Source organism: Callorhinchus milii, unplaced genomic scaffold, assembly GCF_018977255.1.
Source record: "Callorhinchus milii isolate IMCB2004 unplaced genomic scaffold, IMCB_Cmil_1.0 Scaffold5, whole genome shotgun sequence".
NCBI lineage: Eukaryota > Metazoa > Chordata > Chondrichthyes > Chimaeriformes > Callorhinchidae > Callorhinchus > Callorhinchus milii.
The window spans coordinates 20,736,270-20,958,017 of NW_024704746.1; the positions used below are offsets into that span (position 1 = coordinate 20,736,270).

Sequence of the window (221,748 nt, forward strand, 5' to 3'; positions counted from 1 at the left end):
TCCCGACTCAATCTTCCTTACGTGCTCCCCAGCGTTGAGGGCGCTATATAAGTGCAAGTTATTGTTATTGTATAAACAATAACCAGAATCCTTTATCATTCCCTCCTCTTGTCATTATTCTTAGTAACAATAATATATGGATTTGCTTTTCTAACTTTGGCTTTGAGAGAATACGTTTACAACCTGATGTATCTGGTTGAAGTCTGCAAATGTAATTGCAAGGAAAGCTTGTCAAATCAAATGTAAATTTCAAAGCACCATCAATTAGATATTTATAATGGTTCCCTCACCCTGCTTGTTGCTAAAGTAGAAAGTTGGCTATTTTTCAAGTTTCCGTGCCACTGAAAATAATCTGTTACCCGAGACTTTGGCACAAAAAGCACGGTAATCAGAGAAAGTTTTCCTTTACAGAATTTACTGCAAAGACAGGTAATGTACCTTTCAAACTGCAATTTATCATTGATTAAAATAAATCTGGCAACAAATCGATTGTAAAGATGCAGTATAAATGGTATTTTGGATACATAAGCTCAAATCAATTTACATTTCAGGGATGATTTGCCCAACAACCTTGAGAAGGTGGTTTGGGAAAGAAATTGAATCCTATTAAGTACATTGGAAATGCATCCATTGCAACATTGATTTTCTGCCTCACTGACATCTAATTTTTTTTAAAACTAGAAGTAAGTCTAATGTTCAATAAACAACTCCAAAAATACAGTTGGGTGAAAAAGATGCTGTAGTTTTTAAATGTTCTACTTTATTTGATGTAATTTCAATTGTTCTTACTGCACCACACCACAGACCCAGAGTCTGTCTCTCGCAGGATAGTAATGAAGGTAGGTAAACTCTGACCTGTGTTATCATTTGTTGATGATCATTATCACATCATTAGTAATATGTAAGAAGGCTGTCCTTGAATCTGACATAATACTATATCCCCTACGCTCACACACACACACACACACACACACACCAAACTTTGTCATCATAATAATAACTATGCAAGGGCAAATGCGAGGGCATTTGATATAGCACCTTATCGCATTGTCGAGATGTCACCTCAGGCTCTGGCAACATCAACCTCCATGGTTGCACACTACAACTCACCAAGCCAGTAAGGAAACTAGGTGTCTTGTTCAATCCTCAAATGTCTTTTCTCCCCCACATACAAGCCATGACCCGCTCCACCTTCCCTCACCTCCGTAACATCGCCCGACTCCCCCACTACCTCACCCCTCAGGCGGCTGAAACTCTTGTTCGTGCCTTCATCACCTCCAGGCTCGACTATGCAAACTCCCTGCTTGTCGGCCTTCCCAACTCCTCCCTCCACAGCTGCAGATAATCCAGAACTCTGCCGCCCGTGTCCTCTCCCGCACCAAACTCCATGACCCCATCTCTCCCACTCTCGCCGGACTCCACTGGCTCCCTATCCTTCAGAGGATCCAGTTCAAGATCCTGGTCCTCACATACAAAGCCCTCCAAGGCCTCACCCCACCCTACTTCTGCGATCTCCTAACTCCCTACCAACCCGCCCGCTCCCTCTGCTCAGCCGGCTCCGGCCTGCACCACGTCCCCCGACCCACCCGCCCCACCATTGGCGGGAGAGCCTTCAGCCACTCTGCCCCCAACCTCTGGAATTCCATCCCCCAGTCACTCCGCCTCGCCCCCTCCTTTGCCTCTTTCAAGTCCCGACTCAAGACCATCCTCTTCAACCATGCCATCAGCCACCCCCCCCTCCCCTCCCTCCTCCTACTGACCCCAGCTCGGGTCTGAAATGCTATACTCTGTCCAGCGCCTTGGGACGTCCTCCTGACGTGAAAGGCACTATACAAATGTAATCTTGTTGTTGTCTCGAAACACTTCACAGGATATTACTGAAAAGTAGATTGATTGTTTATTTTTTGGGTGAAACGGTTGGACCCATGGTAGTTAGCGGACTTGTCGACCCATGTATCGAAACATTGGAGGTGGTTGACTCTTCCACGTTTACAGAAAGTGTTGTTGAAAAATATTTGCATTACTGTATTTGGAATTTAAATGTCCCGTTCTCCCCCTCCACACTCACACACACACACACACACACAGCCTCAGAAGTGTACTGTGATTTTATTCATGCCGGTTTTCTGCTGCTGTCGCATTGGAGAGTTGGGAAGTTTGCATTCTCTCTAATCCTCTCTGTGAAATGTATCACTCAAGCTCTGAAGATTTCAAGCAAGACAGTTTCCATAGCAATCCGCACTTTGTATTAACCTAATGCAGAATTTTCTCTCTGAATGAAAAGCTTAAAATGAATACACAAGCTGATTAGATGAGTTGTGTTTTCCTTGATTTTTGGGGAGGAAACCAATAAATAATTGTTTTTGGTAGCTTTAAATCCATGAATAGCTGAAAAACAGTCAGAAAATATGGCCAGTGCTGTCTTTGTTTGTTGCAAAGTGTACTTTTTTCAGTAAGTTTCTGCGAGGTAGCAGTGCGGCCATGGGTTTAACACACGACTCCCAAGGAGCGTCTTTATATGGCTTCCCATTTTAAGACGATAGCTTGAATGTAATACAAATACAACAAGCCAACACAGAAGAAAACGGAATTCAGGCTTAGTACCGGAAGGTGGAATTCTAGCAGAGCTGGAAAAAATGTTGAAGGGAACAGTTCAGATTTGGGGGTTACCTTTTCATGGGGCCATAAGCAGAATCTTTGAACTCTTGATGTTGCTACACATTTTTAGAGTGCACAATATTGCATTTTTCATGTTAAGTAAACGTGCTTAACACGTTAAATACATCAATTGTGGTTTCCTTGGGAATTGTTTTTTTTAATCATGATGACTGCATTGAATCAAGTGTAACACCCATTAGGTTAGTACACAGTTAAATGAGTTGGAATTGTTTTCAAGACAACGTAGTTTCTCCCGGTGTCCTGGTCAATAACAGCAAACAGCAAATTTTAATCGTTTAAACAGAAGAGCGTCATGATGGGAACAAAATCAAGATGTAAACACCCAACATTTATTTTGCAGCAACTCGCACGTCTCTTTCTTTGATTAGCATGTCCGATGGGTTATATAACTCTTCCTCTCTGATGAATAATTAACATTGTGGTCATACAACCGAGAAAAATGTTACATTCACAATCGATTTTGATCTTCGTTTACTTTTACATTTTTATTCTGCAGAATGCCTTTGGCACAGTCTGTATGAGCATGTCCCAGAGAGTGAAGAATGCACAAGTGAATGTTAAATCAGAGCCATCTAATTTCCTTTGACTAACCCCTAAATCTTTAATTTTTATATTTCATGTTCAGGATTATTTCTTAAAATGTCCGACATCTTCTAATGACTTGAAACTAATTCATAAAACTGATCATGTTCAGCAACAGAGCAATGTGGGGTGGGGAGAGGTTTTATGTTACTCGCTCCAATTACTCCACTGATATGTGGTCAAAAGATATGTGGATAAATAACTAAAAGCAGACACGTAGCACTGCAAACTGGTGTTGCTGTTTAACATTAATAATAAAGAGCCCCTTAATAACATTGAAAACAGCACAACTTTTAAAAGTCCTTGGACTCATTCCTGAAATTCTGATCGATTTGGACCACTTGCATTCTTACTGCAGCAATAAAAATCAATATCTTGCTGATTCTGCTTGGCGGGTGATCTTGGCAGCCAGGTTCCAGTAAGACTCTTTATGATCAATAATCTGAGCCTAATTTATCGTTTTTTATCCCCCCCAGTGATTTGAATATGATGAATATTGTGCCAAATTGCTGTAACTCCACATAAACTATGTATTGGAGGAACTGACTGTGCTTCAACAGGGATTTATGGCCAATATGCGGCTTCATAATTTGAGCATTGGTGACCATACAACTCGCAATTGCAACAGTTCATGAACACACTGTGCCTGCTTTCTATTGAAAAAGTGGAATTACTATAGTTTGTAAATTAAATTGCTGTGAATGGAGAGTGGATTAAGATACAATAATAATCCTTGCATTTGATGCAGATCAAGAGGATGTGTCAAAGCACTCAACAGGATTTACCGTAAAGTGTAGTGGCTGTATTTTGTGGATGAAAGATATATCTACTGTGCAATTAAAATGATAAAACCTCATGACTTCATTATTTAAGAACATAAAATTACTTGTGGTCAGAAAATGAACAATTACGCATAAATGTCTGGACTAAATGGAGAACTTTAGGTACAAATTAAAGTACAAATAATTTCTTCAGAGTTGACTTTGGCTTTCCTCCCATTCCAAGATGGAATAATAAGTTACGATAGGTTTCCAACCTGTTCACAGTTGTCTGCTTGAGGGCAAATAAACTAAAATGTCATTCACCATTAGGTTTCAGGTTTGCTCTGATACCCGTTAGACTTGAAGCACTTCAATAGAACTCCTTAATTTAAATTTGTTTCTCCCGTCAATCACATGTAAGATTCAGGGTGGGGGAGGTGTATTTCACTAATCTTGGCTCTGCAAGGAAAGGAAAAAAAAGTCCAAGAGTATATACTGTGTATGTTGACTCATAGCATTTACTGTGGAATGGCATTTACAATGCCGTTAATGATTTCTGCACTCAGGGGATTGCTGACCAATGGTGACTGTGTGAAATCAGAGTGAATTTTTTTTTGAGGGGAGGAGGGAGGATAAAGGCTTTCAATGTTCCTGAGACGTTACTTAGCATGTAGTCAGACTTAGTCAGGTTAATTAGTCAGTCTCCGCCACTGTCAAGCTCTCTGGGACGCTACCCTGTGTGATGGGCACTGTATAAATGCAAGTTGCTGTTGAACCATAAACAGGAGGGGTGGAGGGTAAGCATCAGCTCGGAAGGAGGGTTAACTGCTTTTAATGTGACAGATTTGTTTCTTTGCAACATGCCTCAACTACCTTTGGTAGTCCTCATTATCTTGAATCAATATATCATGAAGAAAATGTTTTTAGCATGGTTGCCAATATGTTTTAGTGTTAAAAGGGACTTTTGGGGGTCGGTGTCTCAGCCCATGAACTTGTAACACCATACATTCAGCATTCAGATCTGACCATTTTCTCTTATCTGTGCAGGTGAGTTCGATCCAACCATTGAGTTATGTTGACTGAAAACCACAGGTATCCTCATTCTTCGTGTCTGGTAAGCAAAGGCTTTGCGTTGATTATTTAATTTACCTGCCAACTTGCATTATCAAGAAAAATAATTCTTAGTGTCAGAACTGCAGTCAATTAGCATTAATCCATAAATAGTGTTAATGTCAACAATTTGTATTCTACTAATTTGATTCTTAAAATGTTTTTGCTTGAGCTGTGCCCACTAGTGACACTTTTGAGAAATTGACTGTGATGGTTTACTGACCAAATCTGAGTAGTACAGTAGCAGAAAATACAGTTGAAAAGGGAGCATTGCTAAAGCCCCTGATTTTAATGATTATTTTACAACAACAACTTGGATTTTTATAGCGCCCCCCCCCCCGCATGCCGGACGGCGTCTCAGAGCGCTTCACAGTAACTGATCCCGGGGCCAAGCCAGGGGGAGGGGGAGGAAGGTGACCGACAGGTTTACCTGCTAGTTTATCAGAAATAGATATTCTAATGCTCTCCCCCTCCAGATATAAGTTAATTTTAATTCTTCTCAAATGATTTTTAAACAAAACTTAACAAGACTTAACCGTTAAAGCTATTTTTGGAGCATTTGTAAAGCTTTCTGCTCAGAATTCTTGTATGTTTAAGGAAGTGGCCAAAAAAAACGTTATGTTATAATTGGCATATTTAGTAATATGAAAGTGATCGCTGGGGTTTGGACAAAGGCAACTTTGCACCAGTGGTAGGGCTGATGCTATTTACAATGCAGGTAAATTATTTGAAAATGCAGACATAACAGGAGCTAATCAAGTTTGCTGATACCAAATGTGGAACTTGAAAATGATAGAAATCAGTTTGACCAAATACAGAAGCTATGGAGGGATTCGAAAGAGACAATGAGGATCGTCGGTTTGATCCCGGGTGGGGTGGGGTGCGATATAAATGCAAGTTGTTGTCAGCAACTCCATGCGAGTGTTGGGCTTTGTGCAGCAGGTGGGCCTGAACACCGTAATGCAAATAAATGCAAATCAGCCAATTTTTCTGCAAGATTGAGAAAGGTAACCAAAAACATTCTTACTGGGCCATCAGTGGAGGCAGGCATTCCCAAAGGGAGAGAACCCACTCTGTTCTCAGCCAGAGAACCAAGGAGGCTCCTGCCCTGATGCCTTTGAATTTGCTTTGAAGACCCAGTTCAAGGCACATCCAGAAGCAATCGTTCTTGAATTAACACCTTGCTTTAAGACTTTACGGGCTGAATGACCACTTTCTGTGCTGCATGATTCTATGCTACTTATTATTAACAGCAATAATTCATAATAATCCTTGTATAATAATTCTTGCATTTGATATCACACCTTATCACGTCTTTGAGACGTCTCAAAGCACTTCACAGAATATTACTGTGAATTGACTGTATGTTGTGGGCGAAACACGGCAGCCAATTAGGCACATTGTGGTATCCCACAAACAGTTGTCGATTGTGTGACTAATTTTTTTAAAAAGGAAGTATATCCCCCGAAAAGCAGTCTGACAATCAACTAAGAACTGGGTTCCTACTTAGTGCTAGGTAAACAGAGGCGAATACAGTAAGGAAATTTGCCTCAGGTTTTGCCCTGCCCAGGAATCAGATTCTTCTCACTTGCGAGGTGAGTATTTCAACCACTACCCTTTGGGACTCCACGTACTACATTTGATATATAGTACCTTTCACATCAGGAGGATGCCTTGAAGCACATACATTTTGTCGGAACATTTTTATTGTAGTGCTGCTTGTACACACAACACGAACAGTGGCCAAGTGCATTTCGTACCAAGCCTTTGCTTGTTGAGGAAATCAAGTGATATCTTTTTATACTGCAATCACTTTTGTAAATATTTGCCAGCAATAATCACCACTATCAGTCTAAAAAAACATTGTAAATTTATTCCTGCCAACACCTCTCAGGAAGATATTATCATGTGGCAGCCAGGCAGAGTTTGAAGAACTTTCACTTCTGAGTCAGAAGGTTGTGAATTCATGGCTTATGGAGGGACTTTGAACTTACAGCAGGGACAGCACTACATTATTGGAAGGGACGTTATAATAATAATAATAATAATAATAATAATAATCCTTGCATTTGATATAGCGCTTTTCACATCAGGAGGACGTCCCAAAGCGCTTCACAGAACACACTGTAAAGTGAATTGACTGTATATTTGTGGGTGAACGCGGCAGCCAATTGCGCACAGCAATGTCCCACAAACAGTCGTAGATTGAAAATGACCAATTTATTATTGTTTTTGGTTTTGGAGGATTATTATTAGGCTCTGTGTGGAATAAGGAAACTTGCCCAAGGTTTCGCCCTCTGCCTGGAATTGAACTCAGGTCTCTCACTTGCAAAGCGAGTGCTCTAACCACTGAGCTACAGGACTCCACAATGAGAGCGAGTGGGTGAGAAAGAGAGGACGAGAGCGTGAGAGATGGTGTTCGTGTGTGTGTGTGTACGTGACAGGCTGCGTGTGAGAAATAGTGTGTGTGAGCGTGTGTGTGAGAGTAAACAAAGGTCCTATCTCACCTGTTCAGATGGACATTAAAGGTTCCATGGCACCCGTCAAAAAGAGACGTGAGTTTCTCCTGGTGTCCTGGCCAACAATCCCCCCCCCATGTAAAACTGATCATTCACTTTGCGGCTGTGCGTGAGAGATTACCTTGTGCAAAATTGGCTGCCGTGTTTGCCTACAAAATACAATTGCGACACTTTTACGGTGAATCCTTCGAAGCGCTTTCAGATGGCATATATTTGGTGAATAATCAGAAGGGCAGCACTGCTGCAAACAGCAGAACCCACCATACAACCTTGTCGAAGAGGCCTTGCTTACTTTTTGAAAGTCTCACCAACAGCAAAGCTCCTGTCGGTGGCTAAGTGAGCTAAGGTTCATCAAAAAAACCACACCTTCAATACCACTATAAACTGAAAACAGCAAGGAAAGCCTCGAGGCACAAACATTGTCCCACTCTATGTGTTACTCTAAGTTGACTGAAAACACGGTCTTAAACATACAGGTTAACGTTGTGAAGCTATTGTCCTTTCCCTGTTCCGTCCAACTGTTTGTGTCACAGCAGCACCATCTGATGGACATTCTATGAGGCTGCAATTGATGTGATGTGCTGCGGTGGCTGCTCCTTGTGACTGCATTGCTATCACCGAACGGATCGACTTCAAGATCCTCACACTCGTGTTCAAATCCCTTCGGTCTCTGGCACCTCCCTACCTCTCCGTCTTGCCCCCCACCTCTCTCTTTCTTCAAGTCCCGCCTGAAAACCTTCTTGTTTCAACCGTGCTTACGGCCACACAGCCCCAGGCTTGGAGTCAGGCTCCGCCACTGTTAAGCGCTCCTGAGACGCTACCCTGTGTGGAGGGTGTTTATTTTAGCGCAAGTTGTTGTTGTTTATTCATTGGTCCTCGTTACTCTATGGCTGAATTCTGGATTCTTCCACGGGGAGGATTCTGTTCAATTGCAAACTCCAGGGTCACGATATTGGCTTTGCTCCTTTTCACCTAAGGCCCCACCTCAAGACCTGAATCAGCATTGGACATTGTCTGCACCTTTCTTTTCTCTCTAACTTTACAATACTGCAAATAACAGCAACTCAACTTTAGGAGCACTGTAAAGCAAAATAGGCACTTCTGTTTCCTCCGCTCCAAATAAATTGCTCTCAACAAATCTGATAGACCAAGGAGATGAAAGCTATTACACTGTTGATTATCTTTGTATACATTTAAATTCAGTTACGTACAGTAAAACTCGCATAAGTCTTATCTTTATAAATCGTATGATAACCTAAGACATGCATGCACCTGTTCAGTTTCCCATCAAAACCACTTAATTTCTTTGCACTAGTCATATTAATCATTCTCTAATTCGTAGTGCTGCTGCCTTGCCCTCCATTACTCCACTTTACTTGCTGTATTGAATCGTGGGGAATGACGTCCTGACCTATCGATCAATGCGCAGAGAACTTCATTTCCCCCGATTCAATGCGATTCCAATGCTTGCCAGAAAGTGCACATGCGGCAATGGGTCAAGAAGCATTGGATCGCAGGAAACATAGTCTTGACCCATCACCGCATGCCCACTTACCAACTGCATTGACTTGTGCATACGCAGTGTAGATTAATTTGTAAAAAAAAATCTGTTTTAATCAATAGTTTGCTTGTAACTTGGACTTTGTATAAGTCATTAAATGTCATGGTCCCGACTGATACGATTTATGTGAGTTTTACTGTATATCTATTATATATTACAGCGGCTGAAGACTCTTTGTGCAAGATCGCTCTAATAAAGGAGCCCAGAGTAGTTGCAATGTAAATACAGTGGTATTCTGCAGGCAAACCTGGTCGGTGAAAGACACTGATCGTTCCGAATGATAATTCCCCTCCCCAACAGACTATATATTTCTGAAATAATATCTAAATTCAAAATGTTTAGCATGAATAAAATGCTGGTTTCAATTGTCATGTTAGATCATGCTTTTGTTTCGCTTTCATCTGAGGTTGAAAACAACTTTTGGCACGTTTTAAATAACGTGTTTTAAATAGTGGAAATATAAAGGGGGAAAACAAATTTTATTTGGATGTTTGCTAGTCTTGAGTGCAAGGAGATGAAGAAGCTTGAGAGCACAGATACAAAGCAAGTAGAGAGAAGCTCTCTCACCACCACACACAGAGTAGGTAGATAGATATGTAAAATAATCTGTCAGCAAATAATTAATGCTATATTGATTAAATTTGTTCTGGGAAAATATCTGGTTATGAAGATTGAAGGTTATAAGCATACCACATGTTAAGGGGAAAGTGGGCGGCATGGAAATATTGCCTATGGATTGATCAAGGTTGAAAGACTGATATTCCATTACCTTGAGTTTTTATTGATTTGAGTTTTCTTCCAAGTCCAGGAATGGGCAAAATCTATGGTTTGTGGTGTGAACAGACATTCTGGACTGAATAGCTTTATCTCATTCTGGACTATGTTATGATCTTTATTGCTTTCCTAGTTTTTTTTTCTGTAGCACCTGGAACTATTCCACTTGAAATTATTTCTCCATGAACTTCTAATATCACAATTGCTAGCCCTCCATTGTGAAGGAGTCAGAGATTGACACAGGGCACACTGGATATCTGATTGAAAGTTACTTTGTGTAATTGCATTGAGTTGGTTTATTCAGCAAGGTAAGGGTGATGTATAATTGAATAGAATTTGTTTGTTTAAGAGTCCATGTTGCTTTATTTATGTTTATTCAGCCTTGTGTGGGTTACACACTAACCAAATAATTCCAGTTTTCTCAGCTTGGTTGCTTACAATTCTTGTTTATTGGGGCACAGGTTAATAGCTTTATAATGATATTGAGTTCCTGCTCATTGAGTAGGATAAGAGTCGAATTTAACATCCCATTTAAACACATTTTATTTCAAGAGCACTCTGTGTGGTCTTGTTTTGGTTATTTTGGTTTGGAGCAAATGTTGAGCCATGTCCGATTTCCTGTGAATCCAGGAATTCCATGGTTTCACTGAATATGAAATGCCTCCTGAATTTGCCAATCAAAAACAGTCACAAGTTATGACAGGAATTACTGTAACACGCTTTGAAATGTTTTAAAAACTCAAGTTCTTCAAATGGTTGCTTGCTGCTTACAAGTTGGCTGTATTTTGGAGTATAATGACATACTAAAGAATCTAAGCTTTCTATTTGTCATAATTCTAGTATTCGTGATATTTATTTTTATTTATCCTTGATGGCACACATGAATTTAATCCTCAGTTTGTACAATAAAAAATATTACTGACTTTTCAAAAAGTCAGTTATTTAGAATACAAAATGTTAGAATTATCATGAGGCAGTATAAATGCATTTTTTCCCCCTGATTCAGCAACAACAAATGTTCTACCATTATTGTTCAGAATGAGAGTTAAGAAAAGTTACCAATTGTTAATGGAAAAAAATTTGATTCGTCTTTCAACTGCCAGAGTCAAAATTTTATAAATTTTATAAATCTTCCACATGAATATTTTAATGATAATTGAATCCAGAAGATAAAAGAGTATCACCTGTGAGAAACAGGAAGGGTGAAGAGGCACCAAGCTGCACACTTTAATCTGTGTATAAAAAAGTTTATAGGCATAAAGAAAGAAACACACTGACTCAGAAGCGACAAACATTTTATTCAAATATCCACAGAACATTTCACAGGTAATTTTTTTTCTATTTCAAAGCGTATCAAAATTTTGATTCATCACAAGACTTTTTAAAAATCAAAACAAATTTCAAATACTAGAAATAAATAATATGGATTTCTTCACAAAAGACCTGGATACTTTTCATACTATATAAATCTGTACAAAATAAATAAGGAATTTGTTTTAAAGAATTTTATAAACTTTTATCCTAAAACTCTGGAACTCCATACTTTGATTCCTCCATCTCACCCCCTCTTTATATCATTATATCCTACCTCAAAAAGCTACCCCTTTGACTGTCATCTTTCTCTTTCCTTTCCATTTGGTCGGCGTCCAATCATGTCTTTGCAACTTCCTGGAGACATTTTCCTATGGGGAGGACAATACAAATACAAGATATTGTATAATACTGTAATTCAGTTTGCACTAACCAATTATTACTTGTTAATTGTTGTTGACCGTGTTTCGATCTCCCTGCATCACCGCCCTCCACCCCGACCCCCAGCTCGGGTCCGTAACTCTATCTGTCCAGGGCCTTGGGATGTCCTCCTGATGTGAAAGGTGCTTTACAAATGTAATTTTGTTGTTGTTTGTGATTGTTCTTCTGTCATGTTTAGATTGTTTTGAAAACTAGAGTTTAAAGAAAATAAAGTAGTAAATTATTAGCCCCGGAAGAGTGAAAGGTACAGCTACTTGATCAATGGGAAGGAGCTAATGCTGCTGCCACATCAGATACACATTGCCAGGATGGTTACCAAACACAGTAAAATTTGTATAAGTTTTATCTTTAATAATCATGTGATTGCCTAGGCTGTACATGCACCCAAGTCCCATTTCATTTCCAACCAAAATCCAATAGATTTCTTTGCACAAGTCATACTTTATAAAGCTAACTAACTCAATGTTGCTACTGCACTTACCAGTTACATTGATGAACAATGCAGTGTAGAAAATTGGATTTTATACTATTTAAGGTTTGCCGAGAATTCATACTTTGCGTAAGATTAGTAAGTTGGTCACTCAGTCCACAACTGTTTGTGGGACACTGCTGTGCACAATTGGCTGCCGCATTTCACCCACGAAACGTAGTCAGTTCACTTTGCAGTGTATTCTGTGAAGTGCGTTGCGACTTCTCAAAGAAGTGATATGGTGCTGTAGCAAATGCAAGCATTATTATTATTAAGTCATGGATAAGGTCCCGACTGTTGCTAAGTGAGAGGACTTTAAGTGAATTGACCATATATTTTGTGGGGTGGTTGTTGTTGTTGAGACAACCTGTGCCCACCTGATTGCCAATCCTGAGATCAGCCCTAGGACATTAATTACTCTCTTCCTTTCGACAGTTTATACACACACACATACATACACACACACACATATATATACAACTTGGATTTATATAGCGCCCTCCACCCAGACGGCGTCTCAGAGCGCTTTACAGTTTCGGATCCAGGGACCGAGCCCAGGGGGAGGGGTGGGAAGGTGACCAAAGGCGCGGTCGAAAAGAAACGTCTTCAGCAGAGACCTGAAAATGGGAAGGGAGGGAGTGAGGAAGGCAGTTCCGGAGCCTCGGGGCATAGTGGCTGAAGGCACGGCCGCCGAGGGTGGAGCGAAGGACTCAGGGGACAAGGAGAAGGCCAGACCAGGTGGAACGAAGGCAACGGGTACTGTGCTGAGGAGAGAGGAGGCCAGAGAAGTAGGGGGGGTGCAAAGGAGTGCAGGGACTTGAGTATGAGGGTGAGGATCTTGAAATCGATCCTCTCAGGGAAAGGGAGCCAGTGCAGCCTGACAAGGACTGGGCTGATCTTGGAGTGGAGTTTCGTGCGGGTGAGCATGTAGGCGGCAGAGTTCTGAATGAGTTGGTTTTTGTGCATGATAGTGGATGGGAGACCGGCAAGGAGGGCAGAGTTTCAGCGGCTTTTGGGGTGAGGTATTGGCGGAGACGGGCGATTTGGAAGAAAGCAGTGCTGGTGAGGGACCGGATGTAGGGGAGGAAGGATAATTGGGAGTCGAACCTGACACTTAGGTTGCGTACGGGTTCGGAGAGTTTTAGGGGGAGGTCGGGTAGGTGGAGGTGAGAACCGTGAGCATTCAGATGTTGACGAGAGCCGAAGAGTATGGCTTCCGCCTTGTCAACGTTCAACTGAAGGAAGTTTGGCTCATCCAGCCCCTGAGATTTGACAGGCAGGCTGACAACATCAGAGGACTGGGGGTCGCAAAGAGAGGTGGAAAAGTAGAGTTGGGTGTCATCTGCATACATGTGGAAATGTACGCCATGTCTGCGGATGACATCCGCAAGAGGGAGCATGTAGATCAGAAAGAGGAGGGGGCCAAGGATGGATCCTTGGGGTACCCGCAGGTGATTGGGTAAGAGCGGGAGGAGAAGTCATTTATGCAGATGTACTGCTGGCGGTTTGTGAGGTAGGACGTGAACCAGGCGAGTGCGGTCCCAGTGAGGTGGTTGACGGAGGAAAGGCGGTGGAGGAGGATGGCGTGATCGACTGTCGAACGCGGCGGAGAGGTCCAGGGGGACAAGGAGGCAGAGGGAGCCCTGGTCACAGATAGAGAGGATGTGGTTTGTGACTTTCACAAGCGCAGTCTCTGTACTGTGGGCGGAAACCGGACTGGAGGGGTTCGAAGAGGGAGTGGGAGGAGAGGTGCGCGCGGAATTAATTTGCACCAACGCGTTCTAGAACTTTTGAGGGCAGGTTAGAAATAGCGCTTAATGACTGGGGTTTGAGGGACCTGGGGAGGGTTTTTTCAGGAGGGGGGTGATGACAGCAGGTTTGAGGGAGTCGAGGACTGATCCGGAGGAGAGGGACTGGTTGATGATGTCAGCCAGTAGTGGGCAGAGGAGGGGGAGCTGCGTGACCAGTAAGCTGGTGGGGAGGGGGTCGAGGCAGCAGGTGGGTGGGTTTCATGGAGGTGATGGCGGGTGCGAGGGAGGAGGGAGAGATGGGGAGGAAAGAGTGAAGAAAGGGGGTGGTGGTAGTCGGAGCAGATGAATGAGGAGGGCGAGGGGGGGGGACAGAGAGGGCGTGGTGGTGGGTGACAAGGGGCAGGTGGATGAGGCTGCCTGGCGGACGTTCAGTATTTTAGTTGGAAAGAAGTCCATGACCTCCTCGCGGAACTTGGCATTTGATACGAAACTTGAGGAGGCCTGAGGTGGGGGGGGACACGGAGGAGGACACGGAGGAGGTAGTGGGTGGTGGAAAAAAAGATTTTTATGGGCTAACAGAGAGTGGGGGGGGGGGGGAAGATGGAAGGAGAAAAATGGGGTAGAGGGCAGGAGAATGATGGGTTACAGAGGTGTTAATGATGGCGATTGCAACAAACCCAAGGTGGGGGGGGGGGGGGGGGGGAGAAATTGCAACAAAATAAGGCAGACCAGAGAAAACGTTATGGAGTTGTATATTGTGTGGGCTGGTGGTGGTTGTTGAGGCAAATCTTGTGATGCTCATCTGACTGCCAATCCCGAGATCAGCCCCTGGGACATGGAATTACCTTCTTCCTTTCGACGGTTTATCTCTCTCTCTCTATATATATATATATAGAGAGAGAGAGAGACACACACACATATATATATATATACATCTACAAATTCGTACACATTTTTGATGGACCGCAGAGCTCTCCCCCAAACGAGCGATGCCAACCGAGCAACACCGAGAACGGTCGCGCTGTGATTCCGGCGGCGGCAGCAGGTCGCGACCAACGCCCTCCCCCCCCCATATCATCCTCTCGCCCTCTCCCCACCTCATCCCTCTCACCCCCCCTCACCCTCTCACCCCCCCTCTCCCTCACCCTCTCCCTCCTTCGCCTTCGGGGCTGCTCTGCAATGCCAAAATGGCCGCCGACGCCCGGCTGCTCGCGCCCCTCGGATTGCCCTCAAAAGCCGCGACGCTCGAGCTCACCACCTCTCGCCCCGCCCACCGCGCGCGCGCGCTGTTGAGTGACGGCAACGGTTGGGTCCGGGGAGTGCGAGGGGGTCGGGGGGGAGAGAGATGGGGTGGTGGCCTCTGGGTCCATTCAAAGCTGTGAGGCGGCGGCGGCGGCGTGGGTCAGGGACACCTCCGACGAACGGCGAGTGGTTGCGGCCGGGCCGCTTGGGCGGGAACTACGACTCCCGGCGACCCCCCCCCCACCCCGTGCGGTGCCGCGCAGGCGCGGTCGGCGGCCAGCGGTGGGAGGGCCCGGGGTGGGCCCGCGCAGACTCAGGAGCCGCGCTCTGACCGGCGGCTGCATTGTTTTATTGAAACCTAACGGCTCTGAGACGGGCGACGCCGCACGAAACCTCTCCGCCGTCTTCTTCAGTCGTGACCCCACTCCTCGTCCTCCTCCCTTCACACTCACTCACTCACAGACACCGACTCCTCGCCACACCGCCGGGTCAGTCCAGTCAAGTCAGTCAGTCAGCAATGTCTACTCACAGGTAGGAGGAGAGCTTAACATTGATGTGGAAGCCACTGTCCCTCCTCTCCCCTCCTCCACCCCCCAACTCTCCCCTCCTCCTCCTCCCCCCTCCTCCTCTCCCCTCTCCCCCACCCACCCCCCCCCCCCCCCGGGCCCCTCACCCACCACCTTAAATAAATCTGTTTAAAAACAAAATACATTTAAGATTCAGGTGACCTGAAAGTGATGTGCATTAAAGCTTCTTGTACTGTGGGCGTCAGGACATGTTACTGGGATGGATGGCCACGAATGCACGATGGCTCAGGTTATCTGTCTGATATATATGTATATATATATATATATATAGTGTGTGTATGTATGTGTGTATATCATAAGGTTGTTTTTTAAGCATTAATTAAACTGACCGTGTTTGATTTTTTTTTGATGCTCTGATGAGGAAGGAGGAGGCGGATGGTGGGTGTGTTGGTGGTGGTGCGGTAGGGAATACAGAGCGAATAAACCAAAGCTTTACGAATACCCAGAAGAGTGGCATTACTGTGTGACCCCTAACCTGCGGATGGTCAACTTTCTGAGTTGTTTTCCATCGATCGGAAATTGGCCCGTTTGCAGATTCTTCTTTTTTTTTAAAAAAAAATATCGTGGTGCGTCGGTCGTAATTTTTGCAGTCCCCGGCAGCCAGGATGATAAATGTGGTCTTTATGAAAAGTTCGAAGTGCAAAATAATGTTATGAGGCTCAGCTTTTGAGTTTCCACAACAATCTTTAAAGTGCTCACCTGCCCGGACTAGTCTTAGACTTGCAGAGGAATTTGTTACCAGGTGAGTATTCAGCAGATGTTTGTCAGCTTTGATAAGCATCTGGGATATATATCATTGTGATTTGCTGTGTGACCTCCTTGGTTGGCATTCACTGACGATTGATTTTAATGCAGTACCTGGGAGTGGGCATCCAAACCAGGAAGAGATTACAGAGATTGTAGAAGGGAATGTTTACAGTGGAGGAGCGATTATTGAAGTGTATCTTATCTAGTATTTCAGATAGGAGAAGGAAGACACCAATACCTATTTCAACAAGGAGTCATGTTCTCAAATTCAAAAGGGGTGAGAGTGAAGCTTAGATTTATTTGTCATTGTCTTGGAAATCTCCAAAGCCTTTAATGGAGTTCTGTAGAGTATTGGTTGGAGCACTTGCCTTGCAAGCGAGCGGACCTGGGTTTTGATTCCCGGGCAGGGCGAAACATTAGGCAAGTTTCTTTAATCCACTTGTTTCTCTTCACTTAGCAGTAAGTAGGAACCCAGTTGTTCGGCGATTGGAAAATCACTTTCTGGGGATAATAATCCTTTTGGAAAAAAATTGGGGACACTCAATCTGCGATTGTTTGTGGGATACTGCTACGCGGAAATGGTTGCAACATTTTACCCCAAAAATAGTCATTTTACAGCACATCCTGTGAAGTGCTTTGAGACGTTTCAGTGACGTGAAATGGCGCTTTATCAAATGTGAGGATTATTCTTATAATAAGGGCTGGAATGAGCAGTACCAAATAACTTCAGGTGCAAACCCTTGACTATCCAGTGCATTGGGACATCCTCCTGATGTGAAAGGTGATATATAAGTACAATTTTTGCTGTTGGAGTGCCTTGGGACGTCCTCCCGACGTGAAAGGCGCTATACAAATATAATCTTGTTGTTTGTTTTTACTGCCTTATGATCTTCCACCAAAATTTGATCATGGTCATCTAGCTTGCTTTTAGATTATTGTGTCTGTGCTGTAATAAATGGTTCACTTCTGAGGCTCTTTTCAACTGAGGGGTCCCTATTGCTTTGTTCCATTTTACAATTGTTCCACTACTTTCTCCTCATATCAGTTATTCTATTGCACTTATTTTTAAAACCTTTTCATTCTTTTTCAAAATCCATTCCACTTTCATCACCTTCCTTCAGAATATTTTCCATCAGTGCACAAAACCTTCATTCCTCTTGTTGCTCAATGGCTGAATGATTAAATATTGATCTCCTTACATGCTTGGAAAGGGCAGTAAAATATTTTTTGACAATTTTTTCATTCGTCTTACAAAAATTAACCAACAGCTATTACTTTGTACCTTTTATGTTTCTTCTTTGAGATATTCTTCAATTGACATTTTCAGCCCTGTTTTCATCTCTGATTTCAATGAAATTTCTTATCTCTTTCACTGTTGTCAACCTGTCCGCTCCCACCGCTCAGCAAGCTCCGGCCTGCCTCAGGTCTCAAGCCCAACCCGCCCTTCCATCGGCGGCTGGGTTTTCAGCCTCTCTGTCCCCTACTCTTTGGAACTCCATCCCTCAATCACTTCACCTTGCTCCCTCTCTTGCCTCCTTCAAGGCATGACTCAAGGCCCTCCTTTTTGACCATGCCCTCCTACCACTCTGCCCTCCCTCATCTCAACCCTGCCCCCCCCATCCTTGGATCCTGATCCCTGACTGTTCAGCACTTTGGGATGTTCTCCCCATGTGAAAGGCGCTTCACAAATGTAATCTTGTTGTTGTTGTCAGGCTGACTCAGTCGGTAGCACTCTCATCTCTGGATCAGAAGTTGCGGGTTCAAACCTGAGTCATTGTCTGATTGACCAATATTATTGTACAATAACAACAAATTTATATAGAGCCAGAAGGGCACCCCAAGGCGATACAGTCGAGTGTTTATGCCCAATATGGGGGTTCGATTAAGAGGGTGGAGGCAGTGGGGGTGGGAAGATGACTGAAGGTGCGGTCAAAGAGGAAGGTCTTGAAATGGACCTGGAAGGAGGCAAGTGAAGGAGCTAGGTGAAGGAACTCTGGGATAGAGTTCCTGAAAGTGAGGGCAGGGAGTTTAATGGAGTTAATAATAATAATCCATGCATTTGATATCGCGCCTTATCACGTCTTCGAAACGTCTGAAAGCGCTTTACAGAATAGACTATAAAGTGAATTGACTATATATTTTGTGGGCGAAACACGGCAGCCAATTGCAAACAGCAGTGTCCCATGAACAGTCGTGGATTTAGTGACCAAATTATTGTTTCCGCTGTTTGTGGAAGGAAGAGTTGGGTAATCTGGTGAGGTGGGAGGCCCTAAGCATTCACAAGATACAGTGAAAAAGGTATTTCACATTTGTAGGTGTGATTTACATCGTAGGTTAAAGTAAGTGAAAATTTTAGTTAATTCATTGGTGTCGTAATAAAATACTATTCCTAAATATCTAATTAATTTCCGTAGTGGTAGCGTAGTTACTACGACAGTCCCAGCTGCCAAAGTTGTTAATCAATTTGTGGTAAACCAAATGCAAAGGTGATATATTTACTAGTACTGTGGTCTGAGAGCTAATGGTGCCAAAAATCAAGCCTTTCACTTTGCGAGGCTGTAACTATATCCCAGAGCAGCCTACCCTGGCAATGGAGAAGCTTCAATAATCTGCTCAGTGCTAAATATTTGTGATTATTTGATTAGATATGCAGATGTATTATACGTGTCAGCCCGGTTCAGATGGGTCAGAAGATTGCAAGTTTAAATCCCAATATCCGGACTTTGAACTCGCGGAATAGGCTGACGCTACAATGCATTGCTCGGGGTGCACCGCATTGTTACAGGTGCCGTTCCTTCAGCTGAGCCATTAAACCAAGGTCCCGTAAGCCAGTTCAGGTGGATGCTAAAGGTCCAATGGGGAACTGTTTGGAAAGAGAAGGGAGTTGTTCCCGGTATCCTGGCTGGCAACCCCCCCCCCCCCACTCCAGATAAAATTAGTAATCAATTTATAGTTGTTCGTGGGACATTACTGTGCGCACATTGGTTGCCAAGTTTACCTGCAAAGATACACATTCATTGCAGTGAATCCTGTGAAGTGTTTTGAGACATTTTCCAGACATGAAAGGTACAATCTTAAATGGAAGAATTAATTTTTATAGTCTCTCCTCCGATCACTTGGCAACATTTTGTTATCCACCTAATACATTGAAATCTAATGTAGTAGTATGGAATTCTTGCCACTGAATGATTTTTTCAAAAAGAAAATTATAGGAATATGAGTTCTCTATTTTGTGGCAGAAAGTTAGTACTGTGTTTCAATTTATTCCACAGGTCCTAATGAATTTGAATAGAGAATTTCAGCAGATCTTGGATCTCAGATGTGTAGAATTATCCATCTCTATGTCAAACCTCTAGCAATAAAAGATTTTAGGTAAGTGCAGGAACCTTGTGAAACAGAATCAAGAGCTGTGTTCTTTCCCCTTTACTAGAGCTTTAATATTTATTTTTTTTGCTAGGTGCTGTAGAAGTCTTAATAATGTGAAGATGAGTTTTCTCGGCACTGTGCACAATCTTTTTCTGGCTATATGTCTGATGTTGGTCCTCGGATTTCTTTATTATTCCGCTGGCAAGTTACACATGCATGGATGGGGACAGGAACCACGTAAGTTAAACTTTAATTTTCTAATCTGAGATGAAAGATACATCATGAATGCATCACATACAAAACACAACACAAAGCTATTGTGTGACCTGAAGTATTGGTCCCCAAAGCTTGGTGTGTTCCATACAGTTATTTGGCACAGAAACGGTGCCATTCAGCCCAACTCGTCCATTCTGGTGTTTATACTTGGCATGAACATCAACTTCTCCTAATATGCATCTACTTTAATTGATGCCATTTGCTTCGACCACAACATTCGTTCACAATACACACAATCACTGTAAATCCTGTGAAGCGCTATGAGGTGTCTTCCTGACATAAAAGATGCTTTACCAAATGGAAGGAATATTATTACTTCCAGCAGTGAATTCCACATTCTCATCACCCACTCTGCATGAAGAGGTTCCTCCTACCCTCCCTGTTAGATCTGCTACTGACCATTTTAAATTTAAGTTCTCCAGTTTTGGAGCCAATGCATGTGGGAAAACAAACAAGGTGAGGGAGGATTGTGATTTATAAGTGCATAGCATTCTGTGCTTTGTGTTTTAAATGGTGAATTATTTGCTGTGGAGTGGGTGTCACCTGCCCACTCCTGTTTGATAACCTTGTTGAATTCATTGTGCCTATGTATTTATTGTGGGGTGAATGCTGCATAATCCCAAATTCAACCAAAATAAATGAATTGGTTATAAATCTAACAGCAGTTTGTAACACATAGCTAGGTATTTTTGTCTACGTAACAGTGAATGCACGTCAAGGTGACTTGCTACAAAAGACGCTGTGAGATGTTTTAAGATGTGTTCAGGCACTATATCGAGCATGATTATTATTTTTACTAATGATCCCATTGTTACATGCAAATACAATTTAATTAATTTTAATAAATAGTGTTATAAGGAGAATATTCTGAAACTGAACATTGAGAGCCAATGAAGAGGGAGATGATAAATGACAAGTTTGACCTAACTGTTGATAAATTGGTGTGACCAACTGATCCGAACAGCTCATGTTCTGTAAGAAATTGAATTGTTTTGCGCAGATTCAATTACACTCTCAATACTTTTTCTATTTCCATAGACAAATGACCGAATGTTCAAATGGTTAATCATTAATCAAGACCATTATTCCTTCACATTCTGGAACGAACAATCTCAGCTCCCCATGCCTGAAGGTTTGGTTCTGGATCCCAGTCTGTGCTGATGGGGGTCAGAATGTCCTGCTAGATTTTTATCAGAATTTTGAAGTTGAAGAGTAGAAGGAAAATCTCATTCATAACCTTTAAATACTTTTGAGAGGAGAAACTTGTCAGAGTACGGGGTAATTTTAGATAGAGGAAATTTTGTTAAAAAGTGCTTTGGATGTAAACTTTGGAAAGTTTTTTTTTTCCCTTGCCACATAATTCCTTGTCATGATGTGGTGTAGGCGTATTGTTGAATCTGGCGAGTGTGGCTCTGAATCTGTGTTTTATATTTAGGATACTTGCTGTGGCAGTGATTACCAGTGGAGGGATTTATGGGTCTTAGCTGAAATGCTGACTATATCTGGACAGGAAATATTCCCTGATTTAAAATTATATTTAAATGTTGATGACCATCAGCAGTAGTATTTTGGGTTGTTTAGTTGGCTTCTGGGTCTCGCAAGTGCAAATCGTGTATGGATGGATTCAGGTAACTACAAAATAATAGATAGCCTTAGGTGGGCCAAGCTGTAGTGTTGTTCTTCAAACTCTTTCATTCCTTTCTTTGTATTGTGTTAGTCCTCTATGCTGAAGGCTGTAACCTTCATCATTGCTTTCGTATAGATTCAGAAAAGTTTATGAAACAAATTTGTTGCTGTTGTGATCCAAGTAACCCAAAATATTTAGTGTACTTCATAAGATAAGCCAGATGGACATGCTTTCAGCTTGATCGAGTGAGCTATTTATAAAGAGCACTGAATATTTTGAGTTCAGATACCAGAATGCTGATTTGCTTTATCTCAGAGAGTTTTTCCAAATATCTTTGAATCAGGAATGACGGGACCTTTTGAAGTAAATTTGTATTCAACGGATTGGTCTCATGACTGTTCCCTTTCACTGCTAAGGGACTTTGTTCAAGAAATGATCCAAATCTTCCCATCTCTAGCTAGAAGGATAGCAGTCTTTGTGCTTCTTTTTATTAGCTGACAGAGAGGAATAAATAATGTGAAATCTCTGGACGTTCCTTATGAAGTGATATTTGTTTTTGCAAAGATGTATTTTTGCAACCTCATATATAATTGACCTGGCATCAAAATTGTCCATTTTTAAAAGATGCAGATTTGGAACGACTTGAGAGAGCAATGTGCTTTATCAACAGCTGGCATCTCGCCTTCTTTTCAGGTTTCCGTTACGACATGATTCGTTTGTTCACCTTGCAATTTCTGACAGAACCTATGGACAGAGGCCAAGTTCTCAGGATCTGAGAAGTAAAGGTCAAAATCCCTTTTATTTGAATTTATAGTTTGCTTCTCAGTGAAGTTCTTATCAGTTTTTAATTAATTTTATTCACTAAAATGGAGGTAATAGTTCACCTACAAAATACATAATCACATTTTACAATAAATTCTGAAGCGCTTTGAGATGTCCTCCCAATGTGTGAGTTGCTGTATCAAATGCAAAGAGTATTAACAATAATAATCCTTGCATTTGATATAGTGCCTTATCACGTCTTTGAGGCGTCTCAAAGTACTTCACAAAGTAAACTGTAAAGTAGTGACTGTATATTTTGCAGGCGAAACGCAGCAGTCAGTTACCCAATAGCAGTCCACAAACTGTCGTGGATTGAGTGACCAGTTTATTTTTTTGTGAGAATTATTACCCCAGAAAAGCGATCCGCCAATCAAACTAACAATCTGGTTCCTACTTACTGCTAGGTAAACAGAACCGTTTATTATACCAAGTAATGAATGTCTTGGTTTACAATGTGATTTATTTTACATTTGTATTATGTCTTCTTGTACCCCTCTGCATATTAGCTAGGATGTTTACTTTACTAATACCAAATGAGGAGTGTGCCCACCAGCAGTGAAATATGAGACTCCTCCAGGACATGATTTGTATGTGGCTTTCAATTTTGATTAAAATTACAAGCTTTACAATCACCCCGTGCCAGCAATTCCTTTGATTTTTTTTGTGAAAACAAGTGGAGTATATAATCATAGAATCATAGAATGTTACGGCACAGAAGGAGGCCATTCGGCCCATCGAGTCTGTGCCGGCTCTTTGACAGCGCAACTGACTTTTATTAACTCCACTCACCAGCTTTCTCCCCATAGCCCTGCAAACCCGTCTTCCCCAGATACCTATCCAGTTCTCTCTTAAAAGCTGTTATCGAATCGGACTTCACTGCCCTTTCGGGCGGATCATTCCAAATTCTAACAACTCGCTGAGTGAAAACATTTCTTCCAACCTCTCCTCTGCTTCTTTTAGTAGATATCTTAAGACTGTGACCACGAGTCACAGACACACCTACCAATGGAAACAGCTTTTCCCTATCTCGCCTGTCGAAACCTTGTGCCACAAGTGAAAAGTTGGCAAATCAGTTTTCATATCTATAAATTTATCTTTAGGCAAAATGTTTGGAAACCTCAGGAGTAATGTTTGTGTATCTTACCTATGTTTAGTTGACACGGATACCAGAGCACACACGACACAAACAGTTGGCACAAAATAATTATAAATGTTTTTCTTAATTATTGTTTATCAGACATTTACACCAGGCTTGTTATGCTTGTGTCGTAAGTGCAAGGCTCGTGGTTGACAATGCTCTGGGTTGGGTGAGGAGGTAAAGTCTCCTTTGTAATGCTTTGTGTGCATTGATGGTGTGTTTACATACTGAAAGATATTTATTATGAAGATATTCTGTGCTTGGCAACAATATGTTGGAATTGAGTTAACTCTCCATGGCAGTCTTGTCAAGGGTCCTAGCTTGACAAGCATTGGGAAGCTTGCCCGACAGTGCTCCGAATGGCATACTGTGCGGGTTTAGCTGGTTAAACTCCAGCAGTAGCCTATCGCACTGTCAGGTGTCCCTAAGGCTTGGCTCTTGCCAACCTTCATCAAACATGCTCTGGAATTAGGGGTCCAGCGTGCATTCCTCTAGGGAAGGAGTGCACATTCTATACCAGACACAGGGAATTTCCATGGTGGCATACATATGTGAAACTCCCACATCCTCTTAATGATTGTTTCTGTATATGTCATGCGGAAAGATGACCAAAATAAAGACTTGTGCTAACTGCCCTGATAATGCAATGTATGGATTAATGGTGGATTCATTTACTAAGCAATATTTATTATGCGGCCATTTTATATATCTATTGCTCTGTCTCACTTAGTGCATGACAGACTTTGGACTTCTCCACATGTTAGAATTCGCTATTATGTTGAATTACAGCATGTTGTATCGATGAAGTCATGGAATAAAGCGCGTGTTCAAGAGAGTCACTTTCCAATAGATTTCATTCCTCATAACATTCAAGATTCAAAAATATAGTTAATATTTCTGCCCATGGATGTTTTCTTTGTAAATTACTTTATCAAACTCTATTTCCTCTTTTACCTTTGGGTGTTCCCACCTTCTACTCTTTCAGTTCCTTAATTTTTTACCCACTTCTATTAGATGCCTTACAAAAATCAAATGGCACAAAAAACAAATTTAACATCACATTATTAAAACCCAACTTTTTTTTTGCCTGAATAATGAGCACGACAACTGGTTTGAAGCATTTGCAGAGACTGACCACTTGATGGAGCTGAACTGCCTTACAAGATTCATCTGAAACGTTCCCAAAACAGCTCCAGTTCATGGATGGATCATTTTGATTCCACTAATTTCCATGATATATGTAATGGGCAGGATTATCAGAATTGAGTGAATTCTTTATCGTGGTCTCAGTGGTCCGGTCCCCGAGCCAGGCCTGTCTGCAGTACTCCATCACTGTTGATACCAAATCAGCCATTCTGGCTTGTTGGCAGGTAGAATTGGTTCTTCCCACTTGGCTTCTGTTAACCTTGCAAGCCAAAGCTGCAATGAATAGTGTTGTGTTATCATCTTGCCAGACAGTGTTTGCACAGGTAAGCTGTGCAGTTTTAGCTGGTTAAACCAGCATGCAATGCACTCTGGTCGCGAAGCCTTGACTTGCTAATCTGTGCATATTACTTTCCAGAATTAGGTAATTAGAGCATATGGGAAACCATAAGGGGAATTTTAACGTGTAGGTGGTATGCATATGCAGAATTCGGTCTGGTTTGATCGGTTTTGAGTTTACGGAAATGTTTTGAAATTCAAGGTATTTTTGTATTTTTAAAAAAAAGTCTCCAGAAGATGAGATTCAGAAAATAACCGCAAGAATTATCGATACTGGTTTGGGGTTTTAATGCGGAAGCTGTATGCCTATTGGATTGAGATTTCTTAAATTCTCTTTGTATCAGAATTATTCTGGATTCACACCCTAATCTAAGAGTTGAAACAATGTGCTCAAAAAACTGCTTTATGCCATCTTCTTCTCTGGCTTCTCATAGAGAGATAATTATTGGATGTTTAGAAACGCGTTTCTGTTCATTAAGTTGTTCATTCCCTATCATTAGAAAGAGGCAGTTGAAGAATGTTTTTTTTTTAGTGGCTGTTTTAGTTTTACTTTAATGCTTCTTTAAGTTAATCAGTCATGAAATCTCTGTGGGTGGGTGGCTAGTCCAGGAAATACATGAGACATAAGAAGTGGGTACGAGCGAAGGCGTTTCAGCCCCACTAGCTCTGGTTTCTATCATGATTTAGACTGCACGTGGACAGTTTTATCTCCCATCTGATTCTATACCAATCCTATATTTTTTTCCCTTCCTAAATTAGGAATCTCTCAATCAAGTCAACGTGAAGCACATTTTATTGACCTGACTGCCTGTTATGTAAGATAAAAGAGAAATCGAGGGAGCACTTTTTGTTCAAACAATAGGAAACAAAAAGTACAGGGAGATAAATCATCATAGTATCGTTCTTATTCTGTGGAATAACTGACATCCACTAGTACTGAACATTCTGGGGTCGAGTGGTGGAGGTCAGTCCCAATCTCTTAATTCAACTAAACTGAGTAATTTCCTATCATGGATATTGCTATTTTATGGCGATAATTTTTCTCTACTTTGAACAAAACTATTCCCTTTCAATGTCATTTTCCTTTTAACAACTTTGGAGTGTCGAAGAAAACTACTTGAATTACATTCAGCTTGCAGCTTTGACTTTTTCCTTTCACTTGTATTCGCACAGTTTCATTCAGCAGGAGCAGATTAGGGAGGCTTAAGGAGCCGGGAGTGCTTGAGGGAACGTAAGTACATTTTTCCCTCCTTCAAGGATACTCGCTTTTAAGTAGCCCTATTGAGCTGTGAGGTGAGGCAGGTTGCAAACCCCAGTATTGCTTTCATATCAAAGAGAGGCATTGAGGAGAAAACAGGACAACTTGTCCCCTAATTCTCTAAGATGAGATGCAATACATTTTGATTAAGTAGATTGTTCAATAAAGAACACAATTAGTCTCATCTCACATGTGCATGTCATCACGACGCATTGGATAGCCTCGTGGCTGCAGCTTGCAACCTCTAAAGTGAGCATTAATGAAAAGTGCTTTCAGGTGAACTGATGTGGTACCCTGAAACAGTGTTCAAATGTTAAGAGCTTTGCAGAGTTGTGTTGATGTAGTAATGCTGCAGTATTGGATTTCTACCATGGGAGGTCCTCAGCAAGCTGTCAAAAATAAGATTTAGTTTGGTGTTGCAGAAGTTAGCAATGGATATAATACTGTACCGGAATACCTATTGAGAATTGTACAATTTTGTCCACAACCTTTTTGTAAAAACCAAAGAACCATGAACCAGAAACCTTGTGTGGATCCAATTGAATATGGTATTTTCTCAATGAGATCATCCAGCGGTGTTATATGTGTCAAAGTGTACTGATCTTTGGTTACCTTGCTGGGTAAATATCGAATAGACCAGCGTATGTTCTGCTTTATACTCTTATGTATTTCTTTCAAGTTGTACATATATTTTTAAATCGTTGTTTCAAACATTTATTTGTACATAAGGTTTTCCTCGCCCAACTCCACTGGCTTCCCATCACACAGAGGATGCAGTTCAAGATCCTGGTCCTCACCTTCAAAGCCATCCACGGTCTTGCTCCCCCTTACCTCTCCGACCTTCTAACGCCCTACCTACAACAACAACTTGGATTTATATAGCGTCCTCCACGCTGGATGGCGTCTCAGAGCGCTTTACAATAACGGATCCCGGGGGAGGGGGGGGAAGGTGACCAAAGGCGCGGTCGAAAAGAAAGGTCTTCAGCGGAGACCTGAAAATGGAAAGGGAGGGAACGAGACGAAGGGAGTGAGTAAGGCAGTTCCAGAGCCTCGGGGCATAGTGGCTGAAGGCATTGCCTCCAAGGGTGGAGCGGAGGACTCGGGGGACGAGGAGGAGGCCAGACCCTGTACCACCCTGTTCGCTCCCTCCGTCCGCTCAGTGGGCTCCGGCCTGCTTCCCGTTCCCCCACCTTGCTCAGCCCATTATTGGCGGGCGGACCTTCCGCCACTCTGCCCCCACCCTCTGGAACTCCATCCCGCAGTCCTTCAATCTCGTCCCCTCCCTTCAAGGCCCTCCTCTTCGACCTTGCTTTCGATCTCCCTGATTTCCCCCCCCTGCCCTCCACCCTACCCACCCCGACCCCCAGCTCGGGTCTGTAACTCTGTTTGTCCAGCGCCTCGGGACGTCCTCCTGACGTGAAAGGCGCTTTACAAATATAATTTTATTGTTGTTGTAGCGTACACACTGGAGTGCCAATGTCACAATGTTTGGTAAAGTTGAGTATTCTTACCATAAGTCAGGTATATTTGTCAGTATTAAGTTGACATAATAGGTAATACTGAATTTACAACAGCAGCAACAACTTGCATTTACATAGCGCCCATCACGTCACATCTTAGCGTGCTTATTTACCCAACTGGATGCATTACACAGTGAGAGTTTTGGTATTTTAATCTTTGAATATTAAAGTGGTTTGCTGAGGGGCTTTAAACGGGATGTGCTCGGGTCCAAACCCCTGACCGTCCAGTGCCTTGGGACGTCCTCCCGATGTGAAAGGAGCTATACAAATTAAATTTTGTATTGTTTAGAACCAGGAGCTAAGACAGAAGAGATCTTAAATTCAGACCAATAAACTCACAAGTATGATCCTTGGTGTGTGCTGAGTCAGTGTTCTTTAACGCAAGTCTCTGTGTATCCCTGAGCAACATAAAAGAAGAGATTAACCAGGGCTTTGATTTCTCTTTGCTGCGTAACGAGTTCTGTTGGAAAGTGTAGACTTTAAATAAAAATAGTAAAGGGTTATGCTCAACTGTGATGTTCCTAACAATTGGAAAAACAGTTGTCCAGCATTCATTGTACAGATTTGAACATTGTGAATAGCATTTGTCATATTCATTCCGTCAAGGGTACAGATAGCTAATTTGAAGGCAAAATAGAAATGTAAACAATTGATGGGTTCAGGGCTGAAGAAATCATTGTTTGATATTTGGAACAAAAGTGATGTATAAAATTATCTTAAGTAATCTTTCTACCTAAGATATTGATAAGACTTCTTGTATATTTCCTGTCTGTCGGTTTATATTTCAAACCTCCCTGCTATTGTGAAAAAGTATAGGGCAGACATCAGTACGTGTTTCTTTGCACAGAGGTTAATCAACAGCTGGAAGAGGTCACCAACAAGAGAGGTTGAGGTCAAATTTTGGACATATATAATAAACAGCTTGATGCTGTAATCTGAAGATGGTAAGGTTAGTATTTTGGAAGAATGAGATCAAATGGGCCAAAGGTCCTCTTCATCCAAACATCTCTTTTGTGATATTGCACGTATTCTCCTGGTGTATGGATTTCACAGTATAATGTGTACCTTATCCTGTGTGGTGTGTGTATTCCTGCATGTGACTTGGAACCTTGTTTGAAGACATTTTTCTATCCCTCTTCTGAGACCTTTTTATGTGCCCTTTTAATCACTCGGTAGCAGTTTCTAAACATTTTTCTTCTGAATTGTGACATTTCTTTTTGTATTAAAAGAAATAGAGCAAAGTTGGAGGAAAATAATAACTTGCAATTGTATTGCGCCCTTTGTGCAGGATAGTGTCTAGAGACTAATTTTAAACAATTTCAAACAGTTATGTGCATTCCTATTGGCCACAAAGGTGGATTTTACTCCAAGCTGCAGCTGCTAGTTGTGAATACGACAGTTAATTGTGAGGATTGACTGTTGGTAATGACAATCAAATGCAGATGTGATGGTTGGCTGTTTATACCAAAGAGGAAGTCTAAGACCCATGTGTAGTACTTCCATGGAACATTTCTCCTCATTCCCAGCTTCACCCAGATGGACTTGCTTAAAAATGGAAGAAAATCTGTTGGGTTGTTCAATATTAACCAAGGTTTCTATGAATACCTGCAACTGAAAATCAAGCAAAACACACAAATCCCACGATGATTAATAAATTGATTTAAGAGATGGTTATCGACATTGGCTGCTTTTATGAGCTAACAATTTCTGAGTGTGCAATTTGTATAGACAGCAGTTCTGGAACAGAATGTCCATCATAAACTTCCTTGGCCATTTGGACGTGTTTTAATGACTTCAATATCCTAGCTATAATTAGGCCTGGTCGTTGTGCTTCCTTCAACTCGCTAGCTATAGTGGAAATACTGCTGGCAGATTCCAGCGGATGTTTCACTTTAGGAAGTCTTGGAATTAACCCTCTCTCTGCCTAGAACATGTTGAATCACTGAATTGATTACTGTTTGGGTAAGAATAGTCCCCTGACAGGTTTGACTGTATTAGTAATCATGATATTGTTATGTTAATACTTTTTCTTGGAAGTTACAAGGTTTCACTGGCTTACAGTGGAAGACATGACTCCTTTCCTCAGAACTCTGCCAGTCTGCTTCTTTGCCAGGAGGTATTCAAGAGTTGTTAGTCATCCAATATTCTGGACTTTATGGAATGAACGCCTGGCCTTACTTGATATCTCTATTTCATAGCATAACTGAGATGACAATCCCATGTTGTATTACTGTGTGGCATGTTGGAAATCCAGCACACGCGTGTAAGAGAGGTCCAAGATCATTTTATTATTTTACTTGACCTGCATGCATTGTCACTGCACAATGTATGTCACTGTTTTTCCTTCGGGGGTGGTGGGGGGGGAGGCGGGATATGTCCAAAGTTTCAGTGAAGACCATAGGATATTTAGTACTTCATATAAAACCATTCACGACTATATTTTGCAAAATATCTGAGATGTGAATACTTTATTGCTGAACCAGTATGGCTAGTTTTTCTTTTCCTTCTCAATTATATTACCTATTAAGATATTCATTAATTATAACTTTTTGGCAAATACAAATGATAATTTTTTTGTGTTCCAGCATATCTAATATTGTGATACGAGTGGTGATTCTTTAAGAAAGAAAAACTTCTTCAGGATAAAGTTCTACAATAATTTATCTTCAAGTAATAATCTGACAAACTCCTTTGACTGGGGGTGGAGGGTTTACTTCCAATTTTAATATGAGCTGACCTTGTGTCTTGGCAGCTGCTGATGCTCATTGAACACAATGAAAAATGATTGGAATTTGATGTGGTTTATATTTAGGATCAAACACTTACCACCATGTGGCAAGTTTAATTTTTGTAGCATACAATTATTTTTAACCTTTAGCCTGATGAAAATAAAGTTGAATACACGGTGGCTAATCACGTGTTGCAGGCAGAATTAAAGGAAAGGTCACTGAGAAGGTTTGTCATGTGTCGAGTGAGTATAAGCCTTACCAAGTAGAAGTGTTGCTTTCACTTAATTTGTTAATAAATGAGGCTATGAATGGTGATGTCTCTTATTCCTCCTCCACCACATTTCAATCTTAAGGGGAAATGGCAAATGCAGCAGTGATGTCAGGCATGTAAAAGCTGTAGCTGAAAGACAGGATATTATTAATCATTTCATTTGTACCATATTATGTAAGATTTTTTTTGAAAAAAGTCACAATCGCTTATAGAGCTGTACAGGGTGGAGGGAAACTGCCATCTCTGATATCTGTATATAATTAATTTAGTCCAAATACCGTTTTCCTAATAACCGACTTTGTAAGCTGTGCAGGACGACATTTCTTTGAAGATTTACAAACATTGTCATAGTTTAGTTTAAAGGGACAGGGTCCCATCTTATGGCCTGACTAGGCATGTCATTGAGGGCCAGACTATGAATAGAACCATCTCAGAGCACTTAAATATTTACTGGGATTTTTATTTAACAAAAAAATGTGTACTATCTTCTCACTGATGTGAAATTATCTTTAAGTGGCCATTCTTCATCTGCCAGCCCAGGCAGTGAACTATTTAACTGTGGAATACATCAAAGTAAGTCTGATCCTATCCTTGCCTGAAGCTCACATGCATGCACTTTCCAGCAGAGGTCACTGAATTTTGATCAGGAAATAGAATTGGTTAATTTTTTTAAAAAATCCCCCCAACGTTAAGCTCCTCTTTTCCCTTCCCCCCCCCCCCCCACCCCATGCAGGACTCTACCCCACGTGAAGGGCGCTATATCAATGCAAGCTGTTGCAAACTGAGGTCACTCCTGACGTCTACCTGTTCAGGTGGACTTTGACAATTCCATGGCACTATCTGAAAGAGAAGGGAATTACTCCTCGTGTCCTCGCCACCAATCCTCCAAATGAAATTGTAGAACATTGCTGTGCGCACACTGGTGCAGGGCTTTGGAGCAATCCTGAGCATAACTGTCGAACAGGGTACTTCTTGGGATGATCTGTCTCAACAACTTTTTAGAGTACTGTTCTAAACATCTACCAGATCTCGTATTTCTGAGCAAATTGCGATGGGTATTGTCCCAAATATTCTTCTTCCTTAATGTATGTCCAATATCTTCCTTTCTGTAGGTCCAGTAACAGTGAAACAAGTTCCTCTACCTGGGGAATCTGCATACATCTAAATAAACTGGGTCATTTCTGTGTATGCTAAATGTCAATTGGGACAGAATTTTTTGCATTTATTATTACATACTGTATTTTGTAACAATACATTATGCAATAAATATGTTCACACCTCTGTTTACCTAGCAGTAAGAAGGAACCCGGTTATTAATTGATTGGCTGAACGCTTTTCTGGGTAATTTTGAAAATGATTAAATTCAGTCTTAATTCGGAGTCCGTTTCCCACAGTTCCCACCTCTGTTTCGTTCGGGTTCTATCAAGTGTCGTATCTCTGCCGACTGATTGGACAATGATATACAGTGGGGTGTTGAGTGAGGAGTGTTGATGGGTGTCAGTGATCTGAATAACCACCTTCAAAGCGATTGGCAGGAGTACTACAAGAACTGCTTTGTATGTGAGTGGAGTGAGTAGATTGGATCCAGGTGGTGACAGCTTGCAGTGCAAACACACTTGTTGTAATAGAGTTACCCATCGCATGCTAACTTGCAAGAGTTGACATGCTGGAGGCTGCCCTTGTGTCTAAGCTTTTTATTTTGTACAGTGTGTGTGGTCCAAAGGCCGCTAGTTTCTACTTGGAACAGTTTTACGCTGTCAATGCAATATAATGAGAAATATAGCTACTAATATTGCTCTAAACACTACTGTTTTCCTCAGCTTTGTCCAACTGAATTTCAATGGCCATGCCAATCGGACTGTTTGCATATTAACATACTAATTTGTTGCAAATTGTATGGTTAAACAACTTCAGCATAGCAGGAGGGGAAAGATTGTTAAATGTATTTGTAGAATAATAGTTAGTCTGTAATATCCACTTATTTTCTAATTGCCTTTTGACATTACATGGCTTTATTTCTAACTATTGAACCATAACAATTTAGTTGGAAAACAGCTTTATGGATATTATGTATAATATGGAGTTTTTAACTTCAGAAAAAATATATATAGATGTTTCAAATTCAAGAATTACATATATATATAAATATATGCCACTGATGTGAACTACAATTATTCATTTTGTCAACTACTTTTAGGCATGGGAGAAGATATAGATTGATAGCTGATGACTGAGATTTAGTTGCCACCGATGAAGGTGCTACTTTGAGCAAGCCAGAACTACTCAATTGGGTTCCTGAAATACACTAATTTATCAGTAATCAAAATCCCTAAATTAAACTAATAGCTGATCCAAGCATGTTCAAGTGGACATTAAAATCCCATGGCGCTATTCAAAAAGAGAAAGAAGCGTTATCTGGTGTACCTGCCATATATCCCCTGGTTAAAAAGTCATTCATGTCATGTCTGGGTGCAAGTTGGCTATCGTGTTCACCTATAAAAAACACAATCACTGCACTTCACAGAAAGCTCTGACGCACTTTGAGATGTTTCAAATGCAAGAATTATTATTTAAAATGAGTATTCATTCCACTAGTAACAGGGTGAAAAGTTACCGTCAGATAGTGTTGTTTGAACAAACCTAATCAACATGTTCCTCATGAATCCGTGTTTACTGTAAGAACAGCAGCAAACTTCATAATCAAAACAGGTTGAGGATTAAGAGTCTGTTTAGCATAATACATACACTACAGCGAAGAAAACATTCTGTACAGTGGTGAATCTTGAATATCAAAACCAGCTAATGAAGTGGTTGTGTTAGTCATTATGCAGTATTTACAAAGCTCAGTGACTTTTGGTGACATTTGACGTGGTTTATTTTTCGCTTATGGTCCTGGTAACGAGCAGTTATAAAAGCAATCCTCTGCATCTTTGTTCTGAAATTATTTTAAAAGCTCATAGTAAATTAAGCATACTTCAGGGATCAATTAATTGATAAGGTATCCCTATACTACACAGTCAGGGATGTACAGAGCTTGTTCAGTGATTGATGCGGTCTTTCTGCATTTGTTTCAGAATATGACAGACTGGGATTTCTGCTCAAGTTGGAATCACGAATGTAAGTATTGATTTAGAATTTCCCTTTACTTCAATTTACATTACAATCTGAAGTAACCACCAGTGAGGAAGCTTAAAGTTCATACCGCAACCTGAGTTTTCTGTGGAACAGTCTCAGGTTACATATGTTTTGGGCAGGAACTACAAAATAATCATTGAATCACTGTTGTCAGGGAAATAACTAGACTCCAGAGGTTGGCACATGTGAAGTGAAGGTCTCATAGTTAGATGTGTGTAGTTGAACAATCAATCAAGAGCAAAAACATTAATTTGACCGTAAAACTGGAATTTAGATGTTTAAATTGTACCTGTGGTCAATACCCTATTGTGGTTTATTCAGACTCAGCTATTGAACAGCACTGTAACACACTTTTGGTTATCTGCTATAAAACTTCACAAGATCGGTTCAGATGAAGAAGGCTCTTTGGCCCATTTTATCTCACCCTTCCAGCAATCCGACCTTTCCAGCCCTACACCACAGCATCAAGCTATTTCTTAAATGATTCCAGTGTCCTGGCCTCAAGTACATTTTCTGATAACCCATTCCAGTTGTTAATTATTCTCTGAGTAAATAAATAATTCCAGGTATCTATCCTGAAACGGCTTTTTGATACCCCAGAATCTGGAGAATTAAATGAAAAAGCAAATGATTCCTAAACTCCAGGCAAACCAAGTATAACCCAGTTAAAATCCTGATTTTAAAAAAAAAGGTATTGTTCAGAGAAACAGTCATATATCAGCACATATTGATTTTGTTTTTGTTGTTCTTATTGTCCGTCTGTCCTTCTCTAGTCCGGTGGAGTTGAACTATAAATACGGAAATATCACAGAAGGTGGCTGCAGGAAAGGATACGCCTCTGCTCAGATGACCGCAATCTTCCCAAAGTAAGAACTAAATTTCACTTGAGTTATTTTCTGTTCTTTCCTTCCTCCGACCATACCCCTCATTTACAGAAGCTGATGCAGTGTAGTTACTATGGTATCGAGCCGATGATAGATGCCACCATTTTGTATTTGCAATTCATATTGTGTTTTTGTTTTATAGTTTTTTAATTCTAATTATTTTTAATTCGGTCCTCTTCTCAGCTGTTCCTGTGCATAAGGATTTTCAGTATCTGAGCCTCTTCTAGATGGGCAGAAAAAGATTTTGATTTTTTTGTGCCCATTTCTTAACCAACCCAGAATATGTGCAACATTGATAAACTTAATGTATTGCACATTGATTGAAAAAAGTGTGTCATATGCATGCAATGAATAGGATTGTATTTTGACCAGGAGACTGAATATTGTGGGAGTGTTCGTGGGTAGAATGCTGGGAGGGAGCACCAGAATAGTAGAATATACTGTATATTTGGAAGTCATATTTTGCTTTAAGCACTTCTATTTAAAAAGTAGAAATGTCTTGCTTTTCCCTATGTGCATTCAGATTTTACACGTTACTAGTTCTGTGCCTCCCCGCTTTATTCACACTCAGTAAAATGCCATAACACCTCAGATCTTTATTACCAGTAATGTCCTTTAACTCGCCCCGCTTCATGCTGAAATCGACTTAAAACATTTTCAAGTTTTACCAATTTTTGACTAAATAGCGATCATGTTCTGGTGGTTTTGTCCTTCAGTCAACTAGTGTCTACTCAATTTCTTGGTGGGTGTACATGGACTTAGACATAATTGCTTAAAGAATCAAAAGTTCTTTGAATTGGACATTCCTATGGTGAAGTAGTAAAAAGCTTGTATATTAGGTTACACAGTCTGTGAGATTGATTAGGGTCACATCAGAAACTTTAGGCCTTCACTAAAAAGACCTAATTAAAAATGTTATTAGAATCTCTGGCAATGGCCCTTTGCTTTATTCATTACCTTGAACAGATGGTGTTATCGAACAGGCTCCGGTGATTAGATCAGCACTTTAAGGAAACAAGGTTCTTGTCAAGACCCAGCTTTGTGTTTGGAGAGACAGCCTCTCTTTTGTTGGCTCGCATCAGCCGAATTAAAAAACATGCAGAATGTTTTCTTTTACATGTCACAGCTGTCGCATAAAATCCAAGATATAGTATAAAAAAAAGCCTGGCTGACATGGTATTTGTCTGCTTCACCTCTGTGAAATTGATGAGGATGAAGGTAATGGGAGAGGAGATTCATAAATGGAGCAGCACAGATGTGTTATATTTTTTAACATTTCCGCCATATGGTACACTATATTAAATACAAAGAAGCTCTGGGCCATGAGTGGTAGGATACAGGTTCTATCCTGTTATCTTGGGAGTTCTCCCTCTCAGCCGTAGGACGTGTGTGAGCCCATGTCCTGTGACAGAAGGCTCTGCCCCCCTTGTGATTGAAGTATCTACATACTGTTTGCCCTTTGCCATTGAAGGCTTTGTTCTACTCCGAATTATTTGTGCAGCAATACCTACTCCCCACTGTACTACTTACTGCTATTCGGTATCCTGCTGTACTGTGTAATAATTTGTGTACATTTCAGTTTTAGCGGTTGGTGAGAAAGTAATTACTTGTGTTTGTCATTGTAAAGCATTCCGACATTATCTTTGGTGAAAGACGCTAGCATTGGCGAAACATTGAGTTGACATTCCATTTATAAGATACAATATTTTGGTTAAATTGAAACTTTGTGATGTTTTATATAGTGTTCAAATATTCACTTTCAAGCGGTCTACTTCGCAACAAACCTACAGTGAGTTCCTTCCTAACTGTGGCATGGCGTGCCAATGGTCTTGTCTATCTCTGATATCCCATTGTTGCTTTCTCTGTTAAGAAGACTCTGGTCTTTGTTGGTTCTTGTAGCCCATTGATTGACCTGCATCATTGTCCAACTTGTCATCAACAAAGAGTAGATTATTTTTTTCTAGGATTAATCCTTTGTTTAAAAATGTAAATGTTTTTAGTTTCCGCTTAGGGGCATGTCCCCTCCTTGGTTAGATCCTACATCAGGACTCAAAGAGGACATTATATCCCTGAACGTTTTCTAACAAATCATTTTTTGCATCATCTGAGAAATATCATCTGTTGATTTGCGTGCAGTTACGGGAAATGCTGACTCTCAATTACTCTAACCATCATATTATTTATCATCTTGTAGTGTAACAAGGGGTATACTGGGCTGACATACTTTATAAATCATTTATATCAAAAACATTCCTTGTGGAAAAAGCTATGTGTGTTTCTGCTGCTATTTCAGTCACTTGTCCAGAGAGGGTTACTGAAAGCCTTTCCATTCTTGTCTTTAAGAGCCAAGTAAGAATTCCCTCAGCTCTGACAAAAGGGTCTTTGAGTGCAACACATCCACAACAAATCAGAGGTTGTGAATTTAAGACGTTTCTCTAGCAGAAAATTTCAACACAACGACAACTTGCGTTTATATAGTGCTTGAAACACCGGTAATTTGACTGGCATTTACATTGTCTGTAAAATGCATTTGTATGCATTTTGTTGCAGTGCAAATAAAATGAAATAGGGCCATTGGTGCATGACTATGGCAAAGAAAGAGTGAACTAATATGTTAAAATGCTTGTCATCAAATATTTAAACTGCCAATAAGCTGAATAACCTAAGTAAAAGTTATAAACTTTTTAAAATGCTACAGCAAATTTTTCTTAATGGATCTGGATGATCCAGAAGGCACACTGGAGTGGCTTCACAGTGGGGTTCCTACCAACATTCCTTTATTTTATTTGTTGTGGTGTAAAGATAAACCAAAGTAGGCAAACCGCATCCATTGTTTGTATTGCGTGCGGGTAAAACATGGTAGGTTATTAAAAGAAGAAAAATCACAATCTATATGTGGCAGGTTGCTTTGGATGCACATTTCAACCTGACATCCTGATGCAATTTGCATTTAATAGTTTTGTGGTACAGAAATGTGAAATATTCTCTAAACTTACAGAGCTAGAACTGGATATCTCAAGCTCCTGTTGTACAGCTCAAACTGGCATAAGGCCTGTGTTTTTGTTATATGAACAGTTGTTTGTGACAGAACACTTCTTTGTGGATTTAAGAGTGATTAGGTCAGGTGTAGGTGCATTTCAGGTCAATCATCATACATTCCTGGCAAGTAGACGAGTGGGTTGGATCAAGGTTTGAGATTTTGTTTGAACTAGGATTATGGAATAATTCTGCAAATTTTGTAATTCAGTACTTGTCGGATTAAAGATATTGTCACTACGATGCTGTTTGCCATGTGCTATTTTTGTTTGGCTTTGTTAACATTCAGGATAGCTATAGATTCTGTTTGCTGCAAAATGTCTTTTGAATGCCTTTTTTTTACAAGTTGTTAAACCATTGTTGGTTTTGAGATAAAACCAACTTTACACTTTGAATTCTTAGACATAAGAGAAATAATAATAATCCTTGCATTTGATATAGCGCCTTATCACATCTTTGAGATGTCTCAAAACGCTTACAGAATATAGTGTACAGTGAATTGACTGTATATTTTGTGGGAGAATTGTGTGGTGAATAACTGGATCCCCATTCCTAAAATCAAACTTAACATTTGCAGCAAATTACATTTATACAGTTCCTTTCACGCAGGTTGCATATTGGAGTAACAGTGTAGTAGTTTGACCCCAAACTGGGGAGAAAGACGAGGTCAAAGAAGAAGGCCTTTAGGTGCATTCTGAAGGTAGGCAAAGAGGTGGCAAGTTGGAGGGATGAAGGCAGGTTGTTGCAGAGGTTTGGGCGAGTGGTGAAAGCTTGGCCACCGATAGTGGAGAGGAAGGGTTGAATGATGCGCAGAAGGCCCGAGCAGTCTAAACAAAGGGAATGTGTAGAAGACTGGGATGTGAACAGGTTAGAGAGGTGCTCGGGCATGAAGTGATTGGTAAGTGAGTGTGAGGATCTCGAAATCGATCTATTCTGTAACAGGGAGCCGATGTGGCATGGATTCGGGTGATAGGGTGCAGCTGAGGGTACAGGCAGTGGAGATTTGAATCAGTTGGACTTTGAATGGTGGAACTGGGAAGACTGGCATTTCTTAGATTTAAACTTAACATTTGGCTCAAGGAGTACTTGTGGTCAGGATCACCGGTGATCATTTTAAAGCACAGTGTATCAGAATTGTTTGGAACGAAATAAGTATTGGGTATGGACTGCTTCAAATGTAACTGCCTGATCAGCATGAGCTTAAAAAAAAAACAAGTTTCATTGTACACACAGTTGTGATCCACACCAGTTTATGGAGACATTTAATCTGGCAAGGATTAATTTCCCTTTCATTATGTAAAGCGCTTGGCTGCTGTTAGCATGGCTGCTGCTTTGTTGACATGATCCTTCCTTGGTGCAGGATGGATGCATTACTGGATTTGCAATTGGATGTAGTTAAAATCAAAGCAGTAGTAACTCATTTGGTGAAATCTTTGTGATCAGTGTTGGTTAACGTTTTTATTAAATGAAGTATAGTGAGTATGAATGTTGCACAATAGAATTAGAGAGTTAAGTGATCCAGACCAGTGTTCTGTTTGCAACATTACTGCCATTAGAGATCAGTACATCGACTTTCAATAGTGTTTGCTTAATGGGAATAATCAGATAAAGAGAATGGGATACTTGCTATGAAGATGTTCCCATTAAGAGGTTTCAGCTGCTTTTCAGAATCCTGTATATGGAATGTTTTTGTTGCAGTTTTCTTTTTAGTGATTTAAATTATTTTTTTAATGTAGTTCCAACCCTGCCCTGTGGTACTGGACTTCAAAGTGTAATGTGCGACATTTGCGTGCCTGAATGTATTCAGATGGATGATTGGGGGTGGGAAAAAGGGACCTGCTTTAGTAAAATAGCCTTTAGGGTGTTTGGTTTTATTTGCACATGATGAAGGCATGGAGGTGATTCAAGGAGAAGGTCATAGCCCTAGCTCCAAAAGGCTTGTCTACATCAAAGAAACAAATTCTTTTAATATTTTTGTACTTTTTTTTAAAAAAGCTGGATTCAGTATCTCAAGGGACAGATAAGAGAAAAGGGGAGGTAAAGCAAGAGAGATACTTTGCCTACTACAAACACAGCTCAGTTACATGAAACTTGTGAATACACAGTATTGGGTTCTGTACAAGTCCAATGCACAAGGTTGATCTGCCTCCTTCGAGGCAAGCATTCAGTATTTTAAGCATCATTATACCTTCCACATACTTCTTTTTGTGGGGTTGATGCTGGTTGAAAAACCTTTGTCATATTTGAGAGGTTGAATGATATAATTTCAAAGTATAGTAATGAAGATTTTGTTTTTCTCCTGCGATTTAATGTACTTGTTCAATATTGCTTGAAATTCTGAAACATTACACTTGACTTATGACTTGGAAACTTAGGTTGCCGAGAACTGAACTGGGTGATGTCAATCTCCATTTTCAAGCACCTGCGCAATGCATTTCATATAGCTGCCAAAAAGATAATGTTCCTTCATGTTGTTGATCAAACTATATTTGTCTTACAGTAGTGCAGAATTCTTGAGTCTGTTTTCTTTCTATGGTGCACTGTCGACCGTGCGTGCCAGTTTGTCTGATTCCTGTTTTTGCTGTTAATGTACAATGCAGCTTTTAGCTCTGGGGATCTGTTGCTATGATGCTGACGATGATGAAAAGGAGTTTTGTATTTTTTAAGCTCTTTGAAGCCTTTAATAAAATATGTAAGCTGTCCATTTTGAATGTTGCATTTCACAGGTATCAAATATAATGGGGTGCCAGGTTGAAAGAGCCATCTGGTTAAGTCGTGTACAGTAACCCACAGATCTTGGGCAGACCTGCACGGTTAAACAAAACACAGTACACATGTGTTGCTTATTAATTCCCATGTTCCGGGTTATTGAGCAGTAACAGCAATTATTACTGTAGGGCTCAAATTTCATTTTTTTAAATTGGCGAAAAAATATGATTCATTTTCAGATTGTCAGTTGGCTACAGATATGGACCCACTGTGTATTGAATACTGTGCACAGTTTGTAGAGATCGGAACTGTTTTGCTTTCAATAACCTCTGTTGAATGATCTTCTCAGGACCAGCAAGGACTTCTATTATTTTATTTTAATTGAGTTAAGATGTTGAGTTTACCGATAGCACAGCCACAGAAAATTATTCATCCAGATTGCATAAGTACGTCTCCACTACAATACCTAACCTTGTCAAGTATAAAAATAACAAATTGTATTACTCTAATTAGCCTATTCATTCCGTGCTACTCCTGGCTAGCTATTTTGCTATCTTTCCATAGAATTTTAATCATATCCCCAGGGCTAAGATTATTATTAAACTAATTTTTGGCAGAATACTGTTTCTCTTGAAAAATGATTTTTATTCTTGTAGTAAAATTAAATTGGATTCTCAAGCTTGCCTGAACCCTTACCAATAATTGCACTTGCATTGCAGTTTCCCCTTCTGTAGGCAATATCACCTGCCCATCTCCACTTCATCATCTCTTCTCCATGGGTGATTCAGCACTTGGCCAGGGCTTCAGTTGCAACCTATGCTTTGTTCCTGTACCATCTTTCCCTCCTATTCTTCTCATTCACCCCTGCCCATCTACTGTGTTCATTGAATATTATTCAGGAGCAGATACCCTGGCTGGTTTTGCTTTTATCTTTGCCAAACCTAGAATACTATATCCGAGGCGAACTGTAGAGCTTTAATGCTGCCTTGACTAAGATCAAATACATCAATATTGGCTGGGATCAATCCTGGGAAGGGTTGTGATTCAGTTTCACTTTGGATGGTAGCTTCCGACTGAGCCATCTTTACTATCTGAGGCATTATAATCAATGAATTTTGTTTTAAATAGTGTTTATTTTTGTTCAAATTGGATGCCTGAATATTCCTTCACAAATTCCGACACAGCTCAGGGCAAGGTGGATCCTGTAAGGCAGATCTGAAACGTTTGTACTGCTATGGTACAAAGTTGATTGGACAACTGAATTATTGGTTCAGCATCAGTAGGGTTTGAATCTACAGAGGGAACTCTTATTGGCACTGTTGCTAATTCATTGTTAAATGCACTGCTTTGTCTGGGAATACAAAGTTTTTATGTTGCACACTAAATTATACAGATTGGAATACCACTGACAAAGATAAGACCTTCCATTACTTTAAAATAATACATTCTTGGTTGGGGATCAGGTGGAAGTTATTCTATTTTTAGAAAGTTCTTTAGCCTTGTTCAAATGGCTGAATGAGATGTGCATTTTTCCACAAAGTGAAAATCACTAATACAGCACAAATTTATTTATATATTATATATATATATATATAATAGCTTAACATCGATGTGACTATCCGTTCTGTAGAATTGTTTAAAGGAGGAAGGTTTATACATCTTTGTAGTGGAAATGGAACTTATTTGTGACCATGGTATTATAGCTGAGGGAGGTACAGCATTTAAATTACACAGTGCCACACAGAAAATTGATCAAAGTGGATCAGAATAAGAAATAAGCTGGATCACAGTATATCCTGTGAAGCATTTCGAGATGTCTCAATAACATGTTAAGGCATTATATCAAATGCAAGGATTATTATTATTATTATCACTTTAGCTATATACAAAAGTTGATGATACAAAACTGCAGGCGAGTTGCAAATAACAGACAACAGGCTGAACAAATAGGAAATGACCTGCATACATTAGGGAGTTAAACTGATGAGGACAAATGTCATTTAATGTGGACAAATGCAGAACGATTGAGATTGGGGAAAGAAACTAAACAGTAGTAATGTAAACTAAACTGTCAGACTGAAGGAAACGACACAGGAAAGGGATTTGACATTCGAGGAAACTAAATTGTTAAAATCTTTAATATGTAGCAGTAGTAATGCGAACGAACAAAATTTTGGAACATATACGTTAATGGGACAGAGCAGATAATGGAAAATCTTAATGAACTTATGCAGAGCATTGGTTCTATTCCAGCTGGAGTATTATGTACAATTCTAGTCGACATATTACAGATGACCATTGGAGGGTTCAGTGAAGAGTATTGTGCACTAAACTAATTGCTGAAATTAAACATCTGAGTTGTGGAGAGGCCACAGAAACTGGGAATTGCTTCCTTATTAAACAAGAGTTGAATGTACAGCATCTACAAGTCTTAAAATTATTAAGCTTCAGACTGACTGTGAATTGATTAAAAGTCTAGACCCTCTGAAACTAAATTCCAAATGAATCCAGATCTTATCTGTAGTTTGTGCTCTGTTTCCTGCTCTGCTCTCTGTTTGTGTCTCGACTATCTCCTGCATTAACAATGAAAATCTTAGAGCAGCTCCTGGGCAGGATTCCATTTGAAATAAACTTTCAAGCCTATATGGACTATCCTGTGTAAATCTCTTCCAGAAATAAATTCTGCCGTAGGATTTTTATGATTACCCTTCTCTGTGCTCATAAGATTTGCTGCAGCTCGATTATAGAAAAGACGTTCTGTATTTTTCAGAAATGTGGAGTGTGAAAGATATTATTAAGGATATTATTATGCTGTTAGCTAAGTGGCACTGGGCAATCACTGCTGATGTAGGTGTCTGTCATGTCCACTTTGCTAAAATGAATGGAATAGTCAAATGTGCCAATAGTTAGGCTTATTGAATGTTACCAAAAATGAACAATGATGTTCGAAAGACTGGAATGAAAAAAAATTCAGAGAGATGGTTAAATTAGTTTAGCCATTTCATTGGTGATTTAGAATACTGTAACTGTTTGGACAGCCTTTAATGATGCACACTTTTGATTGATGATAGGGGAAATAATTTGCTAAAATTAGGAATAACTCCTCACAACTTTAGGAGTCCTGTAGCTCAGTGGTTAGAGCATTCGCCTCACAAGCGAGAGACCTGGGTTCGATTCCTGGCAGGACGAAATGTTGGGCAAGTTTCCTTACTCCACATGCCTCTGTTTATCTAGCGGTAAATAGGAATCCAGTTGTTAGTCGATTGTCGGATTGCTTTTCCAGGGGTAATAATCTCTTCAAAAAATAATAATGACTGTTTGTGGGACACTGCTGTGCGCAATTAGCTGCCACGTTTCTCCCACAAAATATACAGTCAATTCACTTTACAGTATATTCTGTGAAGGGCTTTGAGACGTCTCGAAGACGTGATAAGACGATATATCAAATGCAAGGATTATTATTATTAGGACTTAGCAGGTAACCTTCCCCCTTGTGGCAAAAGTTGAATTTGCATTCACTGTTCATAAGATTGGTTTGGATGAAAAAAGCCCTTCGGCCCATCTGATATCATCCCTCCAGAATAGCTACACTACTGTCCTCCCATCACAGCAGCATGTTGCTTTTAAGTCAGTATGTGTCGCAGCCTCAACCACCCTTCCTAGCAACTTGTTCCAGTTGTTAATTAGAGTTGTAATAAACACAAGTAGTACACACACAAGGAGCATGCACCTGCATTGCTGTATTTGTTGCTTTGCACGATATCTAAGTGTCAAATTAATAAATAATCAGGCAAAAGAAGAGGAAATAATTTTAGTAATTTATTAGTGGATGAGGTATACAGTGCTGCTGTCCCATCTTGCCTTCATAGGTAACTATGCCATTTCTCTTCCCACCTATGAAAGCATACTTTCAAAGTCACTAACGTCATCGGCACACTGTGTGTTTTTCTTCCCCCTGACAAATTTTGTTCTCTACTGTAATCTTAGCATTCAAATATAGATCTGTTATTTAAGTCATAATACAGTGACATAAAGATTGTTTGGAGTTCTGGTAATGTGTATATATGTGTACACTCACACACATACACACACACAGTATCCCAGCTTTACGAGGGTTTAAAATCACAGTAGCCTTCTCTTCACAAGTGCTTTATCCAAAGTTGTAATTTGATATAGAGAGTTTCAATGACTTTGCATAATAATTAAAACAAGTCTGTATCTTTAAACAAAACCTCATTCATTCTGTAAGCAAATACTGTAGATATTCCTTTGTATTGGTGTTAGCCTGGGGAGGTGAACAACTAAGCACTGTTCTTGAAGAGAGCTTTCTTGGAGGATCTCATTTCATCTCACTTCAAGGAAGGTGGAGGGAACCAGAGAAGAGGTTGTTGCAGTATGCCAAAGACCGACCACTCTTTCACAAAAAAAATCCTTGCAGGCGTAAGTCACAGATACAGAGGGACAAGATCAATTAACCTCCCTTCCACTTCAATGAAAATCCCTCACTTTATTTACAGGAGAAAAAGTTGCACCTACAAAACATTATTTCTTAATTGTACTTTCCTTTTTTTGTGTGATCTCTCATCAAAGTGGTCTGGATTCTTTTTAGTCAGTAGATTTGGGGGCATGGCAGACTGCACATATCTCTATGATCATTGCTATTATTGCTGCAATCAGTTGACAGACTGTGATATTCAAGGCAGCCCGTGTAGTGTTATTTTTCTGTGTAATGTTTTTCTTCATCCAAATGGGGAACGAGAGGGGGAGATGTTCTGTTGTCACAGGGCCTCTATCTCGTATCCTGGTTGAGAACATGAACTCACCCTAATTGTGATGGACATATTTGAATAATAAGCACTAGGACTGGCAGAGAAAAGATGACTGTAATCCTAACTCCCATTTCTACTGACCAAAGGGGAAAGAGATCATGTTGTAGCAAAAGGTCAGAAGAGGAAAAAAAATATGGAAAGGGGAGAGAGGGCTCTTTTTCCCATGTAACTAAAGTGCAGTTTTTCATTGAAGTGGAAAGAATACAGGTTAATTGTGATGGGCATATTTGACTGATGGGCAGCCTTGTCAGTTGAAGTTTCAATGTACTGGTTGAGTAACCAGAGTTATAATCTGCTTTTGAGCTGCAGAGCTGTCTTGCTATTTTAATGTAATATCAATTTGCTTCATACAGGTGAGCTCTGCTCTAAAAGCTGCTTTTGTAATGTTTCTTTCACAGGGCTGTTTTACAAGTAGATTTTAGTTTGTTGATTGCAACCTTCAGTGAATTAAAATATCTGTTGTAGTTATAGACCTTATAAGAGTCCAGTTGGAATTCCTCAACTGTCCTGTTAACGAACCTCAGCCAGAAAAGCTGTTGAAATTGGATTCAGAAGCTCTGGCCTGGGAATGGAAAAATGTTCAGGTTGCTCTTGATTGCTGTTTATTGACCCTTTCTGGATATTTAGATGAGCATTGGAATGAGTTCCACACTTAGGTAGCTTGCTGAGACTCACTATCCAAGACTACTTTACAGTAAATTTAAATTCACTTTACAGCGTATTCTATGAAGCGCTTTGAGACATCTAGAAGATGTGAAAAGCGCTATATCAAATGCAAGGATTATTATTATTACTTGGCAAAACACTGGATGACATCTGGATGCTTGGAAATCGCATAAGTTACACTGAGACATAAAATGAGATTTTTAAATTAAAATGAGGTTAAGTGACTAGGAAGTGCAGTGGTAGGACATGGGCTTTCTTCTCATTCCTCCTAAGCTTCAGAGAAACACTATTATGCAGGAGTTTCTTCCTTCCTCACTGTGGCAACCCTGCTCTAACACAGTGTCTTGGGCCTGTAAAATTAGACATCACGTTATCACGGGTCTGTTTTTTTCACTTTCACATCATCAGGTTGCGCTCTTGTTGTTTCTGGCTTCTGGTGTATACTGGCTGGCTTTCTGCATGCCAGCTGTTCATCTGCGACAGCTCTTGCAAGTGATTTCTAGCACTAAAAGCACTCGCAAGAACAACTAGGATGACTAGCTGGCTTCCAGCATGTACGTGCAGGAAGCTGGCCAGTATGTGCTGGATACCTGCCTTATAAGCAAGCTCATATTATCATAATGATAATAATCCTTGCTTTTGATAATAGCACCTTATCACATCATTGAGACGTCTCAAAACGCTTCACAGAATATACTGTAAAGTGAATTGAAGTGAATATTCCAGTGCCTTATCACATGGCTGTTCTTTACTGCTGAATGTGATTTCAAATTACTTTCAACAACAACTAAATTACATTGAAGTCTCGACTTCAAGATCCTCACCCTCGTATTCAAGTCCCTGCACTCCTCTGTACCCCCACCTCTCTGACTTGTCTCCTCAAAACAGCACCCGTTGCCTTCGTTCCCCCGGTCTGGCCTCTTCCTTGTCCCCCGAGTCCTTCGCTCCACCCTCGTCAGCCGTGCCTTCAGCCACTATGCCCCGAGGCTCTGGAACTCCCTTCGTCTCACTCCCTCCCTTCCCATTTTCAGGTCTCTGCTGAAGACCTTTCTTTTCGACCGCGCCTTTGGTCACCTTCCCCCCCTCCCCCCTGGGCTCCATCCCGGGATCCGTTACTGTAAAGCACTCTGAGACACTGTCCGGCGTGGAGGGCCCTATATAAATCCAAGTTGTTGTTGTTGTACATCTGTATAGCGCCTTTCACATCGGGACAGAGTTATGGACCCCCCAAAAAAGAAAGGTTTCAGGAGTAAAAGTAAATGTTTCAGAGTAAATGTTACAGCCTTTTAACAATACTATACTGGCTTTTCCTATTTTTTAATTAAATTTCACAATCATTGTAAAAGGAATAAAATGTTGACATTGGATAAGATGTAATGTGTGTTTGAAAATATGAGAGGCTGAAAACCGAGAGTACTGGATTCCTCATTATACAATTGTAGCCATAAAGATTGCTATTTTAGCAAGCAGAGTACTATAACCCCAAAATATTGTATTACATTTCCTACAACAGTTCTTGGTAGGTCAGGAAAATTGAAACAAAACTTCTGAATTAGAATCCCACCACTATGTAACAGATGCTACGGTTATCATGGAGAATGTTATGACAGTATAGCGAGGCTCTGATGTAGGTCCTGGGAGTCCAAATGAAATGTTTCATCACAGAAATTCTAATCTGCCTCAATGCCGATCATCCTTTGGTACTTGTCTACGTTTGTGCCAGATTTATGACATGGCAAAAGAGATTGTAGGCTTTAGTTCCCACAGTAAATCAGGACTGCTGGCTTCAATCTGCAACATTTTTCTATTATCTTTCCTCTCTGGAAGTGTATGAATTTTTTCCACCAAGTGTAAAATTCCGGACATTCTACATTCAAGCCATCTTCTTTTCCTCATTTTCGTAGATGGCATTCTCACGAATACTCAAATTAATTCTGAATTCCATTTCAATTACGCACCTTGAAAGAAAGTTTTGTTCAACCTTTTTGGATGGAGTTGAAAAAAAGCCCCATTTTACATCCGTGTATCCTCTTTCTAAATAGGTTTGCATATTTTAAATAACATTAGTATTCCGGAAGAAATGAAGGGAAATATATACTGTACATAACTAACATAAGAATTGCTTGTGTTAACATATTAGAACTATCAATTCAAACTAACAGCGATTATGTAGAATGCCTATTTTGATTTGAAGCACGCAAAAATAGTAAAAAAAAGATCTTCCAGACTTGATCTCTGAGTCCATTCGGATGAAGGAAATACTGATGTATGAGCATAAAAAGTGAGTTGAGCACTATGTATTCAGACTATCTCTCCATAAGAGAGGAAGTGGATCAACAGGTACTGTATTACACCACCCCTTCTATCCCAAAACCAGTCCCACATTCATCAGTTTTGAGTTGGCTCATAGATTTGACAGGAGGTTCCTGTGTCTGTAATCCAGAAAATAAACCCACATCTGTAAGAACTTATTAGAACACAAACTAAACATATTATTTGCTCTGTGTGTGATTTTTGACATATTCAACCATGTTGACGGGAGTGGGGGGGGGGAAAGGTCAAGCTGATGGCATTTAATGGAAATGCATCACGATAAGATGAACGACAAAGGTTTAATCAATTGCAGCTCAATCTCATCTAAATTACAAAAATGTTTTTTCATGAATGTATATTCTACACCAATGTTACCAAGCGCTTTATTGACCTACGTCCTGTTTTTCTTGTTCAGTTTTATAAATCACATTTGGCTCACCAGTTTAAAACACTTTCACGGAAGACCTGGCACATGATTGAACCACAATAAATTATACATTAAAAAAAACTGATAGCGACACTGCTTCTGATGTGTGCACACAAACACTAAAGAATAGGTATTAGCATGGCAGACTGTAAAGGCTTCTCCAATGTCTGTCCCTAGGCAATGGAAAGAATGGCAGATGTGACCTGTGGTTGATTCAATATCAGAAAAATTACCAGTCTACTTTTTCACCTGCTTTAATCTCTGACTTTTGCTACTTTGTCGGACAGTGATGAGGAGTCAGCCTCTGAGCAGTGAAGTTGGCATGCAGACCCTGATTTATTGTGCGTTGACTGATTGGTAGGACATTTGAGGAACAAGCAGGTTTTCATCCAGATTGAAAATGCAGGTGCAAACTATCAAGTTAACAGTGTTTACAGCTTTAGCCCCAGTGGAAACTGGCTGGCAGGCAGGCAAATGGACAAATAAGATTGGTCTGGCAACGATGCTGTGGGAAAAGCAATAATCGGAGTTTCTGAGGCATGTAAGAATTGGATTTAAACAGGTCCTTATAGCTCATTTTATTATGGATTCACAAAAACAAAGAATTTTATTTTTCAGGCAAAAAAATAAGTGGTACAGTTTCAGTGGTTTATTGGGGCTGATGTTAAACTCTTAAATATGACTGTTTTGACTTTATTAAAATTAGAAATTGGGAAACATGAACTTGAAAGTAGGATGTAGGATCTAAGTGGTCTTGCATTGATTCTGCTGCTTTCCTTTTTGTCAGCCTGCTGTTGGCTGACGAATGCAAACCCATCACCGTGTTTTAGAGTATTTTGCTGCTTTGTAACCTGATTTTATTTTGATGAGACCCTTAAAGATGCACTTGAGAATTACTGCATAAAAAAGATTTAGTATCCTAGTTCAGAGCCAAGTTATTTAGACATAATAATTCACCTTTCTTCCATATCACAAATCCAAAAATTATATAAACTTTCCTCGGGGATTTTTCTAGAAAATCTTAAATGAAGAACTGAAGATTTATAACGTATGGAACACCAATGATGGTCAGTGATAAAGGTGGTTACTTTGGAGCTGTTTCACTGTACATAACAGCAGTTATAACAAAATGAAAGACTACTGATGACATCCTGAACAGCAACACCAAAGCATGCACATAATCTGTAAGAAAGAAGAAGTGTGTTTCATTATAATAGTACTCCAAAGGTGGCCAGCTGTAGCAAACTGGGAATTTTTGAAATGGAGAAAATTTTGAACCCATTTTTTGTAAGTTATGGCGAAAATTTTATGCCTGTACTTTGTAAACCACAAACAAAACCCTGAAACTAGTTTGAAGATTCTCTGTGGATTCCACATGCACCGGGCGAGCATAATGGTGTCAAGAGCACTTACAGTTGCAGAGTTGGCCGGAGTAATTGGTCTGAAATTGAAGCTTGTAACAGCAGTAACAGCACAGCAGTCAGATTTAACTGTTTCGTGCTTCAGAATTGTTTGATGATCATTAGAGTTAAATCAGTTAATTGGCAGAGTTGCTGTGAGGAGGAGGAATATTTGCAGTGATCGATTTTAGATTCTCACCAAATAATAATAATAATAATCCTTGCATTTGATATAGCGCTTTTCACGTCAGGAGGATGTCCCAAAGCGCTTCACAGAACACACTGTAAAGTGAATTGACTGTATATTTGTGGGCGAACGTGGCAGCCAATTGCGCACAGCAATGTCCCACAAACAGTCGTAGATTAAAAATGACCAATTTATTATTGTTTTGTTTTTTGAAGGGATTATTATTAGGCTCTGTGTGGAGTAAGGAAACTTGCCCAAGGTTTCGCCCTCTGCCTGGGATTGAACTCAGGTCTCTCACTTGCAAAGCGAGTGCTCTAACCACTGAGCTACAGGACTCCACAATTCGTTTTAATCAGTGTCCTGGAACTCCCCTGAAGTTGTGGCATTTTAATTTTTTTTTCAGGACATGCATTACCAACTGAGCATCCAGTTTCAGTGAGCGAGAATCAACTTACCTTTTGTTCCTACTCATTCCATAGCTGTCATTTGTTAAACGTTAAGCTTTGTAGAAAAAGCATCTGTCAATAGGTAATTTACCCATTTTATTCAACTGGAAAATTATATTTCTAACAGTGGGAAATATCTATTTGCTTGTTTAGATTACCATAACATTGTTGAGTGGAGTGCTTTACAGATGGATTGTAAATGTTTTGTCTTAAAATACTATCTAGTATTGTTTAGCAGATACTGTCTTAGCCTCGGTAAAGCTAAAGTGATTGTTTGAATACAGAGATTTTGTTTTGGACTATGACTTAATTTGAAGGCATCTTTTCATATTGTAACACATAAAAGATAGTGAATTTTGATTGATATTCTTAGTTACTTTGGAGCATGAGTTCATGGTGTTATGGTTTGAAGATGAAAGCATCGGTGATACCCTTTGTCCTAAGTCATGTCAATTTATGTCTGTCACCTAATCCGTGAGACAGGATTACAATTTTGAGTACATGGACACGTATTGGATATCATTTACAATATGTGCTGGACAGTGACTTTTTGTGCAATATATGTAGTTTTTATTGACAGTAGCTGATTTCTTTAATGTTGTTATTAGTTTTCTCTCCCTTTGTAGTGCAATCTAGTGTCCTCCGGGATGCCACCCTGCGTGAAAGGCGCTATATAAAGTTGTTGTAGTGCACTGTGGGACTTGAAAGCATAGTTATGTGCTGAATTGAAGTTTAAATTGAGTAGGGATTTACAAAAACATTTCCCATCAGCGTATATATTCTTGACTATTACAAAAAGGGGTGAGAGGATTATCAGTTGTTTATCACTGGGACAGACCATTGGTCAGTGTCGTGAGATTCTGTATCAAGGTGTTCATTTCTAACATGTACAATTTTTTTAAAAAAAACTTATGACGTCAAAGTATTGCATCACACAGGAACCAAAACACCTTTCTGTTCAGGACAGAATACCATCCAACTATATCCATCATGATTTCCTAACTAAGGAATACTCAATCTTGATTATTAACTTTAAAAGAATAATCATAGATTGGTACAAATTATCTTAATTCGGACTGCAATAGTTTTTCCTCAAGTGTTTGTTAATTTACATTTTTCTTTCATTTCATTAATATTTATGTATCCATAGGCAATTTAGTGTCCCCAGATGTGGGGAAAAAAACAGGGTAAATATCTTCTGGGAATAAATAGACAACTCTGGTGATGTCTTGCTGACCAAACTGATGTTGGTAAAGGCTTGTGATTCGGTCATTTACCCTTTGGCTTCTGGGGAATGCACCTGGAAGGCGATGAGGGGTGTGTGTGTGTGTGGGGTGGAATGAAAATTATAATGCTGTATATAAAGGCCATGTTTATAACAATTTCAGATGTCAATTTTCAAAGACAAAACACTGTTTACGTAACAAAATCTGTATTAAACACCTGGCCATTTAATTTGATATGCAAAAGAATGGTGAGATTGTTTTTTTTTTGAACCTGTCCCCTGATTTGATGGCCTGTTGGAAATGATTTGTACCCCTGCTATGACATTTCTTAGGGAGCTGGATCATAATGGAAAAACACAAGGATATAAAACACTGATAATGGAGCTTATCATTGTTTGTCTCATGACTATTGGTCCCAGGGGTACACTTAGTGGATCCCAGGTCAAGACAATTCTCAATCATATGTGAATGAAGTATTTTCTTATTTGACAAATGGTCTCAACCATTGTACTGAATATGTTTAGTTTTACTACTGATGATGGACTATCAGGATTTGGAATAGAAAGAGTTCCATTCACCGATGTTTGATGTAATTTGTCCAGTCATCCCTTTTATCCTATCCCACTTTATCCAAGATGTCGTTTTAAAATACTAAGCATCAAATTAATGTAGCTTTTTTGTGTCAGAGTGAAGGATCTTTTCACTGCCCAGTGGAGAAATAACAGTGAAATAGTAATAAATCATCACAAACACAGCCTGTGAGAATTAGTTTAAGGATTATTTATTCCTGTAGAATAAACTGTTTATACACTCTGTGATAGCATTTGTTAATTTCATGGGATCCATTTTTAAGCCTAATGGGTACAACTTTCTATCTCCTAAAATAGGTACAATAAATCAAAGATGAATGCTTTGAGATGCACTTCAGAACCACACAATTCCAACTCACAAAATGGAATTCAAAGTAGCAGTGAAAAACTGATATAAATAATTGATTGAACATGGGATGGTTACCTCGGCATATTAATTTCTGCTGGGAAAGAATAGCAAGTCAAGTGATGCTGCAAGACTGCTATCTATTTTTGTTCCTTGTCTAAGTCTAAAAGTGAAGATGGGATGTAACAAGATCAACAAATTACATTTATATGGTACCTTTCACAATAGAAGGATGTTCCAAGGTGCTGGACAGTTAAGGGTTTGCACCCGAGCTGTGGGTCGGAATCGGGTACTAACCACATCATAGTGAATTAAAAAAAAAAAATCAACAGGTACATTTTTTGTATGAGTGCTCAAAGATTTTGGCCTTATCATTGACTATTTCTTTAATCTTGTCTGCTGTGGGAAAGTTTGTCACTTTTTGCGATTTTTCATCATGACATTTTGGATAAATTCGGTGGATGTTTGTCTTTCTCAGGGCTTGTTATTTTATTTATTTTTTAAGATAGTGGGCCATTATTTTCCACGAGCTGGTATTTCTATTTAAACAGTGCCACTGAAAAGTTTGCAGCTTATAAAAGATTACTTTTTTAAAAAAAAAACACAAATGATGGATAGCTGGTGAGATTCGCAGATTACAAATAGGAGGAAAAAGACATCTGTGGGAAAAATGAAACCACTTGGAAGAAGAGCATAGGAATACAGGAAAATAATCTGCTGATATGCTCGTTTCCTAGAAGTTCCTTGACTCAGATGTGCAATGACAAGAATATGTTGTATTTGTAATAATAACTTTGGGATTGGATATATTGCGCAATCCCACATAAAATTGCTTTCTTGAGGTGAGGGTAGCCAACTGCTACACGAGATGGGGTTTCTGGGGAGAGATGATGACCCAAATCATGAAATCCTCTGTGACTCCTGTCAATGCCTGTACTGTGCTTTTGTTAATGTCCAAGACAGGCACTGCTATTTTTCTCTCCCACCGAAAATAGAATGATGGATTCATCTGTTTGAGCCTTAACCAAGCAGGGATAATGTTCATCATAGTAAAAAAACTGGCCGATTATTTTACATGCTCAGGATTAAGTAAACTTGTCACATAACTGAGACTGATAGATTAGGTAGATGTACAGCTCTGGGAATCAGTTTATAACTTCTGGAGTATAACGCAGATATTTCTTTCCCTACAACAAATTTTCTCCCCTGTCTTGAAGATGGTGGTTTATGTTGGAGGTTTGACTAGCTGGGGTGCCGGAGGAGCTGACGCAGGTGTTCCTCCCACCTGAGCCGTAATCCTCTACATTTTAACTTTTCTCATAATTTCTGGAAAAAGAAGCAATGTACAGAAGTTAAAGACTAGCTGGTTGTTTTCAATGTAGTTTAGTGTTACAGCAGGGAAACTAGTGATTTGGGTTTTAGCCACCACACCGAGGGGCATTTTATTAGCATCGTCTTTGTAGTGTCCTGTGTCAGTATGGCATTTATGCCAGTAGAGGCCCTCGCTAAACCATAGAAATAGGAGAGATCCCTCTTGTGACAGGAAATTTCAATTTATGGCACAAGCCTTGCAGATTGAATTATCATTATGCACAAAAAAAGTCAGCTTCAGGAGATGCGTAGTTCACTAATACTGCCCAGAGATTGTTAAATCTTGAATTAAACCATGCTGTAAATCCGGTATTTGTGCCTAAGGTTCGTGTGTATGGTGTGTATTTTTACAACATAAACCAAAACAAAATTATCAGGTCAGTTTTATTTACCAGAAGTAATGTGCTTGGTTGATGTTGTTAGAAATCTTTCATTGGTGAGATATCTACATTAAAAAGCACTTGCATTACTAAGTATTGGTCCTATATCAGTAACACATGGACCATAGGTTGCGTCTGCTGTGCTGAGACTGCAGACTTCTCTTCAAATCGCTAATCTTTGACAGTGTCTTTAGTTATCTTCCTACCCCCACCCACTTGGACCCACGCATCCCGAATCCAGCCTCCAGCTCGGGTGCAAACCTTTGGCTGTCAGCACTTTGGGATATCCTCCTGACGTGAAAGGCGCTATATAAATGCAATTTGTTGTTATTGTAATCCAACACTTTATTTTTGACAGTTCTTAAAATAAACTTATTATATGTAGCCGCAATGCACAAATCAGTAACAAATCATATATGTGCTAGTTTTCAATGGGACTGTTGAAAGGCCATCCTGATTGTTGTGGCTTTGAGGAGCTCATTGCTGCTTAAATGAATGCACACTATACCAACTTAATCCTGTATTATTGTAACTTTGATTGTAAGCTTGTTTGGGCTGTTACAAAAATGCCTATACTGTACTACTTGTTCAATTTCAGGGGGATACAACGAGTTTAACTAAATTTACACAAATCGAAATCATGCAGATAACAAGATTTTATAATCCGTTAAGGCTGTATTTAATACTCCAACCCCTGGACCAGTTGAGATCACAGGAAACACAGGTTTTGGTTCAATCTTAGAGTGGGCAATACATTTCCCGATTGAGATGTCTTTTGCTCTGGTAGGAAGACGATGTAGATGAACATCTCCATTGTGCCCAAAGAGTTCTGAGTGTTTGTTGTCTGGCAACAATTTAGTTAGCATCTTGCATCCTTTAGTTGTAATGCACACCAGTCTGGTGGTGATATTTTCTATTAAGAATGTCATCCACTTTTTAAAGCTCAATTAGGCAGAGTTTGTATTGTATCGTATGTCTGTAAAAAGCTCATTCATTTCATGTCATTAAACATTTCAACATCCACAAAATAGTCTAACTTGTTGTTAGTATTTGGTCAACCACATCCTAAAAGAAATATTTCATGGAAATCTCTGCTAACTGCATAATGAGAGCCGAGGTAAATAACTTGTGATTGTGGCTTTAACTGTGCTGAAGAGCTTTCCCCAGAATTAAAGCTCCTGTTTGATGAATGGATTTGCTTTATATTAACTCAAGTTCTTTGGAATATAACAGGACTGCAAAGTAACGCAATGATGGCATCCTACACTTGATAAAGTCGAGGAACTGATGAGGGCACTTATCTCATTGATTCATCTGACCAAAATCCAGATGGGTAATGGTAGCAATGGGAATGTGTACGATTTGGATAAAATAGTAATGTAGCCACGATATTACTAAATTACCAATCTCCTGAGTTTAAACTTTGAAATTCTTATATCATGCAAAAAGAAAGCAATTATATGCTAGCATTTCTATGACTTGGATTTTGCTGTTGCTGGAAGGTGTGACCTCTCTAATCAAGTAGATTAACTCGTGTATAAAATGGATTGCAGTTTCTCTACTCACATCCTCTCTTGCTCTCTCACCTTTGCTTGCTTGTTTTCTCTCTTTTCCTCGCTCGTATTTTCTATCTCTACCATTGTGTTGTTTTGAGTCTCCACAGTTTGTGTTCAGCAAGAAATTCATGTCCCTCTTTCTCCCTGTTTCATTGGCAATATTCTTTCACTTGTTTCTCTCTGATGCCCGTATCTACTTACATTGTTATATTATACTGTGCAGATTAGAAACCTACTGTAAATGTTTACTACCGTCCGGCGTAGAGTGCGCTATATAAATCCTTGTTGTTGTTGTTGTTATCGTGTTAAATTAGCTGTTTAATTGCCGGATACTACTAATCAAACATTAACCATTGACTAAAACCCGAAGAATATCTGAAGTTGACTGACTGTTTATTATTACAAAATATTAACTTAAATATCTTAAGTCATTGCAATTGAGACAATGCCTCAAGCATTATGACTTTTCAAAGAAAAGAAAGCTATTTTCACGGTATTTTCTTCCTTTTAAGGTACAGTTAAATATGTTCTAGAAATTATAACCATTCAACCAGATACAAATTCCTCTCGTATTTTCACATGCAAGAATATGAGAAGATTTGAGTACTATTACGTATAACTGTCTCAGAGATTGATCTCCAGCATTGTTTGACAGAAACTAAGGAGGGCGAAGCTCCTTTGGTTTGTAACACTTCACTCAATGTTGCCTGTAGGCCTAACACAGTTTGAATTGACTTCTGACACTCCATCAATGAGTTAATCTTTCAGTGTCAGATATGTTACATATTTTCAAAACACAGATCTGGGAAATAAGCATTTGGGATAATTCCTACAGAACTATAAGGATCTCAGCTAAGCGTACTGCTGTAAATGCTATTGAGTTTGTGCAGTTTTAAAGATCAAACGTTAGGCAGGTACAGAATTTAGCAATATTATGTAACAGAAACAAACCTGGGTAAATCCACCAAATAAAATTGGTCAGTTGACTCATGGCTGTTTGTGGGACTTTGCTGTGCACAATTGTGCTGCCACGTTTTCCTACAAATACACGGGTCACTCCTTTTCACAGTAATTCCTGAGACACCTTTCCTGTTTCATTTTTTTTAAAAGAATGGGGTAGAGGTAAGGAATTAGTTGAGCAATATATGAATAAGAAGATCACTTATATTAATTTTAAAAATTTGTGTACTGACATTTTCACTGTCCTACATTTCAGATTCTCAAAACCAGCACCAATGTTTCTGGATAACTCCTTCAAACGATGGGCAAAACTGAAAGATTTTGTTCCTCCATTTGGAATCAAAGGGCAAGGTATTGTAGCATCAATGGCTTGGACTCCTGACTTTAAAATTCTGTGTTATTAAAGGATGTAGGAACACTTGGGCAAATGAACAAAAATGTCTTTACCCTCCCTTCCCTCATCCACCTTTATAATAGAGTAACTAACCACCTAAATGTGTGTCAGCAGAATTAGGTGACTGATTTCTCATCTCTTCCTGCAAAGCAAACCATCACCACTTCTCTTTCTCTGCATCCTACCCAAACCTGGACTAGTGATTCCACTTAGATTTCGATTTGCTTTATTCATGTCACATTTCAGAGTCAGCAGGATTTGCCAAATTGCTGAATTCAGTTTTAACGTTAATTTTCTGTTGTTCTTAAAAGAACTTAAAAGTTCTCTTCGATCGTGCCTTTGGTCGCCCTCCAACCGCTCTGCCTTCCCTCATCTGTACACCACCCCTCCCTCATGCTCGGTCCCCAACACCTGACTGTTCAGCGCTTTGGGACGTCCTCCCAATGTGAAAGGCGCTCTATAAATGTAATTTTGTTGTTAAAGAGTATATTAAAGTTGACAAATTCTAGTAGATCTAGACCCAGGTAGAATTTTACAAGTTGCAGATATGCAACTGTTTGCTCCCTCGAAACGTGTCTTGTATAAAGAAACTGAACTGTTTCCAGAATGCATTTTTTCCTGCATGTATTATTAATTTACATAAAATGATGGAGCATGAGTGTCTCCATTTGCTTTATTCAAAGAATCATAGAATTGTACAGCACAAAAAGAGGCCATTCGGCCCATCGAGTCTGTGCCGGCTCTTTGAATAGAGCAATTAATGTTAATCCCACTCCCCAGCTCTTTCCCCATAACCCTGCAAACCCGTCCTCCTCAAATACCTGTCAACCGCGTTTTTAAAAGTAGTTATCGAATCGGCCTCGACCACCCTTTCAGGCAATGCGTTCCAGTTTCCAGTATTCTTGAAAAATACCTGCCTGATTGTTGATGAAGTAATTTTCTGCCTATAACTGGCAGTACATCTGAAAGATGTGCAGTTTGGTAAGATTGGTAAGATGTGAAGATGTGTTGATTCTTTACTGAGGGAGTTCCCAATTTATGTTGTCATGGTCGGAGTGTGTGATGTGGTGCACGTAGACATGGAAAAATAACTCCAAAACTATTGTATGACTTTAACTATGCATGTTAAACCTTGAAAACCATCAAATCACCCCAAAATGCAACTGTTAGATATCTGCCCTTGTTTAATAATAACATATTGTGTAAATATGACTCCGATGTTGCTTTGTAAGATGTTCAAATGAGAGTTCTTGCTTCATGACCAATGCGACTTTTAACATTACCGGATGGTTGATTTTGAATATAATTTGGTCCGAAATTGACAAGGTACAGTGCAAGGTCCTCTGTTGTGAAATTTTGAACTTTTCCTAACCTTTGCGTATGACAATTGCTTGTAATTGCTCTGTGACTTTATAAATCGACCTTTGGATTCCAGTGCCTTTTAAGCATTTTAAAATAGGTTGCTCTTGACAAAAGGCATCACCCTCATATAATTTGAGATTGCCAGCTCCTGAATGAATGTGAAACCTTTAGAAATGCATTTCCTTTTCATGATGATGACAGCGCTATTGCTACGTGATAAATTGCGCATGTTTTAATCAGTACAGGAGAAGTGGGAGCACCCACTTACATTATCGACAGGATCGTCCTCTATGCTAAATAATTCAGACAAAAGCAACAGCGAACTTCAGAACTGATAGTATATCAGTGCATTACAGCTGTCAGCGTTTGTGTAAGCTTTCTCTGTGTCTATAAATTGCTTTTCTAGTTAACCTATGATAACTGAGTATACATCTTCTTTGTAATGAATTCAACATTTTGCCGTGAGTTTATTTAAAGGGCTATGACATTGTGCATAGAATTCTTGCAAAAATAACTTGCAATCACACTGAGCCTTACGCTCCCTTCGCTCAGCAAATACTGTTCTGTTTCATGTTCCCACCCTAGCCACCCCACCGAGTGGATTTTCTGCCTTCGCTCTCTGGAACTCCACCCCAAAGTCCTTCCAACGCATTTCCACACTTTCAATTATCTTTTCCATGTTTTAAACCAATATTGACAAAGATTTTCACCTCATTTTCTGCAGAGATATTCTAGAAATGTGAAATAAATGTTGTTTCACCCACAAAAAAAAAAACAGTTCATTCATTTTACAGTATATATTTACAGTATATTTTATGAAGCGCTTTGAGACATCTCAAAGACATAAAGCGCTATATCAAATACAAAGATTATTATTGTCTTTATTTTCTTAGAATCTTTCATGAATATTTTTTGTAAGTGACCCAAAACGTTAGCATTGTTCTACATCCACAATTTAGTATCCATATGCAGGAGTTTGTAATAAAATACAGCATATCTGCCATGACTCCCCATATGATGAATTTCATAATTTACTCAAGGCAATTTACTTGGATCAATCATCACAATATTTAAAAGCACATTCTAAATCTTCCATCTTTCTTAGCATATGATGTGGAAGGAACTTAAATGGCAGAAATCAGATAAAGTAAATTGGGTAATTTAACTCATTACTTGATTCATTCAGCATGTTTAACAACAATTTGAATGACGTTCTGTACATTTAAATTGTTTCTGTCATCAGTAGAATATTTGATTACCATCAGTGAGTGCAGCATTGATTTGGACTCGTAGAATAATTTTCATGAAATAAAATGGACAATTTGAACTACAATTCCCATAATTCTGCACAGCTTCTTAAAGTTGACATTAATGAATAGTAAGAGTGGAGTAGCTGTTGGCAATATTTCAATTGATGGCTTTGTTTTTTTTAAACCTTCATGAAGATAAAATAGTTGAATCTGGAGGAGGTTTGTTGACAGAATCCAATAATGTATTGTTTCAGGGGTCAGCAAGAGTGTGGAATCCATAATGCATTTAAAGTAAGCATGTCTGAGGTACAGCTCTATCCTTACACCTTCTCATTATTCTAATCTTTCAACACTTAGTGTGTTGGATTTGAAATATTTTGTGCAAGTTGTCATTTATATGTGGGTCAATTTGTCAATGAGCAGGTAGAGTATTGAAATCCAATCTCCAATTAAGAAGTAGACTAAGCACATGGACAGGTTATTTAGATGTCATTACCAAGAGTTTTTGTCTGCCAGTTGCAGAATTGTCTCCCAGAACAGTGGACTGAGAAAGACTTGTAACACTCAGTAATTATATCCTTGAATTCTACATATTCGGACAGGACGAAATGTTAGGCGCGTCTCCTTACTACACACACACACACATCTCTGCTTAACTAGCAGTAAGTAGTAACCCAGTTGTTAGTAGAATGGCGGATCGCTTTTCTGGCGTAATAATCCCTTCAATAAACAAAAATATTTTGGTCACTCAATCCATGACTGTATGTGGGACACTGCTGTGTGCAATTGGCTGCTGCATTTTGTCCACAAAATACCCGGTCACTATACTTTGCAGTATATCCTGTGAAGCGCTTTGAGACATGTCGATGAAGTGATAAGGCGCTATATTAAATTCTATCAAATAATAATAGGATTATTTATTATTATTATCCTTGCAAAACCATAGATTCCACATCACATAACTTTGAAGCAGTTAGCTCAGCACATACACTGAGAAAGTATTGTTTCTTTTAAATTGAAATCCATATTGAAAAGACTGGGGACAACCAGACTAACTGGGATGAGTTAGCACCTTCAGGAAGTGAGTGGAGAAACGCTGAATTGGAGAGGATGGTTCTGGCTGAGGCAGGGAAATTGTGGAAAATGCCTAAACTTTCCATCTTTTGGCAAATTATCCAAAACGGGTGCATCAAGTAGCTGTATAGAAGCAGATCGGGTATTTAAAAAGGCCACTTTATGACCAGGAACCATGTACAAACTGTTTTGCAAGACTCGCTTTCCACCAAAATGTAGTACAGTAGATGTCATCCTGACTCAGTTGGAAACTCTCTCACCTCTGAGCAGAAGATATGGTTCAAGCTCCACATCAGAATTTTATAGGCTAGTCTGACACCCCAGTGCAATGTCAGGGAACTTGGACATTGTTAAAGATATTGATCTTTGAATGGAACATTAAACCAAGGTCCCGTTTACTTGTACAGACAGATGTTAAAGACTCTGTGGCACTATTTGAAAAGAGAAAGGAGTTTCTCACAGTGCCTAATCATCTCTCAGCTAAAAAGCCAATCATCTTGCATTCCATTCCAACAATCTATCCTTGGGATTTCCATGTGTAAGTGGGATGCATGGAAATCTCAGCTTGGTTTGGATACTCTTAAGCACGGTGAAGGGTTTCCGCACATGTCAGATACCCAGCTGACCAAAACAAAAGTCTTTATAGCTTCTGTTACAGCAGATACGTGGAAATCCTTGTCTGCAGAGAAGTGTAGATTGTGTTCACTAATGGGGATAATGAAGATATAATTGTTGGGTAAATACAGTGAAGAGAAATATTAGGCATATGAGAATCTAGTGATGGAGCCCCACTAACTTTGAAATGATTAATATTGATAATTAACCACTTATTGCTGCGATTTGGGAAGTTAATTCACTGAAGGATGCTCAGAAGTGTGGGTTGCCATATTCCAAGTCATAAGTTGAGTTATTTTGTGGTTGTATAGTAAGAGACTTTGCAGAATAAATCACTGCAAATAAACCTCAGCTTCACAAATTGTGGGCTTCATAAATCAATGTGCAGATGGCAATTAAGTTATTGAGAGTAAAATATAAAAAGAGCAATGAGAAATTATCGGAAAGAAGAAATCATATTGCAAGCAGCATTACATCCATTTAAGCTTTGTTTAAACATATTAATATTAGATTAAAGAGCAATCCAATTGGCCAAGAAGGTAGGCATAATCTATCAAATGCCCTTAGTCCAGAAACAACAGTTGGATGCTAATAGTAATGAATGATTCAGCATACTTTAGTTACGAGAACTTTGAGCTGATTAGTGCTCTTGGCACCAATCAGCAATAAATCCTGATTAGTGCTTGCGAGTCCAGCATTAATCAGTTCTGCACCCCATTCCAATATAAAAATTACCACACAATCGAATTGCAAGTTTTTTTTTGTTGCCTGTCCTTCCACCCCATTCTTTATCAAGCAGAATCCACATTTTGTTAGTAGCTCAAATTTTAATAAGTATTTTTGCTTAAAATGTATTATCTCCCCACCCTTAATTTCTGGGCACGCTTTAAAAGGTGATTTTTGTCTCCACAGATTTACCTTGAAGTGGTAAAGGTGAGGGAATGTCGATCGGAACAAAAATAGTGGATCTAACATTTAGGAGTGTTAGGCACCTAGCTCCTTGAGTGTAAAAACTGGATGTGGCATCTTTACCTTTGGCTTTTAGATCAGTTATGAAACCAGGTGTGATGTAAAAAGGACCAGTTATTAAAAAAAAAGGAGGTTAAAGCGCCCTTAAATAAACAGTAGATTTGTAAAGTTCAAGCATGGTTGAATGGGATCAGATTGCCTGTACAGTGAAAGCCAAGCGCAAAATGATTAAAGCTTGTTACGGCAATTGATTGATGTCTTAATTCCAGTGGAAATAGACAAGAACATTTGTCTGGATCTGAAACTAACAGCATGGTTTCTTTTCTTAGTTCTGTGTTTTTAAGCAAACAGTTGTTAAAGTTCACATTCAAACATTCCCTGTGCCTTCCGAGCTCCACCTTTGGCTCAACTCTGCTCTGATGCTGTTATGCCGCTCCTTTCAGAAATAGAAGCTGTCACTTTTGAAGCTGACAAAACAAAAAAAAAAGAAATTGAACAGACCTTCACATTGACAGAACTTCAACAGTTTATTTGCTTAAAAAAACAAAATAAAATTATTTTATTTTTTAAAGGAGATGTCCGAGGGAGTTCTTTCTGTTTGGAGTGCAACCTTATTCACTTGTGAGGAAGATTTTCCTTTATTTAAGGATAGATGTTGTCTAACATTAAGGTGAAAAACCTCAGTTGAGAGGGAAGGGCTGTAAGATTGTTTCCAGCCCTTCCCTAATGCTACTGTATACCAAACATTAAGAGATGCCTCTGGATTAAAATGATCTGAAAAATTCTCTCTTCCTGGGAAAAGCTCCACAATTCTATTTGACTTTTCTCCTCAGACCAGGGAATCAGAACTCACTTTATAGATAAATTAGAATCATGAATTTGCATCCTATAGAGACAATTCAACACACTTTTTAAAAAATGTTTTTGTTCTGACAGAAGTGTTCTTTGTAGCAACAGGTACTTTTTACTTTTAATAACAACAATGACAGTAACATTTTCTCTATATATTGACATCACTTTGAGTAGGTTTATTTCATAAAATTGGCAGCCGCGTTTCGCCCACAAAATATACAGCTTCTGTGAAGTGCTTTGAGACGTGTGGAAGATGTGTTAAAGCGCTATATCAGATGCAAGGATTCTTATTATTTAGAAATACAGGAGCGCTAGCTGCACAAGCTACACAAATATACCATTGGAGTATTTTGAATTCAGGCATTTCCTTTCAATTCCCTCAAATTTTAAACTCCCAAAGTCAGCTGGCTTCCCTGGAGACACAGATTAAGAGAGAGGACAGACATTTCTCTACTTGGAGAGGAAACAAGGTGAATAGTCAACCCATTAGCAGCTGTCTTATTGACTGCAAAATGTTGTGTGGGGTGAAGGGAAAAAATATAATTTGCAATTTGAGGGTCAAATAATTAAGATATCTTAATTTCTATTCAAAGAGTTTACGTCTGTGTTAAGGTCAGCTGCAATTTTCCAGTCAGCAGGGTAAGGTGTAAACAATGGAATCCACAAAGATCGTCACAATTTCGTCTCTCTGCCATGTAGTCAATCCGAGATGTAAATGAACTACTTTCTCACTGTTCTTCAGTCTGTAAGCCTCCTGCAAAAAATCTTGATAGGTAATTAAACTAGTCTATGCATATTAGCGACAATAATAAATTGTGCAGCTTTCATTCTGAGAGCTGGTAGAGAAAGTTGGCATGTATAATAATAATAGCCATTGCATTTGATATAGCGCTTTTCACATCTTCTAGACATCTCAAAGAGCCTCACAGAATAGACTGTAAAGTGAATTGACTGTATATTTGTGGGCAAAGCGCGACAGCCAATTGCACGCAGCAGTGTCCCACAAACAGTCGTGGATTGAAAATTACCAATTTATTATTGTTTTGTTTTGGAGGGATTATTATTAGACGTGTGGAGTAAGGAAACTTGCCCAATGTTTCTGCCTGGAATTGAACCCAGGTGTCTCGTTTGCAAGGCGAGTGCTCTAACCACTGAGCTACAGGACTCCACAAAGTTAGTCTCATATCATACTGTATGACAGTAAAATACTTCATAATTATGTTATGGTAAATGAATTCAGAAAAAGTTGTTCAATTATGTGGTGGAAACAATGTAAAATGTGATGACCAATAATATGTATTGAATACCATGCAGTAAGAATATGTAGAGGTCAAATTAAAGAAATTGACAGGTTTCCACGCTGAAATGATTTCATTATTTTCTTTACAGAAGTAGTTGTGCAGAAGATACTGGGAATAACAAAACACTACACTTTGACCGAGTCCATAGACAGGTAAGTGCATTACAGCTTACAAGGGCAAAGGAAGGAACTAATGTGAACTTAAGAAAATAGTTGTACTTTGGGAAAGGGGCAATTTTTAGAGTGCATTTTTGTGTAAGCATTATTGGTATTCAGCAGCCCAGTAACTCCAGTGATAAAGCCTCTAACTTAATGATCTATCCAGTTGATGATTCTTAACAATACATCGCAAGCAAATTGACATTTATCCAGTGCCTTTCACATCAGGAGGACATTCCAAAATGATTTACACCACTGCCTTAGTATCCGAGACGGGGTTGGGGAGGGATGATGGGAAAGATGACCGAAGGCAGACTCAGTTGTTTGTTTTGCAGGGTGGAAACTGAAGCTGAATTCTGCGTGTGGGGACTAGATTTTCTAACTTATTTGTAAATGATTATTTTGCAAAACATAACTAAGGCTGACCCAAGCAAGACAATGTAAGGAGAACGGATGCTTTTTTAGGATCTTGATTTAAATTTATTGTATTAATTTAATTTGATTTACACTTATTTATTGTATTTTATTAATTTGCTCAATCTCCTAGATCTGTTCTATGAGAATTGGTGTTAAGGAAGTAAATTAAAAAGTCTGTTTCAAAGATTAAAGCTGATTGAGATGAGTAATATCTCAATCAGCCAGACTCCTTCACCCATCTACTTAATTGTTCCAGATCTTTATAAATCTCTTTACTTTCCCATTATTCATCTGCACAAGCTTTTGTATCTTCAGCGTAAGTGTAATCCTATTGGAGTGAATGTGCATTTCAAATTCATTTATAAATCAGGTTGTGTTACAACAACATGCCTTATACAGAGTCGCCCTGTATTGTTAACAGCAGGAGACTTAGAACTGATCCCGATAGATTTCCAGTTGTCATTGCCCGTCAATCTCCTCCTCCCCAAACAGCGCTTTTATATTCATCCTCTATTTCCTATTTCGAAGGACAGTTTCTTAATCTAAACCACTAATTTACTAGATCTTTATCCTTTTTTAAAAGATTTACTGTATCATGCAGGTAAAGTTAAATAACACTCGTCCATTATCGATTACTTTAGTTGTTTCCTCAAATTCTACTAGATTCCCAAGGCATGTTCTATTGTTGTACTTCTGAATCCATATTGACTACGTTTTTAGCTTTAAGGAATTATTTACATCGGCAAGCATTTTCTCCACTAAGGATATTGAGGCTAACTTATCGATAATTTCCAGATTTTTTTCTCACTAATGCTTTGAATAACAGGCTATTTATTATCCTTCAGGTCTTGTGTACAGATCCATTGTTTATGGAGCTCCTAAAATATTAACCAGAGTCTCAACTATTTCCTCTCAAAATTTTAAGAGGATCCCAAGAGTGTGTTTTGCTTGACCCAGTTGCCTTGTCAACATTCAGTTCTTTGGGTTTTTCATAACTCTTTCTACCCCAATGTCTACTTGTGTTAAGGTTTGAGAAGGGGATATAAACTGATTGGAATGTGCCATATGTTTTAACTACTGAGGATGTTAGATGGTACATTAAGTGAAGAGAGTATAACTTGTACCTAATTTTAGGCTGGATATTAGCAGTTTCTTTGGGATTTTTTTTAAAAAAAGCAAAAGCTAGCTGCATCAGTTCAACCGTGTCCAACTGAAGGCGTCTATCTCAATCATGGCTTTCCTCCAATCACAAACCTTTTTAAGAAAGGCACTGTTTTAATGTATAATTCTGTAATATGGGCCAAGTAATTTTCTTTTAAACTGTGTGAGATAGCTCCAGGAAACGAGAGCAGCACCACAAAGAGTTAAATAATTCAGAGATTGTTACTGGGGTAACCATCCAAAACTCCAGGAACGAAATGTTGCCGACGATATCCAGTTTTACACGAACAATTACTGCTGGGAAGTGCAGTCCAAAAAGCTCCAATAAGAAACTAATATGATAAGGTTACCTCTGAGATACTGTAAAATTCTACCATTTTTAGTGAAAAATATTCTGTTCAACATAGGACTTTCAGTTCATGAAAATACCCTGAAAAATGATGGTGCAAAAATATTTGGATTTACATTTTTGTCTCCAAGGCTATTTTTGTTTGAACAAATCAGTGTGCAGGATTGAGATTGTTAAAGTATAAGGGGAGCAAATTTACTATTGTTTAGTTTAATTTGACATGTGAATCCGTTTGGAAGTATTTAAATTTTCTGGGCACCCTTGATAATTTATCTTCGAATATTGGGCTGAGAGAACAGTGGGAGTTGCATTGTAATTTGTTGCTCTCCTGTTCACAGAGCCTGAGCAGCTCACTATCAAAAGGCCCCTAGAATCCTACGACATAAAAAGTTTCATTTCTGTGGCAGTTTGAAACAAATATCTTCTTGTGCCAGTGGTTCATTCATGTTATTTCTTCAGCGTTTAAATGCCAGGAATCTCAGGGATATCTGTAGGTAATCTCTCCAATGACCAGCATTTCTGTGTATGATGTATATTATCAAGTACATCTTCGAAATTCATATACTGTTTAATAAATGATTCCCTTATGTCTGCAGAGTAGGGTTGTCACCCACATATCATTTTTGCAAAGAAATTGTGCAGAGTGTAAGATGAATTTGCAAAGCATGCTCTTGTGTCTGGTCAGATTCAGCTCGTTGATAATGTGATGGGGCTTGACAATTGTACATTGAATCAATCCCAGAGCCGGGATTCATTGTCATGGAGTGAATCAGTTATGCTACATGTCACTCCATAATTCAGAGCACCATTCCTCCTGTCCAACTCAAAGTTTTTGCCATCTTTCTTAAGTGACCTCTTCCCCCGTCTTGTTCAAAACTTATCTCTATATTCACTCTTCACCAAAAATCTATTGCCTTGAAGAACACCAACCAATATAATATTTATGTGGTGACCAGCAGTTAATGCTCCAAGTACTGTTTGTTCCATTTACTGCCATGTCTTTGTCAAAGGAAGCTGCTTCTTGGCTTCAGTTAACCTTTGTTTTTTTGGAATTAGCTTGTTTTTTTGCCCCATTTCCAGAATTTAACTTGTACAATTTGTGATATCTGCTTCATCACCTGAGTACTTTAGACATATCACCTGTTAATGTTTAATATGTACAATTCACCCTCTTTAAATTTGCTCTAAACCAGTATACAGTTACTGGAAATAGATTATGTGCTACCATTATCCTCCTAATCCCATACAATTTATTTGTAGCTCCCAGGGTGGGATTCATTGTATATATTCAAAATCCTCATGGAGCTATTATCTAATACATTGCTTTAGGTTTCATTTAAAAAAAAGTGTAGGACGTGGCAAGATTGAGTCAAATGAGGTGCACCCTTTAGCAACTGGAATCAATTGAATTACTTTCAAACTGCAGTGTATCTTGCAGCTAAGCACTCAGATGGAACTCGGTTAAATGAAGGAGAATCAGATGACAGTCATGCTTGCGACTTATTTCCCTGTCACTAATACTGATTATGCTCAAGTCAGAATTACATTGTTTTAATAGTAAAACTGCTTAGGGGGCCATTACAATTGCAAGGTTTATTTTGTTCAAACGACTGTTCAAAGGAAGTGGAAAAACATTCTTATGAAACAATATTTCATCTAAAGTGGGTATCCTTTCTTTAATACACCATTTCATCCCTTCCTCCTCACATCTGTATACTTGGTTGCTCTTATGACATCCATTATAGAGACAAGTCAAAGCAATTTAATTGAGTGCAATGGGTGAGGGTGTTAGAGCTTCTCTGTTCTGAAAAACGTAATTACTGCTTACTGTAAGTACTGGTTATTGAATAAAAGCTAGTTCAGTATTGGACATTCCCAGATCAGATAGCTCTGAATGGTTAGCTAGACTTTGATTGGTCCAAAAGCACTCACCTTCATTAAACTCAATAAGCCAGCTCTTTGTGGGTCTCTCCATTAAATAAGCAGCCTAATACAGGAAGAAGCAGGTGCAGGACTAAATAATCATCTTTGCATTTGATGCAGAGCTTTATCATGTCATCGAGATGTCTCAAAGTGCTTCACAGAATATAGTGTAAAGTGAATTGACTGTATATTTTGTGGGCGAAATGTGGCAGCCAATTGCCAATTACTGAAGGGAAGATTCATTTCTACAGGTAAACTATTGTTTTGTAACAAAACAATGCCCATGCATTTCTGATTAGAACAGTAAGTGCTCCTTCTAGATCATTTCCTTGTTTGGGTCTTATCCATTGAGAGGCATCATCTATGGTTTGCCCCAGTTCTCTCATTTTGATGAATTTAAAATCAAAATATTCCACCTTATCAAAATAAGAACTATTTAAAAAAAATTCTCCAAGATCCAGAACAAATACTGTAATTATATTGTATCAGACGACTTTGACATCTATAAAAATGTTAACTTTATCAGAACCACCTGTCCCTGTACTTCATAAATGGCTTGTATTACATGTGCGATATTCTCTGCTGAATATGGAGTTCAACAAACTTCACTTGATGAATCGACGATACCAATAAAACTCCTACATGTTCTTTGCCAGGGTAAGGGCCATAATAATGAAAGATATAGGCAGATCGCTTCAGTTTTTGAGATTGTCACTTGTATGTACTTTCCCCAAGCCAGTGAGGGGCTTAATATATCTTGTGATTAACCTTGCTAACTGTTATTCAGATGATACAATTCAATGTTTTGAATTACTGAATTTGGGTTGCAGCTTATTCAACAAATTTCATATCCTTATGGGGTCCAAGGTATTAAACAAAAGAAATACAGTTCCTCTGAAAATAAAAATAAACTTTGTTAAGAAAGTTTCTCTTATTTAAAATGAAGAGCAGTGTTTTATTTTGTACTCACAATACCCTCATTGAGAGTTTTAATAAATATGAACAGCAGAGATCCCAGGTCAGATCCCCAGGGGCTTTTACTGGTCACAGCTGCACAATTAGAATTATTACCATTGATAACTCTCCCCTGTTTTGTATTATCTTGCCAGCTAATAATGCAATTTTAAACTTCCTCCTTGATCCCATGAGTTTTCACTTTAGCCATAAGTTTCATGTAAGGAACCATAGCAAATGGTTTCTAAAATTTAAGATATATAATATCCTCCAGCATACCCTTGTCCACCAACTTGGTTACATCCTCAACAATTCCAATAAACATCTTTGGCATAACCTGTTTTTTATAAGCTCATGTTGTTTTGTATTTATTGCTTCCCCAAGTACTGGTCCCTTTATAATAGGCTTTAATATTTACCAATATGCATTCTGTGTGTCAAATTGACATCTCCATAGTTTCTGTGGTCATGCAATATTTGAGGATTCAAATCACCATTGCTATCTGCTACTCTATTTATATCTATCCAATGAGAAGCTAGGAAGCTCTGTTGGAGCACTCCCTACTACAGTACATTGAGTAGTTTGACATGCAATCCATCTGGTCTTGTTGTTTTATGACTAGATCAGACTGGGAATATACCAAATAGAAAATCGCACGGTTGGATTATCAACCTTTGACCTACTAGTCCTTTGAATAATCCATAAACCTAATGGCTGTTCTTCCCCCAAGAAAATACAGGGTCACTTCTGGGAATTTTTTCAAAACAGGTATTGCGTTAACTTGCAACTGACCTGTAGCAGCATGTTGTGTAGAGGGTGCAAAGTTAGGACATTAGTATCCCAAGATAAAACACCCATCAACAGATGTGGAGGGGACGGGGGCAGGCATCAGGATACAGTGAAAGAAGGATAGGCATTTATATGCCATCTTTAGTGGAGGGTAAGTACTAAGTGTTTACCTATACATCATATTTTTTGACTTCTGTGATTTATTTCATTCATATTTATTTAAGAAATTCCTGTTGTTGCTATCAGGCTTCCTCTTGCCATTAGCTAATAATTACTATGATCTGATTGATCTATCACATTGCCTGTACGTTTGTTGCATTGCTCAACTGATTAATGTTTGAGTTTATCAGTCAATGTATTTATTTCTGTGCAAGGACATCTTTGCCAGGGCTGTAGGTTTTGCTGTGAAATCTAAAAACTCAGCTATTTTTTATTCATTCCAAGAACATCATGTGTTTCTTTATTGCAATGAATCAAACCTGATTTCACATTTTGTAGGAATATATTTAGGTGGTGGGAAGCTGTTTCCATGTGTACGAAGACAATACACCCAACAAGAACTGGAGTTGTATTTACATTGCAGCTGTATATTATTGGTTCCAAATTTACAGCTGGTTCAAATGAAATGCATCGTGCAATCACGCAAATGAAAGCAGTGGTCAAAGCATTTGTTTGATAACCATATGGTGTTGCAGCTTCTGCATTGTAACTCATACACTGCTTAACTGTATATGTGTTCTATTTATTCTTAAGGGTAATAGCTTAAACATTTGTTATGTAACACTGGAGTAGCATAAAATGTTCAGTTGCATAAGGAATTGGCTGGAAAGGCAATGTCACGCACCAACACTGCTGCTACAGAATATACATGTTTAATCCTGGTTTAATTCTAATAAAACAGCAATAAAACTGTTAATGATATTTGCATGAAGATCCTCAATATAAACAAATTAATGATAAGCCTTCTTTCTCTTTCAGTTTAACCTGCAAACGATGCATCATTATAGGCAATGGAGGAATAGTGGCTAACAAATCTCTCGGATCAAAAATCGATGACTATGATGTTGTAATAAGGTGAGTTTTATTTTGATCTGTTTTGTTCTGTTTGTTTCTCATCATACAACAACAGCACAATGAGATTCATCTCAAAGTAGGATTAATTGTATATTTATGTCATGTGGGTGCTGGTTCAGCTGGATAACCTTGAATAGTCCTGATGCTGATTCTTTTCTGTCCTCGCAGACTTGAGACATTTTTCTATATTTTTGTTTAGCTGCTGCTATTCAGTCCTTTCATATAAATTATAAAGGTGGTTTGGCAATTCACGCTATGTGTAATGGCAGCATCTAATTCATGCAATATGTAATTTATAGTTTTGCCCATAAAATATACATCAATTCACTTTACACTATATTCTGTGAATCGCTTTGAGACGTCTAGAAGACGTGATAAGGCGCTGTATCAAGTTCAAGGATTATTACAAACTGCATTCAGAAAGAAAATATGGTCATATATCTACAATCCAGTAAATAACATGGACTCAACTAAAGAAGCAAAATCATATATTTTCATACTTCTAAAGATCACTGCATTACACTGGTCTAACACATGTTATTTGTTAAGGCTGGCAATTGTTTTGTACTTATAATGAAATGTAGGAATGAGCATTTGTTTTAATTTTGTTTTCCTTGTGGAGTAGTCAGCAGGTTTATGTTGTGATGTCTTTCATGTGGAGAAGCACTAACATTCACAACATCTGTTGCTACAACTTTACAGACATCCTTGCTTTCCACTGGAGATGGCCTGCCAGCTATTCCACACAAATAAACATAGAATTTTATTCACCTTCTGCACATTCAATCTCTTAGATTATTCAGTAAAACATGAGCGTGTGGTAACCCGATTAACTGTGTTAGCACTGCATGAAGTACAAATGAGGCCTTTCCCCTTTTTGCACAGAAACTCTGTACAGTAATTCCAGTCCTCGTTCCTGGGTGACAAAATTGGTAAGCAGGGCTTCAGTCCACCAGCAATGGTGACACCTCTTTTCGATGAGTTTAAATATCATTGAAGATGGTTTGAAAAAATTTAGGGAAACAAATGTTCTATCTCACCAAAATAATATTGCCTATTTGTTAATATCTAATCAGATCCCACCCTTTACAAGATTATTAACAGATATGTTAGATATGTGGCTTGATTTCGCCTCCCTCCCCTCCCTTATCTCCTTTCAGGAGGAGGCAAGAGAAGCATTACAGTGGCTTAATTTTGAATGAAAGCATTTACAAGCTATTGGAACCTCTGCAAGCGAGAGAATCGTATTTTAGTCTGGCTAGCTGTAACAAGTCCTCCCTGAAATTGGTTAATGATTAAACAAGTAACTGGGACACTGTGTTTTAAAACCTTTATATATATATATATATATAATGTGTGTGTGTATGAACTGCACGTAGCTGTGGCGCTTTGATTGAACATCAGACACGCTCCTGCTTGAATAAAATTTGAAGGCTTTTGATTGCTGCATTCATTGTTCACATACATTCCTACTTTGTTCACAAAGACAAAAAAACAAAAAGCTAGGGAATTTAGTGTTGACGTGACTCAAACCAAAATGTCCACCATGGATCAATAATAATAATAATCCTTGCATTTGTTATAGAGCCTTATCACGTCTTTAAGACGTCTCAAAGCGCTTCACAGCATATACTGTAAAGTGTAGTGATTGTATTTTGTGGGTGAAACGCAGCAGACAATTGCGCACAAATCCATGAAATCATAGGGAAACATATTTGTCAATCTTATGTGGATGATTGTTGGCCAGTTATGAATTAACTCACTCAAGGACTTCTGCTGATGTCTTCACATTCAAATGTTTTGTCAGTGTAAGAGTTGGTTATAGAGATCACTCTTCGACATCCATTTGTATTGCAAGACTCGGGTAAATAAGTACTTCTCTTATTTTGATTCCATGGTTTGAGCCATCTTTTTCCCAAGCCCTTGTTTGCACCTCCTACCATTACTTCCCAATTGGGTGAAAACAAGAATGAAATGCTGGTAGAGTGAAATGAATGGCCATCACAAAGAGAAAACAAAGCTTTGGTTCTGGGAAGAGCATCTATGGTTACCCCAGTGTTGAAACTTCCAAACTAGGAAGCTGTAGTCTGAAGCTGTTTTATTTGATTTCTGAGCCCAAATTTCGCTTCAGGACAAACTGATTGAATTTATGCTTTCAGATTTCAGAGGATTGAAGTCTGCTCAGAGTATCTCCTAAAGTATTTTCTGTTGAGTTCCCAAGTCGTCCTTGACATCAACCTGTCTAGAAAGACAGGAATAAGTTTACATTATTTGGATGGCCCAGGCAAATCTGATGGATCAGGGGACTAAAATTTACCATTAATCTTTATCTTATGGGAAAAGACTGCATGACCATTACCATTACCTAAGACAAATATTACTATTTAGAATTGAAAATATTTTTGTTTTCTTCAGACTGAATGAAGCTCCTGTGAAGGGATTTGAAAAAGATGTTGGCTCAAAGACAACTCTTCGAATCACATACCCAGAAGGTGCCATACAGAAACCAGAACGCTATGAGAAGGACTCACTATTTGTGTTTGCTGGATTCAAACCTCAGGATTTCAAATGGTTGAAATACATTGTTTACAAAGAAAAAGTGGTAAGGATCCATTCCAGAATCACAATGGCATATTGTCGAGAATACTACAGGTATAAGAGGTTTATCTATCTACTTATTTCATGGTGTAACGGATGTCCAGCACAATTTTCATTCTGTCCTTGGACTTCAAAGCCAACTGTGATAGCCTAAGCAAAAGTAAAAAATTGTCATCTTTCTTAACTGATGTAACATCAACCAACCATAGTCTTACATGAGTAATGAGTTGGAGTCTTCAGTGATGGTAGCGGAGAGCAGTAACCCTGAGAGAGTGACAGTAAAATTCAGTAGTTACAATGGTGCCAACAGCATATAGTTGTCTTCAATTACAGCAGCAGTCTTCAGTCAGTAGTGACAGCAACAGGCTTCAATGAATGGTTTCAGCAGCATTCTTCAGTGAATAATGACAGCAGAGGTCTTCAATGAATAGTGACAGCCGCAGGCAACAGTCTTCAGTGAGTGGTGAGTGATCATAAGATAATTTTCATTAGCAAGCAACAGCAAACCATAATTTTCAGTGAGAACACAACAGATGTGCACTTCAGTGTGTTGAAGAAAGGTAAGCTTAAGCTCTCGCCACCCTTCCACTCTGCCAACTTCAGCCTACTTCATAACCCCACTTGTTCCATCCCACCATCTGCAGACAAGCCTTCAAATACATTGCCCCCTCCCTCTGGAATTATTTTCCCTTCCACCTTTCTAAAGGGCTTTGAGGCATTCTCCAAATATGAAACAGACTATACAACTGTAAATCACATCAGTATCCATTGCTTGACTATTAATATAATGCCATGCCTGAACAGTTCCAAGTCATTGTACTGAATCTTGTAATCTATCTCCTTTCTTCAGTAAACATGAGAACTGTCGATGTATTGCATTCTCATAAATTCGATTTATACTTTCATAATGAAATGTCGTTTTGGTTTGCTGAAATATTTATAAACAGCCTATGCAACCAACGGTGCAGTTTAAAAGCCAGTGTGTCTTGTGCACTCCTTAAAGAGCAGGTTAAAGAGCAGTTTAAGCACCAATTGTTAGATTGACAATGGTTAACAATTGACAGCGATTGTTAGATTGATGGGGATGTGCAGACAATTTAATCTCTTCGGATCCAAGCTGCATAATGCCAATTTATCACTGTTGACTTGCTCACAATGTTTCTGTTCATTTTATGTGCAAGGAATAGGTCCGTCCATTTGATCAGGTTAAATATCACGTATTGTGTTCCAAACCTTTTTAAAACTTCATATGGTTTCAAAAATACTTGAACTTTTTTTTAAATTGTTGTTTTGTTTATTTATTTGTGCCAGTGTTCTTGACATTATCATTGGGAAAGGGGATAACTGGCTGGAGAGACTCACTGAGCATAGTAATGAACAGGAGCTGAACTGAAATATGATAGAAGGTTATTGACCCCAGGGTACTTCATCAATCAAGTGTATGTTTGTTCAGCTCTCTTGGTTGTCAGTAATTTCTGATGAGTAGTACAATACACTTTACTTAATGGTGATGTCTGTTTGAAGAGACTATTGGCTTTTTGATTCTGCAGTGTTTGCTTATTAGGTGCTGAAATTGCTCTTTGCATCATCTTATTTATAAAGCTTTTTTGAAAACAATTCTCTTACTTCACAGTAATTTTTCATTTCCTGCTTTGCCATTGTGAGAATCCCTCTGTAGCAGACAGCAGAGAAAGGGAGAGAGACAAAAACAGAGGAAGAATCATCCTAAGCTGCTTTTTGTGGCTGTTTTACTGGGGAATGATACAGGTTAGAGAATATGTAGTTAAAAGGAAATTGTTATTTGAAGTAATATGTAAATTTACCAGTTTAAAAAAATTCCACATTTCCAAGCATTAAATTAGACCATTAAAAATAGGGATGTGCTCTGTAAGATTGTAAGAATAGCCTAGTAACCTGTGAGACACTGAATGATACAGAGCAACAATTACAATGCATCTTGTGCTAAATAAAAGAACAATTATTTTCGTCACCTTACTCCATTCAGTCTGAAACTGCGTCTTAAGTTGTTCCTGGTTGAAAATGAGAGCTGGTCATTGTAGGGTTAATGAACCCTCATCTGTCATTATAAGGACATTAGTGCAGTAATCTTAACTGTCAGCAAACTTTCAGTGAAAAGGGTAATTCTGTACTTCACTGACAGCCTGTAACATACACTTACATTGTACACATTGATTCATGTCAAAGCTAACCATAGAAAGCTAGTGCAGGAATTTCAACTTGTTTAAAATCATTCTAACTTGAAATATTCTAGAAGCATTTTGTTTGTGTGGGGTGGGGGCATAGGGGTCCAGATGCACATTGTTTTTTCCCAAGTCTCTTTCCATGGTCAAAATGTTATTTCTACTTGCTACTTAAATCATGGGGGGGCGTTGCATTTAACTTACTGAGCTTGCTATTTCTCTTCGTTTGATAGTCACAAAGTTTCCTTGAACATTGAGAATATTTTGTCAACCTCTGTCAGCGATGATTCAATACAGAAAGAAACCAGGTGAAGATCATACTTTTGATCTTCAGATTTGGCTCCATCCTGGGTCATTTCCCAACTATGAAGGTGGAACACTTTCAATGCTGTCCCAATCCTTTGAATGTTCTCACTGTAACCAACTCTGATAACATGGCTGAGCATGATAATTTGACCTCAGGTTATACAGGATCAGATGTAAAGGGTTGCAATTCAAACTTATCAATGGGGCTGCTTCCCTGCTGTCAGATGTAAAAATCAGTTATAATAGGTTGTGTTTTTAATAAAAAAAACTCACTTGTAATTAAATGTAAGATGTGGGAACGGAGAGAAATATTATTGTGGTTAATGCTTACATAGAGAGTCTTGGCCCTGTGTTCCATTAATTGTGAGCACTAACCCTGACCTTGACTTTCCATTTTAAAAACATGCTTCAGATTCTTCAGGAATACGCACATCTATAGAATAAAGAGAATATCTAATCAGTGACAGTGAGTTCCCGATGTTCTTTTGTTCATGTGAAAAACTGTTATGACTTGAGTAAAAGAACAAATGTAGCTCTGTGTCACCTTGTGAGAGACTTTCTATATAATAAGCACACAAGTATGGAATGAAGTATGATTGTATGATACATTGAACCTGGATATTGTTGAGTGATTTGTTAAATAATTCAGCTGTGTTATTCAGGAACCATTCAGGCCAAATTGTGTTTATTGAAGGGGGAATGGTCCGGTTAATTTAAAAAAAAATTAAATCCAAACTTACAGTATTTTTCCCATAAACATTTCACTTTGCTTCTTGCCCATAACCTATACTTTGAGTTGATATTCTCAGCCATACCTACTTTGGAATTATATTAAGTGGAAACCATGAGCTTTCCCTTATGCAAGGTATGAGATAACGCACAGCCACTGTTGTATAACTCCCTGTAGTCAGTCTCTTAATACATATGTTATTTCTGAAGACCGGGAACAGATCACCTGCCCTCCTGGCCAGCGGTGGTGCCAGAAGCGAATACTTCCAACAGTTGAGGGTTGAACAAGACACCAAAGTTTTTGCCGGCTAAGCGAGGTGGAGAGTCTATCCATAGATAGTTATGCTGTCAGCGCCTGAGGTGAGGAGGTGCTGACGGGAGCTAAGCAGGAGGGCCTCGGTCTTGTCGACATTCAACTGGAGAAAATTGGCTCTCATTCAGGACTTGATGTCTGATAGACACTCCATCAAGACAGCAGGGTCATGGAGTCAAGGATGGAGACAGACGTAGAATGAGTTATCATTCGCATAATATGGAAGTTAACCCCATGCCTGCGGATGATAATAACCATTTATTATGGCAAGTTCTGCTGAATTTAAATTCTGTCACTTACAAAAAACTCACCTTTTTAGTCTGAGCTGCATCCCCGTTATAGTTTGTTGAAGGGCTGCAATACTATTTGTTAGGCTTGTGCATTAATGGTGGGGTCATACGCTCAATGTTTAATCTTCCTTACCAAACTGCCTACAGTATGAAATATCTGTCAAAATCTGTCAGTGTAGGACAGAGAGAGAAAGAGGGATATATTGTAGTTTATCACTAACTCTTTGTTCAACCTGTGTAAGAATCACTTTGCAAATTTTGAGGAGCAGTACAGCATGGATTGACGTTTTCGTAGATTAAGAAATTGTACAAAAGATTACACCACACTTACTATCTACACGTTATTCAGAACTTACTGCGATAGCTTTCATTTGTGAAAACTGATGATGATTTCATTCAAGCACCATTGATTACACTACTCTGTACCTACATGGTCAACTTGAGTTGCTGGTTGACAACTGTTCCAAAATATTTATTTTGTTTATAAACATTTGTGTAATCCTTCTGCTGTCTGACTCCTGTTAAAAATTGAAAAGTCATTCAGAGGGGAAAAAAGAATACCTGGAATGCTTCTTGGAATAAGTCCATTTGTCTTTCAAATCTCCTTATTTTACTGCACGTGGAGTCTCTCGGGGGGAAGGGGTGAAACGAAGTGCAACAATTTAAAATCACATTTTGGACTGTGTTGGGGTTCGTCTGAAAAAATTAGTTAAAAAAAATCTAGGAATATTTGTGTGTCAGATTTGTAAATCATAATAACCAAATGTATAATGTAATGAGGAAGTTACTGTTACAACAGGCATGCAGAGTTTATTTTATTAGCACTGTTGTGAAATACCCTCCACTATAGCTGCCTGTCAGTTACTGGGCCTTTCAGACTCCTGAACATGAATTTTCTGTTCCTGATAGTCATTTATTCTTTGCAGAGTGAAGAGAATGCCTATGACCTCACAAAAATTTTACCTTACCATAAGAAATTCTAACAGAATTTACTTATCCAGTGGAATTACTGTGCTACTTAAATTGCAGGTCATCAGTGCTGAATATCAGATTTTTTTCTCCATGTTTTGTTACCAGTAGAAATTTCAAACTCTTCTAGGTTGAATAAAATACAAGTTAGATGCAGTATAATTCTCCCTCAACTCTATCCCGACAAAGTACAAGCTCAACACCCCCCGCTGTAACAGTGAGGCATTTACAATTCCTGTAACACTCATCAACGATATCAATCTGTGGGATGTTTTATGCTGTGGACTTTTGCTATAGGTCATAGCAACTGGGACCTGGCTGAACGATTCCAAGCTCATTGAGATTTCTTATAGGTGAACGATTCACTTCTTTCCCATCAGCTCGGAGTAGATTTGAATCATTTCAAAGTGCCACTTTCTACCTGCTTCACAATTCAGACTCTGTAACTCTATCCTGTAACATTGTCTGAAAACACTTCCTGATCCATCTTGCAGTCATGGTTGGCAAACGAGTGAGGTTGTGGTGCCTATTGATTTCTGAACTATGACTCTGGGTTTGACACAGTCTGCTGCGGTCTGTGTGTGCGCGACTGTCACTATTTCCACAGTGTCAAGGCTGTACTGAGCATTTTATTTAAACAATTCAACCATTAGAGGATTCTGTTCTGTTCCATCATTGCTTTCTGTTTCATCAATCGAAACAGTAACAATAGTCTGCGGTCTGGACCAGCTGGAGAGATCAGTGTAGGTCTTCTCTGATTTTCTGATGTTGCTTTGTGCGTGTGTACAGTTTAAAGTCATGGCATGTGAAAGGGCCTGGATATTTGACTCAGACCAAGCACATTGTAAACAGCCTATAAAACAAGCAGTGAGTCAATAGCTACATGACATGAGTCCATGTTAATAAAGGGCATCAATCAGCCCAACAGTTCAGCTAGTAGAAGACTCAAATAGTCAACTTCAATACATTTCCTCTCAACATCCTTTATATGAAATGATTAGAATGGTGATTCAGTTCAATCAGGGGTCTTGTGCTTCATCGGATCGCAGATACTTTAAAGACGAGTAATTTTGCAATTAAATCACAAATATCGTGAGTCACAAGTTGTAGTCTTTATCGTTGAAACTTTACGTTGAGAATTTATGAATTTCACCAAATTTGAAGTTTTGCTTGTTTTACTGGTGAACATGTGAGAAAGTAATCCTCGAAATAATGTGAATCGTAACAAAATTAAAACATTTTGTGTGACTAAATATAGTCACAGGATTACAAGAGAGGTTCAAAATGAAGATTTCTTCAGCTGATTTTGTGGGTATCACTGACCAAGAAAATGTGATGTTTTCAAATTAACAGAAAATTAATTTCTTACCTTATATTTCAGGGTTGGTAGAAATTTCAGAACTTTGCCAGGAACCATTATTCATGTGACAAAATGTGATTTATATATTTGTAAGAAACTAGGACTGGGTTTAAAGGTTATTGATATAGCTGGCAGTTGACCCACACATGCACAGCATATGCATGCGCAAAAAAAAAATTACAATCCCACTACAGTGAAGGAGTTGAGATTTGAGAGTGAGAGAAGCTGTGGGTGATAGAGGAACTAGTATTTGAAAGGAGAGCACAATATGTTGAGGATGGAAATGCTGTTATTTGAGAGAAGGAGAAGCTGTGCTGGTGATGGAAAAGCTGGTATTTGAGAACAGGGCAGGTCACTTATTTCAGCAAATAACTAATATTTATTTAGCACTCGAGATCATCCTCTTATAAGTGCTCCACCTATGCACGGATGCCATGTGCAAGCCACCATTACTGTTGGTATTTTGCCAAGTGCTGAGAATATTTAGCAAACTAAGGGTTAAGACACATTCCAGTTGTGTTCTCCCGACTGTATGGTCTTTTTACATTTTGAAATGAGATGATGCAGAAAGGATAAAGTAAGTGAAAAGACATCAGTGGTATTTTGTGAATAGACTAAAATATGCATCTCTTGTCATGCTTACTGATTCATGACTGATAAACCAAGACAGTTAACACTGGCTTGCTTGTTTTTTTAACTACAAAAAGCCTGTTGATTCCTTTAAAGAATCAGAACATTTTATTGAACTAAAAATCTTATGATCTCTTTATTAAAAATAAAAGTAAACACTCTTCTCCAACAGTGTTTTAAACAATAGAGACAATGCATGATAGAAGCTGACGAACGTTTGCTGTGTTTAGTCATAGAGACCTCCCTAGTGTTCATTCAGTGCATATGAATAATTTATTTGTGTGGAAAAAAACCTTTGAACTGCACCAATTTACTAGTCTGCCTGAGCTTTGAAGTTGTTGTTTTGTAATGTAGTGTTTGTTGGAAGTTTATACTTATCAAATGATGAGGAACACACATCTGTTCAGTTATGGCAGTGGGGGGTGGAAGGGGAAGAAGACACAGATTATTTTTCTGTGAACTTTAGAGAATGTAATGCAAAGACCCAAATCCTTAAAAGCAAAGATTACTACCATATGATCTGCATCATTTATGTTAAAGGCAGTGCAATGTAGCAGTCAACTGATGAGGCGTGCCATGGAGTAGGAGGCCATAGGTGCGCCTATTTGAGATGTTAGTCTACATTGGGCATGTTGGGCAAACATTTCCCTTGAGGGAAAATTTTGAGTATAAATCAACAAATATGTTTGCCCTGTAGCTGGTTCAAATATGGGATCTTTTGACCCCTGAATTCAAGTTGCTATTCTTTCATTGAAAATGTGTGACTTGGGAAGAGGAATAATGTACCAATCTATTGAGAATTATTATCATCTTTCTTGGGACTTTAAATATATGATAGTTTTGTAACAAAATTGTTTTTGTATAATGCTCGATTGGTGCTAGACTTCCATGCAATTTTGAAAACTACTAACCTGAATATAACTGACAATAATTGTATAACCTTAAGTCCATTTACTATCAGGTTACATCTGCTCTCTTGGAGCAACTCACAGGTGCAGACTTTTATCAAGTGATGAAAAAATCAATCCAACATAGTAAATGGAATTATTGACTTTCCAGCAACTTTATTACAAACCACATGTGCGAAATAATTGCTCATTTTGGTCATTGCCGCTTGCTCCATCTATTCCTGGGGATATACACTAGAGAGCAGTGGTGATTCAAAATCGACCATTGAGCACCATATGAATGGAGCAAGTGAGGCTTGAGTATTGATGGCTATAATGTAAATCGTTTATTTTGCATAAACACCATTCCCTTGACATCCATTCTGTTTTCTCATGCAGCTTATTTTGATTTTAAAGAAAATCTTGGTTTTAAATATATTTTAGTTTAAATTCAATTGTTGCAAGGTATTCTAATGTCCTGTTCACTGGACTCCCCAGCGCCCTTATACACAAGCTGCAGATCATCCAGAACTCAGCAGTCTGTGCCCTCTACCACACCAGAATGCACGAACACTTCACCCCCAACCTCACTCAGCTCCATCTCCCAGCAGATCAAATTCATCTTCCTCACTTTCAAATCTCTACACAGCCTCAGCCCACCCTACCTCCGTGACCATATCGTTCACAAAACCCCAGCCTGCTTCATTTCCCCAGCCTACTCCACTCCATTGTTAGTGGGCAACCTTTCAGACATTTTGCCTTAGCTGTTTGGAATTTCATCTCAGAGTCTCTCCGTCTTGCCTTTCCGTCCTTAGCTGCCTTCAAAGCTTGAGGGTGTTAGGCTTGCAGGAGTTGGGATAGCAAAGTTCTGGAGGTGAAAAAGGTTTGGGATGAGGGTTTTTTCTTCATTGAGGGTGAGTATTTGAAGAGACAGAGTAATCTCTTTGCATCCTTTTAAGTGTTAGCAACTGCCATAAACTGCTTAAATAAGGGTTCTGGAAATTGAATTATTCAAAAGAAAACTTGCATTTTAAAAAAATATAGTTTTTTTTGATAACTAAGTACCATTGCTTGTTAACACCCAACTCTAAGGTGTTTTGCTGCAAGATCTTCAAGGTGTTTTGCTGCACTGTAGCATGTTATTTGAGAGTTGGTGAAGGGTTAAACCACATCTGTAGCCCCAATTTGTGCACTTTTGTCATGGATTCTGAATTTTTCTTTGATGTAGTCTGTTGTAGCAGTTTCTATGAAACTTCTACTGAAAACAATAGCACTTTATTTTACATATAATCTTTTGAACACGGGGGAATTCTGTGTGTGAGAGAAATGCTTCTTATAACCAGAGGCTATGTTTGTGCAACAATATAAAACGAATCAACGTATGTATGGGTGGATGAAATAACTGGTTTATTGTACCCCAGCTGTTAGTTCAAAGTATCCTAACAATAAATCGCTCTCAATGCACACCTGCCCTCTATTTTTCCTGTTGAATTCTATCCATAAGGTGAGAATCAGAGCCTCATGGTTTCTGAGAGTCTGTAAGCGGGTTAATGCTGGACTAGATGCTTGCACACCTGATAGGCACTCGGGAAATTGCTTCCAAACTTAATAATAATAATAATCCTTGCATTTGATATAGCGCTTTTCACGTCAGGAGGACGTCCCAAAGCGCTTCACAGAACACACAGTGTAAAGTGAATTGACTGTATATTTGTGGGCGAACGCGGCAGCCAATTGCGCACAGCAATGTCCCACAAACAGTCGTAGATTAAAAATGACCAATTTATTATTGTTTTTGGAGGGATTATTATTAGGCTCTGTGTGGAGTAAGGAAACTTGCCCAAGGTTTCGCCCTCTGCCTGGAATTGAACTCAGGTCTCTCACTTGCAAAGCGAGTGCTCTAACCACTGAGCTACAGGACTCCACTTGGATGAGAACTTCTTGGATGAGAACAGTAAACCTGAAGAGAAAGAAAAGTATAACATTCAAAACAGTAAATCTGAGTGTTGCCTTAGTTATTCTGGTAAAATAAAAGTCATTAACTTTGCACTCTTTTGGCTTTTTAAAGAAAATTATTTTAGAGTACACTCTGCATGAGAAGCAGGAATGTTGCACATTGTGTTCAAAAGCGGTGCACCATATAAAGCACCCACGCTTGAGATGGCTCTTGTCTGGTGGGTATAGGAATAATAATAATTCTTGCATTGTATATTCACAGAATATACTGTAAAGTGAATTGATTGTATATTTTGTATATAAGAGTATATAGCTTACACTTTATTATTTACAGTACTCAACATATAAACTGTTACCCTTAACATGGTGTGCACTGTGAATGTACAGAACTTGACAAGGTCACACATGAAAAATACAATAATAGACATGAGTGAATTGTTCTCTTTAAATGATGTGTGCTATTTAGACTAGAGTATACAGTACTGCATAGAGATCAGTTGAATTATTAACTTTTCTCCGGTATCTTATTGTGTAGAAGTTGTGAGGGGGGAGAAAAACTTTGGGTAAAAGGTAAGAGTGAATTCATTCACTCAGTGTGAGCTACACATGTTCAACAAGCAGTAAGATGAATCTAAGGTTGTGGAGTGTAAGATGAGAAGTGAATTGAATTTTTTTTTAACCAGTCTATTTTTTTTATCCTATTGATTTCCAAATTCCTCAGTCGCAGTCTGAACAAAACCAGGTGGTTGCTTTGAGTAACACAACATACCAGTACAATTTCTGCTCAATAGAGGTATGGAGACTCTTCTCTTAGGAAATAATGGACATGTCTCCAATGTTTTATCTGGAGTAATAATAAATAATAATAATCCTTGCATTTGATATAACGCCTTATCACATCACTGAGACGTATCAAAGCACTGCACAGGATGTACTGTAAAGTGGAGTGACTGTGTATTTTGGGGGCGAAATGGGACTTTGCTCCCTCTCCCACTCTTTCATCAACTAGATTAGGCTCTTGGTGCCTGCATTCACACCATCGAAAAAACACGCGGTAGCCTCATGGTAAAGGAACTGTTTAGACGAATTTAAAAAAAACCTAAGAATACAACTTTTACACTGAGTAAATGCCAAGAATTAGGGACTAATAAGGTGATGAATTTATTTAATTCGAATCTCCACACATCAGAGGTCTGTTTGGCTACGAAGAATCTGTTTATAGTAAAATCGTACTGGCAAGGTTGCTTTAGATAGAATTAATAACAGTGTAAACAAAACAAAATATAAACAGAACAGTAGAGTTACAAGTAATAGAGACCGGGTACAAACAGCAAAAAAACAAATAATTCAGCAGTATAAACAGACTAAACAGTACACTCAGTGCAGTAAACCAGGCTTGATTCCAGAACATTTCTCCAAAGAATTAGAGCATAAGAATTTTGAGGAACAGGAAAAGACCATCAGAACCAGCAAGTCCTTCCTTTTGACAATAATAATCCCTCAAAAAAAAACAATAATAAATTGGTCATTTCAATCCACGACTGTTTGTGGGACACTGCTGTCCGCAATTGGCTGCTGCATTTCGCCCACAAATATACAGTCAATTCACTTTACAGTCTATTCTGTGAAGTACTTTGGGACGTCTAGAAGACAAGAAAAACGCTATATCAAATGCAAGGATTATTATTAAGTGCCTATGTTCTCTTCAACCGTGCCTTCACCTCCTCTCTCGACTCTCTACCCCCTCCTCGCTCCCTCCCTTCCCTCCCCTCACCCGGACCATTTCCCTCCCCGATGCTCGGGTCCCGACCCAACTGTCCAGCGCCTTGGGACGTCCTCCCAACGTGAAAGGCGCTCTATAAATGCAATCTTGTTGTTGTTGTTCTCCATATGCCTCAGTTATGTATCTTTCCTGAAAACACCTTGCATCTCATTTACACTGTATTTTAAAAGCCTCACTGGTTACTTAATCCCAATATCTCTTGTTGAATATCTCCTATTTCTTAATTTACTCATTTTAAACCTTGAATTTATTGGAGCTATTGACATAGATTAACATGTCTATTTGTCCTGTAAAACCCCGAAAACCTGAGTAATTAGGTAATTTTGAAAGCAAAATAGGACTGATCTTCTGAACATTTCTTTATCGTAACTTCAACTCCTAATGCTCGATTACTCACTTTTGTCATCTCTCAAAGGAAGAACTATTCTCTCTATAAAATGGCCAGTGGAGACTGTGCAGGTTGGCTTGATTTACAATTGCTGCTAAATACAGTGTGCAAGTTCAGCCATGCAAATGTGACAGAAAGTGTGCCCTTGAGACACGTTAGCAAGCAGCACGCTGTGGGACAGCAGTGAGCGATCGAGGCTTCTTATCAAAAAACCCAACCTTCTCCTGTGAGCGTGAAACTGAAGCAGCTCACGATTAATGAGCACAATTTCTAAAGTATAGAGGGGCAACCATCCTGAACCTGAGTTAGGCTGCTCCTGTTCCCTCACCCTGAACCACTCTGGTATGGTGCAGCTGATTCACACAACTAAGCCCAAATTCACCCAGTATCGTCTAATGCAACGCACTTTGCGAGAAAGTAGGCAGCACAGCTTAAGTTACACCATAATGAACTTAACCATTTTTCGTCATATGGACGAAGGGTATTTGTTCTTGTATTCAACAGTCAAAAACTCAAATCACCTATCCTCCCATTACTAGTGTTCTTTGAGAATTGAGAGTTTTTTTCACTTTTCTAACTGCTTTTCTGTAAGTTTGTACAGGAGAGAGATTGTATTTTTTTGAAAAAAATGTTTACAACTATAAAAGAAAAACAAGTAATTTGAGGTTGAATGACTGATACTATATTAACATACCATGACTCAAATTGAAATGATGTGACTTTAATTTGCTCATTTGATCACAGGGAATAGGAGAGCTTTTAGATGTGAAATGCAAAGTTAAATTGACTTTTAATTTAGAATGAGATATTTTGATAGTTTTTCCTGTATATTTGATGGTGACTGTTATATTGTAGCTTGCAAGGACCGAATTATATTGTAGCCTGCAAGGACCAATTTCATGATCTGGGAAACCGAGAATTACCCTAACATTGGGTGGACATTTTTACAAATGATGAGATCAGTCTAATTTAAGATGTACTGCATTAGGATTCACCACTCGAAAACAATTATTGAAAAAAATTGACTTTCCTTAGGTCAGCTGCACACTTCTGTGAATTCAGAATTATTTGTTTTTATGGGTAGTCGAGTGTGTTGGTACACCGGATATTGGGACATAATTAAAAGGTCTTGGTTATGTTTCTGATTCTCTCCATAGTAGGTCTAGATCTGGCCATGATTTCATGGGGTGGGGAAGGACTGCTGAGAAAAAGGAGAATTCCGGTCAGGCCAGTTTTACGCACCCCCTGGTGGCTATCTGAGAAAGTAACTTATCTGCTCTTATCTGTTATTTTGGTAAAGAAGGGCACATGGCTTGAAGGAAGAAACAATTAAATTGGATTTGTTCTTTGTTTCTTTAATTGTGTTTAATTTAATTTAATTCAATTAGCACATAAATTGAGATATATCACAAGGTGATAACATATCACAAGATTCAGATGACATAAATCAGGGAGAGCAAATCATGGTCTAATTTAATACAATCTATGCAGCTTGAATTTTGGGTTTACTTGTGTTTGCCTACTGATTTTTGCCATTAGAGTTATCCTGCTGTACGGCATTACTAAGATGAGTATTACCACTTCAAACCATTTTGTTTGGCAAGTTTTAAGCTGTATTCTGTCCAAAGATAAGTACTGAAATTCAAACTCTTCTACTATTTCCAGAATCATCCCTTATTCTTGTGTGTTTTTTTTGTTGGATTCAAGCTCCCCGATGATGGAAATACTTGTTTGCGAGGATAGTAACCCACCTGTAATGGTTCCAAATTAACAAATTTACCAAGAGAAATGGGTTGAATTATCCAGAGTCTTAAAATGTACAGAAATGACAGTCTCCTTGACCCAGATGTGAAAAGATGGAACTTCAAGGGTCATAAACTAGACTTGTGTGGTGAAGTATCACTGACTGGGAGATTGTGAGGACTGAAACAGTGTGTTCATCATGATGGTAATATAATACTGTGTTCAGGGAAAGTAGTAAATGCTATAGAAGAACAGGTATTTGCAGTAAGAGTGCAGTGGTTGCTTTCTAGATCTAAACCAAACCCAATCTTTGTGTATTAGGGTTGAGGACAATGTGAATAAACTGAGAACAATATTTGTTAATGGTTTCAAAATGGCCCAATGCTACTACAGTATTTGATGTATTTAGTTACCAAATTGTTTTCCCTGCACCCAGTACTATATGTATAAAGTGAAGTGATCACCGTATGCTTAGAGGGAACCTTAGACTGGAGGAGCCTTGCATTAAAATGCTTCTGCTTGCCTACATGAGCGAGTTTAAATACATTTGATTTATTTGAGAGGAAACACTCACCGACTCCGTCTGATAGTCAGCTCTCCTGTCTCAGTTAAAAAAGGCAGTTCTTTACTGCCATCCTGTTCTGTTGTTCTCAGTAAGTGCCCTGCTGACCATTTCTCCAGTTACCATGAAGGTCTGCTATTGTACTGGACACCCAGCAGGCATTGAACACAGGAGATTGGGTTACATTGCAGAATTTATTGGTAGTGAAACAACACACATTATGAAAATGGGACAGATTGTTTATATGGAAAATGTCCTTTGAGTACAGTACTGTTTTAAAAAAAATTATTTGTAGATCAGTTACCATGACACTAGTCCTTTAAAGCTTAATTTACACTGTTAACCACAGTCAGAAATCTCTTGAATTTGAAGATTGCCTTTGTATTTCTTTTAACATTTTCGTGTCTTTTGACTTTTTGTGAGATGCTAAAATTATTCAACAACAAATTGCATTTATGTCGTGTCTTTCACATCAGGAGGACATCACAAGTTGCTGAACAATGAGGGGTTTGCACCGAGCTGCAGGTTGGGATCAGAGAGGGGTGGATGGAGGGCAAGGGAGCGGTGGAGGAGGGAAGATGACCAAAGGCATGTTTGAAGATTATTGACATTATTAAAAATTATTAAAATTATTCATCTTGATTGTTACCCATGGTTACCCACAACAGATGAAAGGACTAACCAAGCATCTTCAGGACCAAATAAACATTTACCGGTGAAAAATACTAACTTGTCACCCTGTAGGTGGAGCTAAGGTTTGTAGGCCCAAGTGCAGTCTGAAGGCTTAAACTTCTCTGCGTGAAGTTAGTACAACATCATACAGACCTTATGGTATGGAACCTTTCCAGCTCTTTTTTTTTAAACATTGGTTTGAATTCAAGCCTACAAAAGCGAAAGCTATCCAATATAAGAGTTAGTGGAACTTTAATCTTCTGTGAGTAAAACAGTCTGCTGGTTCATCAGAACAATAGCCTTGTAAATGAAGTGCAGTCAATCTATTTCAGTCAGAAACTTGGCTATAAACACCCCATTAATAATCACAAATGCCATAGCATTGCCTGTGTCTCAGAATCCCTTCTCAAATAAACAACATTATTCTCCTTTCTCACTCATTATTCTGTGATTTTGAGGCCATCACTCATAGGCTAACAGGAAACCAAAACTCAAAAAAAAGTTCTCAGCCCCTTTGCTCTCCCCCCAATTCCCATCAGTTTGAATACCGTTGACTCGTTTAACATTAAGGGCATAACTGGCACAGTTTCAGCAGTTCCTCGTCACTTGCAGGTTTGAAATTATTGCATTCTTGCTCTGCAGCGTGGGCTGTGATCTTAAAATATTTCATAATTTTGTGATGTGCTGTGAATATTAGTTCGGAGTGTTTTTTCACACGTAAATCTCTTGATTCTTCCAATGTGCTTTTATGACTGTGCCATGGGCTTGGCAGATTAAAGAGACTATTTTCACTGATTTGTGAATAGGTAACGGGGCACAAATTGAAAATGATCACCAGAAGAAAAAGGGGGAGAGATGTTGAGACGTACTTTACAGAGAGATTCATCAGAAATCTGTACTACAATTGGCAGTTAATGTGTTTAAAAAGGAATTGGATGAATACTTCAGGAAAAAATATTTGAGCAGTGAAAGTGATCAGATTAGATGGATTTAGGGAAATAGTACCAGCACACACAGGATGCGTCAAATGGCCTCCGAAATGCTGTGAATATTGTATGATTTTACTCAACTTGCATGACAGTGCATGAGTGAATGTTCAAGTGGGAGCACCAAGAATTCTGACTTTCCTTTGATTTATTGGGACTCTCAGGTCGTGGCAGCTGACTCAAAGTCTTTGCAGGTGTGGTTAGTTTTATTGGGGTAAATGTATTATCTTTATGACTAAACTATATGCAGTTTCTAACACAAACACCTGCAAATTATGAGTCTTAAATGTAAGGCGAAAGGAGAGTTTAAGTGAGATGAAGTCAAATCATGCAAAAGAATTTTTTTTTAATAATTTGTGTAAAATTATTAGAGGGCAAAGGAATTTCTCGGCTAATCGCTTACACATGGTAATGGAGTGGGCTGCCTCAAAGTTTTATGCTGCCAGTTTGAGTTGTTCATAAAAATGTCAAATGATGATTTTTTACTTTTTAATTTTTTTTATATTAGTTTTTGCAGGATATTTATAGCTGTATAGCCTCTTCAAGTGGTGACGATGGAAGGAACAAAGGGCATACCCAGGTTAAATAAGTAATAGAATATTATTTAAAATTCTGACAAGTAATGTTCCTTTTTTGAAAAGTTTAATGATTCCATTCCGGACTAATATTTGTTCATTTTTTAATGTTTTTCCTTTTGTTCTCAAATGAATTGTACTATAGATCGTGCTGTAAGCTGAATCTCAGCAATGGCTTGCACGTAGGTTGTGTGTGTGTGTACCTGTAATTAATAGCATTTGAATGTACATTTGGCAAAAGGAGTGGCACTCAGCACTTGAAATAAAATACATTTCAGACCCAGTGTGCAGTGGTAGCATGGTAAACTAAAGTGTAGTAGAATATTGGTTGACTTGTTAGCCTTCCACTGTGGAGTTTCCGAAGGGAGGAAGATAAATCCCCAGATGGAAAGGGGCAACTTTGGTGAATGAGACAACATTAGTAGCTGATGACCTGGAAGGCGACAATTTTTTTAGTGAAACCCAGCTCTCCACCACCAGATGTACCATGTTTAGTTAGCATAGCTCTACAAGATACCAATGCTTAAAAACAATGCTATTCTAAAGTTGTTTGTAATTTAGTTTAATAGCTATAGCAGTGGTTTTGATGAACCTACCAGAGGTCATTCTCACGGTAAAATGACCTGTTTTCACGAAACTACTTCAGCTGCTGACCCTTACTCTGTCAGTTAGCTCTGGGACACTACCCTGAATGAGGGGAGCTATATAAATGCAAGTTGATGTTGTTGTTGTTAAGAACCTTTGTCCAGCTGTGCTATGAATGTACTGGTTGATGTGCTTCTGAATTGAATTCGATGTGAAATCTGTACACTTCCTATTCAATGCTTGTTGTTGTTGTTTAGCTGCTTGATTGAAGGTTACAACTGTAAATCTTTCCTTCCACAAGCTGAGTCTTTGAGAAGGATTTGTATATTTAATACTTTTTAAAATATTCTCTTCATTGGGTAGGGGATGGCCGGTAGTTGGGATCAGAATCAAATTGCAAACCTAATTTCCAAACAATAGAGTGAAGTCTGGCATTTCAAAGATAGAACTTTAATCTAGTGGCCTCCAGGAAGGTGATCTTGAGGCATAGAAGTTCTGGACAAAATTCAAATTGACAGCAAAGGCTTCCGCACTCTCTTATCTAACTCCTGTTTGTAACTTTCCTGGCTTGGAACCAATATGATTTTCAATAACGGATCTTTGGCCAATTACCAAGTTAAATTGCTTCTTTACTAGGGTACTGGCTGACAGTGTGTCACAGAACTGATAGGCAAGAGGCTTTTAGAAAGGATTTCAGATAAGGGCAATTTTTTTTACAAATTGTGTTGGAGCTTACATGTACAATATTACGTTAGGATGTTGAGGCTGATAGAAGTTCAGAAACCGGCTTTCCAAAATTAGGCCACTTTGCTATTTGCGTGGCCGTTTGCAGTTATATCTTTAAATTGGTGTTTAAACAGTAGGCTCTTCCTATGATAGCAACACTTCATTTATAGTAAGCTCCTTTACCGTAACCTAGGCTCAATTAACAGATATCAGAGATGGACTAAGTGAAAAATATCTCATTTACACTGCTGACTATACTTTAGATGGCATGTATGTAAAACAAATACAAGGTATCTCCATTTATTAATGAACAGAAAGCACAGTAAGCTCATGTAATCAATGGAATGGATATAGCAAACAAAAAGTTTCAACTGCAAATTTAGGTTCAACTACAAATTCAGCAATTATTGACATTGTATTGGTCTTAGTGTGGAAGACCAATCTGGAGTGTAAAATTCAGCAATTTTTTTCATGAGTTGGAGGTTAACTCTCTATTCCAGCATCTGATTTTAAAGGAAATTTTATTCTTACCATTTTCTTGGAGTGAATAGGAGACATGTTTTTTGCTACCTATCAAGAACACTATGACTTCCTCTGAAAAAGCTCTTCTTCTCTGCTATGCACTTTCCCTTGACATCCTGGCTGAGATGATGAACTCATAACCATAGAGAATCACACGCAAGAAACCCACATCCTACCACTTTATAGCACAGTGTGTTGCTACAGTTGGTAGCTTCCAATAAAGTGGGCCAAGAGCTTCTTAAAAGACGATGATCAGTATGACTAATAATTATCAACAAACGATATATTATACACAGAGAAATTAGTAGTTAGCTGATATATAACAAGATTATGTGCAGATTTCAAGCGAGTCATTGATAAAGTGAAACCCGACAAACCGCATTGCTAAACTGGCAGCACCTCTTGAAGAGTAAATATTATGCTTGTGTAGTTTTCAATTCCATTGTTTGTCAGTCTTTGAAATGTGGCCATTTAGGTAAAGGATGTTGGCACAAAGTCGAGCACATCTCATGGGTAATTCCAGAAATTGACCATCCGTGACAAGCTTTGGCACTTTGAGAGTGGACTCGGAAAGCTTTGTGTCTGTCTGACTGAAGGATAATAATCATTTTGATAAAGTCAGCTTTATCAGCAAGGCTTAAATGGGAAAATGCTGGTCATCCATGTTTGTCATCATCAGCCTGCACACATGCGTTGAAGCAAATTGCCTCCAGGATGTGTTTAACCTATATTTAGTTTTTTCATGCTTGTTTGGCATCTATATGTGTGTGCATGCAATTAAAAACATTTTCTTTCAGTGAGGCATTCTGTACTTGGAAGAACACACAGAGGTAGAGGTAATTTAATCTGATCCTTTTTAATATCTAGTTTCCTAAAGTAGTTTAAAGAGGAAGTGTTTTCAATGAAAAATACTTTTTATGAGTTAAGCTGTCTCTTACTTTTTAAAAAAAATCGTTTGTGATCCACTCATGATTTTTTTGTAAATGTTCACTGAAATCTCCAGTGAGGTGGATATTTTATGTTGCTGACTTTGATTGGTGGGACACACTAAGATGCCCAAGTTCAAATAATTCCACACAAGGAAAAAGATCCAAATAGGGTAAATTGGTGTCAAAATTGATACTGCTAGTAAAATCATTGAAATTTTGTTTTGGGAGGGGAGCAAGAGGAGTCGGAATTCCTGTAGTTTCCCTGCATTCATAATATTTCCCCAACTCAAATAGAATTAGTTTTGACTAGATTCAATGGATGAAATTCACATCAGGGGTGAATATGTGAAAGTTGTCATTGAACTAAAACAGCCGGAACTAAGCAGTCATGCGTTTGAATCATGTTTGTAGGTCAGATGTCAAGCTACATTAGTTATCTAAGCTTTAACTTCTTATATTAAAAATAGCATAAATATTGTGCAGTATGTCCTCTGATTTAAATCCAAGTCATATGACTGATTTGAATGATAGCCAAGATTATCAGCAGCTCTTCTGAAAGGAGCATTGTGCTCCTATTTAGTAAATTGGGCAGTAAAGCATTAATGTGTTGATTAATTGGAACCTTTAGCAGCTAAAGAAGGGACACCCATTTAGAGAGCCTTGCAGCCTTTGCAACAGAATCTGCAGGCAGCCTAATACAGTGGAAATGGACTATTATTTCAAGGGAACCACGTTATGGTGCGGTGCTATACATGACACTGATATCCAGTGGGCCCTCACTAATAAAACCAAATTCTGGCGCACAATGGATTATACTCAAATTTGCTTGTATTAATAAAGGGTACACATTAGGAGTTTGCGACTTTCGATAACCACCAGTTGCAAATAGAGGAAAAAACTACGGCAAAAAGGAAAGTGTCCAGCACAACAAGTTGCCCTTAGGAATCAGTCATCTGATTATGAAGGTATCCATATAAAGATTTTCTATTGTACCTTTGGCAGTATAATGAAGTGGGAATACCAGTAGCTGATACTCTGCACGGTCAGATTTGAAGAGTTACATCGCAATACTCAAAAAGTAGGTTGTCTTTTGTTGAAATTTTTGGGGAAAAATGTAAAAGGGAAATGCAAGTGGAGTTCTTGGCATGTACAAATTGTAACTGTGTCCAGTATTTCCCTATTGAATGATTTGGCGTCTGCTTCTAAAAAGTTAAAATCAGCTTCTGTTCTCCTTGTTGTTCGCTGAGAGGAAACTGTCAGTATTGTTGTTTGTATCAGAGCTTTTCCAAATGAGGATATTTATTATATTTTCATTCAAAAGCAATCAACATCAGAGATCTGCCGCAAAATCAATATTACTGATTGAAAGAAGCAGTTTATCTTAATAACTACAGTGATAGATTAAGGAGGTAATCCTTCAAGGGTTGCAACAGCATTGCAGCACTAAAACCCAAATTATAACCAGATAACAATCTTCAGTCTATCTCCATAATGCTGTAAGTACAGGCATTGTCTGGTTCTGTATGTTCTGTAATACTATTTGATATCTTTGATAGAAAATTGCAGATGATCATTTCTATCCATGTGTATAAAAATGTGTTTTAGTAGCTGAAGGTGCATTTCAGTACTGAAAGGAGAATGTCTTCACTAAATGATATTATAACATTTCATAAGAGAATGGGGAAAAGGAAAGGTTAACGACTAAGACGATTGAGCTTTGAGAAGTACCATTTCTGTTATTTTGTACATTCAATGCAACTGTTGTACGTCTTTGCCACAATATGCTCTTAGTGAATAGGGATGATTCCCCTAGTGACAGATCCAGACGATAATGTTGTACTTCAATTTGCTCCATGGGTCCCTGGATGGTAAATGACTTCATCCTTACTTTATTGTATAAGTTTGACCTAAAACTGACTGAAAGGTTCACATTGAGATTTGATTCTGAGGCTATTTTGTGTAGGTGAACTGAAATTAAAATTATGAGATTACATAGAAAATAATGGAGTTATTGCTTTATGGTTTAAAGGCAGCAATTTCCATTGATGTATGAAACATTTCCACTGTTCCTAAAATAGATGGGTTCTTAGATTTGTATCTCAAATGGATAGTAATTTCATTATTAAAGGACCATTCCATTCAGTTCAATACTTAATGATTTGAGTTATTGGATTTATTTTGGTTGTGTTTGAGGACATTATTTTCTTCTTTTTAAAAGAGTGAATTAAACCCCAACCAGAAGTTTTGATCTAGGAAAACCAGAGAAAATTGTTTTTACTGATCAGAATAATTCCAAATATGTAATGTTCAATTTGAGTAATTCCACCTTTAAGAAATGGAGCTGAGTCCAACTTAGACAGATAAAATATTGGGCTTTATTTAATGCGGATCTGGACAATGTATTTTAGGCAAATGTGTCGTTTTATTTGACCTTTGATTACTTCTGTAAACAGATATTAGATGCAAGGTAAAGTCCCTCAAGGTTTTGAAACCAGCTAGACTAATGGATTGAAGATCTACTTTTCTAGGATCTTTGAAGAATAATAATACAAGGAGGGCAGCTCAATATAAATAGGACCATTATAATTGTCTTTCAATAAATATCTGTTTTTCAGTGGAAATCATCAGAAAAATACAGTCTCTATTTTCAGTTTTCACCTCAATTTAATTTTTAAAAACAAATTGCCAATTATCTTAATGGCCCTTAAATATAAAACATTCCCCTATTTACTTTATAAAATAAGAGGTAAATGCCCCACCATTATTCACCTTTTTCGTTTCCAAATTCAGTTTCTCACCACTTATGTATCCTCTCCAGTGCTGCACTTTAGCAGAGTGAGTTGAGTGATGGACTTCTCCATAGCTGCTGCCCATTCTGCATCACAAGAAACCATTGAAACACGTACTTCTACGGACTGGACATGACGATTTATTTTAAACCTAGTTTCATCTCATATCTTTCTTTCCCCAAACTGAGATGCAGGACCCCAATTAGGCATATTTCAATCAAGACTATGATTCAAGCTTGGGACACTTGAGGACGACCTTGATTAGGACAATGCGCAAGTACAATGTTTAAACCGGGCACCTTCCTGTCTATAATTTCCCAATGCAGTTCCCTGACTCATTGGGCCTGACTGGAAGGCACAAGTGGTAGTTAAGTTTTCTATGGCACAAGGAAATCAAAGAGAAAAAATAGCTCTTTTCTTACCCTTAAAACGAACTATTGAATGCAAGTTTTCACTTGCCATGACATACAAAGAGCAAAATCTAGAAGGGGAATTTCTGAGCATTTGGAGATGTGTAATTATACTTCTAGTTTGATATCCGTTTGCATAAGTAAATAACCATTATTACTCCTTTATTTCTAGAGTCCTTCAGATGGTTTTTGGAAGTCTGTGGCCACAGCTGTCCCGAAGGAGCCCAAAGATATCCGAATTCTGAATCCTTATTTCATCCGTGAAGCAGCTTTCATGTTTATTGGCCTGCCAGTCAACAATGGGATGATGGGTCGTGGGGTGAGCAAAAACCCTGATATTTGGGTCATTTTTAATTTTTCTCTATCTTAACATGCAAACTTAAGAAATTATTTTGCAATTAAACAGTGGATTTAATTCATACTTCACTGTTGCGTCGCATTGTTATACAATGTTCGGGATCATTGAGTGGAAGGACGCAAGCTTATATTTGAGTTTCCACACAAATGAGGGAACTACTGAAAAGAAGTAACGTAAAAGATTAAATGTCTCAGAAAAGACATGTCTGGCAAAGACGAGTCAGACAGTGGTAATCCTAAGTAAAGTTGGAGGAGTAAACATGTTCTCAGACCTGTGAGCCAAAACCCTAATGGGCAGTTCTGTCTGGAGAAGTACTATGCTGTATGTTACTTTTTCTCTTGCTGTTGTATTCTATACCATTCTAGGATTTAACCAACAAAAGGCAGAGATTTAACAAACAAAATTTCAAATCCTCATTTTCATAGCTTTACACAGTACAATGTCTTTTGGAATGTGAGACGCCATGCATCATTCCAAGAGTAACCAGAGTGAGGGAATGTTAAGGACAATTTAAAAGCAATCTAAATGTCACATAAGTTCAAAGGGTTAATCTTAACTTCTCCTGAATTTAATTTAACATATGGAAGCAATGCAACTACTGAGCATTTGGACAAACAGAGAATACAGGTCTTGCTGATTTACTGAGTGTCAAAATACCCATGTCATTGAGGAGATCTGAAGGTAGAATTCCTCAAGGTAAGTTGGTCTGATTATTTATTGACCTTGGAGCTATTTTCATTTTCCGGAGCTTTTATCTGCACAATAACATTTTAATAGAGTAATTAATAAAAGTTTGAAGAAAAGAATACAAATTTTAATTTGTGTTTTCAGTTAATTTCTCAGTGCCCTGCGCTGCTGTATACATTCTACCTTTACTCTATAAACTGCTTATAGAATTTCCAATCCAATTTTACCTTGCTGTAAAGAACACCTTAATTCCACCACATAATATTGGATGCAGAATTCAGTTCTTCAGTTTCCCCTCTACTTGGGAATGTGTGTATTGAAAAGGTTAATAAAATAGTCACGCAAATACTGCTTAAATGTCCCAATTCCTGATTGTGATCATTTAATACAAAACTTGCCTAGGTTCTCGCAACTCTGCTTCAGTGTTCTCCATAGCATCATAGTCAGGAGAGATACCAGAAAGTATTTCAATGAACAAGTGAAACAGGTTACCAGGAAAGGAAGTTGAGATTAGGACACATTAAAAGAAACACCTTGTGCTCCAATGAGATTTATTCTGGAAGTATGAGATCAAATTGACCAAAGGGCATTCTTCAAGTAAACTTCTCTTATGATCTTCTGTTAAATTAGACAGAATAAAAATGGTTACTGAGATCAGAAATTTACATATAGTGGTCAGTCTTTATGAACTCCTTTCATTAAAAGGAAGCAGTTATTTTTGGGAGTATGATCATAATACTTGCATCTGCTATTCAGCTAGAAATCACTAACTAGACCTCTTTGGGGAAACAATACATTTTCAAGTAGCTTTCATTTTAGTTCTGGGCCCAATGCATTGACATCTATCTTGCAATTGGTCTTGCGCATGATCTTGCAGATACACTTTGGTGATAGAGATTTGAGTTGCACGTTGTAAAATGTCCCTATGTAATATTATTTGGGAGTGATTGTGGCTCAGTTGGAAGTACCCTCACCTTTTCATTGAGGACTTGAACTCATGGTCTAGGCTGACACTCTAGTGCAGAATTGGGGGAGGGATGGGGTGTGGACTGTAATATTGAAAGTGCTGTCCTTAGGATGAAAGATTAAACCAAGCAAAAAAGGCATTCTCTTAGGCCTATACGAGATCAACGGCCCATCCATTTCAGCAAGTAATTGTGTGGGTAAGAGGAAACAGAAAAACGTATTTGTTTTGGAAAAAAAACAGAAAGATAATGAAGCCATATCTTTATGGAAACGCATCCTGAAAGCAGAGTTCTTTTATAATATCAAAATAGCAGCCTGGTGACCTCAAAGAAATTACAGCTGTTTCCCAGGTTATCAATGCATCAGACTAGTTAACAGAGATGATTACATTTGTGACTTTTGCCTGAGGGGAGATTGTTCACCTTGAGTCGTGGTCATGTAGCCCTCGGATCAGCATTGGAGCAGGAAGTAGATGAGGTGAGGTGTCTTAGCGTGCCTGCTTACTCTCTAAACTGCAAGAGGATGAATGACTCCTAGACTGAAGCTTCAGGGCATCCTGTTCATTGACACATTCCAAACCTGTCAAATCTCTAATTCCGTCACAGACCTTACGTGCGTCTCTTTTGTTACATTTGAAGGTTAGCTGTCAATAGTGTATTGACTGGAGCTGATTTAGTTTTTCAGTTTAAAGAAGCATTGCCAAGCCACTCATTTCCAATCTTGTTCCTATGGTAACTCTGGCTTTGATTGCATCTCGAGGCTTGACTGCCCTGGAAATTCTTCCAGGCCTGGAGAATCGGATGAGAGCAGCTCAGTGTGTGTGCTATCAGTGTGCAGTCAGACACATCAGTGTGGATTAATGTGTCACTGTGTGGAAGCAACTGATAAGCCTTCAATAGAATGAAGTTATTATGAGAAATCAAACAATGTTTCATCGTAAGTGCAGGTACTACTGTTCAGTTATCACTGACAGTCTGACGTTGAACTCCTTTAAAACTGAATAGATGTATGTTGAAGATATATTTAAGATCAGGTGACAGATTTCTAATTTTCCACGAGTGAGTTTGATTCTCACTTTAACATATGGAGCTTTCAATTATTCCTTCCTGCCCTCCCCCTACCTCTCATCTTCTTCCCTATCCTCCTTCAGCGATACACAGAATGAAGCATCTCCAGCTGTGTGAACATTAATTATTTTATTGCTGTTACATTCTGAAATGGTGACCATTCATTAGACACTGAGTGAGTGTTGTTTTGTAATAGGGCAATCCAGTATCAGAATGCCTAATTCCAAAATACCATAAACGCAATTAGCACTGGGAGAATTCTCTGCAATATTTCAAATAGTGGTGCTGGTAGTAAATAAATGTTTAATTATGGCATCATCCCTACCATATAGCTTAAAGCACAACTGGACATTTTATTGCAAGTTGTAGACACCACTTTCAATGTGTAACTCAGATCAGATGCTGTGGAGAGGATTCCATCTAACAAACTCTGTGTAACTGTTATTTATTACTTTTACAGTTAGGAGTTGCAAAAAGAAAAGGTTTTATTATTTGTAAGTTCTGCCTATTTTGGGGATTTTGGTGGAGGAGGTGTGAATATTGTGCTTAAGGTGATGGACATCTGTGCTGGTTATCTGAGTTTCAGGTATATAGATGTCTGTGTAAGTGATCTGTTATTCCTGCACCTTTGGGCAGCCTGTTGGATTGTAGAAGTACTGCTGCCTCTGTAACTGCTGGTTCCAGTTCGGGTATACTATATGTACTGAGATATAGCTCATGGGTTACCTCTTTGATCCAGTGTGACACAATGATCGTCTGACTCCAGCGATGTCTCCTGTGGGCCTGAAGGAGCTGATTGCAGAGAAATCGAGGGCAGGGATGTACAAATTGTTAACTGAACCTGCAAATCTTCCTGGAGTAGCTGGTAAAGCTCTGTGACAGCCTCCTCATTCCTTGGTGTTCTGTTAGTTGTAGCTTGATTACTCTTTTTCTGTGCCAAGCATAATATCCACTAGCAGTAGCCAGGCTCTGATGAGCTGTGTGCTTCCAGACCTATTTCTCCTTTGCTCTCAACACAACCGACAATGTTTGTTGGACTCAGTTGTTTCCTCAAAAAAAGTTTTGGATGCTCTGTTTTTTTATGATCCAACTCATCTAATTCACACACATGTGGCTCCCCAAATGCAAATACTCTATAAGATGTATTGTTGCTCAGTTGCTTTCAAAAAAACTCAAGTTTAATAGAGTGTCAGAAAATCAAATGCACAAACTGTGTCCTACTTCTTCAAGGTATTCAAAGTTTTTATCTGAGTACATATAGTATATCCAACGTTGGATTTCATATCTCTGGGGTAATGGAGGAATAATATCCCAATAAGTAATTCCATCCTACTTTTTTCCCATCCAAGAAGTTGCACATCCTGCACATCCTATAATTATTGTTAATGTGATTGAATTAATCTCTCCCGAACATTTGTTTTCTGAGGTGTTGCCATTAGACTTGATATTAATTTTTAATCACCTTATGTTTGCAGAACATCCCAACACTTGGAACAGTGGCAATAACAATGGCACTACACAACTGCGATGAAGTAGCAGTGGCTGGCTTTGGCTATGATATGAACACTCCGAATGCCCCTCTTCATTACTATGAGACCATTAAGATGTCAGCCATTAAAGAGGTAAGGTGTCTCAGCCTCACAAAGCTGGGGCTCTCTAAATTGCTTTTAACTAGAAATAATGCCAGAAAGGGTTAAAAAAAACTAGTATTAAGGAAATATTTTTTTTTCTCTTATATGGATTAAGTAGATTTATAGAAGCTACATGAGTTCTGATATAATCAGTATCAAAATTAATAGTATTAGTACCATTTTTGCCTGAAAGCAATATTTTAGTCCGTTGTGGAATTGGTCTGGATATCAGATGTTACTTTACTTACCCCTGTCCATTAAAATAAGGATTTTTTTAATATTAAGACCTGTAGATGGCAACCTGGGCTTTGTTTTCCAATTGGCTTGTTATACAATATTCACATTGAAACAATACAAGCCGTTGGTCACAGCCCAGTGTCGATATGGAAATGCAATGAAAGACAACTTGCATGATCTAGGTTTTGTGCTAGATGTAGTGTAATTGCAGGCAGGTGCAAAATAAACTTTTAAACTTCAGTTTTAAATATTAATGAACAGCCTCTGGTGTTATTACAACTAACATTAAAAATGAGCAGAAACTATGTTGGTTTAGCAGTGCATAATACACACAAAGAGTTGTGCTTTTTTTAATAGTCAGTTGGCAGAATCACTCCAGGCTACATGTTTGTATTGCTCCACTACAGAGCTAGTTCAGTGGAGTGCCTGAACTATAATTCAGACAATGAAATTCCTCCCTGACCTCCAGAGGCAATTGAGTGAAAAATTATGATATCAATCTAACGTTACAACCTACATTATTCAACCCTGACTGGTTAGATTTCACAGATGACATGTCTATGGTCCCAGCAGAATGGGAACTTTAGTGTTTCATAGAGGATTTGTTTTTCTGTAGCTGCACTTACATGTATAACCTATAATCTTGTTCTTCACCAAATATTTACCCAGCTTTTTAAGTGAGTTAATGGATGTATTATTGACATTTTTGATGGAAGTTTATTCCATATAACTACTCTGAGGATGAAAATTAAATTCTTCTGATCTCTAGTCTCACTTGAGGCTTGACAGTTTGCTATCCATGGCCTCTAGCCTGGCAATCACAGAATTAGATAATTAGGCTGATTTCCTCTACATTATCTATGACTTTCAGTATTTTAAAGTTGAGGATTACCTTGTCACTCAATTATCTTTTCTTCAATGGATATAAATTCAACTTTTGAGCTTCTGCTTCTAACTTATGCCCCCGTTATACTACAGGATAATATGTAACTTGAGTTATTTTATCTGTTCCAAATTGCTCTTGCCCAGAGCAAAGTTCAAAGAAAGTGGATCTGCTGTTAACCAGAGTCTGGGGATAGCCCTTGTGGAGCCCTTGTGCAGTTGTGAAAGAGTTAACTCATAAACAGGCTATTCACCCTGAATGGCACATCCGTCGTTCCAATCCCAGGACCATCTATGATCCTAAAACCAAATACGATGAAATCCCATCAGCTGATAAGGATCTTCTTAATCCATGAAATTGGAATCAATCCAGGTTGACAGGGAATTCTCTGTTTATAGTAAACCTTTAACTTAATGTTCACACATGCACCGCACTGGCAGCTGGAATGAGTCCAAGTTACCTGGTTCTGCACCACATGATGTTACCTGATACATCAAACCCTTTCTAGCCAACACGTGTACTAGTTGTTTTTTAATTTGATGGCACAAAAGCCACCTGCCAGCTGAAATCAATTATTAACACATCTGTAATTGTTTTCCCGTGAGTTAGCAAGATGCTCCCCGAGGCAAAAGGGATACGGTTTCCCCGTCATTAATATTAATGAGGTGCGATAACTAGTCAATCCCATGGGATCAAGCTTGGACACGGAATCCAATTGTTAAGGTCAAGTAAAAACTTATCTTCCACTTTGCTGTGTTGAATGAGGCTCTGGCAGTGAGGTCCATTTACATGCTTGTCATTATCGGGAAATATAGAGATGAATATTTCTATATATGAAAAATATTAACTCATTATTAACTTTTTTTCAACCACTTATCCTTTGGGTAATTGATTTACACTTCCCTTCCATACAACTTCTGTTCCCCATGAATAAACTGATCAGGAGCCTACATCTGACTAATAAGTTGTCTTTTTTTCTGTTTTTAATAATTGTGGAAAACCAGCTAAGAATTTTAACAATGTTTCACAATTCTTATCATAAATTTTAAGACAAAATGGTCTTACAAAATAGGACTTGGTCGAATTGTGGTCCCCTGGACCCCTATGGCTGCATTTTGTGAAGTTTTCAGTGTCTGCCATTCATTTTACTGTCTTCAAATTAGATTTACAAGAGAACAATGTCCAAACTGAGCAAAGTACAGTGTACCAAATAGACCTCAATTAACCATAATCAGATTTGATGATCACTTTGTAATTCATCCCTACTCAGAAAGGTTTTGAGAAGTGATAGTCACATTTCTGTAGTAGGAAATGTTTATCTTAAGATTATCCAGTTTAGATATATTTTCAGTGCAGTATAAGAGAATTTCACCTTTGTCATATCTGACCTGCAAAGTTTTGTTGTTGCCACTAGCTTTAGTGATGGATGTACTCTGTAATAGAAATAGCGATAATTTATTAATTATGGACCATGCTATTTCTGACCTAGGAGTTCTTGATCCTGATATTGGGGCATAACGTACTTTTGTTTGCTTCTATGGATGAAGTGGAGGTACATTGTGAGGCAACTTTATATTGGAGCTATGCTTTACATTAAACCTGATCTGGAAATATTTGATATGGACATGTAATGTAGAAGAAGTTTGACTTATTCCTTGTTGCATAACAAGTAATAAAAAGAGAATAAATTCCCTGGTACTGTACGTATTTCAAATTGTCTCTGTCTCGTTATGTAGTCACACCGTCACAGGTACTTTTACGCATGTGCCAAACTGTGTGAAGTTGTTGATTAAGTGTAGGGTTGATGTCAATTTCATTGCGCTGCTAGCAAAAGAGCAGTAGCAAAGTTGAGCAACTATATTGAAATACAACTTTCGGCCTGCACTACCATTATTTCTGAAATGGTGGCTTCAAAAATAAAGTTAGCACCTTCAGCAGAGTGGGGGTGAAACATTGAATATTGTATTTAACCCCATCATTAATCACTGCTTGAAAGTCAGTGATCGAATTTATTAAATAAGAGACTAGGGACATATCCTATAACTATAATTTAACCAAAATGACCCTTACCTACACTCTTTTTACATATTTTAGTTTCTCCCCTGTGACATGAACCATTCCTTACCAAGATGACAGGCAATTGATCTGTTTATGGGATGTTGCCATTCCTGCTCTTGATTCAGCTTCTAGAAATTACTCGCAAGGGCAGAATGTTGCCTTGACTACTAAATACTTTTTAAGGCTTCCTGAGAGGAAGTATCTGTCATCTGCTCAGGACCTTCCTATTCGTTTATTTTTACCTTCCTGTGGGAAAGTACTAGCCATCTCCATCTGCTGCGATCTTGCCCTTCAAATTCACGCTAGTTATTCATATTGTACTGCTGTGTTATCCTTTAAACTGCACTTTAAGTGTGCATGTATACACTGTAATATATATTGCATGTATATCTTTATATATATATATAAAAATCAACTGATTTCTTCCTTTAGGTCAGTATTGATTATACTGATATGCAGTACTGTTCTTTATTGTTTACTAGTTGACATAGAATTGTTTGTGAACTGACATTCACATACATCCTTGTTCACTCCTATATAGACAGCAGACTCCCTTGTCCTGATGTAGTTTTCCTCTTCCATTGCAGAGCTGGTCCTTGTGAAAAACTTGCAATGAGGGAAACTTTTGAAATATTAGCTATATATTTTTAATAAAAATACAACAAATTTACAGCATGGCTATCGGCTATTGAGGTTTATTCAGTAGACATTAACAATAGTGTCTAGTGCTTTAAAATTCTTCCATATATATCACTTGTGTTGCTTGTCAGTGACTATGTTGTTATTTAAAACCTCTAATAGTCGGTAAGAAAAGTACAAAAGACCCTAAGCAGAGGCACTAGGGTCACTGAAAAGGTTTTGGATATATATGGTGTGCTTTCTTTGAACAGATTGTATTTAATGTAACTGTAAATCAAACACAGTAACATTAAACACAAAATAACCTAATATAAGGCACCATTTAAAACCCAATTAGACAAACAGGTGCTTAGCAAATGCTTAGACTGGATTTAAGCTTTGATGTGCCTTGTTCAGAGACTTCCTGTAATCGTTATACTTAAAGTCATAGTCATCCCATCTACTCTGTCACTAATAACAGTGTCACAGAAAGGAAATATAGTTTGACTCAAGTCACAGTGTGTATGTATCACTCCTGAAAAGTAGATTGCAGTTGATACGAAAGGCGTTAATCATAGCTTCCTAAATATTGAAAGTTTTTCAGTTTAAATAAATATCCTTTTTGAATTGGTTATTGACATTATCTGGAAACGTCTATTCTGTTAACTCTTTATCCTCTCTTTCTCTCAAGAAAAAAACAGCCTTTGTCCAAAGGAATGGCTTTTTTTTGTGAGGATTATTCATGACATTGCTTTAAGGTAGATTGGGAAAGATGATTCATTGGAAAATTAAGTCTTTGACTTGTATTTAATCCCTGAGGTCCTTCGGGAGCTCAGAAGATTTCAGGTCCGTACTTGGAAGACTGGTATTTGTTGAGAGATGAACCCATTGAAGGTGGAGCTGAGCAGGTCTTCTCTGTTTGACAGGCACTGCACAATAGTTCTTCTGAGGCTCTTTTTGGTGTTTCTGAACCTGAAACGATGTAAAGTGTTCAGAGTCGTGGCCTGCTGGGCATTTGTTTAAATCTGTGCCAGTTTGTTAGGAGTTGAAAAGTGACGACTTCAGCTGCGATTATGACCACCAATGTCTCCAAACCATATTTCTATTGCAATTAAATTGCAACTATTGCAACTAAATCATGAACTCTCCAGGAGACAGAGTTGCCTTATATATGGCTTGCTAACATTTTATTATCTTGCCCCATAAAGTGTTATTTGCTGCAGCCAATACCACCTACCAAAAGAATTTAGAGCCATATTAAAAAGTAAGTTAATGGTGTTCCATTGCACTGTGCCGATAAATGATAGGCCTTGTTTTCTGAATATACAGTTCTCTACCCAAATTCTCAATATTTTCACATATCATGAAGGAAAGGGTTAGTGGTCCCTCTGTGTGTCTTTCCAGTTGTGAACGCCAAGGCCCTTTTACAGACCAAGAAACCTGATGCTTGTTTAATTTTTTAGACAAGAAATGGTGAGACCTAAAAACATGAGAGAATACATTAAAAATTAATTACTATTATAAAATGCTTATTTTAATAAGGGCCATTTTTAGACACTGTTTTTGGCAGGCTATCAGTACACAGCTCAAAATAAATATTGATATTGCCCATTGAAATTCGGACAGTTACAAGAATGTTTGTCAACTTAATTTAGTTTTGAGCCCATAGCCATCGTTTGAAAGTTAAGTTTGGACATCTGCTTATATTATTATGTGAAAAAGCTATTAATTTCGCTTTGATTAAATTCCCTATCTAGTTTTCCTTTATTATTCTAAATATTGAAACTATATCAGAAATGGGAACTAATTGTACCCCAGCATCTGGTAATCTGAGTTTTGGCTTTTGCCCTGGTATCATATGACTAGAATGATGAATGAAATCTCTCACCTCTGTGACATCTGTGGCTTGTGAAATACACATGAGAGGAGAAATGTAATAAGAATTAAAAATCGTGGGGTATCAGTATTCTCGTATATGAATTGGACCAAGATGCAAATCTTTGATACTTTACAAAGCACATCTGTGTTTCTGTCTGTTGAGCTGGCCTTATGCACCGTGTTTTTTTTGGCTATCTAGTTACAATGGCAAAAAGTCACACTCATTACTTATATTTTTAGATTTAACCAAGGCTCATGTCATGTTGAGCAAGTTGCTTTTTATTATTGACTAAGCAATGGTAAAGATTTTCCACTACAGTATTTTTGCCACTGATCAGGGGAATTTGGTAATGTTTCCTGCTTTAGTTTATAATATCCAAAACTTCAGTCTGTGGTAGCAGTACAAATATAATAATGATAATAATCCTTGCATTTGATATAGCGCCTTATCACGTTTTCGAGACGTCTCAAAGTGCTTCACAGAATATATTATAAAGTGAATCGATAATATATATTTGTGGGCGAACGTGAAATAAAACCATCAATGGCTGTGTGAAGCACTTTATACTGACTGTACTGAGTGTCCACTCTGTATTGCTTCTCCTTACACCTCTTACCTTTTCACACTGTCTCAAAGGAAGAGGAATCAACAGGAGTTGTATCACTTCGGGAGAAATATCAGCACAAAGTAAAATTATTTTCCCCAATTCTGATTTTTGTTGGGTACCAAACAAATACTCCAAAAAAAATCTTATCCAATCTATACTACTCTTGGAAGTTCTAATTATTATAAGTAGAATACATTATGGTCAACATTGAGATGTGAAATGGCTCCACTTGTGAAGCAAACCATAATTCACAGGCATCTTTGCTGGTTGTGAATTAACCAATTCGTTCCATTTAAGGATAGGTTTACACCCGGTGATGACATTTCCTTTTATGTTTTTAAAAACATCTTGTTAGTTAATTTAATAAATAGGTTTAGTGTCTTGAAAGAGTTACACGTAATTTGTCCTCCTTCAGAGACAACATAATTCGCCGTAAAACAAAGACTTAAACATGAGGAATTCCCAAAAGGCTCAACAAGTTTATTGAACGAGCAGCTGACCATACAGAGAAGTTCAGTTCAGGTCTCAGCCACTACATTTGGCCCCATTGTCTTAGATCAAGGAGAGAAAGATCAGCCAGGGCATTGGAGAAGAAAAACAAACCACACGTCCCCAAAAATGAAACCTTTTTTCCTCTTGCAATAGCATTCCTGTACCACTGAATGACTGGCAGCTTTGACAGCTAAAACAGTGGCTGTTGCAATGCAACACCGTGACTGTAATATAAAATGTTTCATTCTGTGGTTTTGTTTCAATAACAGATGAACATACCTCACTCAAGGAGTCAAGCATTTCATTTCATGATCTCTCAGCCTAATTCCTCTGTATCTCACTCTTCAATAAAGACCCTACTCATGGATATGTTGCTCACAAAAGGGATAAAGGCTTGTTTTCAAGCTTGACTGACCTTCCTCTTGAACAACATCAACCTGTAATAATAAGTGTGGAGGAGAGTTTTTCTTGGTAATCTATTGCAAATATATCTCAATAAAATATACAGTAATAATGTCACAGTTAATCCCTCGTATGAACATCACACATCAATTGTGGAGCAGAAAGAAAAATAATCAATGTTCAAGCATATGCTCACACATAAGTATAATTGTGTGTTCTACCAGAGAGTGAATTCAAAGATTTAATTTGTAACATTCATCGTTGGTTTGGAGCTGAACTTGGTCCAACCATTATAAAACATGCCTCGAAAACATTAGCTGATAAAATATGCAACATGTAAAATAGGGATAGACAGGAGAAAACGTTACATTAGCAATAGGTTTCTTATCTGTAGTTTAAAAAATGAATGCATATGATATGACAGAAGAAAAATTAATTATTTTGGGCACCAAATCTTTCAGTTATAGGCTGCTGAAGTGTCCTTTTTTCTCTTGTACTTTGTCATGTGCCAGTTTATTACCTGAACGGATGTGAGTGAATTACCGTGCTTTATTTTACAAGAAAAGAAACTGACACTGAGACAGGCGTGCTTTACATCACCAGATGACAGTGAATTTACGTTTTACCTGATGTGCCCTTTCACCCTTACCATGCTTAGTGAAATGGAGCTCTGTGAAGTTAAGTTGCACTGCTTCCACTGCTAATTTAATTCTCTACACTTCCTTTCTGATAATAATGTTTGCTGAATGTATCTTAGGAATCCTGTAAGAAAATACTTTTTTTTCCCCTCTGAAAACTGAATCTTCTATCACCCAAGCACATTTAGAGAATATGTTCTTTGATATTTGGGAAAACTTTACTGCTCCTTAATCTTGGGGCATGGGATAGTGCAATTGCAGTATGGTTATAAGTGAGGAATGACAGTAAATAAAACACCAGTTTGTAATCCACTGTTCTCCCAAAATAGTATCTTAAAAAGAAAATGTGATCGCTGAAACTAACCTAAAATAGTAAATGAATGAGTTCCCCATGTCTGGAGTTTTTGCATAAAGTTTGTATTTCCGTGGTAAGGCTGCGAATCACAAGTGTTGTCCACCTCACCTGACTGTTCAGCAGCATAAAAAATGTAGTTGGTGCCAAAATTCATCAAATTCCACCACTGGAGATAGATTTCCAAAGCAGCAGAGGGGGAGCTTATTGTTGGCAACAGCTACGAGACTGTAAGTTGCAGAACTTTGCTGTCTTGTTATTGGAATGGGTGAGACAAAGGTGGCATTTTTCACCATTAGGATTAGGAATCCTATAAGGATGTTCTGACTATCAGTGAACTCTCAATTGTCAGTGTTCTTTTAAAAATGAATTTGAATTGACTTCTGTTGAAATCTGCAATAAAATAAATTAATCAGTGAATCCATAACAAAATTATTACCGTGTTATAAACGGGGGTTGCCCTGTACCAATTATAACACATCCCCAGTTTGAAAGGGTTGTGTGAAATCCAAATTCCAGACAATGTTTGAAAACACGTACCACCCAGTCCTCATTGGTCAGAATAAACCTTTATCCATTTGAGATGGATTCAAACCTTTGTTCCAAGAATGAGAAGACATTATTCTAACATTTGAATCCACAGCTCAGATCTGAAGGATCTGTGTTCTAGCCTAAACATGATGAGAAAATAATCAGTTTGTTACTTCATTTTACCCTGATTAAGGTGAAAAGGACCTTGAAAAAATTAGTGTTCAAGGTTAAGACTAGTGAATGATTAAGTGTGTGCTTTCCCATTCAAGGCACAGATTCCACCTGTTAAGATGCTTCACATCATATTTGCAGCTTTTACAGCCACCTCTCACGTTCCATCACTGTCCCAGGCACTGGGCGCAGATTAGTGACCTGTGTTACCGTGTAATTACCATGTCAAGTAAATTGGTGACTGTTATCCGACAGTGGTATTTCTGCATTCCACTGATTAAATCCAGCAGATTAGCTTTGTTGTATTATTTAAGTATCTTCTGGCTCCGATCCCATTTTGTGGAGAAAAAAAGAAAGAAAAACAATACGACTGTCATCCAATTTATTCCATCAGCGTCAATGCTTGGTTTGACTCCTAAAAATTTGTGCGTCATCGGCCGGCATTTCTAAGTATAAATATCATAAATTGTTTTTTAGGAGAATTCTGCTCAGTGATGACATCAGTTTTGACAGACAACAGAACTCTTAATTACCAAGGTGACAATGGGTCGATTAATTTAGATCTAGTATTTTGCCCTGAATTACAGTTTATAGTAAAGGGCTGAGAACAATTCTCATCAATTTAGTGGAATATCTGATTTATTAAACCAATAACATCTATCTGAGATTTTGCTTTTTCATCTTCCTAAGCACATATCCATTTGAACTTGAATATAATAATACATAACAATCCTTAGTTGATATAACACCTTTTACTTAGGGAAGGCATCTTAAAGCACTTGACAGGATATAATGTTAAGATGTAATTACTGTTTGTTGGTGAATAGTAAGGAACACCTTTCCAAAATCTAAAATTCCTTTCCATTATTTAGAATTCTTGATTCAAAAATTACAAATTTTGATTCCAGCATTAAATATTTCCCAACTATTCTGTTTTTCCAGTGCTTAGGAGGTTAATACAGTCGACCATCGCTAAAATTACCTGGAGGCATCAGTACATTATAGATGTCTGTTCACTTTTAAGTAAGAAGAGAAATATTTTTGCTTTGATTGAATCACTGAACAAAGGTTTAAATGGGCTTCAGGACAAAGATTTGAAACTTTTTTTATCTGGAGCTTCTGGAAATCTCTGATCCCAGTGTAATTATGGTCCAAACAGAACATTTCCTGGCAAATTAGGTACATGTATATCAGAATTTGATTGTAAGCAGTAATAAACCCATCAGAACATTTATCTTACACTGGAAACATTAACTATTGATGTTTTTAAAATTTATTTTCAGTCTTGGACTCATAATATTGCAAAGGAGAAGGAATTCCTGAAGAAGTTGGTGAAAGGGCAAGTGATTACAGATTTGACAGCTGGGATTTGAGACGCCTTTTTCCAGACCAAAAGGTTTTGGGGGAAAACAACACAACAGAACAACAGCGGCCTGTGGACTCTTAATGTCCCAACGGGGAGTCAGGATACACCTGTACCAAACTGCAGGGGAGTCTGCACAGCTCTCAACAGAACATTCATCTGTCATCTTGCGTTAACACTAGATAGAAGGGGGAAAGTTGTGCAGATATAGTTCACTGCTCCACTTTAGTGTGCAATGAGAGAAAAGAAAAGACACTGAAAGATGTGCCATAATTACCTCCTGGAGAAAGAAGTCCAACAGGAATGTTGAGGTATTTCTCTTTTATAGCTTGAATGTAAAGACTCACATAAGCTGTGTGTACAAACACTTCTACGTTGTGTTTCATTTTTAATTTAATAATTTTCTTTCTTCTGCCCCAAAAACCATGAGACCGGTGGTTCCGTCCCAGACTTCTCCATTAGTGCTGCTATTTATTTTGGGGGTAGAGGATCTTTTTAAACTTTCTCTAGAAAACGGTCTGTGTAGAACTGAAGCTGTGAAGCGGTTAAAGATGGTCACCCTCTTTTGATCTAAAGCACAGAAAGAAGATCTTCTAATAGCTGAGAATGTTTTGCTATCTCTGGGGCCTGGCTGGTGCGGCCATTACGTGTGCGTGAAATGATCATGAAAAATAGACTATTTCAAACGACTTAAGTAACTGGAACTCATAATAACGCTTCTTTCAAATGCACAGCTTCCCGATCTGGATTCTTGCTTGTAAAGTTTTTATTTTTTTTAATGTTATATAAAAAAGGTCATGGCAGAACGAAGGACAAGTTGTATAGATAACTGTTCCACATGCTTGTCTTGTGCAGCAGTATGATTGATCCGAATCAGTGTTTCTTACTCTAAACCCAATCTTTCAGGAGTATGGAGACCAAGTTTCTCCAGTGGTTGGAACTATTCATTCTTTGCAAGACTGACAAATGAACGGCACAAGGTGGTGTTATCTTATCCATCATTCAGCAAATACTGACAATATGTTATTGGAACAGTCAACTTACATTTCTGCCAGCTGATAATGTTTTTTAAATTCTCATTTTAATACTAAATAAGTGTTTTTTCTTATTGATCATTGGCTGAGTAAACCTTGTTGGTACGGAATGGACGACTCTGGGCGTATATGAAAAAGGAGTCATTGTTTGTTCTGATGCTAATGTGACAAAATGTTTTAGAACTATCCTGTTAAACACATTAGAGGGTTCATGTTTCCAGTCTGCTGGCTTGCCTACCCAGGTTTAAATGTAACTGATACTCGCACACTGGGGATTTCTTGGAAGCATGCTCACCTGTTTGGAAAATTACTCGTCCAGCGTCAATTCCTAACATTTGTTTATTGCTTCCACCAGCATTCACTCTTGCTTCCAGCACACCACACACTCGTTAATTCACAGTTAAGCAAAGCCCACATTTATCTGTTCTCTCCCCTTTAGCAGATTGTTACACTATGACTGTGGAGGAAAAGCATTGTGGGGATGCTGATAGTGCCCTAGACACATAGTAATAACACTCCTTGTGTGTGGCTCCTACTTTGGGAGCTTTACCACCCTGGGATTCAACCAGAATGTTTAATCCACCTTTCAAAAAAATGCTTTTTTCTAAAATGTCTTTTTTTCTTTGTTTTTCCTTCTCTCTCTGTCTCTCTCCCTGGCTCTGCCTTACTCTTTGCTCCCTAATTATTAAACACTAAACCAATCCCAAACATCAATTTTATTTATTCCTTCCTTTGAGATTATTGTTGATGTTTTTATCTGGCCAAACTGATAATGGTCTAACCACAGACTAAAAACTAGAGTCTTTGGGATTTTAGCCTGTTTTTCTAGTCAGTATACTTAGTAGCATTTGTTATTATTCAGTCTCAGCTTCACTATATATTTTTTTAAAATTATTTTTATTTTTTTTAAACCATTTTTGAGTTGCTAAATAAAGCAAGTTGTTACATATCTTCCCCCACCCCCACAACCACCACCACCTACACAAACACTTCACTGTAAACACATACAAAAAGCTGTCTAGTGGGATTTGTTACACTATGACTGCTTTATTTTAGCATCATTAAAGGATACCCGGTAAGGCTTTCCGTGAATGAAGTTCTGACTTTCACCCTAAGTGTAGGAAATTACATATGATATCAGCAACATCCTAAAAGCTTTCCCTCCACCCCCCCCCCCCCCCCCCCACCTGCCACTGAATGTCAGCAAGGACTAAAGTCAGGTAAAATGATGATGGGATATCTTTAATTTGATTAAGCTATTAGCTATATTGAACCTGGAAAGAGGAAAAGGCAACTGGAAGCTCTGACTCTTGAGTAAGATAGCATTGACATGTATTCAATATTTATTTTTATGCATTCAGATTTTATGTATAAAACAACCATGATATAGCAAATTGATGAGCACTAACATAATTGTATTTGTTATCCAGTGGTTCATTCTGTTGAAAATTAAGCTGCCACACAAACAATGTATGTATGTATATGTCCTGCAGATCCATGTACTGCAGATTGGGGGCAAGTTTGTTTTTCTGATTATGGTTTTACTGGCGCCAGTCTGTAACTTTTTAATCACTTCTGAAAGATCTTCCAGGCCCTATCGTACAACCCAACTTATAATTTGATTTCCCCATTTACTTAAACACATGCCAGCCCAGATATAGGACTGAACTTCCCCAGATTTCAATTTTTTTATTGGCCTTGCAGTCATTAAAATGACTATGTAAACTAGTAATAGTAGATAATATATGATCTACTATTTCCCAGTTTACGGAATCTATATCTATATGTGTGTGTGTATATGTATGGAACAAAAACAGAAATTGCTGGGAATACTCATCAGGTCAGGCAGCATCTATGGATAAAGGAAAGTTGAGTCAACGTTTCGGGTCCACGACCCTTCATCAGAACCTGACCTGCTGAGTGTTCCCAGCGACTTCTGTTTTTGTTTCAGATTTCCAACATCTGCAAAAGTATTTTGCATTTTTTATATATATTATGGGATAGAAGTATCCTCCAACCTGATCTTTCTTACACTGAATCCTGTCCTATGCTCCATACCTCATACTCAGCTCAGCTGTGATCCTCTCATATCCACTAAAGTTTGCTCAACCATCCATTTCACATTGATCATCATCAAATCACACAGTGATGTGTTTGAATTTTCCCAGCTCCTGCTGAATTCTGCCCTTCGTACCTTATTATTTGCTGAATGCAGCCACAGCACGCCTTCCCAAACTACACAAGACTACCAAATCTCTTAGAACCCGTCCCGTTCTTGTGCATGTTTTGCCGGTCAACTGTAATGTCATTGGCAAAACCTGGTCAGGGAAAAGCATCTGGTTGCTGGGAAAGGTGGGAAACCACAAAAGAAGCTGAAGTAACTTTAAGAAGTGGGTGTGGAACTATAAAAGCACCGGCACTTTAAAACTTCAGCGGAAAGGAGGGTTAACCCCAATGGTGATGTGGGTAGAGGTGCAGCTTACAGACCTGGAGCTTGTTGGATCATATTTGTCAAATCCCTATTGGGAATGCTAAATAGTTCTGGCTTTCCCATGGTATGGGAGGGTAAAAACAGCTAGGAATATTTGTCATGTTCCCTCTTCAGCCCCTTCCCCGACCATTAGCGCACATGATAGCAGCCATATGAAGAGCAGTAGTCTTGACTGTGACGCCTTCAGCAGTTGACACTTAATAATAATAATACTAATCCTTGGATTTGATACAGCGCCTTATCGCATCTTCGAGACGTCTCAAAGCGCTTCACAGAATATACTGTAAAGTGAATTGACTGTACATTTGTGGGCGAAACTTGCTGTCAGATGTGAACAATGCTTCCAGCAAGCAACAAACTCCCAGCTTGAGGGAATTGGGAAACCAGGAGCATGTGCCAAAGGAGAGAAAACTGGGAAAATAATTTGAAAACTAAAAAAAAAGTTTTTTTTTAAATACTAAACTTCCCTGCCTGGGAGAAACCTCAGTAAATAAGCAATACTTTTGAAAAGGTTAAACGTTGTCGAAAAAAAAATTGTTTGCGATCATTACAAAGGGGTAAATAAATACTGCTCTGACCTCTAACCTGCCCTCCCAACAAAATTCGTGAGAGCAGGTGTTCCATTCATGCCTGTCGATGGAAATTATAGCCAGCATAGGTATGTCCAGAAATAAATAAAACATTTTAATTTGTCACATTTAATTCCCAACTGTTAAACTCAGCTTTAAGGACCCAGCAAAAACACTTGAGATGTTTATATTTGCTATAACGTTTCCAGTCACGAGATGTTTCTGGCATTAAAAGCTATTTAGCTTTGATATGTGCAAGTCATGATTACCTTTGATTCTGTCCACTTAAAAATCCAATGCACACTTTTTTAGAATTGTCATCACAGGTGATGTAATTGTTTGTATTTGACGGACCAACGATTTCATGTTTTGATGAGGTTCAGATTAAGAAATTGATGTTGCACTGAGTGACGACTGCATCAGCTCTCTGGATACGTGCTCTATAACCAGTGTGTATGATGATGTCTCGAAGAAAGATTTACAGTGAGCAGATCTGGGTCATTCTGATGAATCTGATGTATTGGGCCTCTTTAGCAACATCAGTTGCATAACCGTTAACTCCCACATGGCCTGTTATGACAGTACTACATGCTCTTTAGTAAAGAGATTCTCATCATAAATTACATTAGCAACACCACATCTGTCATTTATACTAGCTGTTTCTATTATTTTTACCCCTCCTCCAAGAGTAAAGAGCCTTACCGCTTCCCTAGTCCATCCCATTTGTATTGGAACATGGCAGAGACTCAAGGGCAACCCTGTTCAGCAACAATTTATAGTAAGATAGCATCTGGTAGTGAGCTGGTAAAACCCTAGCCTCAATGATGTTATGCTCCCTTTTAGTGGTACTATGACATGGATTTTAAACCAGGAACACAAGAATTTCCTATTTATTAATGATGACAACCATACAGATCATGTGAAATTGGTGATTCCTGCTTCTTTTGTGAAAGATACAGGATATAGTATGTTAATATATAACTTAAATAGTATGTAGGTAGTATATAACTTAAATCGTATGTTCGTTCTTTCATATCAGTGAGAGGCGATGTATTATCTCTCAGCCCATTTAGGGTATATTTTAAATAGAAAATATATTCAACCTGTATATCAACATATACTTCGATGCTGAACTCACTGAGTTGGGTCATTCCAGTAAAGATTCTAGTTTAATCCATTCTCGCCATGTAAGCTTTTAAAATGACTATTTAAATTCCCAGGATGGTTCAGGACGAAGGTAACCCTTCCAAACTGAAGGCAAAAGGGAAGCAATTCCCACTCAAATATGCTCCCATTTTATTTTGATGTTGTGAAACCTGGTGGCTGTAGTCAACACGCCACAGCCATTTCACTAACAGACATCTGTTGCTGAGGTTTGACATAATCATTTGGAAATATGCAGCACACCTGTTATCACACTCCATGGTGCAGACTTTGGTGCTCCAATGAAATGCATTACTGCACTGTTTTCTTTTTAAACAAATTCAATGTTCTCTTCACCAAGTTCCTACCTTCAGCCAATAGGATTATAACCTTAATCAGTCAACAAGAGCTGGACGTTGAAGCCCTGCTGATCTTGCCGAGTTACTCCTTATTGGTCTCGCTCCCTGTCTACAGTGGTCTTCATAGATTAGAAAAAGATATATTTCATGGTGAGTTAAAATTTGCAATTTAAAAATGCCCAGTTTTCTCTCTCTCTATGTGTGTGGTACTTAGCAGGAACTAGACGGAAACTTAAAAAAGGCAGTAAGTGCTACTAAGTACTACAGTGGGATCAAACTTGTTGACCTCCCAGGTAGTCATTGTGGATTGATTGGATATTTCCAGTGCTTCCTGTAATGTGAAACTTAAATCTCGAAAATGCAACTTGGAAATAAAATCAATATTTGTGCCACTCCTTAAGAAATTGTCCCACCTGCCCCAAACCTTTCCCGACTAGTTTGGGAGTGTGAGGATACATAAGAAGAAATGCATTGCTCTTCAGTTCTGAGATTGAGTGAAGAACCTAAACACCATGTTTAATGATATTTGGTGCAGATGGAATCAAGTGTCAGCAGAATAATTGTGCATTGGCAGCACTGGAGGACTCATCAGTTTAGAATTGTTTCATTATGTAAGAAAGCACTTTGTACTGCCAATTTGAAGCTATTGAATATTAAGGATTAATTACGTAATATCAAATAGTCTTTCTGAGACTAAGATACCAATTGAGGCCTATTTTGTTCTGAAGGATACTTTGGAAAATGACTGGGTCTAATCCAGAATTTAGGGTACACTATTTTCTTATTTCCCTAACCATTTTCTTAAACACTTAAAGAATATATATCACAGTGCTGAGGACTCCAGGGATAATACCTTAAGGGAGTGCGCTGTCAGTGTGTTTTTGGATTGACGTCAGAATAGTTGCAAATGGTTACTCATATAAAGCTCATAAATCAGAAGACTTACCGGTGAACACATTCAATGAAACTGTGCAATCTTGTTACTTTGTGCCGGGTTAAATGAAAACAATTGGAATGGACCTGTTTAAACTTTTCTCCATTGAGCTTTTCCTGAATGCAATTGTGTGTAAACAGAAATACTGTATATTACTGAGATTGAGTATACTGTGTGACTTTTTGGTGCATAGTCCTATCGCTGCTGGAACTGTATGTTCGTGACAGTTTGAAATGGATGTAGCTGTGTGGGAGCCTATTTGTGGTTCATATCAATAAGCGTGACAGCAGTTTTCACTTGGCACTTCTTAGTACTTTTAATATGTTGTTGAGCTTTTCAACACCAGCAATCAATTAGAAATTTATTGAAGTCAATACTGATTACCTTATCGAGGACAATTAACTTTAACTAAGCCGGTACAGCTTGTGAGGCTTCATTTACATCAATTGGTTCATGAATTACAATCTAAACTCTGCTTTTCTGTTTAAAGTAAAGGATAACAATGCTTCAGAACTGAAAGTTTCTGAGCTCTGGATCCAGCAGTGTCAACGTAATGAAAATATGAAAAAAATGAACGAGAATAAGAATAGAACGAGTTCTAGTTAATTGAATTTTAAATCCTTGGGTAAAACTCACCAGACAACTTTTGCCAGTTCTTTACTCAGATATCAGAAGCTCTTCTTTAATGATGGATTAACACTGAGGAATAACACTAACACTAAAGGACTGTAAAGTGTTTAGAAATATAACCCAAAGAAAACAAAGTACAAAGCGAGATGTAGCAAATGTTTATGAAAAATATATTTTAAATGGGATACGAAATGTAAATTATAACTATGGCAAAAAGGTGCTTCTCTCCTGATCTAAAGAGTGAACCAACAATAGTTGGCTGATTACCAGCACATTTTAATACCAGTAAAGTTAAAATTCCCTTGAACATAAGTGATAGGTAAATGCACCGTCTACCCTCTCCTGTATTGCACCAGCACAATATTACCACACTGTTACCCTGGACCCTTCAGGTTGATCATATTCAATTCCCAAAATGTAGTATCTTTTGATTCATAAATGTTAACTTCAAAATAAACCAAGAACTCAATTCCTTTGAGAACAACAACAATAACTTGCATTTATGTAGTGCCCCTCACGCAGGTTAATGTCCCAGAAAACTGTCAGTGACAGGAACCCTTTTGCTTCCACTTTTGAATTGAATCATTTGTATTCAGCAGCGAAGATGGGGATTGTTTATATTTTTAAATGAATGAGCGGAATAGAGTTGCAGGCAAGTACTGTTTCCTGAGTGTAGCTACAAAGTAACGTGATCAACCAAATCAAAGAACGTGTAGATAACTATTTCCAGTTGTTTTCCCATTGGCCTTCAACTGAGATACAATGAAAACTGGAGTTTATCTTTAAAATATTCACCCTGAGGTATTCCTACCATTGCTTCTTAAAATCTTGCAGGAGTCGTAGTGAGTGTTAAGGTGCCTTCCTGCATCTTATTTCCTTCCCACTCTCTCTCTGCTGTCATATTGACTAAAGTAACCTTTATATTTCAATGATTATCCTCCATTGTAGATGGTGTTAGAAAGTTATGGGCTACCAATTAATTAAAAATATTGCTCAATAGAAAAGTGTATTGTTTTTACAAACCCTTAAAGGCACATTCGTGCAAACCCTTTCAAGACAGCATTAACCTTTAGACTTCCAGCAAGTCTATGTTCAGCTCATTGGGCTGTTTTACTAGTAATTAAGATGCTCAATCCGGATATCTTTATAATTAATATTAATTCCAATCCACTATAATAATGCAAAACACAATTGAAAAAGAATTACTGTATTTTTTAAAACTATCTGTCGCTATTCCCTTCTATTTTCTCTTCTTCCCTATATCTTTACTGTATGCGCTTTGTTTTGCCTATATTATTTTCAGCCTTCCCGTGTGCTTATTTAAACGACAGGTTACATTGTAAAGGGCCTTTCACGTTGGGAGGACGTCCTAAAGCATTGAACATATATTAACTGTTTCTAAAACTGTTTCTAATGTTAGAATCTTCACTGTCCACTGACCAAAAGGGCAAAAACTTTTTAAAAAAGTAATTTTTCAGCCAATAAAAAGCAAAAGGTTGATTTTGACCAGGTTACATTATACAGATGCCCCTGTCAATATCTGATACAATTTTCACATCAGGAAGAGGAGATGAGAGCCACAAACGTGTAACCAGCTTAGCAGCTTCCCTACCCTTGAGTTCCTGCACAGGTAAACATATCTGGGAGCTTGTGAGGGTAAACATAAAGTTAGGGAGCATCTGAGAGCAATAAAAAAAACTGATTTAAAAAATAAAAGTAGAATAATCAACAGTGAATTTCTAGCAAGGTGTCCAGTCTCTCACATTTCTGCTGCCTCTAGAAGTGTATAAGTATATGTGTACAAATATTCATAGGATTCAGGATTTGTTACATTAGAGGATCATTGCAATAAGCTGGAAAAGGGGAATTTTAGTACAATAAAATGTTGGAAATAAACCTTCATGCTGAAAAGTAGATAATTTTTTTAAAATATGAAGCGAGTTATCTCCATAGCAATAATTAGGAGCATGGAGCTGCGTATGATACAGAGCTTGCAGTGCAAGAGACAATATATAATGTTGCTTACAAATATATATGTATGTATAACAAATATAAATATCCGATGAAAGGGGATTTCCACCACTTTTGTGCATTGTGGTGCCTATGTTCAATTTTCTCCATTTTAGATTGGTTTAACCCTCAACTTTCCACATTATTGACTGCCCCAATTATAGCTGCAAAGAATTGGAACAATTTATGAACCTTGAACTTCAGATTTAGATTTAATTCTTTGAGTCCCATCTGAATCTATTCAGAACCAAATTCTCAATTTGATGTATGATGATGACGAGAAAATAAAACACGTTTGGATAAATGGAAGCTCACTGTTTCCTCCCCCCACCACACACACCTGACAACACTAGTGTCTCCACTATTTTTGTGGGTCTAGAGACCAAGTGAAAACTGTCCGTTATGTTAAACAATGACAACTTAGTGTTCCAGTCACCTTATATTTGTTTTAGTGACAAAACTACATGTTTTTTTTATTTCAGAAATGCAAGTACAAATGTTTCTTAATTTCAATTCTTTTTTCTTATTTTATATTTACACCTGTTTGTATACCCTGGTTTGTATTGCATTGCGTTTCTTTACAAAGGACAGCATTATTTTGGCTCCTCAAGCCAGATTAAATGTAAATGATTATGTATGTGATGTCACTGAGGCAATAAACCTATCTGATAATGTTTTGGAGTGTCTTATTTTCTTTGAAATGTGCTTTTTTGTTGCTTTTTCCCCCCTGGTTTGTGCAGGTTTTGAATTTATGATGTCGGTGAAACCAGTGGATTCGAGGATGTGATCTTAATTAATGTAAACATTGCCATTAGGCTAAATTTTTCATTCTCAAACAAAATTTCTTGGATCTGCTTCCCAGATAATGTCCATGGCTACTTTCCACTGCTTGAAAACATCCAAATGGTTAATTTCTCATGGCCTTTCTCTGCAGCTGTATTTCGCTTTTATGCTTGCAATAAAAGCATGTTGTGGAGGGTCAATTCGCTGTTTCCAAATATGGAATTGCATTGCATGGCAAGGTAATTGTTCAATTTTTTTCACTCGAGTTTATACATGATCCAGAACACAGAGATCACACTTGTCAGGGCTTCGAGAGAAACATTCTTCCCAGCTGTATTTGGGATTTTGCCCTGACAACTGACCGATTGGGAGAGATAAACAGACCCTTACTGTGATGGGAAGTGACCTTTCCACTTCAACACAGTAATAAGAGATAATTGTCTTTTAAGCTTGCTTTTAGAAGGAGTGTATAATTGCATGTGGAAATTACATCATACTCTTATGAGAAATAGACTGCTTTTCCATCTTACCCACCTATGACCCTGACCATGAAACTCAGTTGTTAGTTATTTCATTATGAATTTCCTTCCAACTTGGTGTTACATTTGTACCTGACTCAACACATGAAGAAGGTTGGATCTGATTTTAAAAAAAGATTGTCTATTATTTGATTAGAAGAGTGAGTGAAGAGTCTGATTCCAGCCTTGGTGTATTCTGCAAAATTAATAGCAACTCTTCAAAAGTGCTTAATTTATAGCCTTATTAACACTATATATATGCAATGATAATAATATCTGTGAGTCGAATATTCTTGCCCTCTATTATTGATATTTTAAAACAATAATGCATGTTGTGGCTATGATCTGCTGAAACTTTCTAATTTGATAGGGTCAATGGTCGAACAATTTGGAACACAAAATTGCTGTAGTAGTATGTATAATGTTAAATTATCTGATGATTTAACTGGAAGAAAAATATCTGATAATACAGTATATTTATTATACGTTGCAAGTCTGTCAATAACATTACCCAACCTCTTTAAACAAAAAATAACACCATATTGGTTTAAAAAAAATCATTAAAATTCACTACTTTCGACTACATTATCTATTATCTATTACTGAGGGATCTCCTTGAATGAAAGCATGGAGTTGGTGGTGATATGGAAAAATTAACTCATCAGGGTTGTTTCTAAAGGATTATTCAATAAAATATGATGAACTACAGGATGACCAAAAAGTCTTATTTTTCAGCTCCCCTATTATCTAAAAAATCATTTTTTCAAGACTAATGGAATCACGACTTTTTAGTTATCCTGTATTTCACTGTGGTGATTCAGACAGTGTAGAAACACCCTGTATTTCAGGTGGTTATGTTATTTCCCCGGTTACATCATTGAACCCTCAAGTATGTGATCTCATTACTGGATTTGTTTAATAAATTATTGGCAAGTAATGTTTTACAGGAATTTAATCTACATTCCGTCACTGGCAAATTACACTTCTGTATATTAAAAAGGCTGTATTTTGTTAGAGTTTGATTGACAACCGTCAATTATTCACGTTTCACCGTAGGTAATGGAAATGTCAGACTGGTACAGCAAGAAGTGTTTTTCTTTAACTGAGGTTAAAGCATGTGGTTAGTGCAATGTAAAGAGAAAATTCACTGTGCATCTAACCTGTCCTGTAATTGATGGAATGGTGGGGAGAGAGTGCAGCTTGCACCTGCATCACACTACATTACACCAATCATAACAACAACTTGCACTTACGTAGTGCCCTCCACGCAGGGTAGCTTCTTAGAGTGCTTGATGTTGATGCTTCATGTTGATATCTGGTGAAAAGTGAAATATGGATTTCCAGCACTGCTATCTTTTACTTAACAGAGCATCAAATAATAGGAATGTTGTAGATTAACACTTCTTATTCCATACCATTGAATTGCAGTCTCACTCTACTCAAGTTCTGGATCTCATCACCAGGTCATTCTCAAACAGACAATCTAGTTCTGGGTTAATTTAATTAGACTGAATATTAACTGAATAGGATTTCTTGAGAAACAAAGTGAATTGATACAACGAGATGAAGTGGGTACAGATGAAAGACAGAAGGTGAGCACACCTGAACACGGACTGCTTAAGGCCGCAGATCATTCCTCATTTTATACCAAGGTTAGTTTTTATTTAAATTAATTCATGTTAAAAATATGACATTATGAACAGCCTAACTCCTGGCATTTCTTAAGGTCAAAGCTGTAGGAAAGGAACTTCATTGAGCGAAATGTCACCCAAGACAATCTTGTAGACAGCTGGGTTAAAGAACAGTTATAGAGAAGAGATGTTCACCTGAAAGCTGGAAATCAAATCAAAATAAGTACCGCATCAAATGTAGCCAGTGGGGTTGGAGTGTTGAATTAAAGACCTCTTACAGAACAGAATAAATTGTCTTGGAATATGACAATTGGATAAACATTATATAGAGAAAGGAGGCCTGTTTGAAAAGATTGCAGATATGCAGTCAAAACTAATATCCAACAATTTGAAGGTGATTAAGATGGATCTAATGTCAGATCAAATCCTGTCTAATGTTAAAACGTTCAATAAAGAACACCACCTCAATCAATATATATTGTGTATGTACAAGGTTCATGGCAGTGGCAGAAAATCGAACCTCAGTTAATGAGAGCCTTTTCTGATTTATCAAATTCTGCCGGCAAGGTTTACAAGAGTTCTAATGCACCAAATCCTACAACATTGAAACAAAACATTTGATCTCCGTCTGTGTGTTGTTTCTTTAAAAAAAAACACATCTCTAATGCATATTAATCGGTCCAAATTTAAAAAAAAATTAATTCTGGTTATTCATTTGTAGGGTAATTGCAATTTGCAGGACAATATCATGTAATACCGAACAACCTATTTATATATTTTTTAAAAAGCGGTGCAGTGTCCAATTACTGTCAATAGAGGTCCTTAGCACACCTAATTTGTATTGAAGAACCAATAACTAATAAAAGTTAATTGTGAATACAGTAGGTTCTATCAAATATTATTTAATCGAAGCAGTAAGATCACAGTTTGTTTGCAAGATTCATGGAACGAAGCGATGAATTAGTCATAAAAGACAGTTGAGGTTAATCAAAAATGTATACTGGAGGAATACGACAATAGAACAGCAGATTGCAGCCCATTGGGATGTTGCTTTTATTCGAGTTGGCAGTTAAGAGTGTGTTACAAAGAGCAAACAATTTTAGAGCATGCATAAGAAAGCCATATCCAGGAGTTAGCAGTCATCTGTGCTAAAAACTGATTTTGCACAAGGCTCAACAATATTAACAGTAAGTATTAGTTTGAGCACTTGTGAAGAAAAAGTAAGCAGTTTATGCTGACTACTAAATCTTTGGTTAAGCCACAGTTACGAGTGTTGTGTACAGTTTGGGGAGAAGCCTTCTACAAAGGATATCAGAACCATGGAGAGGGTGCAGCATCCATTCATTGGGATGATAACTGGGATAAACATATTGTTATGATGGAAGGTTTAAAAACTGGTCTGCATTCATTGGAGCAGAGAAGATCAAAGAGGGGATCTAATCGAATAAAGTTAGGAAAGAGTTTGAGGAGATAACATATTGAAAGATTATTTCCATTAGTTGGTCAATCGGTAACAAGGGGACAATAATTGAAAATTCTCCCTGTAAACCTGAAGGTGGAGGGTATTTTACACAAAGGATTAGTATTATTATTATTATTATTATTAGCAATGTGCAAATGTGTTCCAAACTTTGGTCATGGGAGAATGTAAATATGCTTCGATGTACTTGGATCTTTGGCTGGGTTTCTGGATAGGTCGGTTTTGATCTCTGGATGCAAGGGTATTATCTGGGCTCTGGTGAAAGGATATTTGCCTGGAGCCATATATTATCGGATTGGTGTTTTATATTTAGAATTACGTTCACGATTTACGATCATTGTAATGCAAGAAGCAGCGATAAAGGGTGAGCTGCAGAGAAGGTAATTCCAGGGGTCAATCTTGTGTGGTGTGGCTGCAGAACTAACTTCCACTTGCACGTGGATTAAATTCAGTGGCAGTACATGGGTGTTTTTTTTTGTTATCTCGGTCGATAGTTTTTACATGTGAATTAAATGGAGGGCATCTCACAGAGTGACTGGAACATTTCTATCTTCACATTAAACCCTTCGGTTTAATTCCATGGTCCAAAACCCATTTGCTGACACAAGACTAAAAATCACCCAAACAATATTGTTAAGTTCGAATAAAACTGACTGGTACTCAGACTGTTTCCCCCCCACACACATAACCCTTCAAATCTGGTGATATCCGATGGGGCATTTTAATTAATAAAATGTTGTTTTTTTGGGGGGGAATAACGATATCATAGAATAGGCACTTCAGAAGTCTGCACTTTGCAATTAAAGTGTGTTGTGCAAACAAAAAGGGGGATAGATGGTGTGCTTAAGCTTTTTTTTTAGTGCAATTTGTTAAGGGTGAATAGACAGAGGACACGAATTGGATGCACAGCCCCTGTCTACTTAACCAGGCGAGCAGTTAATGTTCAGCCCCGTTTTGGTTTTGTTTCTCTTCTGACTTCGCTCAGTGAAAAGTAATTGGTTCCAACGAGTCAGTAAAAGCAGTTTACTTGCAGGTCGCTGCCTTTAATCCAGAGGAAACGTTTCGGTTTATTGCTTGTGCACTGTGTTTCAGGTTGGAGTTGGACAGAATGCCTTCCAGTCAGCTGGAAGGTGCTGTTTGCACACTTTCTCCATCACTGCCACACGAATACAGGGACTTGTGGTGAATCAGAACTTGTGTCAACCTCCCAGGGGCTGCTCACACTCACCCTTACACACACACACACACACACACACACGTCCACTCAAGGCTTATATAACAGTTGCATTGCCAAACTATTGACGAAAATGCATAGTGAGGAAAGATCTGGAGTGCGATTGAAATGAGCTTTTGTTTTTTGTAAAAAGAAAGAGAACTAAAAAGGATGAGAAAGCATCGAAAGTAGTTGTGCTTACATCCCCCAGACCCTTCGCAACCCCGCACTGAATTTCGTGGGTAAACGAGGAAAATAAACGTTTCACCAAGTTATCTACATTTTTTTAATAAAAAAAGCACGTTGTTAATATTTTTGTTCGAGCTCAATGCTGTTTTGATCGCTGTGCACTAACTGGGGAGGGGGGGGGGGGAGTCACACAATTCCAAGCCAAGCAATGACTCGGTTTGGGACAGAGGAATATTTGAATTGAGGGAATGACCACACTGGCATTCTCCTGATTTTGGGTTGAATTATCTGAATTTAGGGGTGGGTGAGGTTTGGTTGGAGTATGACCATGGTGCTTTGGTGGTTATTTTTGGATTGGATAGGGTAGTCTTGAACTCTGGATAATGGCATGGTTCTGGTGACTTGGCTCTGGGAAGGTGAGCTCTCAGTCCAGTTTGAAGAGCAGTTTCAGGTCCCCATCGAGGGATATGTATGTTTTGGAGAGTGGCATTTGGTTCTAATTCAAAGATCTTCTGGAACCCGCATCTGAAGATGTTTGGGTTCCAGACGAAGTGATGCTCTGGATCTGGAGAGAGGAATATGGATCAAGTTCTGCATGTAAGGACTTTCATGGGTGGGAGATCATCTGGGGTTCAGAATTGGTTCGTGAACCCTCAGATTTGGATGGACAGTCGCCTCGATTCTGGATGGGAAGCTGAACAAGATTCTGGGCTGAAACTAATGGGAATTGTAGGAATTGAGGTGGAGGTCGGTTGGGATAACAGACCCACTGGTTTCTCCTGGTCAGAGCTGCAGTGTTTGAGTTGTGTTTGGAGGGTTGTTCGGTTTCTGGTCGAGGACACTGATATAATTTGCATGGGGGGCTGTCTGTGTCCTACCTGGAGAAGGGTATATTCTGTAGCAAGGAGGGGTGGTGTGGGGGTTGGGTTTTGGGTGCAGAGGATATTGTGGAGAGATTCTGTGCGGGGAGGGTTTGCACAAAGAGATGCAATTCCACAATTCACCAAAGCTCCCAGTTGGTTCAGAGTGGTGGGGGGGACTTGCAGGTCTCTCCGGCTCGGGGATGGAGTGCCAACAGGTTTCACTCGATGGAGCTCTCTGATTTCTGGAAGGGAAGACCATTGGCTCGTGAGTGGGAAAGGCTGGGAGAAAGCTGGGGCTCGATCATGTGGTTCACCAGTGGAATCCGACACCAAGCGACGGGAGGCAGAGAGCTCAGGCTGTCGGTGCAGTGATGGAGGGATCAGGTTCACCAGCCCCCAGTGCAGCCCCCCATCCCCAAAACACTCGACCCTCTCACTCCCTCGCCCCAACACCCCGCACTGTGGATTACCCCACCACTGGCCGGAGCTGAGCAGCTCTCAATAGCCGAGAGGATCTGGAATCAAAGTGTGTGTTTTATTGTTTTATTTTGTTTTCTTTCCAGTGGCACCTATTAGCCGGTGAGTCTCTGTGATACCCCACTCGCTTCATTGCCATCAGCTTCTCGTCCAGCAATGTTGTGGCTGTTATTTTCCTCTTTGCTTAATAGTGTGTCTGTTGTGTGTGTGTGTGTGTGTGTGTGTAAAAAAAAGAGTAGTAAATATTCTCATGTGTTTCATCCAAAAAATACATTCTGGCTGTTCACAGTTGAGCGAAGTAAACTTCTGAAATGATTCGTAAAAGGACTTTGAATTAAAAAAAAAGTTCCACTGCGTCCTCGGGTTAACGAATTTAGATGTGAAATCCAATGTGGTTCGAGTTAAATGAATGATCTTTAGTTACACTGAATACACGAGTGGTCTATTTAACAATAATAACGTGTGCATTTGTCTTTAAACAAATAGCTACTGACTTGTTTTTTTTTGCAAACTTATTGAGGGTTATTAAGTGCTCTGAAAGCTGTGAAGCCAATATTATGTATTGCTGTGGTTGGCTCGGATGACGGATTGAAAATTTTGTGAGATATGTGTTATATATATATATTTAAAAAGTCACTCACTAATTGTTTTAACCAATTTCCCCATCTCCTTGCACACGGTACACGTGTGTCTGTGTGATGTCTGGTGTGTACAGCAATACCTGGACTCTGTGTGTACAGTCATCTCAAATCATTTGATTCAAAGGAGCACAAACTACAGCTTTGCGTGTTTGGGTCTCTCTCTCTCACACACACACACACACACACACACACACGAGTGTTTTTTTCCCCACTTAGTTTGCTGCAGAAGATGGTTAACAAAAATGCGATGTATTTGTGTGTGTGTATGTGTGTATTTGTCTGTGTGTGTGTGTGTGTGTGTGTGTGGTGTCTGTGTATTTCTTTTAAAATAGTGTGCGAGGAAAAAGGAAAAGCTCTTTGCCCACAACTAACTAACTAACTAACTAACTCTTGGCTGTCAGGCAGATTTGAAGAGGATTGGGGTGGGATGACTTTTGGTGGTGATCTTTTTTTAGGGGTAATGTTTTGTGGGGGTGGGGGTGGGAGATGGTTTCATCACTGTGTTGACCCTGACCATCACTGTGTGTGTGTGTCTGTGTGTGTGTATCTCTGTGTGTGTGTCTCTGTGTCTGTGTGTGTGATGGGTTCCCACTTTCCCTCTCTATCTAAAAGAAAGTCTTGTGTCTCGCACAGGGCCAGAGGGAGAGAGAGAGAGAGAGAGAGAGAGAGGAGCTTCAGGAAGTGGCTGCAGGAGACTTTGGGAAAGGAGTCCACAGCAATGTTGCAGAGCAGAGGGCGGCGCTTCCACACACACAACGAACCCCAACTGAGGATCCAACCCGTCTCCTGACAACCCCCTCCCTCCCTCCCCCCAGGAGACCCCCCCCCACACCACCCAGACCCCCCCCCCCCCCCCACACCACCCAGACCCCCTGGTCGCTTCTACCCCAACCAGAGGCTGGAGATGCCCTCCTGTGAGCCGGGGATCTTTACACAGTGCGCCACCACCATGAGCTGCGGGAGGAGAGGAGAGCCACCAGTGGGCAGGAGGAGTGCGGATGCCCGACCCGGAGTGCCGGGAGCTCGGAGGGGGGCGCACAGTAAGTCTCTGGGGTGGTGGGGGGGGGGTCCCCATGAGAGAGAGAGAGAGAGAGAGTGTGTGTGGGTGTGTGGGTGTGGTGAGACACAGGAGATCCCACTGAAGCCCAAGTGCTGAGTGGTGCAGACACAGTGTGAAGCTGTGCGTGTGGTTCCTGCTTCACTCTCAGTCTGGGGGTGGGGGGTGTGTGTGGGGTGGGGGGGTGGTGGGGTGTGGGTGGGGGGGGGGTGTGGGGGTGGGGGGGGGTGGGGGTGGGGGGGTCGGTGTGGGGGCTGTGGGGGCTGTGACCATTACTGCACTCTGTGCTGCTGTGTGTGTGTTGGTTGTTATGTACACGTTAAGTTGTTATTGCCCACGGATTCGGCGTGTGGTCTCTGTGGGTTTCTGGCATCTCGTGGTCAGTAGTGGGCGACAGAGTAACATTGTCAACCTTAAACCCCCCTCTCCCCCCCCCCCCCCCATAGTAATAATAATAATAATAATAATAATAATAGGTGCTGCACAGGTTTGCAAAAACAAATCCCACCTCAGTTTTCTCTGCCTGTTATTTTTCTGTCACAAGTTTGTGTCAAACTCTGGGTGAATTATTTTATTGTGTGTGTGTGTGGGGGGGGGGGGGGGAGGGGGGAGGGGATGGGGGGGGTATCTAGAAAATATGGACTGATTCAACAGTTTGCATTTCAATTGAAATAAAACACTTCGAATCAAAAGAGATGTTCCTGTTGTTTTAAGGTGTGTGTGTGTGTGTATATATATATTTATGGTTATAAAGCAAAATGCAACCAGGTTTGAGTGGAGTTATAATATTATGCACAAGGGGGTGGGCAGCTCACAGGATAATGTTACCCCTTTGTTAGCTGAGATAGCAATATACATACAGGGGAGAGAGGGTGGAGCAGTGCACTGTGCCAGGTGGCTATGTCCATCTGTCAGAGAAGGTCGAGTTGCTGCAAAAGTGCCACTGGTATTAGTCTCCATCAGATGCTTAACGTAACCCTTTTGCATGGGATTCTCTGAAGCTCTTGACCCTAATGCTGGCAGTTGCTTTTGTTTTAATGCAGTATGTCAAGTTCAAATGCAACCAAAAAAAAAAAAAAATTGTGGAGGAGGCGATGGCAGATTGACCAGCTCCTGTTATCCAAAGGGGATGTTGCCTTGAGTGCTGTTGTGCTATTGTAGCTCTTTCTCACCTCCTCTCCTCCACCTCAGCAGTCCTGGCAGGGCTTCTGCACACCAGGAAGGTCTATGTCACAAGCCAAAGGGCGCTCAGCATACAACATGTTCTAATTCAAGTTGTTTTGCGGGACATTTGCTGTGCACAAATCGTCTGACACCCTCGCCTTACAGAATACACAATCACTACACTTTACAGTACATACTGCAAAGCACTTTGAGACATCCTCCTGAAGTGAAAGGCGCTATACCAAGTGCAAGGATGATGATTAGTATCATTCCAAATGCCATCAACGTTGTAAATTAGACGTTGATTCCTGATCTATCAGGAGTGAAAGGTAGGTTTGTGCAAATACACTAGAGAAATGCTGTGCAAAGAAGTGACTTTATATAAGAGTCGAAGCTGCTCATGTTCCAAAGTGAAATGGAGCAATCCAGACAGCATCACATTTTCAAATGAGCAGAACTAGGAACCTGAGAGGGTGAAGCCATCAACTGTGCAAATAGAAGTGTGTAACAGCAGATGCTGCGGTTGCTAATTGTTCAATTTAATTTAAAAAAAAGATTTCTAATATATTAGAGGATACAGTCAGAGTTGCCTTATCTTTGTGTATGTGTGTGTGTGTGTATAATCTCTTGATTGCTCTTCGTTCTGTTATCAGCTCAGCTAATATTACACAAATTTAAAATGCAGGATGGATTCGACAGTTAATGATGTATAAAGTCTGGGACCTTTCCAACCAATTTGTGCATTTGCAAATACTTATATGCAAGTGATCTGATTGTGGAAATCTGTTGTGTTGAACCATTATCACCTTGCCCCAAATGCTAAGGACTTTCCAGTTTGTCTTGGTGAATGATTGCAAATATTCTTTATGCATGTTTTGATGTAAAGGCTCTGTGGTATAATTTAACATTTGTGCTATAATGTCAACAATCAGTAAAACATTAAAATGCGTGTTATACTTTTAGGAATTGAAAATGCCCAGGTTCATGTGTAGGACTTGTTCAGACCATCTTCGTTCACTTTGGCTCGGTACCAAGTTCATAGCCCTTTACATGCTAATAAGAAATCTGTCCACTCTTGAATACTTCTATTCCACAAATAGAGTGCTTAAGACAGAATATGATTGCTGGAAAGAACAGACCAAATAAGGGGAAAAAAAATAAAAACTGAAATATGATTACAATTTGTTGGTGTTCTACTTAGGAGCTGAGCTTGAAGTTGTTAATTTTTAAAATGCATTTAGATTGTGATTTCCTAATTGTTTAATTTTTTAATCGTGTAACCTAATCCCACTTATGGGACAGGGCTTTATGTGTTGAGGGTGAGACCTTCTTTTAAGGCATGAAGAGCAAATGGATAACCTGTTTGGAGGCTTCTTGCAATTCCCCTGAAACCAGTGACTTTCCTGTTGGGAAGTATCTGGTTTTCTTTTGGTGCCTTCATCAAATCAAATGAGTAGAGTATCACTGGTGTGAACATGCTCAATTCCATTGTATAATACACTGTGCTTTTGATTATGCAATCATTATGGCAGTATGAAATGCCGATCAATGACTTTAAAATTCTCCCAGAACCTCCGCTTCCTTTGAAATATGCTATCAATTCCATTTCTATTCCATGGAAGGGAGTTTCTCACAGTGTCCGAGCTAATAATCCCCAAATAGAATTGGTCATTCACTTCATGGCTGTTTGTGGGACGTTGCAGTGTGCAAATGAGCTGCAATGTTTGACCACTTAACACACAATCATTACACTTTACAATATATTCTATGAAGGCCTTTCAAGACATTCTCCCAATGCAAAAGGCACAAAACCAAATGTAAGGATTAATATGTATTATTTTTGTTTTGCCTACTGCGCATTTGGGCATCTTCTAAATTATTTCCTGTTTGAACAGTGTTGGACGATTGTCTGTGTTCTTCTTGTGAACTTAACAGGTGTTTATAAGGGAACCAGTTATAAGGGTCATAGCCGATACAAAAACAATAACAGTACTAACTCCAACCAGCAAAGATTGACGATTATGAGGGCTATTTTCTCTCCCCTGCCCCCTGCAATTCTGAGCTAGATTTATATAATGTATTATTAATACTAAGAGCAAAAAAGAATCTTGGAAATAATCTTAGATAACTAAAGTCCATGAGGTCAGGTTTGGTTGGACTCAGCCAGCAGTGCCCTGGTCACCCTCCAAACATTCTTTCTTCCTAAGTAACAGAGGAAAAAATCTCCTGTTAAATATGGAAAATTCCTTTTGGACTAAGGGTTCAGATTCAGCCGAAAACTTCAAAGCGTGTATTCTGATTCAGAATAACCCAAACTGTCTCAAATTGTAAAACCATGAACAAAATACAAACCTCGATTATTTGGAGTGAATTTTCAAATGATGTGAATTGATGGATATATCTTGTCTGTAGAAAACCAGATACGTTATCTCTGTGGGCCAGTCCTATTCACACTTAGGACAGGTTTGGGATATGAGAGGGAACATGAATTCCCCCGTAGGTTTTAGCATATCAAAGGTGAATGTACTGGCAAAATATTATTTGAAGCACTTCTACAATAATCAGACATGATACAAATAGTATATGTTAACAGAGCTTAGGCTATATCTCTGGCAATCAAAATATTTCCCATCACTATGGTTTCAAAGTTGTCTAATCTTCATCTGTATCCACAGACGAGAATACTAGACAGAGATTTTCATTACAACAATAAGAAAAGCTACAGAGAAAAATAATGATTGAAACGCCTCCTCAGTAAAAACATATATTACACACTCGCAAAGAATCTATGGTTACCAAGATCAGAGAACCTCCGGCCCACATCAGAGGTTGCGCTTTCAGCCACTAACCCCCAAAACTCTGGAACACTCTCCCCCAATCTCTCCACCTTGCCTCCTCTCTCCCCTCTTTCAAGTCCTGCCTGAAAACTTTCCTCTTCAACCGTGCTTACGGCCACCTGCCCCCAGCTTGGAATCAGGCTCTGCCACAGTTAATCGCCCTGAGGTGCTACCCTGCGTGGAGGGTGCTTTATAAGTACAAGTTGTTGTTCGTGTTATTGATGAAGACCAGCTTTGAACAACCAGAATAACACTTCAAGCCATCAAACTCATTAATCAATTACCACCTAGTAACTAATGCAGAACTCAAACAGAAAGCTATGCAAAGGTGCATCCGAGCATAGATTCGATTGCAGTCGGTGAAACTCTTGCACTGTATTTACTTTGCAGTTCTGCAATGTTCCAGAATTAGGTAATGAGGATGCGTTCCTCCAGGGAGACAGTGTTTATTCCAACAATCTATCCCTGGGATTTCCATGTGTAGGTGGATACATGGAAATCACAGCTTGGTTTGGATATACTCTTAAGCACGGTGATGGGTTTCCGCATGTGTCAAGACACCAGGTTGACCAACAGAATAATAATTCTGCAACAAGGCTGCCCTTGCTGCTGTTTCTTCAGGTGTTGAAACCTACCTAAAATGGTTTTCTAGTCATCACCCGAAGCCATTTTGTTTCTGGCAGTGGGAGAGCTAAATGCTCCAGCCATTTGTGCAGACCATGCGTTTTTGTTTTGACGAGCTTTGCTTTACGGACCCTCTCCAGACACTGGGAAAGGTCCAGAGGAGAGTTGATATAGCTTGTAATCATGACTTTAAACAATTGCTCACGCATAGTTTTGTTTGTTGTTCTGGTGCTGTAGAAACCAGCTCCACATTGTAAATGGGGTGAATTCCATGGCAATAGGAACTCAGAATCTTAACAGAACTACTTCTTGAAATGTTTCTGTGACATAAACACATCGTTAGGTATTGAGTCAGAACATCCTGAAGAAATGAAGCTCCATTCACACTGCAAACAGCAGTGTTGTAATGTTGCTCACTGATTTGAAAGCAATTAGTTGTTTTTGCATTTATACAAATTTATTTGATTGAAATTATTTATTTATACACCTTACCAATTCCCGTAGTGTTGTGGTGTACTTTCTACATCTTTCTTTTACCCCATTCCCTCATTCCCGCCACTCAAAAAAGTCTTTCTGGTAGAATTTTATTTGGAATAGAGCCAAGTGAATATAGTAACATTTAATCATACTGGAACAATGGTTTGAACCTACATTCTAGCTTTGAAGATATTCATCAATCTGCTGCTGAAGTAATGGTTTGTGCTAACAGAAGGTTGAAAAATGAAATTGATTTGAGTGTGATTATTGATTATTCCCTGAAAGCTTCCAGTCGATGTAAAAATTATCAACAAAGTTGATCAAATATCCTGAAGGCATTTTGCTACAAGTCAAAACCAGTTGTCGTAATCTTGTATAGATGATTTTTGAAGTCACGTTTGCAATAATCTGTGCAGTGTTGGGCACCTAATCTTTAAAGGGGTCTTGGAGTAAGATTTTGATATGCTGCCATATTGGTTTTCACACTTGAGGCAGACAGAATTTTTCTTAGTGTTTGTGTTTTCAAAAGTTATTCCCTATAAGTCTGGACCTTTAGAAAAGTGACATTTCTGCTTTTTCCAGCTGAGAATTTTTAAATTGATAATTGAGGTGAGGGCTTTGAAAAATACCCCAATAATTCATAGGGTGGGGGTGGGGTTGGGCAGGGGAGTGCTCAGAGGTAGAGCAGTGAGGAAAATACTGGAACTCAAGGAAAATTCGAAGAACTGAGAAGCAGAATGACTAGTTGACTGATCCAGGCCACTATTTGATCAGTTCAGTTTCTGAGCCTGTCATTGAAGGTCAAACATGCTTTTTTTTGGCATTCCAAAGATCTGCAATAACTCAGCAACCAAAAAACATAAGTTGCGAAATGTGAGTTTCAAACCTGCAGAATTGTCATCGGTGGAATGTGCCCCACACTGTAAATGGGACCAATTTCAGCAACTCAGGATACCACAGAATTGCTTCTAATTGAAGCAACAATGTACTTATCCTAATGATTTTCCCCATTGACTTGCTCCTTCTTTAATGAGTATCGGACTGGTTTGGTCTCACTGCAGATGTTCTTCGTGTTGAGCAGAATTTTATTTTTTAAAAAATGCACATTTGGCAGCTTTCGGAGAAGCTGTGTGAAGAGCCAATGTGTTTTTGACTTGTTTACTGAGCACGTCACTAGCTCCATGCTAAAATGAAATCTCACTGTCATGGCTATCATAATAAACATAGCTTTGACCAGTGACTGGTCTGTAAACTTTGTGTTCTGGAATGTGGTATGTAGTGAGGACTGTTAATTGATGATCAACATAATCTATAGGGAATAATAGACATCTGAGTTATAATTCAGTCGAGTGGTTTAGTTGATGACATAAACAACAACATTGACTTGCACTTACATCGTACCTTTCATGTAGGAAGACATTTTGAAGCAATTCACAGAGACAGAGTGAGAAGCTTGAGCAAAGTGGGAGATGGGTGGGGCGGGGTTGAAGAAGTGAGGTGGTCATAGGCACACTAAGAGAAGTAGCTTTTACCTTCCCCAATGACATCCTGAATGAGTCTCTCCAGTTTGACTCTGCCCTGCCCACAGGACCGACAGCCCTGGTCAAAGGCACAAACTACATCCTTTTCATCTGCAACCTGATGCTCCTTGTCCTCCTTAAACTCTTTGCCACCTTTCAAGTGGTTGATCACAGTCTCTCCTTCCATTATACACCTCCGTGGTTCTGTATTTTCTACTAGTTTTATTTCTTCGTGTCCCAGAGTTGTTTTCAATCTCTGCTAAGTGCATTGTTGCACAGAATGCAGTTTGAGAGAAGCTACTTTCAGTGCAGAGATGAGTGAGGACAATGAATGAAACAGGAGTAAATTCAGTATTCAATAGAATTATGCACCGTTATAACTAACCAGTAGAAATTGATGCATCTGTTTTTTAAATTTTTTGGGGGTCGCTGTGGGGGGTTTTGACCAGTTTCTCCATATCCTCTTTCCCTCCTGATATTGTTTAGCTTGTTTTTACTTTTCCTGGGGGTACCTTGCTGAAGTGACCATTATTTATTTATTTATATGTGTGTAAATCTAGATGGTGAATATTTGTAGTCTGTTTTACTATGGCAGATATTGCACTCAAAGCTGACACCCAATGTTCACAGACTCACATCTTTGGCTCGGATTCTGATACCAACTCAAAGGCAACTATTGTTGCTCGGACTGAGATCAGCTAACGCAAAACAGGCTAGAGATTGAACCTAAGAAAATGTGAACATTAATATGGATTAAATGACACTTAACCTGAACTTTTCACTCCAGTAAACTGTAATTGGTCTCAGTAGCTTTCTTTTTGTTTGACCCTTGGAACACTGAAATGGTTTTGAGGTCAATGCAACATACAAACATTGCTTTTTGTGTGTTTTTCTAAAAAAAACCTGCAAAAGATAATTTTCAAGACATTTCTAAGACTGAATTTGAAACAATAGAATGGGAGGGGGAAGGTAGGAAGGGTCACACCAAGGTGAGGCTAAATGTTGGCTCACAGGAAGAGAAGTAAATCACCTTTATTACACGTCTTGGAAACTAATGAGTGAGCAAGGAAGAAAGTCTGGGATTGAGGTTGATGCCCAACTATTCTCACTGCCAATGAACAGACCTAATATAAGGATCTTCCATGACATTCGAATTTTGAGCCTTTCTCAATTATTAGTGTTCCAAAATTACATCAAATGAACAAACTAGTGCGTGCATTATATTTTTGAGTTCAGAGCTGAAATGCTGCTGCAGTTCCTACAGTTGGATTGCCAGGCTGCTCACATGTGGGCTGTTCTGCCTTTCCACTTTCGATATTGATTCCTAACAGGAACGTTCAAGACTAAGATCTCAGAGAATATATTTCCGATGTTCTGACTCTCTGCTTTGAGGGAATGCCAACTGTTCATGAGCGATGGTATGTCAGAAGGAAAAATGTGTTTGTGCATCTTGTGTCGCTGCCAGTGGCTGGAGTCCTGTACAACTCCAGTGAGAACAGAACACACTTCCTTTCTACATGGATTGAAACCTGAACGACGTCCACTCGTTGATCTTGAAGACCAATCTTAAAAGATCTTAAAGATTGCAATTTATTAAAAACAAAATTCTCAGTGTTCTCTTTTTATCCCTCGACCTATTCTGCGATTTGATAACATGAGGATCAGGAGCCCTAAGCTAGAACCCTATGATTAGCTGTTTATTCACACGCATGTCTTGACAGTGAGCGTCAACAGGCATTTTTGCTCTTGGGGAATATCACAGCAGAGCCCTTTTCTGAACATTAGTTTATCTGCCCTATTTCATAATTGGCAGCGAAAGCAACCAATTTGCTCTCAGGCCTTTTCTGCTTCTATGTCAGTAGTTTCAAGTTGATGAGGGTCAACCCTACTCAATGGAATGCCTATCACTGAACTTAGCTCTTTTGGGGAAAAAAAAGCTATTGAATTAATTCCTTCGTGATCTCCAGCCAAGTTTTATAGTGAGATGCATTCTGTATAAATCTGATTTTGATAATATTTTTTCCCTGTCTATTTATCGACTTATTAATCCTCTAAGACTGGTTTCCAAGAAGCAGCAATCTTAGGTGGGACATATTTTGAGAAATGTCATTGTAACTGTACTTTGTAAACAAGAACTATGGATAAAATATCCTCACTAACATCAATGCACAAACACACAAATAAAGGCCATTAAACCCCCGAGCCTTGCTATGTTTAGGATCCATAGTCACTCCACTTTACAATATCTCCCCAACGTGAAAGACGCTGTACCAAACGTAAAGATTTCTTTTCATCCGTTTGCCTTCATGCATGTGGAGTTTCCTTTCCACATGCTTCAAACAAAGTTCATGTTCCCGCTGCTAAGAGACAATTTATTTCAGGAACTAACATCTTGATTATATCTTATAAATTAAGCCTAAATAGTCAAAATGAATATTTGTATACGAAATCACTAAAATCTTCAATAAGCCAGCAAAATCAAGATGTAACTGCTGTACACTGTGTGCTGGAATTATCACTTAGAGAAGAAGATCTGTGAAAGAGTCAGATTTGTATTATTTATCAAGAAAACCATCTTTTCTTGCGAGTTAACCCTGTAACAAACAAGCCAATTTCTTTTTTAAAAGTCTTCCATTTAACTCCAATACAAAACTCAGCAGCTGTTAACAGTAAAAACTGCAGTGTGAATACCTTAGCATAATTTTGATGAATATAAAAATAAAGAAAGTCCACTTATATTAGAAGAAATTAAAAAGTACCTGGAACCATGCTCAGGATTCAGATGACATTTCTAAATCAATTGAACCCTTGTCGTTTAGAATTGCTACTGAACGCTTCATATATATTCATACCTTTGTGGTATGTTCTCAAACATCTGCTAATTGCTGTCTAATACTTAATATAAACATTTCGCTTACCATCGCTACACAATTTGATTTTATTGGAATTATGTAATGCTGTACTAGCTCCTTTGTACTAGCCTCGCCGTTGATAGTGCATTCTCTCCCTCCCACCCATTGTAGAATTTCTCAGCTCAAGCTTCATGTGCTCATTAGTGTGGGAGAAAATCTTGAAGACATAAGTGAAGGAAGTGGAGGTAAGCACTCAAAGCTTCCTTTGTGAGCTTAAAAGATAATGCCTTCTGCATGGAAAATCAATTCTGAAAGTCAGATTTATAAATGACTTTGTGGTATTTTTAGATTTGAGCAAGTCTGGGACATTAGTTTGAATTGAACTCACATTGTTAGGACATGTAACCTAAATGTTAATATGTTAATGGAGCAGAGGAAACTTACAATACAGATGCAGGGATCTTTATAGGTGATGTATGAAGACCAGACTGTTTAAAAAAGAAGTGGAATTCTAGGATTTATATAAGGAGTCATTGAATATAAGAGCAAATAGCTAATGTTACATTTCTCCAAGACATCGGCTAAACTGCAATTGGATTGCTATTTCCAAATTTGGGCACCTGGTGACAGAAAAGACATCACTGCCGTGGAAAGTGCACAGCAGAGTTTCACAAGGAATGAGTGGTCTAACTATATGGTTGGGAGTGTTTTTGTTGGAGCAGGGAGTTGTTAGAATGTAAAATGCCTGACCACAAATGTCTGCATCTATTTGAAAGGAAATTGGATACATACTCAAAGAAAACTATAAAAGATTATAGGGAAAGAGCAAGAGAATAGTATTAAGAGTGGATAGCTCCAGTGGGGAAGCTAGCTCCAAGACAGGTTTGATGGGCTTCTTCTATGCAGCCTTTCTCTTTGCTGGATAATTATTATGGTCAAATAATAATAATCCTTGCATTTTATACAGAGTTTTATCACACCATTGAGACATTTCAAAGCGCTTCACAGGGAATTCTGTAAAGTGAATTGACTGTACATTTTGTGGGCGAAACGTAATAGGTCTGATTTGCCTAAATAATCCAAATTTTCCGTCAATAAACCCAAATCTTCAATTTAGCAAGAAATCATCCAAAAATATTTGGACAGAATTTCTAATTAAAAGGAGCAGGTTCATTCAGTCTGTTTATCATATTTTAGATGTGACCCTTAATCTGAATAAGTGAAATATTAACTAATCTTTCTCTTCCAGACCTGTGATTGGCATTGACCTGTTGTGTATAATCTGGCATTTTCTGTTTTTGTTTTACACTTGGGCTTTCTCTTTAAAAGTGAGTATATCTGAAGAAAAGCAAGAAAGAGAAGGACAAACAAAAATCTTTGTAGGTTTGTCACTGGGCCAATAAAAATAAAGAGTAAGCTGTTTGTAAACTGATTAATCTGTCAAAAACAATTGAAAACATGGTACTTCACACAGTTCAGATACCAAGGAATATCTTGATGTTGTTTCTGTAACAGATCTTTAAATTCATAGAGAAATATCATGGGGTAGTTTGGTAACAGACTAGGATAATGGGTAAAGCAATCTGGGAATTTATTTGACTGTAATCTTGTAATGTACAGAGCAACAACCCCAAATTGTTACTGTAACAGGGAATATTCAAACTGATATATGCGTTTGTTACACCAACTGACCTTGAATTGGGAATGAAAATAACATGAGATTCTTTTGGAATAGATGAAATAAATCTACACCTACTTGATAGAAGTAGTATTTTCCCCATAAAATTTCCAGTTTCAAGTTTTATGGCTGTCTCTAATGATCTTCTCATGCAGTACTCTCCCACTGTCACTCGAACAGCACTCTTGCTTTCAGACCATCTTCACATAATCCACGTTTTAGCTTGAAGGAGGGGAATTAATCTGAATAATTACTCCTTACTTCAAATGAGTAGTTGTTAGTAAACATTTAGGTTTTGATTGTGGTGAAACTCATCCTGTTAATCATGCCTTGGCCATGCTGACCTCATGGTATTGTTTGAGTAACAATAAATAAAGGATAACTCCTTATCGTGTTGAAATGTGCTTTACAGGTAATTGCTGTTAAGTGTGGTGACTGAGATTGCAGTGAAACCATGTGTGTAAGCAAGATCATACAAACAACCATAAATTAATGATCAATTAATCTAGAGGAAGTTTGACCAGGATACTGGGAGAAACTCTCTTCTCTGACTGAATGTTATCATGGGATCTTCAACATCCATCTGAAGAGACAAATGAGACCTTGTCCATTTGATATGGCACCTTAGCACATTGTCAAAATGCCTCAAAGTGCTTCACGGATTTACTGTAAAGTGTAGTGACTGTGTAAAATTAGCAAATTCAATTGTCCATCTCATTTTTAAATAGGAACTATGTGATGTTTCCCCTATTTTCATCCCGACAATACAACATGTCTGTCATGAATTGTGACACCATCGAAACAAACAACCCAGAGATTAAATTGTCGCTGAGGTATAAATCACAAACCTACTTGTACACAATTAATTGTTGGGTTTAAAAATTCCCATCCAGCAAACATGGGCAGACAGAACAAACAAATTTTGTGTTGTAACAGCGATCAAAAAGCAGACAAGCACATTTCACTGTGCCAATTTTAGTAAGTTTTGATTCCGGTCCCACAGCTAAAAAATTACACTATCCAACTGGGATTTCCCTTCATAAATGTGGAATGAAAAATTACAATTTATTAGCAATTGGTTAATGATGGACAGCAACCTGGTGGATGGTACATATTTTGTTCATCAACAAATATCTGATAGGATGAAGTGTTTTGAGACGTCTCAAGATGTGATAAGGCGCTGTATCTAATGCAAGGATTATTTTCAGTAAAATTTTGACTAGGTGCAGTTTTGGGGATAAAACACGCAGTGATATATTGGATCATAGATTAGCTAAATATCTTGTAAAGAAATATAGGGTGGTTGTTGATGATAATAGTTCTAATTTGACAGATTCCCAGGGGTCAGCTCTTTAACCTTGATGTTTATGATATTGAGAAATTATCTTGATAAATGGATTATAATTAGAATGTTTTATTTGTAGATCATGGTGAGTTGTGTGGGAAAGCAGTGCATTTGGAGGAAAGAGACACATAGAATTTCATAGAATTACACAGCACAGAATGAGGCCATTCGGTCCATCGTGTCTGTGTCGGCTCTTTGAAAAGAACTATCCAAATCAATCCCATTCTCCTGCTCTCTCCCCATAGCCCTGCAAACTTGTCCTCCCCATTTTGAATAGAAATAAGGNAAAAAATCAAGATGATTGACCAATGTTTTGTGAAGCAGTTACACACAGATATATGTATGTATGAGGGGTATATGGGAGGGGAATAAGATTGTTGTTTGAACAATTATGATAATTGGGTATGGGGGCATAATTCAATAGAATCAAAGTGAATTCACAGAGGGATTTTGCAAAATCAGAGGAGATAACCTTGAGATACAGAAGTCTTAAATTAAATGTAAATTAAGGAATAAGGCCTTCAAGCTTAGATGTACTGACCTGTGGAATGGAATGTTAATAACAATAATAATAATCCTTGCATTTGACATAGCGCCTTATCACATCGTCGAGATGTCTCAAAGCGCTTCACAAGATACACTGTGTTTTTGTGTGTGTATTTTGTGGACAAATTGACAGTTGCACACAGTTGCACACAGCAACGTCCGAAAAACAGACATGAAGTGAGTGACCAATTTTATTTGGGGGATTGTTGGCAATGCAGCACACTGCATTAGATGTCATCTTAGAATATATAATTCCAAGTCCTTAAACCCACAACCTTCTGACTTGCAGGTGAGAATGCTGCCACTGAGCCAAGCCGACATAATGTTATCTAACGCCACAGATCTTAGATAGCTCAGCTGAATAATTCAAAAGAAAATTGGGCCAATTGCTGATTCAACAAAGAGTTGTCAATATGAATTTAGGGCAGGAAAATATGGAAATACACACATTGGGTCCCAAAACAGAATCCTGTTGCCTGAATTACATTTCTCATCTATTCATTCTTTTGTTCTCCACTCCAAGTCGCTACCCTGTGTGATGGGCTCTATATTAATGCAAGCTGTTGTTGTTCTTCATGGCTGTGTCACCAGTGATGGATTTATACCTTAGGTACAGAGGTGAAAGGAGAGCAACTAATCCCCTGCCAACCCCTATTCCCCTGCTAGAGAGAGTAAGGGACAAATCCCCTTGCCTGTCCAGGGTAGAGCAGAATATTCCAACAAACTGTATTCAAAAAATCACTAATTGTATACTTGCACACGGCACACTGATATTTTGCTATGTATCAAATAGGAAGGAATATTCTGCCCTAATGCATCATGTAGATTGACATTGATACGGTCAAACTCTCCATGGCAGGATAAATCATTTAATATTTACATCACAACCTTTTCTGTAAGGAAACTGTGACGCAAATTCCAATTTCAGCAGAATTCAATGAATACAGAATTACAAAACTGTTGGTTTCCAGTAACTCTTTAACAGCTGGTCACTGCTATGTCTTTTTAAATGAGATTCTATAACAAGTTACTGGCAAGTGTCGGAAAAATTTAAGTCTAGGACAGAGGGAAATAGCTGGTGAGCTCTGCACAAAGAACAGCTGGCGAATGTCTACAAAGGAATGTCTTGTGAATGTCACAAGAAGCAATAAAATCTGGAACATTAAGAACCATTCCCAGAGAAACCTGAATTTCTCCAATCCATCATTATTAGACCAGGCACAGAAATGACAATATTTAAAGCTACATTATCATCAGGACTTTTTAAAAGAAGAACCAGAACCTGAATCTGTAAATACAAGGCTACCTTAGGACCTATCTTAAATGATTGTGACAACCAAACCCAATGTGAATTCCATAACAATGATGGGATTAATATTGCTGTGTCAAACAGGCCATGGCAATAGACAAGATTTAGATCAAATACTCAACAGTTTCACACTAAATATTGGTAATTTTTTTTGTAATTTTTTTCCCCATGTGCCTTATTAGTTCTTAATAGTATGTAATCCAAGGAAATCCATCCTGTTGTGTGTAGAATGATGGGAATCTATATTATCAGTGAGAATGGAAATTGCAGAGATAAGGTTTTGTTGGAAACTAAATCATAACATTACAAATGTGACCTTACCAATGATCTATGCCTGTTTAAAATAACAGGATCAAGATGCATCCCAGGACCTGATTAGTAGCTACAGTTTGTGTCTTTGGCCCAGATGTCATAAATCCCCAAATCCAGCGACTTGGGTTAATTTTTAGATACATCACGGAAACCCAATGGGCCATGCTTTACCTCTCACACCATAAAGAGGAGCTGTTGCAGGTTGGATAACTCCGCACTACTGCATTTTCAGTCAGGAAGTTGTTTTCTGCCAGCAATAGCTCCCAGTTCTAGAGCGCACGTTGTTTGTGATTTAAATCAAAATTTAAATTGATTTAAATCAAGGAGAAGAATACATTCAGAGAGTAAAAACAGGCTTCATGGAGACAGGAAGGGAGAAAGAAGACTAAAGATGAATAGACAGCGAGAGAGAAACAGGGTAAAAATGACACGCTGCTGAACTCATGGAACATAATTTTATATTTTAACCTTTTATATAGAATGCAACTCTTCGATTATATCCAGTTATATTTTCCATTTCAGCTTCCCTCTACAGAAGCTCAACTAATCCAGATTTCTGCAACCTGAGGTCTCCTACACAAAGCTCTGCAGACTCACTTAGTCCCATCTTTGCCCAAGCTCCATTAGCTCTTGGTATCTCAGAGGATTGAGTTGAAGATTCTTGTGTGGTTTTTCAATTCCCTTAACAGTCTCATCTAACCCTACCTTGGCAATCTCTTCCTCCACCCATTGCTTTGCTCTTCTGAATCTGATGTAGTTCTCCATTTTGTGCGCTGAGGTGTCCAACTTTGTGCTTGATGGATATGATCTTAATATCATGGCCAATTTTATTTTTTCGAAACAATTTCAGCAGTTGCACAAAAAAGAGGGATTTAAAGTTGAGAATTTTGTTTGGAATTAATCACTTCTTCTCCTGACCTTTGGCTTTCATTTAACCGCTAACCCTAAAATCCAGTATAATGAATAACCCCCAAAGTCCATTATCGCCGTAAAAATACCTCTAGACCCACTTTTCTTTGGAATGTCTTTGATGTTTGAACTTCTCCTCCCTATTTTGGTATCCTGTTTAAGCCCCTTTGGTGGATTTAAGACATAAAGGCAGGCTGTGCTGGGGATTACTGTAGCTTTCCAATTCTCTCGGCTATACTTCTAATTGATGGTTAGATTGCAAAATACTTTCACTTGTAAGAAATAGGACTACATTCAATGAGAGAGGTTTAGAAACAGCTATTGTCAAAAAAACACCTGAAAAGTTGTGCATCCAATAAGAAACCATTAGCTTCATGCTGAAACCAGAATACATAAAGCACTCTGATTTTTTTTCTTTATTACTGTTTAATTGTTCTTCAAAGAAGATAGACCAAAGGACATTAAAGGACAAGATGTTTGGTTTATCCCTCCTAAGATGCTCTTGTTTAACTAAGACAAATGATTAACTTAAAAATATAATATCTGAATTTTGAAATCATTCCTTTGTCATTCCACCCCACACACGCACACACACACGCACACGTGCTCACAAACATACACACAATTAAATGTATCTGCTTCCAATCCAGTTTTGTGTAACAGTATAAGCATTATTGTCGAATAAGATTTCACATCTCCTGTGTTTACGTTTGTATTCAATATTAAACAAGCATTTAATGTTATTCCAAGTTCAAGTTCTCTTCAATATGACCCAGGACTTTTTGCATTTCAGAAGAGTCACTTTAAAGTTGACGAGCCATGATAATGGGAGAAGTTCTCATTCAGTACACCAAATGGACTGAACGAACTTCAGCAAGATTTATAGGTATCCCCCTCAATAGAAAACTGCTGTTTTATTCTTAAACTGACTGCTAAATGTTATGTATACACTAACAAACCAATGGAAAAACTTGAATGGACATATAAAAACATAAAAATAACAGTTGTCTAGCAGTACAACTTAAACAAGGAAAGGTTTGGCTCTTGCTCAGCCTGAAAGTAAGTCAGACTGTTGGCATTCACACACTACAGTGGAGTCCTGTAGCTCAATGGTTAGAGCACTCGCCAAGCAAGCGAGAGACCTGGGTTCGATTGCCGGCAGGGTGAAATGTTGGGCAAGTTTCCTTGTTCCACATGCCTCTGTTTACCCAGCAGTTAGTAGGAACCCAGTTGTTAGTCGATTGATGAATCGCTTTTCCGGGGGTAATAATCCCTTCNAAAAAAAATTGTTCACTTCAATCCACGACTGTTTGTGGGACACTGCTGTGCGCAATTGGCTGCCACATTTTGTCCACAATATATGCAGTCAATTCACTTTACAGTATATTCTATAAAGTGTTTTGAGACGTCTCGAAGACGTCATAAGGCGCGATATCAAAAAAATGCAAGGAATATTAGAGAGATCTAAGTCCATTCCAGTCACTCCTCATAACCAAATGGATCTTGTTGTATCGGGAGACAGCACGGACTTAGAAAATGCTGGCATATTGCCGATGGAAATCAGGAATGTTTATGGATAAATAGCAGCCTTTATAAATATTTTCAGAACTGATATGCAGATGCACATTATGATACTGGTTTTGCTTCTTTGCTGACCGAACCTCTGGGAACCAAAAATGTTGATCCAAACACAGAATATTTGCTATTTGTTTTGAGGCCCAACACACACATTATGATCAATCTGTCACTCAGTCGAATCCCCCGTGTAGTTAGAAACCTGATCAGTTTTAGATATTATTTGATTCAGTCTCTTCGTTGTGCTTGATTTTCCAAATGAATGTTTAAATGTCTGCGGTACACAATTTTCTAACTGATGGTTTTTTTTTGTCTGCCTTCAATGGAAATCTTAATGGTAGCAAAACACTTTTCAAGTTGTAGCTATGTGCTTAGCGGGTTTGCACTCATGGTTCTTCATGTTACATAGAATAGCATGGACTGTACATTACTGAAACAGGCCACTCTGCTCACCAAGTACATGGTGGTGTTCAGAGGCTTTACCCATCCTAATCCTCTCTCCCTATGCTCCTCTGATACCCCTCTCTTCCCTTCTTCCTCACTTATGCAATAGATGTAATGTGTTCCTAACCATCAGCTGTAAGTTACAGAGAAGTGCTGAGTAGAAGGTATAAAACTCCCTTCAGGGTTGATGGTAAAATCTTAGATGAATCTGTGATGCTGACATACAGAATAGCATTGGATGCTCTAAATGCTGAGGGATAGGCTAAGATACAGTAATGCGGAAAGGAGAAAGAAGGAAGAAAATAACAAATGTAACTCACCAAAACAAACGTAGCAAATGATGGAGTATAGTACATGGAAAGTTTTACTTCTTATTCTTGGCAGAGAGCAAATGTGGCAAAGATTAAGTTTGTGTCAATGTGACACTGATTTTGGAAGTTAACCTGTTTTTTTAGTTGAGTAATTATTTAGATTAACTACTAGGGTATGTGGTGCAATGCCATGAGACTTTGAGTTCAAGACTGACACCCCAGTGCAGGAGTACTTCAGATGATGTGCTAAACCAAAGTCGTGTCTGGCTTGTTCAGGTGGATGTCAAAGATCCGATGACACTGTTAGAAAAGAGAAGGAATTTTCCCGCCCAGTGTCCTGACCAACAACTCCTCAGATAAAATTAGTCATTCGCTTTATTACCGTTCGCAAATTGGCTGCCGAGTTTGCCAGTAAATACATAGTTACTACATGTGGCAATAAATCCTGTGAAGCACTTTTCATGTCTTGTTATAATGTCAAGGATCATTAATTTTAACCCAGGTTCCTGTTCCATGGCTAGTTTACAGAACATAAATGTAGATCTCACTAAAGTAGCTACATTCTTGATATCCATAGCAAATCAGAGCATAATGGAAATTTCTGACTTGCACGTTAGAAATTCCAGACGACACTGGACCTTTCAAGATGTTGATTTGGAAAGCATGTTCTAAAGATTGCAATTGAAGCAATCAAACAAGAGAGCTAGTGTCTCCCAGGACGAATTAATTGATGTAATATTCTGTCGGGCATTGAAACAAGCCAACAGCTAATTGCTATGTCCTAGCTTGGGCTTGTTAATACATTGTTAATGTTATCTGGAGTTCATTTTTGTCAATGCCAAAAGATGGGATAGATATGAAGCATGGTTAAATGATCTCATGAAATCACATTCTGTGGTGTTTATCGGGATTGAGTAATATACCCCATCTTTCTGGTACAGTGTTCTCTTAAGAATATCACAATACATTCATGAAGTGCTCCAACAATAGAGAAGTAATTTGGCAAGTGGACGGTTTATGTGGTAACCAGTGTCATAGAGTATGGTGTGCATTAGTCATATAACCAGAGGGCACGACCAGTAACAAGAATATGTCAAAGGTATTAACAGAATCGGCCGTTGGGTTTCATGAAAATGTACCAGTCCGGATCCTAGTCGGATCGAGATGACAAATTTATTCTGAATTAAGTTATCCTGAAAGGGAATCAAGCACACCTTCATTATTGATATAAACCTATTCTTTAGGATGGAGCAATAAAAGGTTGGCTAAACATAATGAATATTACTTTTATTTTGTAAGTTTGTTTTTATTTCGTTAACTTTATGGAAGCTGGAAAGAAAATTTCCTTAAGGTGTGCTTCAAATGTTATAAAATTGAGAGGGGATATAATAAATAACAATAAGAGTAATAATAAGTAATCCTTGCATTTGATAATAGCGACTTTCACATCGTCGAGACGATGCTGTAAAAGTATTTTGAAGTTTTAATTAAGACAGCTATCAAAGTATTCATGGAAATAGTCATGCGAGGTATACTTTCAGAGTCCAAATAAATGTCATTCAGTAATTTAATTAAAACAAACAAAAGAAAGCTCTGACAAAAGAAGATTACATTTCTAAAATATCATGTTGGTCTTATTTTAAAATACAGCAGTGGATATTTAAAGTGGAAATCATTAGATAACTGAGGACATTGTCAAGATTTCATTTGGAAATATAATGCTTTGACCAGGAATTCTGTACAATATGAATTAATTCTGACTAATGCCAATGATCTTCCAGATTAATTGATCATTTACAACATGTGGGACCTCAAACAGCTGCCAAGGTTGCCCTACAAAAATGATCGCTACACTTCACAGTAAATACCTATGAAGTGATAAGGCACTATAAATGAAAGTTCCTTTCTAAAATAGATATTGCACACTGTCCATCTGAAAGTTTAAGTATGTAGAGTGTCACTTAGCTTCATTGAATATAAAGAAGTGAAACAACAGCCCCCCCCACCCCCCACACACACACACACACAAACTCGCACAACTGGGTTTGTTCAGACAACTGGGGTATCCATTACCTAAATACATCAAAAGGTCAACTTTAATGATCAGATACAAGCTCAAGAAGGACAAGCTCTGTTAAATTGCTCCTACTATATATAGATAATATAAATGCTGCAAAATCTGCAGTGGTTATCACATAAAAATATTTTGGCTTTGAATATACCGTAGTTATTAAGGTATATGTTATTTGTGGGACATTGCTGTGCGCAATTGGCTGCCGCGTTCGCCCACAAATATACAGTCAATTCACTTTACAGTGTGTTCTGTGAAGCGCTTTGGGACGTCCTCCTGACGTGAAAAGCGCTATATCAAATGCAAGGATTATTATTATTATTATTATATGGCAAAAGGGGGAGGGGTATTGGTAAATAAAATATATCATAAACTAGTAGAACAGGCTTGATGGGCTGAATGGCCTCATCCTGTTCCAGTTCTCCTATTTTTCTCATGAAAGATCTTAAAAATATATCGTTACTTCAATTTCAAGATCCTTTCGAAATCTAGATAAAGCTGTGGAATCTACAGCTATAGTTTCAACCACAAGCTCCTCCTCCGCTTCACTGTAAGATAAGTCAAGCTCCAGATCGAATTGTGTTCTGTTAAAGACTTTGTTCGATCAGATACCCACGTAGGACATAGAGTTCTTCTAAATGATGAAAAGTTACTGACTTGGTGAGAAATGGTCAAGTGCTTGGCTTGTACCAGGTTAAATGTCCATTATAACCTGAACAAACCCACCCCCTTCCAAAAAAAAAATCTTCTGGGTTGAAGAGAAAAAGAACCAACTCCATTTCAACCAGTTAATAAAATATTGTCTGCCTAAGGGAAAATCTCGTGTTTCCTGCCACCAATATTTATTCCCTTGATCTCCTGAGAGTTTCTGTTCTTAGCTTCAAGTGACTCTTAGATACTGCCCTGGGTTTGAAAATAAGGCCAAGCATAAAAGGAAATCTCTCTAGAGAGTTGCAGATATGTGGAGCAGATTCTCGGCAAAAGCAGGTGACGGTTTGTTCGGTAGCCTCTTCAAAATGGAGCTGAGTAAATATTTGTGTGGATATAGAATTAAACCCACAAAGGATGTGTACTTTTTCTACTTTCAGTACCTTAAATTTACTTGTATCAAATCTCTCTGCGTTAATTCCATCTAAACATTCTTATTAGCTCTCCAAGACACTCTCCTGCAAGAAGGGCACTACATAAACAGTGTTATTGTGTATCAGGCTATATTTTACGGCAAATGTGTTCCTACAAAAATCAGAAAACATTTCTTCTCACAAAGAATTTAGATTTCACCGTATCCAAAGCCCATAAATGCTGAATCAATTGGGATGTTTCAATGGAAAATAGAAAGATATGCCATTTTGCCCACAAAATATACAGTCAATTCACTTTACAATATATTCTGTGGAGCACTTTGAGACGTCTCAAAGACGTGATGAGGAGCCATATCAAATGCAAGGATTATATGTGGGAAATGAGAGTAACAAAATTGTATACCTCTCTATGAGTCTCCTCTGAATCATCTTCTCTCAAGACTGAATATGTTTAATTTCTTTAAATACCTCCGTACCTTATAATGTCTCCTGAAAATCTAAATACACAGCTGTGTAATCTTCCTCCACAAGAGTAGTTACCAGTGTAAATAATTACACATTTGTTTCCAACTTTTGCTTAGTTCTATTCCTTGGTTCCTTGCTTCTCAGATGAACATTTACTATATCCTGAAAATACTTTTGAGAATTTTCCCCACTACCGTTGAGAGACTAACTGTTGAATAATTCACTGTTTCTCGACTGGCTACTTTATAGTACTTTCATTTCTACAGGAAATTCCAGTTCTTCATTGGATTTGCGGTGAGAAAAAATGTATATATAACTGAGGAGTTTCCAAGATTGCTCAATCTGGGACTTCCTATCCCATGAGAACTGTACAAATGACCTCCAATATTCTTGCAGGAATTACTAAATGTCTCAATAGACTCTCTAGTAGTTTGTTGCAATTTGGTTATCACAAAACACAAATTAAGAGACATGGGTATACATTAGTGTAAAGAATTAGGTAAGGAATGAGAGGGACGGAAGAGAGTGAGATAAGTAAAGAACAGAGAAATTTAATACATTGAAATCACAAGAGAAGAAAGGAAGAAATAAGCAGTGACATGAAAATAGCTATTTTTAGTATAAAAACGATAAATCTTCTATCTCTCTCTCTCTCTATATATATATATATGAGAGGTTGCATAGGAAAATAGGTTCTACACTTCCTTGGCATGTTGTCCTTGGTGTATATGTTGGATATGTTGGAAACGCAGGACAAAATATTAACACAAAATGGGTACAGTACAGTAAGCCTTGTGTGGGAATATTGCATTTCTAAATACTGCTTCTAGAGTATTCTAGTCATCTTTTAGTCCTCAGGTATAGCCTTGTATTGCTGGATTTCCTGCAGATATTGACTGGAGCCTTACCTACTTCCTCACTGATTTCCTTGAGGTTTCCAGGGGGTTACCATCTGGCCCAGGTGCCCTGTAGACATTTAAGACTTTGAGTTGCCTCATAACATATGTTTTACTGATCTCTACATGTGTTACAGATTCCCAAGCAAGTTTCAGTGGATCTGGAATTTTCCATGGTCTTCATTTGTGAAGACTGTTGTGAAGAATTAATTTAACACATCTGTCAATTCCTGATCCCCCATGATATTTCTACCTAGCTTATCCCATAAAAGATGATCTTGTATTTAACAGTGAACCTACTTTGTACAAAGTTGAAACATTTATTTTGATGTTTTCCTTTCAACTCTACCAATAGTTATTTTTGTTGAACTGAAATGATGTTGAATGATTTTCAGTTCTCATTATTTTGACTCCAAGTGACTTTTAAGATAAATTCTTAGCCTTTAGATTATTCTTAAACTCTTCATTCATCCACTGTTTTGGTCATTTCTTTGATTCAAAATCCAGGGAAATAAAACGTTTATAAATCCGTTCATCAAATTTTGTGTGAGGTTGAAATCTGGGTGGAATTCTTTTTACGAAACTATCATTGTTATCGTTAGCTTGGGGGTGAGGTGAATGTGAATCACTATTATTACAATTCAAGCAAATTTGAAGCAAAAATTACATTTTTTAAAACTTTACCTTAATTGTATCTAACTTTATTTTGACCCATTTTGATATATTTTACTTCTTTCCCTACTTGAGTTGCCCATGGCACACTTCAGAGGAATAGATAATCCAAATGTACGATAAGGTAGTTTGATTTGGATTGACACACCAGAGGACCCAGGTTGAAGATGAACAAGCCTCACGTGAAATTAGAATTTAGAAGGAACATTTTCTCCCAGTGATTAGTTCCTACTGATTGTAGAATAGACTCCATTAAAAGCAGGTGAAGTTCAGCTAATATATATTTTTCTAAATAATGTGACTAAATATCCTTTTAAGAAAGAGATTGTTTTTTGGAATGGATAGACAAAGACAATCAAATACAGGGTGTCCAAAAAGTGGTGATCCTACTCTATTATTAGACATTGTAATGGTATCACAACTTTTTGGTCACCCTATAATTCATGGAACAAACGTAGTAGATAAACCATTGCCTTGTTTGTCTTCTTGTCCTCATTGAACTTGTCACGAATGGATATGGAACAGGTGTCAAACTGATTCATTGATATACTCTACAGCCACTGCAAAGGGCTATGAAAAATCCCCTTTATTTATTTTGCTGGCTCAAACTTTTTATAAAATAACAAATTATTCTTAATCACAAAAGGGCACAAAACTCAGGTAACTTTATCCAAATGAAACTATTGCTTTTGTTTAAAATATTCCCATCTGTTATTTTAGCATTGGATTGTTGGATTGCCTAAGAGTTATCACAGGCCCCAAATTCCACTAAATTCGAAACCATTTTTCCTTGAAATGTAAGGTGGCGCAGAATTGCGGAAAGTTCTTAAATTCCGTCGTAATTTGGAAGCCGGTACTTGATCGGGTTGCCGAAAAACAACCCAAATTCCAAATTAAGTCTGAATCTAAGAGTCTACCACAATTTTGTGCGATTCTAAAACAAAACGGGGGCCTGGGGCTATCCGAAACAACAGGCGTAATCTTAAAATTATTGATTAAAATTATTATTACTAGGCCATTTAGGAGCGTAATAATGTTTTCCACGCAAACGGTAGTGGAAATCTGGAAGGGCGGGTAATTGGAGTTGAGGTACAGATCAGCAATGCTCTTGTAGAATGGCAGATTAAGCTTGAGGGGCTGAATGGCCTACTCCTGTTCCTGTGTTCCTATGCTAAGACTAGCTAGAATTTCAGGCCTCTGGTCTCTAGAGCAGCCACCTTAGCTCTGTTCCTGGGAACCAGCAACAACCCCACAAAAATGAATGGGGATGGGCTTGTGCCTGAGAAAATATTCTCTTTGAACAAACTCGTATTTAGTTTACTCTGACAATACTGTAAATTAAGATTTTTTTATTTGTCCATATCATTCTGGTTATCTGCTTTATAATATCCAGTATTTCATAGTTCCCACATTTTCCCACCACATTCTGCAGTGAATGTATATCTGCCTATTGAGAAAGCTTATAAAAACATGTAAGGTTACGTCTGGTCATCAATAGGTTAAGAGTTCAGTGAATCCATTTAATAAAACCAATTACACCAGAGGAGTGTGGTTATTTTTATTAAGTGGATTCTTGGCTCACTCAGTAAATCTGCAAACAGACTCTCTCCCATATATGTACCTAACTATGTGAATATAATCTTCATGTGATGACTGACTATATAGGCATAAGGTGAGACAAAGAAGGAACTCCACAAAGATGAAGCAGTAGGGCTTCAGCCAATATATATATATATATATACACACATATATAATATATGTACCACATATCTTTAGCTTTGTAAAACACATCACTGTCACGGCACCCACAATTTAGCTGTCAAAGGAATGCTGATACGCAGTGAGAGAATACTGACTAACACTGCAAATCCAGTTGTTTCACTAACCCAGCAGTAAGTTAACAAAGACAAGTTACCAGCTTTCAGTTCTCCTCTGCTAATGCCACTCCAGAACCATTGTGGGGATGTACAAAGGTTTACTTTGCCCTTAACTCCCTCTATTGGAGCTTGTGGATATGGGGGCACTCCTAAATGGTGTTATTACATTAATAATAATAGTAATAATAATCCTTGCATTTGATATGGCGCCTTATCACGTCTCGGAGACGTCTCAAAGCGCTTCACAGAATATGATGTAAAGTGAATTGACTGTATATTTTGTGGGTGAAATTTTATGATATGAATATTCAGAAATTGACAATGTTTGAAAATTACAGTCAGTCAGTGAAGTGTTATTAAGCTGAAAGCGAGGGATGGCTCGTGGGGCCAGAGGTTTAAGGCTGTGTGACTGAGGATGGCTCCCGCTTGCTGAAAGCCATGGTGGAGCACCACCTGCTGGAGTACAGAAACATTCATCGTTTATCACACACAGAAGATTGCTAATTTTTAATAAAAATTGTAGAAAAAAAATACTTTACTGATCTCATTTAAATTAATTTTTTTTTCTCATATGTCATGGAGTTGACAGAGTCGCATTGCTCTGATTATTTGAAAATTCCTTTGACACAAATGTTTAAAACCGCAAGTATTTCTAACCCAAACACGTGACAATCACCTAGTTAGGTCTGTCTCCAGGGGAATATAGAGCGGCATTAAACTCAACATGACTAACCTCTTCCAATTCTTTTATCAGATTCACATTGAAGCAGTGTCTAAAGAAGTCCAATTACAGATATTAATCCCATAGGTTTTCATATCATTTTAATGGTTGTCATGATGTCCACCCAAGGCAATATTTTTTATAATTAATATATTGTGAAAAAGGACATTTCATGGTGAAATCATTTGACTATCCAACACAACATAGTTCTCATTTAAAATTAACACTTACATCTTCAGCAACTTTCAGTGGTATAGCGTCTTGGATTGGAGTGCAAACCTGAGCTGGATGTGAAATTGGGAGGGAGTGGTTATGATCTAACATTAATCATGAACATTAATCCTGAACTGAAAGGCTGAGTTTGAGTGTATCCACCCATTTCATTGCTAAAGCCCTAATGGGTAGGGTGGTAGTTATACTGCACAGATCTCTCGTTCTCCAGTTCTCTAACCAAACCTTAATATGTCATTTTTATTTTAATTGTTTAGGTAATGTCTGGTTATACACTCAACATAACATGATATCCACAGAATACAACATGTGGTATACACAGAATGTAACGTGTGATATATATAATATATAGAACGTATGATGAGGAACCACATCATAAAATCTAAACAAGACTCTATTTTTGTAGTTTAAAAGTAAAAAAAAGTCAAAACCGGGATTATCTGTCAAATTTTAAGAACCTAAATCAAAGCCAAAAACACCAAGACAAATGGGAGTTTAGGAAAAGAGGAACCAAAGTGTCCCAAGAATTCAGGATGCTAATAGCGAATGAAATATGACAAACTCCTCTGTAAAGTTGCTATTTAGATTGTCAAAGAGTCATTGACCACCAGTTTTAAACAGAGGCATGTGGGTCAGTTCATGCTGGTGTGTAGAAAACGTAGGCATTAAGTGAGATCATGACGTGCGAGAAAGAATGTGAGTGGGGAGCATTTATTTACCGCAGTGATTTATGACACATCATTGATGAACATGAATGAATACAATCAATGAACATCTATTGCGGTGGTTAAATATTCAGAGCATTTATGATATTTACAGTAGTTTTGCTTTAAATCCCTTCTTTTCTCTTTAGGTGATATGCCGGAGTTCTGTCACCAAGAGTTTACAATGAAATTTGATCAACTATTCAACTATGGTCGGGGGGGGGGGGGGGGAGGGGGGAATGTTGTTGGTGGGAGGGGAGAGTGGTCGAGGGGGGAGTGTGGTGGGGGGGGGAGGGAGTGTTGTTGGGGGTGTGAAGGAATGGAAAGTGGAAGACAGTAGCGCAGCTAAATCTAATCCTTTCCTCAAACGAGGTTCATACATAAATTATTTTCAAGCAATTAAAAGTGAGATTATGGATTAACTTTCCCCGCTGTTTAATCAGCATCACTGAGGCTAATTGCCGCCTGTGGCCCTGGATTAGATTGGCTAGTTTCGCGCAGGCTCAGGATCAAACCTGAGGCCTGTCTGTCACTGTGCAGAAACCACGTGGTACTTTTATGCACAGAGCCATTTGGGTGCCCTGAATTATCTTATTTTCTAGTTTATCAACTCCAGGTCAACACGTCCTAAGACCAAACATTGAATTCTAACTAACAAAACAATTTAATGTTCCTCTCGAGAACTTTTACTGGACCATATTAATTATTGATAATTTTAATACCATTAAAATTAACACCTGTTCGTATAACTTTACCTATGTGGGAAATTGTGTAATGTAGGGCGTAATCGAAAGCCCCACAAGAGAGCAACTCAGAGTGGAACATAGAACTGCTGTTCAATTCCCTGAACTGTTTTACTGCAAAAAGGAACAACTTGTTACTTCTAGCAGTATAAACTAGGCATTGTTTATGGGGTTGAATTATATATTGTTTGCTGTTGTAAACATAGTGGGAAATTCTAGTGGATCAATAATGTAAGGCTGCCATGAATTACAAGGGCTCGACCAAAAAAATTCCTGCTTCTACATGGACCCTTAACCTGAACCTGTTTGAATCATATATGTACATTCGGGTTTAATAACCTTTGCCTTGTTTAGATCTGATGTAAAATCTTGTTTTAGTTACTTGTCACCATGTGACCTTACACCTCATTCATTTCCACTGCAATATACTCTTCATAAAGCAATAAAAGCCAACTCTCCTCTTTTTCACTCAATGGATATACATCATTATTTACTGTTCACACTCACACACACAGATCTCCTTCATCTTGCAGGAATCTTTTACACTAATTGTTCTTTTTTTAATTTTTAATTTTGTTTTTCAGACAGATGTTTGAACAGACAAGTGAGCGGAGGTGAAAGTCATTCAGATTCAGGAGCTGTGGCTTATTCACCCTTGCAACCTCTCAGGAGATGGAAGGTAAAAAAACACGCTTGTGAGGATTAGTTCTAAAAGAACGATTTTGGGACAATTTGCAATAAGATTTTGATAGCTGCTGATGAGATCCCCTCACTCTCATCTTTTCTCTCGCCTCTCCTCTGTTCACCAGACATCAGTAATCTCTCCCGCTACCTCTCCCACTTGGGGAAGCTGGTGGAATCTGTCAAGTTTATGATCTTTCAGCCCCAGGCACTTTTGTGCACAAGCCAGCCTTGTGCCCTGACTACTGTGTAATGAGAAATTGGTTACCTATTAGCTTCATACAGACTGTAAATCCCTTCTGACAAATGTGTCTAATACAGCCAGTATGTCAACAAGATAATACAGTCCAGATCCACAGTAAAATTCCAAAGGATTCTGTTTGTTGTTGATGGTTTGCTTTGATGGCAAAGTCGGTTGGGTTTCTTTGAAGCTGTTCCAAATCTCCTTGAACTTGGCCTTTAGGAATAAGCCTCTCAAATTAAAGCTGTGTCCATACTCTGAGAGCTAGCATATCAGAGCACGGGAGAATGTTTTACCTGATTTTCTCTTTGAAATTCTGTTTTTTTATGGCTCTTGTCTTCAAGGCTACCTTTTGGACCCTGGCCATCTTTCTGTCCCTGCCTGTCGGCTCAATTGCTTCATCACCAGTAGGGAACTGGTCTCCAGGAAATAATCCACTATCCAGCGAGACACTCACCCGGGACAGACGAATTCTCCCGAGTCGGAATTCCACGGAGATCCAAGGATCCCTGGAGCGAGAGTCTGCAGGGAAGAGTGAATTGCCAACACAGTCTGCCTGGCATGCTGCCGATTGTAAGTATGAAGTATGACTCTTAAACTGTTATGGGGAGAAGTTGATGTTTCCAAACAATGAAGATACAGTAATCCTTTAAATGAAATTTTTTGAAAATTGCCCAAAATTTCCGCCCCTTTATGCAGACCGCACCTCCTCTTGTGCGGCTTGACATTTCCCAGCTGAGAGAATGGACAGACATTCTATTCACAGGCCAATGCAGACGCTGGCTGAATATTGCTCTTTTTACAGAAGCTCTTCCCTCTCCTTCGCTGAGAGTGGGAATTTACATGGTGGAAAATTAACCCATGTCCCACCATTTCCTTAACCATGGTGTTAGCACAGTTCTGGAGACATTGGCTGCTTGCCCTCTCAAACGCACACAAGGTGTGTAGACCGAGGGAGAACAATTCATTTACAAAGTAATAATAATAATCCTTGCATTTGATATAGCGCCTGATCACGTCTTCGAGACGTCTCAAAGCACTTCACAGAATATACTGTAAAGTGGTACTTGACTGTATATTTTGTGGGTGAAACATGGCAGCCAATTGCCCACAGCAGCTAGTTAAAAAGAGGAGGAAAAAGCATAATTGCAAAGTTAGCACAGGCAGCTGAATTACTATCTTCTGTGAAATTAACATTTTACTTGCAGCAAGACCTTTTGAATAATTATTTCAAAGTGTTCTGTTCAGAACTGTTCACAAAATTACTGTAATTCATTTAAATGAATGCAAACTGCAGATCTGAGTGTTTTGTGAGAATTAGTGTCATCTTTTATTTAGGTGCTAGTGAGGAAATATTGTAAGCGCTGCATTACACTCACTAAACTGGCTGATGATGTGCGTCGCTAGGAGGGTGCGTACTGCAGTTTGAAATGCTAAGGGGGTGTTATTCTGTGCTGTGATTTATATACTCTAATCTGATGCTGTGCATTCTCCAGATGCAAATGCGACTTCTCACAACCTTGGAGAACTTGCAGACGATCTCCTGAACCGGTCTGAACGATCTCCAAGACTTTCACGGCAGGGAAACCACGGCAAGACCAAATCCTCAAGGTCACGTGGCAAAAAGAAACGCAGAAAATCTAGCCAAGACAATGAAGGCTGCCGCATCAGGAAGCGGAACATTAAAGTTGGAGCCCTGGGGCTGGGGTACATGTCAGAGGAGATAGTACTGTTTAAATATTGCAGTGGATCTTGCCAACTCTCCCGGACAAACTATGACCTGACGTTAACCGAACTCCTCAAACAGAGAGTGATCCCCTCCTTTCCTAATGAGAAGGTGATCAGCCACCCGTGTTGCAGACCGGTCAGGTATGAGGATGTGACCTTCCTGGATCTGCAGAATAAGTGGCAGAGAGTCGAACATCTCTCTGCAGCTGAATGCAAATGTATAGGTTGATGGGCGATATATCAGGGACCATGGATTTGCTTTGAATTTAACAGGACACTGTACCAGGCTAGGTACCAAGGCTGCACAACACTCTTCTGGATGTAATGAGATGGAGCCTGACTTTGCTAACGAGGAGGAGGGGGGGAGGGCGGAGTCTGTGCTTCATATATTGAGACAAAGAGGAGGAACTGAATTGACTCAGTTGAACAGTGGATTGAACTTTGACCGAGCCTGTGCCTCCGCTCTTACAAAGGTTTTGAATAAATCAGCAGGAACCTGATACTGGTGATCATGCCCATTCTAAAAGTAAAGTTGGGACTTTCAACTATTCCGGAGTAAATGGCATCCCAGAGGTGAAGTCCCTGCCAAGACACTGTGGAAATGACAGCAACATGCCTGGATTTTTGAGTAGAATATACCATGTTTTTAGAAAGGTTGAACGTCAGGAATTATCCTGAATAATGTGTTGTCCCCAGAGGATTTTTTTGCTGAAAGAACCAAGCAGAGCTCGTCACAACAAAAAGCATTGATTTCTTTGTTTAATAAATATGTAGAGCTTTCCAAATGGAATATAGTCAGACTAAAGATGCATGGAGGTTGTGTAGAAATTCTTCAAAGGAAATACATGAGATTATCCTATAGAAAAGTATAATATTTTTGTAAGGAATGTGTTCTAGTCAAAGGAAAAGCATTTAGTTCTCTAACATGGATTCATGGATTACGCTAAAGAATGAAGAAGGGGAGGGAGACACAATCCTATCCTGAAAGAATGAGTTGACTTCAGCTTAATAAGTGTGTAGAGTTATCCTTATGGAATGCATTAAGTGTCAAAGATGGAAAATGCAGAATTATCTATGACTGCATTGAACTCTCAAAGTGACAACTGTGGAACCATCCTTCGCAGAAATCCACAGAGCTCCTGATAGCTCTCACTGAGGAAATGCGCACAATAATTACAAAATAACAGGAGTTCTCAGAAAGAAATATCTGGTATTATTTTACAGAAACTGAATATTCTCGAACCCGTGTTTCGCGAGCCTGTGGGCTGGTTCCAGCACCTTTTGTGCTCACCCAAAGCCAGTAATGTTCCTTTAACATGACAGGAAGTGTGTGTGTGTGTGTGTGGTTGAATGCGTGTGCGTTGCGTGAGTGTGTGTGTGCTTGTGTATGTATGCAAGCTGGAAACTACTAATTATGTGTACAAATTCACCAAAGCACTTCTGGTTATTGAAAGGTTCCAATTTCTAAGATGCCCCTACCTTCTTGGGATAAAAGTTACTGTTTGAGACGGATGCTGTTTATTCCCCTAAAGTATTCCAAAGATCTCATTGTGCAGATGTGAAACTGGGTGTGTCACCACTAGCAGTAAAAATATGGTTCACTCAGGCACAAGCTACAGAGGGCTCAATGGGAGGGACAGAGATTACACTGAAATCGCTGGGCCCTGTGAAGTTCATAGTGCAGTTCATTCATCAGTCCAACATTATGCTACCCGTATAATTGCTTTTCAATTCGATGCTACGATCTGTTTTGTCAGTCGAGTGGCAAATTTCTAGCTCCAGTAAAATATATTACAAATGTATGCAATGTACATAGCAGCAAAGAGGGGTCAATTGGTATCAGAAATTACTGAATAGCCCAAGAAAACACTAGCATTGGTTATGGCCAGGGTTTATTTTCCCCTTTTGATGTAATTATTGCGTCTACAATGCTGGTATTCCTGCAGTTTTCAAATCAAGAAGAGCAGACTGACTACCTCTGCATCTGATTGAAACAGATGGAAAAATGTAGACTTTTATTGTTCTGTTACATTGCAGCAATCACAGAAGGACTTGAATTAGCAACTTGTTCTCATTCCCCCAAACACTGCGGTGTAATCATGTTCACGTGATTGTCCTTCTGCAAATAATAATTACTGTATTTTGCGACATGGCAAATCGTTAGTTACTGCTAAGTCAAATTTGGAGAAAGGGTTCATATTCTTCAGGCAAGATTTGACATCCAGTTTAAGAATGGCTAGTGCTGACTGTCTGCCTGTCCTCTGAAGTCTGGGAAAGGTTTCAAGAGTAGTTTATGTGCAGCAGACTCTTAACGTACCACCCTAGTTCACTTCCTTGCTTCGCTCACCACCCACCACCTTTGGTAACGAAATGGGGGATCAATAGGTACTGGACAGCCAACGTTTGTTACTGCTACTATATTAAGCTGCAAAGTTACTTTGCCATTCTCAGTGCCTATTACTGATCATTAACCTACAGTATTCTAATTTCAGATCATTGCGTGGACTTATTCCGATCAAAGGTCCTTCCCCTGACCTGTTCTTAAAACACACCCTTTTGACCTAGTGTGTTCCGAGTTTACACCAATTATCCGGCCCAATTATCCGGCCCACTCGGGCCCTTTCTCTGTCCCTCTGAAAGCACTGGAAGCTCAGCAGTCTTGGGTAGATGGGAAGCTAAAGGGGATGAACTTTTGACTCATAACCGGTAGGTGGCGGGTATGAGTACAAAACAGGACTCATTGTTGACTCACTTCATGCCCTGCCTGATCTGACCTCCTCCTACGCCTATCTGATAGAGCGTGTCTCTCTGCCTTTTTGTCCTGCTCTCTGATCTCAATTTTCCCCTCACCTAAAGCGTATGCTCACTCATACGCATTGTATTTCCATTCAAGGTCATGTTTGATTCATCTCTCTTTCTCTTGCAATGTGCCAGCAGGCTTCAACATGACCCTTGAAACTAGTGGTTAGTGTAATTGTTCTGACCTTACTATTTGTGCACATTAAAAAAATGACAGCACTACAGGGAGTGATCAGTCAGTTTATGTTGTACAGTATACACTGTCCCTTGTGAATTGCTGCTCTTACTGGCTCTTTTTATTCCACGAGCAAATCTGGTTTGAGAGGCCGGTTTTCCTTTACAGATGAAATTCAATTGCTTTTAAAACTTTAAGTCATTGTCTGGTGAATTTTTCCATTTTTGTCCCCAGTGGCATATCCTCCCATTCTGGTCCCCAGCCGCCTAATGCAGGAATGAGATCCCATGCTTACTGGTTGCTCTCTGCTACCCCACGCAAGTGACCATTATAGTCATGAGCAAGGCTTGGCAGGCCATCTGAATAGAGAGAGCGCGACCTAATTCATCCTCACCAGCTGCCACACATGTGCACAACCAGCAGAAGTCAGTAAAGAGGGTCGATGAACCCAACTGGCATCCCCTCTGAGTGTAGTAACCTCAGCATGTGCGGGCTTTTGAATCAGCAAGCTCTCAGCCCAGAAGTCCAGCTCTTTTTTTTTCCTAAACCTTCGATGCCCTTGATTTTTTTTTTAAGAAAGTCGCCCTTTAATTCTCCGAGGTAGGGACAGAATAACCCTCCTAATTCCTATGATTTAAGGCGCAGCAACACTATCCAAATGTTTCTCGTGTTTTGCGATTGACTGGTTCAAATTGCAAGGCCTTGTCATTTCACTGGCTTTGGCTGACAAAGATTTACAAAGAAACAGGCCACTTGTCAGTGAGTGTTTATACACCACACAAGTCTCCACCCATTCCTTTATTTCCTCCCATACCCTTCTATTTCCCTCTCCCTCATGCAAAGGTCTAGCTTCCACTTGAATGCTTCTACACTATCTATTCAACCACCGCTTCAGGCAGCAAGTACCACAGTCTCACTCGCCTCTGAATAAAGTAGTTCCTCCTAAATTGTCCTAAATCATATTTATGTCCTCTGGTTGGAAACGGTCTATTTATGTTAACTGTACTGAACCCTTTTTATAATTTTAAACACAGTTGTTCGAGGAAATTTTGTTAGTAACAGATAAATGTGACTGACAATTGTCTGCGACTGTGAATTGGGATATATTCTAATGCTTTGCTGTATTTGCAACGCTTGTTCAATTGGAACTACTGTACTGGCAATTACAATCCTTGACTTCACTGCCAACTGATATCTTACACCTCATAAATGTACGTAGACTTTTGCACCTACATTATCTAACGGCCTTACATGTTTACACTTAAGATCCCTATTCTTATTTTTGACATGTAAAGTCAATGAGCTTTGGACTGTAATAGAAGAATATTTTGGCTCTCAGATCAGGCTACTCAGACTTCATCTCAAGTTTTTAAGTGGTTTCATTTTTCTGAAGGGACTATAGTACCCAAATCCTTCATAACCGTTCAAGTGATATTTCCCATTCATTTTGACAATAAATCAAACCAAAGTTGGTTTAAAGAGGAGAAAGTAAATTTAACCTTTGCCTTGATGGAAATGCAAAATATGTCTCAATTAAGCAAAGTTCTGAAGTAGATCCGAATATACTACATATGTTCAGTGTTGTGAATATTTTATAGTATTCTGGAACACAATATTGAGCATTATGTCTTTACAGAGTTCTTATTGAGAAAATATGTAATGCAACAGGCCTTTTAGAAACTTCATTCATAAATCCTGTCAGTCCAATTGCAGTTAGTGAACTTTGCGTATTTGACTGGAAACCTACTCAACCACATTCGAAACTGCTGAAAAAAAACAGAGTGGGGGGAGGGGAGTATATCAAGGTAAAAATGGATACCGTTTCTTTAACAACAGAACGTATAATGTTATGATTTGCAATTGGCCCTAGTGAAAAGGCAGCTTGGTCAATACCTTCAGTTTACACAGAACATGATATTGATGGGGAAAGTGCTGATCTCAAAACAGGCCTTCTATTTGGTTGAAGTTAGTTTTGATCGTCATGAAGGCAAAATCTGCAAAACACTGATCTAATTTAACACGCAGTATAATTTTTAGTCAATATGATCTGACATTTACCAAACAGAATGGTCTGTTCGATAAATTTGACTTTGTGTTTCAGGGCTCTCTTTTCCCTTTTCCTTTCACCCTGTGGTAGACAAGAGATCTGCTTCCAGCCCTCGACTAGTTGTGCTTTGTAACTGACACAAGACAGCAGGCTGGGTGACTGTTCTTCTCATTTTCTGTCCTTTCCTATGGGGAAACACCTGTTGTCTGCCTGACACCTCACCTCTGACACCCCTGAGTTCACAAACTCACTATGTGGGGAAACCACTGAGGGTAAAATAACTAGTCTTTGCCCCAGCACACTACAAGTGCCTCTTAAGAAGCTTTCTCTCCGCAGACAATAAGTGGAATATTGTACCACTGACGCAGCACGAGAGACATGCACAACACGCGAGAAAACGATGCGTTTGCAACACTAATTGGATTTCTGGGGTTTTCAGGCAAAAGTAGAGTTTTAAGTCCATTTTGTAATGTTGCAGGATACAATAAGAAATGTCGCCCTGAGCTGCCATTGGTAGTTGTGCAGTCATGTAGCTCTGAGGAGGTGTGAAAATGAAGCTAATTTCAGAAAGAGTCCAGCGTGGATGTTTTGAGATCGTCTCTAAAATGTGTATTGCGAAGATGTACAAATCATTAACAGCTGACACTTAAAAGGAGAGGAACTTTTTAAGTAAAAAAACTGATGTGAACGGCTTAAGGGACAACGATGAGGCAAAAAGGCTTCAGACCAATTTGCTTGCATGAACTCACAGAACTGACTAATATTTTGAGCACAAACCAGCCATGTTGGATGCTATGCATCTCTGTGCATTAGTGAAACTTAATAGGCAAAGTATTTATTATAGTTAAGTTATTTATTTATTTTTTATCAACATCATCCTTTTCAGATATCAGAACCTATTTATTTGAAGTGAAATACGGGGCCATGTCTCTGACAGCTTTTTTTTTAATATTGTAATTTAATCTCAAACATGCAGAATGTCAACACAAAACCTCTGTTAAACGAAAGCTTTTCCAATGCAGTATTTTAAGAAATTTTAAATAAATTTTGTGATACTATATAAACAAAAAGACTGCTTTTGTCCTCATTTCTTAAGGTGAGACGAAGGGTTCAGATTCAATTCACTGCACGTCAAAGGAAAAAATCCATTGGAGTTTCAGCAGCAGAGTTGGTTGCAACAATAGATTTTCACCTTTCGGACTTAGCGTAGAATGCATTACTATACTGATGGGATGTATATCTCCTGTCTTTGTTAACTGTAAACATCCTAAGTGAAATAAGTTGGCCACTCACAACCCATTTCATCATGGGTGTGTGTCATTAAGGTTAAAGTCCCTGTGTGCGTGTACATAAAAGGTTTAAAGTGCACTCTTCAATGTGTCCTGTGTTTCTGGCACTCATACTTGCCCTTCACACCTGAAAGTAGGTGAATGAGACTGGTCTGTGATATGGGGATTTGCTGAGTGTTCAGATATCTCAGCCACTCTTTATCTTATCTCTAATTATTGGGTGAGGTGAATGGACAGAGGTAAAGGGAGGCTGACAGTCAATGCTGCGTGCAATGGACTTACTCCCAGAATAGCATCCGCGCTCACGAACTTAGTGAAGGCAATAGGAAGAATGTTGGATCCATTAACATAGCAAAATTGGCAATTGAGTAAAGCCACTGTTTGGATTTGAAAACGTTGAGCTGTGGAATCAAGTCTGTTGCTGAGTGACTGTCTGTCCTCGTTGCTATTGTGAGGGATATATTAACTAGTCTCCCTTGGAGGCAAATTCAAATCTAAACTCTCCAATTATAATTCAGAGCGAATAATTAAACTCTCTGATTGACTACTTCAAATTTAGAACTAAAACTAGAATTCCGTGTTTTAGTGGAGCATTTCTGTCGTACTCTGTTTCCCTAAAAACTCCCCAAAGACGGCAGCGGAGGGAAGGGTTTTCTGAACTTTTCGATACACTCTCCAGAGTGAAAACAACAACAACAACTTGGATTTATATAGCGCCCTCCATGCCAGACGGCATCTCAGAGCGCTTCACAGTAATGGATCCCGGGGCGAGCCAGGGGAGGGGGAGGAAGGTGACCAAAGGCACGGTCGAAAAGAAAGGTCTTCAGCTGAAAGAGGGGGGCGAGGTGAAGGGAGTGAGGCAGGGAGTGAAGGGCGCTATATAAATGCAAGTTGTTGTTGTTGTTGAATATTGACTAAAGTAACAGGGCAGGGTGGATTAGTTCATTGACTTTTTCTCTTTGCTACTTTCTGCTCTTGTGGCGTATCCCCTAACTGTTGAAAATCTCTTCATACCGACAAGCAACATTAGTGACTTTAAGTAATGCAATGATTTTCGGTAATCTAGAGAACACTGAATGATATTGTTTACTTTTGTCTCCAACTGATTATTACCACCTGATTATTTAATGCTTCAAATTAGTTCCTATTGCTGCTCTTCTCTCCCACCCCCCCAATCCTTTATATAGTAACATGAGCCTTTTAAAATGCTCAGACAAATAGCCAGAGACTAATTCCACACAATCTCTTACGACTGCAGTTGTCAGCAGGAAGACACTTTCAACTTCCAAATTAGACCCTTTTGGACTGGATCCAAAATACTGGGTGTTTCCGAGAAAAAAAGACGAGAGACTGTTGGAAAACACACTCGTGGCTCCACTCTGTTGGAGCTATATGGCAGTGGAGTGAGGCTGTACCCCTATATTCTCAGGGCTGGGAGAGGCTGTGAAATCTCACTTGTCGAGCCCAAATTACTGTACAACCCTTAAACGAGACTGGAGGATTTAGTAATACTGTCTTTTGCACTGTGACTATATTGTATCATTGACCATCTCCAGAGGAGGATTGTGCTGCAGGGCCCCATACTGGAATCTGTGTTAATGTGTGGGACATAAGCTTCTGAATCAGGGCCCCACAGCTGGAGATTATTTGCATGGATTTATATGATGTGTGCGGTCAATTAAAAGCCTTCCATGCTTCAAATGTTTAACTAGCTCAATCATGCGGAAAATCTTAGGGCATGTAATTGTCGTTATCTGTATTATCTAAAGTCATTCAGATTATTATTTTATTATTGCATTATCATTACGAGAAGGGGCTGGGGTTTTTTTGTTTTGAAGAAATGTTGCAGATTGAATGCTTGGAATCTACTTAATAAGTGTTAAAAAGGAGTGTGTTGCATTATTGGAGGTGCCGTCCTTCAAATGAGACGTTAAACCGAGGTCTCATCTACCTGTTCAGGTGGACATTAAAGATCCCCTGGCATTACTCAAAAAGATTATGCAGTTTATCCTTGTGTCCTGGACAATAATTCCCCCAAATAAAATTGTTCATTTGTTTCATGGCTATTTATGGTATGTTGCTGTGCACAATTAGGCTGCTGAATGTTCGCCTATGATATCCCTGTCACTGCACTTCACAGTAAATCCTGTGAAGAGCTTTGGGATGTCCTCCCGACATGAAAGGCGCTATAGCAAACACAAGGATTATTTATCATTGAATCTGTCTTTGCTTTGGATTCAGGCCACTGTCAGATCACTGCATCAAACTAACTCAGACCATGAGGCTGTGTGAGCGCTGTGTTAGCCAAGAGTCGAGATTATTATCAGGCATGTGTCAAGCATATGCCAGACTTTGTTAAAGTGAAGCAAGTTATCAGAACATGTCAGACCAATGAATATGTGTGTCACATTGTATTGCGTTGTTGTAGAACAATATCATTCAGTGTAAAACCTCTTCGAAAGTACCCTTCCCTACCCAGAGATGAAGAGTGTCTTGTCAGAGACCTTCCCTCTCCACTACACGGGTGAGTTTCCCACCACGATGACATCACCCCCTTTTTCTCAGGCCAATTGGATTTTGAATGCTAATGAAAAATCAGTCAGAGACCTCCGCACAGGCTCCTGCCATTAGGAGAGCAGGTGAAGTGGGGTCAGCCAGTCTCTCGGTTGATTTTAAAACTCAAGAGTTTGTAATATTTGTTCATGCTGCTCCTGTTTAATGCGGGTCAGATGGTGAAGATTGAATCCCAGGTTCCTAGGCAGATTGTATGCTGCACCCGTGTTTGTGTTCGAATGTAAATGCAAACAGAAAGCAACTGTCCTGTCAGAGTTCAAATCTATAAGGGCTCTTTTATACAACTTGTGTGTCTAGTTCACAGATTGACTGCTGATAACCTGCCATTGAATTTAAGGTGATTATAATCCTTGATTCTTGTGACTCTCACAGGTGAAAGCGATAAGTTAACAAAGGATAGATTTACACATTGGTGCATTTGTAGGTTTCCATAAACTACTGGATGCCAACAGGTACAAAACATACTGTAGTCTGAGGCTCTCTTTGATATGAATCTCTAGGCTTTTAGAAAGTAAAATCTTTCGTTAAAGAAAAAGGTACGTGCCCAGGTGTCTAAACAATCTTGAATAACATTATCAATGGGCATCACCAAAGCACTGAAGACATGAGGGCTTTCACAAGGAGACAGTGTCCCTTTTGTTCAATCTCAATGGACTATTTTTCTGCATCTTAAAAAGTCAAAAAAATAAGATCTAACCGTAGTGTACAGTCTGCACCCAGACTTTTGACTTGGAGAAGGCAACACACTTAAAACACTGGCCTTTTGTCTCAGTTGCTCGGTTCAAACCCACCCTCAGGAGTTGGGGGAGTATCTGGGAGATGCAATGGGTGAGTACTAAAGGACTTAGGCGTGACCCTTTAAAAATTAAAAGTCGTGCCGCACACCACAGGCAAGCTGTTCCTGTTGTTAATGAGTCATCAGATGAGGACGTGTGGTTTATGACTAGTGGAATGCAATCTTTGGTGAGGACACTAAACACGAGCGTGAGTCGTGGTAAATCCTATATTTTTAACTTTATTTTGAGACGTGTTTCTTTGCCATTGTCTCACGTGAGGGCCAAGGTAAGTAGAGGAAAACCCGTCACGGGGAAGGGAAGCTCACTGGGTGAGGACATGAGCTGTCGGGGAGGGAGAGAGCAGTCATTTTATTAAGCACCGGAAATTCTGGGGTGAAACGTATACTGGATTTGATGGACTTCCTATTACAAACAGACATTGGACTCAGCAGAATTTGCACACAAATACTATGCCAATTAGAATACTAAATGAGATGTGCAGTCTGCACTTTACTGTATACCACTGGTATAATGCAAATTCTAATACAACACACATTGTGGCTTTTTCATGAACCAAGAACATCTTCAATCCCAATTAACCCAAAAATCTCTCTGACCTCAATTTTATTCTTTAAACCTTATTCACTTCAATCAAACCCAGAGCACAGGCAGAATCACCCTAAAAAAAAACATTATTTTTGCTAGTGAATAATAGCTTTAAATAGCATGGATTCTTCCATAAGAAATTTGTTTATATTTATATATTAGACATATATTAGAAAGGGATAGAATATCCAATATTGGGTATTTCTAAATTGTCGAGGCTGTACAAAGTGAATGAAAAATATGACATTTGCGTGTGTGTGTGTGTGTGTGTATCAAAGCCTCCTAAATTGTGAAGTGTAGCTCATTCGGCAGCATTCTAACCTCTGAGTTAGATAACTGGAGATCAAGACTGTATTAGCCGAAACCTGGCTTCATAATCCAGACTGAGTTCAGTGCAGTACTCCATAGGTCCAATATTCGAAGACATTAACATCCTGGCTAGTATTTTGAAGTTGAGTAGAGAATTCTGTAAATGTCTTGGCCAATATTCCTCTCATGTATAAAAAGCTGATTAATTGGACAGCCGTCTCATTGTTTGTTGGGCGTTGCTGACACAGATTACCTTATCACAATTCCCTATATAACAACTGTCGTTGCACTTTAAAGTATGCCATTGCGTGAAGCACTTGAGATGTTTTAAGGTGATAAGGCACCATATTGAATGATGTTATCAATGTTATTAATTAAAATTCTATACAGGTTCCAGTAAAGTACAGTTGGTCTGGCTTTAGACCTCACAGATGTCAGATATGCACAAAAAAAGCTACCTCACGTGAAAGGGCGCTGTATAAATGCAAATTGTTGTTGTACATATGTCTGAATCATGCTTTAAAGCAAAACATGATTTCTTTATAGTTCTGGTTCCATAATATCATCTCCCTTCGGATCTTACATTCCTGTCATTTTTACTCCTTTTTATCGATGTTGCATTTAGCACGTAATAGTGAGGAGAGCAAACAAAATTATTTTAGCACAAAACACGATGTAGAAGAGAAATATGGCAGTGAATTTACTGCAGTCAATCAATATCTGAGTTTCTCTGATGTTCATAACCCTATCCATCATCGGTGTCAGGGCTTATTGATGTGATCAGAACCATTTTTATAGATTTATAGTCTTTTAGATCACTGACAGTTGCCTATTTACCTCTATACACAACAACAAACAACAAAATCACAGGGTTTTCACTAAGACTATTATTTGATTGTGCCGTGCTTATTGATTGTGCTCAGTTTAGTATTGCTTATTCTCCCTCAAATGTAAATACACTAAACTGCTGATAACTCGACCCTGGCTTAACTTGTCCAACTATCACTTAAGTCACCTTGCTGTCAACTTCCTGGCCACTTCCCATGCAAAATGCTCATAAAGGGGGAAACTGTGCTTTCCTTGTTACTCGGCTTAGCAAGTAACTTGTCACAGTCGAGAAACTTGTAAGTAGGTACAACGTAACATTGATTGGATAACTCGCCCTATAAAATATAGAGCCAGGAGTGGACTATTCAGCCCCTCGAGCCCGTTCCGCCATTCTATAAGATCATGGCTGATTTGTACGTCGAGTCCAATTCCCTGCCCTCGCCCCATATCCCTTGATACCCTGATGGCTTCTTGCCCTCGTGACAGGATAGAGCAGGGCGCCCTCCGATAGACCAGAGGCCTCTGCAATACACCGTAGCATCCGTGCCCAGCCTCCGCTGAGTGCCTGCGCTCGTCACGGCGTCCCCTTTTGGCCCCGGAGGGCTTATGCCTACTCACCGCTCCAGATGAATCGCCACTGAGCTCTTTGCCCTGGGAGTTGACCATGTCTTATTAATAATATATTTCAGGTAAAAGGGACCGTAAAAAAAGACTTGTTTTTAAAAAAAAAGAAATTGATTCCAAGTGTACGTTCGTGATCGTGTATTTTGGATCACCTTTTGGCAGGTGCAGATCATTGACTATCACCTGTTATGCAATGAGTTGCAGAGCAATTATCAACGCTAGGACTGACGAAGCTTTACTGCCCTCGTGTGTGAACAGTTGAAAATGCAGTTCTATTAAACAAGCCGCTGTCAATGACTGTATTTGGAATGAAATGACTAACCTATTTTGGACTTTTGATTCATTATTTTAGATCATCTTAGATCATAAATGGCCATATATATATATATTCTCTTAGTAATTCAATTAAAAACAAAACCAATTAAATAGTTTTACCCTTCAACGGCAAGAATAGTTTTAAAAGATCAGTTTGCTGGTTTGATGAACTCAATACCCGTATTGGCACTTCTAGTGATTGATAACAGTGCAAAGATGGTTTTCCTTAGCAACAAATAAAATTTGGCAAAGGTTTGTGTACGTACGCCACAAGCTAGAACTGTGCAATGTTGGCAACAGGTGTAGGAGTAGGGGTGGGAGCGAATTTCAAGACGCAGTGTAAATAGAACTTTAGATTTTCATTTGTTGCAAAAAAATTTTTAATTGTGGAATTTCATGCATCTTCCTCTGTAAAATAATAGCTACACACATTGTCTTCTTCAATTGCAGCCATTTCGTTTTTACTTCTACAATTGTAATTTTCTGCCAGTGGTACTAATTGTGGCACAAAGTTCTCTGAATTTGGGTTTGGGCTCTCTGAGAATCTGAGTATTCGAAGGGCCCGAAAGAGAACTTTGTACTTTCACTCCCTTCCTGTGCAAGCTGGGCAGCCTTTGAACTTTCAGTCCCTCTCTACCCAAGTTGGGCAAACGTTGAGCTTTCACTTTTTCTTGCATGGCAAGTTTTTTTATTGCTCGTCAGCTAGGACCACTCTATCTGTTAGAGTTCTGCTTGTCAAAGCAAACCCAGCACCCAGAACTGACTGTTGTTTCCTCTTGGTTGTGTCTGATGCACTAAAGAGGTGATCAACAACCATGTAAATACATCTGGTTTCCTTTCTTAAACGTGTATTGCAGCCCGACAAACAACAGGGGGAGTGAAGAACCACATATATAAATATTTCACCGATGTGAAACGATGTTTGAAATAGAGCTGAGGACTTGGGAGTTATATATTGGAATTATATATTGGACCAGATTGGAGCCAGACAGTAAATAATGTTTTCCCAGTGTTTGCAGACATTTTGGAGGTGAAGATATATAATTCTTAGCATTGCGATGAGCAGTTGTCCCCAATTCACTGTAGTAATCCCAATACACGACGTTCTTGATGTTTCAGTATTTCAAGGACCTTGTTATTTATAACATGGAAATAACTCTCATGTGACCTTCTGGCAAAGTTAACTACAATCTCACCATTTGACACCTGACAGTTTAGATTTACTGAGAGATTTTATATTAAACACTCTCCTCTTTCCTCTCTTCTCCATAATCCCAGCTCTTACCTTTTCCTTCTCTCTCAGATTCTGTGTCTTTTACTTCACAAAGTAGAACTTTTCTTCTCCTAAGAATTTAAACAGTTTCAATCAACTGAATCTTAAGCAAGCGCAGAAACCCTGACAATAGATGCTTTTGAGCAATCTATATGTTGGAAGATGAAAAGTATCCAAACCTGTTGCGTTGCTTTCAATAAAATGTAGAAATAATGCATCAATTGCAAGGGGATTTGACCGGACAAATATTTACTCTGACTTCATCATGGTAGGAAATATTCTTGCTTGCAGTGGTACTGTATAATTAAGGTGTGTCTGGCAAATAGAAGGTAATGGCCACAATGAGATCATTAGCCAGCTGCCCTCTCTCAAACCATTATTATGATTGCATTACTCTTCCTATACTGTTCCCATTGCTACATCACTTAGAGCTTTTATTACTCTTCATCAAGTCCATTTCCTATTGTCGCTGCAGATATTCCCTAAACATATTTCGTTGCTGACATCACCGATGTCATGAACGCCATCGGCACATAAAATGCCCTGCTGTGAGGATTCTTAATTTTAAAGCAATATGTTTGAACAGTAGGCCTGGTCTGTACATAGTGCCCATGAGATAGCACTATCAAGTTAATAAAAAAAAACTTTACATTAATGGCAGGCTGTCTGTAAAAGCAACCCTCCCAACAACCACACAGTGTATAGAGTACATTAGTAAAACTGAAACTCATCGCTAATGTCAAGGAAACCATTTGTTACTGCAATAATGTATTGTTTAGAGAATTCACATTAGGCCTAATTGCATGAAACAGATTGCTCCACTCCATGCATTCAAATACGAAAACAAAGTTAATGTTATTCACATGGTATACTTGTGCAATACAACAGTGTCAGTGATTTACACTGGGTGTGAGCAGACTGATTCAGGGTTAATATGAACGATTCATATTCTACTTCAGCATGCGGTTACATGTCTGTCCCCTGTAAGCTTGCCAGCAACAGCTGCAGCAACTTACATTGATATTTATATAGCGTTTTTGATATGTGAAAGCTGAAAGGAATTGGTAAATAAAATGTTGTTCACTGGAGATTTGAAGGTAACCAAAGACATGATTATACATGTGTATGCACACATTCTCTCTCTCTCTTTCACACACACACAGCCACCTTGTTATTAACAGCCATCCTTATTGGGAATTGTCAGGAATCTTTGTTTAGGAATTGGAAAGGATATCTCAATTATTTGCCTTTTAGCTACAATGTTTACTGATTTCAAAATAGTAAAACCAATTGAAATAAAGAACTGCAAATGTTCAAGCTTCACAAATCAGGATGAAGAGGTGAAAAGGAAAGAGTGTCAAACTCTGTGTCTGAGGCCATCAGCACTTGAACCGTGTTTCTTTACTCTTAAATCTTCCTTTTATTGAAGAAGAAAAACCACTTCAATTCCAATATTTGATTAATTTGAGAGCAAACTCCTCATTCAGCAGTTGACATCCGACTCCCAACATGCAAAAGACATCCCAAATCAAAGCCATTTTTATGCAAAAAATGTTTACAATTCAAAGATTTATTGTAGGGAAATGGCTATAGGTTATTGATAAATCCCAGGTACATAATAAATCTTTCTTGGTTATAAAAATGAACATTTGGGAGTATCGATCACGTTGCAGGATGATGATCCCCTCTAATTACAAATAAGTTTCTTTTTTGTAAAGAAATATATGTTTTTAATATAGGAGCACACAAACCTGAAGAGTGTGTGTGTGTGGGGTGGGGTGGAGGAGAAATTTGCTGTTTCCTACCACTGACTGTGTAATCAAGTATTTGTAGTTGCTCCAATCTATAAATCTTTACAGAAAAATTATTAATTTGGAGCAACTAAAAATACTTCATTACAGAGCCAGTGGTAAGAAATTCCAAAGATTAAACTCTTCATAGCCCTGCACGAATGAGGAAATGAATGAGAATCTGCCTTTGACCAGATTATTTTGCCCACAAAATTGACATTCAATTCACTTCACAGTATATTCAGTGAAGCCCTTTGAGACATCTTGAAGATGTGATAAGGCGCTATGTCAAATGCAAGGATTATTATTATTATGGTTGATGGCACCATAATCCCAATTTTGAGACAAACTATGTTGTAAGCATCTCAGTCACCATGGAAAATACAAAAACATCTTCCACAGAAACGATGGCAACTGCTTCTTAATATGAAATATATATATTTATTCATATTCTGCTTTTTAGATCTCCCAACACTGCCTTCCTCCCTCAAACGTACCCATTAATAATAATACATACATTTGATATAGTACCTTTCATACATTGTTGAGACTTTTTATACATTGTTGAGACGAATGAAGCACATTCTTTCAGATTCTTTTTTTCAAAAAGTCTCAAGTAAATATTGAAAAAATTATAGCTTAAAAAAACACTGCGTACAATGGAACGGCTGTACATACTTTGTCAAAATATTGTGTAACATCTTCCTGTGTATTGCAGCCTGTGGATCACCAATTAAAGTCCACCTGTCAAATTATAATCTGAATACAATATTTACTGGGAAATAATCCCCATAAAATATCTTGCTTTTCGTATTAATCTTTTTGATGGGAGTTCTGCACGACCAACAAAAGAGACTTCACTAAGTTAGGTATGGTGGTAATCAGTGAGAAGGATAGGAGCCAACTGCAGGAAGACATAGACAGAATGGTAAAATGGGCAGACACATGGCAGATGAATTTCAATGTGGAGAAATGCGAGGTAATGCATTTTGGTAGAAAGAACGAGGGGAGACAATATAGGCTGGTAATACAATCTTAAGGGGGGTAAAAGAACAGAGAGACCTGGGGGTGCAGGTAAATGAATCCTTGAAGGTGGCAGGACAGGTCGATAAAGGTGTAAAAAGGGCATTTGGGATTCTAGGCTTTATAAATAGGGGCATAGAGTACAAGAGTCAGGAGGTTATGATTAACCCATATAAAACACTGGTTAAGCCTCAGTTGGAGAACTGCGCCCACTTCTGGGCACCGCACTACAGGAAGGACGTTAAGGCATTGGAAAGGGTGCAGAGGAGATTTACGAGGATGGTACCAGGAATGAGGGACCTTGATTATGAGGAAAGGCTAAGAGAGGTTAGGATTATTCTCATTGGAGCAGAGAAGGTTATGAGGAGACGTAAAAGAGGTCTTCAAAATCATGAGGGGATTTGATAGGTTAGAAAGGGAAAAACAGTTTCCACTGGTGGGTGTGTCAGTGACTCGAGTTCAGATTCAAAATAGTCTCTAAAAGAAGCAGAGGGGAGGTGAGAAGAAATTTTTTCACGCGGTGAGTTGTTCGAATCTGGAACGCATTGCCTGAAAGGGTGGTCGAGGCCAATTCGATAACTACTTTTAAAAACGCGGTGGAAGGGTATTTGAGGAGGACGAGTTTGCAGAGTTATGGGGAAAGGGCTGGGGAGTGGGATTGACATTAATTGCTCTATTCAAAGAGCCGGCACAGACTCGATGGGCCGAATGGCCTCTTTTTGTGCTGTACGATTCTATGATTTTCTTGCAAGACGAGGAACAATTGGCCCTGGTCAATAAACAGGACAAGTGACTTAATTATAGCTGTACTCTCTCAGGACTTGAATGTCCGGTATAAATCAGTGGTGAGCAATGTATCACTGAAAGTAAATCACCAGAAGCTTGGAGATGTGTTGATTTCACTGCACAAGTATAATTAGTGTGAATCGTTTTGGCATCCGTTCACTAACTGACTCTTACATTTTCGTGGAGATTCCAAATAGACACTTCACATATCTTTTAAGAGGCATTTCGTATTAATATGAAAGACATTCTATGCTACAGTAGGGGCAACAGGGAAATATAAATGTAAACATGCTACTCTAATGCTGAGTAAATTCTGAATTGTGACAAGATGTAGTCTAGTAGTACCAGTTTTGGGTAAGAGTTAGATAGCTTCTTACCAATAAATCTTACATTACAAAAATGTTTTTGAATTTACTTTGGCTGCTGCAGAGGAAGAATGAGTGTCAATCAACCCTAAAATTTGTGGACTTTATTTTGACATGTTCTAAGTTCTTTAAATTCTTTAAATTTAAAGTTGTCTTCTGTTTGTTTCATTTCAAGTGTGTGATGGAAACGATCTTAGCGTTAGTCTCAGCTGTGAACACACATAGGCACAAGGAGCATTGCCACAAACAAGCTGAAAAACATCAATGTGAAGATTCAAAACCATTGGTACCTTCCTTTCAAACAATATGGCAGCAGAATCTGTGTCAAATATGAGCCTGGCTCTTAAAATATTCCGCGAGTCTTTAGATAATTGTGCAATAGTTTGTTTGTGTGTGTTTTTTTTTAGAAAATTAAATACTTTTCTCTGATACACAAGATGAAGGAGTGCTGAAAGTGCAATTCAAAATGTCAAATGGTCTCTCCTCCTGGTTTGGCCCAGTGTTGTTTTGTGTGTTGACCCGGGGTTCCGTGATGGTCTTCTCTTGCAGTATCGTGCACAAGATGGCTTTAGTCTGTGGTGGCGTCCCAGAGAGAGTCTTGTCAAGGTCCACGTGATTCTCATGTGGGATACTGAAGGGGTGAAAGCTCGACCCGTGAGCTGCTGCTCCCACATTTGGTGATTTGTGAATTCTGTAAACAAATGTCTCACTGTGCCAGCTCCGTGACTGTTTTGCCTCTGAAGTTCCTTGAGCTCTTCTTTCATGCGCAGTGAGGCATAGCTGGTATTGACACTGTTGGTGTAAGAGAGTGGTGTTTGATGTCCACTCACCCATCCTACCCTGTGTGTCTGACTGTCCCGAACAGAACCCACTGTCCGCTTCAGTCGTTCACACCCCATGGTAAAAAGCTTCTTCCTGCAGAGTATATACACCCAAGGATCCAGGATTGGGTTAAATGATGCAAAACGGATTGCGCGAAGGTCACTAATGTAATCCAATTTCTCACCAGCCTGGATCTTCCCAGGGCCGTACAGCTGATTCACAAAAATGCGGATCTGAAGAGAGAAAAGAAAATACATATTATTTCTTAACCGTAGAAGCTCGATTGAGTTTATCAGAAGCGGCTCGAAAAGGATCAATTTAATCATGTCAATTTGTATAGTTGTATGGTACACTCTGATACGATGTACATATCAATCACATTCAGTATTAATAATAATCCTTGTGTTTGATATAACGCCATGTCACGTCGTTGAGACGACTTAAAGCGCTTCACAGGATATGCTGTCTCGTGGATTGACTGTGTATTTTGTGAGCGAAACACAGCAGCCAGTTGCACACAGCAATGTCACACAAACAGCCTTGAAGTGAGTCTCAAATGGTTCCAGAGGTTATGGAGGTTGGCCACTGCAATGAAACTGTATGGTTCTGCTGTGTATCAGCCTGGCGCAGTGGTAGTGCTCTCGCCTCTGAGTCAGACAGTTGTGGGTTCAAGGCCCAAGTTGGGATTTGGACTCACATTGCCTCAGATGATACTCCAGCGCAGTGCTGGGTGCGTGCTGCATTGTCGGAGGTGCCGTCCTTCGGATAAGATGTTAAACCGAGGTCCCGTCTGCCGGTTTAGGTGAACGTTAAAGATCCCATTGCACTATTCGAAAAGAGAAGGGAATTTCTCCCGGTGTCCTGGCCAACAATCCCCCAAATAAAACTGGTTACTTAACACATGGTCGCTTGCGGGACATTTCTGTGCACAATTGGCTACCTCGTTTTCCAGTCAAACCACTTTACAGTATATTCTTGAAGCGTTTTGAAACGTCTCAATGGGATAAGGTGCTGTATCAAATGCAAGGATCATCATTATTATTATTATTATTGTAGGCCTGTTTGAATCAAATATCTAGGAGTCCAGGTACACAATCCGTTTCATAATATGGTTTATACGAACAGGATATTAAAGGCATAACTGTACAATGATCAAATCTATTCTCACTGTGGCTATTGCAGATCTGATCAAGTGGTGCAGAGGGAAGAGAGTGTGTTGACAGCCTCAACTGTTACATGTTCAAGCTTACAGAGTAAAATACTGTCTAATTGTACTAGGAAGGGATGTGTCACTACAGAGAACATTGAACAGGCAACACTTAAGACAGGAGAGGAAGTGTGCACTTAGTGTGAGCAATAGATAATTTAAAGGATCGAGCCTATGACTATCTAATAGAAACCGACCGCCTTCTGCTAAACTGTTCATACTGTTTCGGCTGGTGTGCAACAGCAGGAAGGTATCTGCTGCTCTTTAAATTTAACCACTTCACTGCCCAGTTTTGATCATTGAGATGCTTACAGGATGGCACGAAGTTGGCGTGACCACGAGTTTTGTCTGTCAATTCAATTTGGTTTTGTCTTTCGTCGTTTAATTTGCGGAATGCTGAGTGCTTTGTGAAATACTGCTGTTTGAACACTACAGTGTGCTGTGCAAACAGGAATAGCTCTAACCCCACCCTTACATCAGTTGGTACAACTGAAAGGTTTAAAACAAATAACGGCAAAGTTGTAATTTGTGTATTCTGGGCCAGTTTAGACATATTTGTATTTGAGACATATTTATATTTTAGACATATGTGGAGTCCTGTAGCTCAGTGGTTAGAGCACTCACCTCGCAAGCGAGGGGACCTGGGTTCAATTCCCGGGCAGGATGAAATGTTGGGCAACTTTCCTTCCTCACACACCTTTGTTTAACTCGCAGTAACTAGGAACCCGGTTGTTAGTCGACTGGCAGAACGCTTTTCCGGGGGTAATAATGCCTTAAAATAATAATAATAATTTGGTCACTCAATCCACGAATGTTTATGGAACACTGCCGTGCCGCAATTGGCTATATAAGAATTAGAGATACAAGAGATAAGATATCATATACATTTTCTTTGTCATGAGCCAGATGGAACATGAAGACACACTTTGCATTGGTATAAACTGTGCCGTATATAATGGTGCTGCTGTGTTACTTCTGAATTTGAAAATGTGGTAGGAATGGAAGACAGTGTAATGTAAAACAACATGATAAATGCTCGTTCCTTCACCAATACAATCGTTTATTATAAATTTATTCACACAATTACTTATGAAATGAACAGCTATGTAGCATTATTTACAAAATAACTTCATCACAATTGAAATGCTGTGTCTTATTGAAATGTTGTCAATAAGTAATGATTTATCCCCACAGGGAGTGACTGCAGAGCTGTTACCAGATATCAACACTTGTTCTGTTGTTATAATAATAATAATCCTTGCATTTGATACAGCGCCTTATCACGTCTTCGAGACGTCTCAAAGCGCTTCACAGAATATACTGTAAAGTGAATTGACTGTATATTTTGAGGGTGAAACGTAGCAGCCAATTGCACACAGCAGCGTCCCACAAACAATCGTGGATTGAATGACCAAATTATTATTTTTTAAAGGGATTATTACCCCCGAAAAAGCGATTCGCCAATCGAGTAACAACCGGGTTCCTATTTACTCCTAAGTAAACAGAGATGTGTGGAATAAGCAAATTTGCCCAATTTTTGCCCTGATGGGAATCGAACGCGGGTCTTCTCACTTGCTCTAACCACTAAGATACAGGAGTCCACAATCATACGGACAAACCCGAATCCGTTTGCCTTATAAACCCGATTCACTTCTGAATCTGCAATGATGATATGGAGCGGTGCCTTCCAGGTCAGATTATTGCTCCTAATTTCATGCGAGAGAGTTCTTTCTCCAGATGTTTTCCAGACTGATTTTGTGTCCGGGTAAAAAGAATGAATGTGGACAGAGTATGATTTAGGGATGTAGGAGCAGGCGCTGAACCTCCAGGCGGTTTATCTTGATGGTTTATCTTGATGGTTTACTTTATGGGGCAACTTTATTTTTAATCCCATTTAGAAACATAGAAATCGGAGGTCTCCGCAGCCCGTCCAGACTGTGCCTACAGTTTATCATTACAGATCATTTAATAACATTCACCTCATCTCCCTTAATACCCTTATTCTGCAATTCCCTCCCTTTTTAATGTCCTAATTGATTCATTCCACCTCTAGTATTTTTTTTTCTCTCTCTGATTTTGATCCATCTATTATTATTATTATTCTCTCTCTCTGTAAGTGGACTTTAAACAATTCACATATAAGATTAAATACGGCAATATCCCATCTCGTAAGAGGGGTACACAGAGTGGACACCCGAAGTCCTCTCTAACCGTTGCAGTCGCAATAACAAAACAATAGCAAAACAAAATAATAAACAAAAAACAAAACAAAACGAATAAATAAGTAAATGTATTTATTTAAATAAATGTATTTATTTAAATAAATGTATTTATTTAAATAAATAAAACAAAACGAATAAAGAAAGAAAGAAAGAATTAACAACAATAATAATAATAATAATCCTCTTTTGCCCTCGACAGCAGCGCCTCTGTCGCGTCTCCTCAGGACGTCTCCAGGCGCTTCCGCGGGACAGAGTGCGCATAATATTTTGTGGAGCGAAACGACGATGTAAAAAAAAAGGGGAAAAAATATTAAAAAAATAAAAAATAGATAAAAAAAATAGAAACCTAAAAAAATTTATATTTACATTTTTATAAAACATAAACATAAATAATAACGTTGAATAGAATGCAACGGTAAAAAAAATAGGTATAACATTAAAAAAACTAAAAAAACGAAATATAAAATCTGAAAAAATCGAAAAAAAGGAAACACAAAATCTGAAAAAGATCTAAAAAGAGAAACACAAAATCTGAAAAAAATCGAAAAAAAGGAAATACAAAATCTGAAAAAGATCTAAAAAGAGGAAATACAAAATCTGAAAAAAATCGAAAAAAAGGAAATACGAAATCTGAAAAAGATCGAAAAAAAGGACATATAAAATCTGAAAAAAATCGAATTTTTTTTTAAAAAAAGTAAAAAAATAAAAAAATCTAAAACATATAAAAAAACACATTTAAAAAAAATACACAATATAACATAAAAAAAAACCCACTCCCTCCCCCACCCCCCACACACACACCCCCCCCTCCCCCCCCTCCCCCCCCCTCCCCCTCTCCCCGGTACTCACCACCAGAGGGATGGAACAGACGAGGAAACGATGGTCATGAAGACCAACAGCCAAAACATCTGCATCTCGGCCGCCGAGACCGTGAAGCGGGAGAGGCCGCGACCCCTGGAGCCCCCGGTGCCGGGAGGGCGGGAGGGGGGTGGGAGGTCCCCTCCCCCCCCTCCTCGGCCGGTGGACCTCTGACTCATGCGGACCAGCGCCCCGCACACCGACAGGTTGCACAGCACCGTCACCGCGATCAGGAAGCAGCTGAAGCCGCCGTACAGGTAGGTGTAGGAGGCCGAGGCCGGGCTGGCGGCGCGCCAGTCCAGGAAGCACCAGGTCCCGGGGAAGTGGCGCACGTTGCGGCCCAGCCCGAAGCACGGCGGGGCGCAGAAGACCAGGTTGACCAGGTAGGCCCCGGCCAGGGCCGCCCGGGCCCGGGCCCGGTCCACGTAGCGGCTGTAGAAGAAGGCCCGGTTGATGGCCAGGTAGCGCTCCACCGACATGGCGCACAGCACCGTCATCCCGGCCGAGCCGAAGAACAGCATCGAGAAGGAGAAGAAGTGGCAGAGCGGCTGCCCCCCCGGCCAGCGCCGGCCCAGGTAGGCGGCGATCACCACCGGGCTGGTGCAGCAGGTGCCCAGCAGGTCGGTGACCGCCAGGCCGCACACCAGCGTGTAGAAGGTCGTCTCCTTCTGCTCCTTCTTCGACACGCACAGCACCACGATGGCGATCAGGTTGCCCACCACCCCCACCCCGAACATGGCGGCCGAGGTCGCCACGTGGCTCGACTCCACGCTGAGGGGCGCCGCCGCCGCCGCCGAGCCGTTCGCCGAGCTCCCGTTCCCCGGGTCCCCCCGGCTCGAGTCGTTCAGAAGCGCGGCCATGGTCAGGCTCACCATCGCTCTCTGTCTCCCGCCAACTCTGTCCCGAGCTCTACCTGTCTCTCTCTCTATCTCTCTGTCTCTCTCTATCTCTCTCTGTCTATCTCTATCTCTCTCTGTCTATCTCTATCTCTCTATCCCTAGCGCTCTCTGTCTATCTCTATCTCTATCTGTCTATCTCTATCTCTCTATCCCTAGCGCTCTCTGTCTATCTCTATCTGTCTATCTCTATCTCTCTATCCCTAGCGCTCTCTGTCTATCTCTATCTCTATCTCTCTATTTCTATCTCTCTATCCCTAGCACTCTCTGTGTCTATCTCTATCTATCTCTGTCTATCTCTAACTCTCTATCTCTATCTCTCTATCCCTAGCACTATCTGTCTGTCTCTCTATCTATCTCTGTCTATCTCTATCTCTCTCTCTATCCCTAGCACTCTCTGTCTATCTTTCTCTCTCTGTCTGTCTCTCTCTATCTCTGTCTATCTCTCTCTCTATCTTTCTCTCTCTGTCTATCTATCTCTATCCTTAGCTCTCTCTGTCTCTTTATATTTCTCTATTCCTAGCTCTCTTTCTGTCTCTCCCTGTCTATCTCTCTCTGTCCGTCTCTCGCTCTCTGCTATCTATCTGTCTCTGTCTTTCTCTCTCTCTCTCTCTGTATCTATCTTTCTCTGTCTGTGTCTATCTCTCTCTCTCTGTCTATCTATCTGTCTGTCTCTGCCTATCTATCTGTCTCTCTCTCCCTCTGTGTCTGTCTTTCTCTGTCTGTCTATCTCTCTCTGTCTGTCTCTGTGTGTGAGAGCGAGAGTGCAGTCTGGATGTTAACACGCTCTTGCAATCAAGTGGTAGAAAGTAAAACACAAACTAACTCGTCCCGAGAAGAGTTCTGAGCAGCGCTCAGCGCTAAACGGTGCTGGGGGAGCGAATGTGCGGCGAGCGAGTGTCTGGGTTGAGCTCAGCCTCTCGCCTTGAGCCCAGTGAGAGCGTCCATCCTTTCTTGCCCTTTCTTTCTTTCTTTCTTTCCTTCCTTCCTTCCTTCCTGCCTCCCTTCGCCTTCTTGTGCTGGTGGAGCCGTTGCTGCTGTGACTCGCTAAGGCTCCCTTTTTAAATGCACCGTTGCCTCCTGCAGGTGACAAACGCGTAGAGATGAGCAGACGTCATGTTTCCTTTCAAATCGTCTCCAGCTGCAGATATAACACTATATAACACATGTGTATATATATCTATAGAAAGATATAACACTGTGGGATCCACACTAGAACCTGTTTAGACAGAGTAATATTGCTCCGGTTTGGCTGACCAAACTACTGTGTGTATATAATATATATACACACACACACACACACACACAACACAGCAGTAGTTTTATTGTTCAATTGCATTTTTAAGACGTGTTGGTTGTGATTGAGTGGCTTTGTTTTCATCGCTTTCTCTGGCTGTTAAGCGGAAATATATATATATATATGTGTGTGTATATATATATTTTAAAAAGGCCCAAAAGGTTGATTTTAGAACATTTCTCTCTTTTTTTCTTTCTCGTCTCCAAATCAGATGAGAACAGCTTTGCATTTTCGTATCTTGCACAGTACCTTTGAGTCAAAATTAAAGCCTTGCTCTGAGAGCTCACATTCATCAAATATCCCATGTTGTGCAAAAATAAACTTTATTTTCCTTTTGCCATTCGTATTTTTTCCTGTTTCTTATGGCTGCCAAGTTTCGCCCGCAAAATATACAGTCAATTCACTTTACGGTCTATCCAGTGAAGTGCTTTGAGACGTCTCGATGACGTGATAAGGCGGGGATTATTTTTATTAAAAAGCTAGTGTCAGAAACGGCTGTTAAATTCATGAAAATTCATGAGCAGCCAGACCCTCACCTAAAAACTTACATTTTCTGAAATGATGTCTCTACTTTCACGTCACCCACCTCCACCCCACCCCCCAAATGTAAACGTCAAATTCTGCCCATGCACACAAATGAAAATCCACGTCATTCTGTCCTGGTAACTTGCAGATATCTTGCACCTTTTTGATAGAAACATTTGTCCCCATTAATTGGGGAAATGTCTGCAATTCAAAGTGAATTAGCAAAAGCACAGATTAATCCCTGCAGTAAAGACTTCATAGCTTGAAATGAATCAGGATATTTCAATGAGGGAATTGTACCATTATTTTCACATTTTACCTGCGCTTTCTTGGTTCTTTTTTCCCCTCTTTGAGGGTTTTCCTATCCACTATAATTTGATCTTTACTCTCTGAATCCACCTCCTCTTTGTCTTTAATATCCAGACTCTGCGATCCACTTTCTTGTCTTTTCCTTGCTCTGGTCTGTCTCTTCATTTCTTTATTTCATCCTTATTTTGTCATCAATTCTTTCTTCAGTTCTAACACGGTCATGCTTGTCGTAATAAAGAACTAGTGTTTTGTCTTCGCCCTGTTTACTCCCATCAGCTCCAAATCTAAACAGTGAGAAGCGTGAGGACCTGGGTTCAATTTCCTGGCGGGGTGAAACTTTGAGCAAGTTACTTTACTCCACATGCCTTTTGTTTACCTAGTAGTAAGGAGGATCCTGGTTGTTAGTCGATTGGCAGATCACTTTTTCGGGGGTAATAATCACTTAAAAACAAACAAATAAATAATAAATATAATAATAATAATAACTTGGTCACTTCAGTCCACGACTGTTTGTGGGACGCTGCTGTGCGCAATTGACTCCTGCGTTTTGCCCTCAAAATATACAGTCAATTCGCTTTATAGTATATCCTGTGAACCATTTTGAGACGTGATAAGGCGCTATATCAAATGCAAGGATTATTATTGTCTCCTGTCTCTCTAACTTGCATGCTATTTCTTCTGTTCTTCCGGGTTAAACAAAGGCATTCACAAACATACTTTAAGAAAAAGTTACAGCTTATTTCAAACTCTGATCTTTATAGAAGTTAAATCTAATTTGACATTGGAATTGCTTTATTCTGGTAATATTAGCATCACAGTGCGTGGGAAACGGTATTATCCACGGACCAGCTACTGGTCTGAGAGTGGACAGATCTCACTGTGAGAAATAATCTAGAGCACAAAAGAGCAGAGAATTTAATTACTTTTTTTATTGATCTGTTGAGTCTCATGCAAAAGGTTTCAGAACCATTAGAGTATGTACCACTCATTCGATCAAAGAAAAGTATTCCCTTTGGATGCTGTAGGCAATTGAATCTCCTTATAGATTTTCAACGAACGATTACGGAATTTATATTTTTCCTGTGTTGTGCGAGGAATTTCTTTCACCAGAATTGTATGGCATTTCAGTGTTTAAATCACTGAATCTTGGATAGAAACTACTCACAAGGCTAAATATGCCAACATAATAAATGATAGCATTCCCTCACTGCTGATTGTATCCACTGATTGTTCATGTTTTTTAACAAATAACATTCACTGATTAAAATACTTCTGTGCAATTTCAGTCGTGTATCCAATAACAATACAACTGGTGTTCTCAATTGCTGACATACCAAACACAGTATCTGTCGAATCTATCTATTAAGAACCACAAAGCTAAATAGAGTTAAAAATGTCAAGGTTTGAAAAAGATTCCCATACTCACTGGTTTGTAAAACACTTGTGTGAAACAGAAGAACAAGTTGACTAAATATTTTATTTTTAATTATATGAATATTGCGCTGCTGCTTCGAGTCAATATGCAATACAATTTGTCGTTATTGCTTCCATAGTATTGCCCATCAACTTGAAATCTTATTTTGATTTTTTTTTTAAATGTTCTTATCATGAAGCCTACGCTCTCTTGATAATATTTTCTGCTGGCTGATTTGTCCCAATTGGACAATGTTACCAGATTGAACAACACTTGTGTCTGGCACAGACATGATGGGCTGAATGGCTTCCTTCTGTGCTGTATAATTTTATGATTCTGTGAACGTGGAATAAGAACAACTTAATACCCCCAGAAAAGTGATCTGTCAATCGACTAACATTCGGGTTCCTACTTAACGCTAGGTAAACAGAGGCGGGTGGAGTAAGAAAACTTGCCGAACATTTCACCCTGCGAACCCAGGTCCTCTTGCTTGCGAGGCGAGCGCTCTAACCAGTTTGCTGCAGGACTCTGGTACAAGTCAGGTGAGAACACTCAGTTTCTGATTTGCTATTTGGAGAGTTGTTTTGTTACATAAATGCTGTATCTTTTATTCTATCCATTGTCAATTTTTTGACGAGCTTTCAGGGTCAAATCGGTATCTTCATTCTCTTTGATGAAAAGCCTCCATTCCCTGTGTGATTCTAGATGCTGGTTAAAACATAAACTATCATCAAGTTGTCAGATGAATAAAAAGGTATAACATTCATTGCATCATGTCTGTGTCTACGTGTGTGGGCACACCAGGTTTCGGAACAGGAGAGTTGGGTATAGAAACAATATTATATGAAATACATCACCAACACTGGCTCATATGAGTTTAATATATATGTCATTAACAAGAGAAACTAAGTTATCCCTTCAGTGTAGTCTAGAGAGGATTTGTTTTTACTTTTTTTCACAACAAATGCTACAGATTACTAATTTAAGTGTGCGATTGGTTGTAGAATATCATGAGCATTATGGTTTTCCATAAAACTCCTATTTTCTCAAAATGATCAATTAAAATTCTTTTGAGAGAGCTTTGTTATAGCAATCTTGAGAAAGGCACTCATCCAGATTAATGCACCTCACTGGGATTATTGACGTGGCACTAAAATAATGAAACAGAAAAATGTATAGCAATAATTATTTAATTCCCCACACTAACATCACTTACCTGGATTAACACAATATACAGTCAATTCACTTAACAGTCTGTCTTCAATCCAAAAGATTCAGAGGTGAAAGTATTGGCAACCCAGTCAATCTATTTTCATATTCCTGAATTTAAAATCAATCACAATTCAACTATATTTTCTTACAAACGTGCACACACAGTGCAGTATTCCAAGCAAAACAACTTCATCATTGATTTTTGGTTTAAGTTTATTTTTCCTTCAACTAATATTTTCCTATTTCTGTATTATATAAACATTTATCGCATGACTACTTTTATTACTACCTGTTTTGTACCTCAGTAAAACCTAGTCCAGTGTTAATAATAATGCTTTTAACAGTTTCCTGTGAAGGATTGACTAACCTTAATTTTGAGATGGGAAAATAGAACTGCATTTGGGTGTTTGACACTGGGTTCACAATTTGCTTTGCAGTTACTGGGGAGAAATTCCACCTGGGTCTAGATTTCCTCAATTTATTTAACATTTTAGAGTGTCCAGGTTTTGACAAGTTGTTGAATTCAGGCTGAACTTTGAAGTCGGGTTTCTGCAGTCCTTAAAACTAATTTCCAAAAAAAGACTTAAAAAATGAAGACTGTATTTACTAATTTGCTAAATGTTGGACTTCTGAAATGTTACATACATAAAGTAAATCTAAAGCCAGGTGGAATATTCTCCATATACCTGAGTATGTATTTCTCTCTGAAATATTTAAACCTACCCTTGGGAATTGATTCGCCAATTCGGGGAAATTTCAGACAAGATATTTCGATCAGAAAAAATGATAATAGCGCCTTGGCCTCAGAAACACAGACATGACTATAATTTTGGTTTGTTTTCCTCCGTGATGCTGATGCTGAGGATATGGATTCTAATGCGGTGTCACCGGGTTTGTTTCACAAGTGGTAAAGGCCCATAATTCACAGAGACAGAAAACGGGACTAAATTCTAAGGTATCATATTTTGAGTAATCACATGCTGTGTACTTTTTCTATCTACTATATTTTGAGGTATTTATTAATGGGGAAATGAACCTGCTGCACACTGACGTCTAAGTATTATTTACCCACTGCTTGATGTCAGGAAACAAATGCTAGAATTTAATGAATTATTAGCTTTACAACTATGATTTCTGTTTAGGGTTTCCATACCAACAGGCCTCTTAATGTGTTCTGAACTGCTATTACTATCTATCCACGTACAGGGAGAATCTAAAAGACACACAGCCGTATGGAGAGGTGCAGCTACAAGGGTAATATCACACATCTGTAATAGTTTTACCCTTTCACTGTGAAAGAGCACCGACCGGCAAGGATGGCAAGCAAACGGTAATGGAAATAGAATGATCACATCAGGGTGGATTGATGCACACAAACAAATTTTTAATAAGGAGAAAGGTGGATGTTTATAGATCCCTTCTCTCTCAGTCCTCTGGTTTGATTTGAGAGTTTCCCAAGTAAACACCTCATAAATTTGTAGTACGGTAGTTAGATATTCAATACTGACATTTGGAATATTTCCTGCAATTCCCATTGTGCCAGCCTGGACGTTTAAATATTTTCCTCCATAAATGTGTTTCTTTTTATTTTTTAATTATGAAGTAAATTACTCCTGTCACTGGCCAAATTTTACAGAATCTTTACAGAAGCTGCCTCAGGGCTCCCATGGGTGCCGAATCAGACAGCTGTGTGCAATTTGTATCAGTTATTATAATAAAGAAACAACTTGCATTTTTATAATGCCTTATCAAAAAAATTCAAGGAGCTTCACAATTAATTAATATCAAATTATTTTCTTGTAAGCAAACCCACCAGCCATTTGCACCATAAATATGCATCAGATGAATTGCCAGTTAATCTGATGAATTATTGGTTGAACACTGGGAGAAACTCCTTTTTCTTTTTGAATATTGTCATTATAATAATCCTTCCATTTGGTGTAGCGCCTTATCATGTCAGAAGAATGTCTTGAAGCGCCTCGAAGGATTCATTGTGAAATGTCGTGACTAGGTATTTGTAGGCAAACTCGCAACACAATTGCGCACAACAATTGTCCCACAGAAATGTCCCACAAACAGCCATGAAGTCAATGACCAATTTTATTTGGGGGAATGTTGGCCAAGACATTAGGAGAAACTTCCTTCTCTTTTTGCTTAATGCCAATAGGGATGGGGATCTAACATCCACCCGAACAGGCAGACAGGACCTCATTTTAATCTTTCATCCCATTTAATATCCAACTGAAAAATGGTAGACAGGACCTCAGTTTATATCCTCATCCAAATATACAAAGGAGTGTATGGCACTGGAGTGTCAGGCTTAGAAAGTACTTCAGTTTATTTCTTACATGTCCTGAAAACTTTATCTGCATAACAGTGTCTGCTCTAGGATTGCTGTGGTGCTGAGTAACTAGTGACTGAGTCAAATGCTACTTACATAACAGTTTTCCATTTCAACAGTCAATGACAGGCTGCTTTATATGTCACAGAGATCCTTGAAGACATTTTAATAAAAAGGCTATCACACAATTTGTAGGCAATGGGCGAAAGGGCCCCAAGAAATACAGATTTCTCAGCAAAACAATAAGTGCAAGCTAGAATGATTGCCTAGAGATTTTGTTTAAAAATTTAAACATGTAGGCTGGAATTGTCTTTCCTGCAAAACAAAGCGGTATCTTCAGAGAGTCAATAATATCAATATAACAAACCTTGGACATGAAAGACATCCTGAAAAAATTGTTCTTCTGGATTTCTTTAGGGATGAATTTGCTACCGATGTTATACTTGCCCCTTTCTTTTCTTTCTTTCTTTCTTTCTTTCTTTCTTTCTTTCTTTCTTTCTTTCTTTCTTTCTTTCTTTCTTTCTTTCTTTCTTTCTTTCTTTCTTTCTTTCTTTCTTTCTTTCTTTCTTTCTTTCTTTCTCTCTCTCTCTCTCTCTCTCTCTCTCTCTCTTTCTTTCTTTTAGGGGACTCTATGAGTACAATACAGTATGCCCTAGTTGAGATGAACATTGGGGTTATATCAGGCTGGGTTTCTGGCGTATACAATTTTGACAATATTTGTTTTTTTTACTGGAAAGGAAACTGATCTATTCATGCATTTGGAACAATGTGTGTCTGGTGACAAAGCTAATTTTGATAGCTATTGCAATTAGGGTGGTCCCTTTTTTCAATTAAGTTTCTGAGCAGAATTATCAGTGGATGACTCACACTTCTGCCCATTGATATTCTCTTAGCCTTAGACCATGCAGGAGCTCAAGTTGCTGATCTGTGTGGATCGACATAACATAATGCAATGGTTTTAAACAGTGAGCAGGTTTCATAGCATGAACGTGTATGGCAATAGTCATTTTTTGCAAACATTCTGCCATTTAACAACATTTTAACCTGGGAAATTTACTTGTCATAAATTGTTTGTTAACAGTGTTTTATGATATAATGATAATATCTTAATTTCTGTCCCTCACACGTTCCAATGATGAAGTGGTATAAATGCAGAATTTCTATTGACTGAGGTTCACCAATAACTTCTACTGCCATCTCATAGCTTTGCCAGTAAACGGTATTCATCTTCCAGAAAGATCTGCCTCCTGCCACAGCTTAGAGAATCAAACAATGCTGAAATTGGGTGTGTGGTTACACGCAACCCTAGGAAGCACGAGCCTATCATGCAATGAGACAACAAGTCACCAAGGCAATATGAAGCTAATGTACAGTACTGCCTTGGGCAACATAAAACTCACATGCAATATGTTGTGAAAGTCGATCCTGTCATCAAGAACGTGAGTGCAACATATGATCAACTCATCCAATAAACCAGGCTATTATCGTTACAACAATGCCCTTAATGCTTAAATTGAGGATAATGTTTCTTGGGAAAGTTGATGATGGAAAGAACATGACTCTCCTCCACATGCCTAAAAAAAATTACCCTCATTCAGAAGAGACTGTGCAAGATAATGGGGGACATGTCACAGCCAGCAATGAAATGTGATAAACAGCTGTGCAGGTAAAGCTCTCTTAACTCCTGAGTGATAAAGTTATGTGAATGGAGATATAAGAACAGAAGAAAAGTCAAGGATGAGAACAGGCAAATTGGCTGACTCATGTCTCCAGTCTATCAGCTCTCCCCTCATGGTATCAGTACTTTAAATAACTCTAATGATTCTGTCTCGAACACCTTGCTTAGTAAATTATTCCAAACATTTAAAACTTTTTGAATAGGAATTTTTTTTTCTATTCATTTACTTTTCCAAATTTACTTTTCACTAATTTCTATTGATGCCCTTTGATCCATTGAAAAGTGTAAGTCTGAGGAACGGTACAAAGCAAGAGAGGTTAAAGAATGTGTTTGATCTGTCTAATGTGCTGTCAGTCGGACATATTGAATGGTTTGTGTCCTTGCGTTTAAAGGAGGGTAAAGATGGCCTTCGTTTAGAGGGCTGAACGTCAAACCGAAACCACAACTCCAAAGCTAAGCAACTTGAATTAGATCAGTTTAGGTTAATTCGCTTAAGTGTTCAAAATAGCCTAATTAGGGCTACTTGTCTGAAAAAAGATGATGCACACAGAGAGACAAAAAGTTATGATAAACCATCATAAAATCTTAAAATTGAATGAAGACCACTAAATAGCAATTCAAGTTTGCAAGAATATTATGTTGTTTTAGATTGCAGGAACAGCCATGATGAATGGAATGGCGGAACGGGCTTGAGGGGCTGAATGTCCTACTCCTGTTCGTATAGAGAGGGTTAATTTTCTTGACACAGTTAAACCAGGGTATTTGTTGATAAACAGCTCAGACCTTTTTCTGGATGGTCAGAGAGAAGATACACATTTACCACTAAACCACCACAAACCTTTGAAACCATTTACCACCCCATGATAAGGAACCAACGTATTTAATGAAACAAACAGAGCCTCTATTTCATTAGGAAAGTGGAAGACCCATTAGCCAGGAATATGGTATAGGTTTAGAGGAGAAAAAAAATTATAAAAGGGCAGTTATTGGGCCAGTAAACCATTCAAATAATTTAAATTATTTTAAAGTGCCGGGGTCCGAACAGTGAGATACATGAACATATCTTGTTGAACAACTCTCATCATTTGCTGTACTCCACGTAGTTACACACACTAAAACATTGAGCTACTTTTTATCAAGTTTCTTAGAATTGTCCTGATCAGTTTCACACAAACAGGATAAATAATTAATAAATGCTGCATTGTTTGAATGAACAGAGGGAACGCATGCAGTAGGGTGCTTTTCTCACTTAATAGTAATTGGGTTTCCTGTTCCAACTGCAAAGTGAATAACCCAGTTTATTGTTCTGCAACTCAAATCATCTTTAATTTAAGCACAAAACAATAATAGAATTACAATAACAGCAGACTGCTGGATAGATCTGAGTTCTGCGAACTTTAGAGATAAAATCCATTGTAGCATTTATTTTACAATACAGGTCACAACCATAAGGATGCACAAATGTCCATCTGGCAAGCTCCAATGCTGGACTGATGATAATAATAATCCTGGAATGATCAACTCGGCTGAGCGGTTGAAGAGCCTTGTCCTCAGTGTCGTCAATCAAATTATGACAAAAGGAAAAAGATTGCCAGATAGACTGGTGAGCAGAGAAACCAGAGTTCTTTCTGTACTACACATCAGTCGTATGCATATTCTAGTTAATATCTGTGAGATTGATATATTTCACAGGAGAGATTCAATGAAGCCTCCAATACATTGAACAATTTGCCTGAATCATCCTTATGAAGCCCCCTCCATGATTTTGAAATCTCAGTTAGTTCACTTAACTGTCTTGATAATTGCCATGGCATGATGCAAAATGGCATGCTTAAAACTGAATGGTACCGTACATGTAAGTAATTATAATACATTCATTGCCGTAAAAGCTGCCATTCACCAGTAAAGACCCTATACTACAATAATAATTTGGTCGCTCAATCCACGACTGTTTGTGGGACACTGCCGTGCAAATTGGCTGCCGAATTTCGCCCACACAATATACAGTCAATTCACTTTACATTAGTTTCTGTGAAGCGTTTTGAGACATCTAGAAGACATGATAAGGCTCTATATCAAATGCAAGGATTATTATTATTATATTGTGAATATTCCAGTGTCAATTTAGAATTACAAAATAGTAAGATTCACATGTGCAGTGCACATATCTCTCCACTACCAAGTATTTAGTCATGATTACAATACATCTCACAGCAAAAAAACCTGCACAGAACTCGAGGCTTGAAATAACTTTCCAGAATTGAAATAAATTATCAATTTTTACCAGTCAGCTATTAATATGTCCCCTAACTGCAGCAAATAATTCCCCACAATAAAAAGCCTGTTATCCTATTCCGATACTCAAAAGATAAGAGCAAATGATTAACACGATGTTGAAGTAGTAATTTATCGATAAGCACAGAAATCCTGAAATGTTCAACTGAAAGATCGCGACAGAGAGAAAATGAGTTCAAATGAAGGCAAATTGTTTTGCAGAGAGATGTTAAAGTGGATTATCGATTTTTTTAAGTGATAAGGATTTGTGTTGGCATAATGTGCTTCCTTTTCCACTTTACACAGGTATGTTGCTCCTGGGATTTTCTTCCAGAAATGTACATCATCAAAACAGAGAAGTGCTGCACACAGATTGTACAGTCAGCACAAATATGTTGTGTCAACAGAAGCCAGCTAATAAATGCTGTGTTGTTAGGGGAAACAGGATGTAGGTTTGTTTTTAACTGTAGTAATAAGAGGTAATTTTATGGCTCTCCAGACCGAAAACTAATTTATTTCTTCCTGTCCTAATCCTATTCCATTTTAGTCTCAACTCTTCATACACTTGAAGTATTTACAGGACATCACTCTCTGTCAACAAACATCAAGTCAATTCAGTTTATTGGAAGATTTATCCACCTTTTGCACCAAGTTACCTTCATTAAAGGGAACACTTTGGGTATTTTAAAACATTTTTAAATAGCTTTGGCAAATTTGGCAAATTGACTGCTGTGTTTGCTTACAAAATAAGGTCACTACACTTTACAGTAAATCTTGCAAAGCCGTTTGAGACGTCCTCCTAATGTAAAAGGCGTTATTTCAAACGCAAGGATTATTTTTATTTTATCGGTAGCATTTATAGACTTTATTTTGCAGATAATCCAATAGTTCATCAAATAATCCAATAATTCAATCAATAGCAAATTTTAAGTGATTCTAATTTTCTCCATTTGAAAGATTGCGCTTAGAGTTTATCTTAGATTTAGATTCCACTGTGATTGTTTGTTGATTCTCTAGTGGAGAGGTATTTGATCCTTGGATGTCTAGAGCAGAAATGTCTGAATCTTATCATATAACTTCACCGATGATCCCTGGTGAGTTAGTGTTCCACAAAACAAGATGGTAAAATTATACAATAGCAAGTTACCCGGAATGTCCCAAGCTCCTAAAATGATCCTAAAATGTTCCGTGTCTTTAGCTGGAGATGAATGTGTGATTGTGAGCACTCCATTCGGTCCCATGCTCTCAGTTTGAGGAGGATGTATGGTCAACAACAAGAGCAACAAATTTCATTTATATAGCGACTTTCACTTCGGGAGGACGTGCCAGCATGATGGACAGTTTGCACCTGAGCTAGGGGCTGGATTCAAGAGGGATAAGGGCTGGTGCGGGTGAGAAAGGGGCAAGGCGAAGGGACTCCTGGATGGAGTTCCAGAGAGTGGGGGTAGAAAGGCTGCAGGCCCGACCACCGATGGCGGGAGACGTGAAGCAGGCCAGCACCCGCCGAGCAATTACATGTGTAGTCGAAAGGTAGTGCTTGAAATCAGCAAGATGTGAAAGGTAAAAGTCTGTCTGACAAATTAAATTGATTGTGATTGTTGCTTGTCAAATCTGGCTCCCATTTCCCAGAACGTTGTTTGTTAGTTACAGGCTGCCGTTCTCTAAAAACCCTCTTGGAGACGATTTCAAAAGATGTCTGTGTGAAACTGTTTCTTTTACTTCCTAATTTTCTCGAGCCAGTTTGAATAGCTACCAACATCTGATATGTGTCATCTCTAGCTCAAAGAAATAGAAACATTATCTCTGCTGTAAGAGTGGGCGCCAGTCCCATTACGAGAAGTATCTGAAAGGTCTGTTCTGTTATTACATTTCTCCATGATTTTCCACTCTGGTAGCAAGACAGCCATTAATTGTTGCAAGCAAATCTCCTGCTGGCATGTCATTGGAAGAATGGACTGTTTTAAAGAAAGGATTTGAATCTATCGTGGATCCATTCGAGAAGTGTCACTATTACTCCAAAAGATTGGTTACTGAATGTACTATTCTGACAGTATGGAGTCCTGTAGCTCAGTGGTTAGAGCACTCGCTTTGCAAGCGAGAGACCAGAGTTCAATTCCAGGCAGAGGGCGAAACCTTGGGCAAGTTTCCTTACTCCACACAGAGCCTAATAATAATCCCTCCAAAACCCAAAACAATAATAAATTGGTCATTTTCAATCTACGACTGTTTGTGGGACATTGCTGTGCGCAATTGGCTGCCGCGTTCGCCCACAAATCTACGGTCAATTCACTTTACAGTGTGTTCTGTGAAGCGCTTTGGGACGTCCTCCCGACGTGAAAAGCGCTATATCAAATGCAAGGATTATTATTATTATTATTATAACCATAAACTGCTCATTCCATTGACACTTTCAGTGAAAATAGTACAGTAACTGTTGACCAGTCTGCGATGACAGGTTTTGGTAAATACTGTACTCAGTAGCTGTACAAACATATCAGTTCATGTAATCTACTGCACTTCTTGCTCTTCCATCTCCTTAGATTTCATTGGGGTTATAAATACAACCAGAAATAGATGGAGAGTGTTCCTAGTGCACATTTCCTGTTACCAAGATTCAACTCCTGTTGCATTCATTGAGTTTTTGAACCTATCGTGTTCAAATTGAAACCCATCGCACTGTCACTTACAGCTCATTCGTTCACAGAACCTCCAGTTGTGAAACTCACTGATAATATTCTCCAGCAATCTACAAGCTTTTAAAACCCAAACACTTGTTTTTGATTTATGTGTTTCTTTTTTTTTCTAGTCTTTTCGACTATGGTGGTTCCTGTCCTATAAACCTTGGTTCATCATCAAAATACATACACATGTATGGGCATGAAACATTATCAAAACACCTAGATGACATATATGGGTATTAAGAGACCTGATGGCAAAACATCAGTAAATTTTGATGTTAGTGTAATTGACATGCAGCTATTCTGAATGTTGATTTGGCAGATACTAAGAATAGCTTGTAATCCGTACCACATGTAGGAATTATCAAACATTCAGGATGTTATATAAACTTTAAGTGGCCTACTTTAGGCTTTGAAAAACATAATAACCTGGGCACAAAACAATCTGATGAAACAACAATAGAATATAGTGAACATAGTGAGATAGCAAAAGACATTACAATCTGAGTAGGGTTGAGCACATTGCCATGAATAATACAGACCTATCTGGCTTCCCCCCAGGTTGAGCCTGCTAATTTCTCGCATGGATATTTTCATATGTGGTTTCAAAGGGATATAAAGCTGTGTGATTCACTGGGATTGAAACCCAAAATCTTCCAGTCCAAAATCCAGTGCTCAGACAACTGAACTCCTGGGATGTTATTTGCCAAAAAGAGATTCATCATTTAAAAAGGAAGATAATGATTGCTGTAATTTACTTTGAACGCTTTGTAAATCATTTTTACTTGTGCATGTGTTTTAAAACCCACAATAGTATGATTAGAGTTGATGTTTTAGAAACCTATTAAAAATGGATTGGATATTGACATTATTAAGTACAAAAGAATCCTGTTTATTTGAATTAATTATTAATTAAGTCCCAATTTTCTTTTTATGGCTGGTATAATTTTAGCTCCTGATTCCTTAACAAAATAAATACTCCATTGTTCTTGACTAATAAATAATTCACTTTATTAATGACATTTAGGAAACAAAAATATTGGTAAGAACTTTATAAATAACAAATGTTTACTGTCCACATTCCTACATATTAACTAGCCATCAGCTGTAAGTTATCGAGCAAACAGTAATCATCTAATTCAATTAGGACTAAAGAAGGTAAAATAATAATGTAATAATCTTTACATTTGATACAGACCTTTCACAACGGGAGGTAAGAAATTTAGACCTTCCATGGTGGTATTACCTCCAACTTACTGTCACAAAATTTTTATTTAACCTTCTTTCCACCATTCTTCTATCCTAACGACCTAGTTACTAGCTCACCTGAAGACACAGCTGACCACTTTTGGTTCATTTGTATCATGTAATCTCTGAACCAACCAAACCTCGGCCATATTGTTGTTAACCTAAAAGCAAATCAGAGTTTTACATTTAAAAAATGTGCCACAAAGCCTTTCTCTTTTTGGCTCTGCCCCTCCCCTAAAATGGGAAGTAAATTGTTGCTGCTAAGGGGTCAATCAATATTCTGTCTCTTGATTCTTCAGTTTTAAGTCAATATGTGGTGTCATTTGCCCCAGGACATAATGGAGGAATATCTGGCCCAGTGGTAAAATAAGTACCAGAAGCAATTTTGAAAAAAACAAATGGTTTGTATGTTTCCTTGATCCAAAATATCTGGAGGCCTGTAAAATGAAATAGCTTGTGTTGTATTAAAACCAGTTTAAGTAATCCCCCAAACCATTTCTCGTTCCTGGTTTTCCCATCAGGAGAACAGCTTTACTTCTGTCGTACACTTCATTTATATTTTGCAAGAGGAGGAGGAAGCAACTATTACATGATTATCTGAAAATTAGACAATAATTAAAACCTCACCCAAATATTGAATTGGAGGTCTAAAATTCAACCATCGTGATATTCTCATTAATATCCTGTACCCTGGTGCAGAACTAAATGTTCGTAAACAGTATAGACTTGAATGATTGCTTTATTGTGACTCTTAATTAGGTTAAATCAAACTGCACTATCCATGCTGATAGTGAATGTCTGGGTAAGTAAGGAGTCGTCCCATGAATCTGAATTCAAACAGTGATCCTAGATGTGCATTGTCATTTTCAAACACTATTTTGCTCTGTACCTCTCCATCGGTCCTGATAATTTAATGTGGCATTTAACATCCGCCAGGCAGCCTCATCCACCTGCCCCTTGTCACTCACCACCACACCCTCTCTGTTCCACTCACCTTCCTCATCATCTGCTCCTACCACCAACCCCATTCTACATTCCTTCCTCCCCATCTCTCCCTCCTCCCTCGCACCCACCATCACCTCCATAAAACCCACCACCTGCTGCCTCGACCCCCTCCCCACCAACTTACTGGTCACACAGCTCCCCCTCCTCTGCCCACTACTGGCTGACATCATCAACCAGTCCCTCTCCTCCGGATCAGTCCTCGACTCCCTCAAACCTGCTGTCATCACCCCCCTCCTGAAAAAACCCTCCCTCTGCCTCCTTGTCCTCCTGGACCTCTCCGCCGTGTTCGACACAGTCGATCACGCCATCCTCCTCCACCGCCTTTCCTCCGTCATCCACCTCAGTGGGACCGCACTCGCGCAAACTTCCTTCAGCTGAAAGTTGACAAGACGGAAGCCATACTCTTCAGCTCTCATCAACGTCTAAAATCTCACGGTTCTCACCTCATCCACCTACCCGACCTCCCACTAAAACTCTCCGAACCCGTACGCAACCTTGGCGTCAGGTTCGACCCCCAATTATCCTTCCTCCCCCACATCCGGTCCCTCACCAGCACCAGTTTCTTGCACCTCCGACGCATCGCCCTTCTCCGCCAATACCTCTCCCCAAAAGCCGCTGAAACCCTGGTCCATGCCTTTGTCACCTCTTGCCTGGACTATTCAAATGCCCTCCTTGCCGGTCGCCCATCCACCACTATTCATAAAATCCAAATCATTCAAAACTCTGCCGCCTGCATTCTCACCCGCACAAAACTCCGCTCCTCGATCACCCCAGTCCTTGTCAGACTGCACTGGCTGCCTATCCCAGAGAGGATCGATTTCAAGATCCTCACCCTCGTATTCAAGTCCCTGCATTCCTCTGCACCCCCGACCTCTCTGGCCTCCTCTCTCCTCAGCACAGTACCCGTTGCCTGCGTTCCCCCCGGTCTGGCCTCCTCTTCATCCCCCGAGTCCTCCGCTCCACCCTCGACGGCCGTGCCTTCAGCCACTATGCCCCGAGGCTCTGGAACTGCCTTCCTCACTCCCTTCGTCTCACTCCTTCCCTTCCCATTTTCAGGTCTCTGCTGAAGATCTTTCTTTTTGACCGCGCCTTTGGTCACCTTCACCCCCTCCTCCCCCCCACTTGGCTCAGTCCCGGCATCCGAAACTAAAGCACTCTGAGACGCCATCCGGCGTGGAGGGCGCTATATAAATCCATTATAAATATAAATCCAAGTTCTTGTTGTTGTATTTTGTTGTTGAAGTGCTTCATGTGAAGCCTAAACTTGTTGCATAATGTAATATGCTACAATAGTGCTGTATGCAGACCTTAAACTAAAGTCCGCACAGGTTCTGCCCTTACGCCTTTCCCACTTAGACACAACTTTCTCATATACATCGGAGGAAAGTAATTTTTGAATCTAGTTATCAAATAACTGTCCATACATGATGGATGGAAAGAACAGAATTCCCTCATAAACAGACTTCCTAGAGGCAGTAGCATTACTCATTTTCCTCTGTTGGACAAGTTGGTAATTGAGTCAGGAAAGTTATTACACTCTTGACAGTTTGTGAGAATGACAAGAAAGAGATATGTACGCTGGAGAGAATAGTACATTTGAAGCACCTTGCGGTTCTGCATGCTTAAACTAAGCATTACTACAAATGCGCTGGGATGAGATTTGGTGAATATTTCCCTGTCTGTCAACATAAGAACATAAGAATTAGGAGCAGGAGTAGGCCATTCGGCCCCTCGAGCCTGTGCCCCGCCATTTGATAAGACCATGGCTGATCTTCAGACCTAACTAATTACCTGCCCTATCGCCATTTCCCCTAATCCCTCCATTTTTAAAAAATCTATCAGTCTCAGCCTTAAAGATGTTCTGGGATAGTGAATTCCATAAATTCACTATCCTCTGAGTGTAGAAATGTTTCCTCAACTCTGTTCTAAAAGGCTGACCCTTAATCTCCTCCTAAATCTCTTACAGTAAGGAATTATTACTCATTTCTTCCAAGGTTACTGACTGTGCAGAAATATACGTGTTAATCATCTCAATGGATATCTAATTCCTGATGATATCCTTCTCCAAACAAAATGAATCAAAGAATGCTGACCAAAGACAAGTGTCATGCTGAACATTTTATCTAGGTAAGATTTATTATATGGAGATTCCTATCTCGTTTTTTCCTGAGTGTGATGAGTTATACAAATCAAAGGGATGTAATCTGACGTTGTGAGAATTGACAGATGACAGCCAGTCTTCTAGTGTGAGGTGTATTTACTTACTCACTGGCTGACAGCAAAATAGCGCTGAATAAATTCAAGAGTGTGTATCCTTTGTGGACTTCGAAGGTATTTTTGACACATTTAAATCGATATGTATTGTTTGTGCTCGGTAAGTTAATGCCTTCACTTTTTCATGGTAATTCACCTCCAACTGCAAATGACAAGATAAAAGAAATTATGCTAACTTATCACCCTAATAACCATTAATGAGGCACTTAACCTTTGTTAAGTAATTTGGTTTATAGCCAAAGGCAGCTAAATCCAGGGGAAAAAATTTAAGCCTAAAGTTACAGGAATGAGTGGTGTGCCCCCATAGAGAAAAAAATACAGGAACATAATTTTTGACATAAATTTATAGAAAGAAAACAACCTTGCATCTTTTCACTTCAACTAAAACAATGTTTAGAGATTAAATAACACTAGATTGTTGCAAAAAAGAGATTAAATTTGGCAGTAGTAAGCCATCATCTGGGAATATAGCCATAGAATTCCTGGAGTATTTTCTCTCTCTCTGGTAAATCAGGTTTTTGGTGTAGAACTTAACATCATATATTTGTGGTTGTGTAAATTATGGGTTTAAGTTTTATACACCAAACAGGAAATCAATTTTTTATTACATATGGAGTCCAGTTTATGTTAATAGTATCATTTGGCATTATTAACACAAACTGCACTCCATATTCAATCAAGAATTGATGTAATCAAGAAACTGTTTGTTTAAGTCAACACATAATCATGTTTGTTTTTTTATATAAATTATACATTGGACCGAAACCTTTAAAAGTCTCTAAATTTAGATGATGAAGAATATTGCTGTATTTCAGGACACAGTGGTTGTATATTGCAACTCCAATGGTCTAACACCTGAGAGATGATGTGTTATTTATGGTCGAAACTAATGCAACTTGGATATGCTCAAGCATTCAGATCAGTGCTGCTCAGTAACTGTCCATGGTCCTGGAAACCCAGCCTCACTGCTTCACTGATCCAGTCTGAAGTCAAGTCATTCTTCAGTAAGCTCATGGTTTGTTTTCTCTCCACTCAGACATCAATTTTAATACATGTGTACACCTTGGCTGTGTCCAGCCAAACATTTTCTCACTTTCAATAATAAATTAGACTCAGCACCTCTGGCAAATGGAGGCCAAGTAAACTACAGTTTATTTCTTCATAAACGGAGCTGCATTTTGTTTCGTTTTTGTAAAATGAAATAACAATATTGCTTAGCTAGATTTAGGAAGTATTGTATTTCTCCAGCTGCTTAACAGTTCCCAGTAACCAAAACACACCCGTTTTGCACCATTCATTTGCAACAAAACTCAACAAATCAGCACACATTTCAGAATGGAGGAAGAGAAGCCTTGTAGTTGCAGCAAGACATTCCAAAATCTGCTTTAATTGTTGGCTTGAGGTCTTGCAGTCTAATGTTTATAATAATAACAATACTTGCATTTGATAGCGGGCCTCATCACATGGTTCAGACATCTCAAAGCGCTTCACAGAATATATTGTAAAGTGGACTGACTGTGTATTCTGTGGTCTGTCATCTGTGTGAGGGAGGAAAGTTGAATAAGTTTTCCCACTAAATTACTTCATTAAGGCTATCTTATCCGGAAAGTATTAAAGTGAAAGACTCCGGAAGTCCAAGGACAATGATGAGCAAGAAGCAGGCAGGACTCCTGGGTGTCAAAGAAGTTAGATCATCTGTCACCCATTGTGAACGGCTCCTTTAGTAACTGTACCATGAATCAAATTGGCAAACTAGCAATTGATTGCAGGCAGTATCTGTCAGGTATCAGAGTTACTCCTCGGATTCATGCCTGGCTGAATCAATTATAATATCAGGGATATTCAGTGACACAGCTGGAGAGAAAATCTAATCGTTACCCTTGATGGCAGCGGTGGTGTCAGTAACATGATATTAACAAGAGTATTATTTTGTTAGTCTGACATGATAAGTATGCATCTTGTTAAAGCAAAACAAGGTGGCAGCATTCATAACCAATGCACTTTTTAGCACAAACTGTGTAGGACTTTGATAAATTGGATATTTTATTATATTCATATGGGAGGCAATTATAAATGTTCCTAGAATGACATCCCAATTCAAAGTAATATGAGCAGCAATTACATCCAACGTTGTTGGGCTAAAACCAAAAGGAAACAATGGTTTTTCATTTGTGTATCAGCCTGGCTCAATAGTTGGAAGCACTCTCGCCTCTGAGTCAGAAGGTTATGAGTTCAGGCACCAGGCAGGAGCAATAAGATTAGATGAGATTGAAGTTCCCAAGCAAATGACAGAGGAAAATTATTGTTTCTAATATATTAATGTACTGTAAATTAAAGTCACAATACGTCACTCAAAAAATCATGATAGCACAGTGATTCTTCGTTACATAACACTGCAGTTGACTTTCCTGATGGCTCCGTTGGGAAAGGGCGAATCTTTGCAAGTGTCTGATCTCACTTCAGCCCCAATACGCTAAACATAAAACATTAGGCAGGGTTCCAGGATCTGGTTGCACTCCAGTGACTGCTGACTGGAAAATAGATGTTGAACGAGGGAAGGATCGACCAGAATGAAATAGCCTGAATGATTCCTAGTTTGCCAACACTCACTATCTATACTCAAAACAAAACAAAATAATCACTTGGATGAGATACTAGAGGCAGAAAAAGTCATCATAATCGAGCACTTCAGGAACAATGGGAGAATTTTTAAATGGAAAACAAAACACTCCATCTTTTTAATTTAATCTTAATTGTCCTCCTTTAACGAAGAGTGGCATGTGTGTATAACACTTCTAACATTTATTTCTCGCAAATCATTGAAGCTGAAATGGTGAGTCTATGTTAAAATGGATGGTGAACTGAACCCAATAGACAGACACCAAATTGCACAACAGAGTACTAGAACATCAAATAAATATGGAAGAACAGATGGCAAGCAGCAAACAAATATCTTCAATCGCACTTGCTCTGTGATGCACAGTCAGTCATGATTAATCTCATTATGCTAATTATTTGCTCTCTCTTTCTCCATCTGTCTCTTTCTGTGATTTCTTACACTTGTTGCTGACCATTCTTTTCTTCTCCTATGAACTCAGTCTCTTGTCTATTTCTTTCTGCATCTTTTACTCAATCTGTTGTTCCCCAATTTCTATGTTCATCTGTCTTTAAGTCTGTCACCAACATCTTTCTAAGCTGTTTGGTCTTCAACTGTATCCATCTCTCTTATTCTCTGTCCTTATAAATACCTGTACTTGACATTTTTCTTCTATTTGTCTCTTTTACCCTATTGGACTAATTTGTTTTGGATTACATCTCACTATATCTTTTTCTCTCTTTGCCTACTTCACTTTCCTTGTTCTCTTTTATCTCCTCTTGTTGACCATGCCTTGATTTGAATCTATTGGATCTGAATGATCTATCTGCCACCAACTTCATGTCGGTCTGAAGAGTGTGACCTTACATTCAGTGTCAGACAGCATTGCCAGAGAATGTGATCACATAGTGAGTACTGGGTCATATTCTTGCAAGTGAAGTGGTAGATTCACTGAGAATTTGACGATTTCCTGTCAACAGACATCAGTGAGGATTCAGCTTGTGACAGATTGTTAATGAATGAAAGGATCATTTGAAGCTGCGATAATCAATCAGAACGTTAAATGCTATAATTGAATGGTTTAAAACCTGTGGAAAAAATTGCTTCTTTTTGAAGATTCTGATGTTACCAAAAAAATGTGATTGATTGAAAATAATAAGAATTAACTCTTAGTGCTTCACAGAATATTCTTTAAAGTGAATTGATTGTATATTTTGTAGGCGAAACATGACAGCTAATTGCACTGCAGCAGTGTTACATGAAACAGTCATGGATTGAATGTCCACTTTTTTTTTGTAGAGATTGATAACCCGGAAAGCGATCTGCCAATCCACTAACAACCGGGTTCCTACTTTCTGCCAGATAAACAGAGGAGTATGGAGTAAGGAAACTTGCCTAAGGTTTTACCCTGTCCGGGAATCAAACCCGGATCATCCCCTTTGCGAGGTGAGTGCTCTAACCAATACGCTACAGAACTCTAATAGTGGTGTAACATATATTATGATGTCTGAGGAAGAATTTAACCAACGTTTTAAATATTTACCTTGTTAATGTATTTAAATTGTTCACTTAATGGGCCATGTGTGATGAATGCAAATTGTTAACCAGTGTTTATGCCTTTCAACAAATTTAATGTTATGCAGACAATTGTATCTTATTTACTCTCTCATTGCACCCTCTCTCCTTTGCAACAACATCTGTAACCTTGTGCTTTAAATCCAGTTACCCGATTTTGTTTATTTAGACATTCCAAAATAGAAAGAATTGTAATCTAAACTGATTGAAGATTCTGATGTTACCCGCAAAAAAATGTGATCAGTCCTGGTCACATTGATTGAGCATGATAAGAATGCTTATGTTTATCCCTTCAGGCTGTTCTGTAAAATATGGCACCAATAAAAGAATTCAAGAAAAACATTTGCTTCCAGTTAGCAGCTATTGCTTTTCTCTTTTGTTCACAATAATTTCTTCCCTTTCAGCTATGTGAGCATCATTAAAAGCAAACACTGTAACAATTGTTTTCTCAGACAGACATTAAAATGAGCGCTAGACATTCTCTCAGCATTGCAATCTCTTAGTCCGGTAGGTATAAATGTGATAAAAATGTGTTTCTTCAATTAATGATGAGACCTTTTCTCTAAGGCCAGAGCTAGAAAGCCCCAGATGTATTGACACACTCTGGAAAATCCTATTGCTAGCTTCAAGGTTTTAATCTTTACAGAAATGGAAGCTGATGCCTCATATTGATGTACAAACTCATTTACTATGTGTTGTCATTTTTCTCCACCAGATTCCTGTGGGTGTGAATCAGTCTGCTATTTCGTGTGTCCATTTCTTCTCAGCCCACTCGAACAATACAAAATGCAATACACAATCACATTTGTAAAGTGCCTTTCACGTCGGGAGGACGTCGCAAGGTGCTGAACAGTCAGAGATTAGGACCCGAGCAGGGGTTGGGGGTATCAGGGGAAGGTGGAGGACGGGGAGGGTAGGAGGGAGAACAGATTTATTCTGGAGATCTGTCAAATGCATTTCATACAATAGTTAACAAAATGCATTGTAAGAATGTGGTGACTCTATCTCTCCATCTCTAACACTGGGGATTGATAACTTGTTTAAACATATTTACTATTTGCTTCTTTCCCCTTGTCCGTTGTGTTGGACTTTGCTAGAGGAAAATTACTGTCTTAAAACCATCTGCTAACAAATAAGGAAAAGAGGGAAATGAAATGAAGAGAAGTGGCTCAACCCAATTTCACTTTCCCAATTGTCACTCTCCAGGTGAGGAAGCCTTGGACATATTGGTTGAACTTTCACAAACTGGACTGCAAGCAAACCTCAATGGTGATTACATCAATGTACAGAATGCACTCAGGCCAGCGGGGTATTCTTTACATTGACAGAAACAAAAAATTCCTCAAGTCGACTCTAGATTTGCTCAATTCATGTAGCATTTTGGAGTGTGCAAAATTTGATAAAGGTTCTTTTTTATTCTTAGAATACAGGACAGACAGTCGTAGATTACGTAACGATTTTCCTGCTTGTTGAGTTTTTTTAAACCAGTTGTTGGAAATATATTTTCGTTTGATGGTTGATTTACTGTCAGTGATTAGTACCATAAGGGACTGCAGTCAATATTCTGGATGGACAATATCATTGCAATAATTGGGTGGTAGTTTACCCTAATTATCATATTGTTACTGGTTAAATAGCCTTGTCACGAGCAAAGATCGTTCCAGGTTGGAGCTTTTATATTCAGCAGTTCTCATGCTTGGATCAATGTCAGCAGTTGATCCAATCCAGAACCCAGTTTTGGCCACTTCTGAAATGGGCTCCTTTTATATCACACTTTGCCTCCAGATACAGGCTTAACTCTGCAGCCAAAGAGATACAGTAAACCTCTGATAACTCTTCAGTCCAAGGGAAAATGGCTCAGTGAAAAATTATCCAGAATAAAAAGCGAGTTAGGCATATGTATCAATATATAAATAAATGCAGCTGGGATATTGTCAGCATGATAACTTAAGTGGTAGTGACACATTAAGGCAGGATAGAGACATCAGGAGTTCACTGTAATATAAAAGTTATATAAAACAGCATCAGGAGTATATTCACCAGTAATTGTTAAATATGTTTCAAAAAGGAATAATGTTTCAGTCTTTTATCTTCAGAGTTTACTTATTTTTTTAAAATTTATCTCTAAACTGGGAAGGAAGCCAAAGGGAATTATAAAAGAATAAACGGTTAGATTTTTTAAAAATGGTAACTGCATCTTTTGTTAATAAGAACATGCAGTAAAGATGCAGTCTATGCACTTTGATGGTTTGGAATTAATCCAAGTTAAGATGATTAATGAGTCAGAAAGATATTAATTTAAATATTCTTCTGCTTCTGATGTCAACCATAGAAGGTAGTAATAATAATAGTAATAAGAACAATCCTCGCATTTGATAGAGCACCTTATCATGTCCTCTAGACGTCTAAAAGCGCTTCACAGAATATACTGTAAAGTGAATTGACTGTATATATTGTGGGCGGAATGATCAAGTGCTTTATTTTTATCCTCTCTCTTAGCAACTTGCTATTATCTGGTCAAGACGTTACTAACCCCCACGTCTGTAGAGTTGTTTTTCTGTGATTGTTTGTAGCTGCACAGAAGAGTGACACTATTTGTTAGTTACTAGCCCCTAACCAAACTGAATCATATAAATTAACGTACGATCGTTTTAACTATTAATTATTTTTCTAAAGTACTGTAGATAATATGCATCATAAACATTCGGCATGTTGCTGGCAAAAATCCTTGTAATTCAATCAATTTGGCTGGTGGAACTAGTTTTTCTGTTCCAAATGGACATTTAAGATTGTAAAGGGTTAAATAGAAGAACAAAAAGTGCCATTTTTCTTTTTTCTAGTCAAGCTATTATCTTCCGTGCGCTTCATGTGTCATTCTATTTGTCATGTATGCGTGGTTCCTTCTGTTTTCCCATCAAGTATAATGAGCTGAATATTAACTGGCTCTCATCCCTTAATGAGCAATGATAAGGCCAGAGCCATCTTCTAGCAAAGACTTAAACAGTAATGAGCAAAAGAAAGTTAAGGTTGAAGTGAGATCAGTGTGATCACAACATTTATAATACTTGACTTATGAACTGAAAAGAAAATATTGAACATCATTTTAAGATTTTTTTTGCATGCTTTGGCATTTCAGTAAAGAGTATGCTGTCATTACAATAGGAGAGCAATGCTGTAAAATAGCTTTCGGAACAGCCAAGAAAACTTGGTTGGAAAGTTTTGCTGGAAGTCATCTGTGTTGCACGTGAGAGTAAAATTCATCCAACAACAGACACACATATCAAATTGATGACTTGATAAGACGCTATATCAAATGCAAGGATTATCAATAATTTTCCACCCAAAATAATTTTGGATGTGCATCATGTGTTTAAGTTAATCATTCACATTTGAATTCAATCCAGTTAATCACACATATATTAGAAAATCCGAGGGTTTAATTCATTAATATCAATTCCTTGATCAGCAGTGAAGCCTTAACAGTTCCAGGAAACGCGATCAACAGGATGACGCCAACACATTGGACTGCATAGAAAGGGAAATGTCTAATCCCTTTAGACGCATTATTCTGTTGGATTCATGCATATTCAATTGGATAAGCACTAAGTTATTTCAAACTGTTTCTTGTGACAATAACTGGAAGACAATTGCCAAATAAATCTGCTCAGTGTGCTGTGAATTGCTGCTTCCCTGTGTTCCTCCCTGTCTCACTTAATTCTTCCTCTCATTCTATTTCGTTCTGCCTCACTTTTTGTCTCAGTTTCTCATTATTTATTCCAGGCTCTTTCACTCTGTTTTTCCCATGATACTATTTGTGAAGAGAGAGCAGTTTCTTCCCGTGTCCTGACCAACAATCCTCCAAATAAAACTGGACACTCCTTTCATGGTTGTTTGTGGAATATTAATGGGTGCAGTTGTTCTGCTGCATTTGCCTATAAAATACAGTCAGTCTATTTCACAGTGATTCCTGTGAAGTGTTTTGAGACATCCTTCCCGACAGAATAAGGATCTATACCAAATTCAAGGATTATATTATTATTGTATTATAGTAACAATGGCCACAACCTTCCCCACTGAATGGAGGGCATCCATAAAAGAGCCAGTGCTACTAAAAATGTTCTACTTTTCTGCACTGCGTAGATATGAGGGCTTCAGGTGCCCAGTTGTTTATACCAAGCTGGTGAAATAAAATGGATTAAGTTTAACATGACATTATATGGATTAAGGTTTAGTTCAACATGATAGTAGATGGAAAAACAATAAACTACTGGATATATGCCTTCTACTGTACATTCAAATTCCTATTCATAATTGACTTTCACACTTGGATGTTCACTGAGAGGCGAAATCCAGCTTTGCACTAGCTATTTGAAGAAGTGAAAGCCATTATTAATTAGAGTGATCATTTTGGCAGGTTAGCCAAGGATCAATGTAGTATATATAGACCCTGAATAATTTCTTTAAAATGTTCTTAGCAAGACAACCGCAGTCAAAAGCCTTCAGTCAAAACATTTGAAATGGTCCTTCTATAATTTGGAATACCTAATAACATAAAACGTTGAAGTACATTAATCTTTCCCAACCTTTCTTGATGAGCTTTAGCAATGGTGACTCACTCTGGGATCTTTTATGCATCACGGCTATATCAAGTGATGCATAAAATTATGCAATGTGCAAACTCAAGTGTATAGAAGGAAATGCAGGTTTTCTTAATTATGTAAGTATCAACTAATAAACGTTACATTTATTATTTTGGTTAAATAAATATTAATGTTTAAAAAATCCTTTCAACTAATTGTATAATTAAGGCACAGTTGTTCCCGCTGTACACATAGTTTACACATGGCACACAATACAAATGCTTTACACGTGAAGCATCATAGTCTACAATACTGTTCTGAATGCGCTCATTCGTTTCTTATGATTCATGGCTGTTTTAGAAGAACTGGGCTTAAAATTCTACTCTCCATCCTGATTTAATTGCCCTAATTGTTAATTAGATATTATCAAACATAAATATGAAATCCTCTTGCCTGAAATCTGACACAGATGGCTACTCTTTCTGACAGTGATTCATTCTGAAATCTTTAGCAATCGAAAAAGTCCCACAACTTATGACAAAACACTTCAACAGAGACAATGCGATTAAAACTAAATGTCAAACAAAGTCAAGGAGAAAAGATGAACAATCTACAGCTATTATTAATGGCATTTATAGGGCATCCCTTGGGGACCTGTAGCTTTGCATATTATTGAGTAAATGTTTGATTATTATGTTTGGATAAAGTTTGCTGTGATATTTGTGAACATTAATGCTGCTACGTGCTGAAAACGATGGCAACTGTTAACACATTGTCAGAACAATGAAAGTGTTTGATCATGTCATTTCATGTAATCGTCATTTAGAGTACAATTAAAAGACCTTTTTATCAAACAAAAGCATTTTGTGTTTTTTTATTAACTGTCATCCTCCGAGGCATGTACTGTAACAGATAGGGTGGGTGGTTAAGGTTTCTCCAGTTATTTGCTAGTAGCAGTCTGGGAGTACGTGTGAAAACAGCTCAGGTTGACTCATCTGCCTCCCCCTAATGACCAGACAGAGAAATCACCAATAGTTAAGTCAGGGACTTGTGCTGTGGGATGGAAATGGTACACCCTTCAACTTTGCTTAACCCAGAACAAGTACCTCTGAACAAGAAGACTACATTGAAAGAAATAGGGATACAGCATACAGATATGCCACATGTACCTAAACACAAGAGAAAGTGACTGCAGTACTTGAGGTTCCCTCACAGCACCACAATCCAAGAAACAATGCAGATTACAACACGTAATAATAATAATAATCCTTGCATTTGATATAGCGCCTTATCGCATCATTGAGATATCTTAATGCGCTTCACTGAATACACTGTAAAAAGGGAATTGACTGTGTATTTTGTGGGTGAAACATGGCAGCCAAATGCCCACACTCGTGTCCCACAAACAGTTGTGGATTGAGTGACCAAATTATTATTATTACTTACTTTTTGAGGGATTATTGGAGGGATTGTGGAGTCCTGTAGCTCAGTGGTTAGAGCACTCGCTTTGCAAGTGAGAGACCTGAGTTCAATTCCAGGCAGAGGGCGAAACCTTGGGCAAGTTTCCTTACTCCACACAGAGCCTAATAATAATCCCTCCAAAACCAAAAACAATAATAAATTGGTCATTTTCAATCTACGACTGTTTGTGGGACATTGCTGTGCGCAATTGGCTGCCGCGTTCGCCCACAAATATACAGTCAATTCACTTTACAGTGTGTTCTGTGAAGCGCTTTGGGACGTCCTCCCAACGTGAAAGACGCTATATCAAATGCAAGGATTATTATTATTATTATACTCCCGGAAAGCGATCTGCCAATTGACTAACAACCAGGTTCCTACTTACTGCTAGGTAATAATAATAATAATAATAATAATTCTTGCATTTGACATAGCACCGTATCACATCTTTGGGATGTCTTAAGCGCTTCACACAATATACTATAAAGTGAATTGACTGTATATTTTGTGTGGGCAAAACGTGGCAGCCAATTGCGCACAGCAGTGTCCCACAAACAGTCGTGGATTGAGTGACCAAATTATTTTTTGTATAACGGAAAATGATCAGGAGTAGGAGCTCAGGTTAATTTCCTCTCCTTCAGCTTGGGACCCTGAGGCCAAATACAGCCTCAACCGCTGCCCTGCCTGAAATCAGCAAACTCAACGCAGGGCGGCAATTAAACCAGATTATTTTTATGCAGAATAGTACAGTTAATATCACTGGAATCCAGCCAAGCAGCAATCCTCAGCGATCGGTAAAACCAGTGAAGAACCATTTTTTTTAAAATCAGTGATGGAAGGAGCAACTCTTCCTCCTCAAAAGATGGAAAAACAGAGGATTGGGGAAACCCATCCATGGCCTTGTTTAGTCCAGCCTGATTTTAGGAATATCATCGTGTTCTGTCAGGTTGTCCAGATGTCTGTTAAATTCCTTCACGCTCTGCTTGTGCGGTTTTTAATGCCTTCTTCAAAATTCTTTCAATTTTAATCGTAGGTAAATAGAGGCATGTGACTTAAACACAATGAGAAAATAACACGCTTCTAAAAAATCTCACTTAGATTTATCCTCTCAGTCACTCCCTCCTTTACGTTTTCTTCGCTTCAAGTTTTTATTGATGAAGCACTGGTCCTAGGATCTATTTGACATAGCAGACAAATTGGAAACACATGACTCACTCCCCCCACACTAATAAGGATTTATTACAAACAACTCATCCTTCTATGAGAATACTCTGCGCACTGATTACTCAGCCTCCTGCTACAGCAGGCTTCCTATTAAACTCAATTACATCTTAGAAATCTCTGCACATAGATTCTTACACCAGGATAAACAGGGTATCACAATTAGATTATATAACAATAGTTCCCTGAAGTAGTACATTCAGAGTAGTGGGTGAGAAAAAACATACCTCCAGCCATAACTTTAAAAAGGTTAGGGTAAATAAAAGGTTCAATCTGAAAAGCACTAGCAAGGTCTGGAACGTAAATATGCATCTCGGATTTAGTCATCACATAACATCATTCTTCATTCTGTGATGGCAGGATGTCAATTTCAGCTTCAGACCATTTACTGATGGCATCCAGAGCAGTGCTTCTATATGAACGTATCTATCTTACTCTCCTTGCACCTATAACTCTGTATGACAATTCAGCTGTCAGAATTGCCAACAAGGTAAGAACACATTTTGTTTTTTTTTAAATCAACGATAGAAATAATAATAATACTAAGGGTTGCATTTGATATAGCGCCTTATCACATCTTCGAGACATCTCAAAGCGCTTCACAGAATACACTGTAAAGTGACTGTGTGTTTTGTGGGTGAAATGTGGCAGCTAATTGCACAGAGCAGTGTCCCACAAATGCTCGTGGATTGAGTAACCAAATTATTATTATGTTGGAGAGATTATTAACCCTGGAAAACAATCCGCCAATTGACCAACAAGCGGGTTTCTACTTACTGCTAAGTAAACAGAGGAGTGTGTGTGGAATAAGGAAACTTGCTTAAATCAATTCCCATGTTGGCCTTGACTTTATTTGTTGAACACAATAATACAAAAAGTGGCTTCTGAAAAGAATGATTGGATGTGAAATTATTGTGCTCATTTCCACATTGTTTCCCAGCTGTTGCTGTCTATGCAATATTATATTTTTGAAAGAGCATCTCTTAAAAGGGAGAATACACATTGTACTAGAATCAGCAATGAAGGCATAACCAAATTTACCTAGTGCAAATGAAATAAATTCTGAGGTTATTATTCCCTTTTGACTTAGAAAGAAAGAGAATATGTGGGACTTCAAAACAATAAAAAAAAGGAAAAAATGTGCATGCAAATAGGAAACCTGGAAACACATTTTCAATAACATTGATGATTTAATCATCATCTGAAAAAACATATTAATAACCTCAAATGGTGCAATTCGTATCACAAGTTTATTGAATTACTTTTTAAAACAGCCAATATGATGCGAAATGTGATGGTGCAAAGACTTTTTTTCTAAAAAAGCTTTCTACAATGAAGCTGTACTTTATATTGTTACCAAGGAGACAAGCTCCCTTTTGACAAGCAGAATTCTTTGTAATTGCGTGTTGAGACATTTTATAGTTGGATATAATTATTTTTCCGTAACTCAAATGTCACACCTTTGAAGTATAGAGTCGTGCTGTAAAATACATTGTGTCAACGATGGGCTGACAATCAGATGTAGATCAAGTGGGATCAAACAAAAGGACATTCTGTACAACGCTCAGCAAATGTATGTGTCAGTGCTGTCAGCGAAATCTAATTCTGATATTCTACAGCGAAAGTGAATCTGCCAACATAGCAAGATATTGCAATAATCATATTACAATCACTCCTGATAAAAGGAGAGTGATGATTGTAAGAAGCAAGTAAAGTGTTGCGCTTTGAGATGTGGACGCGCAATATCAAACGTAAAGATTATTTACGTTTAAATAATAGTGAGAAACACCTGTATAGTTTTTGTGTACCTCCATACTGAATAATGAAGCCTAAAGCTTGTAATAGGCGTCACTAATACTCCTATTAAAATATCTTCTTTGATATTTACATGCATGGACTATTTCTGAATAATCTTCCAGTAATGTTACAGCTCCTTAATCTATCAGTGTGAATACCATCATAATAATAATCTTGCATTTGATATGGCGCCTCTTACGTCATTCAGACTTCTCAAAGCGCTTCACAGAATATACTGTAAAATGGATTGACTGTATATTTTGTTTAGATCATAAGATTGGTCTGGATAAAGAAGGCCCTTTGGCCCATCTGATCTCAACCTTCCAGAATACCCACCCTACTCATCCTGCCTCATCCTGGCATCCAGACACTTTTTAAATGATGATAGTTTCCTGGACTCTCTCATGTTTCCTGGCAACCTGTTCCAATCATTGATTACCCTCTCTGTAAAGAAAACCTTCCCGGCATTTGTCTGAAATTACCTTTTACAACTCTAAACCTTACGACCTCTTTTTCCACTGTCTTGGTACATCTTAAAGTATCGATCTGGGTTTATTTTTTCAAACCCATTTACATTGTTGTACACCCCTTTGAGTTGTCTTCTCCTAGACTGAAGAACCCTCTCCCAGAATGAAGAGCCCTAGCTTGTCTAATTGTTGCTCATGAAGGTCATTCCTCTAAAGCTGTTAATTAAACATAACTGATACATAATGTTAGTCTTTAATTGAATTTCTTTGTTTTTCTTTCCTGATATAAGAGTTCACTGAAGTAACACAATAACAGATCCTAATGATAAGAGAACAAGGAAGACAAACATAAAAGTGGGCAAAACACATTCATCAGTTTTACTGCTTGATTTAATCTCTCAAAGCTAATGGCCAAAATGGTGCGCATTCTTTATGTACAAACTCTTGAATCATACCATCTTGTCACAGTATTGTGAACTTTTAAACATCAATTTCTAACCAAACTGATGTTTTTAACCATTAATGGAATACAATTTCCTTTCAAATCTAATTTTCTCAACTGAGGTAAATGAGTGAAAAATGTGGAAAATAATCTACAATATTAATACTATATTGAGAACATGATAAAAGAGACATCAGATGATTTTCTAATGGAACACCACGTTCCATAAAGGAGCCACATAAATTGTATTTTCTAATTTTTTTATTAAAAAAAACAATTCCACTGCAGTTTTACTATTGAAAATTAAATTATTAAACTTAGAGTAGAATTTTGATTTAATTCCAGACAGCGAGACATAGGCAGAGAGGTAATGAATAGTGTGTCTCTCATACTAGAGGTTGATGGTGCCAACAATGAAGGGACCATAAGTTCAGGATATTTGGGTAAGTTGATGACTATCCAGGCCAATACATGACAGATATTGTCTACCAAAAGCCTCACATAACCTTAATATGCCTTAATATCCTACCTTAATCCTGCCTTAATATGTAGGGTAGTTGTCGCAGGACAAGCAGCAGAAAGATTGACAGACAGTGCTCTCAACGGCAGACTGGTTAAACTCCAGCAGTAACCAAACGTGCACTCTATGATCCCTAAGCCTTGACTCTTGCCAACTTGTGGATAATACTTTCCAGAATTAATTAATCAGGGTGCGATCCTCTGCTCTGTGCACTCCAGTTCAGACAAAGGAAAATACTATGTATTTATAATAATCCTTGCATTTGATGTAGTGTAGTGCCTTATCAGATCATCATCAGAATGTCTCAAAGTACTTCACAAGTGTAAAGTGCAGTGGCATTGTATTTTTTAGGCAATGGCAGCACATGTTAAACTCTGTCTGGTTTGGATATGTTTAAGTATGGCAATGGGTTTCCATATGTGTCAAACACCCAGCTGATCAAAAAAGCTCCATCGAATTTTGATTTAATTCCAATCAGCAGTGATCAAACCAGCTTTAACTTGTCAGTCTGCAAACGAGTGAAGAAATTGGAAAATCACTTAGAGAAGCACAATCTTCAAAAGGGCAGAAGCTAAATTGAAAGAAAATTACCTCCAGGGTTAATGACATTGTGACATTAATCTAAGTTTGAATTTGTGGAGTGATCTCTTTCTCTGGGTGGTTAGTAATTCTCCACAGTTGTGTGATGTTGAGAGTATATAACAATGAAAGGTGTACTATTAAAAATAATCTTTGATTTTCTTTCACGCTTTTGAAGGTGTGGAATGTTACAGTTACATGTTTTCAACTTTGGCACCCAGTGTCACTAATAGCATGGATCGGGTGCAAAATAAACAAAGTGGGGCTTTTAACTAATATTCAGCCAGCTACCTTTATCCAAAGTACTGGACTTCCTCCAAAGCTGCTATTCAAGGTCTATAGACTTTTCTATTTGCTTGAGTAAATATGAATTGCAGGCTGTATTTCAAATAGGCTATATTTACATTAATAGAAATGCTCCACTTACTACTTCTCAGCTTTGCTCCCCAAATAATGGCCGAGGCTACAGTCAGTATGTACAGGTAATTGCTCAGCCACTGATGGTTCTATAGCAGAGTCAATATGTAAGCTCGAGTTTTTTTTGCAGGCAATTCACTTTGCAACAAGCAAATTTAACACCAATTATGCTGGCTGACGTTTTATGCCATGGATATTACCCTGCTACCAAAATGGATTGAAACTGCCCAAGAGAGACTCTTTTTGTCATTTTGTCACTATTAAAACATTATTCATTCAAAATTGGAAAGCAGGTTTGAACTGAGCCAATACCGAATTTTTCTTTCTCTGAAGGAAACTTGATGCAGTCAATTGCAACACTTTCAAATTAAGTCCAGAGCGCAGGACTGTTAAGCATCCTCAAGAAAACTAGTCTTGTACAGTCTCAAATCAGTTTACAATGGGTCTCACTCAATTATATAAATGTATCCTTACATTTGATAGTAATTTAATTAGAAAAATAAATAAACTTTTACCGCTAACTTTTTCAGGTACTTTTATATGTATTTTTATATGTACTCTATTTAAAGTTAGAACTTCAGCAAAGTATTTTCCCCCAAAATCACCCACTGTTGTAATCCTTTCACTCATTCTCAGGAAAATCTTATGTGAATAATGCCTGTCATAAATAAACACAATCTAACATCCACCCACACACTACTAGTGTTATAAGGACCCATGTGGGAGAATGAGAAAAACATAAACTTAACAATAGTCAGTAAAACTCCCACTTTTTTTTATATCTGATATTCCAAAGAACTGAATGACATAAGCTTTTCTTCCCCTGCTATTCCGTTCTGATTGTTGATGCTTTTTTTTAAACCCACATAAGACTGGTTTGGGATTGCATACTTATTTGCAATGCATATTGCCTACGTCATATGTAATAATATACTGACTACAAACCTTGCTGACAAAATGATTATATATGTGTAATATATTATTCACTCATTCCCAAATGTTCTCATAAGTTCTGCTTCCCACTTGAGGGAGCAGCTCAGACTGTGATTTAGTTCTTTGTGATATCAGCCCTTAGAGCTTTGTCTTGAATTGGAATGAAATTCATGATTTAAAAATTAAAAATAGTCTCTTCAAAATAAAAAAAAATTATTTGGTCACTTGTCGGACACTGCCGTATACAATTGTCTGCCTCATTTCGCAGACAAAACAGTCAATTAACTTTGCAGTATATTCTGTGAATGGCTTTAGGACATCTAGAAGACATTGATAAGGTGCTATATCAAATGCAAGGATTATTATTATTATAAATTGACACATTCCCACACCAGGTAATTCATTTGCCCATTGAAGCATCATTAAACCCTCAATTATGTTATTTTAAAAAAATAAATTACAAATTGCAATTACAAAGTGGGGCTGCTCATTGCATTAGCATAACATATGCCTATTATTAATTTCCGTGCCTTCAGCTCCCCTCTCGACTCTCTACCCCCTCCTCGCTCCCTCCCTTCCCTCCCCTCACCCTGACCATTTCCCCCCTCCTCGCTCCCTCCCTTCCCTCCCCTCACCCTGACCATTTCCCCCCTGCTCGGGTCATGACCCAACTGTGCAGCGCCTCGGGACGTCCTCCTGACGTGAAAGGCGCTTTATAAATGGAATCTTGTTGTTGTTGTTGTTGTTCCTGTGATTTGACAAAATTATTTGTCACTTATTCTCCCACATGCTACATCACTCTGCAGTGTGCTGGTGATCTGGCTGTCTGACATATATTAAAGCTAATGATTCTCTGAAACTAATAATTGATTGCTGACTGGCGTGTATTGATGTGTTTCAGTTAAGTGAAAAGGAACCATAAGCTACCATCAGTTTCATGCTGGCTCTGTCACAGAAAACACTATTTAGTGCAAAATGAGGCATGGAAACAGCTACATGATCATAGATGAATGTACTGAACAGACTGATCCCTCCTCTTATTAGCAATTGGCATTGTTGCAACAGATTACCAGGTCTGTTTGTTGCCAAATATGCTTTTTATGTTTTTTAATTTTTTCTGTTTTCCTTCTTGCGTTTGATGATGTGCTCACTAAAATCTGTTTTCACAGCCACATCTCTTTCCTCAGTAACTGTCTTCTTTTACCCACTCGTTCATGCCTTTTTTTATATTGAGTCTGTAAACAAATCTGAATGAGCATAATTGTGAGTAAGAGTTTTACTACATTTATACTCCAAATCTTCTTGAAAAAGCAGCCTTATAACATAGCCTGATCACAGGAAGTGCTGCTCAGATTGAAGGTGGTGCATGTTCCAGAGCAGTTCGAACAACATTTAGTGGTAAAATCGCCATTCATAGCTTTAATTCTGGATCTTTCAATGGTTGAGGAAGAGCCATACAGACCAGCGAGTGTAAACTGGAGACATCCCTGGAGTCCCAGACCTGTTACTCCAATGTCTATCCCTTGAGACATTGGAGTAACAGGTCTGGGACTCCTGAAGTGAAAGGTGCTATACAAGTGTAAATCGTTGTTGTTGTCTTTAGTAGTATCTTGGAGCATGTTACATATTCGTGCATTATGCTTTTACGTAAACTAGTCACCCCTGTGGGATTAAAGTTCCCCTCTCTTCCAGAAACTAGATACTGTATTTTCACTTCCATAGGTCACTGGAATGAGGTTGCAATTATCTTGCCAAATTATTTTTAGGTCCGAGTAAGTGCCACAGCAAAGCCCACAATTGCACACTCATGAATTTATTAAACATGCTATTACAGTAATAACAATCCTTGCATTGATATAGCGCTTTTCACGTCTCCGGGACGTCTCGAAGCGCTTCACAGAATAAACTGTAAAGTGAATTGACTGTGTTATTCTGTGGGCGAACCGCGTCAGCCAGACGATTGCGCACAGCAGTTTCCCCGCAAAAGGTGGGTGGATTGAGTGACCACATTATTATTGTTTTTTTTTCTGTGTGCGTTTTTTTGAACTACAATAGTAGTTTTTTTTAAAAAAAACAACACACACACAAAGTCCTGTAGCTCAGTGGTCAGAGCACTCGCTTTGCAAGCGAGAGACCCGAGTTCAATTCCAGGCAGGTCAGGGCGAAACCTCGGGCAAGTTTCCTTACTCCACACCCCGAATAATAATACCTCCAAAAACCCCAAAACAATAATAAATTGGTCATTTTCTGTCTACGACTGTTTGTGGGACGTCGCTGTGCGCAATTGGCTGCCGCGTTCGCCCACAAATATACAGTCAATTCACTTTGCAGTGTGTTCCGTGAAGCGCTTTGGGACGTCCTCCCGACGTGAAAAGCGCTATATCAAATGCGAGGAATATTATTATTATTATTATTATTATTAAATAGTATAACTTGACTGAAGTCCTGACGAGTCTCTCAGTCTCTGGGCTGTGAAACGTCACTGAGATCGCCCCGCCCACTGCTCCGCCGATACAACACACACTCGGCAACATTGTCGCGAACGCCCGGGCCCGCGGTCACGTCACAAAGGGGGCGCGCGACCTCTGAACCCGCCCCCCGATCAGCTGACGTCCAGCGATCGCATTGGCTGAGAGTTTAAAGCCCCCCCTCGTTTGATTGGTGGAATTTATTGCCGGCAAATTTGAAATCTCCGACCGCAGAGACCGTGCTCGGGATTTTGCTGAGAGAGGCACAAAATTGCCCTCCAGTGACGGCGCCCGCAATTATATCCCCTTTAGAGACGCACGGGCTCGCGGGGGGGAAAGAGCCACGAGCATTCCCGACAAACCAACGACCTTCAGCGAAAGAACGAGCAACTTCCCCCTCCCCCCACCCCCCCACCCCCGGTCAGCAGAGCCTTCGGGCCCAGAGGTAAACCCGGTGAGAGCGGTCCCTTCTCTTCTGTGAGATTGTTTTCTGAGACGCGGTGGTAGATTTACCGGGAGTCCCCCGCGCGGATCGAGGGGAGGGAGTGAGCCACAGCGAATCGTATCGGCAGCGAAACTCAAGCGATATTGATACCGACCAAGGAAGGCTGCAATGCAGACTTCGTGTTGCACTCTTGCAGATTTTTTTTTTAAAAAAAAAGCAAACAATTCTGGAAAGAAATGAGACTCGCAGCGCAAGGTCGACGCAGGTCTGATCCAGATTTCAAGAATTAACCAAAATATTTAGGTATATGTCATGGTATAGCGTTTTGGTGTGGTGCACGGATGCTAAGGTCATATATACCTATCAGGAAATAAGCCAATTCAACGTGATGTAACG

At 38.8% G+C, this 221,748-nt stretch overlaps 3 protein-coding genes and 1 long non-coding RNA gene across 4 annotated transcripts; 3 read left to right on the plus strand and 1 right to left on the minus strand.

The window, feature by feature from the left end:
* Positions 1-19,849: 19,849 nt before the first annotated feature.
* On the plus strand, positions 19,850-114,161 carry st3gal3a (ST3 beta-galactoside alpha-2,3-sialyltransferase 3a). The gene is made up of 11 exons (XM_007887057.2): positions 19,850-19,906; positions 19,992-20,137; positions 34,098-34,140; positions 34,932-35,024; positions 57,741-57,835; positions 65,390-65,453; positions 72,031-72,126; positions 74,542-74,728; positions 97,208-97,354; positions 101,589-101,735; positions 111,896-114,161. Exons 1-11 carry the CDS (start codon positions 19,854-19,856, stop codon positions 111,983-111,985), a joined length of 1,161 nt encoding a protein of 386 aa, XP_007885248.1. The 5' UTR covers positions 19,850-19,853; the 3' UTR covers positions 111,986-114,161.
* A 45,705-nt stretch (positions 114,162-159,866) lies between these two features.
* LOC103174789 (artemin) lies at positions 159,867-160,436 on the plus strand (the record flags this gene model as incomplete). The annotated part of the gene is made up of 1 exon (XM_007887339.2): positions 159,867-160,436. A coding segment is annotated over one exon (375 nt), but the record flags the coding sequence as incomplete, so codon positions are not given.
* Positions 160,437-177,171: 16,735 nt separating this feature from the next.
* On the minus strand, positions 177,172-183,437 carry ptger4c (prostaglandin E receptor 4 (subtype EP4) c). Its single transcript, XM_042335294.1, is given in 4 exon segments — positions 177,172-178,362; positions 178,495-178,646; positions 182,692-182,717; positions 182,720-183,437. Coding segments are annotated over 4 exon segments (1,206 nt in total). The 3' UTR covers positions 177,172-178,052.
* Positions 183,438-201,518: 18,081 nt separating this feature from the next.
* Positions 201,519-205,762, plus strand: LOC103174608. The gene is made up of 3 exons (XR_487360.2): positions 201,519-201,704; positions 202,667-202,855; positions 205,747-205,762. It is a non-coding gene; the product is annotated as an uncharacterized LOC103174608 (long non-coding RNA).
* The last annotated feature ends 15,986 nt before the right edge of the window (positions 205,763-221,748 follow it).

Excerpts from the sequence above, each read along its gene's own strand:
- st3gal3a (XM_007887057.2), top strand. The coding sequence starts at position 19,854 with ATGTGTAGAATTATCCATCTCTATGTCAAACCTCTAGCAATAAAAGAT. Across the intron at positions 34,141-34,931 it reads CTCAAGTTGGAATCACGAAT|TCCGGTGGAGTTGAACTATA; the intron begins GTAAGTATTGAT and ends GTCCTTCTCTAG. Across the intron at positions 74,729-97,207 it reads TTGTTTACAAAGAAAAAGTG|AGTCCTTCAGATGGTTTTTG; the intron begins GTAAGGATCCAT and ends CTTTATTTCTAG.